The following is a 230,436-nucleotide window of genomic DNA, read 5'->3' on the forward strand; positions in this document are numbered from 1 at the left end:
CGGTGCTCGGAGACCACAGGGGATGCTGGGAATCGAACCTGGGTCGGCCACGTGCAAGCCAGACGCCCTCCCCACCGTGCAGTCACTCTAACCCAAAAGGGAGACATTTTGTTAAATAAACCAAGTTGGTTGGGGTTTATCTTCTTCGGATTTTGTTTTTGGTTTTTTTTGGGGGGGGTTGTTTGTTTTTTTGTTTGTTTTGTTTTGTTTTTGGCTCTTTGGGTCACACCCAGCCACAGAGGTTCCTCCTGGCTCTGCACACAGGAATTAATCCTGGCGGTGCTCAGGGGACCATATGGGATTCGGGTATTGCACCCATTTCCCTTTACATGGAAAACAACAGATCTTTGCTACCATGCTCAGAAGTTAGGAGTATCCCGCTGCACTGATGGCTGCTATAACAAAGGGTTTTCACCACACCGAGTACATTTGGGGACACTTGTACCATATTATACATGATGTGGTCACAAATAGGACATTTTAAGTGGTACAGCTGTAGAATCCTGGCTTTGGGGTAAGTGGGTATTTATTAAGACACAAAGCATTCACCTTTAAGGATAAACTAAAAAGTCGAATTTCGTGACAATCAAGAACTGTCACATTTACACTGAGCAAACATGCAAGAAGCAGGGCTGAGGAGGGTTGCAGAGGGTCGGGTGTTTGCCTTAACACGTGGTCAGCTCCAGCTAGATGTCTGGCACCCCAAACAGCCCCAAGCACCACCAGGAGTGATGCCTTGGACACAGCTGGCTGTGGCCGAGCCTGTCCCCCTCCCCAAAACAAGACCAACTGCAAGAAAGTATTCACAGTGAGGGCCTCCAGAAAACACTTTTTCATAATGAGTTCAAAGTTACATATTTAAAATGAAAAAAGTAGACACTTGACAGTTATTCGGATATTTATTCAGCATTTTGATATCATAGATGCCCACAGGGAAATACAAATTTAAGCCACCATGAGATCCTACTAGATCCTCTGCAGACTGGCCGTGACCCTGCAGGCTGCGACCAGGGCTCCCCATGAGGGTGGAAACGGATCCCATCATGTTAACTGCTGACGAAAGTGCTCGAACCCAAGTCCACTTAAATGCACGCATCTGTATGGGTGTCTGCATAGCGCCTCCAGAGAAATGACTGGATGCTTGTCAGCAGTAGGTGGACAGCCTGCTCATTCTTGCCGTGGACACTGGCCACCATAGGGGGGAGCGGCCACTCCACCGCCAGGGAGACAGAATCCAGGTTCGTGTGTCAGTTTCCAAAGCAGAACGTGGCCAGCAGGGGAGGTCGCACGGCTACCTGTGGGGTCATGCTCACCGCGGACACGAGTGGCCTGCCATGCCTGCAAGGCTGTGGGGATGTTGGGTACCTGAGTGGCGCTTACCTAAATCCGTGCATGGTCACGGTGGGTGCCTTTGGGGACACGGCTTGGACTGGAGCGTCTGTCTGCCTTTGCTCAAGACCCTCCTGTCCTTGGGTGCGAGCCCCTGCAAGGCCAGCAGCCACCACCGAACACTGCACTTGTCTCGTTTGCATCAAAAGGAAACACAAGCAAACGCCAAAACCAAGGAGGCTGGAGTGATAGCACAGCGGGGAGGGCGTTTGCCTTGCACTCGGCTGACCCAGGTTCAATTCCCAGCATCCCCTCTGGTCCTCTGAGCACCACTAGCAGTGATTCCTGAGAGTCAGGAGTAACCCCTGTGCATCCCCGTGTGTGACCCAAAAAGCCAAAACAAAAAAAAAAAAAAATGCTGAAACCACGGGCTGGAGCAATAGCACAGCCTTTGCCTTGCGCACGGCCGACCCGGGTTTGATTCCCAACATCCCATAGGGTCCCCTGAGCATCGCCAGGTGTGACCCAAAAAGAAAAAAAAAATGCTGAAACCAAACAAATGTGAGCCTGGCCCCAGGGGCCCGGGAGGCCACACCCCTGAACTTCCACAAGCCCCCTCCCCTCGGAACCCTTCTGTGTGTCCTCTTTGGGCGTTAACTCCTGCAGCCCCTCCAGGGACCTGCTAGCCAGTGGCCTTCTGGGAGCTGCCCTGGTAGGCATGAGGAACCCTGGAACTAATGACAAGTGATGTTGCTGCTAAGTCCAGCCACACTCTCAAGGGCGCCTTGTCGCAGGCCCCTGGCAGGTACGACCTGTTCCGCCATCTGACGGGGCGTGGGACACCACACCGCCCCAGGAACGGCTCTGGGGTTTTCGGGCGTTTCTGGGAACCGTGAAGAACAGAATCCTATCAGGATGCAGCGAGGCAAATTACATCAGAGATGGACAGTGACTTCGACAGCGCTGCTCCACGGTGACCCCTGATTGGAGGTCGAGCTCCCGTCTCGTCTCTCTAGGGGGAGAACCACACGGGAAGCCCTGGGCACGGCCGTCACACGGTGGCTTTCTCGGCTGTGGGCGGAGGGCTGCCTTGTTTGGAGCCACACTTACCCTCGACTCAGGGAACCACCTTTGGGACCCCCGGGGAATAAACAGGGTCAGCCATGAGACTGGAGTGATAGCACAGCGGGTAGGGCGTTCGCCTTGCACGCGGCCAACCCGGGTTCGAATCCCAGCATCCCATATGGTCCCCTGAGCACCGCCAGGAGTAATTCCTGAGTGCATGAGCCAGGAGTGACCCCTGTGCATCGCCGGGTGTGACCCAAAAAGCAAAAAAAAAAAAAAAAAAATGTAAACAGAGTCAGCCGTGGACCCTAGCGAGTGCCTGAGCACTGCCCTCTGGCCCCGGCTGTGGTGGAATTCCCCACCACACACACACACACACACACACAGTTCCTCTTCTTGCCGGACCCCACCGTGCTGAGGGCTTATTCCTGGCACACACACACACACACACACACACACACACACACACAGAGTTCCTACACACACACACACACACACACACACAGAGTTCCTACACACACACACACTCAGACACACACACACACACACACACACACACGAGTTCCTCTTCTTGCCGGGCCCCACCGTGCTGAGGGCTTGTTCCCGGCTCATGGCTCACACCTGGCAGGCTCAGGGTACGGGGTGCTGGGGATTGAATCTGGGTGGGCCACGTGTCAGGCCCACCCACTGTACCCAAACATTTGCCTTTCCTGACCCTAGCAAAGGGGACGGGCTGTCACCCCTTCAGACCAAGAGACGGCCGGTAACTGAGGGCCCACAAGCCCTTCCCAGGGCGACCCAGCTTGGCTGGCCCAAGGCCTTCCCGAGCCTGCTGCCGCTGCCCTGGCGCCCCCCTCTCCCGCCACCTGGGAGGAAGGTTCTCCTCCCCTGAAAGGCTTAGCTGCGCTTCCTCCATCTGACTGCCCAGTCTGGAGCCCGTAATCCAGATGTACCTTCCTGCCCCGGTGGGAGGCGCAGGGCCCCAGCAGCAGCGGACAGCTATGGGGAGGGCAGCGGCCCGCCCCTGGGCCTGGTGGGGGTGGGGGCAGCGGGCTGGAATGGGCCCCCCCATCTTGCCCTGACCCTTCCTGGGGCGTGGCGGGTGTGGACTGGCGGGGGGCGTGCCCAGCACTTGAAAGGGAAACGCTGGCTCTTCCTGACACGCGCTGCCGTGTCCAACAGAGTGGGCCTGTTCCGGCAAGTACCTTGGGGCCGGCTGAATAGCCCCTCTGTCCGCTAGCCCCTCCCGGCCCCCGCTCCGCCTTTCAAGTCCCGTCTAAAGGCCCCGGCCCAGCCCCTCCAGCCCCCTCTCTCGGCTTCTGTTTATTTGGTGTGATAGAAAGGTCTTAATTTAGATCTCCCTGCTGCCAGTTCCAAGAAATCTGCCGCCCGCTCCAAGCGCCGTGTCCTGAAGTGGCACCTCATTCCAGCGGGCGGACGGCAGCTCCCGAAAGAGCCGGCCTGGAACAAGCCGGCATTGTGCGGCTGGGCGCCGGCACCAGCCCGGCCCTGCCTTTCACGGGGGCCCCTTTGGGGGCCACGCCGTGTCCTCCCACCAGGGGCTCAGGCTGCACGGCCCCCGCTGTGGCCGGGAGGGGCAAGGCTGGCCAGCCGGGACCCCTCTGTCCGGGGAGGGCACCTTGTGCCCCCTTTCCACGAGCCACACGGCCATGCAGTCTGCTGGGCTGCAGAAGCCCACCGTGCCCACGGCCACCCGGGAGCCCGAGCAGTAGTCCTGCGGGGAGGGCGCGGGCGGCCTCTAGCCGGCCCCCTCAAAAAAATATCTTCGTTTCGCCAGGTTTTTAAAAAATTAATGTGTTCAGTTTTTTTTTTTTCTTTTTGGGTCACACCCAGCGTTGCTCAGGGGTTCCTCCTGGCTCTGCACTCAGGAATTATTCCTGGTGGTGCTCGGGGGACCCTTTGGGATGCCGGGGATTGAACCCAGGTTGGCCTTGTGCAAGGCAAACGCCCTACTCCCGTTGTCGGCGGGAGCGATAGCACAGCGGGTAGGGCGTTTGCCTTGCACGCGGCCGACCTGGGGTTTGATTCCCAGCATCCCATAGGGTCCCCCGAGCACCGCCGGGGGTAATTCCTGAGTGCAGAGCCAGGAGTAACCCCTGAGCATCGCTGGGTATGACCCAAAAAGAAAAAAAAAATTTAACTGAATCACAGTGAGATATACAAACTTGTTCATGATTGGGTCTCAGTCATACAGTGCTCCAACACCTGTCCCTTCACCGTACACTTCCTATGACCAGTGTCCCCAGTCTCTCTCCCACCCCCACCCCACACTGCCTGCCTCTATGGTGATCTCTCCCTCTCTCTCTCTTCCCCCCGCCCCCACCCCTCTGGGGCCTTATGGTTTGCAATACAGATACTGAAAGATTATCATGCACATCCCTTTACCCACTTTCAACACTCAGTCCTGTCCAAAATAATCATTTCCGTCTATTTGCCTCATACTGGTCCCTTCTCTATCCTAACTGCCCTTCGCCCCCCACACCTGCTTGTGGCGGCTTCCCACCACTGACCAGACCCCAGGCCCCTGTTCTGCCACGCCGGGTGTTGATGGGTCACCGTCCAGGTGTGGGTGCTGTTCTAGGTTCTGGAGCAGAGGCGGAGGCTCATGGCGCCTCACCTGAGGGAGACGGTGGAGTCAGCTCTGCCCGTCGGAGGGAGCCGGGGGCTGGGAGCGTGTGCTCCCTGCGGGAAATGGTCCAAGGAAGGTCACCTGGGGACCCAGCAATACACAGGGGGGTTACTCCTGGCTCTGCACTCAGGGATTACTTCCTGGCAGTGCTCAGGGGACCCTATGGGATGCTGTGAATCAAACCCGGGTCGGCCGCGTGCAAGGCAAACGCCCTACGCACTGTGCTATCGCTCCGGCCTCCACTTATGTCGGATTTTTTAAATCCTGTTCATCGTTCTGTGTACCGGGGCCTCAGCGCGGGTGGGCAGGTGTTTCCCTTGCCCGCTGCTAACCCAGGTCCGGGCACCGCCAGGGCACCTCAGCTCAAAGTCAGGAGCTTCGAGAGAGCATCAGGGAGTGCGGCCCAGAGCGGCCGGACAGACGTGCAGTCCTGTGCTGTCCCCGGGGCTCACGCATGTCCATATCCAACATGCCCGACACCTCGGCTCCCTTGGGAATATGGCGGAGTGGTGCTCATTTCTCAGGGATAGCCATCCCCGAGGGCGGGGAATAAGCCTGGTGGGATGACAGTGTGGGATGACAGTGGTGGTGACTGCTTCTGTCTGGGGTTTGTTTTCTTTTTTTGGGGGGTGGGGTACACACAGTGGTGCTCAGGATCTACTCCTGGCTCTGTGCTCGGTGATCACAGTGGGACTCGGACCAGACGGGGTGCTGGGGCTGGAACCCAGGTCCCCCGCATGCAAGGCAAGCACCCTCCCTTATATTGTCGCTCGGGCCCCTCATGAGAACTGCTTCAACCTTAAAACGGCTTAAGGTCCACCAGAAAGTCCACCCTCCACGCCCCTTTTTGGTCCTCCTGATTACTCTCGTGACGGTGGGTGCCGATTCCCTGCTGGCCCGGGTCTGGTGACTTTCCGTCGAACGCCAGACAGTGTGACTTGGCCTCGCCCTCCAGATAGTTTCTGTGCCTAGAAGTGTTCCGGATCTTTGCGGTGCAATGAAGTTCCTTGGAAGCAGTTTGGTACTTTTATCATTTGTGTTAAAATTAGTTGAGAGGGGTGTGGATTTTAGTCTGGGGCAGGCTTTTCCCTCCGGGGCTGAAGCCAGTCCTGAGTATTCTCTCCCACGCCTTGTGACAAGCCTTTGTGTCCTGGCCATTGGGACGGCCCGTTGCTGGAGAGGACGGGCTGTGAGCAACGCCTCTTCTATTTTCCCTTTCTTGGTACTCACATCTCTGTGGAGGGAGACTCCGGAGCCCTCTGTGACCTCCCTAGAGTGCTCTTTCTCCCTTTCTACTTTTTCTTTGTGCCATACCCAGCAGTGTTCAGGGGCTATTAGGAGAACACGTGGCACCATGGACCCAAACTCTTGAGTTTTTTGGGTTTCTTTTTTTTTTTTTTCCTTTTTGGGTCACACCGATGCAGAGGTTCCTCCTGGCTCTGCACTCAGTAATCACTCCTGGGGGTGCTCAGTGCTCGGGGGACCACATGAGGTGCTGGGAATTGAACCTGGTGGGCCGCATGCAAGGCAAACGCCCTCCCCGCTGTGCTATCACTCCAGCCCTTTCAACCCCCAGTTTGTTTCTTCAGTTCCAGGACACCCCCTCACCCCCACGGGCTTCGCTGGGGTGTGGGATGGAAACGGCAGGCAGTGTGCGGGTCGCCCTCTGACCCTGCCGTGTCTTCCCTGAGCCCCGCTGTCCGCCTGTTTCCTGGCGGTGGGTGCAGCTGGCCCGTGCCTCTCAGCAGCCATCACTGTAGCTGACCCCCGTGTGGCGCGTGGCTGTAAGACCTGTGACGCCGGCCCGGGCCAGTCCACGCGGGGAGGTTCCCACTTGCTTTGCGTGCCGTGGTGGCTGGCACCCTGGCCTCTGAAGCATGGATGGTCCCCTGCCTGGTGTGACAACACCCCCCGCCCCCCCCCAAAAAAAAAAAACCCACCCCTTCTCTCAGTAAACCAAACCTGAGTCCGTGCGTGGCACCTGTGCCTTCCCCCTGGAGTGTGTGGGCTGACGCACGGCGACCCTTCAGAGCGGTGGGCAAGTTCTTACGAGAGGGCTCAGGCCCTCCCGGCGCTGTGACGGGCCCTGGCCTTTGGGGGCCGCCCCGCTCTCCGGCAGCCCTGTGAGGTGGGGCCGCCCGAGGAGGGCCGTGGTCCTCTCCTGATGGCCGTGCCTGTCCAGATCCCCGACCGCCTCCCATGGCCCATGACATGTGCAGTTCTTTCTTCAGTGAAGCAAAATGTTTGTTTCATTCGCTGTGAAATTACAAAGTTATTCATGACTGTTTCAGGAATACAATGTTTCCATGCCAGGCCCTTCAGCAGTGTCCACTTCCAGCTGCCTCCCACCCACCTGGCTGCTTCTACCAGAGGCACTTTTCTCTTTCTTCTTAAAAAACAAACAACAACAACAGAAAACACAACTAAGCTTTTGCACTCTGGCTCAGTCTTTTTTTTTTTTTTTTTGCTTTTTGGGTCACACCCAGCGATGCTCAGGGGTTACTCCTGGCTTTGCACTCAGGAATTGCTCCTGGCAGTGCTTGGGGGACCATATGGGATGCCGGGGATCGAACCCAGGTCGGCCGCGTGCAAGGCAAACGCCCTACCCGCTGTGCTATCGCTCCGGCCCTCTGGCTCAGTCTTGTTTGCCAAGTTTCCCACCTGACCCGTGGCCCCTTCCAGCACTGCCTCCCCCTCCCCCTCCCCCTCGAGCTTCCCTCCCCCCCAGGGGCTGTTTCCCACTGAAGGCCAGCGCGTTCCTTCTCGGCTTCCCTTGCCTTGGCTATTGGTTATTCCACAATTCTGTTTCTTCATAACCTCGGAAGCAAGAAAGCTTTGGGGTTTTTGTTCGGGGCCACACCTGGCAATGCTCAGGGCTCACTCCTGCCTCTGTGCTCAGGAATTACTACTCCTGGTGGTGCTGTGGGGATGGTATGGGATGCCGGGATCGAACCCGGGTCAGCAAGGCCAACGCCCTTCCTGCTGCACTGTCTCACAGCCCCAGAAACAAGATAGTTTAGGGGAGAGAGAGGAAGTATGTGCTCGAGAGAGACCACGGGCTTCTCCGGAGTGGGACAGTGCGGGGAGGGCTGGGAGCTCACTCCCCGGCACCACCTGGAGCACTGAGAAGGGAGCAGCCCCTGAAGCCTCCCAGGTGTGGCCCCCAGCTCCAGGCAAACAACAGAAGGGAAATGGCAGCACCAGCATCACCCAAGACCACCTACAGAATACTTCATCTTGCTGCTGCCTACTGGTGAGAAGCTGCAACACTCCCCCAAAGAGAGGAGCCACACGGGTGTCCCTGACACACTCACCCGGCGGCACGCACAGCTGGGCCGGTTGGGACTAGGGAAGCAGCAGCCTTCAGATCGGAGACGGAGAGTGACGCTGTCTGCTCAGACACAGCCACGCACGGGGAGACCCCATCTCCCCAGCCCCCTAAAAGGCCTACCAGGAGCCAAGAGATAGTGCAGCGGGTAGGACACTTGCCTGGCACACAGCCGACCCGGGTTCGATCCCTGTCACTCCATATGGTTCCCACAAGCACCTCCAGGAGTGACCCCTGAGCACCGCTGGGTACAGCCCCAAACCAAAAGAGAAGTGAAGGCTTGGGGCTGGAGCGATAGCACAGCGGGTAGGGCGTTTGCCTTGCACGCGGCTGACCTGGGTTCGATTCCCATCATCCCATATGGTCCCCCGAGCACCACCAGGAGTAATTCCTGAGTGCATGAGCCAGGAGTAACCCCTGTGCATCGCCGGGTGTGACCCAAAAAGTAAAAAAAAAAAAAAAAAAAAAGAAGAAGTGAAGGCTTACTAGACGGAATAAAGTATGGCTGCTGCTCAGAACACTTAGATCTGTATTTTTTTTTATTTTGGAGGTCACACCTGGTGATGCACAGGGGTTACTCCTGGCTCTGCACTCAGGAATTACTCCTGGCAGTGCTCGGGGGACCATATGAGATGCTGGGAATCGAACCCGGGTCGGCCGCGTGCAAGGCAAACGCCCTACCCGCTGTGCTATCGCTCCAGCCTCCAGATCTGTATTGTTGAGGTGCTACTAGTGTGACCGTTTGTGGCTGACGGAAGTCACTGCACCTCCCCCGCTGTCCTGTCATCATGTCACTCAAGTCCCCTCCCCCACTGCTCGGGGACCTCAGCCCTGAAGTCACGTCCAAGGGTTGGTTCCCTCCAGCACCGTCTCCTCGCTTTGCTTCTCTGCACACGAGAGGGGGTGAGATCACCCGTGTTTGTCCTCAGACTTACTGGCCTGACGGTCCTTCTCCAGAGCTCCGCCCACACTGTCACAGAGGGCAAGGGCTCACCTCTGTGGCAGCCACGGTGCATATGCACCTCGACTTTGGTGGGTTTAGGGCCACACCCAGCGGTGCTCAGGGGTGACTCCTGGCTCTGGGCTCAGGGATCACTCTTGCCGGGGGTCCAAGGGCCATGGGGGGTGTTGGGGACAGAACTCGGGTCAGCCTTGTGCAGGGCAAGCGCCCTCCCCGCTGTGCCAGCCCCGTGAACATCTCCCTCTTGGCTGCCCACGTCCACTTTCTGTGTGTCTTCAGTTTTGGGGCCACACTCATCTGCGGTCGGGGACCATTGCTGGAGGTGCTTTGGGGGATCATGTGGTGTTGGGGATAGAACCCAGGTCTCCCGAGTGCAGAGCCTTCACTCCACACCTCTGGGCTCTCTCCTCAGCCTTCACTTGGGGATGGGATTTGTGTGGGGGCCACAGCGGCAGTGCTCAGGGCTCACTCCTGGCTCTGTGCTCAGGGCTCACTCCCGGCGGCACTCGGGGGGAACCTTCTATATAGCATTCGAAGGTCAAAGCCGGGCTGGCCGCGTGCAGAAGCGCCTTACCAGCTGGACTCTGTCTCCAGTCTCTCATAGTTTTCATCACTTTTCCCTGAACTGGATGCAATGGATCCCTCTGATTTCCGCTGCCTGCTTGCTGCTCTGGCAGCTGCCCACCCGGCCGGGCCCTGTGTCTGGCCGACGTGGGGCGGGCTGCCGGCTGTGGCTGCCGGCTGTTCTCCCCAGGGCCCCTCCTTCCCGCCAGGGTCTGCGCGTTTTTATCACGTCTTGTGGGAAGCTTCCTCTGTGTCTGCGCCTTTCCTGCTGCAGCTCTGAATGGGCGTGAGGGTGGCCGCAGCCTCCGGGTGAGGCGGGAGTGACCAGACTGTCCCCAAAGGTCACTGGCCAGAGGGCAGTAGAGGACATTAGCACGCACCGGGATTCTCTCTCCATGTAAGAGGCCAGCCAGGAGCGTCGCTTCCTCAGATCGAGCACCTGCCCTGGCCACCGGGAGTCCCTTCGCCCCGGGCCTCCATGGGTGACACCGGCTGACGGGAAGAGGCCCCAACCACTCGCACAGGGTGAGGCGAGGGGCCCCGGCAGTGCCCTTCGGGGGAAGCGGATGCCAGCACTGGCCCCAGCCCGGGGCAGAAGGGACACATCACGCCGGGACCCAGGACTACTCGTGTCTACAGACCCTTCCAGAAAACCACCACTCCCCTTGGACCTTGGCTGCTGGCCTTCTCTGCGGCCGGGCAGTTCCTTGGAGGACAACTACAGGGAGTTGAGTCGCACCCACCGGGGACCACTGTCCGGGGGTGGCCTTAGAGGGGAGCAGGGACCCAGGGGACCCTCTCCATACACTTGGGGCGGGGTCACCGAGAGCTCCAGGAGGGGCTGCTGCCTCGAGACCCCAGCACCCCGGCACCCGGGTGCTCAGGGCTTCCCACGTGTTTGGGTCTGTGCCTCCGCCATGTTCCCGGGCAGCAGGGGTGCCAGGGGCTGGGGGGCGCATGGTGCGGTGGTGGGGGACCCCGAGGGTCGCAGTCCTGCTGCCTGTGGCCTGGGGTGGCCGGAAGTCAGAGCATAGCCCGCGTGGCCGCCACAGGGACTGAACCCTGGCCTGAAGGCAGGCGGGTACTCAGGAGGGAAGCCGGGGGAGTCGGGGGGCACAGGCTCTGGGCAGGGAAGCCCAGCCACAGCACAGTGTGGGGCCTCCTGTGTTTTATCTCCGGCACCATCCGGAACCCACATGATTGGGACTGGACTGGACAGCCAGGCCCCGCGGCCTCCCCTTCTGCGCAGCTGACCCCGAGCCTGTGGCAACCGCCCCCAGGGCCGCCCAAGACCCCGACCCCTGGGTGGCAGGAGAGAAGCGAGGCCACCTTGGAGGGGACAGACGGGCGGGGCGGGGCCACGGTTCCAGAGCGGGGCAGGAAGGCACCCTGTGTGTCCCCCGAGCCCGCCAGAAGTGACCTCTGCGCACAGAGCCAGGAACAACCCCTGATACCTCTGGGGGTGACCCCAAAGCCAAAAGGAAAAAAGAAAACTCGTTTAATTGATTGACTCATGAGGCAATACAGAAAATCACAGAGAAATTACGCAGCTGTGGCCCCGGCTTCTCTGCGCTCCCTTCGCTCCTGTTCTCAGACGCGGCGTGGGCCTCAGGACTGTCCCGGGGAGGAAGGGGGGCTCGCGGGACGGTCACAAACCGCTGTACCCGGGGACCCCACGCTACAGGGCTGCGGGGGTAGGCCCAGGGAGCAGGGCTGCCCTCCGGTGCCCCCACATGGCGCGGGGCACGTCCTGGGCCCCGCCTCGCCCCTCTCGAAGCCGGGGTCCTGAGATGTCCCCTCCGGGCCACCCGGCCAGGGCGAGCCTGCACCTCTGGCCCGGGTGCCTCGGGGCGTCGCCGGCGCCTCCTCCTGCCCGCGGCTCCACGGCTACACCCGGCAGAGCTTCAGCGGGAAGTTCTCGGTGATGAGGTGGTCGGCCTGCAGCAGCACCACCACGTTCACCTCAAACTCTGCAAGAGACGGGGTGGGGCCTTAGGGGCGGGCAGCCCCCAGCCCCCTTGCAGGAAGCCAGGGCCAGCGGGGCGGGGCAGTCCGGCCAGGCCCTGTGCCTGAGGCCATCCCCGCAAGCCATCTGCGGGTGGGGAAGAGCCAAGGGCTTACTCGGGAGTCGCCGGGTGCACCCAGGAGCCCTCACAGCCCCGGGGAAGGCGGAGAGGCTGGACCGGGCCCGAGCGCTCACCCACTTTGAAGTTGGTGGTCTCCAGCGTGGGGCAGGTGAAGAGGCGTGGGAAGACCATGTGCAGGGGGATGGGGAGGCCTCGGCACACGTCGCCGGCCGCGATCTGGATGTTCTGGATCTCCGTGGCATCGCGGGCGTAGCCCTCCGCGCACCCTGGCGGCCAGGAGGGCAGGGTGGGCTCAGCATGGCCCCCGGGCCCCCGGCCCCTGGCGCCCCCCGCGGCCTGGGCGCTGGCTCACCACACGTCTCCACGCGCACCAGCTGCAGCTCGATGCTGCGCACGGCCGCCTCCGAGCTCTCCACCACCAGCTCGCCCGTCAGCGGCTGCGTGATGGCGCAGCTGGTGGAGCTGAGGTGGCCCCTGATGAGGAACTTGGGGAGCAGGGCGCGCTGCGGGGGACAGAGGCGACGCTCGGGCTGGGGCACCGGGAGCCGGCGAGGCAGCCAGGCAGGCGGGAAGCCACAGCTCTCCCCGGGACGGGCAGGGACGGGTGGGGTGAGGGGGGCCGCAGGGCGGGCGGCCCGGCGGTGCAGGGGGAGGCTCTGCCCACCGGCACAGCCGACAGCCCCCTTCCCACCCGAGCAGAGAGCAGGCCCGAGGTCGCTACCTCTTTGACGTTCTGTAAGGTCTCAGGGGTGATGGTGAAGTCCACGGGGCTCGGGGTCAACTTCCCCTTCTGCGGCTGAGACGGGGGGGGGGGGACACCGGTCACTGCCCACAGCTGGTCAGGCCTGTCCCCCCGCAGCCCAGGACCTGGGGCGCGTCACACGGGGGCACCCAGCCGGGCCGGTCACATCCCTGCAGGTTGGGGCGTGCTCCGAGGGGTTGGTCCTGGGCCCACGGGTGGCCACAGTGGGGCGGCGGGGGACGGCAGAAACAGAGGAGGGCGGCCTCCCACCCCGCCCGGCCCGCCGCAGCAACTTACGGCCGAGTGGACGATGAACTCACAGGTCTTGGTCAGGTCCTTGGCCAGCAGAGAGCGCCGCATGTCACAGCGCAGAGTGTACTGCAGGGCGGGGACTCGTCAGTCAGTGCTGTGGGGCCCGGGAGGGGGGTGGGGGGGCAGCTGGGTGGACGAACCCGGGAAGCCCCAGAAAAGGCGCGAGGGCCCGTCCCTCCCGCTCTGACAGAACCAACGCCAGGACGGAGACTGTGGGTTTTGGTCTCCCACGTGCCGCTTCAGCCGGCTGGGCCCCGGGGCTCCACAGAGGCGGAGGCAAGGATGGAGCTTCCCCGCCCTGACCGTGCAAGGGAGCCCCGGTGATGCTCAGGGGCCGGGAGTGCGGGCACTGGACCCGGGCCAGCAGCAGCGGGGCTCGTGCCTGCCCTGTGCCGTCCCTCCGGCCAGCCTGCAGCCGCCGGACACATCAGCACAGCAGCTGGTGCACCTCAGGGGGACATGTGGGCGCTGGGGAGGGAGCCCGGGGTGTGCCCACAGCCTGAGCGAGTGCTCTGGAGTCCCTGGGCTGCTGTGATGGTGCCACCTGGGGTCTGAGGGCAGTGCGTGCCACCACTGCCCACTGTGCCGAGCGACCCTGGTTCTCACGAGCACGGGCCCCGGCCGCACCTGGATGCTGACGAACACGCCGTGGTAGGTCTCGTAGAGGACTTTGCCGCCCTTCGCATGCAGGGGGAACTCGAAGGGGATTTCCGTCTTGCCGCTGGGGAACTTGCCCGGCTTCACCATCTCCATGGTGCTGTTGAGGATCTGGATGGGCTGCGACACGGGGGGGGGGGGGGGGCTCACCAGGGAGCCCCCGACACACATGCAAGCTCAAGGGGCAGGGGCGCGAGGGGGACCCGTCCCCTGCTGACCCCACTCGCCAGGGACCCTCCAGAGGCCGAGGCGAGCCAGCAGGGGGGTCAGGGCAGAAAGGCTGGGCGGCAAGCCCTCTCCCCGCCCCCACCCCGCGGAGTGGACGCAGGCGGACACTGACCTTCACGGAGTTGTAGAAGGCCTCGAAGACGCCCACGCTCTTGGCGCTGAGCTGGAGGTTCACGGTGCCCTCCACGGTCAGGGACAGGCCCTGGTGCTGCACCGCGTCCTTCCCGGAGACGACCACCACCCCTGAGAGCACCTCCTGCGGGGGGACGCGCGGGTGAGGACCCCGGGCCCTCAGCTGAGGGGGCTTCCGGCCCACTCTCCGGGAGCCCGCGAGGAGCACCCGGGCGCCAGGCACGGGGAGGGGGCAGGCAGCAGCTGACTCACGGCCAGCAGGGCACCCCAGGGGCACGTCAGAGGGGCGAGTCGATACTGCTGCAGCCCCGCAAGTGTGGCCGGGCCTTGACCAGAGACTCGGGCCAGCTGGCGGCTCGCCTGGGCCCCGAGCAACACCCAGGCTTGCAGGGGGGGGGGGGGGCGGGGCCCCTCCTGGTACCTCTCCTCCCCAGGGCCCACGGGGTCAGTGAGCGGAGGCTGCGGGGAGGGCGTGGGCGTGTGCAAAAGGGGCAGAAGACGTGGCCACGCGCTGGACCCCAGGCGCACAGACGGGACTGGGCACCCGCGCCGTCCTGGCAGTCGCCCTCCGGGACCACGTGCACGGCTAGCCCGAGGGTCAGCGGCCTGGACACGCTCGGGGAAGCGGCCCTGACGGCGGGGACGCCTCCCCCGCCCCGCAGCGCCCTCTGTCCTGAGAGGCCACGGGGGTGCCCAGCCGGGCCCGCCCTGTCCTCACAGGGAACCAGCGGGCAGGCCATGAAGGCCGGTCACGCCTGACCGTCCGCTCGCCCCCGCAGAAGCTGCTCCTGGCTTCCTCGGCAGCACTCAGAGACCCGCCCCAGTGCTGGGGTCTAGCGAGACGCAGGCTTGGTGGGCGCCCACTCGCCCTGCTCCAACAGCCGCGTCCCGCGCAGGGGCCGGGCCTGGGCCAGCCATAGGCATGGCCGCGTCCCTCAGCTGCTGACCATCTTTCCGGACGCCCCCAGCAGCAGGGTGGTGCTGACAGCGACCTCGGGCGCACGCCTTTCTCATCACTGTCCTCTCAGAGCGAGTGAGCGGAGCATGCGCCACACAGCACAGTGCGACAGCCGGGGGCTCGAGCTGCCTTCTGGCCCTGGGAGAGCCGCTGGCCACGGCGCAGTGCGGGCAGGCGGATGGTACGCGTCACCGGGGACAAGCCCCAGCCCCGCGCCACGGCCCTGACAGTCCCTGGGCTCAAACACTCCGGGCAAGGAGCAGGGGGCAGGCGATGGTCTCGGCCAGAAGTCCCACAGCAGCACCCAGCCCAAGGGCGTGGCAGCGAGCCTCTGGGAAGGAAGCCGAGCCTTCCGGAGGGGCCGAGGGGCGCTGCTGATGCTTACCCCAGACGTAAAACCAGGACGTCAGTCTGAGGGCTCGGGTGCAGGAATACCAGATTCAGTTATTATTATTATTATTTTTTTGCTTTTTGGTTCACACCCGGCGATGCTCAGGGGTGACTCCTGACTATGCACTCAGGCATCACTCCTGGCGGTGCTCTGGGTACCCTACAGGATGCCGGGGATTGAACCCGGGTTGGCCGCGTGCCAGGCAGACACCCTCCCCGCTGTGTTATCGCTCTGGCCCTGGAATAGGAGGTTCAAACCCGGTGTGTTGGGTGGTGTCAGAGGTCAGACACCCCGAGACCACTGCAACGTTCTGCGCCCATAAAGACACCTGGAATTCAGCTGTCCTGGACGCCCGCGCTGGTGGCACCGAGAACAAGGACGCCGGTTCCGCTCCTGACGCGGGCGAGGCCCGGGCCGCAGGCTGTCCCAGGGCTGCGATCCCCGAGCACGGGCCACGCGGCCACTGCAGGACGGGGGCAGGGCCAGGAGTGTCCTGGGCAGCACCGGATGCGACACAAAACTAATCAACAACGACTGCTCCGTGAGCCAGCCGCTGGCACGTGAGGAGCGACCCCCACAGCCTCGGGCAGGAATGCGGGGCCACACGAGAGACTCGGGCCACTCTTCCTGGGAGCCCCGGAGGCGGAGGCGGACGGAACAGTGCTCCTCACCCCTCACCCTTTGGGGAGTGATCCGAGACATACGGCTGGAGGGACACCACATGTCTTTTGTTTGTCAGGTTTCTGGTGGTTGGGCCCCACCCGCTGTGCTCAGGGACCCCTCCTGGGGGCTCAGGTGCTGGGATGGAACCCGGGTCATGTACAGTCGCCTTATCACCTCCCACTCTCCTGGGCCCACTGTGCACTTTTGTTTTTCTCTTTTTGGGTCACACCCAGCGATGCTCTGGAACCACTCCTGGCAGTGCTGGGGGACCATGTGGGATGCCGGGGATTAAATTCGGAACTCGGGTCTGCCGCTTGCAAGGCAAACGCCCTCCCCGCTGTACTATCGCTCCGGCCTCTCACTGTGCTTTTTAAATTACAACAGTTGGTGCTGGGCTCGAGGGGACGCCCTGGGCGGGAGTACAGGCTCCGAGGGCAAGAATCCTGGGTCTGACCCCTTGGCCCAAACACTGCCAGGAGTGGCCCCAGCGCTAAGTGTGTGGCCCCCGCACCCCCAATGAAACCGTCACTGCCCCTAGATGACTGGAGAAGGATTTCAGCCCGTGGGACAGCCAGGGGCAGCCTTGGGGGACACGCCGTCTTGCTGGCCCCGAGGGCCATGCTGTGACACGGCCCGCCCAGAGGGGTCCCCTGCTCACACACGCCTCCAGGGTGCCCCACAGAACCTGAAGCTAAGAACACTGGGCACGGGTGTGAAGGAGCCCCTGGGCCAGTGAGGGTTGGGGCGGAGAGGGCCGAGCTGACAACAGCAAAGGCGGCCAGAGCCTGCTGCGAAGGCAGCTGCTGAGCAAGGCGGCGAGAGGACGGCGAGGACGGGGGCAGGGAAGAGCAACGGGGTCCTCGGCCCCGGGGGGAGAGGGGGGCTGTCTGCAGAGAGCGGCCGGCTAAGGGGCCTCACAGGGTCGCCCCCCATAAACCTGCCTGTGGCCTGTGGACAGGACCCGGGGGCCGGTCACCCCAGCAATTGGGGGGGGGGAGACAACATCTTCCAGGTCTCAGCTCACGGGGACAGTGAGGCCAGAAACAGCTGAATCCTGGACTGGTCAAGGTCAGGGCTGGACGGGAGAGTCAAGGTCGAGGGCGCAGACTCTAGACTCAGGGGCTGGGGGCTCAAGGGCAGGGACTAGAGGGGCTCAAGGTCAGGAGCAGACAGGGCACTCCGCTGAGGGGGCCGGGGTGGGGGCAGCCTGCAGAGGCCTGGAGGCCCCGGGCCGAGGGCAGGACCACGCCCGCCCGCAGGAAGGGGAACTGCCAGACTCCAGAGCATCTCCGGTGACGCAGGGCCCTAAAAATAACTCAGCCTGCAGGGGACACAGGGCGAGGGCCTAGAGACGAGCTGACTGTCCCCTGAGCACCCAGGCCCCGGGCACAGGGCACTGATGGCTCAGCACCTCTCTTTGGGGGGGTCACAGTACAAAAGTGACCTGTGTATGCCACCCGCTGTGGCCCACCCCCGCCCGTCTCCCTGCACCCCTCCGTTCACGCCTGTCCCTGGGGCTGTGCGGGCCTCTTCACCCAGCTCACAGTGCCCAATCCTTAGGCTTGCAATCTCTCACATTAGGGAAGCGCCCAGAGGACTGAGGAGGGGAGAGGAGGCCAGGCAGCCCTGCGGGTAAGGAACGGGGGCGGGTGCTGGGTAAAGAATTCAGTGGGGGGTGGAGCGGGTTTGCTTGCACAGGGCCCACCTGGGTTCGATTCCCAGCATCCCATATGGTCCCCCGAGCACGGCCAGGAGTAATTCCTGAGTGCAGAGCCAGGAGTAACCTCTGAGCATCACCAGCTGTGACCCAAAAAGCAACACAAACAAACAAAGAAAAAAAAAACCGTAATATATAGATAGACCAACATGGATTTTGATTAGTTACCAACTTTTGGGGGTGTGGCGGGGAAGACGCACTCAGTGGTGCTCAGGGGTAGCTCTTGGCTGGCTCTGTACTCAGGAATCACTCTTGGAGTGCCCGGGGGACTGTATGTGGTGCTGGGGATTGAACTCAGGTCTTCCGTGTTAACGATTTTTAATATTCTGCCACATCTGTTTTCTCACACAGCACACACTTACGCATACCCTGCGGGTGGCCTACTTATACTCTGCAATGACTTTAGTCCTAAAATCTTTAGCATGTTGGAGTATTGAAGGACCAAGAAGCTAATAGCCAAGAAGCAAATCTCACGCCGGGAAATTCAAGACAAGACACCAGTCATTTCATAGATAAGCCATATTTAAATTCGTTGAAAATGGTGCGTTCGACTTGGTGATCAAATCCCTCATTTAGGGTCTTTTTCCCTAAAAAAAAAAAAAAAAAATCTTCTCCCTTCTATTCACGACATCCTTTTCCGAGACTCCACAATTTCACAGAACGTTCTTCCGCTTTATTTCCGTATGAAGAAGTGTGACCTGACCCGGGTATGACAGTCTGGGCAGGAACGCGACACAGGGGGGGACCCCCCTGGAGCGACAGGACAGCGGGGAGGGGAGGGCGTTTGCCTTGCACGCGTCCGCCCCGGGTTCGATCCCCAGCATCCCACCGGGTCTCCCCAGCACCGCCAGGAGTGATTCCGGAGTGCAGAGCCAGGAACCCCTGACCCAGAAAGCAAAGGATAAAGCAGCAGGACACGGGTGGCGTGGGTCCTCCCGGGTTCGGCAGGGACCCGGGGGCGGGGTGCACGCGCGCCGCTCGCGCCCGCCGGGCTGCAGCAGGCAAGGCCAAGCTCTCCCCGACGGCGGGGGCAGCTCTGCGCGCTGGGGCTGCGCAGGGTGGCGGTGGCGGGGGTGGGGGTGGGGTGGGTGGGCGCCGGCTGGGCCCGTGGCCGCGCCCCTGGGGCCGCCCCGCGTCGAGGAAGCCCTGCAGCGGGCTCCTTCCTGCACCGACGGGAGCCCGGCGCCGGCGCGGGGACCTGCCCTCTGCGCGCGGCGCTGGACAGCCGGGGCCCGCGGCGCGCCCTCCCGCCCTACTACTACTTACCCCGGCATGATAAACCTTGTTGGCCCGCTTAATCTTAATGTCCAGGGACGTGCCCATCGCCGACGCTGGGCGCCCGCGCCACCACTTCCGGCCGCGCCTGCCCGGAGGCCCCGCCTCCTCCCTCCAGGCCCCGCCTCCGTTCTCAAGTCCCGCCCCTTCCCCGAGGCGGAGGCCTTTGTGTCACGTGGCCAGCGGCCCCGCCTTCCTGCTTCCGGCGCAGGGGCGGGCCTTAGCGCAGAGGCCCAGGGGGCGTGTCTCCTTTAGCCTTCCTCCCCCTCCCCGCCTTCTCCCTCCGCCCTCCGGAACAGGCGTGAGGGGCGGGCTCACGGAAGTTCCGCCCCTTCCGCGAAGGCCGCGGCCGGGCCGGAAACACCTTCCCCGAGTTCGTCTCGGGCGGGAGGGGCGGGGGAGGGGAGCGCTTTCCCGGCGTGCCCCGCGGTGGCGGGCGCTGCCCGCGCTCCCGTCGGGCTTTGCGGCGCGGGGGGCAATGTGCCCGGGCGCGGGCTCCGGGGCTTTGGTAGGGGAAGGCCCGCGCGCCGCCCCAACCCACCTCCCCGCGCCCCCCCGCGGGCCCCTGTCCACGCCCCGCCTTTTCCCCCCCGGGCCGGCGGCCCCGAGTGCTGGGCTCCCCGCGGCCTGGGCGGGGCCGCGGGGCACCGGCTGTTGCATATTCATGGTCCAGCCCGGACATGCGGGGTCTCCTCTTTCCGGAGCAGACGCGGGGTTGTTGGGGCAGAGGGGGAGGGAGCGCAGGGCCGCGCTGGACGACCCCCTGCTGCGGGGCTGCAAACGGGGGGCCTTCTCGGAGCCCGCCCCCGCCGTGCGCACCGTGGTCTCCCCGCGCCGCGCGGGGCCGGCCTCCCCGGTTGCGTGTGCAAACCCTTTGCTGCATTCCCATCACGCATGACAGCTTCGCGAGGAGTTAGGGTGCCTCCGAGGACGTCAGCGCCGCGGCTGCAGCTGCAGCGGCTTCTTCGCCAGGCGGCGGGGGGGCGGGGGCTGGGGGTGTTTCCCCAGATTTACGCCTCCCTAGCCCGGTAATTCTGGGCCCTCCAGGGCTTTTCCTCGGGGCTCGCTTGGAAATTTCAAAGTCAGCGATTTAAACAGCAAGTCATTCGGGGCCCGGGTAATCGCGGCAGTCTGTTTGCAATTCAAGACGAGGAGCCCACTCCCCCGGGGCTCGCTCCCCCGCGAGGCCGGCCAGCTGTCAATCTCAGCAGACCTGCAGGGAAGAGGGAGTAGAAGCCCCGTCCCGGGAGCCACCGTCTAGGCCCGCTAGCATCAGCAAGACCGCACCGCGTCCCGGCTGTGCGCGGGGCGGGGGGAGCAGTGCACGCGCTTGGGGTCCAGCAGTTTGTTGCTGGTGCCCAAACACCAGCCCGTGATTGGCCCGTTTCCCTCCAATCGCTGCTCTCTGGGATCTTGTCCATCCCTCAACCTGCCCCTGGGGGGATACCACAACTTCCTGCTCCGTTTTCCTGGCAGTTTCCTCTCCTAGCTGGAGGGGAACTCCCAGGTTTGGGGCTGGGGAGGGGGAAGCAGCAATTCTAGCTCTCTGGCGCTCCCTCAGCTGACCTTCCAGGCCGGGCCGCTTCCCAGACAAGCCCTTCGCTGTCCGCCACCGGTTTCTCTTAGATTGCTGGTTTTCTGGCCTACGTCTGAAATTCCTTTAGAAATCCGGGGCCTCTCAGCAGGATGGGGGGAAGCGGGACACAGTGTCAGAGTCCAGCGAGACAGCTCGAAACCACGAGTCTCCTCGGGGGTTACTCCTGGTTCTATTCAGCAGTGACTCATCACTCCTGGCGGTGCTTCGGGGACCATTAGGTGTGCTGAGGATGGAACCTGAGCTGGACGGGTGCAGGGCAAGTGCCCTACCCACCGCACTGTCAGGCCACCCCAGGACTCTTCTAAGAATCCCCTGAGCCCAGATCTCTGTCCTCAAAAGTGCTGACCTGGACAGTGCCCCATGGGGCCCTCCCTCTTCACTCTGCCATCCCTCTCCTCGTTCTTGCTCCCTCCTGAGTTGCAGACCAGGAGAAATAGCAAGACTGTTAACTAGGACATCGAGGAACAGGTTCAGATGCTTACCTGATGCACGGCCCACCTGGGCAGGATCCCAGGCACTGCATCTGACCCCCAGCACCTCCTGGTGTGATCCAATCCTGAGTTCCACCGAAATAAAAAATGCTAACTAGACTGAAAAGCAAGTAGGGAATGGAATTCAATCCCCACTCCCTTCCCCAAAGCCCCAGTGATACCTAGAAAGTGCTACAGGTTTGGATTTTCCTTCCCTTCTCACCAGAACTATTGGTGACCCTTGAACAAGGTGAGGGTTAGCAGTACCCACAACCCCCGTGTGGCTGAAAATCCACGTGAAACTTTAGACTTCCCCAAAACTTAACTTTGGGGCTGGGGAGAGGGAACAGCCAGTTCAGGGCTCAGGGTTCACTCCTAACTGCTCAGGGATCGTTTCTGGAGATGCTTACGGGACCATATGTGGTGCCAAGGGTCAATCAAAGCAGGGTCAGGTGTACATAAGCGAGGCAAGCACCTTACCCCCTGACCCGAGTGTCTCCATAGCCTGCTGTCGGCGGGAGTCCCCACCAGTAAACAGGGACTGTCAACGCTTCCTTTTTAAGGTCAATGCACCTGACATTGTGGTCTTACTGTTACATACTTGTATTTCACTCCTCCAGTTGTAGCTTGTATGGCAACATTTTTTTTTCACCAAAAAAGTGGGGTGCATACATGAAGTCTTATTAAAAAGTGTGTTGGGGGGCTGGAGTGATAGCACAGCGGGTAGGGCGTTTGCCTTGCACGTGGCCAAACCGGGTTCGATTCCCAGCATCCCATATGGTCGTCTGAGCACCGCCAGGGGTAATTCCTGAGTGCAGAGCCAGGAGTAACCCCTGTGCATTGCCAGGTGTGACCCAAAAAGCAAAAAAAAAAAAAAAGTGTGTTGGTATTACTTAGCGTTGTGCATCCCAGAGCCAGAGAGATGGCGGAGCGTAAAGGCATTTGCGTTGCGTGTGGCTGCTTCTCTGTGACCCAGGTTCAGTCTCCGGCATTGCGTATGGTCAGTGGCGCCTGAGCCCTGCTCCCAGCAAAGAGCCAGGAATAGCCCCTGAGCACTGCCAGGTGTGGCCCAACCCCCGCCCCCCAAAATAGTTTATTGCTAAAACTGGTGCAAGCTTAGGGTGCCTAGAATTCTCACGAATCGATGGTTCTGTGGGGGAGGACGTTTTGCAGTGAAATACGGGCAAGCTTGAGAAAACAATTTATGGAGATCTTATGATGTGGATTGTCTTTTTTTTTTTTTTTTTTTTTGCTTTTTGGGTCACACCCGGCCATGCTCAGGGGTCACTCCTGGCTCTACACTCAGGAATTACCCCTGGCAGTGCTCAGGGGACCATATGGGATGCTGGGAATCGAACCCGGGTCGGCCGAGTGCAAGGCAAACGCCCTACCTGCTGTGTTATCGCTCCAGCCCCTGATGTGGATTCTTAAAGGTCTTGCCCTCCTGTCTGCACGGTGAGGCGGGTGAGAAGGCTTGAAACACCCTGGTTTCTGGGTGTATATCCTAATGCTCAGGTCAGGGGTTGGTTTGAGCCACCCCTGGAGGTGCTCGGGGCTAATTCCTGCTTCTACACTCTGGGATCACTCCTAACAGTACCCAGGGGACCAAGTGGGGTGCTGTGGATGGAACCCAGGTTGGCCACATGCAAGGCCAGTGCCTTAACCTGCTGGCCCAGCGCTGGGCTTCTGAAGTTCCGAGGCCACAGGAGGCGTCTGGCTTTCTTCAGCAGCAGCCTGAGCCGGGCCCCCTGAGCCAGCACCCTTTGGGGGACCCGAGGACAGAGCTGGGAGGCCTGCCCAGACTCTTCCTGGGGGGATGGAGGCTGGTGCAGACAAGCTGTGCCCCTCAGACAGAGCTGGATGGAGGCCATGGGCCTTGGCCCTTTGGAACCCTGTGTCTCTCCCTGGCCCACCTAGAGTTCTCCAGGAAGAAGGCACACTGGGGCGTGGGCCTGGAAGGAGCATGGGGGCCCTTCTGTACCCTGAGTTCCAGCCAAACAGTGGCCCAACACCCCCACCCCCCAGTCGCTCAGTTGCTGGGCCACTGAGCAGGTTCACGGACAGTGAGGACTCCCTTCCGGCCTTGGCGCACTTAGTGTCTACGTTTTGAAGCAGCTATATATAGAGCCCAGTAGGCATTTCTGTTCAAAAGGAACGGCCAGTTATGAAAATACAGTGAGAGCAAGGACTCTTTAAAGCAATACAAATAACTACTTGGAGGGCCGGAGCGGTAGGACAGCAGGGAGGGCATTTGCCTGGCACTCGGCCGGCCTGGGTTCTACCCCTGGCATCCCATAGGGTCCCCTGAGCACCACCAGGGGTAACCCCTGAGTGTAGAGCCAGGAGCCACCCCTGGGCATCTCGGGGATCACCCAAGAGGTCAAAAACAAAACAACACAATAAAACTACTTGGGAATTTTTAGATTTACTGTGTTTGAGCTACATGAATAAAATCGTAAGGCCAAACTAAGAACTGGGTGGGGGAAAAAAGAATAGATGGACATATCTCTGAGTAGATTTAAGTAATTTTAAAAATCTAGTCTTGTCCATTTGATTTTAAAGCTTAATTTCTGTTGATTGAACCTTTATTTTTTGGAAGGGCTTAGGGGGCCACATGACGCTATGCTCGGCACTTAGCCCTGGCTCCGAACTCGGGGTCCCTCCTGGCGGTGCTCACAGCCCTACCCATGGCACTGTATCTCCAGTTCCTTGATACACTTTTTAATGAGGAAATTTAATAAAACAATTGACTTCTTCTAAAGAAAAAAAACTTAAAAATGAATATTTAAGGGCTGGAGCAATAGTACAATGGGTAGGGCATTTGCCTTGCACACGACCGACCCGGGTTCCATTCGTGGCATCCCATATGGTCCCCTGAGCATCTCCAGGGGTAATTCCTGAGTGCAGAGCCAGGAGGAACCCCTGAGCATTGCCAGGTGTGACCCAAAAAAATTAATAATAATGAAGGGCGTTCGCCTTTCACTCGGCTAACCCATGTTCGATTCTTCCGCCCCTCTCGGAGAGCCCGGCAAGCTACCGAGAGTATCACGCTCACATGGCAGAGCCTGGCAAGCTACTCTTGGCGTATTGGATATGCCAAAAAAAGTAACAAGTCTCACAATGAGAGACGTTACTGGTGCCCATCGAGAACAAATCGATAAGCAACGGGATGACAGTGACAGTGACAGTGATTTAAGGTTTCGGTTTGGGGGCCTCACCTAATGATGCTCAGGGGCACACCTGGCTCGGTGCTTCAGGGTCACCCCCTGGCAGTGTTTGGGGAGCCGTGCAAGGATCAAACCCAGGGCTTCTGCCGGCAGAGCGTGTGATTCAAGAGCACAGAGTCAGCCCAGAAGCAAACTCTTCCGTAGCAACAGAGATTCCCCCAAATTTCAGCAAAGGTGTTAAGAGCGACAAAGAAAGAGATACCATTTGAAAAAATGGATTTGGAACAATGAGATGTCTATATATTTTCAAAATGACAAGGGAAATAAATGAGTTGAAAAAATAAGCCTTCACCTTTACCTCACACCATATAGAAAAATTAATGAATAAGATCGTAGCCCTAGACCTAAATCTATAAAGTTTCTAGAAGATGACATGGAGACAGTATTTCTCACGTTTGGGTAGACAAAACAAATTTCCTGTAGAGTGGATGGAACAATTATTAATATTAACAGGGGTTTAAAAAATACAGTGGGGGGGGGGCTGGAGCGATAGTACAGCAGGTAGGGCGTTTGCCTTGCACGCGGCCGACCCGGGTTCAATTCCCAGCATCCCATATGGTCCCCTGAGCACCGCCAGGGGTAATTCCTGAGTGCAGAGCCAGGAGTAACCCCTGTGTATCGCCAGGTGTGACCCAAAAAGCAAAAATAAAAAATAATAAAAAAAATAAAAATAAAATAAAAAATACAGGGGGTGGGGTGTGCCGGAGCGATAGTACAGAGGGTAGGGCATTTGCCTTGCATGCAGCCAACCCGGGTTCAATCCCTGGCATCCCATATGGTCCTCCCAGCCCTATCAGGAGTGATCCCAAGGCAAAAAGCCAGGAGTAACCCCTGTGCATCGCAGGGTGGGACCAAAAAAGCACCCCCTCAAAAAAAAAAAAAAAGAAAAGGCAAGCAAAAGATTGGGGGAAAAGTATTAGTGATATACATACCTAAGGATTTGCATTCAGAACATACTTTAAAAATAAAAAAACTGGGGCTGGAGCGATAGCACAGCGGGTAGGGCATCTGCCTTGCATGCGGCCAACCCGGGTTCAATTCCCAGCATCCCATATGGTCCCCCGAGCACCGCCAGGAGTAATTCCTGAGTGCATGAGCCAGGTGTAACCCCTGTGCATTGCCGGGTGTGACCCCAAAAAAATAAAAATAAAAAGTTGGACAGGAGATGTGGTTCAGGGCTGAAGTTGCTGACCTCGCATGCAGCTGACTCCAGTTCCATCCCAGCATCACATATGCCCCCTGAGCACAGAGCCAGGAGGAAGTCCTGGGTACTGCTGGGTGTGGCCCCCAATCAAAATATCAACAAACTCTGTTATGACCCACTAATAATGCAGTCTGAGGGGCAGGAGCACAGGACAATGGGTAGGGCATTTGCCTTGCATGTGGCCAAGCCTGATTCAATCCCTTGGCACCCCACATAGTCCCCCGAGCTGCGCCAGGAATGATTCCCGAGCACAGTGTCAAGAGTATGCCATGTGTGCCCAAAAACATTACAATAATATCTGGTCAATCAATGGTCCAAAGATTTGAGGATAACGCAAAAGAAGAAATTAGATAGGCAATGAGCACACTTAAGGGTGACCCTGAGTAAGAAAATAAGATACATCACTAGCCAGTAGGGAAATACAAATCTAAAGCTCACCGGAGAGACCAGAGCGGTAGGACAGAAGGGAAGAGCGTTTGTCTTCCACCTGGTCAACTGGGTTCAATCCTGGCACCCCTGAGCACTGCCAGGAGTGAGTTCTGAGCACATCCGGTGTGTCCCTGTAAACAAACAAACACTCAAACAAAGGCGCGCTAGAGCGATGCCTCTAGGCATCACCAGGAGGTCTAAGATTGAAATGTTTCGTATTACCAAGTATGGGCGAGGTGACAGGAATGTAAACTGTCATTCTGGAAAACAGTTTGGCACTTTCTCATGAAGTTAAACATACACTTTACCATATGGCTCAGCATGTTCGCTCTCAAGTATTTGCCCAAGAAAACAAAAACATATGTCCACACTCAAACTTTAACTTGCATGTTCATGCAGCATTAGTCATGATAGAGAAAAACTGGAAACAACCCAAGTCTTCGTGGAGCGGTGAGTGGCTGAGAGCATGGCGGGCTGGCCACGATGGAAACACGTGAGCTACTGGTCCAACAGGGTGTTTGAGTCACCAGCCATGTCGAGCCAGCCAGGACCACAGGCTTCACGCATGTCCCAGAACTCTGCAGGAGTAGTGGAAGGCGGGGAGCAGAGTGACAGCACAGTGGGGAGGGTGCTGGCCTTGCACACACAGTTCACCCAGATTTGATCTCCAGCACCCCATATGAGTCGTCAAGCCTATTGGGAGTGACCCCTGAGCACAGCCAGGAGCACCGCCCCTACCCCCCAAATACTTTCTGTATCAATGTGAAAAAAAAGGGATAGCAAATGCATCGAACATACTGTCTAAATTATAAACAAACAAATACAAGAAGTCTTGCAGAACAAAGTATTGTCGTGCCAGAGATATTGTACAGGACTAAGGCATTAGCCTTGCATGTAGCAGACCCAGGTTCAATCCCTGGCACCCAGTGTGGTCCCTCAAGCACCGCCAGAAATTATTCAAAATAATTCAGAGATGAAGGCATTTCCTTTGCACACGGCTGCAGCCATAACAATGGTTCAAATCCTGGCAGTGCATGTGCTAACCTGGGGCACAGAGCAGGTGTGGCCCTGAGCATCCCCAGGGCCCTCCCGTAAGTAAGCTTTACCATTAGTTTAAGAAGCATGAAAATGAGTTTCTATTCCATACCGTGTAAGAAGGATTTAAATGACCAGTAGCAAAACCTAGAGACTAGGTTGGTGTCACTAACAAACCTTTGGGAGAGACCCACCATGGGGTGCTGAGGTAACCAGCACTTTTCAGAGACACTCTCCCGGCTGCAGTGCGCAGCCTATGCAGCCCCTGTTGGAGAACAGCATGGCCCGAGCCTCTCACTTAGGTGAGGGCAAGAGAAGATGGTGACACACGATGGCCGGAGGGAGAAGTGGGATGGAGAGCTGAGGAGAGAGAGAGAGAGAGAGAGAGAGAGAGAGAGAGAGAGAGAGAGAGAGAGAGAGAGAGAGAGAGAGAGAGAGAGGGAGAGGGAGGGAGAGAGAGAGAGAGAGAGGGAGAGGGAGGACAGAGAGAGACAGAGGGGGGAGGAAGGGAGAGGGAGGAAGGGAGAGGGAGCCAGGCACAGGTGCTGGGGAATGCCTGTAAGCATGAGGTCTTGCGTTCGAGGCCTCTCTCCCATCTTCACCCACTGAGCACAGTACCTGCAGCTTCACTTCTGGCACAGCCAGAAAGGTGGACCCCCTCCGAGACCTCAGCTACTGAAACCCGAGCAGCAGCAGAGGGGGAACCCCCCTGGCAGAGCTAGGGCTGTCCTGCCTGTGTTCAGGGGGCACGCCCGCCTGGGCTAGCACTGGGGCTGGCCCAAGTGGACGCATGCAAGGCGGGCAAGCGCCTTCCCTCCTGTACTATCTCTCGGACCCTGTGGAGTGGACGTTGTGACGCTGCTGACAGATCAAGACGGTCCATCTTGGGCTGGAGACAAGAAGGTTCTTGTGTCCCAGATGGCTGTGGCCATGGGCCTAGACTCAATTCCACAACACGTCTGTTCCCCAGAGCTCTGCCAGGCGTGGCTCCTGAGCACAGAGCCAGACTTGGCCCCCGAGCACGGCTGGGTGTGACTCCATCTGTTGATGCTGCAGTGGACCCTGGCTGATGAAAAGGTGAAGACCCTGGGGAGCAGGAACCTAGGGTCTCCGCGTGCAAAGCACGCCCGCAATCCTTGGCACTCTCCTGCCTGCATTTAGGTTTGCAGATGACATCAATGTGTGGGGCACCCAAAGACCAACACCCAAGGCACCCAGCACCCTGCTGATGGTGGACTCTTCGATGACGAGCCTAGGGTTTACTTTACCCCTGGCTCTGCACTCAGGAATCACTCCTGGCGGTGCTTGGGGACCATATGGGATGCTGAGGATCGAACCCGGGTTGGTCGCGTGCAAGGCCAACGCCCTCCCCGCTGGACTGCCCCTCCAGGGCCACCCCTGGCAGAAGAAAGTTTCGACGGCCGCGGCTCTGGTTTCCCGAGCCGTCAGAAATAGCGTTTCATCATCACGTCAGTGGGGAGAATGAGGCGCGCCCAGGCTGCGGAGCTCTGTTCTCCCATCCTCGAGGCTCTCAGCTGTGCGCCGGAAATGGCAGGTGGGGTGGGGCCGCCGCTCCTGCAAATACCCCGGAATGTGGGCCGGTCCCAAGTATTTGGAGAAAGTATTTCCAAGGCAAATGTGCGGCGCAAAGGCCTTTGGGGCAGAGTCACTGCGCTCTGGGAAAGATGCTGGGAGCAGGGTCACCCGGGATCCGGCGCGCACCCGGCTTTCATCACCCCGAGCCCAGGAATTACCGTGAGTGTCAAAAGCCGGGCGCGCCGCAGGTGGGCTGCTTGCACGAGGGGCTTCATGTCATTGGGGTGTCTGGTAAATTTCGGATGCGTAGTCCCCATCAAGGGATCCTGCCTCAGCTCCCTGCCCCTGGAACCTTAGCCTGTTTCAGGCGTAGGAAGGGAGAGGGAAAGTCACAGTGGTGACTTTCTAAAGAGGCTTGCTGGCGGCCCACAGAGATGGGACAGTGGGCAGGGCTCTTGCTTTGCCTGGGGCCGAGTAGGTCAGTCCCCAGCATCACATACACTCCCCTGAGTCCCCCGCAGGGCTGAGTGCAGAGCCAGGAGTAAGTCCTGAGCTGGCCCAAATATCTCTCTCTCTCTCTCTCTCTCTCTCTCTCCAATGATTTTTTTTTTTTGCTTTTTTGGGTCACACCCGGCGATGCACGGGGTTACTCCTGGCTTTGCACTCAGGAATCACCCCTGGCGTTGCTCAGGGGACTATATGGGATGCTGGGAATCGAACCCGGGTCGGCCGCGTGCAAGGCAAATGCCCTACCCGCTATGCTATCACTCTAGCCCCTCTCCAATGATTTTTTAATTTTTTTGCCATTTATTTCTGACTCGCCCTGTACCCCCACCCTGCAATTATTTTTCAAGAAAGAGGATGCCTGGGTACTTGGAATCCTTGAGCAGGAGTTAGTGCTGACTCCAACCAACAGTTCACGCTGAGAAAACTATTTTCTGGCGTAGATACCAGCCCAGAGACAGCAAGAAAGTGGCCACGTCTGGGCATTTCCGGTCCAGAAAAGTGACAACCAGTTCTCTCTGGGTGGAGAGATCTGGTTCAGGGTGGACACAAATGCTACTTGACAATGAAAAGGAGGAAAATAGGAATCGACGCAAGGGAAAAAAGTCAGAGTCAAAGACTGTGATTCCACTTCTGGATGGTTCTAGAAAAGGAGCAAGTGGCGCTAAACCCAGGCTTGGGGTTGCTTCTGGGACCTTGGGGTGGACGGCAGTGCATTATGGGAATAGTGCCAGAGTGTCCGTGCTCCCCAAACCCTCCTCCCTGACTTTTTTTCCCGCTCCTTCCCAGGCCCCGTCTAGCTGCAGTCAGGTGCATCTCAGTGAGAACGCCTGACTGTTGAAGCCCAGGGTCTCCCGTGTGACGTTACTGTCCTGTCGCTTGAACTGTTGGCCTCTCCCCACTACTGTGCTTTGGCCCATTCTCAGGCAGTGTCTAGAGTCGTTCCTGGGGTCCCTGGGGGCTCCTGAGGAGCCAGGAGCGGTGCCTGGCACTTACACACAACTCCAGACCTTTGAATTATCTCTCCTGGCCAAGCTGTGGTGTCTGGGGTTTTATGTCTTTGGGGGCTGTTCCTGGCAGACCTCAGGGACTGTTCCTACCCTGTGCTCAGGAGTGACCCCTGGTGGTGTTGGGGCACCTTGCATGGTCAGGACTTCGAACTGGGGCAGCCTCACGCAAGGAGAGCAACTTAACCACTGCACCACCCCTGTGGCCCTCGGGGGTGGCTACAATTCTTTTTTTTTTTTCTGAGCCACACTAGGCAGTGCTCAGGGATAACTCCAGGTGGGGGTAGGGGCCATTTGGGGTGTCGGGGATTGAACTGTACCTGGCCACGTCCACGGCAAGCATCCTCCCCATGGTACCATCACTCAGGCCAAAGTTACTCTTCTTTTTGGGCCAGCCTGAGACCGCTGCCCACAAGGGAATATCCCCTCATCCCATCTTTTATTTTATTTATTTATTTAGTCTTTTTGGGTCACACCCAGTGATGCTCAAGGGTTACTCCTGGCTCTGCACTCAGGAATTACCCCTGGCGGTGCTCAGGGGGACCATATAGGATGCTGGGAATTGAACCCGGGTCGGCCGCATGCAAGGCAAATGCCCTCCCCGCTGTGCTATCGCCCCAGCCCCTCATCGCATCTTTTAACCCGCACTCAATTCCAGCCAACCAGACTCGCTGATGCTCCCAAATGGGAAATGACAGTTGCCTTTCATCACCGGGAGCCCGTAACCCTGCTGCCCTCCGGGCCATACCCTTTAGCTGTTGGCGTGGGGGTGGCCAGCGGTGGTAGCGGGACTCACACCCCACGGTGCTGAAAGGCGAGTCGTGGGGGCAACGCCGTGTCCAAGAACACGAGCTGTGACGATGAGCCGTTTCCCTAATTGAGGGAGACGGGGTGTGACAGGTCCCCCGAGAGCCTCTGGAGCTTTTTCTGGTTCCGGCAGCTGTTTCAGGGCAGCTTTCTGGGCGGGAGGGAAGGTATTTAGGGTGTAGGCGACACGCCTTCCCTGACAACTGTGCTGGACTGCCCCAACCCGTCCCCAGTGCCACAGAAATGCGGGGAAATTATATTAGGAATATGTGTCATGTTCAAAGGCAAAGATTGAGTGGCACATTCTGGGATCAGCGGGGCTAGGCTCCACGGCAAGTGGCTCTCAGACGTAGGTGTGGGCCACTGTTGCCCGAGCTGACACAAAGACAAGTTTCTGTCCTAGGCCACAAGGCTGCTAGGTGGAAAGTCCTGGAAGGAGAAGGCTGGAGGGACTGGAGCGATAGCACAGCGGGGAGGGCGTTTGCCTTGTACACGGTCGACCCAGGTTCTATTCCCAGCATCCCATATGGTTAATTCCTGAGTGCATAAGCCAGAAGTAACCCCTGTGCATCACCGGGTGTGACCCAAAAAGCAAAAAAAAAGAAAAAGAAAAAGAAAAAGAAGAAGGCTGGAGAGAGGACCACCTGGCACGGAGGGAGCCCACCTGAATGCCAGCATCCCATATGGCCCTCAAGCCCTGCCAGGAAAGATCCCTAAGCACAGGGCCAGCAATACCCCCTGAGCACTGTGGCCCCCAGAAAGCCTGGAGAGTGGAGGCAGAGTGTGAAGTTCCACTGCACCTGACGGTTATTCTTATGCTGACGGCCCTCAACATGTAGTGGTTTTTGGTTTTTGTCCTTTTTTGAAGGGGGCCACACCTGACAATGCTCAGGACTGAATTCTGGCTCCATGCGCAGGAATCATTCTTGGCAGGGTACAGGGACCATATAGGATGCTGGGGACTGATCGAACCCTGGTCAGCAGAGTGCAAGGCTAGCGCCCTAGCCACTGTACTATCTCTCCAGCCCCTCCAAATGCATGTGTGGGATTCAGGCCTGCATTCAGTGGTGCTCGGGGCTGACTCCGGATGAGCCCTGACGGTGCTCTAGGCACCATCGGGAGCGCCAGGCGGTCATTGACCAAAGCCTTAACCATATATGCCTTAATCCTGGACTGAGACATTGTAGCACTGAATAAAGACGGACAAGGGAAAAGAGAGGGAAGGAGGAAGACAGGAAGGAGGGAAATGACGGAAGCTAGTATGGGGGTCCTGGGCACAATCCCTGGCACCGCATGCTTCTCCGAGCACCCCCTGGAGTGACCCATAACTCCAAGCAAAAGGTGTGGACAGAGGTACAAGGAGGCACACCAAGCTGCACTCAGGGTCTCCTCCTGGCTCTGGGCTCAAGGATCACTGCTGGAGGTGCTTGGAGATCATATGTGGTGCCGGGTTCAGATGGGTCAGTCACATGTCAGGCAAATGCAGCCCCGTCTGCCCGCCCACTTCTTTCTTTTGCTGCGCGTGTGGGTCAGGTCCAGGGGCGCTCAGGGCTTCCTCCTGCCTCTGTGCTCAGGGAACCGGCTCTGGTGCCCGGGATGGAGCCTGCACCGCGGTGGACGAGGCAAGGACTTAATCTTGTATTTGTTTGGGGGTCACACCTGGTGCTGCTCAGGGCTTCCTCCCGGCGGGGCTCAGGGAACGCTTTGTGGTACTGGACCCGACCCAGGGACGGTTGGCTAGAGGCAGACCAGGCGCCTCACCGGCAGTACTATCTCTCCAGCCCCACGTTTGTGTTTTTATTTCGTGTGTGTTGGGAGCGGGGTGCTCACGCAGCAGTGCTCAGGGAACCTGCAGTGGCCAGGGGTGAGGCCCGCCTCCTTCAGCCCCGTCGCGCCCCACCCCCCAGGACCTGAAGCTAGTCCCATGCCCACAAGTTTCCAAGTGCGTCCGTCTGGGTGGGGGCAGCTGTTTGGGAGCAGGTGGCACGCAAGGGCCTTAGTCCTGCTTTTCCCTCCTGAGGAACGACTAGTGGGGACATTCTGGTGGACAGGTCCCGGGGCTGACCGCTTTCCACCTCCCAAGCCGGAGCCCTGCGGGGGGGTGGTGGGGGGAGCCCATCCCCCGCCACCCAGCTGACTTCCTGGGCTTCTGTCCCCGGGATGCCCCAGCCTGAGCAGAATAAAGGCGCCTTTGAGGGTGCCTGCCGCTCACCCAGCCTTCCCAGTTATCTCCCGGCAGCGCGATCGCGTGTCCCCGCCTGTGTCCTCGTTTGAGCCCGCACCCCTCCCCGCAGCGGGGAAGGAGACCGGGTTTTCCTTCCTGGAGGTGCAAAGCCAGCGCTGTGGCGTGGATGCGAGTGGGTAGTTCTGCCAGAGGCTGACTCTGTTTCCGTTTTTCAATCAATTGTCCTCCCCTCTTGTAAATGATTGCAGGAGAGTTCTGCCTGTTTTTCATCTGCTGGGGTTTTGAATCGGGTCGGATGGGGGGGTGAATGAGTGATTGGGAGGGTGAGATACCAAGAATTTGAAATTAGGATTAGTTCTTAGGTGGAAAAATGAAACCATGATCTTGTTTTGTTTTAAAAACAGGGGATTGGGACGATAGCACAGCAGGTAGGGCACAGGCTGAGCAGGCTTGATCCCCGCACCCCATGTGGTCCCCAAGCCTGCCTGGAGTGATCCCTGAGCTCAGAGCCAAAAGTATGCCTGAGTACCACCAGATGCCGTCCAAATTGCCAAAATTAAAATAAAAAATTCCAAACACAGTTGTAATGCCTATTTCCATATTCTTTTTTTTTTTTTTTTTTTTGCTTTTTGGGTCACACCTGGTGATGCACAGGGGTTACTCCTGGCTCTGCACTCAGGAATTACCCCTGGCGGTGCTCAGGGGACCATATGGGATGCTGGGAATCGAACCCGGTGGGCCACGAACCCGGGTGGGCCACGTGCAAGGCAAACACTCTACCCAGTATGCTACTGCTCCAGCCCCCATGTTTCCATATTCTTGTCTACTTGTTCCTTCATCTCTTGCTACTGACTGATTTTCTCCAGGCTGTAGGTTTCACCTCTGGGCATCTCTGGAATTTTTCAGTTCCAAGGTGCCTGTGTCTGTATTACAGTGCACACAGTCTGGATTGCATTGTTGTCTTTTAAAGACTTTGCAGTGAGCAGGCAGGGTGCTACCCGTTGAGGCCAAGCCCGACTTTCCAATCGGCCTGACCTTTCTCAAGTGGGCTGGAGGACTCATTCAGCCTCGGCACGAGTCATCAGCCGACGCTGAGATATTTCTAATCTGGCTGGACAGATGCAAGCATCTTCCTGCTCTGCGTGTGCTCTGGGAATTGTCTAGTTTATAGTTCTCTGGTCCCTGTTTATATTGTCTTCTGGTGATCTTCCGTATCTTCCCCCCCCACCCCCCTTTGGCATTCCATATCTTTCTGCAGCCCAGATGCAGCGAAAAATCAAGAGAACTCTACATGCATTTCAGTTCTGTCTCTATACAATTCCTTTCTCTTTTTTTCTTATCTTTTTCTTGTTTAGTTTTTGGTTTTGGGGCTACACCTGATGGTGCTCAGGGGTTACTTCTGTCTCTGCAATCAGGGATCACTTGGGGATCCATGTGAGATGCTAGGGAGCGACCTGGGTTGACTATGTGCAAGGTAAATGCCCTACCCACTGGACTCTCCCTCTGGTCCCTAAAGCTCCTTCTTTCCCTGTCTCTGCTCCCTGCAACTCATCATGTTCATCCTGACCTGCTCTTCCCATCTCTGCACCAGTTTAGAACCTGCTTGTTCTCTTCTTTGTTTGTTTTTGGCCACACCTGACTGTTTTCAGGGATTCCTCCTGGCTCTGTACACAGGATCATTCCTGGCGGTGCTCAGGGAACCACTGTATTGCAGGGATCAAACCAGGCTTGAATGCCTGTAAGAAAAGTGCCTCAACACTTGTGCTGTCTCTCTGGGGCCCCTGGTTTTCTCTTTGTTGCTAATTTCTAGGAAAATTCCACTGAGAATGGTATGTAATGTTTAAATGATCACTAGTCTTTGAAATTTGTTGAGTTGCCTATCTCTCATCACATTATCCATTTTGGTAAAGATATCAGGAAAATGTTTCTAAGAATGAGCCGGGGCCTTCAGGTATGTAGCTAAGGTAACTGGCATAGGTTATCTTCTCACCCCTTGGTTGCGTCATTCCACACAGCCATGTTCTTAGTAGGATGCTACTGCTGGACTTTTAGGTTTTTGTTTTAAGGTCATGGAACTCATGCAATAGGCTGGTACACAGATTTTGCATACAGGAGACCGCAGATTTGAACTCCAGACCACACACTTCCCCCACTCAACACACACACACACACGCACATACACAGAGAACACAAGAGCACCAGAGCAAAACTGTTGTTTTTTTTTTTTCTTTTCGGGTCATACCTGGCGGTGCACAGGGGTTATTCCTGGCTCTGCACTCAGGAATTACTCCTGGCGGTGCTCAGGGGACCATATGGGATGCTGGGAATCAAACCCGGGTCGACCGTGTGCAAGGCAAACGCTCTACCCACTGTGCTATCACTCCAGCCCAGCAAAACTGTTTTTGTTTGTTAGTTTGGTGACCTCCAAGCAAACACACAAAAACCCAAGAGTTTTGCAAATGGCAGGCAAATACAAATAACAGAGTTTATCATATCTTTTCAGCGTGGGCCTCCACCCAGCAGGGCTTAGGAACGGCTGCAGGGCCCAGCCAGGCTGTTCAGGTCATTGAGACCAAGGATCTCCCTGGTCCCTCAGTTTCGTTTGTTTATTTGCTTGTTTAGGTTCTGGGTTCAAGCCACACCCAGCAATGCTCAAAGGTTACTCCTGGCTCTGCACTCAGGAATTACTCCTGGAAGTCCACCTTAGGGGATGCTGGGGATTGAACCTGGGCCGGCCGTGTGCCTGGCAAATGCCTGGCCTGCCGTCCTATGGCGCTAGCTATTTTGAAGCATGCAGTTCCATCGCGTTATGTACATTCTCATTCTACAGCGCCTGTCTGGAAGGGTCTCACCTTGCAAACTGAGACTCTAGGGCCACGGAATAACTCCTGCTCCTCCAGGCCCAGGCAACCACAATCGACTTTCTATTTCTCTGGCGTGGAAGGCTCAAGAGCCCTGGTAACAGTGGAACCATGCAGTCTACTCTTTTTTTTTTAAATCCCCCCAGCCCCCCCAAAACCATGGTTTACAAATTTGTTCATGATGATTTGTTGCAGGTATCTGATATTCCAACCCCAATGCCTCCGCCACAATGACCTTCCTTCTGCCATTGTCCCAACCGCCCCTCAAATCTGCCCCTGTAGCAGGCCCACCATAATTCATTTTAGATTGCTCGTGACCACTTTATGGCTCATGGAGTGACCAAAAATAACGCCAGTAAAAGAAAGTTTGTGAAAATTGTTGTACCTCACCCCGGGGACATTAAGTCCTTGTCTGAGGGTTCGGTAAGCAACTGTTGCTAGTCGAGCCTTCGTGTTACTGCTTTTGTTAGCCAGCTTAGTAGCCTTCGGCGTGACTCACCCGTCCAATCCGGTGCGCTCCTACTGGGGTGTCAGCATGGTAGAGTTTGGCCGCAAGTGTGCCTGCCTGTCCCAGAAAATCCAGAATATTTTATGGGCCAATGAGCTTACATGCTGGCAGCAGGGGAATGTGGGTGTGGCTGTGGGGTTTCCAGAAATATGGGGACAAGGGTAGGTCGTGCACCCCCGTTTGGAGAATACCCAGAGTTCACAGCCAAAACACTCTGGTGTTAAAAAAAAAAAAACCCTGACATACCCCTAATTTTTGGCAGTTTGGCATCTCTTTGTTTTGTTTTATATATTTATTTTTTAAAAAACAGCTTTTATTTGGAGATTTTGAGGGAGGGTCCGGAGGGAGGGAGAGAGGGAGAGAGTCACAGTTGGCGTTGCTGAGGTGCTTAGTCGTGAGGTGGTGGAGCCTGGCCCCAGGCATGGTGGCAGCTGCCCCGGCCAGTCTATTAATAACGGATCACTTAGCATAATACCCCCAGGGTTCACCATGTGGCTGCATGTGTCAGAATTTCCCTCCTCTTGGGTGGAGGTGGCTCCCCTAGCAATGCTCAGGGTCAGGGGAGCCACTCCTGGCAATACCTGCCTGGCAGCCAGGTCAGACATGTAGGTGCTTTGGCCTGGTGACCCTGACCCAGAGCTGTCTGATGCAGTGGTCCTGGGTGATCCCCGACTTTACCCAGAAATGCTCAGCGAGCCCTGCCACGCTGTGGTTAGACTTGGGGCCATGTGCATGCCACACGTGCACAACCCTTTGAGAGCTTTGTATAGGCTGTCTAGCATTCCAGTGTGTGTATCTAATGTACTTATTTTGTGTATCCATTCATCCATTAGTCGACACTCGGATTGTTTCTTCAGCTTGACCATTATATACAATGTGTCTCCAACATACATGCCTTCCCCGACACAAGCGCATGAAGCTCTTCCAGATTCTGCTGTTAATCTCTTTTCTATTTTGGGGCCAGATCCATCAGCTCAGGCCTTACTGTGGGGTTTGTGCTCAGGGGTCACTCCTAGAAGTTCACAGGGGACCATTCGGGGGTCAGGGGGTTGAACCTGGGTGAATCTCATGCGTGGCAAGCACTTTACAAGCTGTGCTGTCTCTCCAGCCCTGCCTTTCCCACACCTGGCTAAGGTGTGACGGAGGCACGTAGAACCCTGGGAACGTGGACAATTTACTTGGAAGGCAGATGTCTAAGCCCTTGGTTATTCTATCAGGCCGTGTGTGTGTGTGTGTGTGTGTGTGTGTGTGTGTGTTGCAGGGGGAGGATTCCTCTGGCAGTGCTTCTGAGCTACTCCTGATTTGGTGCTCAGGAGGGCTTGGGGGAAGCTCCAAGAGTCACACACAGTGGGGCTGGCGCGTTAGCACAGTGGGTAGGGTGTTTGCCTTGCATGTGGCCAATCTGGGTTTGATTCCCAGTATCCCATATGGTCCCCTGAGCACTGCCAGGAGTAGTTCCTGAGTGCATGAGCCAGGAGTAACCCCTGTGCATTGCCAGATGTGACTCCTCAAAAAAAAAAAAAAAAAAAGAGTCACACACGCAGCGGCCCATGAGCTCTCTCCCGAGGGATGGCCCCTGGGTTTATTTTTGGTGGTGCTAGGGATGGAGTCCAGGGCAGCTGCTCTGCCACTGAGCTTCATCCCAGGTCCCGGTAGTCTTTTTTGGTTGTTTATTTGCGGGCAGGTGGGGGAGGGCTTGTGCCACACCCAACAGTGCTCAGGACTTTCTCCTGGCTCTGTGCTCAGGGATCACTCCTGGCATTGCTCAGAGGACCCTGTGCGGTGCCAGGATCCAACCAGTGTGGGCTGCATGCAAGGTAAGTGCCTGAAATCCACACGATCACTCTAGCCACACAGTATTTTTTTTATAGAAATTTTATTTTAGAGTGATTTGGGATGTACAGAAGATAAAGCAAAACAAAATTAAAGGATAGACAGCATGGAGAGTTTCTATACACTTTATACCTAATTTTCCTTGGTATGAATATCTTCCTTTAATGTGCTCCCCTGATCAGTATCACTCATCCGATGTTGATCCATTCTTCAAACTAGATTTCCTTCCTTGGCTATTTTCTGCAGTTTTGCCAGATGCCTGTGATCCTCTCACTGGCCATGGCTCCTTAGCCACCTCTTACCTGAGACTACTGCCTCAGTTTTCCTGGAGTTTGGACAGATTTTTTAATCCTACAAAACCTTTCTAATATGGATTTTGGCAAGCATTTAGAAAGAATCAATATCACTTTTTTTTTTCTTTTTGGGTCACACCCAGTGATGCTCAGGGGTTACTCCTGGCTTTACACTCAGGAATTACCCCTGGCAGTGCTCAGGGGACCATATGGGATGCTGGGAATCGAACCCAGGTTGGCCATTGCCCTACCTACCCGCTGTGCTATTGCTCCAGCCCCCAGTATAACTTTTAATCTGACAAAATGAGAACGAAAACCTATTAGACTTTGTGGCCACAATCTGCAATTTCAGTTCCAGCTTATCATAAACACTTGTTGTTTTGGTTTTTTTTTTTTTTGCTTCTCATGTCACACCCAGCGATGCACAGGGGTTACTCCTAGCTCTACATTCAGGAATTACTCCTGGCAGTGCTGGGTGACCATATGGGATGCTGGGAATTGAACCCGGGTCGACCGCGTGCAAGGCAAATGCCCTACCCACTGTGCTATCACTCCAGCCCCAACACCTTTTTTTTTTTTTTATCATCATCATCATCCCGTTGATCATCGATTTTCTCAGGCGGTCTCAGTAACGTCTCCATTCAGCCTAGCCCTGAGATTTTAGAGGCCTCTCTTTACTCGTCCTTCCCAACGGTGCTGCAGTGGAGGCTCTTTCAGGATCAGGGAACGAGACCCATCATTGTTATTGGTTTTGGCATATGAATACCCCACAGGGAGTTTGCCAGGCTCTCCCATGTGGGCGTTTTTTAATATTTATCAATTTACTTTTTCCCATCTCTTCAATTTTTGTGTTTGTTTCAGGACCACACCTGGCTGTTTTCTTTTTTCCTTTATTTTTTTCTTTTCTTTTTTTTTTATTGAATCCCCATGTGGAAAGTTACAAAGCTTTCAGGTTTAAGCCTCAGTTATACAATGCTCAAACACCCATCCCTTCACCAGTGCACATATTCCACCACTAAGAATCACAGTAAACCTCCCCCCACCCCCCCAGCCCCCCCACCCCGCCTGTGTAGTTGATAAATTTCACTTTATATTTTTTTCCTTATTTAAAAAAAATTTTTTTTTAATGTTTGGCCTTTTTGGTCACATCCAGCAATGCTCAGGGGTGGTTACTCCTGCTTCTGCACCCGCACCCAGGAATTACTCAAACCATATGGTCAGCTGCATGCAAGGCAAACACTCTACCTGCTGTATGTGGCTCTGGCCCCAAACCTGCCTCTTTTCAAGGTTCACCCCTGGCTCTGCGTTCCGGGGTCACTTCTGGTGCGGATCAGGGGACTGTTCATGGTGCCAGGCATAGAACCTGGGTCGGTGGCCTCCAAGGCCAGCGCCTCCCTTGACCCAGTGCCCTCTCCCCAGCCCCTCGTTCCTTGTTTCTCACTGCCTCCCTGCCCCGAAGTGTTTTCAGAAGGATGATCAATGTTTTGAAGCCTTTTATGTCCACCCTTACCTTTGTCTGTCAGCTGAGGGATGATGATCCGCTCTGGCCCAGCTGCTGGACAATGAGGAGAGACTTTGGAGCTTCCTAGCAGAGCTCTAGGTTCCTTCTGAACAACTAAGAAGTGGGAGTTTGGGGTACTTTTGGAAACAAGACAGCTTCATAACATCATAAACACACACACGCACACACACTCACACGGGGACCAGAGCAATAGTTGTACTATTTGCATGTAGCCGACCCAGGTTTGATCCCTGGCATCCCACATGGTCCCCTGAGCACTTCCAGGAGTAATTCCTGAGTGCAGAGCCAGGAGGAACCCCTGAGCATCACCAGATATGACCCAAAAAAGAAAAACACACACACAAGTGAGAAAGAACAGTACCAAAGGAGACCATAAGGAAGGGGGAAATAGTCTTAAAAGATATGGTCTTGGGGCTGGAGCAATAGCACAGCGGGTAGGGCGTTTGCCTTGCACATGGTCGACCCGGGTTTGATTCCCAGCATCCCATATGGTCCCCCAAGCACCGCCAGGAGTAATTCCTGAGTGCAGAGCCAGGAGTAACCCCTGTGCATTGCTGGGTGTGACCCAAAAATAAAAAAAAAATGCAAAAAAAAATATGGTCTTGGGGCTGGAGCGATAGCACAGCGGGTAGGGCATTTGCCTTGCATGTGGCCAACCTGGGTTCGATTCCCAGCATCCCATATGGTCCCCTGAGCACTGCCAGGTGTAATTTCTGAGTGCATGAGCCAGGAGTGACCCCTGTGCATCGCCGGGTGTGACCCCCCCCAAAAAAAATATATGGTCTTTCCATAATGAAGGGAAAATAGTCTTGAAAGATGCAGTCTTGGCTGGGGAGAGAGAGGCTGGCCTTGCTGCAGCTAGCCACCTATGGCTCGACACTGGAGGACTCCAGGAGTGACCTGTGAGCACAGGGCCAGGAGGAAGCCCTTGCTGGGGTGTGGCCCTAAACCAAAGCCAAATCAACAAGCACCAAGAGTCAAGTGCATAGCTCTGCAAATCAATAAAGGTCTGAGGTAAAGAGAGCAATGCCGAGCGCTTACAGACAACATTCACACATCAATCAGGAAAACTTGGAAAAGACTGGAGCGGTAGCACAGTCGTTAGCGCAGGTAGCACAGAGAGCACTTTGGCCAACACATCCACCTGAATTGTGCTGTCACGGGGTTAAGACAGCCCTAGGGTGATGCCCCCATCTCCCAGAACCCCACCGTGGCCAGAGAGGGCCCAGCGTGCCTCGGCCGCTGTTGGCCCCGCCTCCCAGGAGTCGGGGGCTCTGGAGAGATGTCTTCTGGGAGCAAGGACTGGCAATTTCTTTTGTTGTTTTGGTCTTGGTCCGCACCCAGCAGTGCTCAGAAATGACTCCCAGATCAGTGCTCAGGACTTGGTAGGCCCAAACCCAGGTCTGCTGCGTGTGGGGCAAGTGCCCTACCCACTATGCTATCTCTCCGACCCCGCTAAATAGACACAGAAGCACACAGGGAACACAGGGCCATGTCCATTTTTTTTTCTTTTTAGGCCACATCCGGTGATGCTCAGGGGTTCCTCCTGGCTCTGCACTCAGGAATCACTCCTGGCGGTGCTCAGGGGACCCTATGGGATGCTGGGAATCGAACCAGGGTTGGCTGTGTGCCGGGCAAATGCCCTACCTGCTGTGCTATCACTCCAGCCCCATCCAGCGTTTCTGAGGGAGTTGAAAAGCAAGTGAGGGTTTCCTCCCTGTGATCCGGGAGCAGGAGTCAGACCATGCAGATACCAGATTTCAGGCCCGGACGCTGCTCTCATGGTTCAGGTGACTGTGGCATCCTAGAAGAAAGCCCAGGGGCCCCCCTCTTAACCCCTTGACCCCTCTCTGCCTTGGCTCAGCGGAGTCCCTTCTCTGGAGGCCCCTGGATAACTTGTAACTCCCATGACCTTCCCATGCTGGGCCACGATCCAGAGCAGCCGCCTGGCCAGGCTCCCTCGTGTCAACTCGGAGTATGTCCTTCTTGGGAAGGTGAGTCAGCTGGCCTGGGACCTCATTAGGGACCTGTGGTCTGGGTGCAGGGGAGCCAGTCAGCCACGCTCCCGGGAAACCTGGGTGCAGTCCTGGGACCCGAGCTCACGCACCCAGAAGAAGAGCAAAAAGTCGGCTTGTTCAGATGTGTGGGTTTGTAATGGTTAGGGTAGGATATTGTGTTTAAATCTTTTCCTAATGTACTTGTAAACCATGATGGCATAATATTTAAATAACAAAAGACAAGCTTCATCAATTTGTACTTTAAAAGCTTTCACAGGAAAGAGATAAAGGATAATGTGACTAATAAAGGAAATGCTGATAAAGTATTAAAAAGAACAGAACACTTCTGATAGCTTCCCAGGCAGAATGGGGGCCTGGGAAATAAATGCTCACATGCACACAAAATAAACAGCTGGGTGGGCTCCAAGGAAATAAGAGCAGGGTTTTTTTTTTTCCAACCCCCCCCCATCCTGCATATACTCCCAAATAGAAACCACGAGAAAAAATAAAAGCAGTTAAATCTTGATAGGGGAGCACTTAAAAATTCCAATATTGTAAATAGATATTTAGTCTAAATTTCAGTGCAGAGCTAGAAAAGGGAATAAATTCTTAAGCATCAACTAAGAGACTAACAAAGCAATAAAGATATTTTCTGAGGTTTAAATAGTACTTTTTTTTTTAATGCAGAGACAGAGGGCCAGAGCGATAGTACATCAGTAGGGCGCCTTGCATGCCATTAACGCAGGTTTGATCCCAGACATCCCAGCATCCCACATGGTCCCCAGGAGTGATTTCTGAGTGCAGAACCAGGAGTAGTCCCTGGGCATTGCTAGGTGTGGCCCAAAAATAAACAACAAACAAACAAAAAGGAGAAACAGCTGGGTCAGACACTTGCCTTGAAAGTGGCTGACCCAGGGTCGATCCCGTATCCCATCTGGTCCCTTGAGCATGCCAGGAGTTATTCCTGAGAGCAGAGCCAGGAGTAAAATGCAAAAACATAATGAAGGCAGTTGGTCAGGTACCAAATATAACAGCAAACACACTAGTCTTTTTTCAAATACACATATTTTGTCATTTGATAACATAGACATATATGTATGTGTATATACATATATGCATATATTTGATATATGTATGTGTACACTCATTTATCTATTTGTGCATTTTTTCCTCACACTCAGCGATGCTCAGGGATTACTCCTGGCTCTGCTCCCAGGAATTCCTCCTAGCAGTGCTCAGGGGACCATATGGGATGACAGGGATTGAACCCGGGTGGACCAGGTGCAAGGCAAGTGTCTTACTTACTCTACTATCGCTCCAGCCCTGAGAAAGTATTTTGAAAACATAGTTTAACTTTTCTTGGGGGTCAGCGGGGAAGTGCTCGGGGCTCACACCTGGCTTTGCACTCAGAACCATTCCAGATGGGGCTTGGGGACCACCTGTGGTGCTGGAATCCAACAGGCGCCCTACCCAATGGACCATTACCCTGTCCCGTGAAACCAGTAGTTTAAAAGCATGATTCAGTGCATGGCAGTATTTCTGGCCAGGGAAGTAGATTAAGTAGATTAAGAAGTAGATTAAGGCACTCACTTGGCAAAAGTCGTGTCTCTCTCAAAATATCTCATTGGTTGTGATAGTTCTGGACCGTGATGGATGGTGAATATCCCAAATCAAAGAAAGCAAACTAGTGGGTACAGGGGGAGGAAACCGGAACCGTGTGGCTGCACCCTTGGCCATGTTACATTCTAGATTGTCCCGCAGGAGAGAGCTTGGCTGGGGAAGTCCACCCCACACTGAATCACGAGCAATTTATGTTATTACCTTCGGGGCATCCGTAAGTTACGGCAGATAATTATTCACGGGCTCCGAAAACTCTAGAACAAGCAGCCCTGGCTGGAAGCCAAGAAAGAAAAGATCAGATGTTCTCTTCGTGCCCGTTTAAAGGGGAAAGTGATGAGGGCAGGTTCTGGGGGGTGGGCGGATGGGGACTCTAGGCTCGGCCCCCAGCCAGGCACTCACGGGGGCTGTATGGGTCACCAATGGTATCTCTTGCTTCCTCCATGGCTCTGGGGACTGGCTCCGGGCTTTGTGGTTGTTTTGTTTACAGGATCTTGGGTCCCACCCAGATGTACTCAGGGCTCACCTCTAGCTCTGTGCTCCTGGTGGTGCTCAGGGGACCCTGTGGGTGTTGGGAATCTATCAGGGACAGTGGAGAGTAAGGCAAGCACCATCCCGTCCGTCCTGTGCCTTCCCCTCTGTCCTCTCTCTTCAGCCCTTAGGAAATGTTTTGAGGGCCCGGAGTGATAGTACAGCGGGTAGGGCGTTTGCCTTGCACGCGGCTGACCCTGGTTTGATCCCCGGCATTCCATATAGTCCCCATATAGTGCAGAGCCAGGAACAACCCCTGAGCATCACTGGGTATGACTCAAAAAGCAAAATAAATAAATAAGATTTTTTTCACTGTCTCACTGTCATCCCATTGCTCATTGATTTGCTCAAGTGGGCACCAGTAACATCTCCATTGTGAGACTTGTCACTGTTTTTGGCATATCAAATACGACACGGGGAGCTTGCCAGGCTCTGCCATGCGTGTGAGATACTCTTGGTAGCTTGCCAGGCTCTACCAGAGGGACGGAGGAATCGAACCTGGGTTGATCAAGTGCAAAGCAAATGCCCTACCCTCTGTGCTATGGCTCCAGCCCAAGATTTTATTTTTTTAATTTTATTGAATCACCGTGAGATAGGTACAAGCTTTCATGTTTGGGTTACAATCTCACAGTGATCAAACACCCATCCCTCCACCAGTGCACATTCCCCACCACCAATATCTCCCCGGTATACCCCCCCTTTCCCACCCTCTTCCTGCCTCCATGGCAGACAATATTCCCCAGACTCTCTCTCTCCTTTTGGGCATTAGGGCTTGCAACACAGACACTGAGAGGTCATCATATTTGGTCCATTATCTACTCTCGGCATCCATCTCTTATCCCAACTGGTTCCTCCAGCCATCATTTTCTTAGTGATCCCTTCTCTGTTCCATCTGCCTTCTCCCCTGTTCTCATGAAGCCGGCTTCCAGCTATGGGGCAATCCCCCTGGCCCTTGTATCTACTTAAGAAAAAAAAAAGAAAAAAATGTTTTGAGCAGGATGAATTTGAGAGCTGACTCAGTCTACCCCCCAACTCTCACACCAATGAGAAATGATCGTCTGGAGGGCTACGGGCCTGTCCACTTTGAAGAGCTTGACTCACAGGCCCCCTGGACAAAGGCTCTGCCAGGTCGCTCCTGCCTGTCTCCTCTTCGCTGAGCCGGAGGCCGCTGGCAGTGAGGAGGAAAGAGCATTGCCACAACACTGACAGCCCTGAGGGCCCGGCTCAGCGTGGTCCTGGATGGTCCTGGGGGGGCAACGGCCTCCCCTCAGCCCTCCCAGGTTGGGTCTGAGGGTCTGAAATAAACTGCTCAGGCAGGTTACCAAGAGAAAAGGCACATGCAACCTGATTACTATCGATGTAGTTTATTCGTTTTGGGGCCACACCTGGTGATGCTCAGGGCTCACTCCTGGCTCTGAGCTCAGGGATTACTGCTGGCTGTGCTCAGGGGACCGTGTGGGATGCCGGCGATGGAACTTGGGTTGGCCACGTGCAAGGCAAGTATCTTCCCTGCTGGACTATCGCTCCGATTCCCAGAAACCCGATTTTTTTTTTTTTTTTGCTTTTTGGGTCACACCCAGCGATGCTCAGGGGTTACTCCTGGCTTTGCACTCAGGAATTACTCCTGGCGGTGCTTAGGAGACCATATGGGATGCCAGGGATTGAACCCGGGTCGGCCACGTGCAAGGCAAACGCCCTACCCGCTGTGCTATCGCTCCGGCCCCTAAACCCGATTATTTTGACTATGACACGAGCAGTAGTCTCCTAGGAGAGAACACGGATTCTCTTAAAGCGCTAAAGGCAGCTGTCAGTCTTAGAGTGAGCCTGAGTGCCGAGGAGGGTGAGAGGTTCCGGGATGCTAGGTGAAAGCTTGCGCTGTGTGAAAGGTTTTGTGGGTGGCCCTGATTTCTCATCCCCTTTCCTGGCCCCTAGTCGCCAGAAGTGATTCCTGAGTGCAGAACCAGGGTAAGCCCTGAGCACAGCTGGGCCTCCCCCACTTTTGACCACTACCCCCCAAATACACAAACAAATAATGAAACGGTGGCTGGAGCTCTAATAGCACAGCGGGGAGGGCATTTGCCTTGCACATGGCCAACCTGGGTTTGATTCCCAGCATCCCAGTGCCCCGAGCACTGCCAGGAGTAATCCCTGAGTGCAGAGCCAGGAGTAACCCTTGAGCATCTCCGGGTGTGACCCAAAAAGCAAAAAATAAACAAACAAAACAAAACAAAAAACCAAAAAACCATACTGCTGGTGGACTGCAGGGGCTTTTTATTTTATTTATTTATTTATTTATTGCTTTTTGGGTCACACCCAGCGATGCTCAGGGGTTACTCCTGGCTTTGTGCTCAGGAATTACTCCTGGCGGTGCTTGGGGGACCATATGGGATGCCAGGGATTGAACCTGGGTCGGCCGCTTGCAAGGCAAACGCCCTACCCGATGTGCTATCGCTCCGGCCCCTGCAGGGGCTTTTTAAAGTCCAAAGAGAGGGGGTTGGAGAGACAGAACAGAGGGTCAGGTACTTGCCTGACCCAGGGTTTTGATCCCAGGCATCCCATATAGTCCCCCAAGACCCACCAGGAGTGATTCCTGAGTGCAGTGCCAGGAGTAACGCCTGAGCGTCGATGGATGTGGATCCCCACCCCAAAAGAGGATATTTCAAAAGTAAAGAAAGTCCAAAGAGAGGAACGTGGCTGCAGCCAGCGTGTGAGGCCTTCCATGAAGAGCCCAGCTCTGACCCCGGACCACATCTGGGCCTTGTTTCTGAGCTCAGAGCCAGGAATGGTCCGAGTGCACTGCAAGGTGTGACTCAAATCCAATCCCCACAACCAAAATCCAGAGAGAAGTCGGGGCATGGAGTGGATGATTTATGATTTATGCTTTATGATTTGCATACGGAGGCCCGGGTTTGATCCCTGGCTCCCTCTTGGTTCCACGAGCAAGGCTCCAGGAGTGCCATTGGGTGTGCTCCCAGTACAAAATACATTTAGGAAGTTCAAAAGAGATAAACAACCGGATGTGCTCCCAGCCCCACCACCCAGGTGTGACCCTTCTCTCCACTCAGCAGTATCTGCTGTGAACACCCCCTGGATAGCATCAATAAGGACAGCAGGGGGGCAGACAGATGGCACAGTGGGGCGTTTGCCTTGCAAGTGACCAACCCAGGTTCGATCCCAGCATCCCATAAGGTCCCCGAGCACTACCAGGAGTGATTCCTGAGTGCAGAGCCAGGAGTAACGCCTGACCACTGCCAGGTATGGTCCAAAAAACAAACAAACAAACAAACAGAAAAATAAAATGCGTGTAGAATCTGAGTCACACCTGGGAGGAAATTTGTATGAAAGGTGGCCTGGTACCACGAGGGTGACCCCCAGACTGCCGGTCAGTAGGCGGGCAGGCCCCCCTGAGGCTGTTCTTTATTTCTTTAGATGCTTGATTTCGAGAGGACAGATGTAGTATTTAGGAATGAAGTTTTGTGACTTCTTTGTAGGGATGGGTTTTGGGCCACACACTCAGTGGTGCTCTGGGATTATTCCTAACTCAGTGCTCAGCGATCCCTCCTGGCGGGGCTCATGGTGGTTTGTGCTGGGACCAAGCCTGGTTGGCTGTGTACAAGGCAAGCACCTTACCCACCGTGTTATTTTCCCAGCTGTGATTTTCTCCTTTAGACGTTGTTCTTCTTGTTAGCTGAGAGTCTGTGATTTACAGTATTATTCACGATGGTTTTCTGTGTACATGATTCCAACACCACACCCCTCCATGTTGTACCCACTTTCCTCCCCCAAAGACCCCAACACCCCACCTCAGCACCTCACCTTTTTAAACCCTACCACCAAACTCACAAGACAAGACACTTCTCTTGTTGTGTTGCCTTTGGCCCGTCAAGGCTCCATACTCTATCTTGGAGCCCACGTAGGAGAGATCATTCTGTCTCTGTCCCTTTTCTTTCTTTTTTTTTTTGCATTTTGGGTCACACCTGGCGATGCACAGGGGTTCCTCCTGGCTCTGCACTCAGGAATTACTTCTGGCGGTGCTCAGGGGACCATGTGGGATGCTGGGGATCGAACCTGGGACAGCCGGGTGCAAGGCAAACACCCTCTCTGCTGTACTATCACTCCAGCCTCGCGTCCCTTTCCTTTTGACTGACCTCATGAGCATAATATCACCTACTTCCATCCATCTTGCTATGAAGCCGCATGACTCTGGCATTAGATGGATTCAGAGCAATACCCATTAAAACTCCAATGATGTTTTTTCAAAGACCTGAAACAGACACTACTAAAATTTGTATAGTACCATAAAACTCCCCAAATAACCAATGCAATTCTAAATGTGTTTGTGTGTCTGTCTGTCTGTGTTGGGGCATTGCATTTCCCAGTGTTGTACTATACTACAAAGCTATAACAATCAAAGCTGCATGGTACTGGACTAATGATACACCTGCAGACCAAAGGAACAGAATTGAGAATCTTGAGTTAAATCCTCAGGTTTATTGACAGCTAATCTATGACAGAGAAACTAATGAAGAGAAGCAAAGAAAATCTCTTAAATGTGATTAAAAAGATAGTGGTCACTCCCATTGCTACTTGGGGACCACTAGGGCTACAACAAGGGGTGCTGTGTGTGTGGGGACACAGAGACCAGGGGTCTGACTCAGGGGACCTGAGCTAGGCATTTGCTCTGCCTCTCTAACTGTCTCCCTGAACAAGTGATGTTTTAATGCACTGCAGACGGTTCCGAGAAAAAAGGGGGGGGGGGAGAGAAAGCTTCGTGGAGCTCAGGTTGGAGTATATGGACATTTATGGCATTATTTTTTTAAGTAGGGGGTTTGGGCTTTTGGACCATACTCTTTGGTCCTCAAGGACTGCTCTGAGTGATGCTTGGGAAAACCATGTGATGAGGGTTCAAGACTGGGCCTCCTGCACGCAAAGCATGGAGCCCTCTTGTACGATTCTTTATCTTCTATCTAGATTTGAACTTCATGCTGGGTGCAGAAAAGTCTCATTACAGAAATGAGGTCTCCTGTTCCCCTCATCCTCCCCTTCCTGTTTTCCACAGTATCTGCTCTCAGTATATTAAGTTGTTTTGTGCTGGTACTTACCTCCAAATTTAACAACAAACATGGATAAAACTGTTTCTAGTGCCTATGATTTTGGAGCTACTTAATAATTTTCTGGTATAGTAGGTGATGATTTCCATGCACTTAGGTGAAATCCATTTGAACATTTTTTTTATCACTATAACAAACCACAGAGGAACATAGACTGATTAACAAATGTGTAAAATGACTACAGTTCATTGATTGCAAAAGCTATCATTTTTTATTGAACTTGATTGCTTGATTTCTGTAGTTGCTTGGCTTTTTTTTATGAGCTATTGCTGTGTTTTTCACCAAAAAAAAAAAAAAAAAACACCAGTTCTGAAGAATCTTACGCTAAGTGAAGTTAGGTTAAGGACAAATCCTGGATGCTCTCACTAGTCTGTGCTTTGTAGAATAGCATGCTTAGAGAATGAAGGAGTTCAAAATCGGACTAACCACTGGCTCTAAATTACAAAACAGGTGCTGGAGTGATAGCACAGCGGGGAGGGTGTTTGCCTTGCACGCGGCCGACCCGGGTTTGATTCCCAACATCTCATATGGTCCCCCGAGCACTCCTTAGTGCAGAGCCAGGAGGAACCCCTGAGCATCGCCAGGTATGACCCAAAAAAGCAAAAAAAAGCAAAAACAAATAAATTACAAAACAATAATGTCAAGGCAAGAGAGAGATGGAGGGAAGGCAAGAAGTGGAGACCAGAAGAGGTGTAGGGACCGTGGGCTTGTGTTTGCTGTGGCGATGTGGGTCTGTATATATCTAAACCACTAGATCCAACACTATTAAAAGTATTGGATCCAAACTACAATAATTAACTTAAAAATGTAGGAAGAAGTCCTGAGCACAGCCGGTGTGGCCGAAAAAACAAAAATCAGGGGCCAGAGTACGATAGTACAGCAGATAGCACATTTGCCCTGCACACGGCCGACCCAGGTTCAATATGTGGCATCCGATATGGTCCGCCATCACCACCGGGATTAATCCTGAGTGCAGAGCTAGAAGTAACCCCTGAGCATCGCCATGTGTGTCTCAAAAGGCAAAAAAGCAAAAAAAAAAAAAATTGAAATCAAACCAACAGAGACTCCTAGACACTGTGTTTCCCAGAATGAAAAGGAGGTGGGAGAGACAGGGAGAGGAGCCTTGGGGTGGTGGGCTGGTCCTGGAACCACGGCCATGGGTGTGGCGACTTCTAAATCCAGCAGCAAGTGTTCAGCCCTGCCCGGGAGTACTAGAGTGCAGTCAACTCACTAGAACCCCATTCGAAAGGACCGAGAGACAGAGCCCCAACTGCTGAAGGAGCCGCCCCCGAGGCTCACAGCACCAGGGCCCACTGTCAGGACATCAAAGAGGAGAAAATATCCCAGGAATTTTTAAAGAGAAAAAGTAGGTCACATCCAGAGCATCAGGAATCGGAATGGAATTCGGTCCTCAAGTAAACATGAGAAGCTTACAAGATAAGGACGCAGGGAAAATAGCCTCCCCCCCCCCCCCCCCGTAAGCCGGGGATCTAACTTGAGAGCAATGTCATGAGAATTCCCAGGTCAGCGGCACACGGAAAAAGCTGGGGTGCTCAGTTCTGATTGTATCAGGTGCTCTCCGGGCCCCACACTAGGTGTCCCCCACCAGGCCAGGTCTGAAAGGAAGTGGAGGGAACGGCAACGGGTGACTATGAACTGAGCTGTTATTTTTCCATTTTTTTTGGTGTGATCTATTTTGGTTTTGAAGTTGGTCCGAAGGATTTGACTTATTGTTAAACTATTTAATATGTTGGTTTTGTTTTGGGGGCACGTCCAGCAGGGCCTGGCGCTAGACTCAGGGCGACCAGGGAGTCCCAGCCTCTCGCTGCAAAGCACACACTCGGGCTTGGACTGTCTCTCCAGCCGACACAACTGCAGCTGCTGTGTTGGTTGTTGTTTGCTTTTGTGTTACACCTGGTTGTGCTCAGGACTTACTCAGGGATCACTCCTGCTGGGACTCTGAGGGCCTCAATGGGCGCTGGACATGGGACCCGGGCAAAGGCCTTATGCACTGTGCTATCTCTTCAGCCCTGACTATTGCTATTGTAATTGTTTTGGTTTTAGACACCATGATTTACAAAGTTGTTTGCAATGGGTTTCAGGCACAGTTGTTTCTCCTCCAATCCCACACTGTTAGATCCCATTCCAGCACCAATGACTCCATTTTCCCTCCCTGCCTCCAACTTGATTCCTTGACAGATGCTTTTTTTTTTTTTTTTTTTTTTTTGCTTTTTGGGTCACACCTGGCAATGCACAGAGGTTATTCCTGGTTCTGCACTCAGGAATTACTCCTGGTGGTGCTCAGGGGACTGTATGGGATGCTGGGAATCGAACCTGGGTTGGTCACATGCAAGGCAAATGCCCTCCCCGCTGTACTATCACTCCAGCCCCAACAGGTGCATTTTTTAAGGTGTCTGTTAGTTTATTTGTTCTGTTTTGGGACTACATTTAGTGGTGTTCAGGGCTTGCTCCTGGCTCTGCACTCAGGGATTGCTCCTGGTGGTGCTCATGGGACCATATGGGTTGCTAGAGATTGAACCCAGTTGGGCTGTGTGCAAGGCAAACGCCTTCCCTGCTAGATTAGGGCTCAGGCCTCCCTCCACTAATTTAAAATTAGATATTCTTCTTCTTGTTTGTTTACTTGTTTTTGGCTTTTTGGGTCACACCTGACGATGCTCAGAGGTTGCTCCTGGTTCTACACTCAAGAATTCCTGCTGGCGGTGCTCAAAGGACCATATGGGTTGTGGGGATCAAATCTGGGTCGACCACATGCAAGGCAAACACCCTCCCCGCTGTGCTATTGCTCTGGCCCCCATTAAGGCAGGTATTTTTGTAGACATTTTGGTTAGAGGTCCCGGGAGATGGTTCAGAGGACTGAGGTGCATGCTTGGCATGTGGAGGGTCTGAGTTTGATCCCCAGAACTGCTCAGACCCCTAAATATCACCGGAAGTGACCTCTGAGCAGTGGGCCACCAGGAATGGCTCTACACACCACCAGGTGTAGCCCCAACATGAATGAAATTGAATTTGTTGACTTCTATTTCTTGGTGCCTTCATGATTCTCCGGGCCCCCACACCCCACGGGGCCAGACCTCCCAGGCCACTGTAGTGGGGGCCTCAGGGACTACACCTGGAGGTGCTTGGAGGACCACGTGGTGTGGGATTGAAGCAGAGGGGGTCCCATGAAGACTGCTTCCACCCCTCACCCCTGCCCCGTTACAGTCTAGTTTGAGTTAGTGCTTTTACCACTTACAGACAGCATAAGAGCCTTCCGATAGCCATATGTTTCATGCCTGTTCTGCCCCTTTCCCTTTACTTGGCAGCTGCCTTATATACCTATTAATATATACATATCTTACATATTATATCTATTCAGTCATGCGTGCATTATTGACATGCCCAGTGTAAATATTTTTGGGCCACACCTGGTGGTGCTCAGGGTCTATTCCTGGCTCTGCACTCAGGAATCACTCCTGGCAAGGTTTGGATTGTCATGTGGGGTGCTGGGGATCAAACCTGGGTCGGCCGAGTGTAAGGCAAACACCCTTCCCACGGGCCTATGTATGTATGTACGTGCAACCCTAAAATAGCTTTTTTGTTATCGTTTAGACTCTCAACAGCCTGTGTTCATTCTTCCCATGTTCTCCCACATCTTCGGCAGTTTCAGTCCTGCTTCAGGGATCTTTTGGGGTCACGCCTGGTGATGTTCAGGGCTGACTCCTGGCTCTGCCCTCAGGAATTACTGGTAGTGCTTGGGGCACCATATGAGATGCTGGGGATCCAACCTGGGGCCGCTGTATCTAAGGCAAACGCCCTCCCCGCTGTACTCTTGCTCCAGCTCTGGAATTTCTATATTGGTTTTTATATTGGTTCCAGATATGAGGGCACCAAGTTTTTCCCACTGTATTTATTCAACATGACTTGATTTTCCTTCCATTTCTCAAGGTTACTTTTGGTAAGTATAGAATTTGGTGCTACCAGGTCTTTTTAAAGTTCATCCTTTTTCAGGAGGAAGAAGCTTCCTGGGGCCTGGATGTCGCTCACAGTAGAGCACTTGACATGGGAGTCCCTGGGTCTGATCCTTGACACTAAAAATACCATAAAAAAATGAAAATGTTGCTCATTCCTCATGGCTTACGTGGTTTAGCTAACATACCAGCAGCCATTCCAGTTGCAGATTCTTAAATGCTTGTAACTGATACATTTCCTTTGTCTCTTGTCTTCTGCAGTTGTTTTAATGCAAATCAATATGAATTTTTTTGTGTTTATTCTTCTTATGGTTGGGCAGACTCTTTGGATCTCTGGTCATAGAATTTTCTTTTTTTCTTTTTCTTTTTTTTAATGTGTGCAAAGTATACCTTATAATCTTTATTTTATTTTTGTTTATTTTTGTGTGTGTGTGTTTTTGTGGGGGGGAGGCTTTTTTGGGCCACACCTGGCAATGCTCAGGGTTTACTCAGGGTGTACTCAGGAATTACTCCTGGCAGTGCTTGGGGGACTGTAGGGGATGCCAGGATCAAACCCGGGTTGGCCCGTGCAAGGCAAACACCCTCCCTGATCATGGAATTTTCCTCTTTAAAACATTTTTATGGGGCTGGAGTGATAGTACAGTAGGTAGGGAGTTTACCTTGCATGCAGCCAACCCAAGTTCGATCACTGGCATCTCATACTGCTGATGGTCCTCTGAACACAATTAGGAGTAATTCCTGAGTGCAGAGAAAGGAGTAACCCCTAAGCATTGCCGGGTGTGATGCAAAAAAAAATTTTTTTTGAGGGGGGGGCCAGATAGTACCATGGGCTGGGCATTTGCTTTGTATGCAACCAACCCAGGTTTGACTCCTGGTACCTCATATGGGTTCCCCGGGTCTGCCTGGAATGATTCCTGAGAGCAGAGCCAGGAGCAACCCCTGAGCACTGCAGGTGTGGCCCCAAATCCAAAACCCAAACATTTGTTTTTAGGCCACACCCTAAAAGCTCAGGGCTTACCTCTGGCTCTGACATCAGAGATCACTTGTGGTGGGACTCAGAGTGTGGTGCAGGGAGATGAACCTGGGTCAGCTGTGTGCAAGGCCAGCGCACTGTACTCGCTCTCTCTCTGACCTCCAAAATTGTTACTGTTGTTGTAGTTCTGGAGATTGAACCCAGTACCTCGGACATGCAAGGCAAGTGCTCTCTCACTGAGAGACATCACTGGCCGCTTATTATGTCTTTAAAAAATATTTTTATAGGAGAGTGGCTGGTGGAAGAAAATTGACACTGGTGATGGGACTGGTGTTGGAACATAGTATTATACGACCAAATTTAGCTCAAAGAAAGTAGAGGGAAAGAAATACTAAAAGCGGGGCCGGAGCAATAGTAGAGTGGCTGACCTGGGTTCGATCCCCAGCAGCCTGTGTGGTCCCCAAGCCCACCAGGAGTGATTCCTGAGTGCAGAGTCAGGAATAACCCCTGAACACCACCAGATGCGGCCCCCAAACAACAACAAAGAAACAAAAGGAAACGAGTACTGAAAATCAATGGCTAGAAAGACAGAAATAAAAATAGAATAAATTAACAAAACTGAATCTGGTCTTTCTTTAGAAAAGAATAGTTAATTTTTGTAATTCTTATTATATGGATGGGTAAATTTAAGAGACAATACAATGTGCCAGGGAGACAGCACCGGGGTTAAGGCACTTGCCTTGCATGTGGCTGGCTCTGGTTCTGTCTCCAGCACTGCACAGTCTACCTTGAAGGAACCTCGAGTACAGAGCCAGGAGTAGCCCCAAAAGCACCCCCCAAAGCAATCTATTAGTATTTGTCATCAAAACTGAGATATCGGGGGCTGGAGTGATAGCACAGCGGGTAGGGCGTTTGCCTTGCACGCGGCCAAACTGAGTTCGATTCCCAGCATCCCATATAGTCCCCTGAGCACCTCCAGGGGTGATTCCTGAGTGCAAAGCCAGGAGTAACCCTTTTGCACTGCCAGGTGTGACCCAAAAAGCAAAACAAACAAACAAACAAACAAAAAAAACTGAGATATCACTACAGATCCTACAGATAGAAATGGGTGATAGAAGGAAATGAAGGACAAATTATTTTGGAGGGGCCTCTCGCCGTGGTGCTTGATTGAGGAACCATGTGGTACCAGGAGTAGAATCTGTGACTCCTTTGGGATCAGAAGCTTAGTTCTGGGAGGGCGCTGGCCTTGCACTTGGCAGGCCCAGGTTCGATCCCTGGTATCCCATATATAGATACCAGGGGTAGAGCCAGGGGTAACCCCTGAACGTCACCAAGTGTGACCCCAAACAAACAAACATAAGCCCCTCTGGCTACTACTTGCAAATTATGCCCACCAATCCCAGAAAAATTTTTCTCTAGCCCCTGGAACGAAGTTAATTTGGATGATTAAATAAAATAGGACATCTTTGAAAAATTCATCAGAGTTGATATAAAGGAATTCTTGAATATTCTCATATGTACTAAATAAGTGGAAACTGCTCACAAAGTCTCTCTCCCCTGGAACTGGCTCACAGGGTGCAGTGCACGGCCTGGCTTGATCCTGGGCTACCCTCGGTCCCCTGAGTGATTTCTAAGCAACATGGCAGGAGTAGGCCCTGTGCACTATTGGGTGTGCCCCCAAGCAAACTAAATTAACTAAACAAAATAAAAACCCATCCCTCCAGAACTCTTAGACCCAGCAGACTTCAATGACAAATACTTTTAAAGATGTAAGAAAGAATGGTACCAATATAAGAATAATACCTCATATAACTTGCAAAAAGAAGCAAAGGAGACTATCCTCTGGCATATTTTATGAGAAGCAACGTAACTTTGATAACAAAGCCTTGCAAGAAGATTATAAGGAAGGAAACAGTACAGTGGGGAAGGCTCTTGCCTTGCAGGTGGCCATCAATACAGGTCAATATTCCTAATGGATACAAAAATCCTAACCAAATTCCAGCAATTAACAACACATCAAAACCAGGTGGATTTAACATTTTGACTTTTATTGATTTTTATTATTTGGGGGATATGGCAGTGCTCGGGGCTATTTAGGGCTTAGTTCTTGGGGTTGGGGATGGTGGGTCACTCCTGTTGGTTCCTGGGGACTGAATTTGCAGTGCTGGGGATTGAACTCAGGTCTCAGACGCAGGACTCGTGTGCAGAAGCATGTATCCCACTGCCTGACCTGCTCTCCGGCCCCTGGCCTGTGAAATTATTATTGTTATTATTATTATTATTACTATTCAAAAAATTTTTGGATTTTTTTGGGTCACACCTGGCAGTGCTCAGGGGTGACTCCTGACTCTGCACTCAGGAATTACTCCTGGTGGTGCTTGGGGGACTATATGGGATGCTGGGGATCGAACCTTGGTCGGCCACATGCAAGGGACTCGGCTTCCTCGCTGTATTCTTGCTCCAGCCCATAGCTATTATTTTTCTGATCTTCCCTTCCCTAGCTTAGGGAAGTTGTCATCGTTGGGGGTCACATGTATGTGTATGTGTAGCTGTGCTGTGTCGTGTTGTGACACTGGGAGCCTGAGGACACACCCTGGGATGGGGTGTGGAGTTTGGCGTCTTCCACCTTGTGCTTGCAAGGCCAGCCCTCTGAGCTATGTCCCTGCGCCCCATGCTCTCTGATCAACAATGAGCTGCTGACAAAATAAAGGGGAAAAAACCATTTGATCATCTCAATGTAAACAGAAAATTCACTCCATAAAACCCCGTGACAATTGATGACAAAAACACTCAGTAATGTAGAAATAAATGGAACCTCTTCAGTTTGATAAAGGTACCTACCAAAGTCCACGGCTTCATAGATGAAACTCTAAATTGTGGAATGCTGAATGCTTCTCCCCCTTAAGGTCAGATAAGATAAAAATGTTTGCCGTCACCACTTATATTTGGTCTGGTACTGAAGGGTCAGGTAAGTGCAATGATGGAAGGAAAAAGAAATAAAAGCAGATACTTTGAAAACAAAGAAATAAAAATATTATTCACAGATAAAATGGTCTTGTGCTCTAAAAATCCCAAAGGTTTTAAGGATAATCTTTAAGTTTATGATGTTTCCTAAGTTCTATCAGTTATCAAGAGAGAGCATTAGAGATTTGCTTCTATTGTCTTTGTAGAAATTATTTCTCTTAATTTTTTGTCAAATTTTATTTTTCATCTTCTTCTCTGTTATCTTTCTTTAAAAAATTTTTTTGTTTGGGAGCTACACCCAGTGGTACTCAGGTTACTCCTGGCTCTACACTCAGGAATTACTTCTGGTGGTGCTCAGGGGACCAGATGGGATGCTGGGGATCGAACCCAGGTCGGCCATATGCAAGGCAAGAACCCTTCCACTGTACTATTGCTCTGGTCCTTTCTTACATCTTCTGCTTGTCGAATTTAACCTTTAGCATTATGAACTGGAACGGATTCATTTTATAAATTAAGCAAAAACATGGGGTATGTTGTTAATATAAAACAATTATGGCTGGAGAGAGAGTAGGGTGCTTGCCTTAGATACAGCCAAGCTCGGTTTCATGCCAAGCACACATATGTTCCCCTGAACACACAGGAGGGGCAGAGCTAAGAGTAAGACCTGAGCACTGCCAGGTTTGACCTCCAAACCAAAACCAACCAACCAAATAAACAAAAGGAACTAACAGCCTTCCCCACACTCCAGTCATTCCTGCGGCCAGAGAGCTAGTGCAGGGGTTAAGGCACTTTCCTGGCACACAGCAGACCTGGGTTGGATCCCTCGCACAGTGTATAGACCACCAGCACTGCCAGTGGCGACCCCTGGGTAGAGAGCTAGGAGAGCCCTGAGCACAGCTGGATGTCTGCCCCACACCACCCAATCTCTCATTTTTCTATATTACCCACCCCCCAAAACGGTTGATCATGTATTAAAAATGAGAAAACTATCTACGTGAGTGGAACTTCTGTTTAGTTTAAAACAGTAGCGTGGGGCCGGAGTGATAGGACAGCGGGTAGGGCATTTGCTTTGCACACAGCCGATCCAGGTTCAATTCTTGACATCTCATTGGTCCTCTGAGCGCTGCCAGGAGTCACTCCTGAGTGCAGAGTCAGGAGTAACCCCTGAGCAGCGCCGGGTGTGACCCAAAAATGAAAGAAAGAAAGAAAGAAAGAAAGAAAGAAAGAAGGAAGGAAGGAAGGAAGGAAGGAAGGAAGGAAGGAAGGAAGGAAGGAAGGAAGGAAGGAAGGAAGGAAGGAAGGAAGGAAGGAAGGAAGGAAGGAAGGAAGGAAGGAAGGAAGAAAACAATACCGTTGATCATGTTAGCATTCTAGATTGTCCCGCAGGAGAGAGCTTGGCTGGGGAAGTCCACCCAACACTGAATCACGAGCAATTTATGTTATTACCTTCGGGGCATCCGTAAGTTACGGCAGATAATTATTCACGGGCTCCGAAAACTCTGGAACAAGCAGCCCTGGCTGGAAGCCAAGAAAGGAAAGATCAGATGTTCTCTTCGTGCCCGTTTAAAGGGGAAAGTGAGGGGCTGGAGCGATAGCACAGCAGGTAGGGCATTTGCCTTGCACGCGGGCGACCCGGGTTTGGTTCCCAGCACCCCATATGGTCTCCCAGCACTGCCTGGAATAATTCCTGAGTGCAGAGCCAGGAGTAACCCCTGTGCACTGCTGGGTGTGACCCAAAAAGCAAAAAAATAAATAAATAAAATAAAGGGGAAAGTGACGAGGGCAGGTCCTGGGGGGTGGGCGGATGGGGACTCTAGGATTTTCCCCCAGCCAGGCACTCACCGGGGGCTGTATGGATCACTGATGCCATGTCTCTTGCTTTGTTGAGCAGGGATGAAGTTGAAAGCTGACTCAGTTTACCCCTTTCCCGTCACATCCCTTCCTTCTATGCGTTCCTCCCCCTCTACCTTCCTAGATTGGGTCTCAGGGTCTGTGATGTTTGGATCTATCAGGCAAAGGCACAGCAGGCAGGTTATCAGGAGAAAAGGGGCCACCGACACTACCTGAAGGAGACATCGAAGGGAAAAGGTGGGAAGACTTGGGCTGGAGCGATAGCACAGCGGGTAGGGCATTTGCCTTGCACGCGGCCGACCCAAGTTCGATTCCCAGCATCCCATATGGTCCTTTGAGCACTGCCAGGAGTAATTCCTGAGCGCACGAGCCAGGAGTAACTCCAGTCAGTGCATCGCCGGGTGTGACCCAAAAATAAAAAAAAAAAAAAGGAAAATGTGGGAAGACTTCCCAAGCAGAAAGGTTTGAGAAGTGAATAAGGAGAGAATGTGAGATGAAGATGTGAGGACGTGTTAGGAAGGTGACATTCTCTCTCTCTCTCTCTCTCTCTCTGTGTGTGTATGTGTGTCTGTGTCTTTCTCTCTGTCTCTGTCTCTGTCTCTGTCTCTCTCTCTCTCTCTATGTGTATTTGATAGCAATTCAGGTCCTTCTGGGGTGTCTGTAGAGAGTGCAGGTAAAAGCCTCTCTCTTCATTTTTCCAGTCGCCCTCAGCTCAAAAATAATCTACATTCCAAGGAGGTATTGCTTCGGTGGTTTGTCCTGAACTCCTTTATGAAAAAAAAATTTTTGTTTTGTTATGGTTTGGGGCCATGTCTGGTTGTGCTCGGGGCTTGTTCCTGGGCCTGCACTCAGTGACCGCTCCTGGTGGGCTTGGGTAACTACTGGGGTAACTGTTGGATTGAACCTAGGTTGGTCACAGTCCAGGCAAGTGCCCTACCCACTCTACTATCTCTCGGCCCTAGGATCTTTTTGTTTGTTTGTTTGTTTGTTTTTAGGTCACACCCGGCAATGCACAGGGGTTACTCCTGGATCATGCACTCAGGAATTACTCCTGGCGGTGCTCGGGGGACCCTATGGGATGCTGGGAATCGAACCCAGGTTGGCAAGGCAAACGCCCTCCCCGCTGTGCTATCGCTCCAGCCCCTCGGGCCCTAAGTTCTTGATTCCAATTCATTCTTCCCCAGTGCATACCCTTGGCTTTCCAGGTCATATATTGGGGGATCAAAGAACAGATAATTAAAAATATGCAGACGGAGTCCTGGGGACACCGCTCAAATGGGCAATGCAGCAAGCACTGCATGCTCCCGGTTGATGGGGGCACTGCACGGTGCTCTGAGCACTGCTAGGAGTGGGGAAAAAATGTATGTAGAAAATCCTCCGACTATGGATCTGGGCTCCCCCAGAGCTCCCGTGCTCCTTCCTCCCCGCGCGGATCATGGGATCGTTCGCTCCCTTGTTGGTCTTCCCCAGGTATCCTTGACTCTCGGGGTTGGCATTCAATCTCATCTCTTCTGTAATTCCAGCGCCAAGCAGAACTTCTGAGGGATCAGACGCCTAAAAGGCAGGAGGCGTCAAGGAACATGCCCCACGGCTGCAGGCCCTTGGAAGCTCATCTTCAGAAAAGGCGCCTCGAGCTCTGGAACTGGGCACCGCGGTCACTGCACCCGTGAAGGTGCTCTCAGGGAAACAGAGAGTTCTGGCTGGGCAAGGTGAGACCCTTGGTATTTCATTCATTTTACTTAATGCCTAGAATTTCTTATTTTTTAATTTTTAAAAAATTTTATTATTTTTTAAATGCAGAGTACTGCTATTTATTCAGCCATTGATTAAGCTGATTGAATTGGGCATGAACACTTATTTATTTATTTATTTGCTTTTTGGGTCACACCCAGTGATGCACAGGGGTTACTCCTGGCTCTGCACTCAGGAATTACCCCTGGCGGTGCTCAGGGGACCATATGGGATGCTGGGAATTGAACCCAGGTCGGCCTCGTGTAAGGCAAACGCCATACCCGCTGTGCTATTGCTCCAGCCCCTCAAGAATTACTCCTGGCAGTGCTCGGGGCACCATATGGGATGCTGGGAATCAAACCCGGGTCGGCCGCACGCAAAGCAGACACCCTACCCGCTGTGCTATTGCTCCAGCCCATACTTATTTATTATTTTTTTAATGGTCATCAAAGTACAAAGACATGAGCAGGACATGAGACCTGCCTTTCTCTGTCATCGGGAGCAGAGTGCTTCCTGTCCCTCGGGACACCAGCCCTCTGGAAGCTGCGGGCCCTCTTGAGAATGTCGTGGGGGGATGAACTGTCATGGCTTGCGCGGGGCTACTCAGCGTCAGTGTTTGCTGGGTTCTCCCGGCTCAGGAACGTGGCAGGTGGGGAGGCCGGCCGGCCCTTGATACCTTCCTCCTTTGGAGAACACTTCTGCATCTTGTAGCCACTGACTTCCAGGGAGCCAACTCCTGGCAGGGAAAAACCTGTCAGAGGGAAGAGAAGTCAAGTCACAGGGGACACTGGTGGAAGGATTAATAAGAGGGACTAGGAGACTGGGCTCCTGCCTGGGGGAAGAGGGCAGCTGGCATCAGTGGGGGGAGTGGCTTGTCACACATGTATGCACACACATGCATATGCACCTGCACACACACCTGCACATGCATGTACACATGCACACACATGTACACACATGCACATGTGCACACGTGCACATACATGCACACCTGCATACGTGCATGCACACATGCATACACATGTGCACATGCGCACAGGTACATGCACACACATATGCAAACACATGCACACATGCATACATTCAGGTACACACATGTACAGACATACACAAACACATGCATACACACATGCACACATGCACACACACGCACACACATGCACACACATACATATACATGTCCTTATCAGATGCTCCCTGGGCACCTTCATGATCATTTCTGAAGTGGGTGGAAACCTAGTTTAAGATTTTTCTGAAGACCAAAGGCCATTTGGCCATCGCTGTTGGTACCTGGTGTCTGTTTTTTCCCCCTTGAATACTAATAATTCATGGTAGAAATTTTAGAAGAAAAAAAAAGCAGAGACTACAAATACCTCTGGTAATCCTACCAGCCAGGGAGAAATGTTACATTAATTTCAGTATACATTTACGTTACAACATGTTCTTTATTTTCATTCCTCCTGTTCTTTATTTTCATTCCTCCCCCACTGGGTTCGTTGTTTCCGTTGTGGTGGGCTCCAGTGGGTCCTGCAGGTCCCTGGCTGGGCTGTTTGCGCATTTCAAAATCAATTTTATTCATTTTGGTTTGAAGGACCCTGACTTACATTACTATTTCTGGTAGTTTCATACAGAGAGTGTTCCCGGGGTCCGGGTCCCTCCACCTCTGTCTCAGGGCCCCCGTCCACCCCAGGGCGCTGGGCTCTGTTAACGCTTCTTGGGGCTCGTTGCGCCTGCCCAGTTGTTACTCCCCTACCGTGCTTCATGCCCCAGGTAGGTGAGATCACTCTGTCTTTGTCCCTCTCCGTTACTGGGGGAAAGAGGGAGCCCAGTTATGCTCAGGGCTTACTCCTGGCTCTGTGCTCGGGAATCACTCCTGGCTGTGCTCGGGGTATCCCGTGGGACGCTGAGGATCGAACCTGGGTGGGCCCCACGGAAGGCAAGTGCCCTGCCCGCTGTGCTATGGCTCCAGCCCGTCTCCTTCCAGCCGCCTTCAGTCAGCCCGAGACTCTCCGGCTCCGTCCACACCGCAGCGAGTCGCGTGCTTCTATTCCCCCTCGGGGCAGGGCAGTCCCTGCTTCCGTGCGTGCCCCAGTTCCCTTGGCCAGTCACGGGCGCGGGGGCACGCGGGCAGCTGTGAGCGCTGCTCGGGCGCAGAGCGGGGTGGCACCTGCTTGGCTGGTGAGGCTGGGGATGGTGTGTTCCTCGCCGCAGCGTGCGTTCCTCGAGCTGCTGAGAGGGGATGCGCTGCTCGCCAGGGGTCCCTGCGGGCTCAGGGTGGTGCTGGTCAGACACCGCCGCTCCGGGCCAGCGTGCGCATCCTCTGGCTCCTTGCCCGGCAGTCACCGGGCTTCGCGCCCCTCTGTGTGGTGCTGTCGGACAGTGAGAGTTGCTGGCGCCTCCCAGGGGCCAACAGCAGCGCTGTGCGGGTGGGACACTGGGGATTCAAACTCAAGACCATATGCTTGCCGGGCAGTAGCTCCAAGTACCGGTGCCATTTTTCAGCCTCCAAGTCTACTTTGTGTGTGTCCTTTCTATCATCGAAGAGGCTGGGATCCTTCTCTTGTGATCTGCAACATTCTTCTGGTGCATGTTGATTGGACATGATGCCCCCCCATTTTGGAATTGTGCACTCCACTCCCCACTAGGTTCTTTCCAACGTTTCTATCCTTTTTTCTTTTCTTTTTCCCTTATTTTTGGGTCATACCCAGCGATGCACAGGGGTTACTCCTGGCAGGTGCTTGGGGGACTATATGGGATGCTGGGGATGCCTGGTGCCCCCAAGCCCGGCTGTCTGGCATCCTGTCCTCAGCATCCCCTCCTGGACCTTCCCTCCATTCCTTCAGGGCTGGGCTGTCCAGAAGCCAGTGGCCGAAGTCTCCAGGGGCTGTGCCATGTCTAGGTGACCAACTGCTGTGCCCGTGGAGTATCCTGTCCACCTGTGTCCTTTGCAGCTCAGCCACTCAGATGGGGCCATGTACCTTTCGTTCCCTGCCCTCCAGTTTCCAAAGACATCCTCACTTCATGCTGCAAGAAAGCCAGCCTGCAGGAGCCCACAGGAAGCCGGGGCTCCCCCTGGGCCAGCAGGAAGGCCGGAAGCAGATGGCCATCCCTTTGAAGCCCTGAATGAAGTGCCCGGCCCTGCCTTTGAACCGTTTCCTGAGTTTGGCTGAGCGTCTCCCGGAGCCTGCTCTGCTCTTCTCACAGGCTGTGGTGCCTTCGAGTTTCTCAGGAGTCACTGCAGGAAGCTCAGTGCAGTGTTGGGTGCGGATGATGGTAGAGAGATTTCTTTAAAAAAATGAAAATGGGACTGTGTGCTGCAAGTAGGTGAAGAACAAGATAACCCCTCAGTGTCTGTATTGCAAACCATAATGCCCAAAAAGAGAAAAGGAGGGAGAGAGGAAGAGGGAGAGGGAGAGAGAGAGAGAGAGAGAGAGAGAGAGAGAGAGAGAGAGAGAGAGAGAGAGAGAGCGAGCAGGACTGTGGAAAGGAAACTGGGGTCATTGATGGTGGGAAATATGCACTGGTGGAGGGATGGGTGTTGGAACATTGTATGATTGAAACTGGATCATGAACAGCTTTGTAACTGTGCTATCTCTCAGTAACTCAATAAAAATTTTAAAAAATAATAAAAATGGGGAGGGGGCAGAGTGATAGCACAGCAGGTAGGGCATTTGCTTTACAAGAGTTGCAAGAGGCCAACCTGGGTTCGATCCCCGGCATCCCATATGGTCCCCTGAGCACTGCCAGGAGCAATTCCTGAGTGAGGAGCCAGCAATAAGCCCTGAGCACCACCGGTGTGGCCCCCAACCCCCCGTTTTTTTTAATGGGTGGGGTCAGAGAGATGGGGTCTTAAGGCCCTTGCCTTGCATGGGGCTGACTCCAGTTAGATCCCCGCACCCCAAAGGATCCCCTAACTCCAGCCAAGAGTGATCCTGAGCCCAGAGCCAGGAGGAAGCCCTACATACAGTTGGGTGTGGCCCCCCCAAAATAAAACAAAAAACAGCCAAACAAAATAATGAAGGGGCTGGAGACATAGTCCAGGGGTTAAGGTGCTTGCCTTGCGAGCAGTTGGCCCTGCTCCTTCCCTGGCGCCCCACATGATTTCCGAGCACCCCAGGAGTGGTTCCTGAGCAGAGAGCTGGGAGAAACCCTGAGCAGTGAGGCCCCGCCCCCTCTCCGGGGCAGGAAGCTCCAGATGCCCTCCTGTTCTGTTCGTAGGCGTTTATCCAACGGACGTGAGCACACACATTCTAAAGGCGACTTGCCTTCCCTGTGCATAGCGATGTTTACAGCCACCCAAACTCGGGCTCTCAGGGCTGGAGCGACAGCACAGCAGGTAGGGCATTTGCCTTGCACGCAGCCAGCCTGGGTTCTTAGTCCCAGCATCCCATATGGTCCCTTGAGCACTTCCAGGAGTAATTCCTGAGTGCAGAGCCAGGAGTAAAGTAAACCCTAGGCTCATCATCGAAGATTCCACCATCAGCAGGGTGCTGGGTGCTTTGGGTGTTGCTGGATGTGACCAAAAAGGCCAATTTTTTTTTAATTAAAAAAAAAAAAAAGAAAACAGCCAAGTGTGGTCCTGAAACAAACACAAAGGTTGAAGACAGGGAAAAAGTAAATTGATAAAATATAAAAAAACAAGTGTTTATGATAAGCTGGAACTGAAATTGAAGATTGTGGCCACAAAGTCTGATAGGTTTTCATTCTCATTTTGTGCAGATTAAAAGTGATACTGGGGCTGGAGCAATAGCACAGCGGGGAGGGCATTTGCCTTGCATGTGGCCAACCCGGGTTCGATTCCCAGCATCTCATATGGTCCCCCGAGCACCGCCGGGGTAATTCCTGAGTTCAGAGCCAGGAGTAACCCCTGTGCATCGCCGGTGTGACCCCGAGAGCAAAAATAAAATAAAATAGTTAAAAAAAATGTGAACTCTCTGAAATGCCCATCAATGGGGGACTGGGCAGTGCTGCCGTTGGACTCTGAGACTTCAGAAAGATGGCAGTTGTAGGACAAAAGGCATGACTTTCAGGGGCTGGGAGACAGTCAGGAAGGCCAGGACAGTGCTCAGAGGAGGTCGGGTCTGGGATGATGAGCGACTAAAGCACACAAATCGGCAGGACCCAGCGAGGTGGGCTCAGTGAAAGCGCAGTGTGCCCGGGGTCCGGGGCGGGGAGGAAGGCAGAGAGAGGAGCGTTGGGTGGGTGCAGGCACTGCATCCCTTACTGGGAGTACAAAGATTCACAGCTGGGCCTCACCGGCAAATTGCCTCCCGTGCTGGTATAAGTCTGTGCGTTTGAACTTGTGCTGCCACAATGAAGGGAAGAGAATAGTTGAGAATAAACAGTCACGGCTCAGTGGGCTGGAGCACTTGCTGTCACTCCACAGCCGAGCACTGGTTCCTGGAGCACTACAAGAGAGACTGCTGAGCACGAAGCCAGGAGTAGCCCCTGAGCACTGCCAGGATTGGTCAAAAACAAGGAAGCTGGAGCTGGAGAGAGAGATAGCACAGCAGGTAGGGCATGGGCTTTGCATGTGGCCGACACTTTTGGTCCCTGGCATCTGATAAGGTCCCCTGAGCACCACCAGGAATGATCCCTGAGTGCAGAGCCAGTAAGCCCTGAGCGCTGCTGGGCGTGGCTCCAAAACAAAAACAAACAAGATACTAAAAAGACCTCTGGTCTGTCTGTCTGTGTCTTTCTGTCTGTCTCTCTGTCTCTGTCTGTCTGTCTCTGTCTCTGTCTCTGTCTCTGTCTCTGTCTCTGTCTCTCTCTCTCTCTCTCACACACACACACACACACACACACATCCTTTTGCAGTTTGGCTCTGACATTAAATTGCTATGAGCGCCTGTAGGTTCCTTTGCCCTGGAATGTGGATGCTGAATCTCGTAGCTACACAGAGATCCCGCCTAGACCACTGTCAGGCGAGAGGGCCTGGCACCTCTAGTTTCCCACCCTCGGCAGGGAGCCGGTTGCATGTGGGACTGGATATTAGTTGAGAAGTGGTGTCCAGTCGCTACAAGGTAATCCCAAACATTCCGGGATTTCTCCCAGGGAACGGCCTTCTGCCTGGCTGCCTGCAACAGTGTTTCTTCTGGTGCTGAAGAAATTTCACCTTTCAACATGGAAAGGGAAAACCTGCATACTTCCACACCAAAGGCGGGATGCTTGCCCTCAGGCTTCACGCTTGCCAAAAGGACTCACGGTCGCGAGAGGCTCGGATGAAAAAGAGCTGGAGACCGGCGCCAGAGATACAGCCCAGCGGGGGAAGGTGCTGCCTCCCACGCAGCTGACCTGGGTTCGATCTTACCATATGGGTTCGATCCCATACGGTAGGAGTGATCCCTGAGTGAGAGCCAGGAGTAACCGCTGAGCACTGCTGGGTGTGACCCCCAAAGACCTCCCCAAAAAATAAAATAAAAGAGCAGGAGTTCGGGGGCTGGAGCAATAGCACAGCAGGTAGGGCGTTTGCCTTGCACGCGGCCGACCCAGGTTCTATTCCCAGCATCCCATATGGTCCCCTGAGCACCGCTAGGGGTGATTCCTGAGAGCAGAGCCAGTAGTAACCCCTGTGCATCGCCGGGTGTGACCCAAAAAGCAAATAAAAAGAGAGCAGGAGTTCATTTGAGAATACAGAACGCTATGGTATTTGAGATGTGTGAGAGGGTGTTAGTATCAGTGCCGGGTTGAGGAAATTATTCTAAGGGCTCAGGCTCGTGCTTTGCATGCTGGAACCCTGGGGAGCTTCACAGGAGAATCTCACGGTCCCCTGAGACCTCAGTAGCCCCTAAACAAAACCCAGACCAAACCAACAAACAAACGAGAAAATATAGAATCCTTGCCTCACAGAGGCTTGTAGCCTGGGGTCAGAGGACAGTGCTGACCCGAGTTCCATCCCCAGCATCCCACATGGTCTCCTGAGCACCTTTAGGAGTGAGCCCTCAGTGCAGAATCAGGAGTAGCCCTAAACACTGTGGGGAACACATATTCCCAAAGCAAACAGAAAAAGGCATCCTCTGAAAGCGTGCTGGCAAATGCAGTAGGATAAAATGAAACTATTGTCAGGACCCTTTCAATAGCATTTGAAAGAAATTGAAGCAGAAAATGTTGAAAGCATGGGATTGGAGGGATAGTACAGTGGGTGAGGCACTTTCCTTGCATGTGGCTGACATGAGTTCGATCCCTGGAACCAAATATGGTCCTCTGAGCACTGCAAGGCATGATCGGTGAGCCAGCAAGGTGTGGCCCCCAAATCAAAAACCTAAACAGTTGGAAATAGTACATAAACACACAGACTTATAAACATTGTGCGAATAATGCTTGTGATGCTCCTTGCGTACCAAGAGAGCTGGGGGGGAGCTCCAGGGGGTGGGGAGACCTGGGTTTCTTCCCTGGTAATGCCAGGAGCGACTCCCAAGCACTGAGCTAAGAGTAGAGCCACAGGGCGTGGCCCTGCCACCCGCCCGCACCAGCCCAGCGTCTGTACAGCGGAACCGCTGGGCCTTTGTGGGGTGCTTCTCTCTTCAGTTTTAACACCATGAACTTCATTGTTTTCCTCAGCTCCATTAGGGCGTGTTGCCTGTCCCCTGCTAATTTTGAGGAAGCTATTATATATGTATGAATCAATATATTAAAGTGGATTTCTTTTCAAGGTCTGCCAAAGCGTTGCAAAATAGTATTTTAAGCAATTTCGAAAGAGTGTGGAATAGACACTTTAATCCAACAATTGCACATTTCCCATTGAACCTTTACCTGGATGGCCCGGGGGAAGCCAGTAGGAAGAGACTTGGTAACCGTTCTTCTGTTGAGGAAGGATGGACGGTGTCCTGCTCTTAAAGAAACGGGTGCCACCAGGACCTCATCTGGGCACACGGTGGGCCCGTCAGCTGCACGAGGATGCTAGGAGAGAGGCGTTAGAGCAGCTGGTCCCCGCGCTGGGCTTAGAGGAGGTAGTGGGTCCTTGGGGAGGGCTTTGGGCCCTGTGATCGGGCTGCAGAGTGTGGGGATCTGGGTCCGCCTCGCCTAGCCAAGGCACAGAACCCACCGTCATCTTCTCTCTTCCTTCTTATTGCACGAATCACACACACGCGCGTACACACACACACACGGGCACAGAGAGTCAATAAAAATGTGTGTGTAAAACTAAGAACCCAGGTGGCAGCGAGGACAGTGGGTGGGGAGGGCATTTGCCTCGATTGCAAATGACCTGGGTTCGATTCCTGGCACCGTATCTGGTCCCCTGAGCCACACCAGGGCTGATCCCTGAGTGCAGCGTAAGCCCTGAGCACTGCTGGGTATCCTCTGAAAACCCAAATTAAAACCTAAAGCCCTAGGTATCAGAGTGGAAATTAAGGTCAGAGAGGGGTGGGGTTTGGGGACAGTTATTCCTGATAGCGCCTTTTGTTTCTGGTTGCTGGGGCCACGCCCAGCAGGGGCCATATCTGGCTCTGGGCGCAGGAGCGAGCCCTGGCCGTGCTGGGACAGGGAGCAGCCTGAGCAGTGCTCTGGGCCAAACCCAGGGAGTTACCCCCTGCACTCTCTCCAGTACCTTAAGTACCTCTTAAAGGAGTACAAGTTGGTGATAAAATTTCCTTCGTCTGTTTGTTTGGGGAGGGGGGTGTCCCACCCGGCAGTGCTCAGGGCTTACTTCTGGCTCTGTGCTCAGGGATCACTTCTGGCTGGCTTGGGAACCATATGGGATGCTGGGGATCAAAGCTGGATTGGCTGCGTTCAAGGCAGATGCCCTACCCGCTCTGACCCCCACCCCCGTGGTAATATTTCTTTTTTCTTTTTCTTTCTTTTTTTTTATGGTGGGGGAGGGGACTCTCAAGCAGGGTCAGACATTTTGATGCTTGAATCTGGTGTCTTTTTAAAAAAAATTTTTTAGGGGATGGAGTGATAGCACAGCAGGTAGGGCGTTTGCCTTGCATGCGGCTGACCCGGGTTTGATTCCCAGCATCCCATATTGTCCCCTGAGCACCGCCAGGGGTAATTCCTGAGTGCAGAGCCAGGAGTGATTCCTGTGCATCGCCAGATGTGACCCAAAAAGAAAAAAAATTTTTAAAAAATTTTATAAAGTACTTCACAATATTGGATTACATTTAATATTCAAACACCAATCCCACTACCGTTGGTTGCACAGTCCCACTACCATAGTTAGGGTGTTCGCATCTTGGCCCCCAATCCCTGCCCCAAAGCAGAACCAAAATAATCTACTGTTTCCCTCTCAGGTTGTTGCCTCTTTCTTTGAATCCCATCAAACGTGGTGTGGTGCTCTTGGAGTCTGGGTCGGGTGTGTCCTCTCCGTGGTCGTGCCGTCCAGGAAAAGGTTGACTCGTCGGTGAGGTTCGGCCCCGGCTTGTGGAGAGCGGCTGTGAGTGTGGTGGCAGTTGGGTTCTGGAGGTTTTCTGCTGCCCCGGCTGGGTCCCTTGGGGCGGGGAGGGGTCTCACCGCCCCCCCCCCCCCTCCGGGCGGCCCGAGTGAAACAGCCTGGTGGCATGGCTATGGAGAGTGCCATGTTATGCTCCCTTCGGGAGAGCAGGACGTGTGACCGGGATGGTGGCCGATGACGAGATTAACTGGAGCCTGGTGTCTCGGTGCTGCCTGAGCCCGGAGGCCCAGGATGGCTGTCCCGGCCCTGCTGGGGGCGCCTAATGCTGGGGACCGAGCTGGGTGCTTCCAGTGTGCGGGGCGTGCTCCGCCCTCGAGCTGTCTCCCTGGCCACGGTGCCACCATCTCTCGCGTGTTTTAGAAATAGAATGCAAGCTTTTTAGACGTGTCTGTGTAAACATTATATATGTAATGTTTATGCATCATCAAACTAACAACCAAAAGAATGGAAAATTTTCTTAAAAATGGAGGAGCAGTTAAATTAATTATGGCTCATTCAACGGTTGGAATACTTGTTGCTGATAAAATAATTACCTAAATTTCAGTTGATGAACAGTGTTTATAACATGAAGGAAAAAAGGCATATTGCCTATATGTGTGGAGTCTGGTGCTGGCCCGCCCCAGAGGAAGAGCCTGGATGGATAGAGGACAACATGGGAATAGGAAAAAAGCGCTTTCTCTTCCTTCCTTCCTTGCTTCCTTTTCTTTCTTTCTTCTCTTTCTCTCTCTCTCTCTCCCTTCCTTCCTTCCTTCCTTCCTTCCTTCCTTCCTTCCTTCCTTCCTTCCTTCCTTCCTTCCTTTCTTTCTTTCTTTCTTTCTTTCTTTCTTTCTTTCTTTCTTTCTTTCTTTCTCTCTCTCTCTCTCTTTCTTTCTTTCTTTTTCTTTCCTTTGCTTTCTCTTCCTTCCTTCCTTCCTTCCTCCCTTCCTCCCTTTCTTTCTTTCTTTCTTTCTTTTTCTTTCTTTCTTTCTTTCTTTCTTTCTTTCTTTCTTTCTTTCTTTCTTTCTTTCTTTCTTTCTTTCTTTCTTTCTTTCTTTCTTTCTTTCTTTCTTTCTTTCTTTCTTCCCTTCCTTGTCTTTTCTTTCTTTGCCACTTCTGGTGATGCTCAGGGGTTACTCCTGGCTTTGCTCAGGGCTCACTGAAGACAGGGTTCAGCGATCTTATGGGTGCTGGGATCAAACCTGTGTCTACTGCATACAAGGCAAGTGCCTTTCCCGCAGTCCTGCAAGTGATCTGCGAGTGATCTTTCTTACTTTATTGTTTTCCATATTGTAGAACTGTCATAACCCCACATTGCTTTTATTTTTTGTTTTGGAATGAAGAGCGGAATATTAATGTCTTGGTTCTTAGCATACAGTTGTCCTTATAAATAAAGGCCTCTCTTGTTCTATTTATTATTATTTTTTAAATTATTTTTTATTGAATCACTGTGAAATACAGTTACAAAGTTTTCATATTTGATCCACCACCAAACCCCTGCATACCCCCTCCCACTCCCCCCTGCCTGTGTGGCAGACATTTTTCACTTTACTCTTTCCTTACTTTGATTACATTCAATTTTCAACAGGAAACTCACTATTATTATTTGGAGGTTCTCCTCCAACAGTCAGACATGCTGGATGGCATCAATATATTGCATGTTGGGGCCGGAGCGATAGCACAGCGGGTAGGGCGTTTGCCTTGCACGCGGCCGACCCGGGTTCTATCCCCGGCATCCCATATGGTCCCCCAAGCACCGCCAGGAGTAATTCCTGAGTGCAAAGCCAGGAGTAACCCCTGAGCATCGCTGGGTGTGACCCAAAAAGCAAAATATATATATATATATATATATATATATATATATATATATATATATATATATATTGTATGTTTTCATTTTTCAGAAAAGGTTGCGCGGCCACATTAGTGGCCACGTGGTTTGGAGATGTCCCACTCCTGCATCCTGGAGCTGTGTTAGTAGCTGCTCAGTGTTGCCGGGGCTCCAACTGGAGAAGGTGTACCAGCTGTACCTCCTCCGTCTGGCTTCCTGGTGTTGCTGGCTCGGTCTGGGGTCCGGCGCATTCTCCGAAGGCCTCTTTTGTTTTAATGTTTGTTTCTTCTTAGTCTGTTTGCTGATTTATTTTGGGGGGTCACGCCCAGCAGTGCTCAGGGCTTACTCCTGGCTCTGTACTCAGGATCATTCTTAATTGGGCTTGGGAGACCGTATGGGACGCTGGCGATTGAACCTGAGTTGGCCTCATGCAAGGCATGTGCCCTGCCCCCTGGACAATCATTCCAGCCCCGTGATTTAGTTTCTAAAATCAGAACCAATAAAGCTGGACCAGGAAGCCATTAGGAGCTTGTTCCAGCTGGTAAGGAGAGCAGGGGCCGCTTCAGGGTCCAAATGCACACTGTTTCCCTGCTGAGAGGATGGGCAGGGTGTGCAGTGTTTGTTTCTGGGACATTTGGGAGTAACTACCAGTGGGCATAGGATGATGCGTCCCCACGAGCGGAGTGGCCGGGGACCCTTGGGGCTGGAACAGTGGGGAGGGCGCTTGCATGCGGCCAGCCCCGGTTGGATCTTGGCAGCCCATATGGTTCTGAGCCCATCAGGAGTGATCCCTGAGTGGAGAACCAGGAGTAAGTCCTGAGCACCCCTGGGCGTGGCCTCCAACCCCCCCCCCCCCCCACAGAGTTGTCAAGGACCCATGGCCAAGCAACGAGGGAGAGCTGGTGTGGACGAGGCCTGGGCCTTCTGCTGGGACTGTGCCCTGGCAGCTCACACAGCGGCACTGGGTTGTTCCACCATCCTGGCAACGGCAGGTCCTCGTCCACACTAGGCTGTGAGGGGGTCTCCTCTCCCGGACAGCAGGGGCTCCTGTCTGGTGTCTCCCACCTCCCCTGTGTGCCTGTCTCTGCAAATCTTCCCTGCGGGAGGACACTCGTCCTGCCAGGTCGGGGCTGACAGACGCAGCGGGCAGAGGGACCCGTCGTCCTGCGAGCCAGGATGCTCTTGGGTCCGGTGGCCTTGGCGTTGGAAGCTTTGCCACTGTCTGGTGGTGGGGTCCTGGGAACAGCCCTTACTCGGGATGATTTTTCACCCCTTTCAGGGGAAGGCCGTGTTGTCAGACGGATCAGGGCTGTCTTACAACGTATGGGAAAGGCGGAGGCTGTTCACTGTGATTCAGGGGCGTCTTTGCTTGTCGAGAACCTTCTAGGAATAGTCAATCAGTAACACGGCTGTCTGTGGCTTTGCTGGGAGCTGTTCCGGATGACAAGCGTCTCATCGCCAAACCTGGCCCACCCTAAACTGGTCTGGGTGCTGGAGTCTTTCCTGCTTGCATGTGCGCACTTGCTCGGAGCCCTCGGGGTTTACAGGTTGCCTTTTAGGTGAGGCCTATATAAAGCCATTTATAGCGTCCCCGCCCGGATATGGCGCTGTGCCCACCAATGCTGTGTCATGCTGTGAGCCCCTGGGGCGGGGTGAGAGCTGGAGGGTGCAGCCTTTCAGCCAGGAAGCCTCCCCTCCCACCTCCTCCCCACCTCCCCAGTAACTTTGCACCCATTTGCTGGAGGACAGGGCCTATTGCTTGGGACCTTGTCCTGTTCTTCCCAGGTTCCCCAGAAGATGAATCAGGCAGTGCAGACTGGCCTCGGACTAAGTTTAAAGTGAGAGGTGGCGAATCTCCAGGGTTGAGAGCAGGAAGGGGGTGGGGCGGATAAAGGAGTTGGTTGCGCAGAGGATGCCAGGGAAAATCAAGGAAGCTGCTCTCTCTGCCACTGGTTCACTCCGGACACTCCCTTCACAGGGAGCAAGTTGGAGGTGGACTTTAAGTACCTTAGCGGGCGGTTTCGCAAGAGTCAGCGCTCTAAAGAACTTTGGTATCACGGCAACTTTTGACACTCGGGGTGGAATCCGCGCAAAGGAAGTGTTTGCCCGATTATTATTATTATTATTTTGCCTGCTTTATGTTCAGCTCTGATTTCCTTCAGGGCCTGTGCTCATTTGAAAGGTCGCCTTGGTTTATCCATGTTTCAGTTAACTGTAGGCGGGAAAGAGTTCTTCAAAAACAAACGCCACTCCTGCGTCTTTCCTGGACTCCCAGGGGCTGGCGAAGCCGGTATTTATTATGGGGCTGCTTTTCATCCCCGCTCTCTGGATCGCAAAGGTCGTTACTTACTGCGTGTGGGAACAACTTAAGCAAAAGTGGGTCTGCATGCTATCCTAAGAGTGCAACAATCAAGGCTGGAAACCGGTCGATTGATTAGTGACTCGGTGTCAAAGAACCTGCCCCTTTTATTAGTGTCCCATTTATTAGGGTTGGCACCGAGGTCCAAATTCTAGCCAGGGCCTGCCTCACCAACTTCAAAGCAGTGAGCACAGAGCCCTGCATCCCGGCCCACCTCGGTTTTAACGCTGGGGTGTGTGTGGGGGGAGCACCTAGCAACACGCGCCCTGGCAGAAGCGCGGATCCGAATAAAAATAAACGGAGACCGGAATGTCAATCGAAGAGCTTTGCGTGAACCAGGAGCCTGAACACCTTAAAAAAAAAAAAAACCCAAACCGCAAGCCATTAAAAAAAAAAAACAACCACCAAAATCCACCCCCAAAACCCAAACGCAGCAGCCGGGGAGCCAGCTCCGCAGGATCCGTGCACGCCTGGCAGGGGTCTCCGGCGCCCGCAAGGTGGGGGGAGCGCGGCGGCGCCCGAGAGCGTGCCCTGCCCGCAAAAGTTTGCACGCCGGGGCCGGGCGCCCGCCTCCCCGGGCCCTCGGCAGCGCGCGCCGGGCTCCAGGTGCCGAATTCCTGAGCTGCCGGCGCGGCCCGGCCCGGCCCGGCCGCCTCCTCCCCGCACCCCGCGCGGCCGGGGGAGTCGGAGCCGGGGCGCGCGCGGCGGTGAGAGGGGGCCCCGGGGGTGGGGGCGCCCGGGAGGGGGGGTCCCCGCGGCCGCCGCAGAGCCCGGGCGGGGCTGCGGGCCGCGGGGCTCCGGGGGCGGGAGGCCGCGCGCGCTCCCCGGGCCGCAGTCGGCGCGGGCGCGGGGCGGGGCGGGGCGGGGCGCGGCGCGGCGCGGCGGCCGGGGAGGCGGCGGGCGCTCGGCACAGCCCCGGGGCCGCCGCCTCGGCCCCCTTCCCGCGCGCGCGCGCGCGCTCCCGCTCGCCCGCCCGCCCTCCCCCGGGCGCATCACGCGCCCGCCGCCGACACCCGTCGCGGGGCCCGAGCGCCGGATTTATCCTTCACGTGACCCGAGGGGGGCCGGGTGGTTGGCCGCGGCCCGCGGGGGAGCGCGCGGGGAGGGCGCCGGGCCCGCCGTTGCCCGGGCGACAGGCCCCGCCCCGCGGCCGGGGGCCGGAGGGGCGGGCGGCGGACGTCAGCGCGTCAGCCGGGGTTTTGCGCTTTGATTGACAGTTGCCATAGCGACCGGGTCGGTCGGCCGCCATTTTGTTGGTTAGTTTTTTTTTAAACCCTTTCGCTTCCCGCCCGAATAATAATAAAAAGCCCCATTGGAGTGAGGCGGGGGTGGCGGCGGCGAGAGCGGCGGGGGGATCCGGGGAGGCTGCTGCTGCCGCCGCCGCTGCTGCTGCTGTGCCGCTGTCGCCGCTGCCGCCGCCGCCGCCGCTGCTGTGCCGCCGCCGCCGGCGCGCTCCGGCCGGGCTGTGGGAGCGGACGCCGCGCGCGGGGGTGCGGGGCCGCCGCCGCCGCCGCTGCCCCTGCGGCCGCCGCCGGCCAGCGGGCGGGCCCGGTGTGAGTGCGCGCGGGGCTGCGCGGGGGCGAGTGCGCGCGCGCGTGTGTGCGGGTGTGTGCGTGTGTGCGGGCGCGCGTGTGTGCGTGTGTGTGTGTGAGTGCGTGTGTGTGTGTGTGTGAGTGAGTGTGTGTCGGTGCGCGGACTCGGGGGCGGGCGGTTGGGGCTCTCCTGGCCGCGCCGCCGCCGCCGCCGCCGCCCGGGCCCGGCGCCGCTCGCCGCTCGCCGCTCGCTGCGCAGGGCCGGCGCGCGCGCCATTTTGTGCCATTTCCCGAAGGCGGCGCGGGGGAAGGAGGCGCCGGCCGCGGCCGCCCCGGGGCCCGGGGACTGCGGAACTCGCCGCTGAGGGGGCTGCGGCCGCCCCGGCCCCGGGCTGCGGCGCGGCGGCGGCGGCGGCGGCGGCGGCGGCGGCGGCCCGACGCGGCGACCGGCGAGGGAGCGGCGCGAGCGCCCCGCCAGCGGCCCGGTGAGTGTCCGGGGGCCCGGCCGGCCCGGCGCGGCCCCGCCCGGCGCCCCCGCCCGCGGCCTGGACGGCGGGGCCCGCGCGAGGCGGCGGCGGCGGCGGGCGGCGGGCGGGCGGCGGGAGGGACCTGCCATTTTAGGAGGCGCCGCCGCGGCCCGGGAAAGTTGCGGCGGCGGCGGCGGCCGGGCCGGGCCGGGCCGGGCGCGCGCGGCCTCCCGGGAGCCGGGGCCTGGGGGCCGCGGGCAGCGCCGGCCCCGCTCTGGCGGGCCGCGCGCCGGGGAGGAGGGTGTCGTCTTCCTCCTCCTCCTCCTCTTCCTCCTCCTCGCCCGCTGCCCCCAGCTCCTCCCTCGTCCCTCCTCTCGGTGCCCCACCGGTGCGGCTTCCCCGCAAGGACAATGCCCGGGCGCGGGGCGCGGGGCGCGGGGCGGCGGCGGCGGGGAAGGTCGGGGGGCCCTCCCGGGGCGGGGGTCCCTGCGCGCGCGCGCGGGCGGCCCCCGGGGCGCCGCGGGGCCCCCTCCCCCCCGAAGTTGTGCCGGCCGCCCCGCGCCCCCCGCGGGCCCCCGAGGCCGCCGCCGCGGCCGGGCGTGTGCGCTCCCAGCGCGGAGCCCCGGGCCCGGCCGCCAAACTTCGCGAGTCTATTTATAGGCCCGAGCCCCCTCCCCGCCCCCGCGCCGCCGACCCCGGCGGGGCTCCCCGGCCGCGAAGAGTTAACAGGGGGAGAAATTCCGGGGTGCTGCTGCGCGCGCGCCTTCTTGGACCCGGGGTGCGGCCCATGCCGATTTTTTTTTTTTGGGTGCTGGTGGGGGGAGAGGCCTTCAGCATCTCTCCTCTCCCCTCCACCCTGCAAAAATTCCCACCCCGCCCCCAGCTGTCAGCCAAGCCACCTTGTCAAGGTGGATTCACGCCCATGGCGAGGGTGGGACCGGCCGCCCAGGGCCCCCCTGGCCTGGCGGTGGCCGGCGCACCCCAGCCGCTAGGGACTGTTACCCATTTTACAGATGGGCAGACTGAGCCGTGACTCATGCAAGGTCACACAGCTGGGACTCCCGGAGCCGGGCTGTAGCCTGCCCCGGTTCTTAATCACCAGGTTAGACCTCATGATTCTCAGCCCTGGCACATTCGGAGTGCTCTGTGGGCAAATGACTAAGGGCTCCGGCCCCGGAGAGGGCGCGCGCTTCTTCGTGCTCAGAGTGGAATCGAGTTGGTGCTTTGCCCACGTGGGAAGGAAGGATTTTTGTGATGAGGCTCCGGTGATGCTGTCAGTTTCTCCCTCTCGGGGTCACACTCTCCCACCCCTCAAAAAAAAAAAAAGACAAATTTTTTAATGGAAAGGTGCAGCTTTAAGGCATCATTAAGGTATTGATGAGTCATAAGAAAGTTTTGTGTCAAGTTATTCTTAGTCCTTTTTTTAAATTTAAATGTTTGAATACCTGGATTTCCTCTGTGACCTTCTGTCTACATATGCAAACTGCTTCAGAACGGATATATTTAAAATGTTGGCTTGGGACTTTTTTTTTTTAAATAACAATTCCGGTAGCCTTTTTTTCCCTTTATTTTTCATATCGATTATTTGGCTGCGTTAATAGAAAGATTGTCTGCAAATAAACTATAGATGTGAGACGACTAAAAATTTGTGAGACGAGGACTAAAATTTCAAGTGCTCAGATTTGAGACTGAAGAAGATAGTTTCAAAGAGATGGGCGTTAAAAAAAGTTTGTTTGGTTATAGTTCCGATTTTAAAAACACGTTAGGACTTTCTTTGCCGGTAAAGACCCCAGTGCTCTGAGAGTTGTAGTGAGGGGTGGGCTCCAGGTTCATTGAGGCTTCAGGCCATGTCTGCGGGGGCCCTCGGTGAAATGGAGTAGGACGGTTGCCGTTGACCCCAGCAGGCCTCAGCGCAGGTGGTGGAAGCATTCTAGGAGGAGTGGTCACTCCTGGACCTGTAAGGGGAGGGCACATTCCTCTAAAACAACGATTAAAAAGGACTTTAAAAGTGAGGCAATAGAGGCGACAGAGAGGCCGGTACTGGGAGGCTGGCGATGGGCTAGGTCATCTGCGTGAGAGCTTTCTGACAGCCAGGAGTCCGGGGTTCAGTGCAGGGAGGCAGACTCGAGCATTGTAAGGTCCCATTTTGGTGGGACCTGTTAGAAACTTAAACACAAAATTACTGTGTTGCTGGGGATTAGAAAGTGGACGAGTCCCGGCCCCAAGTTAAGCGACAGCGTGGTGGGGGAGGGCGCCTGCCTTGCGTGTGTCTGACCCGGGTTCCGTCCAGGGTACCCTGTATGGCCACCTGAGCCTGCCAGGAGGGACCCCAGGCCCTGAGCTCAGTCTGGGTGAAACCCTGAGTACTGCCGGGTGTGACCACCCGAAACCAAAAAAAAAAAAAAAAAAGTGAATAAGTTAGTGTACAGTCTTTCAGGGGTACGAACAGTCAAAACTAAGAGACATTCTCTTGTCTTTCAGTGCTGTGGCCTGTTTGGGGATATGAATAGTAAAGAAGACTCTTGTTTAGATTTTCTTTTCCCCCTGAAGAGTATCGCCTGGCCTCTGCTCCTTAGTTATATTTATGAAGTTACTGTGTTTATGATTTAAAGATAGGGAGTGGTAAGTGTAGCAACTGGTACTTAAAGACTTTTTTTTTTTAACAGTGTCATGAAAATTTCTGCCAAGGCAAGAACTTAAGATAGCTTGTTGTAACACATGACTTTTGGCATTTATTGTTTTCAGACTATACAAAAGAACGTGCTATTTTTGCGTTGACTCTTGAAGTGCTTCTTGAAAACAATTAAAATACAGGCTTAGAAATTTAGGTGGCTCTGGTGTGTTTTCATGTGGTCGTAGCATGGTTTGCTAGGACCTAGGAAGAAAATTAGGAAGCAAGAAAGTACTCTGAGTGAGAACGGAATTGAGTGTGCTTGGCTTAGTGCCCAGGGGTGTCTCCTGCTCTGGGATAGTCGGAAGGTTCCTCTCTGCTGTGCCGGATCCCCCTCCTGCAGACCCTCACACACTCCATCTTTTCTTCTCGAAGGAAACCATCAACCCAGAAAGATGCCCAAACTTCTAGAGTCCTTGTAGTTTGTAGGCAGTCTGATTCTTCTCTCCTAGAATTTTAAATGTTGTTTAGTAATTTTCTGTTTATTGGCAGTTTAGGGTGTGAAGAAACTACTTGCCATGGAGGGTCTTGGTGGCTTTCTTTCCAAATACTCATGTCTCTTGTATCTAGAAGGAAGAATTTTGCTCGAAACAGTTTGCCTTGTCATGGAATTGGGTCACATGTAGGTGTTCGTAGTGGTTATGTATGTAGTTAGGTTAGAAAAACTTCTGCGTATCATTACCTTGATTGTTGGGTTATTTTTTCATGATTGGAGAAATTGTGGTAATCCATAACTCAAGGCTTACACAATTTTGGGTTTAAAAATTTTAGGGGCCTTAAAAGTTTTGTTTGAATAACTTGGGGAAAATTAAATTATTTTAAATTTACTTGAGAGTTTTGGGACCAGAGTGATAATACAATGGGTGGGGTGCTTGCCTTACACAAGGCTGACCTGGGTTTGATCCCCGGCATCCCATATGGTGCCCCGAACCTTGCCAGGAGTAATTCTTGAATGCAAGACCAGGAGTAACCCCTGAGCATTGCTGGGTGTGACCCAAAAGGGGGGGGAGTTTCATTCCCTTGCCCCAGTCAGTACATCTGTGGGAATCACACCTGAGGTCATCAGCAGACAGGTTCAGCTGGAGCTTTTGAGTCTGCTGTCACCCTGGTGTGAAAGTGAAGGTTGATGTCACTTGACTGAGTCACTGCTGTGTAAGTTAGGGAACCATTCAAGCCAGTTCCTAACCTGGTGACTCCTTGCAGTCTTCAGTTTCCTGTTGGTGTATGGAAAGTCGTTTGGAAATACTGAATTGTATAATCCAGCTAGTGGTGTGTGTTTTTTTTTTTTTGGCCGCTCCCCGCCTCTTTTGAGCCCCACCCAGTGATGCTTGGCTTGCTCCTGGCTTCCCACTCCGCAATCACCCCGGGCAGGCCGAGCTCGGGACACCAGGGTTCCAACCTGGGTGGGCTGCAGGCCAGGCCAGCGCCCCGCCGGCTGTGCCAGCTCTCCTGCCCCCAGAGGATCGGTTTTTGAAGGTACGTCCATTTGCCTCACAGTACCGATTTCCAGTGCCACGTGAGGGGTTGGAGTCCTTGACGGGAACGAGCTTTACAGTTCAGCCAGCGTCTCAAGGGGTGTGATTCCGTGGCACTGGGCTTTCTGCTGGCCAAGGGCTGGCTTTCTCCTTGGCAGTTGGTCCTCCCCAATTCTCACTCTGGGCAGGGATTGAACTTCTGTTATTTTAGGTTTTGGGCCACACTTGATTGATGGTGCTTGGGGCATTGTGTGGGGCTGGAACTGGGTTAGCTGTGTTCGAGGCAAGCACCTCGCACTTGCCTCCGTGTTGTCTCTGCAGCCCTGGCAACTCTTACTATTACTATTTTTACTTATTTTTTTTGCTTTTTGGGTCACACCTGGCAATGCACAGGAGTTACTCCTGGCTCTGCACTCAGGAATTACTCCAAGCGGTGCTTGAGGGACCATATGGGATGCCGGGTTGGCCTTGAACCTGGGTTGGCTTCGTGCAAGGCAAATGCCCTACCAGCGGTAATATCGCTCAGGTCCCGCGACTTTTATTTTTAATCCCACTCAGGACCTCAGTCCTGGGAGCAGTCAGGATCCCTTTGGCACATGTGTATGGCTGGGGCTTGAGCTCCTTTATTTTGATTGTTTTGCTTTTTGGGTCACACCCAGCGATGCTCAGGGGTTACTCCTGGCTCTGCACTCAGGAATTTCTCCTGGCAGTGCTCAGGGGACCATATGGGATGCTGGGAATCGAACCGGGTAGGCCACGTGCAAGGCAAACGCCCTACCCGCTGTGCTATCGCTACAGCCCCTGAAACTTGAACTCTTGACCTTGCTTGTAAGACAAGTGCTTTAAGCCACTGACCTAGATGGTGAAGATTTTTTTTTAAAACAAGTTTGTATTACTGTAAAAGTTTTAACAAGGTATAAAACTTTCTGCTAGAGGTACCCATACTCATGAGTGACAAATAACATATAAAAGAGTAAAATGTATTTTTTATCTTTGATGAATTGTTACATTTTATTTCACCTTAGTGGAAATACTTAAATTGTTTGTCAACTGGTTTAACACAGATTGAAACTGATTATCAAAATTACTTTTATTTTAAATATCATTATTGTTCATTGGGCTGGAACTATATAGCACAGCGGGTGGGGCGTTTGCCTTGCACGCAGCCCACCCGGGTTCGATTCCTCCGCCCCTCTCGGAGAGCCTGGCAAGTTACTGAGAGTATCCCGTCCGCATGGCAGAGCCTGGCAAGCTACCTGTGGTGTATTGGATTGCCAAAAGCAGTAACAAGTATCACAGTGGAGACGTTACTGGTGCCCGCTGGAGCAAATCGATGAACAATGGGACTACAGTGCTACTGTTCATTAATTAGCATGTTCCAGCCCCCCAAGTACATACAACTTTCAATTATGAGTTGATTCATTTTTTTTTTTTTCATTTTAAAGGCATTTGTGGATGAACTGCGATTTTAGTGCAAGTATTTTGGGTAAAGAAATGCTCAGACTGCCCCATCCACCCCAAATCGGCTTGCTTGCCAGCAGGGAAATGTGGGACAGTGCCTTGCAGACCTGGAATCTCAGCAGTCTTCTTGTTCACGGCCCAGTGACGCACTGTCATTCTCAAAGCATCAGTTTCTTTATCTGTAAAGTGGGGGTGCTGGTAGGCTGTGTAGGATGTACATACAGATGGAGGTGGTGCATCTCCGTTTCCTCCTTTCAGACTCTCATTTGTTTGTACTCGCTCTTCAGAAGACCTCCCAGGCGTCGGGGCTCGATAAAGGACCCGAACATACTTCCTTCCAGGACTCTGCTGCTTTTCGCAGCCCGTAGTGCAAAGTGCTCTATGGGTTTCAGTTTTCATGGGTTTCCTGTCTGCTTCTCTACCTGTTGGGCTGTAGGGTCCATCTGGACAGATGTGGTTCTTGCTCACAAGGGTGGCTCCAGAGCCTGTCCTCTCTGGGGGCGCTGTCTGTGGCATGACGGAAGGGTTTGGTGCCCCTCGAGAGGCCCGCCCTTCAGGTGAGTGTTGGACACCTGCTGCCCCCCCGAGGGTCTGGAGACTGAGCAAGGTACCGCAGTGCTGCAGTGCCGTATGCGTGGAAGCTGGTGCAGGAATGGATTCTGGTGTGACACTACCCAAGAGTTGGTAATCAGGATTTCAGCCTTGCTGAGTTGTTCAGTAGCCAGTGAACAATCACTAATGTTCACTGAAAATTTGAACTGTCTTGTTGTTAATATGTTGTTGTGTGAGTCCTTGTCGAGTTGGTGGCCTAGGGCCACACTTGGTTGTGTGCGGATCAGATTCGGAGGGCTGCTCTTCTGCCCCTCCCCCCACCCCAACAGTACTTGGGCTGCGCCTGGTTCTGTGCTTAGGGGTCGCGCCTGGTGGTGCTTGGGGACCGTGTGAGATGCCAGCATTGACCTCATGCAGGGCAAAGCACTGTGCAGTCTCTTTGGCCACGTTCCTCTTTCATTGGGGGGGGGCGTATCCGGTGATACTTGGGTCACTCCTGGCTCTGTACTCAGAAATTACTCCTGGCGGGGCCTGGGGACCAAATGGGATGCCGGGGATTGAACTCAGGTTGGCCACGCATGAGGCAGGCTCCCTACCGCTGTGCTGTTGCTGGTCCCAGAGTTCTTTATTTTTTGTCTTTAGGTTTTTGGGCCACACCTGCCTGCCCCCTCCAAGGCCACGCAGTGTTGGGGATTGCACCCAGGCCTCCCACGTGCTTTGGCATGTGCTTAGTTTAACTCCCTCTGGCTTGTAATCATATGATTCTATATGATGAAACCTCCCCCAGCAGTGCTCAGGGATCACTCCTGGTGGGCTCAGAGCATGTGTGGTGCTTGGGATTAAACCTGTGGGTCCTATGCAGGCCAGGCCGTGCTGCTTCTGCCCTCCCCGCTGCGCTACTTTCCGGCCGCCTGCCTTGTCCTTCCTCTTAGCCACATCCTTGGTCCGTAGGGGGAAACTTTGGGGACTCATTAGCACAGGGCTGGATGTGTGTTCTGACTGTTGACTAGCGTGGGTAGGTTAAAAAGTTGATTTTTATGTCTGTAACCGAAGGCCAGTGTGGCGCTTGGTGGAACTCAGTGGGGATGACCCCGAAGGAGGCTGACGGCGGGGGAGATGGTTCTTGGGTGGTACAGAAGATTGTTTCACTGGAGGAAAGGAGATTAGTAGGCTCTCACTCAAATTTCGTGTTTGGACTTCTCTGTGGTCACTCTAGTAGAGGTGAGAGCATCGGGAAGTCTAGGGAAATGTACCATAGCTGATGTCCTGGCACGGGGGAATAAAATAAAATATTGAAGTCAGATGGGGGATTCAAATTAAAAATCCTTAAGTTATTGGGGCCTGGAGAGAGTACAGAGGGTAAGACACTTGCCTTGCATGCACCCGAAACAGGTTTGATCCCCGGCATCCCATACGCTCCCGAGTGCAGAGCCAGGAGTAACTCCTGAGTATTGCCGGGTGTGGCCCAGAAACTTAAAAAAAAAAAAAAGACCCTATAAGCTTTCTCCTCCCCAAACTTAAGTCTTTAATTTTGAGTACCCTGAGTGGTGCTCAAGAGGTACAGGGACCTTCCAGGGTTTATTACACTCTCGCTCTTGGGGCTTGGCAGGACCCAGCCGTGTGGTTCCGGAGATGAGATGGGGAGGAACTGCGTGCAGGGTCGTGCCTTAGCCGCCCCCTCCCCATCCTTACTGACATCACATCCCATGTGCCCACATCTTGGGCAGTACAGAGAGAGCCAAGCTTTGGTGACAGTTGAAGGAGTGACGATTGCAGTAACGGGACAGTTGAGGATACAGTTGACCCTTGAGCAACACGGGGGTGAATTGCACTGCCCTCCCCTTCGGGGGCTTTTTTCTGTTTCCTGTTCCTCCATTCTACCGACTTGCGATGGTGTTTGGATGCATTTGTTGTGGGCCGTGGGAGTGGACATGGACTCAGAGGGGCTGGTGGCCCAGAGTGGTATTGTGGAAGGGCGTTTGCTGAAACCAGGTCCGGCTCAGAAATCGAGGAGTGACCCCTGGGCCCCGGGGGGGGGGGTGTCAGGGAGTGCTGGGGCGGGGGGAGCCGTCAGCACCCTGACCTGTGGGCTGCAGCCAGGCTCTCTGCTGAGGCCCCGAGGGAACTGTGTAGAAGGGAGAATTGCTGCAGCCCAAACTTTCCATCGGTGCAGGAAGCAGTGACCTGTCAGTATTAAGGTGCGAGGCGGCCAGTGAGGAACTGCACGTCTGGAAAGGGAATGGCCGAATCGGAAGAAGACTGGCCAAACATGCAAGAGTTTATTCTGGGTGTCTCATGAATATGGCAAAAATTAATAGCCACATTTATTTCTTATTTGCTTATTGAGAGACAGTTGTTTAAGAAGCACCTCTGTTGTGATTTATCGAGCACCTACTACTGGCAGGTCCTGGGACTCAGTAGCGCAAAGGCGCTACATCCCACTCTGTGTTTGGGTGGGGATGGGCTTTGAAGTCTCTAGAGTACCCTAAGAGCATGGGTTCCTTTTTGGGGTGTGGGAGAGTGAAAACAGATTTATTGGGAAGTACACAGAGGCAAGGAGTGAGCTGAGATTCGTGCGTGGGCTTCTCCAGAGCGGGGAGAGCCTGGAACTTGTGTCTCAGGCTGGGTCGCTGGGGGGGTGCCTGGGTTCTTGCACTTATGCACTGCAGAGCTCAAGGAGGGTCTTGAAGAATCAGTAGCGGCAAAGGTTTCTGCACGTGCAGTGACCGAGAATTAATTCCAAATCGCGTGATCAATCCAAGGTGCTTCTGGCGGCACCCGTCCTTGCTGTTCCTCAGGTGAGTGGGGTCGTGCGTGGGCAGGTTTCGGGAGCTCTGGCCCGAGTGGGCGTGCCTCTGCAGTGGGCGCGCCCTGGAGGCTACAGCACCGCCCTGCTTCTTGCTGTGGCTTTTCGAAGGCCCGATTTTGGGTCTTATTTTCCAGTCACTTGCCAGTTAACTTTGGATGAAGCTTCTCTGGGGGGTGTGAGCAGTACTCCGGATCTCGAGACAGTGTGTGTCTGCCGCGCACTTCCCTTGATTCATCATTCCTTGGGAAGGGGAATGCAGTTTCTTTGGTGTTTTTAGGTCATCTTTACATCCCATTCATTACGGAGACATTCTCTCTTACAAAAATTGTTCCCTAAAGTTTTCCTAAACAGCTATGGCAAGAAAATTAATAGGTTATCATTTAATATTTTATAATCTAATTTCCGTTTTTGAATTTCTGTGTAATGGTTCCAGAGTCCAGCTCAGAATCTCGGTAAATCTAGGTCTGTTTAGCTGGGAACTGCCCTGGAGGCCCGCGGTCACTCAGCAGGACGAGGAGCCGTGCAGAGGGAGAGACGGAAGCATGGAGGGCGGCAGCTCGAGGCGGGGGGTGCTGGGGAGACCGCCTGAGTGGGACAGAACCTAGGGCATCCAGGGAGGGCCAGGAAAGTACCTGGGAAGTGCCGCAGAGGGGGGGTGGGAGGGGCTGGCCCTTTGCAGGTGCGCTGTGCTGATGTCCTGACCTCGAGGCCAGCCCCAGTGGCCGGCTCCGGACTTGAGCTTGGAGCTGGACTTTGGGGGCTCCTCTGGGCATGTGCTAACCTTGGGCAGGGCAGCCCCTTCCTGCCCAGCCCTCCCCTCGCCCTCCCATCTCCCTGGGTGCTGCCTTCACAGTGCTCCTCGCAGCTGGTCTTTTTTTTTTCTTTTTCAGTGCTTATTTGATTAATTCTCCCTGGAGAACAGGGACATTGGTGTTCTGCTCCCTCTTCCCATCTCGGAGATTGGCAAGTGTTTGGCACATTGAAAGCACTAAATAAATGTTTATTGATGAATCAATGAACTACTTATTTTGATATTTACTGGTTGGGCTCAAGGACCAAAGGACTATCGGGAGAATGTCTTTGTGTTAGGAGTAAGAGCCGAATAGGGAATATAGGAGCTTTGAGGGAAAAAATGATTGATAAGAATAAAGATTGGGTTGGATTCTGTGTGATTAGGAAAAAGGCAGCGTACTTATGCAAGACCGTTCACTGAGGGGCTAGGGAGAGTGCAGTGGCAGGGCGCTTGCCTTGCGTTAGCTGTTCTCCAGCACTGCCAGAAGTAATGCCTGAGCACAAGCCAGGAGTAATCCCAGAGTACCATCAGGTATGGCAGTGCCGCCGCCCCCCCCCCCCTACAAAAACAAAACAAAACAAAACTGTTTACCGTGGAAAACTTTAGGAGCCCAGTATTGGGACTGTGATGTAGGAAGGTGGTGCTTTGTGTCCTAAAGGGGAGTGTGCTGTTGGTGTATTGAACTAGATTCAGTCCCCAGTGCTCTGAGCATTTGGAAGCATTTTAAATTGGAGGGTAAGTGCTGGAGTGAGTGGCCAGTGAGGATTGGCCTTGCATGCGGCCGACCCGGGTTTGATCCCTGGCATCCCATATGGTCCCTTGAGCACCACCAGGAGTAATTCCTGAGTGCAGAGCCGGGAGTGACCCCCCTGAACATTGCTGGGTGAAACGCAAAAAAGAAAGAAAGAAAGAGGAAGGGAGGGAGGGGGGAGAGGGGAAGGAAGTGAAAAGGGAGAAGAATCAGCCTGGATGTTCTTCATGGTTCCTAGCCCTTGGCAGGAGGAGCATTTTCCACCCCCAGGGCTGTGTGAAAGTCCAGGCCCCCCACCCCCCTCCGTTAGGCACACTGTAGCTTAGACTGCTTAAAAAGTGACAGGACACAGAGGGAAGTGATTTGTTCAGATGCTTCTTCCCCCCCCCCCCCCCCCCCGCTTTGACTTTTCCTTCAAGTTCAGATGCTAGGACAAGAGTGTTTTTTTGTTTTTGTTTTTGTTTTTGGGTCACACCCGGCAATGCACAGGGGTTACTCCTGGCTCTGCACTCAGGAATCACTCCTGGCGGTGCTCAGGGGACCATACGGGATGCTGGGATCGAACTCGGGTCGGCCGAGTCCAAGGCAAATGCCCTACCCGCTGTGCTATTGCTCCAGCCCCTAGGACAAGAGTGTTTGAGGGAAATTCCGTGGCTGGGTGTTCAGAAGAATGGTTCTCGGGCTGGAGAGAGTACAGAGGGTGGGGTGGGCTATTTTTCTTGCGGCCACCTGGGTTTGATATCCAGCACCGCATCTACTCTCCCCCTTCTCCGCCTGAAGTGATTCCTGAGCATAGAGCCGGGAGGAAGCCCCCAGCAGCCTCCCAGGCTGAAGAGATGGTCCGGGGGTTAAGGTACTTGCCTTGCACGTTGTTGGTCCTGTGTGTGCACAGAACCAGGAGTCAGCCCCCAGCACTGTCCGCTGGGTCCGCTGTCCCGGCCCGTCCCCGCCAAAGAAGGATGACTTCGAAGGTCAGGGGAGCTGTGTCTCTGCGTTGCACGGCGAGTTGCGGGGGATTCCTGGGCCCTGCCCTCCTGGCGCTTGCCTGCTTGTCTCGGGGAGAGGCCCGAGAGTCCAGCAGAGCCCTCAGCCGGGGCCTCTGTGCCTCCCAGCCTCCCGCCCTTAGTGAGTTACCAAATTTTGTTTTGGTGGAGACATGACATTTTTAAGCTACGCATTGGTTTCTGGTCACATAGGGGCTGGCGGGGCCTGATAGTCTGTGCGGTATTTTGTAATGCCAAAGCAAAACGAATACTCAGAACTTCAGCCGGTTGCACAAAGAAAGTAAGTTTATCGAATCAGTTGTTTTCTTAAAAAGTAATCTAATTATAGTAAAAGTAGTTGCTAAGAATTGATTTTGAGGAAGGGTCAGGCACTATATCTACTGGTCATAAGTCATTTTAATATTCTGAGAAACCCTGTGAGGTGGCTGGCCGTATCTTTGTTTTATAAGTTAGATAACTGAGGTGTTGAGAAGTAAATTTGCTTGATTCTGTATGCTATAGCACTGTAGCTTTGTCATCCTGTTCATCAATTTGCTCGAGCGGGCACCAGTAACGTCTCTGTTGCGAGACTTTACTGTTTTTGGCATATGGAATACCCAACAGGGAGCTTGCGGGGCTCTGCCGTGCGGGCAGGATACTCATGGTAGCTTGTCGGGCTCTCCGAGAGGGACGGAGGAATCAGACCTGGGTTGGCCGTGTGCAAGGGAAACGCCCTACCCGCTGTGCTATCGCTCCATGTGCTACCTCTAGGAAATGAACACCCAGGGAGCATGTCAGCGCTGGAGACAGCAGGCACAGGCTTCTGTGCCCCTTCACTGCGGTGGGTGAGTTCGGGGGTGCTGCTGGCTTGGTGGCCTTCAGGACGGCACACCCGAGGAGCTCGGGCGTCTGTGTGGCGGGCATGCTCTCCGGGCTCAGTGGGTGTGTCCCTCCGTCAGAGCCACGTGCCACTGCGGGATGCCTGCCCATGACCTGCCTCTCCTCCCAGGCCCACTGGTGGCTGCTGTGGGCTGGCCTTGTGGAACCTGCGTCCTCGGCACCCCGGGCAGGGCAGCGCTGTCCGTTCCAGTACCGTTTGGTGCCTGCCGTGAGGGTGTCTGTGCTGGCGGTGGTGGAAGCCTGTCTCACCTACCCTGGACCCGGGCTGGGCCTGGGTTTCGGGGGTTTTCAGTTGTGCAGTCTTCCAGCCGGCCTTCCCGGGGATTTTGGTGACTTGCCTAATATGCTTTAATAACTTCCTTTTTAGCTTCAACAAAGCCAGGGTTAGTTTCTTTTGTTTGTAACTGAGTAACTTAGAGGATGCTAATTAGAAAATAGACTATTCTGAGGAATTCTCCTGGGCCGGGGTTATCTGCTTCTAGATTAGTTTCTGGTGGGAGGGGTTCACGGTGTTTAGTAGGTGCCGTGCCTGTAAAGCCGTGTGCGTGCTCGGTGGGTGGATGGGCGTGTCTGTCCTAGGTCCGGACGTGGTGTTGGCGTTGGGACGCGACAGAGACAAGGCGGACGAGTCTGCTCTGCTCACAGAGCTTACGCTCAGCGTGAAATGTAGAATATTAAACATAGAATGACAAGATGTTACGGGAGAAATGGCGGTGGCATAACATGATAATGGCGTGTGTATGTTTTGGAGTTGTATCTTCTAAATATTTACTTTAAAATCGGGCCAGCTAGAACTTTGGTGGGTGTGGCGAGACTCACACATAGAGGCAGAGGTGTGAAGCGTGTTCCTGGCATGATGGATGGTATTGTAAACTAATGGCAGATCAGCAAAACTCGAATAGAAAAGTAAACTTCAGAGCCAGGAGTCCTGACTTCTGCTTTTTGATTCTGAGGTGACGGGTGACGGTCCCCTTCAGGAGAGCCGCACGCTCGCAGGAAGCCCAGCCGGACCAGCAGCCGGCGGTAGCTAGGGAAACAGACAGTGTCTGGTATCTAACAGAAAGGGTCTGGCAGCCAATAAAAAATTATGAAATACGTGAAGAAGTAGGTGTGACACAATAAATATGTGAAGAAGTAGGTGTGACTTCTAAGATGGCAGCTAATTGAAACCATCCTAGAACTGACAATTGTTAGAGTCAGTAGGCAAGGACATTAAAGCTTTTATTAATTGAAACTCTTTCCCTAATAAAAAGTGAAGTAGGGATAGAAAAAGTCTATAAAAAAGGCCCGTCTCAGACCTTTAAATGTTAAAGCTAGTGTGTATGATGAAAAGTATACTTGAGGACATTGATGACATAAGATGTTACAGAAGGAAAGTTCATCTTGATAGAAAATTCAGGACCACGTGACAGAGAATGGACTCAGTAGATGTTGAAATGGCGCTATAAAATGCGGAGTTCTAGTGCTGGTAATATGGATGTTTTTGGTGCATGGATTTTGCTTGAAAAGAGCAATTGTGACTAGGAGAAATTGGCATCATGTTAGGAGTAATTGAGAAATGGTGTCTCAGCACAGTACCAGGGTCTGGTAGAGACCCTTCTAGTGCAGCCAGTGTGTTACTTGGTAATAGAACGATGGTCCGTCGAGTTAGACGTATTCAACACGGACGCTTCTGCCGTTCCCGTGGGCCGGCTGTCGGCACAGCTGAGCCAACTGCTCTGCTTTCGGGTCTCCACGTCAGGCTGTTGGCCGGGCCATGGTCTCTGCTGGGGCTTGGCCTGGGACAGACCGGTCTCTCCGTGCCCCTGTGATCAGAGGTGGGGCTTGGGCCCCCTTTCTCGGATTTCCCAACAGGTGTTTGCCCAGCCCTTGCCGGCAGGGGGTCATCCTCAGTGCCAGCTCAGCTCTCTCGGAAGGAGGGGCTCTTTGCAAACAGACACGTTGGCCAGTCACCCGGAGGCCTTCCCTCCAGCAGGAGGGTCCCAGGGACACGCAGGTCCCCGCCCCCCAGGGGTCTGTCTGTCCCCACGCTCTGTGCGTGGACTCAACTTGGACCCTCATCCTGCCCTTCCCCAGCTTGCCCAGCTGCTCTGGGGCCCCCTCCCCTCCTCTTCCCCCTCCCCCTCCCAGTCTCTGGGGAGCGCCGTGCTGAAATCTACCTGCCAAAACTCTTCCTGCCCGAGAAAAGCACAGCGCTCTCATGCTATAAAATAGGTATAAGAAATCTTGTTTATTTTAGAAACAAATTTCTCACTTTCCCCCACGTTCAGGTTCCATGACCCCAGGGGTCATGACCCACACTGTTTAAGAAGCTGGCATTTAGAGTGCTGTCACCGAGTCCTGTTTGCTCCTCTTGCTTTCCCCGTCGATGGCGTACCCAAGAGCTTTCCCTGACTCTGCGGTGGTCCCCCTCCTTCCGGCCGAGGGCTGCTGTGGGCGCACCTGAACCTGCTGCCTGCTCCTGGGCTCCTGCTTGTTGCACCTGAGTTTCCTGGCTCTTCGGCCGGCCTCTTCTTTCTTTCCTTTGGCTTCTGCTCTCTGGACGGAGCTGCGGGAGGGCAGGGATGGCACCTGTTTGGCCCACGACTGTGTCTTGGGGACTGATAGACTGCACACAGCTTACTCCGACAGAGGGCGGGTTAGAGGCCAGCGAGGGGGTGGATGGTAAGGCAGCTGCACGCATGAGGTGTGGGACTCTCTCCCGGCAACCCCCAAAACAACAACAACACGAACAACAACTGGGAAAACAGAATGAAGGTAAAGTGCCAGATTGTTTCTTTGAGAAAGGCACTGTCAGTGTTACCGTGTTAGGATTTCGAAGACCCGAAAGTGTTAGCGTATTATAGTTCTGCAGGCCCTGGAGCAGTTTGTCTGAGAGATGATGCTGTTTCCCAGTTAGGTCAGATAGGGAGATGGAGGTGTAACAGGGCTGTGGTTCTAGAGGTTTGCAGGGTGGGTGTGGAGTGTTGGTAGACAGACAGATGAAGACCCGACCTCCCGCACTGGGGGCATAAACAGGCTGGAGAGATGAAGATGGTAATAAAAATTAGCCCGAAAGGCTTAGGAGGGGAGAAGCGGAAGCAAGGTCTCCCATGTCTGTGTCCTGCAGACCACCCCCTGAGATGGTATGTGGGCAGATGGGGAAGTGGATGCTGTGTTTGTATGTCACAGGGAAGTCCCTTTCCCGCTTGTTAGCATAGGAAGGCCAGTCTTGGTGGGGGGCTTTGGGTCTCACCTGGCTCCGGCGGCAGCGTGTGCTGCTGTCGATCGGCTGCGTGCTAGGTGAGCGCCCCGCTCACTCGTCTCTCAGCTCCAGGCTGGTCTCGGGCGACTTCCAGACGCTTTGTGAATATGTACACACCACAGATGATTTTCACTAGTGTTTGATAGGACTGGAGTAGGAGAGGGGTAGCTTTTCCTCGGACTTGGTAAGGGAGCACGCAGACACACTCGTGTTCTGTTTCTGGGGGCATGTGTTCGCCAGTAACTAGACTGAGCAGGCGGGACCTGTGCACGTTGGTGCATTGTGTCCCGACAGAACTGGAGGGATCTTGCCTAGTCAGTTCCAAATGGTTGGACGGCTGCTCTTAGAATTTTATGCTGGGTCTCAGCTTCCCAAGTTGAATCACTTACAAATCTTGGGGAGAGGTTTTTCTGTTAACACCATACTCCAACCATTGTAACCACAACAAAAAGTAAGTTTGTATTTTCACCTTGTGAGGAGAATCCTGCTCCTGAAGCAGAAACGTCTCTGTAACCTCTGAATTCCAACTCCCCTTACGGTTCTGTCCACTGCCACACCCGCGAGTTTCCTTTCTGAAATAGCTGTCAGTTCATTTCTTTTATTATTTTAGTGATCTCTGCATACCAGACTCTCAGTCTTCTTTGCATTTTGCAGAAACTTAAGCGTGTTTAGTTTTAGCATTACTCTACCCTGACCGACATGATGCCAGGGGCTCTCTGGGTGCTTTGGGCTGTGTGTCCCTGTCCTGTCGTTGTAGGGTCTGCAGGGGCAAAATGCAAGAGACGTGGGTGTACTCAGCGGTTAGGGGAAATCCTGGTGCTTCCGAAACGTTCGTGCTAATTGGCACGCTCTGCACTAAACATAAGCACCCTTTTTTTTCTTTTTTTGCCATACCTGGCCACACTCGGGGCTTTTTCCTGGCTCTGTGCTCCCGGCTCACTTCTTGTGGTGCTCAGGGGGCCATACAGGGTGCCAGGATCAAACCCAGGTTGGCTGCATGCAAGGCCAGTGCCCTTCCCTAAGTACCTTGGGCTCTGAGAGGAAAGCACTTTTCACTTACACAGTTGTTCCTTCTGCTCTTTCCCTCCTTGTCTTCAGGTAGGAGGCCCGTGGGATTGGTTAGGGTGCTTGCATTGACACCCCAACCCAAGCTGGCCTCGAGTTAGAGAATTCACGTTTGGTTTATCATCAGAAGTCCATCCTAGATGGACGGGCCAATGGCCCCACACTGTGCCGAGGGCCCGCTTTCCCCTCCCCCTTGGCCACTCTGCCCTGCTGTGTCTGTCCGGAGAAGAGCAGAAAGGGGGTTTGACTTGCAGCGGCGTAATACGTGGACATTTTGCTGAGAGACTCTTTGGCAGACTGTGTCCGCGATCATATGCCCAATTCCGAAACACGTTTGAAAGGGAAATGGGAGTCTCTTTGGGCCAGTTTGGCATACTTGAGGCGTCCTTTCCGGGACCATGTGCAGGTGGGTCTGAGCTGGAGGAGCCCTGCGGCAGAGGGGAAGGCCCAGGGCCGGCGCGCAGGGAACCCTGAGCCCTGTTTCATTTTTGATTTAGAATTTAAGACATTATTGACTTTGTATTAAGAGAGGTTAATATTTAACTTTAAACCATCTGTGTTGTATCTTCCCCCCCCCCCCATTTATTTATCCGTTACACATTTTCTGGTTAAACACAACTCAGTGTTTAATTTTGACTGTAAATCTTGTTTGCCACGGAACCAAATTGTATACTATGATTACATTTCCCTCTGTATGTGGCTTTGTTTTTCCTGGAATTAACGAGTATCTGGTATTTCCCTTTGCTTTGTTTTCTAGGTACTGTGAGTGAGGTTTCCCATGCTTCCCGCCAGCCGGCCTCTCGGCTGAGCCGCTGCACCACGCACACATTTAATTGTCCAGCCCCCAGGCCTGCCCCAAGCCTCCTGGGGCCCCGCCACTGACCGCTGTGAGGTTCTAGCTCTGGGTTTGATAGGATTCCATTCGCATCTCGCCAGCAGGTTTGGGCCTCCTGTTTCCTGCTTCTTTGACCTTTATCTTTCCTGTTTTCATCTTTCCTTTGATGGAACACAACTTTTAATACTTCCTGAGAAAGGTTAATGAAAGGTGCATGTTTTGAGATACTCTACAAAACTTCTTCCATAAGCGGTGCCTCAGAGGTTTTGCCCGGGGCTGCTCAGTGGTAAATGTTTGTCTGTATTTTGTGCATGTGTGCCCACATCCACCCCCGCCCCCAACAACACAAAACCTGAAAAATCATTTTTGACTGGGTGTAGAATTGTGGTTGAAATGCAGTGTTTTTGTTTTTGTTTTTGACCACACCTGCGATACTCAGGGGTGACTCCTGGCTCGGCATGCAGGGGTCACTCCTGGCGGTGCTAAGGGGACCATGTAGGGAGCCTGGGATCAAAACTGTCGGCCATGTTACAAAATACAATTTTGTAACTGAGAACTCTATTACTTTCCTAGTATACTGCCTGGGGTACTGGAATAGTATGCCCTGGTATGCTGCAGAGTTTGTAATTTGGGAACTGTTAAAAAAAAAAAAAAAAGACCAAAATCCCAAAGTATAAGAAACCTAGAGAACTTAATGACTTCCAGTGGGCTTTTCACCCCGCTTCAGCGTGTGTCAAGGCCTGGCCGCTGACACCTGCGCTGTGGTCTTCCCGTTGCGTGTTACTGGCTGGCCCCGAAGTGCACTTTCACTTGGAAATAATGCAGCCTGTGTCTCGGAGAGAATGGGTCAGAGCCCCAGCACTGTTGCTGGGCCACACTCCGCCATGCTCCGGGATTCTCCTGGCTCTGCACTCCAGAAATGCCCCTGGCAGTGTTGAGGCACTGTGCGGGGTGCTGGGGTCACTGCACTGTCTTCTGCCGCCTTTTGTCCGAGTTGAGTTTCTGAGGAAACCACCTCTCTTCGTGGTTCCCCTGCCGGGATGGCACATGGAAGAAAGATGTAGGAGCTTGTTGGGATTTCAGTGCTGGGGCCCGAGAGCGTTGGAGCTCAGTGAGGGGAGCACAGGCTTGGCGGGCAGGGGTTTAAGCCCTGGTGTCTCGTGGCACCCTGGCACTGCCAGGAGTCACCCCCGAGCACGGAGCTGGGAGTCAGTAGCCCTGAGCACTGCTGGCTATGGCCCTGGAACCAAGAAAACAAAAACAAAAAATTTATTGTTGTTGTTGTTTTTTCCCTTCTTCCTGCGGTGTGTGTGGTGTGGTGGCGGCGTATGCACAGCTGGCACTGCCTTTCGGAGGTGTTGGTCTATCCTGCCACCTTACTAGTGGCAGAAGGACCTTTTTGTGGGGACTGCTGCCGCCGCTGCCCCCTCCTTTCGTCCCTGGGAAGGGGAGGGTTCTGTTGGTCAGCTCTGCCTGCCTTGTGCTAGGGGTGTACCTGGCGGCCACCTTCCCTGTGGGGCGGTTTCCCTGCCGCTTCCTGAGAGTTTGCTCTGCCTGGTCTTCTCAGGTGAGGTGCGGTTCTGTTATCTTGTCTGCTGCATCGTTCTTGATTTTTATCTCATCTGGGGATATATATTTTCCGCTCCCCTCCTCCACGGGGGGGGGGGGGAGCGGGTCTTTGCCCTCTGCTTTGTCTCGGTGTCGGGCTGCGTCCATTCTCTCTCCTCGAGCACCTTCCTGCGAGAGTCCCGAATCCTCCTCTTCCCATCTCCTGGCATGGCCTCCGTTTCCTCGGCACTCCTGCTTCCCGGCTTCTTGCAGCGTCTGTTGGCTGCTGGTGGTGCTTCTCCTCAGACGTGTGGCTCTCCCCAGGTTAGATGCTTGTGCCTGAGAGCCCGGCGTGGTCCCGGGGCTTGGGGCTTGCTGAGGCCGCCGTGGTCGCGGAGGGCCGGCTTCCTCCTTAGCGAGACTCTTGTTTCTGCGCAGACAGAGCAGGGAAGAGCACTGGGGCCCGCTCTGCAGGCAGCAGCTCCGCCGGGCCCCCTCAGCCTGGGGGGTGTGCCCGGCATAGCTGTCCTGTCTCTGTGCCCCTCACAGCTCGGGAGGTGCCCGCTGAGCCTGTTCATCCCGCAGAACATGCCTGTGGTTGGTTTGGGTGCAGGATTGTGGCAGTTTGGATGGGGTTTGGGCTGCAGCTTGGCACCTCACTATCTTTAGTTATTTGGTGGAACTACCTTAGGAAGGTTGCAGGGACAGCACCTACTGCTTCATTTTCCTGAACTGTTGGAGAGAAAGTTGTTGACGTGGTGTTTCTCTCTCTCTCTCTGTTATGCATAACGCACAAACAGGGCCGCTCTCCTGCATAGCAGCAGTGCAGGCCTCGGAGGCAGGGGTTGGGCGTTGTTGCAGTACATCCCTCTGGGCCGTCCGACCCCGCTGGCTTGGGCAGCTGCCCTGGTCCTGTTGTGTACGGGAAGGGGCTTGATCTGGGCCCTGCCCAGTTTGTTACCAGGTATTGTCTGCCCTCACTCTAGAAGGGTTCCGGCTCCTCAGCTGTTCTTTGTTTACGACTTTGAAGTTTGTTTGTGGGATGTTCAGGGGATACTCCTGGCAGTGTTCACTGGGGACCATATGGGATGCCCGGGATTGAACCTTGGTCGGCAGCATGCAAGGCAAACGCCCTCCCTGCTGTACTTTAGCTCGGGCCCAGCCAGCAGTCTCTGCAGTCACTGTGTCTGATGTTCTGGAGGCTTTGCAGGAATCCCATGGAGCGAGCTTTAATCTGTCACCCTGCCCTCCCCTCTCCTGGCAGTGCTTAGGGCTTCCCTCTCTCTGTCTCTGCACTCAGGAGTTGCTCCTGGCGGGGCTTTGGGGACGAAATACAATATCAGAGATCACACCTGGGGTGGCCGCGTGCCGGGACAAGCGTCCTGCCACCCTGTACAAACACCCTGCACCGTCTCTCTGGCCATCGTGGTGATAACACCGTGTTTTGTGACATGAAAAACATAATTTTAGTACATATATATATTTAATCTCAGAATGCCTCTCAGTTTACCTCACCTCAAGGACTCGGCAGGATGGTCCCCCTTTGGACTGTTCCAGAGCTTGTCTGTGGCCTTTGGGCTGGGGGTCCGCAATCCTGGGCGCAGGACCCCTTTCTGGTGCTTGCAGCAGCAGCGGCTCCCACTGCCGCCCTTCAGCGCCCCTCCCTCCCTCCCTCCTTCTCTTGACATTTACGGGTCTGTGGGACAACCCTGCACCCACCTGGGTGACCCAGGGTAGTCTTGGTATCAGTTCTTCTCTTCTGCCACGTGCCCCGCCCACTGGCCAGTCAGGTCCCCAGGGTCAGGCCCTTGGGGTGGGGCAGGCGATTGTAACTCACTCTGTTACGGATACATGTTTGCTTTGATCACTTGCTTCAGGTGGCACCTTCATTTAATTCTATTATTTCTTCAGGCCTCTCTATTTTAAAGTTTTAAATTAATGTCCCATGAAATGTTCCTTTAATTTACTTTTAAAAAAAGTCCGATTTGCATGGCTATCTGATTTTCTGTTTTACGTACTCAATTATTTTGACGTTTTAGTTCAGGATTTTGCTAATGAAGCTATGTCCTTTTGGTGTGTCCCCTCATTTAAAATAGTTTTTTTTTTTGGGGGGGGGAACCTCGTAGGCAGTTGTCAGGGCCCCTTCTCGGCCAGTCCCAGTAAGCCTGTCTCCTGGGTGAGGACTTGCTGACGAGGATGGGGCCCTGCCCACGCCCCGTGGGTTTGGGGTCACCAGGGCCACCCCCAGGTGCGTCCGAGGTGCCAGGGTCACGCGTGGCTGCAGCTGGTGTGGAGGCCTGTGGGCAGTATTGTCCCTGGCTCCCGCTCAGGGCCACAGGCCCTGACTCCTCAGCTGTCTGGCCACACCCCATCACTTTTTGAATAACTTCCAGGTTTTTCTTGAACTTTGTCTCAGCCTTGGAATTGAAATCAGGCACTTTTCCAAGGAGCCCAGTTAAAAATATTAAAAAAAAATTTTTTTTTGAAATAATTATAGACTAACAGGAAGTTTCAAAAATAGTTTGAAGTCCTCAATAACCCCTTCACCCAGCTTTCCTCAGTGGTGAGATTTTATGTAGCCTTAGTACAGTGTCAGCACGAGGAAATTGACATACTTGGTACATTTCCATTAACTAGGCCAGGGACCTGACTCTTTCGGGTGGGCCTCCATTAGTAACCTGGGTTTGCGTGTGTGCGTGCTGCCATGCATAGCTTTGCGTAGCTGCCCCCAGGGTCAGCAGAGCTGTCCCTCCATTCGTTTCATTTGTTATTTTTGGTTTGGGGGGGACACACCTGGCCGTGTGCAGGGATGACTTCTGACTCAGCGCTGTGGGAGGGGCGGGGTGTGTCCCCTGCTGCCCTCGCAGAGCTCCATGCTCTTACTCCCCTGTGCACCTCCAGTGCTCCTTCCGTCTTCACTTTATTCTCTGCAGCTGTAGTTCTGTGATTCCAATCAGTCCTTGTACTGTTTGAACCACTCTTACCTTGTTTTTAAAAATGTAAAATGATGGGGAACTGGAGCCATAGCACAATGGGTAGGGCTTATCCTCGAGTGCAGCTGACAGAAGTTTGACCCCCGGCACCCTGGATGCTTCCCCAAGCCCAGAACAGGGCTAGCCCCTGTGCATAGCTGAGTATGACCCAGACTATTCTCCCCAGACTCAAAAAAAAAGTTCCAATATTTCCTTGTGAAAATTGAGTATGCACGCACGCGCATGCACACACACACACACAGTTACTATCCTGGGGCCAGAGCCTTTGTACAGCCAACCCAGAATTGACCCCTGGCAGACCATATGGCCCCCTGAGCCCACCAGGAGTGATCCCTGAGTACAAAGTCAGGAGTAAGCTAGCCCTGAGCACTGCTGGGTGTGACACAAACAAGTCACTGATTTTCTGTTTTGCTGAGTGCTGTTCCTTTGGCTGAACCAAGTCTGAGGCACCGTTCACCGAGCAGAGGATTTTCTCCCTCATTCACTGTGTGACTATGAATAGAGCTGCCTTGAGCATTTCAGAGTAGGTTTTCATGTGAACATTGATGTGGTTTTCCATTTCTTTGGGTAGGTAGGTGGCAGGAGTGTAGCTGCTTGGCCCGTCGTAGGGGAAGGGCACGGTTAGTTTTGTGAGCACTTAGGCTATGCTCTAGAGCACACGATGGCATATTCTCCCAGGAGTGTAGGAAGGGTCCAGAGCCTGGGAACCCTCCTTCATGTGGTGCTGTCACTTGGCAGCGCCCACGGGACTATGTGCCAGAGACGGAGTCTGGGCCCCCTTCGTGCCATTCCTGCGCATGAGCCCTTTGAACTGTCTTTGGTCCATAGCTATCACTTTTGTAACTTAGCTGTTCTTGTAGATTAATGGTAAACTATTGTGCTTTATTTATGTATATTTTTTCTAATGGTTAATGATGTTGCACATCATTTCATGTGCTTATTTGTCATAAATGTCTGGTAAAATATCTACTCATGTCCTTTGTTTCTATTTGGGTTGTCTGCTCTTTGCTGCTGAGATGGGAGTGATCTTCATATACTCTTCATAATCTGTCTTCTTTTGATAAATGGTCTGCACGTACTCGATCCTAATCTAGGGCTCATCTTTTCCTTCTCATGCTCTTTGTCAGCGGAAGTTTTCAGTTTTGTGAAGTCCAATGTTTCAGAAGTCCACTATATTTCACTTTCCTTTGGATCCTGGATTTGGTTTCAGTTGACAGACTCTGCCGAGAGCTCTGGTTGTTTTCCCTGAGATGGTGCTTAGAAACCACAGTCAAGGCTGGAGTGATAGCACAGCGGGTAGGGCATTTGCCTTGCACACGGCTGACCCAGGTTCGATTCCCAGCATCCCGTATGGTCCCCCAAGCACTGCCCTAAGTGCATGAGCCAGGAGTAACCCCTGTGCATCACTGGGTGTCACACACACACACAAACACACACACACACACACACACACACACACGAAACCCCAGTTGGGCGTGTGGGGTGCCTATGGCTGGGAGCAGGGGTGCACAGGCCAGAGTGTGTGTGACCTGTGCTGTCCCTTGTTTTGGGGTACATTGCTTGGTTTTCTTGATGTCTCCAAATGTGAACACTAACTCCCAACACCTTCGTCCTCCCAAGGGGGCTGGTGCCAGAGTCCCCTATCTTTCCACCTGGGCAACCTTGTTTGGCCCTTACTACCTCTCTTCTCCTTCTCTGACTTCCTTGCTGGCCGGTAGTGGTTTCATTTTCAGTGGGGTTTTGAGAGGACAGAGGTCATGTGTGCATATCTGTTGATGAAGCTGTAATAGCCCCCTTTGATCCCGTTTCGTCTTCAGCTCTTGGCCCCTCCTACTCGCCGCACCTGCTCTCACTCCGTTGGGCTATTCTGAGCCTTTGCTCGGCCGTGCTCCTCATTTCTTCGGGCTGAAGCCGCCCGGATGTGGGCATCCAGGTCTGGCTAGGGGGCGGCTGGCTCCCCCCACGCCCTCCTGCACGCCTCCTGCTCTGCCCCTTGCTGCAGCTTTCCTTGGCGTGTGCGCAGTGCCTCGGGGACGGGGAGCACCCACACTTTCACTGCCTGTGACCGTTCCCCAGATACTCCTGTATAGTATTTCATTTTATTCTTAGCAACTCTGTAAGCCATTATTCATCTTTCATAAATGATGGTGTGTGAGTGGCCCAAGGTCATCTAGCTGGAAGTCAGAATGTCACAGATATTTGTGTGGTTATTAGCCAACACCCTGATTTAGGGGCTAAAGCAAAGCAGACACATATGTCCCTAAGGGGAGTAGTGCTTCAATTCTTTTTGTTTATTGTTGTTGTTGTTGTTTTGTTTTTGGACCAGCCTGGCAGTCCTTGGGCTCCTCCTGATTCTTCTGCTTTTCCCTGTGCTTGGGGGCTGCTGCCGGTGGCTTTGGGAGTTAGGAGACCCCAACTGTGCTGGGGAGTCGGGCTTGGGTCTCTCCCTGTGTCTCCTGCATGCCAGGCATCACACAGTCATTTGGCTGTCCCCAGCCCCAGGCCTTCAGGTCCATCCTTGTGGGTGGGTTTTGGGGAAGGCCACACCCTCACTCATCTCCGCTGCCGTCACCTTTCAGTTGCTCTTAGTCCGGGAGGAAGGCAGGAATGCTGTAGACCCTTCAGTGATCCTTTTTTGGTGTTTGCATCTTTATTGTGTATCGCTCTTTTTTTATTTTTATTTTTATTTATTTATTTTTGCTTTTTGGGTCACACCCAGCGAGGCACAGGGTTTACTCCTGGCTCATACACTCAGGAATTACTCCTGGCGGTGCTTGGGGGACCATATCGGATGATGGGAATTGAACCCGGGTTGGCTGCGTGCAAGCAAACGCCCTACCCACTGTGCTATTGCTCCAGCCCCGTGTATCGTTCTTAATTACCTTTTTTTTTGGGGGGGGGGTTCTTTGCCAGGTTAAGTCGCTGTGAGCTGGAACTTTTCTCCCCAATATCCAGCCTGGGTCATAATCTCCCCAAGTGCTTTAGTTGTGGGCCAGGGAGAGGCCAGGGGACTGGAGTGAGTCTGGCGTGAGGGAGGCCAGGTTCCACCCCTGTCGCTGAGTGGGCCCGGAGCATCACTCGGAGTGACTCTAGGCCATGGTGCCAGGAGCAGCCCTGGCACCTCTCTGCAGGAGCACAGACGCATTTCACAAGGATATGTTCCGCTCTCTTCCTCCTCAGTAGGACTTCCTCTCAAGGGGGTGGGCTTCCTACTGGGCTTGGTGTATGGGTTCTGTGTGGATGGGCCGCCCAGCTCTCTGGTCCAGCTGTGGAGTTTATACCCTGTTGTTGCCTGGTAATGGATTAACCGGTGGTAGCAACTGGCAGGAGCTGGTAGTTTGTAGGACAGGTGTTTTGACACAACGCAGAGTGTTAGAATTTGCCAGTCTTTTGTTCAAGTTCAGGCTGATAAATAATTTGGAAGACCTAGAATGTTTTAAATTCAAATTGTTACATTGTAATTTTTCTTCCAGGTTTGTTGGCATAGAAATGTTGGTTAAATGTATCTATTTAACAACCCTGGCAAGACCCTCCTCATTCCTGGCTGCCCTCCTTCACCTTAGGTAGGACTTCCCTTCCTTTCACAGTCCCTGGGGTTCAGCCCCTCTGGCAGCGCCAGCGGTCCGGGGAGGGGTGAGATGCCACTCTTGGGCGCCCAGAGGAGGAGGACGCCTGCCGTGGCTCTCCACACCATCTCTGTCTTCCTCTTTCTTTCTCTTTCTGAGTGGCCTAGAGGGTCTTTTTAGCTGGAAGTTTCATCTTGAGGCGGTTCTGTGCAGAGGCCGTGTGGGACAGTGAGGCTTGAGCACTGTCTGTGTCTCTGTGTCTCTCGTGGACGCATGCCTCAGAGTCCTGTGCAGGAAGTCAGCTTTGGGGTCGAATCCCAGATCCATCGTATCCAAGTGTCTTCGAATGGCCCCTGGGGGTGCAGAATGGCCCGAGAGTGTGTCTGGGGCCTGTGGCATGCATTCTCCACGGAGGAGATGGCACTCCCATGGGGGTGGAAATCTCGGGGTCTGGGGGAGGGGGATACAGAAGTGCAGGTCTTGGTGTTTTGTAGTGCCCCTAAGGTCAGCCAGAGTCATGCTTGTTTTCCCTTGGGGGGGTCCCCCTTGTGGCCTGCGGGCTCTCTCCCCACTCTGCTCGAGGTTGGCTCCTGCCGCTGGCAGCTTGGGGGTTGGGATGGCCTGGGCGTCCTGGACGCAAAGTCTACGCTTCCGTTTGCTGCTCTCTCGGGCCCAGAGGAGTCCAGTATTTCTCAATATTAATTTTTTTCAGTAAGGAGAGATTTAGTTTGAATTAAGCTTTCCTCTGGGGGCTGGGGTGCGGGGGGGAAAGACTGAGAAGCATAGCCCTGCAGGACGATCCCGATGCAGTGACCACCCCGCAGGACCCCTGCTCGCCCTGGGAAGCCTTAGCATGACATCCCACAGGACTGAATTTGAATACTGCGATTACAGACGCTGAGGGGGTTTCCCTTTCAAAGGTCGTGAGGGTGACAGTACCTACCTTGTGGCGCTTTGCGTTCAAGCCAAGTGCGCTTATCCTTAAGCGCCATTAGAACAGAGACTGTTGGGATCTGGGAAACTTACCGCTCTTTAGCAGTTGGCTGGGCCCTCCTGGCCCTGCCGGAAAGGAGGCCTGTCCGTCTGTGAAGGAGTGGGAAACTTTTCCTCGCTCTCTTCCTTGCTGGTGCTGCCTTCGGCGGGGAGGTGGCAGGTGGGGAAGGCAGGACCTTCAGGTCCCGGGGACGCTGCCCAGGGACACTGGTCTCGGCTCGCTCACTTCTTTCTTTGCTTTGGACTGGGAATAAGTGAGACTTGTTTGGGGGAATGGCAGTTGCTAGAGAGGAGTAGTTTGGAGAAGGATAAGAGATATTTCTAGTGTGTTACTATCTATACAGAAGACAGGGTTTGATTTGCAGTCTTTTTTTTTTTTTTTTCATTGTGGGGCTACACTTGTTGATTCTCAGAGTTTACTCCTGGCTCTGCACTGAGGAATCCCTCTTGGTGGTGCTCAGGGGACCATGTGGGATGCCAGGGATTGAACCGGGGTTGGCCATGTGCAAGGCAAACACGCTTTCCGCTGTACTATCTCCAGATTTGTCTGTCTGACTTCCTTTCGAGGTAGTGTTAACTTGTTGGGACTTGTATTTTGTTTTCTGTGTTTCTTGTCCAGGAAGGCAGAGTTAAAAGCATCCAGAGCCAGGAAATACAGTCTTTGTAAATCTACATCCAGCTGCAAACACATGGCTTGACAACATGCAGCCACTGGGGCAGATGACCTGTCAAGTCATTCTCTTACAGGTTTAGGGAGTTCAGGGTGTGGTCTGGAACATCAGGGGACAGTGGGCGGGGGGGTCACCTTGGTGTCCTCCCACCTCCCTCGGCTAGAGAGACCTCTCAAGACTCCACGATCTTAAGGGGTCTTTGGATACAGAATTCCATTAGTGAGTGCTGTAAGCTCCTCTCGGCATTAGGTGTGCCCCAGGCCAGTGGGTGGGGTGGGGTCATCCCTCCTTCCTGCCTCAGGAGGTGTGGTCCCAGGGTGCTTGGTGAAGCTGCAGGGTCCCACAGCCATTCTGAGACCCAAGGAACACATTCTCTCCTGCAGAAGAATGACCAAATGGGGCTCACGGTGCCACCACCTTGGCTGGTCAGTCACGGACGCACGTGTCTTCGTTCTTGATCCTGCCAGGGAACTTCTGGGCTTCATCTGAGGAATCCCGGCCCCTCTGGTCACAGGAAAGCAGAGACAGAGGTGTCCACTTGAGTTAGACCCCCAGAGTGTTAAGCCCCGCCCGGTCAACAGCTGTGTCCCTGGGGACTTAACCCTTGGCCTGCCAGGGAGGCCCGACAGGGTCCCCTGCTGGGGCGTACACTTGGCTCTGATCCTTAGGGAGGGGATGGTGAGCTATTTATGGAGAAATAGAGATGAAATTTTTTTTTATGTTGTAATATTTATAAAATTATATTTTAAGTGATAAAGTAGAAACACAAATTTTAATGGGAGAAATGTTTAAAAATATACTCAAAGATTTCAACCTGACCACCCAAAGAACATACACTTGAGATGACACTTTTAAATATTCTTAGCACATTGTTTTGGGGGGAATTTTCTGTTTTCTACAGTCTTTGTTTAGCAGAATATCAGTGCAGTTAATACAGAGTGCTAGTATATTATTTTGGCAAACGGTGGGTTAAATTACCAAGTGTCATCTATCAAGACAAGTTTGAAAATGAATCAGAAACACAAAACCAGTCAACCTTGCTTGTCTTATGTCTCCTTAAAGTATAAGCCCGGCTCAGTCTTGGCACATGGTCTGTCTCTAAACTCAGGCTAGTCCTGTCTGCTGCAGGAGTAGCCCACAGGGCACTTCCCTGGCCGAAGGAAGCTTCTCTGTGAATTCCCCTTCTCCTGGCTCCCCAGCTGCCTGCTGGGAATCCTCAAGGCAGTTCCTCAGTTGGCCAGGGGTCAGGATCGCCCCGACCCTTGGGCGGACTGGAAGCTGGGCCCTAGCCTCCGCAGGGTCTCTGGAGCTGAGTTTTTAACAAGCCCCTCTGGGTGAGTCTGGTGCAGCTGTCGGTGATTTGAGAGCCGCTGAAGTGGCTGAGTTCTACACCTTAGTTTTGTGGGTTCAGTGTGAAGTGAGCCCGGTTTGAAATAGTTTCTTCGGGGCCTGGAGAGGTGGTCTGGGGGGTCATGGCCTTTGGCACCCATTGCTGCTAGTGTGGGGCCAGATGTGGCTCTATGGCATCACTGTGGCTGGCCAACTTGTTGTAAGTGGTCCCTGGACCCCTGGACACTGCTTTGGAGGCCCCCAGATAAGCAGGAAGTGCCGTCACACTGTTTGGTGGTGGTGTCAGCTGGCCTGAGGCCAGCGCTGGGTGTGTGAGCAGGCCTGTGTGTGTGGTGGGTTTCTGACACATGCCCCCCAACCTCCGGAGCCCGCCCCACACTTGGGGCCGGCTGGATGCCTCTAGCGAGGTGCCCAGACGCTTCGTGGGGGCAGGGGACCGCTCTGCGCTCCGGCCTGGCCAGGCTGGGATGTGCTCGCCAAGGAAGGAAGCCAAACTCCTTAGCGAGAACTTTCTTTTTCAAGAATGGCTCTGCCAGCCCCTGCTCAGTGTGATGTCCGAGTTCAAAGGCAGGAAGAGGTCGTGTGAGGTGAAGCGCCCAGCTGGAGGCGGGAGCTGGGACTTCCCTTCCTCTCTCCGCCCAGAGGGAGCGGCCACTCAGAGCCCGGGAGGTCTCTCTCCCCGGCTGCCTGGATGCAGAGGCAGGGAAGATGCTAGAGAAGCTTCCCCAGGTTCAGGATGTTTCCCCTTCCCTGAGGTAAAGGGAAGCAGAGCTATAGCAGACACACGGGCGCTTGCCACCTTCAGTAGAGAGGCCGGGAGAGGCAGTCACCCCGAGTGCCGGGCAGGAGCTGGCCACCATGGAGCCCCGTCTGGCCTCCTGGGCCCAGTCAGAGCCTGCTGTGAGCAGGTGAGGTGCTCCCGCACCTCCTCAGGTCTCCTGGTGGACAGCGGAGGGACGTGTGCTGTGGAACACAGGCGGGTCTGGGCCGGGATGCTGAGGTAGAACGGTGGCCTACGCCCAGTGCTGGGGGCCAGGGGGCAGCCTGGGCTGGGCGTGGGTGCCTGTGGGCGTTCTGGGGCTGGCGCGCTGTCTTCTCCTGGTCCCCTCTCACTAAAGCGCGGGGCACTCGCCCCCAAGCTCGCCCAGCATTTCTGACGAGACTTGGCGTGAATCAAGCCCCTTCCCTGTCACTCCAGAATACCAGTGCGGGTTGGAGCGTTTTCGTAGGTGACATTTGTGGAATGCCCCTACTTAGAGAACGTTAGAAAGTAGCTTCTATCTTCCATGGGGCTTTCCTGCCTTCCTGTGGCTCTGCAGCAGGTGCTGCAGGGCCGCGTAGCCTGAGGGGACGGCCCGTCTTTCCTCAGGGCTGCTGGCTCCCTCTCCCTCCTGCGCCCCCGCCCTCCAGGCGGGGAGTCCCACCCGGGACACTTGTCTCAAGAGCCTGCACCTCATCAGTCACACCTGGAAAGATCCCTGTCCGCCTGTAGCTTTCTGAAGTTGGGGTGACTTTGGGGGAGAGGGATGGGCAGGCCATGCCCAGTAGTGCTTCGGGGCTGCTCCTGAATCTTCTTGAAGGTCCCAAGATCGAACTTGGCTACATTGAAGGAAAGTGCCTTAAGTTCTGTCTTTGACCTCTGACCCTGTGTGACCTTTTAATTTTATTTTAAGAATTATTTTAATTCTTAACACTCGGTGCTCAGGGCTTCCTTCTGGCTCTGTTTTCAGGGATTGTGCCCGGCAGGCCTTGAGGACCGTATACGGTGCCAGAGGTTGAACCCTGCCTCAGACTTGTGAAGGCGAGCACCCTGCGTACCGCCCTGTCCCCCGGGCCTCCTTGTAGACATTTAAAAACTGGTATTTCTACAGATTATTTGGAAGTCCAGAAAGGTTGCTTTCGAACAATAACTTTTAGGTACATTGTAACTATTTCATCTATCTAATGATACAACATTAAATTTTTTAAAAAAATGTTTTTTATGCATATATATGTAACATATTTCCCCACTACAGAAAGACTCCATAATACACCTTGGTAACTTCTCAGTGTTGCTTGGGTGGTGCAGATGCCGCATCGTGGTCAGTTTTACCCGGTGTTGGTGTCGCTTGACTAAGTATTGGAGGCTATTTTTCCTTTAGTTCTCGTTCAAGTTTTCAGTGGTAATTTAAGTCTGGCACTTATTAAAAATACTAAATTTAGGGGCTGGAGCAATAGCACAGCGGGTAGGGTGTTTGCCTTGCACGTGGCCGATCCGAGTTTGATTCCCAGCATATGGTCCCCTGAGCACCACCGGGGGTAATTCCTGAGTGCAGAGCCAGGAGTAACCCCTGAGCATTGCCGGGCATGATCCAAACAAAGAAGCAAAAAAAAAAAAATCCAAAATTTAGGGAAAATGATATAAATTACTGAAACATTTTAGCTTAGGAATTGTAATGACTACAAGAAGGTGCAGCATTATAGGAGAGGAAAGTATACTTCGGTTTTCCTTTTTCTGAAGTTGCTGTCAGGTTTATATGTTATAGTATTTTTTTTTTTAAATTGTGTGTTCCTTTAGTTAGCTTTACACTAGTCAAATACTTCTCAGCTCAAACAGGATTTGAGGCCGCACTAAGCAGTGATGTTTCTATTTACTTATTTATTTATTTATTTATTTATTTTTAATTTTATTTTAATTTTATTTTTTTATTGAATTACCGTGAGAACAGTTACAAAGCATTCAGGTTTAAGTCTCAGTCATATAATGATCAAACACCCATCCCTTCACCAGTGCACATGTTCCACCACCAAGAACCCCAGTATCCCCTCCCCACCCTCCACGCTGCCTGTGTGGCAGATGATTTTCACCTTACTCTCTCTTTACTTTGTTTGCATTCAATTTTCTACAGAAAACCCACTGTCATTATTTGGAATTTCCCCCCAACAATCAGACCTGCTGAAAAGGCCTCATTAGATCATTTGTTTTCTATTGCTGATAATGAAGAGCATATGATGTCGCAGGGCCGCAACAGTGACCGCGTGGTTTTGGAGTTCAGCTATATTAGTAATTAAGTCCAGAGGTATTTCTGTCATCAGCCGCTTCTTGTTCTGAGATTGGTTTGTGTGCCTCTGGGATCATGGCCGTTCAGGTGGGGCGGGGGCAGGGCTGGTTCCGCCTCCCTCCCACCCCCATCACGAGATACCCCGGCCGTCCCATCACTGCAAGCTCCTACCTCTGTCCACTTGGCTCTGAAAGGTGGCAATCCCCGTGCTGCCGCAAAGGGGAAAAGGCCGAGGGACAAAAACCCTTCCCCTCCCGGGGCAGCACGGGGCCGGGCCGTAGCTTAGTTCACAGTTGAGGAGCATTTCTGCCAGCAGCCGCTGCGTTCCGAGATTGGTTTGTGTGCCTCTGGGGTCATGGCCATTCAGGGGCGAAGGAGCCGTTCCTGAATGTTTTTTTGTATATCAGGAAATGTTACTTGGCAGTTTGGAGAAAGAGTCCTGGTCCCCACATACCGGAGCCATGTTAGTAGAAGCTCAGTGTCGCCGGGATTCCATCTGGAGAAGATGGGGACTCTGCACCTCCTCCATCTTGGGCACCCTGGTGTTACTGGCCTGGTCTGGGGTCCGGAGCATGTGGTGTGTGGGCAGTGGCGTTATTAAAAATAAAAAGAAACTCGCATTTATAGTAGCAGGTGCCAGTGGAGCGCTGTGTAGCCACCAGCCCTCTCAGACTGTGCGTGTATGTGTGTGTACATACATGTGTGTGATGGTGGTGTCTGCATATGTGTGTGATGTGAGTACCCCGATCCCTGGTTCTCTCAGGAACCTGGCCTCTCCTCTTCTGTCACTTGCAAGACTTCTCTTTTTATTCTCAGACTCGTACTTTGCGCTTCATCCTGCTGACCCTGTGGTCCCGAGTCCTTCCCGGTGAGACTGGCTTGCTGGGCGTCCTTGCCGTGTCTGTTCATCTGTTCAGGGCGGGATGCCTCTTCCTTTTTTTTTTTTTTTTGCTTTTTGGGTCACACCCAGCGATGCTCAGGGGTTACTCCTGGCTTTGCACTCAGGAATTACTCCTGGCGGTGCTTGGGGGACCATATGGGATGCCGAGGATAGAACCCGGGTCGGCCGTGTGCAAGGCAAACGCCCTACCCGCTGTGCTATCGCTCCGGCCCCAAGGGATGCCTCTTCCTGCACCCGTTAGTCTCAGTGCTGCGTCCAGCCCGTTCCCTCCCTGCACACGGACTGCAGACACGGGCGGTCTCCACCTGTCTCCCACTGGCCACTGGTCATGTCTTCACTCCCATGTGCGGGAGCTTGGACAGTGGACCCTGGCTTACAAGTTTATGACTTTTGCTGTAAATCCATGTTTTAAATTCCAGCTTACAATTTTGTTTGTTGCAAGCAGCTAGTGATCTTTTGGATTATGAGATGGGAAGATTGTTATGAGCATTTGCCTGCTTGTGTACCGTTTTGGCCTCTTCATTTCTACGTGTAGATTTGCCTCGTCGTTTCCCTTCAGACTGGAGAACCTTCAAGTCATTCTCATAGTACAGGTTCTCTGGCAAATAAGTCACCCAGATTTTGTTGGTTTCATTTTGTTTTCTGTTTTGGGGTCACACCCAGTGATACTCAGGGCTTCTTCCAAGCTCTGCCTCTGGAATTACTCCTCAGACTTAGGGGTCCCATATGGGGTGCCGGGGATCGAACCTGGGTAGGCAAGAGTCCTACCTGTTCTGCTCTCTCTCCAGCCCCCCAAATCACCGATTTTTTTTGCATGAATGTTATTTTTACTGGATCTGGGTTTCCAGGTTGATTCTTTTTTGTCTTCCAGCCCAGGAGTGGTCGAGCTCCTCTGGCTTCTGGCTTCACCGATTTGGATGAAGTCAGTGATGATTACTGCCCATCCCCCGCCCTACAAGGAGAGCCTCTTCTCCATGGCAGCTTTTAGGACGTTCTCTATATCTTTGGGTGCTGTTTACCTATAACTTACGTGGTTAGATTTTGAGAGATTTTAAAGAGCTTTTTAGCCAAGATTTCTTTTTTTTTTAAGTCAACTTTTTAAAAAATTTATTTTTATTAGTGAATCACCATGAGTTACAGTTACATACTTATGAGCTTTCATGTTTGCATTTTGTTTATATCCCTCCACCAGTGCCCAGCCCCCTCCACCAGTGTTGCCAGTATCCCTCCCACCCCTTCTCCCCCACCCCACCTCTGTGGCAGGGCATTCCCTTTTGGTCTCTCTCTCCTTTTGGGTGCTGTGGTTTGCAACAGAGGCACTGCGTGGCCATTGTGTTTGGACTATATTCTATTTTCAGTGCGTATCTCCCATCCCGTGCGGGTCCTCAAACCACACTTTACCTGGTGTTCCCTTAGCCAAGATTTCTTAAGAACTTGTTCTTGCCTTTCTCTTCTCGTGTGTGTGTGTGCGCGCGCGCTGGAGTACTGACACTGTTCTACAGGTCATGTCCTTTCTCTCTGTCCCTTTCCTCTCCCCTCTCTCAGGGGAGTGGTGATTGCTGGGGCTGGCTGCTCCCGTCTCTGTGGGGTCACTCTTGAGTGTTTGGGGGGATCATGCAGTGCCAGAGATCGGACCCCCACCCTTCCTGCCCCTCACCCCAAGCAAAGCCTGTGCTTAGCCCTTTGCACTATCTCTGGACCTTCTTTTCTTTTTCCCCTTTTATTTTTTGGGGGGGGGAGCTTTTTCTTGGCTCACACCCAGTGATGCTCAGGGGTTGCTCCTGGCTCTGCACTCAGGAATTACTCCTGGTGGTGGTGCTCAGGGGGGCCATAGGGGGTGCTGGGGATAGAACCGGGCAGACCCACTCCCCTGTGCTCTCTTTCTGGCCCCTCCAGTTCCTGATTGAGTACTGCTTCTGTCCTATAGACTGTTAATTCTGTTTAAATACATTGATTGGATTTTAACCAGACTGACTTGGTTATGCATTCATGAGGCAAGAGCTACAGACAACTTAGGGGCCCTCCTGCCCCTCTCATGTCGCTGGGCGTGACTCCATACTGGGCCATCATGGGGTTACTGTTGGGACGTGGTCTGGGGCAGTAGAGTTGGGGCTCTGCAGAGAAGCAGTAGGAGACCTGTAGTTCTGCTGAGTCCCGTCTGTAGAGCACAGGTCATACGTACGCTTTATTTGATGAGACTGCATACACTAAGTGTCTTGTTAAACGTGCTGTCTTGTACATATGTGTCAATTGAATGCTCAATTAGAATGATAAATCTTTCTGTCATTGGTTTGATAATTAGGCACTTTTTGGTTGTATGTATCTTTTTTCATTTAAAAAAAGATTTACTTTTACTTTATTATTATTTTTTAATGTTTTTTGGACTTTTTTGTCATACTACACTTTATCCTGGACTCTGTGCTCAGGAACCGCTCCCGGCAGGGCTTGGGGGGACCACATGCAATGCCAGGGATGGGGACTTTCTTGCTTCCAGGCTCTTTGTTGTTTCACTTTTTATGTACATGTATGTATGAGAGGCACATAACCTGGATCTCATTTATTGAAGTATTGATTTCAATCCAGTGAAATTAAAAACCCTTTAGCTGTAAGTCTGGTGATTTATTCAGTGTTTTTTCATGTATACAATATTGTTATAATGTGTATTACATGTTACCAGAAAATCCTGTTGTGAGTAATATGAAAAAGTAGCATGATAAAATCAAATGTGATTACAGGTAGCAAGATTTGGGGAAGGTGGGCACAGAGTTCCTTTCCCCTTCTGAGTGACCGTGACTCAGCCTGTGAGACTCTGATGGTCCATCTTCTGGATTCTGGAAGATTCTGTGCTGAGCCACAAAGCTAACTGGTGCCATTTCACCATGAAATTCAGAGGGACTTGAGGAAATGTTTTGTAGAAACCAAGCTGTACCTAGGTAAAAGGTTGTTAGCGATCATTTAAGATCACTCCTATTTGCTCTCCCAAAAGAGAAGCAAGAAAATTAAAAACCATTTTTTCCCCTTTTGTCATGGCTGTTTAAACTCTTGTCATCAGATGTTACTGAACCTTTGTATTTCTTTTCATTTGCAGCTGTTGTCAAGTGGTTTAGTTATAATTTAAAGATTGTACTTGCAATACTTATTTTCCATATGACCAACTTGTGTTTTCATTAAATAAATACCTTTTAATTAAGGAAAACTTGAAATGTACATGGAAGTGTCTAGAAGACTGAGGAATCTTCAGGCCCCGTAGTCTGGTTCCAGCTGTGGGTAGTTTGCCCTTTTACTTTCCTGACATTTCCAGCATCGATGATGCCATGTTTAAAAATAATTTTTACAAAAGAGGGCTGGTATTTAAAGCAAAACAAAAGCCCAAACTTAACTCATCATGGTAGTTGTGTCATATTTTTCAGGTTCTTTCCTGGTAGCAACAGTGCTCAGGTTCTGTGTGTCTTGCATTGAAGTGGGTTGTGGCGGTGACCCTCCAGGTCCACCAGGAAGATGCCCGCGTGGCTTAACTGTGTCCGAAAGAGGACAGCATTTTTGCTTTGACAGTTGCTCAAGGTAGAGGCTTTAGGAGATGAGCTGGTTGGGGGGCAGTTTCTCCCTCTCCTGACTGGCTGGTCTTGCCAAGGGGCTGGGCTCCAGCAGGCCTGCAGGCACCCCCAGTCCGGCCACTGGGGAGCCGCAGGGAGATGCGGGATTGAGGCCGGCAGTGCGCCGACTGGAGACTTTCCAGGGGAGAAGGCGTTGGTGCTGGTCTTACAGCACAGTGTCGACAAGGCCAGAGAGGGACAGGAAGGTTCTGGAAGAGCCGGGCAGAACTGTGAGGAGTGAACTGAAGTCCTTTGTGAGTGAGTGGGAGTGGGGCTGGTGTCTGTGGGCCAGTACGGAGAGGGGGTGCCTGAGCACTGCTGGCGTGGGCCACTGAAGGACTTCCTGTGCTCCCTCTGTTGCACAGGAGGGTGCTCAGTCACCTCGGGGTGGAGGACCTCGTGGGAGGTCCCGTCAAGGTGGTCCAGGGCAGGTCCTCCCAGGAGAGAGTGGGCTTTCGGGCTCTTCCTGCGGACAAGTGCGAACAGTGATCTTTCCAGGGCCCGGGCTCCTGGGCTCGGTCATGGTCCTCGGAGTGGACGGACCCCGTTCTGAGCTGTGCCGTGGAGCGCAGAGCCACGGTGGCTGGTGTGGAGAGAAAGGCTGAGGGTCCCAGCCATTCTGTGAGAGTTGCGTACACTCAGGAGTATAAGGAAGGGCTTGAGGGATCATGGGGAGAGCCCGGGACGCTGGGCTGCAGGTGAGGCAGAGCCCTCCAGCCTGGTCCTTGGCCCTGCGTGGCCCTGGTGGGTGCCCTCAGAGCTGTTGGGTCGGCCCCTGGTTCAGAAAAAAACAGCCACGCAGAATTTTATTAGTTCGAGAAATATCAATCAATATTTACATGTTTAAAATTTTAGGTGTGGGGTTTGGGCCACAGTGTTGGTGCTCAGGGCTCCCTCTTGGCCTGTGCTCAGGGGTCCCTCCTTGCAGGCCCACGGGGGCATCTGGGGTGCTGGATGGAACCCGGTCAGCTGCATGCACAGGTGCCCTAGAAGCGGCGCTGTGCTCTGTCCCTTGACCTCTTAGTGCAGACCCCGGGGGTCACAAAGTTGTCTACAGTAGGCTTTCAGGCATGCAGTGAGGTTTTTGTTTGGGGGCCTTGCCCAGCAGTGCTCAGGGGTCATTCTTGGTTCTGAGCTCAGGAACTGGTCCTGGCAGGATTGGAGTCCATGTGGGTGCCGGGGAGTGAGCCTGGGGTTGGCCGTGTGCAGGACAGCTGCCGTGCCCACTCTGCCATCACTCCTGCTCTGGCCCTAATTTTACATACTTCTTTTTAGAGTCCCAGGACCGGTGGTGTCCCCCCCCCCCCTATTTGTTTACTGTGACTGTTCTTGGGGGAAGGTCTTGAGAGGTAGGATTGTTTATCTTTAGAAGATAAGTGCATACTGTATATGTGAATATGCCATAGCTTATGTCACCTTTTCTTTTAAGTGAACAATTTGACCCAACTATTGATTGATTGATTTTTTTTTTTTTTTGCTTTTTGGGTCACACCAGTGATGCTGGGGTTACCCCCTGCTCTGCACTCAGGAATGCGGTGCTCGGCGGCCATATGGGATGCCGCTGGGCCATCGCCCTGCCCCACTTTTTATTCTTTTCAGTGGTTTACTTTTATATGTAAATGTTCAGTTTTCTGCCATGAAATGGGTTTCTAAAAGTAGAGCATGAACAGGAGGCAGAATAGACCACGAATGGAACATGAATCAGTGCTCAGTGAAGAAAAAAGTCCCAGGATGGGGACAGGCCTTCGCTGCCTGGGCATGTGTCAGAGGCGCCAGTGCCAGTTTGGGGACCGTCACGGAGACACTGACCTTGGGAAGGGACCACACCCAGCATCGTCCCTTCAGTCTGCAACACTGGTCTCCCCCGCCCCCAGCTCTGCTGGCCGCTGTGCACGGCCGAGTGGGGTCAGTAGTGGCCTTGTACTCTTGGGGGTCCCTTTCTGATTCTGATTCCCAGGGTGCGCGCTGAGGAAGTTTTTTTTTTCTTCCTGAAAAGGGGATGGTAGATGTAATAAGCTTGGGAACTTCTGGCCTATAGAAAGTTTATAAATTTTAGCTGGTCTAGCATACAGTTGTGACTAAGGGTTGAAAATTTCTTATGTGTATCATGAGAAATTCTCTGAGATGGCTAGATTTAACTACATGAAGATTGTATTGTTTCTGGGGAATGGGTGCTTAAGATGGTTTTTCTTTTTCTTCTTTTTAAGATGGTTTTTCTTGAATAGGTTTTTTTCCCCGTACTTCCATCACGCAGATTTGGGAACTTCCTTCTCCCGTAAACAAACCAGCCTGCCGTCGGCACCCTCCTTTACACCCACTTGTCCGTGTAAAATCGTGTGCTTCCAGTGAGGGTTTGGGTCTGGTGTCCTGGGATGGAAATAGGAGATGCACCAAGGGGCAGATGACCCTGGGATGGGGGGGGGGGGCAACCAGGAAGCCGGTGGGCTGGGGTGAGTGTCTGGTGTCACCAGGGTCGATGATAACGTGGGAGGGGGGGAAGCTGGCACTCAGAGAAGAAGTGGGGCTCTGAAGGCGGGGGAGGGGGCGCCTTGGGGGTGGTGGGCAGAGTGTTCCTGGGCTCGGGGGCCTGAGCCTCCGTATAGCAGCAGGCTGTGGTGAGCTGACTCGGGCCATTAATGTTGGAGGTCCAGGTGTCACCCCAGGTGCCAGTGGCGGACTTCAGGAAGGCTTGTGCGGCCACTGCGTGCTGCAGAGGGGTAGCCTCGAGGTTAAGTGCCTTTGCTCTGTGCAGCTCTTCGCACGGTGCACCCTAATCGGTGCACCCTAATCGGAAGCTTGTTCTTAAGAAACAAAGGTCTCTTGGCTCCCGCCACACTTCTGGGCGTGGCAGCGGGCGGGGAGGCCTGAGTGAGCGAGTGGGTGTGGTGGGAAGGAGGCGGGCAGGGTTTCTTTCTTTCTTTCTTTCTTTCTTTCTTTCTTTCTTTCTTTCTTTCTTTCTTTCTTTCTTTCTTTCTTTCTTCCTTCCTTCCTTCCTTCCTTCCTTCCTTCCTTCCTTCCTTCCTTTCTTTCTTTCTCTCTCTCTCTCTCTCTCTCTCTTTCTTTCTTTCTTTCTTTCTTTCTTTCTTTCTTTCTTTCTTTCTTTCTTTCTTTCTTTTTCTTTCTTTCTTTTCTGGTCACACCTGGCGATGCACAGGGGTCTCGACCATATGGGATGCTGGGAATCGAACCCGGGTCGGCTGCGTGCAAGGCAAACGCTGTTCCTGCTGTGTTATTGCTACAGCCCTCAGGCAGGGCTTTGAGCTCAGTGAGCCGAGGGGGGTCATCTGGCACAGTAGGGTCTGGGCGCCCAGGGACCAGCCTTGGTGAGGGGAGGCGGGTGCGAGTTCAGTCCTCGAAGGCCTTTTCCTGAGGGGGAGCTTGTGGAGAGCCCCCAGTGGCAGAGGGGCTGGCCGGGACAGCTGCTCGGAGTGCTCAGAGGAGCAGCGGGCGCCAGCGTGGGTCCCTGCCCGAAGGCCGTTACAGCTCTAGAAGTGCCAACACAAGTGCCCCAAAGAACACAACCGAATTCGGTTTCTAGTCATAGGTTTTTGGGGTGGAAAATATAAAGCTGTTAATGGTGTTTTTCATTTCTGGGCCTTTTTTTTTTCCGTATTTTTGAAATGCAAGGATAATTAAAAGTGATTTATAAAATTATATATAATTATATATGTGTAAAAGTATATATAGCCAACTAAGTATATAGGAGCGTGCTTATATAAATTATAAATTATGTTTTATAAATAAAATTACAGGTATACATATAAAATTACACATAATAAATAAATACGTGAAGCCATCCTATTTAGAAAAGTTTGTATTATCTCCAGAGAGAGAGAGAGAGAGAGCGCAAAGTAATTTTCTAATGTGTTTTTTAGAAAGTTTGTGTGTGATCTTCCTCAGTGGTGCATCTGTCTGGCAGACACCGTCCAGCTGTGGGGTGGTGCCCAGAGATCCCTTGGGGCTCCCAGCTGGGGCAGTCGCTGTAGCTCAGCCCCGCCCCAGCACCCTGCCTGTGTTTCAGGCCTCCTAGCCCCCAGGTCTGGGGCACTCCTGCCCTCTGATGGGAGGGGTACACCCAGTGGTGTGGGAGAAAGGGGCTGCCCCAGCCCTGTGCTGGGCCCACTGCTGGGCCGGGCTAGGCATGCACCCTGGGCTCCCTCTCCAGCCCCCGCCACTCTTTTCAACTCAGACATTCTAGGGTCCATCTGAAAGTTTGGGTATAGTGCGTATCAATGACAAACTCTGCTCCCTAGCAAGCCCTCAGGAGAATAGCTGGGACCTCTTATTTTTGTCCATTCCTTCATTCCTAATAGCAGGTAATAAAAATAGGCACCAGTATTCAAGTTTGTGATTGTGAAATTTAGAAACAGCCCACATATTCCCCAGTATTGATTGAAAACGGCACATCAGTAGAGTGGAGTACTATACAGCTATTAAACATGAAGTAAATATAAACCGATGTTAAGAAACAGGAGCGAGAGACTTTTTTCTTTTTAAAGTGGGAATTTTATGTGGCATTTGTTTTTTTCCTTTCTACTTTTAAAGTAACAAACTTGTACTATTTATAATCAAGTGTTTATTTTAGACAAACAATGGGAGAAAAAAACCGAGGTTTCTAATTTGAAATGGAGGGACTCCCCCATTCAGCCTCAGTCCTGGCCTGGCAGCACCCAGTGGGGTGGGGGAGGGCGGTCAGAGGGTGGGCAGTCATCTGGAGCCTGGGTGACTGAGGCAGAGGAGGGGAGTGCCCCCCACACACCTGTCAGCTGGACACGGTAGCCAGAGTGAGGAGATGCTGGCTGAGGCCTCTGCGTTTGGGGTCGGGGTGACGAGACTTGTGAATGCCACTTCCCATGTGGTCGGCTCCGGCATCCCGGGTTCCGGGCAGGGGCCCTGGTGGCAGGGTGGTGGGTGTCGGCAGTAGAGGGGGGCTTGGGACTCCCTTTGCTTGTGTGTTCGCATTTTCTTCTTTCTGCCCTTGGTCTGTGTGACTTGGGGGTGGTTTCATCACCTTTTCTAGGCCTGGATTTCCACACTTAGAAAATAGGAATGATAGTGCTGTTTATTTCATGGAGTTTCCCGTGGTTGGGGAGTGAAAGGAGATTGGGAAATGTGCCATAGACACTGAGAAGCAGTGCTCATGTGGGCATTCCAGCTGTCCACTGGGTTCCGGGGTGCTCGGAGAGAGCCGGCATCTCAGTCCGCTCGATTCCACACCTAACTGCCCTTGAATGACTGTCCGAAATGCGTCTTCTGGAACCAAAGTGTGCTCGGAACTGGGGTGGGTCCCCCCCTTCAGCTTTTACTTTCTGTAGTAGTCACTCGAGCATGTCTGAGAAGGCTTGTTTCAGTTCCCAGAGTGCGAGGTGGAGCTGAAGGTGGCCGGGAGTCTGTGCAACTCGCTGTTTCCACAGTCGTTAGAGGGTAGGCAGGGGAGACGGCCTGTGGGAACTAGTGTAGGGAAGCCCACTGGTCCGCAGGGATACAAGGTGGGAAACTGCTGACCCAGAATGTAATTCTCTGGGCAAGCTTAGCCTTCGAAACGTCTCGGTATCTCTCAGGCAGTCTTAGAGGAGTTATTTGCCAATTGGTTATGTGTTACAGCTGAAATGCACAGGGGCCTTTTCCCGCTGTTCTCCTGTGTTCATGACTGTACTCAGCTGTCGCTGTTGAATTTGAACCCAGGCGTGTAGACCTTGAGAAGCTGTGGATCTGGGAACCTGGGCTCGGGGGCCGCGTGAGTGGACTCGGCCGTGCGTTCCCGCCCGCCTTCTCTTCAGCACTGCCTTCGGGCTGCCTCTCTCGAGTGCGCCCTCTTGCCCCATCACTCAGGGCGCTGCCCGGACTCCCTGCGCCCCCGCACCCAGGTGGATAACTTTGGGGTCCTTATCTTGCCTTAGACTTCAGTGCATGCAGGTCAGTTTGCTGCTGATTTTACTCTTTCACTTTTCCTCTTTTTTGGTGAGGGGTGTGCAAGGGAACATAATTCAAGATTTTGTAAATTCAGTTTCTCTACTGGACTTCTGGGCAGTTTCTTTCCCACTCTCCTAAGCAGAAATGCTTTTTGCAAGTAAATTTACTGCTTGTGAGACTTCTCACATTTGGGATGGCTGAAGTGTAAAAATGAGTCCCAGACCTAACCAGCCTTTGGCACCGGCAGATTCCTCTCTCTTTGTAGTAGTCTAGTTGGCATTTCAGCTGCCCTTAAGAGTTCATTTCCTGTGACCTTTGACTGCTTCATCTCTGACCTTGGCTTTCCCCAGGAAGGAAATCGAAATCCCATTGCCTGCGTGTAGCTCAGTCAGAAGCTTCATTGCGTCCAAGGCTTCGTCTCAGCCCAGTGCTTGGCACCTCCTCAGTGTTCAGGTGTTCTTTGACAGAGTGAGTTGTGGTTGGATAGCACGTCTCAAGTTTTGTGTTCCTGTGTTTTTAACTTTCAGAAAGGTTCTGAGTATTTCTTAGGGCTTCTGGGGAGAGTTGTACATGTTTTTGGTTTTAAGAACTGCTTTCAAAGCCCAGTCAGTGAATTTTTTACTCCAGATGCCATTTGATCATCATACATTTAGAAAATCTATTTCTAATGTTAGAAAAAGAAAACTCTTTGCAGTCACACATTACATGAATGTGTAGAAGTTTATGGAGTGAGTACAGTTTATAATTTTTGCGTAATGATATCTTACTTTTAAAAAGCGGTGGCCGTTCTCTGGAGATGCTCGGCCCGTGGTGGTTTGGGCGAGACGTTGGTGCTCCTGGTGCTGCATTGGTGCCTGGCGGCCCTGGGGGCTGTGTGCCCAGGGAGCGAGTTCACAGCCGTGGCTGTGCCAGTGATCTACCTCTCAGTGCTCTTCCTGCCCCCCTGCACGGCAATTCTAATCTCTAAAATCAGATCAAAGTTTAAAGCTCTATACAGATTTTCTAGGCTGAATTGTTTTGTGGCTGTTCTGTTGGTTCTTAGTTTTCTCCTTTTGGCTCCACTGGTGCTTTTCGGCCAGCAGGGCCGGGGCACACAGTGCTTGCTGCCCGGTCTCTTATCCAGGACTGCCCTGTGTCCGTGACCTCTGCGGGACTGTGTGGTGTTGGGGGTCCGATCGGTGAATTGTGTGCTCATTTGGTGCCCTGAGCGCTGTCGTCTCGTCACTGTGCTCTCTGGTTTGTTCCTCTGGCGATTCTCACGGCTCAGTGCTCACGGGTCTCACGGAGCGCTCGAAGTGTTTAACTGAACGGTGTTCACCTGGAGGCAGGCACCCTCCTGCTCCGCCGTCTCTGGCCTTTGAGTTCCTTTTCAGGTGGCATTTCCTGAGCTTCCTAAGTTGTCATATGGGTTAAAATTAAAAATTTTAAAATACCGACCAGCACGTATATATGCATATATAAAAGAAAGTAAAAGGTTCTAAACAATTGTATTTCCACCTACAGAAAGACAGTTATGACTACAGTACTTCCGAGGCTAGTATCACTGATTCTTTTCACCTGTTTGTTGCGTTCATTCCAAACTATTTGTACTTTTCTTTTTTTTGGGTCAAATGCCTAATTATCATTTTTTAAAATTTCAATATTTTTTATTTTTCAATTTTGTCACAGTGAAATTAGGAAGTTATTTATGGCCGGGCTTCAGGCATACAGTGTTTCAACACTGTTCTTCCCCAGTGTCCACAAAGGTCCACCCCTGCCTCCCCCCCACTACTGCCTCCCATCCCCCAGCCTACTTCTACGAGGGGTGCTTTTCTCTTTTCTGTTTTAAAAAGATGTTTACTTGCACTGTTTTGAAATGATTAACCTTTTAGTTTTGCTTCATCATAAAATGTTGTGACATTAGAGAAAACAGACTTGCCATTTAACTGTTGAGTTAGTCGGGATTTTCTTACATGCTCATGCATTCGTTTCCGTCTTCTCACCCTTGGTCTTTGTGGGTCAAGAAAACCTCTGCCAACCTAGGTGAGCAAACTGAGCTTAAGCGCAGGCAGCCAGCCGAAATCCTGGCCTTGAAGGTGTTTTGTGGGCGAGTTCAGTGCAGTGATTTTCAGACAACTGAAAATTGGCTTGCAAGGGTAGCTTCAAGACCCATTTAAAACTCAGTTTCTAGATTGTTCATGGCCTTTGGCAAGCGCCCTGAAGCTGGAGGACGAGAGGCCATGGCCGGGCCTGTGGTACGGATAGGGTGTGCTTCTCCTTATTGTCTGATTCACTCCGTGGCTGTGGATCACTTCACTTGCAGGGAACAGACGAAAGAGAGTCACTGTTGGCTTTTGTTGGGAAAATCTAGAATAGGACTGCTGCTCCTTTTCTGCTGCTCCCGGAATCTCTGGTGCTCAGGACTTGCCTCTGTCTCCTGCCTGGGAGGCCTGCCTGGGCCGGCCACACCCCCAGCCTCAAGGCCATAGAGATTGGGCAGACTGTTGGCTCTTTCCTGTTGTCGACTCACTGTCATTAGGCTGGCCTGATACAAGCTGTGTTTTCTCTAGGAATTGCCGGGCCCCAAGAATATAATGAGTACTCACTGGAAGCTGTATTTAAAGAAACCAGGGTAGAAACTCAGGGTTTCTCACTCTGAGGACAGCGTCCTTTCTGTCTCAGCAATTTTGTTTGAAACTGCAATTTTATAGTACTTGGCTCTTTTCTAAAGATTGCTTTTCAAATTACTAGAGATAAGGGATCACTTCAAAAGGATTTCAGGTTTTGGATCAGTTTTGGCAAGTAGTTGATTCACAATAAGATTACTGCCTAAGTTGAGTAGCAGTTGGTCTCTTGTGTAGATTCTCTTTGATACCATAATCACGTCGGAAACAGAAAGGTTCTTGAGGGATGTCTCCGGGGCATCATTCATGAGTTCAGACCCAGGCATTTCTTCGTGCAGAGGCTACTTCATTAGTGCTCGTCAGGAAGGCATCTGCCCTGGATATTGGAATCGCAGGTTTTGAGTTTTTAGAGAACTCGGTAGCTCAGAAGGAGAAGTAAGTGGAAACCAGCAGTATTTTGGTGGAATAGATGTAGGATCAAATCTGAGTTATGATCCACTTGCCTAAAAATGTGTCTTCGAGTGTCATTTATAGTTTTCTGCCTCTTGGCGATGCTGGCAGACTCTGGGGCCAGGGAGCTAGCACGAGGGCGGGACCACAGGCCTGGCCCACTTGGGCCACTCGCCCCGACCGGCAGAACTGCACTGTTGGGTACTGGGAATGGCCCCTGGACCCCCTGGCTGAGTACTGCTCAGGAGCCTCTCCCCAACACCCCCACCCCTGCATTTTATTTCCTTACCAATTAGGAGTTTATTTGGATTAATAATCGAGTTAATTATTTCAGTCCAGTCAGCTGCTTCTTGTCGAGTGCTTGGACCGAGCTACACTTAGGCAGTGTGAGCTTTCGATGGCAATTGGGGCTTATAGAGCTGCTTGGGGAGCAAGTCTGACTAACCAGGAGGGTTGGGTGCCATGATAGAAAACCTAGGAGTTACTGCTGTAGCAGGAACTGCAAGGGTACTGGTAGAGGGAACAGCTTGGTTGAGAATTTGGAAAAAAAAGAGGCTCTAGAATTGGTTGACTTTACGTTTGGTTTTTTTGGACCACACCTGTCAGTGCTCAGGGCTTTCTCCTGGTTCCGGGGTTGGGGTTGGGGGCGGCAGGGAGAAGGGACCACCATTGGTGGTGCCCGGATTGAGCCCCGTCAGCTGCAAGCAAGGCAAGCCGTGTGTGTACTACCATCCCTGCCCTCGACTTGGGGCATTTCTTTGGCAAGGGCCACTGTGCTCAGGAACTGGGTTTTGTGTTTTGAGTAGTAGGTCTTTTATTTTTCTCTTTCTTTTTTTAAAAATTTAAACTAGGTTGGGAATTGAATCAGTTTAAGCAGCATTGTTTCATAGGACTTTATTGACAGTGGTAGGGCTGACCAGTGCTTTACTCATGTGCTCTGGGCGCCGAGAGCAGCGAGTCTGCTGCTGGCCCCACCAGGAGTGGCGAGCTCTAGGCTGTGAGTGGGAGGTCGGTGCAGATGTCCTGTGGCCTGAAAGAAGTTGCTGGGCCTGCTAGCACGGGCCAGGCTTTGCGGGTTCAGGGGAGTGGTGTGTCTCCACAGTTGGTTTACAAGGAACAGGGTAGATTGACCTGTTCTCTTTTCTTATGAAGTGACTTTCCCTACCTCTGTTTACAGGTGATTGTAAACTGTTAGCAAAATGATTTCACAATGCTGATTTGCCAATTTAATGGTAGATAAAAAATATAGATTTCCTCCCCCCCCAGATAATTTAGGTAGGTAGTGGACATATACCCAGAAATACTTAAAACTTTATTGGTACGGATAGATTTAAAAAAATTTTTTTAATTGCTGTTCTCAATAAGTGAATGTTTTACGTTTATATACATTTGTGTGTATATATGTATATATTATATATATACACTTGATTTTTATTAATGAAAATTATTTTTAAGTAAAGTTAATGTTAGTAAATAAATTTGCAGTAATAATTGTTTTGGGGATTGTAGCTGCATTAGAGAGTCCTCTCTTGGGGGACCATCTGCACCCTCATCTCTTACCATACTTTGTTTTTCTTTACACAGTGTTCTAGTTTTGCTGCCGGACTCTTCCCTCCCTCCCCCCACCCCATCACGATGATATGAGACTTGAAAGAAGACGATGCATACAGGTGACTCAAGTTTTGAAATGTAGTGAACTGTGCCTGTCTGAGAGAGTGAATGCGTGGTGGGGCACTTTCCGGTCAGCCCCGTTAGTGGGGGGTTGGCTTAGACTAATGAATGCTAAAATGGTGGGATATTTGTTAAACTTGGGGAATTAGTTGGTAATCTCTGACTTTCAGTAGTATTGGTACAAATGCAGCATAGTGCTGCTAATTCTTTACCTAGATGGTTGCCTAATATATTGGTGAGAGTTGAAGTATTTCTGTTAAAAGTAAGAGATACATCTCTATGATTATGTTTCAAAGAAAAGAACAAATCCTTTAAAGTTTCAAAGGCACAGGGAGTAGCTGTTAACAGTGTATCTTCAGTAACATTTTGATAGAGATGTTACACCTGTAACATGATTCCACAAAAAAATGGCGTTGGTTTGGGAGTTTATTTTTTCCTTGTTTCTTCTACCTCTCCCTCCCTTATTCTCTCTCCTGGTCTTCTTTCCTTCATTCTTTGTGATTAATATTTAGGAGAGACAGAAAGCATTTTTGAAAGAATTGCTGATTGCTTGATAATTGATTGAGGATATGTTGTTAATACCTGGAAAAGGATAAGCTGTTAAATGTATTTATGACTATAGTTAAACTCTTGAAAATGTAATGGAGCTAATGGATTAATGGGTTGTTAACGTTTACACACACACACACACACACACACACACACACACACACACACAAAGCCATACCTAGTGATTCCAGGGCTTACTTGTAGTTCTGTGCTCAGTGGTCACTCCTTGTGGGCGGCGACCATTTGGAGTGGTGGTTGAACCCAGGTTATCCAGCTGCTGGCCTCAGACCCCTGCAGAGTCCATTCTTACATCAGGCCCATTGTGAGGTATTCTGCGGAGCTAGGTGTCTTGCATGTGTCGTCTTTGACAGACTGTTTGACTGGCCTTTAAGCCAGTGTGTAAGTCAGGGCCAGCTGTTGAATTACATGATGGGTGTAAAGCTGTGTGGTTGGTTTCCACGAAGGGTTCAGAGCATCTGATCTTTCTCTGAGTGGCAGGGGAGAGAGGGGTGGTCTGTCGCCGTGTGGGCGTGGTGCCTGCCTCGGCTGGTGGCCACCGTGCACACCTTCCCTCGTCAGGGAAATGGGGATCTGTACAGAAGAGGTAGAGTCGGAGGAAAGTTCTTTGTTAGACGGTGCAGGCCTGGCCCCTCGGTGCGGGCTGTTGTGTGCTGCCCCTGTCCCAGTGCTTAGGGCTGGTGAGGTAGAGGGACAATGTCCAGTGTCTGGGATTGAGCCGTAGACTTATCGTCCACGTGCACTGCTGAGAGTATCCCGCCCGCACAGCAGAGCCCGACAAGCTACCTGTTCTGTATTCGATATGCCAAAAATAGTAACAAGAAGTCTCACAATGGAGATGTTACTGGTGCCTGCTGGAGCAAATCGATGAGCAACCGGGCTGCAGTGCAGTGCTCCGTGCACTGCCAGCACCAAACCCACTATACTGTCTCTCCAGCCCCGAATTCTAGAACATAGAAAATTCTGCTTAGTGTATTGGTTTATCTCGTTCAGCCTTGTATTCTATACAAACTAGTAACATTGTTGACTAATAAAGGAAAGTCCTTAGGGACGCTTTACTCCTGTGATTCACGCTAAGGGTGGGATTGTTCCCATTTGGAATTTGAATGTCACTGTTTATAGCACAAAATGGACAGTTTTCATAATCATTGATATCACAGCAGTTTGCTCTTGTATGTGTACTTTTTTTTTTCTAATTCAGCAACTAGAAGCCATCCAGACTGATAGAGGAGCCTTCAGGTAATGCTCCTTCGAGAGTGCTCATGTGTACTTGGAAGAGAAGGTGGATTTCCCAGGCCTTCATTCAGGGCCTGAGGTCTGCTGCCAGACAGATGACCAGTCACTTTGTATCTAATCCTGGGTTTATAGTTGTTCTTGTACTTGTTTAATTGAGGGTCATGCATGTTTCAGATACATTGTTTGCAGCTTTGGGGCAGAAAACAATTTGTCCTGTGGCTGGTGGTGGCTTTCTGTAGGTGCCAGTCATCATTGGACTCTCTGCTTTTGCTCTCAGTGGTTTATTGAACTTAATGGTTTTTGGTTTTTTTTGTGTGTGTTTGGGTCACACCCAGTGATGCACAGAGGTCACTCCTGGCTCTGTACTCAGGAACCACTCCTGGCAGTGGTTGGGGGACCATTTAGGATGCTGGGAATCAAACCCGGGTTGGCGGCGTGCAGGGCAAACGCCCTACCCGCTGTGCCATTGCTCCAGCCCCAAACTTAATGTTTTTGTTGAGTGGTAAATCCAGTTTTTTTTTTTTTTTTTTTTTTTCTTGGAGTTCAGCTTTTTCTCATTGCTTACCTAGGAGATACACAGTTACTGATTTGGGACACCAAAGCTCTGTCCTGGCACCATCACCCATTTGCTGTTCGTTTTCTGTTAGATTTGATTCCTAAATGTCTACTGAGCATGTATTCTTGAAGGGATTGAAAAATTTTATATTATTTATATGTTCTCACTGGGCTGGAGCGAGAGCACAGCGGTAGGGCGTTCACCTTTCACATGGCCAACCAGTGTTCGATTCCTCCGTCCCTCTTGAAGAGCCCGGCAAGCTACCGAGAGTATCGCGCCCGCACGGCAGAGCCTGGCAAGCTACCTGTGCGTAGTGGATATGCCAAAAACAGTAACAAATAAGTCTCACAATGAGAGACGTTACTGGTGCCCACTTGGGACAAGTCGATGAGCAATGGGATGACAGTGACAGTGATGTTCACTAATTTCTATCATTATATAATAGTCATTATGTACTGCTGTTAATGACTTGCTATTGTAGTGCCATGTCATCACTTGGAGTTTGGAGTAAACCCAGAGGTATCAAAATTACTAACCTTTTGAAGATGAATCTGTTTAGAAATTTACTTTTTAAATCTCAATTATTTTTTTGATTTTGGGGTCCCATCCAGCGATGCTCAGGGGTTACTCCTGACAATGCTGGGGGACCCTATGGGATGCCGGGGATCAAACTCAGATCAGCTGCGTGCAAGGCAAATGCCATCCCTGCTGTACTATTGCTGTGGCCCCTGTTTAGAAATTTAAAGTGTGCTGCTTTGAGATGTTTATATTGTATGATCTCTTTTCTGGTTAGTTAGATGCGCCTTATAAGAGCGCTTTTTCACTTTTCCTTTATACTTTCAAAAAAAGTATTAACTTTTGTGTATAAATGTTTGGTTTTATATCAAATCATTTTACCTTTGATTCGTGGGAATGTTAAGTGTCAGATCAGAGGGTTTGTAAATGTTTAAATCCTCAATATAGCTTATCAGATGTGGTGCTAGGGATCAAATCCGGGTCAGACATGTGCAAGGCAAACGCCCTACCCGTTGTACTATCTCACTAGTCCTGAGAACATTGAGATTTACAGTTTAAAATTAAGTTTCTAGTTGGCAGAAGAAGGACTCTTCTATTTTAGAAACTATGAGAATGTGTACTGAATGGAGTAAAAAGTTTAAGGAATGTGTAAAGAATACACTAGTAGTAGATAATTCTCCTCCCAGTATTCTTTGTTTCTAGGGCATGGTCTTGTCATGTTTTATTTTGTTCTGGGGCCACACCATGGCGCACAGGGCTTACCTTTAGTTCTGGTGACTGGTGGGGACCAGAGTGGGTACCCGGGATTGAATCCAGGTCAGCTGTGTGCAAGGGAAGCTACCCATTGTACTATTACTCTAGTCCCTAGTACATGGTTTTTATTGAATGATTTTATGCTATGTGCACATGGTCTACTTACTAAATTTTTATCTTAACAGTCCTTAATAGTTGCTCCAAATCAGAGGATTGTGACTTATAATTTTGGTATAACCTATTGTCTGTCTTGCATCATTCCTGGGTCAGAGAAGGTGTGCAATGAGCACTTCTAAAAAGAATTACTTTTTTGCAATTCTTATACCAGAAAACAATGTTCATCTGAATTTTAAGTTTCAAGCATATAAGCAGAAACAATCGGTGATTACAACATGTATGTATCCCATAAGAGAACATATAGTACTTACAGAATAGGTGATAGAAAATCTGAGGCCAGCCACGTTGCAAAGTTGAATTTCTTAGTTTTTAGTCCTTTGTTTAAGACCCAGTTGAAGACAAATAGAGTCACGTCTATTATTGTAGATTTTTAGGATCCTTTCCAAGTGCACCTCCAAAGGAATGTTTGAGTTATGGAAAGATGCCAATAAAGGATGTGTGGACAGTTTTTAGAAGAGCAGGGAAACAATGTCCCCCAAACCCTACTGTGGGTGGGTGGCGCCGGCTCCAGTCTCTGTGAGGCCTGGGATCAAACCTGGGTTGTCTGCGCACCAGGCCAATGCCCTCCCTCCTATGCTGTCACCCTGGATCCAGGAGATGGTATTCTTTTTTTTTTTTTTTTTTTGCTTTTTGGGTCACACCCGGCAATGCACAGGGGTTATTCCTGGCTCTGCACTCAGGAGTTACTCCTGGTGGTGCTCAGGGGACCATATGGGATGCTGGGAATCGAACCCGGGTTGGCCGCGTGCAAGGCAAACGCCCTACGTGCTGTGCTATTGCTCCAGCCCCCAGGAGATGGTATTCTTGAGGGGCAGTTGGTGACCTTCATCAAGACAAGTGAGTCCTGGCATACAGTGAATACTGCAGTTTCCTGAAAGTTTATTTTATATGAAAATGAGAGACAAGGTTTGCAGTGAAATCCAGTTTTTCTGAAAAGAAGAAAAAGGAATGAGGAGGATGCTATTCAGTGAAAGCAAGCCAGCGAGAATTACCTGCAAACAAACGGAAACTATTACCTGGTGCTTCAAATGAAACGAAAGAAAAGTAGAAAATAACACGTATATGAAAGAGCAGTAGAAACATAAGTATGGGAAATTGAGAAAATGGTGATAACTTAGGAAAAAGAACTGAACCAAAAAAAAATTTTTTTTTTGAAAAGTGATGTCTGAACTAGGAGGATCATATAGTTGCAAAACTACAATAGAAAATTTCTTTAGAAGAATAGATGAATTAGAGAAAATATTTTAAAAAGAAGAATTTAAGGGGCTGGAGCAATAGCACAGCGGGTAGGGCGTTTGCCTTGCATGCAGCTGACCCGGGTTTGATTCCCAGCATCCCATATGGTCCTCCGAGCACTGCCAGAAGTAATTCCTGAGTGAATGAGCCAGGAATCAGGAATAACCCCTGTGCATCGCCGGGTGTGACCCAAAAAGCAAAAAAAAAAAAAAAAAAAAAGAAAAGAATTTAAAAATGGTTCAAGTACCATTTTAGAGAATATGTGTTATTTAAGAAGCTTCTTTCAACTTGTAAGCAAAAAGTCTCTATAAAGAAGTGCCAAAGTTATGAAACTTAATAAATACTGATTGCGATTCTGATTCCCAGTAATTAAAAATGCTGTGACTCCATTTGGAAAGGGCATGTGTACCTGGCCAGGGGAACATTTAGGGCTGGAGGGCCTCCACGTGGTGGCGGGGGGCGGGGGGAGGGTGCGTGTTGCCTCGAAGGCGGGGCCCAGCGGCGGGGCCCAGCGGGGCTCCCCACAGCGCTTGGGATCTTGCCGGGCTCTGTCTGTGGTGCTTGCTTTGAGGGCCTGCTGGTGCTGGGCATTGAGGCCAGGGTGGGTCAGAGCCACCGGCCCCAGGTACCTGAAAAACCGATGCAGAAGTGATGGCTGCATGGATGTGTTCTGTTCGTTTGTTCTGCCACACCTGATGCTGCTCTGGGGCTACTCGGGGCTCTGCACTCAGAAATCACTCGTGATGGGCCGTGGGGAGGTGAGCGTATGGCGTGCCCAGGGGTAGGTGCCCTCTCCTGGAACTGCCTCTCCAGGCCTGCTGATGTGTTCTTTACAGATTATTGGACATGGAAGAAAATCCTTGGTGTCAAGGCAAAACTAAATCTCACTAGAGGGAAGAGTGTAAGATGATAAGAGTTTTTGTTGGTTTGGGGCCATACCTGGCTATGCTTGCTTGGGGTTTATTCCTGGCTCTGCACTCGGGACTCCTGGTGGGGCTCGGGGGGACCATACCGGATGCTGGGGATCGAACCGGGCTGACCACATGCAAGGCCAGCAACTTAGCCGCGGTGCTATCTACCTCTCTGACCCTCAGAGTGTTTCACACACACCATCAGCAAGGGAGCAGTATAAAAGAAATTCTCAGGTGACTGGAGTTCATGCTTCATGTGTGTGATCCCTGGCACCGCGTGGTCCCCTGAGCACTGAGCCAGGGCTGGCTCTCAGGCGCTGCTGGATAATGCCCCCAAATTAACCAAAGTGACTCGAGGAAAACATGTGAGCAGGACTCTTAGCGCTGAAAATGACTCGAGTATGAAAATATCAGACTCTCGTCTGCCTGTCATGGGGCCCGCCCAGGGGCGCTGGGGGCTTACTCCTGACGCCTGCTGGGGCTCAGGGCCAGATGGGGTGTCAGCAATCACTCCGACCGCCTGCGAGGCAAGCACCCCGTCTGCTGTGCCGTCCCTGCAGCGCCCAGACAACATGTTTGAAGAGACACTGTACGCAACCACGACAGGAATAAGGCCACGTGATAGGGAGGTAAAGGGTGATTCCCTAAACCCAGTGTTGGAGTGTAGGCACGAAGGGAGCTGCCAATTTGGGTTGTATATATTTTCGTTTTCGGGCCACACCCAGTGATGCTCAGGGGTTCCTCCTGCACTCAGGAATTACTCCTGGGGGTGCTTGGGGACCATATGGGATGCCGGGGATCAAACCCAGGTTGGCCGAGCGCAAGGTAAATGCCCCTCTCCGCTGTACTATTGCTCTGGCCCCAGGAATTAACTTTTTTTTTTCTTTTGCTTTTTGGGTCACACCCGGCAATGCACAGGAGTCACTCCTGGCTTATGAACTCAGGAATCACCCCTAGCAGTGCTCAGGGGACCATATGGGATGCTGGGATTCGAACCCGGGTTGGCCGCATGCAAGGCAAACGCCCTACCCACTGTGCTATCACTCCAGCCCCAGGAATTAACTCTTGACGGTGCTCTGAGGGCCGTCTGGATGCTGGGGATCGAACCTGAGTGGGCCAAGTACAAGGCAGACACACCTTACTGACTGTTTCTCTGTAGCCCCGTTGATTTTTAGTGACATTTCTAAAGTAGGGGAGCTGGCAGATCAGACCTGCTTATCCCAAAACTCTTAATGAGAGGAAGGTAGTAGAGATATAAAGTATGACATATATCAGTATGAAGGTAATACAGAGAACCAATAGTAAGGCTCCAATCTCACTTCCCTCAGTGTGGGCCGTGAAAAGCACATTGAGTACTAATCCTTCATATCATGGACTGGAGCGATGGCACAGCCGACCTGGGTTCGATTTCTCCGTCTCTCTCGGAGAGCCGGCAAGCTACCAAGAGCATCCCGCCCACACAGCAGAGCCTGGCAAGCTCCCCGTGGCGTATTCGATATGCAAAAACCAGTAGGCACAAGTCTCACAACGGAGACTGGACGACAGTGCTACTGCATGCTGTATACAGTGCTGATTGTATATTTGCATATGCCTTGTAGGTGTGCTCAACTTTCATTAAATCTCAGTTTCTACCATACTGTTTATGCCTATTGGGAGGCTTTTTTTTTTTCTCCTTATTTTATTTATTTATTATTTATTTTTTTAAAGAACATTCACTTTACTCGGGCATTTGATGTCTTTTCTGATGCTCTATTGATCCTTTAACTTTTCTGTCTGAATTGTTGAATTTCTGCCTGCATTCGTCCGTCACCGGCATGACACTGACTTCTCACTGATCCACCACTCCTCTCCAGCCTCGGATCTCCGGCTGGGAATGACTCAGATAGGACTGCAGGGACATGCTGAGCGAGGGAAAATGGGGCAGGAACAGAGATCTGTCAGGAACCAAGGGATTTCTTTTCTGGAAACCAAGGTCTGGTTTTTCATGCTTGTGTCCTTTGCATACTAATCATACATGGTATCATTTCCGGGAACGTTCACCTTCCGTGGTCGCACACATTTCCTGTTGGGAGAGCTGAGGTGGATGCAGCCCTCCCTCCCTCCCTGCCCCGTGCTCCCCTCTGGGCGCCGGGCCTCTCTCGCACACTGTCTCGAGTGTGTGTGTGAGTGGATTTCTTCCTCCTGGAATTTGCATACCATAAAGTCCTTTTAAGAACCATTTTTGGTTTGTTTTTGGGCCAGGCCTGGCATCGCTTAGTGGGGGTGCTTGGGATGGAGCCCCGCCTTCTGTTTGCAGAGTGCCACCCAGCCCCAGGGCTTTCCTGGGGGCCCAGAGCGGGGTTAGTGAGTTTAGACAGTTCTGTAAGTGGTCACATCACTGTCCAGTTCTACATGCATTTTGATTACAGAACCCAGTTTTAGTGGAACTTGAGTCAAGAAAGTCAAACTTCCCAGTGCTCCAGCAGTGCCTCAGGCAGTGTTTCAGTGTGCTGGGTCCATCCTCACCTGCAGCCCCCCAGGACTGGCCCAGCCTCTGGCCGCAGTCTGCTAGTGGAAACAGCTCTTCCTCAGTAGTACTCCGGGTCGGCCTGGTTTTAAATGGCTAATTAGTATTCTTCAGATCAGTTACTATTTAACCTACTCCCCATTGTTTCTAATTAGTTGATAAATAATGTGTAAAAGAACATTACTGTGGCAGTCTTTGTATTCCTCTTTGCTTTATTGCTGCAGGTCCATTTTCTAGAAGTTGCAGTTGCTGGGTTAAATGTGCACATTTAAGACTTCGATCCATATTTTCTCACATTCCGATGCTGAATCATTCCCTGAGGGCCTCTGGGGGAGACACACCTTGTGTGGTTCCAAGGATTGAACAATGTTGGGGATTGAACATGTATTGGCTGCACGCAAGACAAGTGCCCTCCCCATTGCACTGTGTCTCTGGCTCCTCAGATAGATCTTTCAAGTGTGATTTATGTTTCTGTCAGCCGCACGTGGAATTTTTCCATACTCTGAACCACGAGTCTTTAAACACATTGGTTAATTTGGTAGAATGTAACTCAATATTTAAATTTGCCTTAGCTTGAATATTAGTGAGATTGACTACTTATTACTAGTGATTCCTGTGTTCTTTGAATTTCAATTTCTTTTGTTGCTTTTGGATCGGCTTCTGATTTTTAGGTACTTGTGTATTCACAAAAGGGCAGCAGCTCTCTGTCTCTCCCACCGCCCACGTTTGGTAGTCTCACGCCACTTCCCCCACCCCCGGGGAGGTCCATGGCGATAGGTAGGCGAAGGAAGGAATGAGCTGGTCGGTATCAATTGCATTTTATTCCGGTCTCCATTCATTCCCTTTGCTTCTCTCTCTCAAGCCTCCTTAGATTTTACAGTGTTAGTTTATATAGCAATCACATAGGGTGGTGATACAAAGGTGGGTCAGAACATTAACAAATCAACAAAGAGAGGTAAGACCACTCCTCCAGGAGATTAACTCAAGGACAAAAATCTCATCTGAGGAGATTACTCCAGATTACTAGGAGATCCTCTCAAGGGTGGGATCCAAACAAGGGTGTATCGCTTTCTTCTTTCCTCAGCTAGTAATCCACTTAAATAGTTGTAGTAAATCTACTTCTAATATTTCTAGCAATGTCACTCTGTATGAGCACAGTAAGAGATAATCAGACCTAAAGTTTGGTTCTTCCTGAAGACATCTCACTATATACTCCAGACCACAGTCTTCAGGCCAGGTTAGTCTTCCTAACCCCAGCAGGGTCCTAGTCTCGTCGTTACTTTTGGATCATGACAGCATTGTCCATGATCATGCCCTCAATTTACAGTTGAATATTGTGGCGCTTTGGCCTGGCCCATTTCGATGCCAGGGTAGCTCACAGCTTGCCCTGGGTCCATTCTGTCCCTCTTCGGGACCCTGTTTGGGGGTGCTAGGAACTAAGGGCAACTGAATTGAGAAAGCAGATGCCCAGGAGTAAATATTATTCGGAGTCAGTCAACTCCCAAGTTATAAGAGCATAACATTAACTGTCTTCCTGTGTCCATACAGAAAGGACGTTGCTTTAAGGTAAACTATGCAAAAGACAGAGAAAAGCAATATTTAACTCACAATACAAGTTCAACATCCTCGAAGGATCTGATCTTACAAGCTAACAGAATCTGATTAGGGGAAAGGGTGATTAACTGGTTGGGGAGGAGGGCACAGAGAAGAGTTTACCGATAAACAGAGGAACTAGAGTGACTCCTAACTCCAAGCACTGTGATGGGTGTCACCAGATAAACCTAAGTTCCCTGTGGCAAGGCTGAAAGGACAAACCCAGTGTTATCCTACAGGTATTCCTCATCGAAGTCTCAGCTCATTCCAGTCCCTGTTCTAAACAAGCTTGTTTGAACATGCTTGTCACTTGCAGGGAGGCACAGAGGTGAGCCCCCTGCTCCCTTCCCAGGGCTCCTCACTCTGCGCCCTAAGGTTGTCTGCGAGTCTGAGCCGAGTGTCTGACTAGATCTTTCTCATTACTAGTTAATACCTACAGCATAATACATCATCATCATCATCATCATCATCCCGTTGACCGTTGAATTTCTCGAGTGGCCTCAGTAACATATCCATTTGTCCTAGCCCTGAGATTTTAGAAGCCTCTCTTTACTCATCCTTCCCAACTGTGCCGCATTGGAGGCTCTTTCAGGGTCGGGGGAATGAGACCCAGCATTTATCTCTTAATGATTGTGGCCTTCTGTTTTGTTTCTGTATTACATTTTTTTCTTTCAAAGAGATTCTGAGGGGTTTCATAAGTAAGTTACTCTTTGGTTTTGGCAAGATACAATAAGCTACAGTGTTAGCGTTTCTGGAAAGTGAAAATCATGATGGCTTTTAAAGGCAGTGTATTCTGACTTGAATGTGAGTGGTCAATATTATTGGCAATGATTGGAATTGAAATGTGGATCTATATTTAAATTTTGGTATCAGGGGTAATTCGGAATTTTATGGTTTTGGAAAAAATGTTTTGTGCATTGCTTTAAAAGTGTTTTTGAATGAATTTTGGTTGATTTTCGTAAGGTCCTTTAAAAAGAAAAGCCTGAGGGGGGGGAAAGCTGCTGTAAGCAGGTGTTAATTGCCCAAGGCTGGGAGGGGTGAAGGCTGGGCACCTCATTCCTTTGCTCAAGGACCTGTGTCTCTTTGAGGTTCATTTTGGAGCATAGTGGAACATAGATCCTATTTAGTAGGCTTCATGTTTGGAATCAGGAAAGCACAACAAGTTGACTTTTTATAATTAAAAAATTCAGATTTTGAGCCACACTGGCTGTGCTCAGGGCTTACTCCTGTCTCTGTGCTCAAGAACCACTCCTGGCAGGCGACCATGCGGAGGGTGTGCCGGGATCAAACCCGAGTCTGCTGCATACGAGGAAGTGCCTTTCCTGCTGGACTGCCTCTTAGCCCCTACTTCCATTTTTCTTAGTCACCCACCCAATGTTAACTACATGGAATCAGATACTCAAAAGCAGACACCTGCAAAATGTAAATACTTCTCATACTACCGAGAATTTAGAGTTGCTTGTATAAAGTTTAAGATCTACAAAGATCGGAGTGCCTGCTGTTTCTGTAACCTGTAGTCAGCCTTTCTGCCTTTGATTTTCAGGCCATGCTCCACCCAACACGTTAGGTGCAGATTTGTGCTTTCTTCCTATGTTAATGGTAATTATTTGGTTTGCATACTAAATGTTAATAAAATATCCATCCTGAAAGTAAGAAGTTAGTTTTCCTTTCCTCTTTCTTGCTCCTGAGTTGTCAGATGCTGCACAGTCTTCATTTAAAAATTCTTGATTGTGTCCACTACTTTAAATTCAGCACTGTTTATACAGACCTGTTATTAAAAAGCAAACGAAACTAAGGTTTTCCCAGAAAGATGAAGGCAAAATGGTTTTTGTTAACTCTCTTCTTGTAAGATTTTGTAAAAAAACTTTTTACTGAGTCTTTACTAGATCATTATGAAAATGATTCAAACTTTTCTTGACCCTCTGTTTTAGACATTTTCTCTTGGTTTCCCAGAATTGAAATATAAGGGCTTTTGTGCCCTTTCTGTTCTTAGCACCAAACTAGTGACTAGCCTTAGCCTGTTATGTTGTATGTATGCCTGTGTCAGTGCACAACTTTTTGTTAATTGAGTTCTGTGTTTCTTCCCTTGAGATTCTCCTGAAAATTAAAAACAGCAACTTCAGAACCAGAGCGAGTTAGAGGACAGGATTCTTGCCTTGCCCGGGGCCGGCCTGGTCCAATTCCTTATGCCCCATATGGTCCAGCCCCATCAGGAGTAAGTCCTGAGCACTGCTAAGTGTGGCCCAGACATTAAAAAAAAAAATCATTGGGGCTGGAGTACAGCAGGTAGGGCATTTGCCTTGCATGTGGCCGACCCAGGTTCGATTCCCAGCATCCCATAAGGTCCGCTGAGCACCTCCAGGAGTAATTCCTGAGTGCAGAGCCAGGAGTAACCCCTGTGCATCGCCGGGTGTGATCCAAAAAAAAAAAAAAAGATCATTAACTCTGGCTTTTATTATTTATTTATTTACCCCCCCACACCCCAACCCCACCTCAACTCTGGTGTTTAGCTTTCCAATCCCTCCCTCATTTTTATTGCGGTACCATGATTTCTGATTCAGTCCATTGTCGTTCTCTGCACACATCACGCCAGCACACCTCCTGCCAGGGGCCCTGGGATTGCCCCTCCTCTGGCCGCAAGGCTGTACACACACCCCAGAACTGGCACCTCTGCTGCTTTCTTGAACCTCTGAAATGTTTGTTCTAACGTTTTACTTGGTGTTTTTTATTTATTTTATTTTTTATTAATATTAGTGAATCAACGTGAGATAGTTACAAACTTATGAACTCTCATATTTGCATTTCGTTTACATCCCTCCACCAGTGCCTATTCTCCTCCACCAATATTCCCAGTATCCCCCTCTCCTGCCTCTCAGCTGCTTAGTGGATGGCTCTTGATTTTTGGGGTGCTTTCCACCCAGACTCGCCTGAAAGCGAGTATTTTGTAAGGTCTGACCTTTATATTAGGCTAAACATACTCCCTGACAGTAAATCTGTCCACCTAGTTTCGTTGGCAAGAAAATACTTAATGTTGTTTGTGTGCGTGAGGATACTTAAGGATGATAAAACCATTTTTTACATTCTGTGGCCTTAAAAATAAGCACAATACAAAAATCAGTTTAAAGTAAATTTGCAAGACTTTTTTACAGTATGCGTTAATGAGGATTACATTTCAAATAAAGGCTTGATAAATGAACTTATGAGTTTCCTTAAATACCTGGATGATGAAGCAGAAGTTTATTATGTAGCAGTGTGTATTCATTAAGTTTTAGGGTATTTTTTTGGGGGGGGAGGGAGAGAAGGAGGAGGTTAAGACTGGACCGATCCTTAAAAATAAATTCATCTATTATAAGCAAGATCAGATCATAAAGCTCAGGGGTGCAGAATGAGAATGACCAATAAGGTTTCAGAGTTCTGCCCTGGAGAGAACCTATGTCTGTACCTGTCTGTGTCGGCCCAGTGTTGGGACGATGGCAGGTAGGTCTGGGTGGGGTGGTCAGTGGTGGTCACTGTAGTCTTGAACATCCAGTGCCATGAAGTATTGTATCATACTGTGCTGTCATTGCCCAGTGCCCAGGGGTATGAACCGGGCATCAGCACACCTTAGCCCACGGGCCAGCTGGACCCATGGCCTTGGAGACAGATAGATTAGCAATAGATTAGTTGGTTCCCAAGAATAAAGAACAATTTAGATTAAAAAAATTATTTCTGACCCAAATTGAAGTTGCCTTCATAAGCAGATTTAGGAGGAGGGAAAAAGGGATCATGATGGACTCTCCCCTCAACCACTCCGCCACCATTTTTTTAAATAAAAAAGGGGGGGGTGTGTTTTTGTTTGTTTGTTTGTTTGTTTTAAATCTTTTTTTCAAAAAAGTTTGGCTGGGGCTGGAGTAATAGCACAGCGGGTAGGGCGTTTGCCTTGCATGCGGCCGACCCGGTTTCGAATCCCAGCATCCCATATGGTCCCCTGAGCACCGCCAGGGGTGATTCCTGAGTGCATGAGCCAGGAGTGACCCCTGTGCATCGCCGGGTGTGACCCAAAAAGAAAAAAAAAAGTTTGGATGGGCTGGAGTGATAGTACAGTGGGTAGGGTGTTTGCCTTGCATGCGGCAATCGACCCGGGTTCGATTCCCAGCATCCCATATGGTCCCCTGAGCACCGCCAGGAGTGATTCCTGAGTGCAGAGCCAGGAGTAACCCCTGTGCATCACTGGGGGTGACCCAAAAAGCAAAAAAAACATGTCTGGCCACATCTACCTCTGTGCCCAGGGTTACCCCATATGGGTACCGGGACTGAACTCTGGGGTGGGCTGCTTGCAGAACAGACACCTTTACCCCCCCATACTTTTTTTTTTTTTTTTTGTCCCCAGAGTAGATCTTTAACCTTGGGGGTCACAGGTGCCTGCTGGGTTTATCTTTTGTGGAAGATGTTCAGTAAGACATCTTCTGTGTACGCCACACTTCAGGGGTTTACTGACCAAAGTAGTTGCTCAGAGTTAAAAAATATTTTTCCAGTTTAGATGGCTTCAAATAGATAATTGAAAGGGGAATGTATTTCTGTCTACTTAAGTGTTTCAAAACTCAAAATGGTATGTTGTATTTGTTCCTAAAATATGCGATATGGTATAATTTGTCATTTGAGATCATCCTAAATGATTTCTTTGCTTAATAATTGCATATAGAAAGGTGCAGGCTGTTTCTCTTGAGCATTATTAACTGCCAGGAGTTATCAGTTACTGGTTCTGTGTGTTTATCTTGGGGGCCTCCAAAGCAGTGCTCGGGAGCCCCTGCATGACTGCGCTCAGGGGGTCTTTGGGGCTCGGCCCTGCGCCTTGGCAGGTGAGCTAAGCTCCCGCCTGGGCCCTCGACCAAATTAGTGGCTAATTGTATACCGAGAAAACATTTCCTTTAGGAATTCTAAAATACACATTTCAGGTAAAGATCCCAGTTCAGGGAGTGAGCTCCTGTTAGACAGCCGGTGATTAATGGCTGATTCTGTAAGTGCTACTTATTGATACTTTCCTAACTGCCACAGTGTAAGTCGCTTGAAAAGGAATTGATAAGCTAAGCGATGTTTTATTTTGGGTGGTTCCGTCCTGGAGCATCTGTCACTGGGCAGATGATGTTTCCTGGTGTTTCTAGGCCCCAGCGGGAAGTAAGAGTGCCAAGTTTTCAACTTTTTCCCTTTCGAGGATGGGAAAGTTTTGAGAGGTGGAGCAGGAAACAGTTCTTGTTCACATGGAAAATGTCCTGTTTACTGCTGTAAATTGGAAGACCGTCTGGGTTAGGGTTGCTTTTGTCGGTGTGGAAGGAATAAGAGAAGCTTGAATCTGGGATACCCAAGACAGTAAACAGTCATTGGCAAGAGTCTGAGTGCAGTTGACTTTCAGATTCCCCCTTTTTTGCCTTGGGAATTAGGAGGCTTGTGAGGTTTCCAGATAGTTTCAAAACTGGCCAAATGGTATCTAAAGGTTTGAAGTAAACTGAGACGGAATCTTTCAGGAAACAGATAAAATGCTTTGGGCTAAAGAGTGCTTTTAAGACATTTTAAAGTCTTGCTTAGTAAAAGCTGTAGATAACATGGGGAATGATTCTGACCTGGTCTTCCCAGCACTTTTATATAAACATATTTGCCAACGAACAGCAAGCCTTACCAACAGACCTCAGAGATTTGCTGCTACCTCATTATTCACAGATCCTGTTCAAAGATAGTTGAGGAGGCTTCAGTTTCTAGATGGTAGGTCTTAGCACTGTTTCTCTGAAAAGTATTTGATTATAGAATGAGGGGTTAGTACCAGGTGATCTTTGTTTTAGCTTTCAAGTTCAATTATTTAAAACCACTTAAAGTCCAGTGAAACCAAGTTGATTCTTGGGTTTCATTGGACTCTAAGTGGTTTTCACCCAGAATTTCTAAGTAGTTTGGTTGGGAAAGACGCTAGGAAACAGGTTGGGGTGAGGGAGCTTGGAGACAGTGGAAACAGGGCTTTTGTCATGGTATCTTTATTCACCCCTTGTTTTGGGGACCATGAGGCGTGTAGGGTGTAGAACATGGGTCAGCCACGTGCAGAGGCAAGCACCCAGCCTGCTGCACTGTCTGGCCGACCCCAAGGTTTAAAACCAGTACACTGTTTTCTTTAAATTTGAGGCTGGAAATCATCGCTGTCTCTCACTTAATTCAGTGTATTTTACAAACATGAGAAGTCTTCCTCCAGTCGTTCTGTGGAAAAGTATGTTTAAAAATCACTACCTTCTTGGTGTGGGATGAAACTTACTCCATTTAGGAGGTAATTGCTAGGATAGGTGGGACAAGTCGATCTATTTTAAAATAAAATTGTATCTTTTTTAAAGATACAATTATAAAGCACAAATGGGAACTGTGTCTCCTTGACATGTTTCAAAGCATTTCCCTGAATATGTGAAATTAAAGACATTTTCCCTACCAGTCAGAATGGTGATATTCTTTAAACCGATCGTTGTAGTTGTTAGTATGTACTGACAAAATTTAAAACATGTTTTATTCATTATTAGAAAATTTACATGTGAATACAATGTGTTTATTTTATGCTTATATCTCACTTGAGCTTGGTTCTAAGAGAATAGTATTACGTATTTGGTCCCAACTTGCATATGCCAAAGACATACACCTAATTTGCGTTGTTACTTTAAAATTAATTTTGCGGTGATGCATTAAGTGATAGAGCTTGCCTGGGTTTTCCAGTGACCCTCGTGTTCTGTTATACTTGTGCCTTTTATTTAGTCTGCTTAGAACAAAAACACCTTGTAGAATTTTTCTAAAATGTAACGTTTGGAATATATTCTTGCTTCTGGATAGGTGAGGGGAAAAGTTAAAACATTGATGGCAGCCCCTGCTAGGAAAACCTGGATCCGTGTGGTAGAAAAGTTAAAATTACAGTAACATTACTTGAACTGTATTCTGTGTTACTATTGGATTGCTTTTGGAGTGGAATGTAGAATATGATTTTAATCTTTTACGGTTGCTCTTAATTTTGCTCTAAACCTGAAAGTGTTAACAGCAACTTGAAAATGTGACAAAGCTCAATTTCATTTCTTGTTTATTGCTTGTTTTCCTATTGGACAATTGGAAGTAGCTCTGCCCTGGCAACTAAAAAAGGCTATTTGCATAGCCTAGTTTGATTGGCTAGCGTTCCGTCTACCAGTTCCAATCATATGGTGTCGGTTTAGTGGTAGGCTATGCTAATTAGCTGCTGTTGCTGGGGTTCAGGATGGTTTCTGTGTGCCGTTCTGCTGCATTGTGTTGCCTGGTGAGAGACATTGATAAATGAGTGTTTAATGATCTGCAGCAGTTCCCACTCACTGCGGGCAGGCGGATTTTAGAACAGAAGTGGAAATAAGGATTTAATTGTTCTGTTAAATACCTGTAACCAAAATAGTGAATTGTATTATAGAAGCTAAGTTGTATAAAATCTTTGTCTAATTAAATACTTTAACATAAAGGGAGGTACTCTAGCATTGTCTCTTAAAATGACTCAGGTAGCAGCGCCGTGTACAGATTTTTTTAAAAAGCCTCCGTTCAGTAGAATTGACAATTTTCTTGCAGATTAAAAACAGTACCATTGCAATAAGTAGCATGCTTGATTTTTCTTATGATTTTGACTTTTTATGAAAGTACATGTTTGTTTCTAATAAATTGATGCAAGCTTTGAGGCAGGTTTTCTCTTGGACTGTGCCTGTACTCCAGGAGTCTGGAGCATAAGCTTGAGCCTCTATCCGTGTTCTTCTGTTAGTTAAAGCTTAGATTATTCACTTCTTCTATACTACCTTTTAAAATTTAAGTCATGCCTTTTTTTTTTTTTTGGCGGGGGAGGGGGCCGCGGAGATATCAGGGATTATGCTATGAATTTTTACTGTTTGTATTTTGCTTATCTCTGTTTTATACTGAATTAATATTTGGACTGTTAGGTAGCAGATTCCCTAAGAAATACATGACTCTGCTTTGTTCAAGGAGGTAAAGAGTTGAAGAGTAAATAAATTACAAAATTACATAGAAGTACAAGCTGACCATCTAGAAAGTGCTGTAAGGATTTCTTTAGAAGAGTATAGGAACGGGAGCCGCAGGCACTTTGAAGGCCAGGGCGTGGGAAATAAGAGCTGCTGCTAAGGTTAGATAGGACTTAGGGTTCCAGTAGTTGGGCAGTAGGAGGAAGGAAAGTCATTTCAGTGTTAATAGCAGAGAATGAAGCAAAGTCATATTTTTGCTAGTTCTCAGGTATCCAGTGTAGGGCTCACAGTGACCAGGGTCTTCTCAGCGCCAAGCTTCTGGGCAGGCTGCTGTGTTTTTAGCGTCTGTTTGACTGTTCTTGCTTTCATTTTCATTGCATTTTTCACTTGGCTTAAGATAAACAGTGTGTTCCACTTTTTGGGTCTGTTGAAGAAAAAGACCTTTTAACTTTAATCCCTCTTGCCTTTAAAGCTTTGAAACAGGATAGTACCAAATATGATCCATGTGAATTTAGATGTCTGTATTAAGATATCTAAAAGTTAATCCCCGTAATTGTTCTTTCCTTTACTTAAGGACCTTGTGAAATTAGACAAGCTAATTGGACAATCTTATGGCCTTTTAAAGACTCAAAGCAAAAATTAGACATTAACATCTGATTATTATACTTCTTAGCAAATATCCCAAAGATATATTCTAAACTAACACATTCAAAGTGACATCGACTCTTGCACTCTGGGAACTTACAATTTCACAGGTGGGTGAGGTGCCTTTCCCTCATCTGCCACTTGGCTCGAGAGGTAGGGTGCAGCAGAGGGAGAGCCCGTTGGTTGGTAGTAGGAAAAGATCTGGACTGAGGGAACGCCTCGGACTTGAGCAGGAGGGGCTGCTGCCGGACTGGCGTGCGGGACGCTGTTGGAGGCGGGGGCCTCCTTCCACAGCTTCTCTGTTCCGGCGACTTGGAGAGGAGAGTGTACTGGGCAGGCTGTGAAGAGTGGGCAGAGCAGACCACAGAAGAAGCAGCAATTTAAAATTTTTTTTTTTAAACTTTTTATTAAATCACCATGTGGAAAGTTACAAAGTTCTCAGGTTTATGTCTCAGTTATACAATATTCAAACACCCATCTCTTCACCAGTGCCCATATTCCACCACCAAAAACCCCAGTATGCCCCCCGCCCCCACCCCCTACCCCCTACTGTATAACTAATGGATTTCACTTCATTTTCTCTTTACCTTGATTACATTCCATATTTCAACACGAAATTCACTATAGTTGTTGGAGTTTCCACCCAAGAGAGACAGACCTACTACCAAGGAAGCATTTGATAATTAGTTTTCCATTGCTGAGAATGGAGAGATATGTAGCCCCACTGCTACAAGTACATAACTCTTTTTTTTTTCCTATTATCTTTTCCCTTTTGTTTTTTCCCCCTCATCCCCCTTCCCGTGCCTCATAGTATGGTGTACGCCACCCCGAGTCGGCCAGCGTGGGGCTTTTGCTTAGTTCACAGTCCAGAGAGGTGGCTGCTACATTAATAACCTTCAACATTTCAACAAAAACCCACTGTTATTATTTGGAGTTTCCCCCCCTCCCAAGTCAGACCTGTTCAAAAGGAACCATTTCACATTGCTGACAATTATAAATGTTAAGTTGCGCGGACGCTGATGCGTCTGCGCGGTTTTGGATTTCTGTATAAAGTCCAGGGAAAATTAAGCCAGAAATTACATAGCCCAGCTTGCAGTCCCAGTGCATTGCTGTAAGAAGTCTCTGGAATCAAAGTCTTTAGGTGCAGAGGGTCCGCTTCACGCTCAGAAGCTCCGGATTTATCTGGGCCGAGGGCGTGCCGGTTACACCCCCTTCCCGTGGGTCCCTGGGAGCCCCAAGTATAAAAATCGAATACCTCTGGGTTAGGATTCTTGGAAGATGGCGCCTGCCATGTGGGTGCCGCCGCCAAGCCGCCGTTTTCCGTGCAGGAAGACAGGGTGGGGAGGAAAAAAAAATCCACTCCCTGGCAGCACAGAGTTGTAGCCCAGTTTGCAGTCCCAGTGCATTGCTATTAGATGCTGCGCCGGATGCCCAGATGTGTTAGGTCTCTGGAATCAAAGTCTTTAGGCGCAGAGGGTCCCTAAAATTCTTTCATAGCAGTGTTTCATCGTAGATTCCTTTTGGGTGGGGGGAAGCACACCTTCAGTGCCCAGGGATCACTCCTGCTGGGCTCCGGAGACCATACAGGTGACGGGCCCAGGCCTGGGCTGGCTGTGTGCAAGGCAGGCCCCAACCTGCTGTGCTGTTGGCTGGCCCCTCGCGGTGCTGAGTCGCTTTCCCAGGACTGGGGCATCTGGAGGCGTTGATTTGGGGTGGGCAGGGCGTGGTCTTACAAATAATCAACTCTAGGGAAGTTGAAACCTTGTAAAAACAGCTTTCTTATCTTTTAATTGGCATGTACTATCTTCACTGCCAGTGAATTGATGAATTTTGATGATCACCTGCGGAAGTTTTGCCACAGTCAGAGTAATGGACACCCCCTCCCCTTGTCCTTTGTAATTTGCTAATTTGCTTCCTGCTGCCCACCGACCCCTCCGACCCTCTGTCCTCAGGCAGCTTCTGATGTGCGCTCTCCCTGCGTTCCTCCCCCTTCTCCAGAGTTGTGGGTCAGTGAGACCATACTATGATGTCATTGTGGTTGGCTGGTCTTGGCCAGCCCCAGCCACATCGAGATCTGTGTTGTAGCATGTAACTGGAGTTCACGCCTTTGATTATCGAGTCGTATTTCACTGTGTACGTGGACCACAGTGCACACATTTGTTGTTGAAAGGACACTTGTCTTGCTTCTTGCTTTTTTCCCCTTCTCTCCCTTTTCCCCATTCCTAGACCGCCTCAGTCAGATGCCTTAAATGGAGCTACACCCTGGGGTCAACACGTGTGGCACTTCTGTTTTTGGAAGGAGATTCGAGCTGTTGCAGTTGCTGTATTGGTGCTCGTATCTTTAGTTAGGCGTGCTTTTATTTGTCTTGGGTAAATGCCTACTAGTGGGGTGACGGTAGTATGTTTATGCTTTTCTTTCCAGGAAACTGCTCGACTGGAAGTGACAGCAAGACAGTGTAGAGGGTCTTGTGGCTCTTGTGTGTGGTAGTGGTGGTGACACAGTGATCTTGTACTCTGGAACCATGCAAGTTAACACTATTGTAACCATGCTTCCTCAGCTACATGCACATAGCAGCGCGTGCCAGGCTGCTTTCTGGGTGGCTGCACCCTGTCTGTTCCCAGCCGGAGGCAGGGAGTGTCGGTGCCTTCACAGCTTGCCCTGGTCCGTGTGCTCCCTGCCCTCACCTGTTACCCCTGTAGGTCTGTAGGGATAGGTGTATCTTCTTGCGTTTCCCGGTAATCAGCGAGATAGATCATTTTCATCTCCTTATTGTATGTCAGTTTTGATGAAGTGTGTTTTGGATGCATGACCTTTATCAGGTTTCTTTTAGTTCATTATCTTTTCTTGTATCTTTTTATTCTATTAAAATTAATTATCTTGAAGAACAGATGTTTTTCATTTTTATGAAGTCCAATTAATTGACTTGCTTTTTTGTGGATTTTGCTTTTAGAAAGCTTAATCTAAATGTCTATTTTTTTCTTTTTGGGTCCCACCTTGAATGTATATATATATATATATGAGCTTTTTTTTGCTTTTTTGGGTCACACCCAGCGATGCTCAGGGATTACTCCTGGCTCTGCACTCAGAAATCACCCTTGGCGGTGCTCAGGGGACCATATGGGATGCTGGGAATCGAACCCGGGTCGGCCGCGTGCAAGGCAAACGCCCAGCCCGCTGTGCTAGTGCTCCAGCCCCTTAACCTAAATGTCTTAAGATCAAAAAAGTTTGTGGTGTCTCTCTCTCTCTCTCTCTCTCTCTCTCTCTCTCTCTCTCTCTCTCTCTCTCTCTCTCTCCCCGCCGCACGCTCCCCGTCCTGTGCCCCCTCCCCCCCATTTTATACCTGTCATACATTTAGATATGTGACTGCTTTGGAGTTAGTATTTGTAAGGATACTCTATGTGATATGCTTAAAGATCGCCTTTAAAAGGAAAAAAACTGATTATTTTTGGTAAATGGATATCCTGTTATTCTGCAACCATTTATTAAAAGAATCATTCTTCCTACAGTTGGCTTGGCATCTTTGTAGTAAAATAGCTTTTCATAGATGTGTGGGTCTCTTTCTGAACTATTTTGTTCTATTAGTCTATTTGTGTGTTGATTGCTAATACCATGTTTTCTTCATAATTGTTTCTTATTAGGCACTCCGTTTTTGGAGTTATCCACATATCCTAACTTATAGTGCATTATTTCCTTTCACGGTTCTCACTTCTCCTGTTTCCTAAATAAAACTATTTAACTTAGTCATAGACTTACAAAAAATTGAAATTGGTCACTGTCAGCCCTATAGGTAGCCTTGTTTTTGAAGTTAACATGAGTATGGTAGGGCCTTTGTCTTCATGCTTCCACCTGAAGGATCACACCCTTTGGTCAGTATCTACCCCAAAAAGTCACAGTAGAATGTTGGTTGGGATTGTGTTTACTCTTACTGATTTTGCATATTTCTGTTTTTGATTTTTCAGATTTTCAGAGTTCCAAGTCCTGTCAGATTTATACATAAGTATACTTTTGATCACAGTATCACTGTCATCTTGTTGTTCACTGATTTACTCGAGTAGGCACCAGTAACGTCTCTGTTCCAGCCCTGAGATTTTAGCAGCCTCTCTTTACTCGTCTTTCCCAATGACTTGAGGCTCTTTCACGGTCAGGGGAATAGGAGCGATCCTTACTGGTTTTGACGTATTGAATACGCCACGGGTAGCTTGCCAGGCTCTGCCCGTGTGGGCAAGATACTCTCAGTAGCTTGCTGGACACTGCGAGAGGGATATATGTGTTATATATGTGTGTGTGTGTGTATATGTTACTCTCTATGATTTGTTGCCTACTGTGTGAACTCCATCAAATACGGTGTGGTAATTATGGAAAATGGGTATGAAGTGTCTTATGTGTCGGGAAGCGGTCCGGTGGTAATGGTGGCAGTTGGGTAGTGGAGGTTGGCTGCCTGGGCTGGGTCCTTTGGGGTGGAGAGGGTTCTCATCAGCCCCCCTCCAGGGCGCCCCGAGTGAAAACAGCCCGGCGCGTATTTTTTTTATACTGTTCATACTATTATAAATCCTTTTAAACTTCAGTTTTTGGTTTTAGTTGCTGATGCAAAGAAATACAATTGATTTTTGTGGATGGATCTTATATTCTGCACCCATCATCATAACTTAACTCTTAGGGCTTTTTCTGGGTTCCGCAGAAGTTTTGTTATTGTTTTTTTGGAATAACTTTTCGTCTTCCTGGTTCTTTTTCCTGCCTTAGTCCACTGACAAGAACCACTATACAAGGGGGCTGAGGTGATAGCACAGCAGGTAGGGTGTTTGCCCGGGTTCGATTCCCAGCATTCCATGTGGTCCCCTGAGCACCGCCAGGAGTAATTCCTGAGTGCAGAGCCAGGAGTAACCCCAGTGCACTGCCAGGTCTGACCCCCAAAAAAAAGCAAAAACAAAAAGAAAGAACCACTATACAAAGTGGAATAGCATGCAGAATATAAAAACACGCGATGTGCAGCAGTGGGGACAGAACTCACGCGTGGCTTTCCCTGATTTTGTGCAGGGAGATAGACCCTCAGCTGCTGTGCCAGGGGATCAGCTGTGGTTTGTCACCAGCACTGAGGAACATGGCACCTTTGACATGGGAGTCTTTTTTTTTAAAAAAAATCAAGAATGGTAGTTGTAAAGTGTGTTTTATTTTAAAAATACTCTGGCAGTCTCATAGTTAAGTTGGCTGAATGTTTTTGGTTTCTAAATGTTAAGTGACATTGTATTTCTGAAAGAAATGGTTTTGATACTCCATTATATGACTGTTAGATTAAATTTGCTAGAGAAAGTTTTGTTAAGAATCTTTGCCTCAGGGGCTGGAGTGATAGCACAGCGGGTAGAGCGTTTGCCTTGTATGCTGCCAACCAGGGTTCGATTCCCAGCATACCATATGGTCCCCCGAGCACTGCCAGGAGTAACCCTTATGCATCGGGGGGTGTGACCCAAAAAAGCCAAAAAAAAAAAAAAAGGAATCTTTGGGTTTTCACCTTTCAGGAGGTACTGGGATTTCACTTCTTTTGCTTGTTTTCTATTTTCCTGGTACCTATACTGGAGGGATCCCCCTGCCCTGTTAACTTTGGGTCTCATTTACTGCTCCCCTAGTTTACTAAGGTAGAAAACAGTTGTGTTCTGGGAAATCTCTTCTTTCTGATAAAGGTCTTTCATGCTGTAATTTTATCCCTAAATGTTCCTTTAACTCTACTGCTCAGATTTGATATATTTTCACTTCTTTCATATCAAAGTACTTTTCTAATATGCTAATTAGTTTCTTTGAGCCACGTTCAAAAGTGTTTTGATTACTTTGTAAGTATTTGAGAACTGTCAGGTATCTTGGTATTTGCAGTTTATGCCATTGTCATCAGGAATATACCTTGTAGAGACTTGATCTCTCTATTTAGATTTGCTTTTTGACCCAGAAGGTGGTCTGTCTTGGTGAGTGTGCCCTGTCGCTATATGTATTCTGCTGTTCTTTGGTGAAGTATTTACAAATGTCAGTTTGTCGATAATGTTCCTGTATTCATAGAGATTTTCTGTCTGTTCTCCCTAATATTGAGAGGACAGGACATTTCTTATTAAAAGTATCTTCAAGAGTTCCTTTAGAAAAAAAAATCCCATGTAGTTTAAAGCTCATTAGTGGGGCTGCCTTGCACACGGTCGACCCGGGTTTAATCCCCGGCATCCCATAATGTCCCTCAAGCACTGCCAGGAGTAATTCCTGAGTGCAGAGCCAGGAGTAACCCCTGAGCATCGCTGGGTGTGACCCAAAAAGCAAAAAAAGCTCATTAGTTATATATACATTCAAGGTGGTTTGGCATCGTCATCGCTATAAAATGAACTCCTGTCCTAGTCCTGTTCTTCAGCAGGCTGGAGAGATGATGTTTCCTTGGTGCACTGCCAGGTGTGGCCCAAACCAGCCCACCCCACACCCTCCCCAGGTAACTTCTCTTCCTACTCCTGTTCTCAGGGCTGCAGTGTACTGTAATGCTGTAGTCGATAGCTATGTGGCCATTCCAGCGTAGTGGGAGTGATTAGCATGATACATCTTTTCTCATCTAAATGCACTCTGTATTTGAAATATGTTTATTGTAGACAGTACCTGGCTGTACCTTCCCCACTCACATTCTGAACATCTCTCCCTTTCAGTTGCTTTTGCTAGACTTCTTAAATTCTAGCTTCTTAAATTTCGGATTAGCATCCTTTATGGGGGTGCGTAATGGAATGTGGGGCATCAAAAACTTGGTAACTCTAAAGCTTTTTTTTTTTTTTTTTTTTTTTTTTTTGCTTTTTGGGTCACACCTGGCGATGCACAGGGGTTACTCCTGGCTCTGCACTCAGGAATTACCCCTTACCATGCTCAGGAGACCATATGGGATTCTGGGATTTGAACCTGGGTCAGCCGCGTGCAAGGCAAACGCCCTACCTGCTGTGCTATCTCTCCAGCCCCTCTAAAGCATTTTTTAATGCTTCACTGTATCACTGTCATCACATTGTTGATTGATTTGCTCAAGCGGGAGCCAGTAACTTCTCCATTCGTCCCATGCCAGTGTAGCCCGATAGCATAGTGGGGGCTCTTTCAGGATCAGGGGAATGGTGACCGGCATTGTTACTGTTATTGGCACATCAGGTATACCATGGGTAGCTTGCCAGGCACTGCCGCATGTGCGGGATACACTCAGTAGTTTGCCGGGTTCTCCGAGAGGGACAGAGGCTTCTGCGGTGGCCTTTAATCGCCTTTTTTTTTTTTAATATGCCTGTTGATTGAAAAGAAAGTCCCAGAGTCGCTGATAAGTTGGTTTATGTTTTGGTTTCAGACCCTTCTTCAGTCAAGTTTCATTTTAAGTTTTCTCTCTCTTGAGAATGGGCCGAGAGGGAGGACGCACAGGATGGCGCTCAGAGCTTGCTCCGGGCTCTGCCCAGGGCCCACAGCGCATCAGCTGTGGCCAAGGCTCCCTGTTGTGTTCCCGATGGGCCAAACTAACAAACAAATAAACAAAACCCTCCCGAACAGCAAAGACGACAGAATCGAGCCACTGTTTGAGACCAGTGGGTGGTACCTTTAAGATATTACTTCATCCCTGAGTGTATCCAGGGCGGGGCTTAAGGAAGGGCCCCCATAGGGGCAGGCCGTAGGGGTGAGTCTTCAGTTTTGGTCCGCACGCAAGAGCCATGGCTGGGGTGAGGGTGCCAGTTGCACCCCTTTCCTGACGGGAGCTCCAGGGCTCCGGAGAGGACAGTTCTTGGTGGACACCTCCCGCACACCCCGACCGGAAGGGTGTGGGTCTTGGTGTGTGGGGAGATGGGCTTCCAAGTTAGGACCTGCAAGGAATCGCCCCGTGGATGGTGCGCCATGAATCCACGTTACTTTGAAAGAGTTGGTCCCCAGCACGTCAGTTCACCTGAAGACAGATGTCCCAGCTCTGATGGCTATAAACGGGGCCACAGGAAGCGGCCACAGGAGATCTTGTCCGCTTCGTTTTATGCTTAATGAGCAGCAGTTCAGAATTGACTCTGTCATGAACCCAGGCCCTTTCCTACAGCTCTTTCCTGGGTTTCAGTTCTCGGCTGAAAAGGGCCTGTGTGAGGTCTTAAGAAGCCCTGATTTGAATCACTTGCATGTAGTGTAAATACTGTGTTTCAGTGTGAACTGTGCTGCGTGTGTTCTTATCTGTCCCATCTCGTCTTTATGTCCCCTCTGGACCTCCACCTTTCGATCAATCATAAATTTTCAAGTTTTTTTTATTTAGTTCCTCTTTTTGGGGGGAGGGCTGGGGCGTGTGTAGTTGGAGCCACACTGAGCTGTGTTGAGGGCTTAAGTGTGGCTCTGCACTCAGTGATCTCTAGACCGTATGTGGTGCTGGGTGTCGAGCCCCGGTCCGCCGTGTGTGAGGCGAGCACCAGCCCATCCCCTCTGTCGGAGCTTTATGTTGTGTGTATCCAGGGACTTGAAAGTGGTTTCGGAACTCTTGTCACTTGTATCACTTGTCACTTGTCATCCCGTTGATCTTCGATTTACTCGAGCGGGCACCAGTAACGTCTCCATTTGTCCCTGTCGTGTGCTATGTAGCCTTCGGAACTCAGTGAATGTTAATTTTTCATTTAGTCCCCACCCCTGTTTGATGGCAGAATTGAGTTGTAGAATTGTATTTCTATTTTGAGTCCACCAATATATTTTTTCCAATGCCCAATCTGTTATTAATCTCATCCAATATGTTTTTCATTTTACATACTAGGAGTTCGTATTTGTACACGTTCAGTTGATTTTTTTCTTTAAAACTATTTTCCACACCTTGAGGCTGGAGCAATAGCACAGCGGGTAGGGCATTTGCCTTGCACTCGGCCGACCCGGGTTCGATTCCCAGCATCCCATATGGTCCCCTGAGCACTGACGGGTAATTCCTGAGTGCAGAGCCCGGAGTGACCCCAGTGCATCGCCAGGTGTGACCCAAAAAGCAAAAAAAAAAAACAAAAAAAACTATTTTCCACACCTTCTTAACTGTAATGATGTGTGGGAAATTCTGATACCTATTGTATAGTACTTGTTTTAATGCCTAATGGTAAAGAGGCGCTGTGAACTCAGGGCCCGTTGACCCTCTTTCTTTCCTCCATTGTATATTGAGTATTTTTGCATTCTCATAAGAACTGTGACCTGTTTCTGGGGAAGTTATGTTACTTGGGAGTAATTTGATCTTTTGTGCCACACGTGCACAGCTTGTAGGGGAGACGGGCACAAGTGTTATGTCCGAGTCTCTCATCCCGCCTAAGGTGCGTCTTTGTCCTTGGCGCCTGCCCCGGGCCTGCTGGTGCCGTTGGCTGCCGGGCGGCTGCCGGGGTGCTGTGCAGTCCTGCCACTCTGTGGCTTTCTGCCTTCCTCTCGCAGTTGGCCTCTCGGTGCCCATTTTCTTTTTTCATCAGGTCCAGCCACTCAGCTGACCTTACCTTAACTGCATACGCCTGCAGTGATCCTGTTTCCAAATAAGGTCACATTCGGAGTCACTTAGAGTTGAGACTTGAGCACACGAGCTTTGGAAGGACACAATTAACCCTCTAATACCCTCCCCAGATGTTTCCTGAGCATCCCGCCCTGTGCGTTTGGGTCTCTGCTGACGTCCTTCCCGAGCTTTGGAATGTGTCTCCTTCCTTGCCTCTGCCCACCGCTCTTGGAAAGCTACCTGTGAATCAGGATTAGCCTTGGAGCTTTGCCTTCTGTTGTAGTTAGGAGTTTTTCTTAGAAAAATTTGTGAAGAACTGGAAAGGCCTCGTTTTGGAATATTGCCTCAATTCTTTCTTTCCTTTCCTTGTGACCACTGGTAGTGCTTTAAAATAGTGGTTACTTGAGAGAGTGTATGTATAAGAGGTGGGGATAGGGAGGGGCAGAAAAGTTGTAGGAACAGGGCATTTGAAGAGAGAGAAGTACTTTTAGAAGAATTCAAAGCTTAGCAATGTACAGTCAGGGAAGCCATTTAGAGGTGATTCTAGCAAGCCAGGTACACATTCATTTACTCAGCCAATATTTTACGGAGCCTACACAAGTTCCAAGTACAGAAATATTTATTAGGTGTCAAGAGTAGATGAATGAAATTTTCAGAATTTTAATTTTGTTCTCAAGGAATGAAACAGCCTGTTAGAGAGTTAAAGTACAGGGAAGCAGGTGGTTCTGTCCTGTTCACATGGCCGTCAGGGGCAGTTGGCTGGCCGTCCTGTGGTCGGAGGTAATGCGGAGAAGTACCAGTGACAGGAGCAACAGATCCTGACTTACATGTGGCTTGTGCCAAGCCTTTCCTGGCGGGGGGCGGGGGGTGCGGGGCAGGGCGGAGGAGAGGGAGTCGGAGGGCAGGGAGCTAGGAGCGCGTAAGCCCAGAGCTGCAGGTGGACGGGCGGTTGCTCGGGCCTCTCTGGCAGTCCCGACTTCTCTCTTTCTAGGAGCTTCGTCTCTGCCCTCGAACCTCTGAACAGGGAGGTGGCTGGCCACGGTCTAGTTTCGCTGGCACATCAGGGCTGGGATCCCCAAGGAAATGCCTTCTGGGAGAGGGAAGCCACTCTGGGCGCTGTGGCGGGACGGGCTGGGGTCGCCCTGTGTGGCGGAGAGGAGTTGGGGGCCTGCCACCTCCCAGCGCGCATGGGGCTACTTTGCTGCCATTGCATTTGACTTGTTCCAAGCGAACACACGTGCCTGTGGCGTGCTCCGGCCTGTAGTGCCAGCCTTACTCACGCATAAGATTTACAAATTCAGTCTTATATTTTGACTGACTTCGTGCCTTTCCCTGCTGGGGCAGAGAAGCGGGCAACTGGCAGTAGCCTGAGCAGGCCGTGGAAGCTGAGAGAGTGAGGAGCCGTTGGCAGTAGGCCTGCGTCTGGCTCCCTGCTGGCCGCAGCACCGGGCAGCTGCCTGGCGTCACCTGCACGGGGCTCGGTGCTCTCCTGCTTCTAGAAGTCAGTGGGTTTTGCTACCACTGTGGGTTAGAGGTGAAGAAAAGCATGTAGTCAAGTTCAGGAACATTGAGTTGATAGAGACCTGTGCTGGTCACCCATACACGTATACTTCTCAGTATCGTGGGAGGACGTGTTACAGCTGGAAGTTTGAGAAGTTTCGCACTCAGTTCACTCGATTAGCATATAGTAGAGGGTGTTGCACACACTTGGCCCGCTTATGAGCGGATCTCTGAAGATACCGTGCTAAGCCTTTCCCTCGAGCAGTGGACTGCGCACAGTACCCTGATGCTAAGTACTGGTGGGTGTGAGACAGGAAGCAAAGCTGGCAGGTTACCTTTTTAAGAATGAGTGTCTGGGGTCGAGGACTTAGCTCATTACTCGGGGGAGGTTCTCAGCACTCACCGGGACCCAGTTCAGACCCTGGTACCACACGGTGTGGCCCCAGTGAGGATGGGCCTGGAGGCTCCTGGCGCTGCAGGGCCCAGAGCATGGGCCTGCCCGGCGTGCTTGGCTGAGTGTCCCTGGGGCTGACCCCTGGTCCTCTGAGCACTGTTGGGAGAGCGAGAGCTGAAGGGACCCAGCATCACGCTTCCCCCAGTCCCCAGCCTGGGCCCACTTAAAGTGAAAATGGCTTTTTCGTGTCAGTGGGAGAATTTCTTAAAATATTTTTACATTTTTAGGGATTCTATAAGAGTTATGGGAAGTTGGCACTCCTCAACGTTCCAAGTCCGACTCTCCTGACGTTTGAGGGTCTCGAGCGTTTCACCTCCTCCCATTCTGCTTGTGTGAGGTGCTTCCCTGGTGGCCTGGCCCAGTGGGCTTCTCACCCCCCTGCAGGGACAGCCAGCCCTGGAGAAAACCGTGGGCCCGGCTCAGCGGCTGGGGTTTGCTGGGGAGCAGAGTGCTGGGGCGGGCCCCACTGTGTGCCTGCGCCCCGCCTGCCTCTCCTGGGGCTGGGCCCCCCACGCAGCCGGTGGCGATTCCGAAGATGAAGTTTATGTCAGGCAATGGCAATTCTTGAGTGTTGCTTACGATTATTTTTTAAAATGTACTCATACAGTAAAGATTTGTCCGTGAATAAACTAGTAATTCCGTTCTGAAGGGACTTTTGTTATGGTTGGGGTGAAGCAGTAACAATTCAAATGCATGTATAATAGAAATAAGTGCAAAATTATAAGGCACTTAAAACATTAAATATTAACAGTAAAACATCACAGACATTAAAAACATTGAATATTACCTATGATATCTCTTAGCTGCTGTCATGTAGTGACGTGCTGAGTGTCGTCAGCGTCTCCCCGTGTGTCTCCAGTGTAGATCTGCTTTGTGCCCACGCAGTATAGCTCCCGTGGCCCAGGCTGTGTCTTAGGCGTTGTAGTTTGGGGGTGCCTCTGGCTGCTTTGGGGTGGACTGACGGTAGCAGGGACCAGGGGCCACTGCCAGCTGGACTCGCGCCTCGGTCCCTGCTGGCCAGGTGCTCCTGCCGTGTGGGTCGGCTCCGCGTTGGGTGCCTGCACAGCCCCTGCCCCCGACTCTCCGGTGTGCCGGGGGGTCCCTGCTGGCCAGGTGCTCCTGCCTTGTGGGTCGGCTCCGAGTTGGGTGCCCGCACAGCCCCTGCCCCCGACTCTCCGGTGTGCCGGGGGGTGGGGGGGAGGACCCTGCTTCTGGGCGGTCGGGAATAAGAAACTCATCTCCGGCTGCCTGGGATCAGTGGGCACCCAGAGTCCAGCCACCTCCTTAGCGTCGTGCAGAAACCTGGCCTGAGGTGGCCGTGGAGTCCACACCCTCCCGCGTGTTTGCTCTGGTTTCGAGTGCCGCTGGGATCTTGCCCCCCTGCCAAGAGAGTCCGGGGCCCCCACAGCTCAGCACCCCGATTCTGGGGCTGGAGAGAGGGCACAGAGGTCGGGTGCTTGTGTTGTACGCCACAGACCCAGATTCGACCCTGGACATCCTTGTATGGTCCTCCGGGCTGGTCAGACAGAGGGCAGTCACGGCACACAGGTGGGGGGGGGCACTTGGGGAGAATCGGGGTCCTCGGGGATGAGTGGGACCAGATTGTGGCACACCCCTAGTCTCTGTCTGTCCAAAGCACGTTCACATGAGCTGGTCACAAGCCCTCAGAGATTCGAGAACCTTCTTTGTGAGCCGAGTGAAGTCACCTCATTTCCCCTGGACTCCTTTGGTAATTCACTCTCCTGCCTTGTAGCACGCACCTGCATTCACTTGTGCATTCAGCTCAGCCGTCCCCTCCATGTGGGACGGAACCCTGGTCTGGCGGGATGATGCATGTTTTCTTCTCTTCTTCCTTGAGCACTTTCCCCCCAGAGCCTGTGCTCAAGGCCTGGAGTGCATGTCCCCACCCAGCTCGGTCCACTGCAGCCCTTGTGGACCTGTGGATTGGGGAGCTTCTGTGCTCACACGTCTGGGAGCATACCACCTCAGTTCTTGAGCTCTCATCGGGTCTAAGGTATTCCGGAGCCCTGGGCAGAAGTGCAAGTCAGCCAATGCTGTGACTGATGGGCATTGTCGGGTTTGACTGGGAACTCTTCGCTGTCCACTCTGCTAGAGGGCCAGCAATGGACTGTCATCGGCCAGTGGCGTGCTCTGCTGTGGGACAGGTAAAAAAATATCTCACTGTTTTTACTTTCTGGTGAGTGAAAAAATTTGCTATTAATAGTTGGTGACAGTTGTGTCTTTGCCTGATTTTAGTCTTCTAGAGATGGGACAGATCGTAGTGGATTTTTGGGTTTGGGGGTCACATCCAGCCTTGCATGGTGTCCTGGAAGTTGCTCTCTGCTGTGGGGAAAAGGGGTCCGCCTTTGGTCCCCCCGGTGAGTGCCTGTGAGCCTCCCTCCAGGCCCGGTGGGAGCGCTCTGAGCTGTCTTGGAGCGCCTCCTTTCTGTGCACAGGTGTTGCAGGACGCTCTGGACAGTGATGCTTTCCTGACGTGCCATTTGGAAGAGGATGCAGTCGCAGATTGTAATCACTTTTGCACAGTAGATATGGGAAGAGGGAACACTGATTATGAGCTCTAATATGAAGTTTATTTGCTCCATACATACACTCTTAATATTAGATTGAACAGTTAGCAATTTGCTTAGTGCATAACTTTTAAAGTTATCTCGGGTCAGATGAATATCTTGCCTGTTGGGCATTTTGTGATGGAAACTCCCCATAAATACAGGGCTTTAATTGGAATCACAGAGCCAAATGATTGCCTCACTAGTTAATTTTAAGTATTATGCTGCAATTCAATATAGGTACCCAAGTACAAGTCCTTAACTAGATTTAAAAATATCCTGTATGTTTAACAGCTGTTTGGTGGGAACTGAAGAGAGTGAGGGTGGGTGTGTGTGTGTGTGTGTGTGTGTGTGTGTGTGTGTGTGTGTGTGTGTGTCCGTCCGTCTCTGCCATGACACTGGGGTGCCGGGGTCAGACTCATGCCCGTCTCTGCCATGACACTGGGGTGCCGGGGTCAGACTCATGCAGTCACTCCGCCTGGGAGCTGTCTTGTGGGCCACGGGTGGCTGCTTTGTGTAGAAGCCTTCGGTGGGGATGGAGTGGCGGTGGGGCGGGGCGGGGTCCCCTTCCTGCTGGGGCAGGGCAGTGCCCCCTTGGCCTGGAGGAAATGGCTGCCCGGCTTCAGCAGCCTTTCCTTCCTGCGCCTGGAGGTTTCCGGCACTGTGACCCTGCCAGAGTCATGATCAGCGCCTCTGAAGGCTGGGGCGGGGCCGGGCCTGGTAGGAGCATGGACCCGTGTGTGTGTGTGTGTGTGTGTGTGTGTGTGTGTGTGTGTGTGTGTGTGTGTGTGTGTGTCTTAGAGCTCAGATGCGGGTTGAATGTGGCTTAGGGGTAGGTGGTTTTGTTTGTGGGAAGGAACTTCAGTTGGGTTCTTTCTCCCCTCCACTCTCCCCCCCCCCCCCCCCAAGAGCGGCTGGAAGCTGCTCGGGCCGGCCCGGGAGAGCAGACTGGGATGGACAGGCCAGACAAGATGCCGACCCCCTCGTCTCGTGCTGGAGAAAGCCTGTGGTGCCATGTGGTGCTCCTGGTGGTGCGAAGGCTGGTGGGAGAAAGTGCGTGGCCCTGCCTGGCCTCCTGTTTCCAGACCCCGCTGGGCTCTCCGCGTGTCCGCCTCCCTCTTCTCGGGCCGGGCAGGGCCCTAGGCCTCACACGGGCCACTGTGAGTCCCTGGAGACACCAGCCTTCTCCTTTAGATTGTTCCTGCAAGCGAGTGACAGGGTGTGCGGCCCCGTCGCTCCCTGGGCCGGAGTGGCACTCTTCTTCGTTCTGTTTCAGGTGACTGTTGACTGACCTCACGGGGTGTCTGTCCCTTGACTACCCTGGTGGGTGTGTGCGCACTCGTGTGTTTGTGTGTCTGAGAGGGAGGAATTGCCTCCATTGTGTTTGTGTGTGTATGTGTGTGTGTGTGTGTGTGTGTGCACGCGCGTGCGGTGCGTGCATGCGCGCGCGCCTCCAGTGTGTGTCTCTCTCTGTGTCTGTGTCTGTCTGTCTGTCTGACAGGGAGGAATTGCCCCCCTTGGAGCCAGTCCTGCTTGTCAGTGTCGAGGCTTCAGTCCGTTCTGTAACACTTGAAAGCCCCCAGCCCTGCACGCCAGCTTTCCAGTCTCGGGCCGTCTGTTCCTTCAAGTCATAGGAGTGTGGTCTCAGTTTCGCCCGTTGTCGGGAGACACCCTGGGAAGCCGCTCTGTGACCGGCCCGACCCCTGACCCGCAGCCCCCTGCCCACCGGCTGCTCCTGGGGTCCAGAAGGACCGCGTCCTCCTGGGCTGTCCAGGGATAGGCCACCTACAGTCCAAGCCCATAATGAGGTACCGTTGGCCCCTCCCAGGACGGGGCGGAGCATGCGCAGAGAGTAGGCGTCTGTGAGCCTGAGTCTGGAATCCCCCGGCGGCCAGAACCATACGTGAAGTCAGCTGCAAGATGATTTTGGCATTTGGCTTCTGGGCCTCACCCGGCAGTGCTCTGAGCTTACGCCTGGCTCTGTGCTCAGCGGTCACTGCTGGCGGGACCAGGGGCTGTTTGGGATGCCAGGCAGCAAACTTGGGTCTGCAGAGCACGAGTGCGCCCTGCCCGTTCAGCCCCTGGAGGTAGTCTTGATTTGCCTGGACCTTGTTTGTGTGAGCATTTCGTACAAGTGGCCATTATTCATTCCAGCCATTGGATGTGTTGCTTTCAGTGTTTTGTGTGTGTGTGTGTGTGTGTGTAAGTGGAGTTATTACTGACTATTTTTCTAGTACGGATTCTATAAGAATCAGTTTTTTTTCCCTTCATTTAGAATATTGGTGATGAATCCAGCAGCTCTATATGAATAGCTCAATCTTTTTTTGTGTTCCAGATGCTATTCCTAAAAATAAATTTTTGACATCTTATTTTGTCTTTAAGAATTTGTCTTGCTGTTTGAAACTAAGGACCCATTACTATGGGGTTAGGTAATATTTTCTGTAATCTAATTGTCAATGACAGTAGAATAACAAAAAATATTATGTGCTTGCTAGATAGAGTGAATAAAATGCATGTATCTGTATATTAGTCTGAGAGCATCAAGACTTTTGTTTATTTCTTAAATGCAATTCAGATTTTATTTTCCTAATTTAGTGGCTCTCTGGTGGCTCATTGATCTGTTTTATCATCTCTGTGGTGGTTGCTTGAGGAATTGACACATGCAAGTTTATTCATTTTTAAAAATGTTTTATTAAGTCACCATGTGGTTGAGTTTCAGGCATGTCCTCAGGTTTCTTGCCCCTGACCCCTAATCCTGCAGATTTAAAGTGCTTTCTCTCATGGAGATGCTTGCCATGTTTTACTTTTATACACACTTTGGACTATACACACAATAACTTAATTTTTTTAAAAACAAATGTTTTCCAAATTGAGCTAAATTATTTTCCCTCGCTCTGCAGGCAAATGAGGGGAAGGGCAGTAGTAGGGATTTTAGGGGGCTAGCTTTCTGCTTGTTCCTGTGACTGCGGTAGTTTGGTGGGTGGCTCCCGCTACCCCCAAGAGGGGTAAGAGTCAATAAATTTGGGAAGCTGTGCTTTAAACACTCAGTCTTTTGAAATACGGACCAGAGAAATGCCTGGCTATGCTGGGTACCCCTTGCCGTGCTCCTGACTCCTTCGGGCTGGGGTCCACGTTGGGGGTCCTCTTCGCCTGTGCTTTCTGTGCGTGGCTGCACGCCAGCGTCCGGCATGTCTTTGCTTGTGTGTTTTGAGAGACTTGGATGTAGAGTTGCAGACCAAATCCTCCTCGTGTCGGCATGTAGAGAGGGGGCTTTACTTAGGGATGTTTCCTGCGGGGAGGGGGGGCGTTCTTCTAAGTGTTTTCCCTCTTCCCCATGGAAGATTTTCTTCATTGCTGCTTCTCAGCAGTTTGGCTTGACACTGGTGGGGAGAGGGGAAGGGGGTCTGGAGACTGAGAGCCCCTCGGAGGTCGTTGACTTGGATCAGTGGTTGGGTGCTTTGCTGTGAATGTGGAGGACCCGAAGAACAGTTTGGGACATTGTTTTTTTTTTCTTTTCCATTTTCTCTCATTTTCCTTTTGTGCCACTTTTTCCAAACAAGGTGTTTGGTTTTGGTGGGGTTGGGGTGGGGGGATGGGGGGGTGTGCACACACTTTGTACTCGGTTTCAGTTAGGTTGAATTATATTGCTTTATTCTTATGTTTACTGGCCTTGTTTGCAGTGTCCATTACAAGATTTTTTTCAGTATACTTTTTTATTTCCTGAATATCTATATAGGACCTCCCTTTTTATAGTTTTCATTTATTTGTTAAGAGTTACTTTTTGTCGTCATGTTTTTCTATCTATTTGAAAGCCTTTTGGGCGAGGTTTAATGATCACTTTCTTTGTTTCTGGACCTCTAAGGGAACTGACCCTCCATGCCCAGGCCGTGTGTGCCCCCTGCCCGCCCTCAGCCTGGGGACAAGCACTGAGGGCAGTAGCGTGGTGGGCAGCCGGACGTGGCTGTCCCAGCCCGCAGCTTTCTCGTGAGTCAGCTGGGTCCCCTGAAGTTCGCTTGGGTCTTTGCTGGCCTGCCGTGTGGTGAGGGCCCGGCCAGCTTGGCTCCGCACAGGAAGTGTCTCGGGGGCCTCGCTCGAGCTGACAGGAGGGACCTGTTCCGTGTGGTTGGGTTCGAGGAGCTGTTCAGCTCAGAGCTGGCCGGCAGCTGGCCTTTGCCCCCCTTCCTGGGCCCTGAGCCACCTCGCGCAGCTTGAGTGTTTGCCAGTTGGGGGTTCCCAGCCTGGGTTCCTGGTCTGCCCCTCAGAATCCAGCCCTCCCGCCTGGCGGCCTCCTCGGCTCGGCCAGTCTGCCGTGTCCTGTCGGCCTTCCCTTCCCCTCTGTGGACTCCAGGCGGGAATGAGGTGTTGCTTGCTTCCCAGTGACTGCCGTTCTTCACGGCCGCCGCCTGGGAGGGCTCCTGCGTACTTGCGGAGTGGCTTCTGCGTTGGTTATGGACGTGAATGGATCCTGCTCCAGGCTCTCAGAAGTGCAAGTCTGATAATCACGAGCTTGAAAGAAAAGCACCCGATCCTATTGTTACTCTTACCGGTTTCTCACAAATCGTATTCGTGTTGAGGCTAAAAGCACTGAGCACTTATTTAGGGGTTGTCTGAGTGAATGTGGATGGTTGTTTTGGCTGGTGCGCTTGTGTTTGTGTGTTTTGTGGTGACTGACAGAGACTTACTGGCCACTAACTAGAGAGTCCTCAGGAATCAGTCCATTCGTTCCTGTCTTGAGATAGCTTACAAAGCCATCGCATAGTTTGACTTTGCTGCGTGTGTATTAATCACAGTCTGTGAATTCAGACACCATGCTTTTGTGCTCGGGATATAAAAATGAGTGTGAGAAATAGACATAAACAACAGCTCTGACTTGTGCTATGATAAGTCAATTCTTTATTTCTGACTCATGAGCCCCCTCGTTGTAAAAATACTTCTTACTCCTTCAGCTCTCCCCTCCCTTCCTCTCTTCGCTGTTTCTTCATATTCTAAATATTCCTGCTGGGCATTTGTTGGGCGCGGGCCACGTGCCAGGCATTGCTGCCTGCCCTGGTGGTTCGTTGACTGTCGGTGCTGCCGTTAGCGTCTCTTGAGGTGTTTGTCTTCAGTGTTTGCACCCGTATTGTTGCTCGTGACCATCCCGCTCTCTTTTCATGGCAGTCTGTCTGCCTCTCCTCACCGTTAGGGAGAGTCTGTCTCAGAACCTCTTCAAGTTCCCACAGTAGGCGCCTGGAGAGGTCGTCTGCAGGCAGGGTCCTTGTGTTGCACACCATCCAGGCACCGCATCTGCCCCTCAGGCATCAGTGGGACTCCGAGCCAGTCATGTAGACGGGAGGGGACGGAGACCCTGAGAAATTCCCCTGCGGACTTGCAGCCTGATGAGTCTTCAGTTCTGAGTCTTTGGTCCCTGAGAGAGCGAGAAAGTTACTTTGCTTTTAAAGGAAACTTTATTTACTAACAAAAATTTTTTTATGAGCTTTTAAAGAGCTATAGAAACTTGGCCTTGGCAGGAAGGGTCTGGGTGGCCCAGGACACGCAAGGTGCAGACAGGCCCCAGGGCAGCAGAAGCTGTTTGCCTTTCAGTGGTGAAGGCAGTTACAGTTACAGTCCTGGGCTTGATTGACAGGTAATGATTTTTGGATACATTTGAATTAAGCATCTTGGGTCGAAACATTGTAGCTAAATTTTAGCTTATTTGAATAAAGATAGTGGGTTAAGTTTCATGAAATAGGTGTATTGTGGACCAAAGGAAGTTTAGTAGAAGACTGAGTTCTCATCATGATCGTGCCAGGGACCCCAGCAAGGGCATACGGCTCCAAAGAGAAAAGATCAGGAGGGAGAAACTAAAACTTCTCAGGTGCCTGGTAGTGAGTGCAAGTAACTGCTCAGTGCACAGCGCTGACCAGTCTGCAGAAAACTGTTGGGCATTGCTGCTTAACCAGATTCCAACATGAGTTTGTTTTGATGACTTTGAGCACCTGATTCTAACACGTGCATGTGCCAGACCCCCACAGATTCCTCTGCTAGAGAGTAACCTACCTACAGTCCCCTGTGTTTCCAGCAGAACAGAAGAGAGAACCCAGAAATAGGTGTGGGCGGCAGTGCTCTGGGGTCTCTGGGTAAGGTCCCCATTCTGGGAGACTGCAGAGACGCTCCTAGGGCAGGACTCAGCACTGCCGTCAAGGTGTGGGTGAACTTGTTTCAATAGTTTTAGCATTCCAGAAGTACTAATTCTATAGCCATCGTTGGTAAAATGAAGGGGTCATGTTGATCAAAGGCACCTTTGAGAATGACCGTGTGACACTGCAAGTCACCTTGAGGGAAAGACTTTCTTGATAGGGAACTAGAAAAGCAAGCCAATAGGGCACGAAGAATGGGGACTCCCCCGAAGGGTCGGAATCAGTGAAGCTGAGGGTGGGTGGGTGCGTGCACGCATGGGGGAGGTTGAGATGGCTGTGGGGAGAAGATTGTCCGTGGACAGAGGGACCTGAACAAGAACCATGTGGCAGAGGCCTCAGGCGCACTCGCTCTGGACTGGGAGGAGTGAAAGCCCTGCCGGTCAGCAGTCCAGTCTGGATAGAAGCCTCCTGCTCCAGCTGGTGACCAGCAGTAACCAACACTGTAGGGAGGCTGTCTCCGGTGGTTTCGGTGACCAGAGTAGAAGTGACTCGTGGGGAGGCGGGCATGATTCCTGACTCTGAGTGGGTAGATGGGGCGGGGGTTCCGGATCCCGCTGAGCTCGGGGATCATTCCCGGCGGTGTTGCACAGATCAGACGTGCTGCCAGCTGTGTGGAATGCCTTCCCTGCCAAATTCTCGGGTCCTCATGTTGTTTCCTTGTCACTCAGGTTCTGTTATGGTCACGGTTTTAAGTTCATTACCGATGTGTTCTTTACTCCCATCCCGGTCCTTCATATCCTAGTAAAGAGTAGAGCATGGGACCAGAGTGATCGCACGGCAGGAAGGGCGCTTGCCCGGCACACAGCTCACCTCGGTTCAATCCTCTGCATCCTATGTGGTTCCCAGAGCTTGCCAGGAGTGATCTGAGTACAGCCAGGGGTGACCGCTGAGCACTGTTGGGTGTGGCCCAAAGTATATAGCATAATACTGATGTTGATAATAGGAAGAGAACCTACTATTTAACACTGTGCCAAAAGGGCTTTATGTGAGGTTCAGCTGTGCTGGATTCTGGGATACTGGTGTATCCAGGGAACGACGTCGCGCCTCAGGGACGAGGGTTTGTGGAGTGATCACAGTTGGAGGGAAACGGGGACCCAGAGTCCTTAAGGATTGGCCGTTCAGGGTCTTAGTCCTTTTCCAGTCCTTTTCCTCCTTCCTAAGGGCTGTTTCTGTAGTGGAGATCGCAGTTCTTCTTTGTGTTTGTTTTGGGGCCACCACCAACTGTGTTGAGGGCTAACACCCAGCTCGTGCACAGGGATCAAACCCAGGCCCGCTGCTTGCAAGCCAGGCGCCCTATCTTCTGTATCTGTCCAGCCCTGTCTCCTTCTCTAGAGGTGTCTTGCCTATTGCTTTGTGTTCTTCGTGGTTTTAATTTGCAGCTTGAAAGCACTAAGGCCCCCACCCCCCCCCCGTTTGCGACATTGGCCCTGTTTCCCTGTTGGCAGTGGTAGTGTGATAAACATTCTGATCTGCCATGACTTCCTTGGGAGGGTCATGGAATAGCGATGTCTCCTTCCCTCGGTTGTTGGAGTGACCAGGGGTCACGTGCTTGGTCGTGGTGCTGGCTGCCAGGGCTTGGCCGCCTTGGCTGTGGTCACACATGTGTTGGTGTGCATGGCCGTGGGGACCCCGGGGCAGGGGGCTGTGTGTAAGCTGGAGGCTACACGTTGTTGAATGCCAGGGCTGCCTGCAGGTGCTGGGGGGCTGCCGTGGAGTCCGTCTCAGGGTCTCACGCCCGAAAGCACCCTCGAGCCACGCCCAGGCCCCTCCAAGGCTTATCTCCACTGACAGAATTACCCCACATCATTGAATTTGCAGAATGAGTGTGTGTTTTCACCAGGAGCAGTGAGAAATGTTTATGAAAGATACCCTGTGTACTTTCCTAGGAAATGATCCTTTTACGTTCTCCCCCACCCCACCCCCGCTTTTTCGGCCACACCGGCGATGCTGCCGTCTTACTTACTCCTGGCTCTGCACTCGGGGTACACAGGGGACTGTATGGGATGTCGGGGATCAAAGCCCGGTCAGCTGCAAGTCAAGGCAGGCGCCCTGCCTGCTGTGTCCCTTCCCGCTGGCCCCTTGAGTCGACATTCCTTAGTCATGGACAGGTGTCAGGGATGGACCCCGTGTGCTGCAGTGGGGGAGCCCTGCTCGGGCCTCAGAGCAGTGCTGAGGTTTACGGAGGGGGCCGGGCTGCAGACCTGACAGCTTAGAAAGTCTCTCCGAGCCACCTGATGACGAGGTGCTGGCTCACAGCTGGGACGCTGGGGCTCTGGCCAGGAGCATTGGGTTGAACAAAGAGGTGGTCTTTGGCAGTTTCCTGGTGGGGGGGAGCCCACCCCATTCGTTGGTTGATAGCCGGGTGATCTTAGGAGGAAAAGAGCCCTCTATTTTTTTGTGGGGGAAAGAGGGCACACGTGGCAGTGCTCAGGACTTAGTTCTGATGCTGCGAGGATCAGACTCCCTTCCTTACTCTCTCCAGCTGAAGTATGTGAACTCAAGGTGGATGCCATCACTGCCAGGCGTTTGGGGGTGCAGTACCACACCGCCAATAAGCTGAGGTCTCGGGGCAGTGGCCTGGCTTCTCGCCGTGTGGCTGGTCTCTTCGGAGCGGACCCCTGGCACGAAGCACAGGCCTGCTGTGAGCTTGGTCTCTCGGGGTGACAGGCGCAGGATTTGGGGGCAGAGACTTGATTTGATTTGTCTTTGGACGTAGGCTGCAGTTCCAGGCTTGGTTGGATGTAAGGAGAAAGGTCCTCCTTTTTTTTCGAAGGGGAATCATTTTTATTCACTACCAACTAGCTTTGTGGACCGTCGTGTTGCTGGCCTCCATTTCCACTGTCATTGGCAGGCCTTGCCGGTCTTCGCTGTATCATTGTGACTTTATTGTTCATTCTTGGGGTGCTCTTGCTAGTTGTGGTTCTCTGGGGGCTGCAGCGCCGCTGGCCGCTCCCTGCAAGTCGGTCTCTCAGTGGACAAAGTCGCGTGTGAAAACTATACCCAAAGAGTTTTCCCCTTCACAGAGATTCACAGACGCTCATTTTAATCATGCAGTCCTATGCACGTTAACATAAAATGGTGTGAATGATATTCTTGTTTCAAAAATCTGTAATGTTGTTGAGTGTCCCAAAGACCTCACCTAGGAGGACGCGTGGGCCGGGAGTGAGACCCCCAGGCAGCCAGCCCCAAGGATGTGTGCCTAACCCTGGCCTGTCTTCCGCAGGAGGCGAGACTTCAGCATGCAAACCTTCATCTGTCCGGCTCGCACCGTCATTTTCATTCCATGCTGCTGGCCTTCCGATGGCTGGACAGATGCCCCATCCGCATCCGTACAGTGAGCGCCGCCAGCCGAGCCTGAGTGACCAGCAGGTTTCTGCCTTACCCTACTCTGACCAGATCCAGCAGCCGCTCACCACCCAGGTACGTTCAGCATAGAGCCGAGGCAGTTGGCTGAAATGGGGGCTGGTTTCTTACAACAGTGAAGCGGAGAGGCAGAAACGCTCTTCCCGCTCTCAGCTTTCCCGGCCAGGCGGAGCTCCGGAGTCTCCAAAGATGACATGAGGAAAGTTTGTATTCAAGAGCTAGTTGGGTTTTCTTTTTACTGTGTGTTTCACTTAATTTATAAGAACACTCAAAACCACATTTTGTCACCTGAAAGAGTGAGGGGGAGAGTTACTTCCAAAGAATTTTAGGGCAGGGATATAGCTAAGTGGTATGGCATTTGCCGAGCATGCATGGGTGAAGCCTGGGGTTCGATTCCCAGCATGTAACCAAAACTGTATCAACAAACAGGAATAGCAGCCAAACGGAGAAACAGAACTTACTTTCATAGAAAGGTGGCTAGGTAGGAAGACATGTTAGGAGAAAAAGAAGTCTCATTCCGTTACAGCAAACTTTATAGCAGTGTTTTGGACTTTTGTTTTTAATGCTGTTAACAAACAACTTTTTCAAATTAAAAAGAAAGAAATGTAATTTCAGTTCACCATTCTGTTCATTCTTAAATTCAGCCTAGAGATTTAGCAGTTTCCCACCCCCAAAGTTAGTGGTGTACAGAAAATTAATGCTGGCACCTCTCGAGGAATGGAAACGCACTGTCTGTGTGTCTGTCTGCCGCCCGAGTATTGGTAGCATAGTATATTCCTCGGTCCACTGCATCTGCTGCACTCACGATTGGTTTGGGAGGGAATGTTCCCTGTCACTTCCTGGGTTTGGGCCATACCCAGGAGTGCTCGGGGAGGACTCCAGGCTCAGTGCTCAGGGATGACTCCTGGCAGCACTCTGGGGATCTGGTTGATGGAGTGCATGGCAGGTGCCTTGCCCCCTGCAGGCTGTCGCTAGCCCCAGGGACGGGAGGATTATTTTTTCCACCTGTTGTCGTGTTCCCAGTAGAACGGAGGTCACTAAAAGTGATGGCTTTGGTGTGTACTTAGGAGTTTGCTTTGCCACTCTTGGGTTTGGTCCTTGATATTATCAAGTGACAGTTGCAAAACTTGGAAAACTTAAACTTTGTGAATTCCATACTCGGCTGTGTGAAGGGTGTGTGCTCTCTCGGGGTGAAGGATGCACAGGCCAGTGAGCGACCAGCGTGTGGACAGGTCAGGACCTTCGCTGTGGGCCCTGGGAGGCAGTAGGGCTCTCCAGTGGAGCCGGGCTCCCGTGTGTAGGATGTGCGTAGCCGGAGAGGAGCAGCCATACTAAGATGGGTCGATTATTGAGGATGGCAGAACTTGAGGATTTGGTTTTTGTGTGATATTGATAAGTCGTGTTTGGGAATTGGAGCTGGAGGTCCGAATGTCCCCATTTGTAAGGGGCTTGGTTTTGTGACAAAAGAAAGGAAACTTTCTTGTTCCGGCTGCTTTTGCCCAACGGTCTGGGGACCGCCCCGGTGGCCCGACAGCACAGTGACCTGCGTGCTCTGCTGGTCCCCAAGGGCTTGTCGGACCCGCCTGTGCCCTTGCAGGACCTTTGCTCCCCTGTGCCACACGGAGGCCGGGGTGAGCAGCCCTCTCGGTACCCGCTGAACACGACCATCAGGGTCATGTCACTGTGACAGGAAAGTCAGTTGGCTTAGGATACAGTTTTGAATAAAACTGGCATCCGGGTTGTGGATTATTTTAAAATAAGTGAATTCATGGAGTCTCTCCATCTTTAGCTGTAAACTAAAATTTGTTCAGAGTGTGTGTGACACAAAAAGATAGGTTGGTTCTTGGTTTCAGCACACCTCACTGCTCAGACTTACCCTGGCTCTGTGCTTAGGAATTACTCCTGGTGGTGGTCGAGAGACCCTACGGGCTCGGGGAATCGGACCCGAGCCAGCCACGTGCACAGCAGGTGCCCTACACACTCCTGTGGTTCCAGCCTGGAAGAAAGTAGCTTGAGTTGGCGTCTTCAGCCTCTCACCCCTGTGCTCTGCACTGTCTGCGTTGGAGTCTGAGTGTGGCCAGGCCAGCGGCTAGTGACCACACTGCTCTGTGGGCCTGTGCGGGGGGCGCCGCTGCCAGTGACGCTGCTGACCGCCTGGTCCAGTGGCCTCCGTTTTCTGACCGAAGGAGGCAGTTGTGGAAGTGGATGCTGCTTCACGCCCTGCGGGTCTGGCCCAGGGGGTCTCCAGGTGCTGACCCCTGTTCCCACAGGGAGATTGGGCCCTCCGCCCTGTCCCCAGTGTCCTAGTGCGAAGCTGTTTGGTCATTTGATTCCCAGTGTTCCTTGTCACCGTCCCTATTCGCCAGTGTCTTTTAAGTAGTGTTTCTTTTTTTTGGGCGAGGGTCACACCCAGCGATGCTCAGGGGTTATTCCTGGCTTTGCACTCAGGAATTACTCCTGGCGGTGCTTGGGGGACCATATGGGATGCCGGGGATCGAACCCAGGTTGGCCGCGTGCAAGGCAAACGCCCTACCCGCTGTGCTATCGCTCCGTCCCCTTAAGTTGTGTTTCTTGTACAAGGAAGCCGAAACGACAATGTGAACGTTTTATTTCTGGTAGTTTATCTCCTTTGAGTGTGTTTGGTACTAGATGAAACATGACGTTAAAAATTCTTTTAAGTAGCTTTAAAAACAACTTTAAAAGAGATAAAAAGGTTTATTTTTCGAGGAAAAGATAAATTTAGGGAAGAAAGATGCAAACGTGTAGAACGCGTGCCTGAAGCTTGGCGCGCTGAGCGGAACCAGGGCTCTCACCCTTCCCGGTATGGCCCCAGGTGCTCTCCGGGCGCACACAGGGACAGGTCACACGGAGTCACAGGGAAGGCCCAGGGCAGTGTTTGGTCCTGCGTGATGTTGGGAAACAGGAGGCCACACCCAAACGAGCAGGTGAGACGGGCGTTAGGTAAGCAGACAGGGCTGGACCTTCTGGAGTCGGCCCCGCCAGATCTCAGCGTGAGGGGACACTTAGTTTTTGTGACTGAGCTGAGCAGGAGCTGTGTGCGCTGTCACCCCGTTTCTCCCCCTGCGGCCTCGTGATCGGGACCGTCACCCAGACTGGCCCGAGGTGTGGGCAGTGGGCGACGCTTTCCCCAGCTGTGCGGGGAGAAGAGAGAAGAGTCCGTCCGCTTCTCTGTCTCGGGGGGAGGGCTCCTGGCTGTGGGGTGTGGAGGGAGAAGTAGGCCTGCTGCCTCCCGGCCGTTCTCTGGCGCGGTGACCCCCAGAAACAGAAGTGGAGAAAGCACAGGTGCTCGGGCCCGGCCTGGAGCATAGCGTGTATGTTTGTATTCGCCTTTGTTAAAGCAACTTGCTAATTCTGGACTCTGCGTGGCAGCACAGGAATAAAAAATAGAGAATTTTGTCACCTAACGTGAAGTCACACTGAAATTTGTGAAGGGGGGTGTTGGTTCATACAGATTAACCCGTTCTTTCTTAATTTCGAGCCCTTTCTCTGTGTGAGCTCCCTGTGGAGCCCTGCCGGGTTCGGGGAGCAGAGCGGCCTGTCTGCTGTCCGTGCAGACGCGCCGGCGGGAGTGAGGCCTCTGGAGCTGCACTTGCTTGGCCTCGAGGGCAGGACCAGGCTGGTTAGAGAAGACCTTTGTGGTTTTGGTGGTGTGCCAAGCACATAGTGCGCTCCTGTTGCGGGAGGAGGGCACTGCTCGGTCCGTGGCCTTCTCGGGGGGCTGGGTGCTTGAGTGAGTTCTTCCTCCTGGGGAGATGGCTCACACCGGCCTGTCTGGAATACCGGGGCCCCTGCTCGGTGGGCGAGTCAGAAACTCACGGACACACACGCAGTTTTGTTCTTACCCAAATCTAATAAATTTATATGCTTGCTTTATTGTTTTTCATTATGCATGACCCAGTTATTCCGCTCAGCAGCCTGAAATGGTTCCACTCAGAGGGTAGAGTAGAGGCTCGCGGTTGGTGCAGGGCTGCTGCTCTGCTTGCAGAGACATGGGTCGGGCTGGGGGCGGCCACCCCCCGCTGGCCCCGCACCAGTCTCTGTCCAGTACTGGCACACCCGAGCCCCCCGTGCCAGGGACACAGAGGGAGAGGACGGGGGGGGGGACCTCTCCCACAGCCGGGCTGTGAAGTGAGTGCAGGGGGCCGCCGTGCCTGTCGGAGGCCCCCGGGGGGAGCTGGAGCTGCTCCCGGCCCAGCGGAGCCTCCCCCAGCCTGGTCGGACCATTCAGCAGAGCTGAATTTCCTCGGGTCCCGGACCAGGGTTCTGCCTGTGTGTCCGTAAGCCCTGGGGCTCTCATTTCGCACGTCCACCCAGTGGTGGTGGTCTGCACTGGAGTGGGTGGAAGGGGTCGTCTCAGTGGATGCAGGTGTCCATGTACTGGACGTGCATGGTGAGGGCCTCCTGCGTGCAGACCGTGGTTAAAGTGCTAGTGTTCTCTGTCTGTTGAAGGCGATGCCTGATGTTGTCATGTTACAGAGGCGGATGCCCCAGACCTTCCGAGATCCAGCGACTGCTCCCCTGAGAAAACTTTCTGTTGACTTGATAAAAACATATAAGCATATTAATGAGGTAAGAGCATTGATCTGTTTATAATTGCATCTATCTGCCTGTAGGGCATGGGGCAAATTATGACTTATTTAAACACACTAAGCATTTTCTGTACTCGGCGATTGCCATAGTGATAGTTACTGTGAAGACTCATAACTTGTCACAATGTATGAAAGAACGTATATTAGCAAGGACAGCAGAGGTTTTGAATCGACACTCCTTTCCCTGTTTCTCAGAGCTCTAGTTACTGTCTGTAATCACTTTTCCTCAAAACAAAATGACACTTATCACTCCAAAAGGATCTGTTCAAGCTTTGCTTATATATATTTTTTGATATGTTTTTTGTTTTTCCCAGGGATGTCACATGCTCTGAGATACATTTAAAACCTGGCTAACAAGCATTTTATCTAATCTGTTTGGCCGGTCTATATAGCTTTGGTTTTAAATTGTCTTTTAAATCAGCGTCTTTTCACCGTGCACTGTTTCAAAGCCTTTCTAGTGAGAGTAAGTAGGACAAAACCCTGCAGCACCACCAGTCCCTTAACCCCACAGTTTGGCTCCTTGCCCTGAAGTTATTTTTCGGAGTGTCTGGGACCTGGGGCTTTCCCTGCCCCCGCTGTAGCCTCTTGGCTGCCTCTGGGGCTGCTGACGCTCTTGTCTGGACAAGAGGGGACCCCCCTGTGCTTTCTCTCCCAGTTGGCTCTGTCCTTTCATGCTAGATACTTCTCTGCCAGCTTCAGGGCCACTTCACGGGAAAGTCACTCCCGTGCATACATTTGAGAGCAGTTTGGTGGTGCTCACTGCCAGCATTATTGGATTACTCTGGCGCGTGGCAGGAGAGGTCCTGTGAGCATTTCCGAGTTGGGCCTCTCTTTCACGCAGTGATTGTGTTATGACCAAGATTGCATCAGACTAGCTTTGGATTGAAGATGCGGACAAGCCCCTAACCCCTTCACAGACCTTAATTTCCCCCAGAACGTTACCAAAGCTCCGGGCACACGGTTGGGAACAAGTGACTTTGTTGATCCTTGTTTTTAATGGGTTGTCACCTGGTGCCGGGAGCTGCCCATGCCCCTGGCTGTGCCCTGCAGAGCCTCCCCGAGGCTATCGGCTCATCCCTCGGGCTCTGCCTGCTCCTCCTGTTATTTTTCATTAATCTGAAAAGCCATCAGAAGCATAAATGGGAGGAATGCCTCTGTCTGTGCTCGGTCCCTGTGAGGCGAGCGTGAGGACCTGTCCGCTGCGGAAATGCCCGTCAGTGGGGCTCAGCCGTCCTTCCAGCTCACCGGGTGAGCGGCCCTGTTCCTGCCAAATGCTGCTTTTGCTTGTTAGATTTCTTTGTTCAGCAGCAGGTTTTTCTTATTTGTACTCATATGTCTGTACATATATATGTACAAATGTATATATAAGACATATATATGTATCCGTGTATGTGCCCCAGCCTCGAGTTGCCTCCAGCAGTGATGTAAGTGGTGCTAACTGAGTGTTCTCACTTTAGGTTTACTATGCAAAAAAGAAGCGGAGACACCAGCAGGGCCAGGGAGACGACTCGAGTCATAAGAAGGAGAGGAAGGTTTACAACGATGGCTATGATGACGATAACTATGACTATATCGTAAAAAACGGAGAAAAGTGGATGGATCGTTACGAAATCGATTCATTAATCGGCAAAGGTTCCTTTGGACAGGTAGGTACTTGAGTGGAAAGTGGTCATTTCATAAGGGGAATCCAAGTGTACCCCTCTGTTTCACTCGGTCCTCAGCAGTACACTTTGGATATCGACGTTTATTTTTATTTTGGAGCTGAGCAGTACTCAGGGCGAACTCCAGAGAGTGTTTGTGGGGCCGTACATGGTAGAACTGGCATTGGCCTCCACAGGCCAGTGCCTTCACCCCTGGACTCTCTCTCCAGCTCTCACTTTGAACACCTGTAAGTAGATCTAAACCATGCATATGGATGTGAGCTCTCGGAGTTCTCTACGGAGAGTAAAATGGCATGACTAGGAGGTGAGACTCCCTTTGTGTGACTGGGGCATTGATTCTCGTCACTCAGAGGCCATGCATCGTTCCTGCGGACGGGCTTTGCAGAGCCCAGGAATGGTTCCGCGTTGCCTCTGCTTATGGATGGTCACTTCCTGCCTGCCCCACAGCATGGGGGAGAAGAGAGTGACCACTCCTCGTGTTGCAGCAGGTGTCTTCTGCCTTTTGCAGGGCCCAGGGGCAGACTGCCTCCGCTGCTGTGGGTCGCGGCCCCTATCCGGGAGGGACAGAGCAGGCAGGAACGAGGCACCAGGTGGCCAGAGGACCTGTGAGTCCTCCTGCCCGGCCCTTGTCCAGCCACAGCCCTCGTCACCTGCCCTCGTGGCTTTCTTCTCGAGGGATCGGGCCACCCAGGGGCAATGCTTCTTCCTTGCACTTTCAGAAAAGAACCAAAGTTTAAAAAGTGCCTGTCCACGTACAGGCTGGGGCTGGGGGCCAGGAGGAAGCCTGGGGGTCCCAGAGTGGGGGGCTGGGTCTGGAGCACGGTCTGTCTAAGACCCAAATGCAAATAAGTTTGTAGATCATGAGGCTCTCATAAAGGAAAAAATATTTTTGAAAAAGCCTTTTTTCCTGGCATGAGTCCCCTGGCCATCTGCCCACCTGAGCGCCCCATTCTTGGCCACCCTTGGCTCTGATGCCCTGTCCGGATGCGGCAGTTGGTGTTGGTTAAGCCACAGCCACGTGGGAGCCACCGGCAACGCCGGCCCCGCCCGCACCGTGACCCGCTATCCACGTGCTTGTTTCATGGCTGCCACTGAATTGTCATTGGCCACCGGCCTGCTTCTCTCAAACTGTGGGGCCTGCTGCCTCTTCCCGACCCGTCCCTTCCCTGAGAGGAAAGACTTTGGCCTGGGAGAAGAAGTCGATCTCATGTCCATCCGGCCGTGACAGGGCTCACAGGCACGCTGGCACTGGGAGCAGAGGTGGGACGCCGCCTGGCGCCCTGAGACAGAGGCAGCAAGGGCAGGAGGACCCCCAGCGGGCAGTGCCGCCCCTCCTGGCCTCTTGCTTCCTGCCGGCAATCTCTCTGGCTTCGGCGGGGTCTGGCCCGGAAACTGGGACCCTCGCTCCGCTTCTCTCCTCTTGGTGGGCCCGAAGAATCCAGTCTTCTGAGGCTCAGGGTGTGTTCTCCTCCCCGCCTGCTCTCTCTCCTACCGGGCCCCCAGCAGCCCGTGGGCGTCGCTGGCCTGCGTGCAGCCGTCACATGCGCTGGTGGCTTCTGCTCCCGGTGCTCGGTCTCTCGACTCTCCGCTGCCTCCCGGGGGGATCTGAGGCCCCTTCACTTCTTACACTGGTGGGGATTCATCCCAGTTACACACGGAACTTTCTTGGGAAGCTCCGGGAAACCAAGGAAATGTCTGATGTCTGGGTTCCAAACCAATTAAACTAGAATTTCTTTGGAATGGATTGTGGGCATGGCTGTCTCTAAAGCTGCCTGTTGCATGAATCTGGAGTTCAGGGTTGAAACTCACTGATTTAGCACAGAAGTGCCCAAATGTTGTTGGCCTACTCCCCCCTTTTAGGAAGACGCCCTCAGCATCTCCCCTGAGGTCACAAGAATGCACCCTTGTGACCCCTCCCTTTCACCCCCCCAATTCTCCATCCACACCCTCACCTGCCTCTGAGACACACACACACACACACACACACACACACACACACTCTGGGGCTGGGCATTCTTTGCCCATGGGATCGAGGCACTGGGATGGTCGAGCTGGTGTTGTCTGTGTTGTTTATGTGGGTGGCCCGAGTTAATGTTAATAGCCTGGATTGTTGAGAATGGGCTGAGACCACAGGTAGGAAGTTGGACTTCACCTGTTGCCCGGTAGCCCTCACCTCATCTTCAGATAATGATCCAGCCAAACCGTAGGCTTAATTTAGCCTGTAATCAGGCATGGTTGTCTCGGGTCTGTAGAAACATAAGGTTCTTTCTCATTGAAGTGATTTACCCGTTTTTGGTGACTATTTTGTTAATAACATGGAACTTGCCTTGAAGGAACAGTTTCAGATGAGAGAGTTGGTGCACATGGACACTCCGTTTTCTTAGCATTTTTTTTTTCTTTTTGGGTCACACCTGGCGATGCACAGGGGTTGCTCCTGGCTCTGCACTCAGGAATTACTCCTGGCAGTGCTCAGGGGACCATATGGGATGCTGGGAATCGAACCCGGGTCGGCCGCGTGCAAAGCAAACGCCCTACCCGCTGTGCTATTGCTCCAGCCTCAGCATTCTTATTTTTATTTTTTTTTTTATTTTTTTTTTTTTATTTTTATTTTTTTAAAACATCAAAATCTCCCAAACAGGCTACGAATTTTTTTTTTTTTTTGGCTTTTTGGGTCACACCCAGCGATGCTCAGGGATTACTCCTGGCTCTGCACTCAGGAATTGCTCCTAGCAGTGCTTGGGGGACTATATGGGATGCCGGGGATCGAACCCAGGTCGGCCGCGTGCAAGGCAAATGCCCTACCCGCTGTGCTATCACTCCGGCCCCACGAATTCTTTTGTTCTGTATCTCTTCCTATGAAAAACTAATGTTATAACATTACCTGCGTTTTTCACATGACCAAAACCTTTCAGATCTTCTACACATCTACTTTGGATTAAAACCAGGCATTTCTTAACTAGTGTAGTGGCAGTAGTCGAAAGATTTTTTTTTTCCTTACGGCTTTCTTGTAATTAAAAAAAAGATAGAAAACCTGAAACACTCGTCGAGATTCAGTGACTTTCTGAAGTTAGAGTAGTTCTGTCTAACTTAGCGGACAGTTGCCTGTTTCGGTATTCGGTCTTGAGAAGGATGCAAGAGTGATGCTCGTGAACAGACGGGAGGGTAGATGGAACGGCAGAGCTCCCGCCCCCACCCTCCTGCCCCGGGCATGCATCAGGGACGGGCACAGTGGCCACTGACTCGGGAGCTTGTTGAGTGGTTGCCGTTCATGGAATTTGTTGTTTTCTCTTTTTAGGTTGTGAAGGCCTATGACCGTGTGGAGCAAGAATGGGTTGCCATTAAAATCATAAAGAACAAGAAGGCGTTCCTGAACCAAGCCCAGATAGAAGTGCGGCTGCTCGAGCTGATGAACAAACATGACACTGAGATGAAATACTACATCGGTGGGTCTCACAGCCACCACGGCCCCTGCCTGCTGCTTCCTCCGGAGCAGAGGCTGGTGCTGTCCTCATGGGGTTAAGAACTCAGCCCTTCTATTTCCATTGAAGGGCATTGATTTCATGCAAATTTACTTGATCTGGCAAAATTATTCCAGTCTTGGGGAAGGTGTGGTCCAGGTGACATACAATTTAGAAATTCAGGAGCATAGTGTCAAGTTTCACAATTTACATGAGTGCTTGCTTTAATGCTCTGTGTCTTTCTGGAGATTCCGGGATCATTGACCATTTTGTGTCTGACATAACTAAGAAACCAGAAGTAAGCTAAGATGTTAACAGTTACAGACTCAGTTCTGGAGGGCCTGTGTTCTGTGGAGCAGATTTTGTCCTTGGCGGTGTTTGATGCTGGTCAGACTTTCCGAGGCACCCGAGGGCCATAATTTATTGTGGCTCCTGGCCGTATCCTGTGCTGCGCCCCACCGTCCGTAACGGTCACGCTGGAGAAAGATGTTGTAGGAGCCTCAGGTCATAAGGGACTTGCACCAGAGTGACAGAACCAAGGCCCCTGCGCTTGGGAGCTAGATTGGAACCTACCCGGGCCTAAGTCCAAGGCCTTAGTGTGGTTCATTGTCATCAGGGGTCCCCAGAATAACTTCCAGAAATGAAAGGCGGAAACAGTTCATGAAAACAGTGAAAACTAGGGCCAGTTGACATCTGGCTTCTCACCATCCGTTACCACGTGTTTGATACTCTTCCAGTCAAAACTGAGCCTTGAGTGGTTGTTGATGCCATCGCTTTATGCACCTCTAAGAAATAAAGAGCTGCCAGGTGTAAATGCTGTTCCCTGGCACAGTCCTTACAGTCAGCTGAGTGTAGTAGTGCCCACAGACATGTTGAGTAGTAACCCAGAGATACTCAGAAATGCTGATTCCACGTGGAAAACGTGCTTCCATTTTACTTAACAGACTCATGTTTAAGAAACTTGGCGGGGGCATGGTGCAACTGGGGTAGGGGGATACTTCATAAAAAATTAGCATGAATTATAAGAGGAAAGAAGGGGGAGCTCAGGGGGCCATCTGAGGTGCTGGGATTGTAGCGGGCTGCTCCGCGTCTAGGCTAGCACCCACTGCTGTGTTAGCACTCCCGCCCCCAACATTGGGTGTGTGGAGGTGTGAGGCTTGAAGAAACTTGTATTAGGTTTCACTTCTGAGACACTCTCCATTCTCTATGGTAAAATAAAATGATCTTACTTCATTAAATACCCCTTCCCCCCAGTTTGTATCTAATACAATCATACTAATAACATCTGCGTTTAAAATCATTTCTCTCTACATCACTGAGCATTTGCTCCTCCTTAGTATCTCGTTGGTGGGGCATAGAGCCCCGTCAGGACAGTGTGGTGGAGCTAGACTCACACAGAGGGCTCCGGGCATGCCTCCCTCTTCTTTTTCCTTACATCTTTGTGTTGTGTTTTGTATGTCAGCTAAAGTAGTGGAGAGACTGTTGATAACCTAGTTGTAATGGCATTTTAATTCTGCCCTTACGGCAGGCATGTATAGTGAGAGCTACTTGGTTCTGTGTTAGTTATCACAGTTACTCTTTTGGATGAGTTGGCTTTTCTCTGAGTTCTCATTTAGGAAGATGCTGAATGCACAGTGTCTCAAGAAACAAAGCTTCTCTTGTTGGAGAGCAAACAAAAAGCCAAAGAATTAGACCAGTAGAATTGATCCCTTACATTGTCAGAAAGTCATGTTGCTCTTATATCATAAATTTTATTTTGAAGTTGTTTTTGGTTTGGGGCCACATTCCACAATGCTCGGGGCTCCTCCTGCCTCTGTGCCTGGGCGTTATTCCAGGGGGTGCCGGGGACTGTGGGGTCAGCATGGGCTCCATCTCGTTACTCTGTCTCTCCCCCTTGTTGGCAATTTCCATCAGCATTTTTCTGATGAGTTTCATAGACTATGAATTTAAAAAACTGCCAAGGCTCATCTGGATTGTACCTGCCATGATCTAAGATTATTATTGTTATTACTATTTTTTTAAAGAGCAGTGAATTTTCTTTATTCTGTCTGGTCTTCCAGGAATGTTAGAATATTTTTGAAGCTCTGAAATACTGTTCTTTATAGAAATGTGTACACAGGAAAACATCAAATATATCCGTTTTCATGTCATTAAACACACTGCAGATATACACACACGTATACATATTTGGAGTACACGACGTGTTGTATAGCTCATGAACGAGAGGGTCGGAGAGCACACATGCCCAGTAGCTTGTGCCGTGGGGCAGGGTGAGAGGTGTTAAGTTCCCTTGTCACTTTCTGCGAGGGTCTGACTGAAAGAAGGCTCAGGTGTTGTGTGTGAAGAGCAAGGTCCTGCCACCCCCTGTGGGCACAGAGCAGACACTCTTGCTTGGGCCTCTTTGACAGTTGCCGAGAGCTTGGCGCGCTGGAGCCAGGGCTGCCGAGCGGTGGTGAGAGGCATGCTGAGGGGCAGTGCCGGGGACTCCGAGGAGCACTCTGCGTTTCCTCGAAGGATCCTCTGGAGGCGCTGGACTCTCACATCAGCTGCTCCTTGCTCCCCTTTGAGCCACCGCTAAGTCCGATCCAGATTCCTGCAGGGCCCTTGTCTGTGGGGGTCAGCCTCTCGCCCAGAGCTCTGTGGCTTTGGGGGGGAGGGGGTGTGCCGCTGGGGCCCTGCTGCTGTTTTCCACCCGAGCTGCCTCTTGGGACCCTTGCGTTATTTTGCAGAATGTTGGGTGGTGCTTTAGAGCCTTGTGTTATTTATGCTTTACTCCAGATTAGGGTCATGTGTATCGAGGGTGATCTAGAAACACTGTTTCTGTCCTTTTCTGAAAACTGCTCTGGAAACGGTGCGTTGCTCCCTGGCACGGTTTCGAGCTGCTTCCCTGTGTCCCGGGCCAGGCCTGGCCTTCGGCTTTTTGTACAGAGATATCTCTGCGGCGCTTTCACCCACTGTCAGGGCACCGTGGTCACGCCAGTTGGGTTATAGGGACTCAGTGGGTGTGTGAGGCTTCCGCAGCGAGGAGTGACACTGCGGTTTGTTAGCGCCTCTGATGTGAAGTCACTGTTAATACCTAAAGTGCAGCCTTTGGGGCGGGTAGGGTCAGGCCTGATTCTAGAGGGTCAGCTGTGCTAGCAAGTAATAAATCTCCTCCTGCTTCCCCACATGGGCCGCTACTTAAATCGTCTTTGGCTGGACTTTGGTTTGAAGTTTTCCCAAACCTCCAGGTCTTAAAGGAGATTCCCCGCCCAGTCAGTTTGATGAGTGTGATCAGGAACCTGGGTCAGGAACTCTTACGCGGTTGCCAGACACTTGCTCTGTTGCCCAGACAGAGAGAAATATCTGCCTTGTTGTGGAAAATCAGTAAAACCCAAGACTCAGCAAAGTAGATTGTGCATCTCCCTCATGAGCGTGTGTGTGTTCTCAGCGTTCTTTGCCGGTTTGCTACTCGTACTTTCCCTTTGTACATGCTATTGGTTATTGACAGACATTCCACCTGCTTCCTTCTGTAGTCAAGCAGTTTAATAATATTCTTAGCTAATGTAAAACTCTTATTGCAGAATGCTGATCTCCAATTTTTAACTTGATTTTTTTTTTTTTCCTCTGCATGTGACATGGTCATGTTACAGATTGAGTGCATGAATGCCTTACTCTCTGGGTATATGTAATTTAAAATGAACCCTTTTTTCTCTTCCAGTGCATTTGAAACGCCACTTTATGTTTCGAAACCATCTCTGTTTAGTGTTTGAAATGCTGTCATACAACCTCTATGACTTGCTGAGGAACACGAATTTCCGAGGCGTCTCTTTGAACCTAACGAGGAAATTTGCACAGCAGATGTGCACTGCACTGCTTTTCCTCGCGACTCCAGAGCTTAGTATCATTCACTGTGACCTCAAACCTGAGAATATCCTCCTCTGCAACCCCAAACGCAGTGCAATCAAGATCGTTGACTTCGGCAGTTCCTGTCAGCTGGGGCAGAGGGTAAGTAGAGTCAGGACTTTCTTTTTTGGGTCTCGGGGCCTCTCCTGGATGGGATGAAACGAGGCCCCTGGGAGGCCAGGGCCCAGCTTCTGCACACTGTCTCTCTGGCCCATGGCTCAGGGGTTTGGACTCTTGGTTCACCCTGGGCCTCACACATGCAGGGCAAGTGCTCTCCCCGACTCACCTCTCTGACATGGAGTTTTTTTTTTTTTTTTTTTTTTTTCTTTTTGGGTCACACCTGGCGATGCACAGGGGTTACTCCTGGCTCTGCACTCAGGAACCACCCCTGGCCGTGCTCAGGGGACCATATGGGATGCTGGGATTTGAACCCGGGTCGGCCACGTGCAAGGCAAACGCCCTACCCGCTGTGCTATCTCTCCAGCCCCTCTGACATGGAGTTTTGAAGGAAGGTAGACTCAGGCGAAACGGTGCAGGGAGAGGACTGGTCTGTCCCTATTGCATATCATTCAGCGGCATTACGGAGTGGCTGCTCAGTGTCACACCGGGACCACCGAGTGTTGATTCCTACTTTGGGGAAAATGCCTTTTTGAATGTAAAGGATAATACTTGGAATGAGAAGATAGTAGGTTTTCAGAGTGGATTTAAATAGGACATATGACTGTTACAAGACAGAAAAGGAGGTGAGTGAATTAAATATTGTTTGATCTGTAGTTACCAAGGAGTAGGGTTGTTTTGTTCTTTATCTTTGAAACCGGAATATTGAAGCTTTACTGTCAACGGATGGAGATCAATTTTTCTCCAAAGCCGATGGCTGAAAAATAAAATTTTGGCATGGCATGTGGCAGTAATGGAGAAATTATATAGTTGGCAAATGGGTTTTGATAAATAGACTTAAACTGCTTTTCTCTGTAGAAATTCTGACACATGTTTAAGCTGCTTCCAGCAGCCCAGACCTTTCTGCAGCGATAGATTTAGGGTTAGTGGGCCTCGGGAAGCAGAGTTTTCCTGTTGTTCATTTGGTCACTGTGAAAGCTATTGTAAAGCATCTTGCATACCACATAGAAGTAATAGGTGGTACCTTTCTGGAAAGGAAGTAAAATTGCCAACCGCTCCTCGTCCCAGACTGGACAGTGAGGCGATAAGCATTTTGCATAAGCCTGAACATGCCACAGCCTCAGTAGTAGGGAGTCTTGTAGGGGCTCATCATGCATTTGGCTCAAAAAACAATACATCTTGGAAATGTGGCAAGTCTTCACAGTCGCTCACCCTCTTCCCAGGTGGGACTGAAGCCACTTTGGGAGAAAGTGATGGGAGTTGTTGGCAGGAGCCGGGAGCAGGTCTGGGTGGGAAGAGCTTGTGTGTCACCTGGCTCAAGGGGAAATGGGCCTGCCAGGATGTAGTCACGTGGCACTCGGCCCCTCGGACTCATCCTCAGGGTCCCGTGCTGAAAGCTCATTTCAGGATGAGATGTCTTCGAATGGGGTAGTGGAAAGAGGGCAGAGAAATGACCGCTTCCGCTGGAATTGCATGTGGGATCATTTGCAGAATTAACCTGAGAACTGGAGCAGTGCAGATGCCGGAAGCTTCGGGGGGGTCGTGTGAGGGCACTGTACGAAAGACGAGCAAGAACATGTTCTGTGTCACTTTAGATATTTCGGAAGGAAAGAAGAATCGAGAAATTAGTCTCAGTATTTTCTTCTGATGAGGAATAGTTATTTTAAAGATGTATCTTGATTACCGGTGTTGGTCTAAATGGAAGCATCTGCATTTTATAAGTATTTCGTATTTCACAACAGATTAAACATTCCCTTGAAATCTTTTGTAGCTTAAACAATATTCATAGACTAATGTCCAACTTCGTAAATGGAATCCTAACTTAATAACCAGCCTGTCCTGTTAGACCACAGCTACGCAGCATTTTGGAATTCATACTGCTTCGACATATCTTTCAGATATACCAGTATATTCAGAGTCGCTTTTACCGGTCTCCAGAGGTGCTCCTGGGAATGCCTTATGACCTTGCGATTGACATGTGGTCCCTGGGGTGTATCCTGGTGGAGATGCACACTGGGGAACCCCTCTTCAGCGGGGCCAACGAGGTACGTGAAGCTCTTTGCCTGTGATCTTCTGTTCCGAAAGGCATTTTGAGGAAGTGAAATCTATTTACCAACCTAATCATTCAAATGCTGAGTTGAGTTGCTTTTCTAACTGACATTGTTTTATTGAGTCATATGAAAGTGAATTTGAATTTGCAGTTATGAAACAGTGAAGTTTCTTAGATTTGGTCAGAGAATGTGAAATATTTTTGGTACCCGATTTTAGGGTTTTTTTTGTTTTGTTTTGTTTTCCTTTTTGGGTCACACCCGGCAATGCACAGGGGTCACTCCTGGCTCTGCACTCAGGAATTACCCTGGCGGTGCTCAGGGGACCACATGGGATGCTGGGAATCGAACCCGGGTTGTCCGCATGCAAGGCAAATGCCCTACCTGCTGTGCCATCGCTCCAGCCCCCCGATTTTAGGGATTTTAGATAGAGCAACAGGAAAAGGTCACCCGGGTACAGGAGACAGCCTGCATGTTGTGGAATGGAAGCTTTGATTTAGGCTGATGGGTGGGTGTTTGAGATCATTCAGAGCCAATATGGTTTGTAGGATTTTAGAGTTATAGACTCTAGTCCACAGGTGTCCAGCCTGTATCCATAGGTAAGTTTTTGATAGGGTTTTTTTTTGGGGGGGGAGGGTGTAGTTAGTGCTCGGGAGTTATTCCTGGCTCTGTGCTCAGGGATCACTCCTGACAGGTAACTACATGGGGTTCCATGGATTGAACCTGGGTCAGCTGTGTGCAAGGCAGGCCTTGCCAGCTGTACTACGGCTCCAGCCCTTCCTCCAGGAGAGTTTTGAAGGTCAGAGACTGTCCTGGAGGGAGATGTCATTCTCCTGCTGTTGGAGGAACTTCTTTTGTTGCAGAACTGCTACTTCTTTGTGGGGCTTTGTGGTTCAGGGTTCGCAGATTGTATCAGTTCATTCACTTAGAATTGATGTAGCAAGAAAAGTTCATGCCGTGGTCTCAGAAACTGCCCCTTTCCATTCTTTTAATTCATTGTTGCCAGTTACTGAACGCTTTTTGTTAGTGATTGTCATAGGGCTGTGCGCACTTGCTTTATTTACATAATGTTAGACTGTAATTTAGACTTTGGGGGGGCAGTTTTTGTCTGTTCACTGCTCTTCTACTGGACACAGTATATTGAATGTGGTAGACACCCCATATTGAAGTGAGTGAACCTGTACTTTGATTAAGCTGGCTTTTTTATTGGCGGTTCTTTTAAAAACGAGCCACAAACATGAACTGTGAGACTTCCACCCTTCCTCACTGTTCTTTGGTGTCCACGGGCTCTGGCCACCACCCAGTGGCGCGGATGGGCTGCCCTGTCCCCCGGGTGGGGCTCATCTCCTGTGCTCAGCATCGTCCGAGGGCCTGGATGAGGCCCTGGCCCCCAGGACACGCTCATTTAGGTATCGATGCGAGGATGGGTGAGTGAATGCACAGAGGCAGGGTGGGGTACCCGGTAGATGTCACAGGTTTGTTCTTGTTTTTAATACAGGTAGATCAAATGAATAAAATAGTGGAAGTTCTGGGTATCCCGCCTGCTCATATTCTCGACCAAGCACCAAAAGCAAGAAAGTTCTTTGAGAAGTTGCCAGATGGCTCTTGGAACTTAAAGAAGACCAAAGATGGAAAACGGGTAAAATTGGGATACTTGTCGGTTGGTTCGTAGTTTGTTTTTTTCTTTTCTTTTTTTTTTTTGAGTCTCTATTGCTTTCACTGAAATTGTCTTTTTATTCTTTAACAGTTCCTATCTGATAACAGGTATATTATTTAGTTCCAAGAATGGATCTAATTTAATCTGCGTTACCTCTATGAAGTAGTGTCAGTTTAATTGCCAGACTTCTCTCGAAGGCTTTGTTTGGAAAAGCAGCTTTTTACACAAATGCCCCACACTTCATTTCAGTGGTTTGGTTTGATAGTGAAGTCAGTTATCAGTACTGCAGCTGGGAACAGTACAAGTTGTAATTGCAGTGATTTCTTCCCTTTTAAAAAAAAGTCCATTACTATACATGAGACAAAAGAATTTTTTTGTTTGTTTTGGGTCATGGCTAGCGGTGCTCAGGGCTGGCTTTTGGCTCTGTGCTCAGGGATCACTCCTGTTGGGGCCCAGGGAACATCCATGGTTCCAGGGTTAAACCAAGTGCTCTACCCACCGTACTATTGCTTTGGCCTAAGAAAAGTAGTTGTGACCTAAATGATTTGTGATAAGAATAAGAAATTTGTTGCCTGGTCCTTGACTCCCAGCTCAGTGGCCTGGGTCTCGGGAACTCCACATCCTCAGAATCCTCCAAAGGGAGGCGTTTTCCAAGTCAAGCTTGTTCTTATAGCGGTTTCTTTGTATAGTGTCTCTTTAAGTGTTGTTGTGGGGGGGGAGGGGTTAACTGTCGGTTTAAGAAATTGATGGCAGTTTTGCATTTTGATGTATGTTTTTGTTTTGTGTATTTGAAAATAATTACCACTGTAGTCCAGTGTGGGGTAGAACGGCATGCTGGCTCAGTCCATGATCGGGTCTGATCTTCTCACCTGCGTGCAGGGCCTCCCGCGGGTGGTTCTGGTGGGGGGTGGGGCTGGTGCTGCTGTGGTCCTCGTGATGCTGCCATCAGGTGTCCTTTCTGGTGAACTGACATGAGCGGTTTGCTGTCACTCACCGTCACATGGCTCTGGACGCTGAACTTTGTCCTCTGATAGCTAAAAATAGATGCGTGATGGTGCACTTCACAGCCGACGTGTCTGCTCTCTCCTCGAAGATCAGGTGGTGCGGTAGCCAGCAGCTCTTTTCAGCACGTGCCTGTGAAGCCCGGTGGGAAACCCCGAGCAGAAACGCCTCTGTCCCGGAGCCCTTTCGCCTTTGTGCCCGTGGCTTCTCTGCCACGGCCCTCTGCCCGGGAGCCAGACACAGCTGCCACCCGTAACGTCTCGGCGTTTGTGACTTTGCTCTGGGCAGCTCAGACCACTGTGTTCTCCACGCTGAGTTTTGTTTGTTTCTGCCTCCCCTCCTAGTTTTGTAAATATGTTATTTTTCTGGTCCCGTTTTTCCAATCTCTGCTGTTTACGGTTAAACCACTCCCAGCTGGAGTCTGTCATTTCTCCCAAATTGGGCTATAGGGCCTGAGCAATATAGTAAGAGGGTAGGGCGTTTGCCTTGCACGCAGTGGACCCGGGTTCAATCCCCGGCATCCCATATGGTCCCCCGAGCACCGCCAGAAGTAATTCCTGAGCGCAGAGCCAGGAATAACCCCTGTGCATCTCTGGGTGTGGCCCAAAGAGCAAAAATAAATAAATAGATTGGGCTATAATTATTCTTTTATTATTTTTGTGTGTGGGTATTTTAAAAAAGTCTTTTCCCCTCTGAAAGTTGGTGGCATCTCTAGCTGGAGCGAGCACAGCGGGGAGTGTATTTGCCTTGCACGCTGACTATTGGGTTTGATTCCCAGCATCCCATATGGTCCCCCGAGCACCGCCAGGAGTAAAAGTTGGTGGCATCTCAACCTGTTTTTATATTCAGTGATACGTATCTCCTTCACCTGCTCCGTGTGTGGACCTCAGCCTTCGATCCTACACCGTAACCACATTCTAAGACTCGAGAGAGCCACTCTGGGGAAGTCCTTCCCGTAAATCTTTCCTGTCACGCCATCACCTGCCTTCTGTCACCCTGTTAGTTTCCCCAGTCTGTGCTTGAATCCATGTACTGGAAACCTGATACAGTTGCTAGTAGGTTTAGTTTTGCTTAACCAGCAGGTTCGTCTTTCATGAGTTTATATTTTTACTGATGGGCCCTTTCCCCGCATCCCATGAGCTTTATTTCTGGTAGCGACTCTGCCTGGCTGCAGCTCTCCCTGCAGTGCTCACTGTCTTCTGTGGCCCGGGCCGGGCAGGCCTCGCGCACTGCTGCTCTGCTTCCTGCCTCCCAGGGTGCTCTCCTCCGCTCTGAGGCTTCCTGCGGGCCACGGGCCTGGGCTCTTGCTTCCTTCCCTGTCCTGACAGGCCTCCGTGCGTTGGTGGGAATTGTGAGACAGGCGTGCCTGCATTTCTCCAGGCAGAGGCTGGGTGGAGGGTGCGGTTTCCCCTTGATAGGCTCCCTCGGGTCCTAGGAATGATGTTTGTGATTTGTGTCTGAGCACTGGCATCCCATTGCTCAACGATTTGCTCGAGTGGGCACTAGTAACGTCTCTATTTTGAGACTCGTTACTGTTTTTGGCATATCGGATACACCACGGGGAGCTTGCCAGCCTCTGCCATGTGGACTGGATACTCTCGGTAGCTTGCCGGTCTCTCCGAGAGGGATGGAGACGTCGAACCCAGGTCAGCTGCCTGCAAGGCAAATGCCCTACCCACTGTACTATCGCTCCAGCCCTCGTGTTTCAGAGGATTTTGAAATCCTGGGTGGGGTTTGGGTGCTTTTCTTGTCTCTGTAGAGATGATTATGAGAATATTTAACCCAGCTTATGATATATCACACATAACCTTTATGTGCTGCACACACACACGTTTCAGTTTTCTAATCTGTTGGTGTAAGTTTTCTTTTGTTGTCATTAGACGAACAATTGCCTAAAACTTATAACATCTTCATTAGGCTTTGATGCCAGGATTATGCTGGGTTTATAAAATATCCTTGGGTTTTCTGAAATAGTTCCAATAAGAAGCAGTATATGCATACCTAGCAATACTCAGGGTTAGTCCTGGCTCTGTGCTCAGGAATTTCTGGTGGTGCTGTGGGGACCATATGGGATGTTGGGGATCAAATCCAGGTTGACTTGTGTGCAAGGCAAACACCCTACCCACTGTACTCTCTCTCCGGCCCCTATATGAGAAGCAGTATTTAGTAAATGTTTGATTGAGTTCACTGATGAAACTGTCCGGCCCTAGAGTGTTGTTTATTAGAAGTGACTTACTGTAAATCATTTACAAGCAAATATGTGATTGTTCTTTTTGAGTTGAGTTTTGCTCAAAAACTATGAATTTCAAGAAACATATTCTCACCTATTAAGTTAATTGACATGAAATTATCCACATTTTTTAATTATGGTATTACTTTTTTGGCAGAGCTGTAATGATAGTCTTGTTTTTTCCTGATTTCAATCATTTGTCTTAGCTCATTTTTTTAAATGTCCTCTCCGTATTTCTTACGTTTATCATGCTTATAAATCTTTATAGACATACAGATTTGGGGTCTTTGGATGTTTTTTCCTTCTACATTGTTGACTTTTTGTGACTTGTTATTTTCTTCAGTCTGCATGTGCTTTTCCTAACTCCTAGAGGTAGAGAATTTAAAGCTTTCTTAGTAGATTTCAGTGCAGTTTTTGTGGCATCCTGCAACTTTTAATACACATTGTGTTCTTTTTGGAATCTCCTTTATTTCCCTTGTGATTCTGTATTAGCTCGTCACTGTTTAGAATGCTGATTGTTGGGGCCAGAGAGATAATCCAGTGGGTCGGGCACATGGCTGGCCCCAGTATCCCACATGGGCCCCTGAACACCATCAGGAGTGATTGTGAGCTCAAGCCAGGAGCCAGCCCTGAACATTGCCAGTTGTGGCCCAGAAGAAACAAAAGCCTGAATGATTTGAAATACTTAAGGATTTTCTGATTGTTCTTTATATCTAATTAATGTTGTCAGGAAATAGATTTTACTCTTAAAAATTGTAACTTTTTATAATTGATCAGGTTGTCTGTCTTGATGAATTTTCCACAAGCACTTGAAAAGAATGTTTATTTAGCGTTTCAGTCTCCAGAAGTCAGTACGGGTAGGTCTGGTTGTCAGTTGGTGCGACACTGCTCTTCCTGTGTTCTGTGTGTGTTTGTTCCTCGGCTGATAGCAGTGTCATCAGCTGGACTCGGACTTGTCTGACTTTCCTTGTTGGCAGGGTGGGGCTTGCTCAGGTTCACTCCTGGCCCTGGGCTCGGTGCCAGCCTGCTCGGATGACCATGGCTGGGGTGGGCCGCGTGGCCTTGGACGGTCTCTCTGCCGAGCACTGGCTTTCTGGGCCCTCTCACCCATTGGAGCCCATTGGTGCCATCATGACTTCATCATACATTGACTTTTATCATGTCACCTTTTATATCGGAGGATTTTTGTCTTTAAGTCTGCTTTTCTTTTTCTTTCGTTCTTATTTTTCTTATTTTTTTTCTTTTTTGTTTTTGTTTTGGTTTTGGTTTTAGTTTTTGGGTCACATCTAGTGATGCTTAGGAATCACTCTTGGCAGTGCTCAGGAGCCCATAGTGTTGCCGGGGATCGAATCTGGGTGAGCCACATGCAAGGCAAGTCCACCCACTGTCTTATTGCTCTGGCCCCTCAGTCTGCTTTTCCTGATATTCCCAGAGCCAGAAGCACTTGTTTGTTCTTGCATTTTTTTCCTATTATTTTACTTAAAACTAGTTTCTACTGAAGTATGACCTTTGTATACAGCTGACAGTGGAATCACATGCTTTAGAGCTTTTCTTTTCGGGAATGGGGGGTCACATCTGGTGGTGCTGGCGATCAGACCCAGACCTGCCACGTGCAAGACAAGGGGCCCTACCCATTGTACTGTCTCTTTGGCCCCTGGAAATACACTTTTTTTTCCCCCATTTTGGGTCATGCCTAGCGGTGCTCAGCGGTTACTCCTGGCTCTGCACTCAGGAATCACTCCTGACTGTGCTTGAAGGACCATATGGGATATCAGGATCGAACCCGGGTTGGCTGCGTGCAAGGCCAGTGCCCTCCCCACGGTACTGTCGCTCCAGCCTGGAAACACACATCCATTCCCAGAGTCTCTTCCATTGTAAGCGTTTCATCACTCAGGGCTTCAGACTTGCGTCTCCTTCGTCTGACTGCTTCTTTCTCCTTCTGCCTTCTTCGGGGCCGAGTACTTGTTGCTCTATTCCAGGCCTCTAGTCACATTTTGGTTGCTGTCCTCTGGTTCTCTGTGTCCTCCTCTAACAGACACCTGTGATTCGCCCGTGGACTATCACCTGCGGCCGTGCTGCCCCTCAGCGGGCGGGCTGTGTCTGAGCCCCTCCGCTGCCTGCGCCCCTCTCCTCGGGCTGTGGGGCACGCCCAGCGGGGCTCTGGGTGTTCCTGCCTCTGGGCGAGGCCTTGGGGCCCGTATGCCAGGGGGCCGGTGGGGTGACTAGTGGGTCAGCCCAGTAACTCTCCCTCCCACCCCTGAGTGCTTTTTAAAGTACCTGGAGATGAAGGTGATGACCAAGAGCTTTTCAGTCTGCACGTACACCCCCTTTCCGCCCTGGCTGCGCCCTGAGCCTCTAACACACCTGGTTCAGAAGTCGTTTGCTGTGGAGAAGCACCTTTCCGAGGATGTGCAGGATTCCGCCTGGACCACCCAGTGGGGGGGCGGGGCTGCTGCCAGGGTTGACAGTTGTGCACAGGGAAGCGATTTGCCCGGACTTTGCTTCCTGTACGTGACGGTTCTCCCTGTTCTTTCTGACTCGAGTCAGGTTTGTTTTCAGGGTCTTTTTCAGCAGCTTGACAGGCAGGTCCCAGGCTGTAGTTTTGCCTGTGTTGATTGTCCTTGAATTTGTGAAGTTCCTTGGATCTGCGGGTCCATCTCTCCCATCGTTTCTTCAAGCACTTGGACGTCATCTCCTCAGACATGGCCCCACTGCCGTCCTTCCCCGCATCCTTGGTTGCCGCGTCTGCGTCAGCGTCTCACTGAGTCACCTCTGCACCTCTGTCTGGACCTTCTCTTAGCCGGTTGTTCTTCTGCCGCCGACTTCAGTCTGCTCTTACCCTCAGTGGAGGCCCCTTTCTTTCATTTTCATTTTTTTTTTAATCTTAATCATTGTGAGATACAGTTACAGACTTACAAACTTTCACCATTACGTTCAGTCATACAATGGTCGAGTACCCATCCCTCCACCGGCGCCCATTCTCTGCCCGCAGTGTTCCCAGTGTCCCTCCCGCCACCCCCACCCCCTCCCACCCCTGCCTCTGTGGCAGGCACCTTCCCTCTTACTCTCTGTGTCCTTTTGGGTGTCATGGTTTGCAATACAGGTACTAAGCGGCCACCATGTTTGGTCCACAGTCTACTTTCAGCACGCATCTACTATCCCGAGTGAGCCCTCCAACCGTCATGACTTAGTGGTCTCTTCTCCTTCCCAGCTGCCTTTTCTCCCCCACACATGAGATTGGCTTCCAAGCTGTGGGGCAATCCTCCTGGCCCTTATCTCTACTGTCCGTAGGTGTCAGTCTCCTATTATGTTACTTTATAATTCCACAAATGGGTGCAGTCCTTCTGTGTCTGTCCCTCTCTTTCTGACTCATTTCGCTTAGCATGATACTCTCCATGTTGATCCACTTATGTGCAAATTTCATGATTTCGTTTTTTTTTCTAACAGCTGCATAGTACTCCATTGTGTAAATATACCCGTTTCTTTAGCCAGTCCTCTGTTCTCGGGCACTCGGGTTGTTTCCAGATTCTGGCTATTGTGAACAGTGCTGCAACAAAAGAGGCCCCTTTCTAACACTGGATTATTTAGTTTTACATTTTCACGTTTGTTCCATTTTTTAAAGTAGTTAATTCCAGCATTGGAGTCATTTATTTATGTTGTTCCTCGTCCGTGCACCTGTAACTTTTAAGTTGATGCCAGACCTTGTTGTCAGAGCAGCTGGGATGAGTGAAGTCTTACTTCCCCTCAGGCCTCTCTGGCCTTGAGCTGAATCCAGACTGTATTGGGTTTCGGTTCTTGTCTTTGCCTTGTCATCAGCTTAGAAGTGTGTCGGTGAAAGTGCTCCTGCCCCCTGCTGCCCACCTGACTCCCTCCTGGCCACTGTGCCTCGGGGTCCCCAGCCCCCGGTGAGCCCCTGGGAGTGCGGCAGCTTCCTGGGTTCCGTGGCAGCTCGAACCAAAACTGGCAAGACTATTCTGCCTGTTATGAGCCGGTCCTAGGAGACTTCAAGTCTGTCTGTTGGAGAGTGAACCGTTACCGGGCGCACAGGGTAGAGTGACTTGTTACGAGGAGTGTCTTCTGAGCGGCCCAGCCCTCCCCGCCGTGGCGGCTCCCTGGGGCGTCCTGCTCACGGGTGCCTTCTCTCTCTCCCGCTGCAGGAGTATAAACCACCGGGAACCCGCAAGCTCCATAACATCCTGGGCGTGGAGACGGGCGGCCCCGGCGGGCGCCGTGCCGGGGAGTCGGGACACACGGTGGCCGACTACTTGAAGTTCAAGGACCTCATCCTCAGGATGCTGGACTACGACCCCAAGACGCGGATCCAGCCCTACTATGCGCTGCAGCACAGCTTCTTCAAGAAGACGGCCGACGAGGGCACCAACACGAGCAACAGCGTGTCTACCAGCCCCGCCATGGAGCAGTCCCAGTCCTCGGGGACCACGTCCAGCACATCTTCCAGCTCAGGTGCCCGAGCAGGCCGGGGGGGTGCCGGGGTGACGTGGGGAAGAGCCCGGGGTCGGGGCGGGGTGCTCATGCCGCGCTGTGCTCCTGCAGGCGGATCGTCAGGGACGAGCAACAGCGGCCGCGCCCGGTCGGACCCCACGCACCAGCACCGGCACAGCGGCGGGCACTTCACGGCCGCCGTGCAGGCCATGGACTGCGAGACGCACAGCCCCCAGGTGAGCGCCTCGGCCGGGTGGCCCCGCCTCTTCCTGGTCTGCCTTCCTGCCTGTCAGAGACAACCCGAGGGCTACTTTCCCTGTTTTCCAGTTGGGCGAAGCAGACGGGCCGCTGGGCCCAGCCTTGCCCAGTGCCCATCCCCGTCCCCGTCCTGCTTCTCTGCTGTGCCCGGGGGCCCCCTGCCCCCAGCCTTGTTCTCAGACTGCGGACAGTCGAGTCTCCTGCTCTTGCCGCCTTCTCTCCTGTGCTCGCCACGCCCGTGCTGGAGCCCTTCCGCCTCCTGCCAGCTCCTCACCTGCACCCTGTGCTGCCCTCCCGGCCAGCTTCTCGCCACGCCCATTCCTAGACCGGGGCTCTGAGCACACCCTCGACTCAGTGGCCGTCTGTCCCCCGCAGCCCTTCTCCCTCGCCCACCATGGGGAACCCCAGACTCTGAGACTTCCCTGTGGGGCTGTCTTGGGGGTCCCTCCTCCTCCTGCTCCTCTTCCTCCCCCATCCTGTTTACTGGGTTGGTTTTCCTTCGCTTTTTTTAAAACCTGAAGCGTGTTCTCATTCACGCTGTCATGGGCTTTGTTCAGTCCGGGCCACCTTTCCCCGACACCTCACGGCTTGGGTCTTAAGTCTTCCGTGTCCTTAGCTCCCAGAGGCTGTCCCGAAGTTTCTGTTACGGTCTTAAAAAGCTTGATGGTGATGTCGGACGCTCGTGGGCAGTTCTGTGTGCCGCCAGACGCGCCCCTGCCCCCCAATCTCGCTCTCCGCCCTCCCCCAGCTCGCAGCTCCTCTCACCCTCGGCCATTTTTTATTGTCTTCATTTTATATCGCACAGCCAGAGGTCATTCTGGTTCTGTCCCTCTCTGGGCTGATGTCCCTTGGCCTGACCCCTCCAGAGTCTTCCTCGCAGAGGCAGAGTGCAGGACTTCGTCTTGCCTGACCGCCCAGGAGTTGTTCATTGTGGAGATGGATCCACACCTCTGATCGTGGACTCTTGGGTGGTTTCCAGATTTTGGTTATTACCAGTAGTGCTGCAGTGAACGTGAGAGTCCAGAGGCCTTTTCTGAATGGAGTTTCTGGGCCCCTGGGCTAGATGCCCAGAAGTGGAATTTCTGGATCACACGGAATCTAAATTCTTAAGTTTTTTTTTTTTTTTTTTGAGAAGTGTCCTATTGGTTTTCCTAAAAAGGTTAAACCAGTTGACGTTCCCATTGGCAGTGGTGGAGGATGGTTTTCTCCTATGTCCACGCCAGGACTGATTAGTTTTGTTCTTTTCAATTCTCTAAATCTTTATACCTCCCCTTTCCTCCTTCTTTCCTTCTTCCAAATAAATAAGATCGTCCATATACACAAGATAGAACCAAAAATAAGACAAATTGTCTGACCCTTATACTCGTATTTGATGAAAGTTAGTAAAATATTGCCTTTACCCCCTCCCAACCCTTTAAAGATATGAGTAATTGATACATTCACAGTTCAAATATGTAAATATAAAAAGGTTTCATGAAAAGCCTTTATGTCCTCCAGCTTCTGAGTTTTGAGTGTTCCTAGCTTTTTCCCAGTGGGGTGGGGAGATACTTTATGTATTTGAAAACTGCTGAGAGTCTCCAGGTAAGATTTGCATTCCACAGTTTCACGTTTTTGCTTTACAAAAATAAGGGGATTTTTTTTGTATAAAAAAAAAATTCTAGAGTAAGAGGGAATCAGAGCCTTGCCTGTAGGAGGTGCCCTCGTTTTACAAATTTACATATTTTTGTAAAACAGCTACTTGCTTTACATATTTTGTATATTTTAGATATATATTTTGGAGCTCATAGAAGCAACACATAGATGTTTCTTATAGTTGTACAGCACTATTTTCTTTAGATCTTCTAAAATATTCTACAAGTCATTTCAGTAGTCCCTCGTTAATGGTCATCCAACTTATTTCCAGCCTCTCGTACCATTACAGATGGTGCTGTAATAAATACCTGAAACATCTAGTACCCCACCTTGAGCGGTTTGCAAGAGGAAATCTGGGTGTGGAATGGCTGGGCCAGAGAGTTACGTGGTCATCACTCTGATAGATATTGGCCAGTTTAGCTTTCCCGCCAGCGCAGTGGTGGGATCCCCTTAGTTCCTTGTGAAGTGAAAAATTGACAGTTTTATTTTGCTGATTCCTTACTGTGTGAAGTTTTGATTAGCTTTATAGTTTGAGGACTATTGGATTTTTTTGTTTTTAAGAACTTTACGCCAATTTTTTCTCTTGGATGTTTTCCATTTCTTGCACATTGGCTCTCAGGTCCTTGTTGAATACGTATTTCACGAAACCTGCTGGGCATGCGGTGGAGACAGATGGGCTTTGCCCTCCGAGGGGTCACAGCAGGGGCGTGAGTAAAGGGAGTCCCCGAATGGAAGCTCCCAGTGCCTGTACCTGTTGCAGGGACAGTGGAAGGGTCCCGGGGTAGGGAGTGGCCGTCGGGGGCTCATTCCGCCCCTCTCCGGAAAGGCTGGCGCATTGAGTTCTGAGATGGACGCGCCCCTCCCCTCCCAGTTGAGGAGAGCGCTCGTCTCGAGACCGGGACGGTGCTCTGAAATGCAGGTGTGTTCTTGCAGGTGCGTCAGCAGTTTCCTGCCCCCCTCGGCTGGTCGGGCCCTGAAGCGCCTCCACAGGTCACTGTGGAAACTCATCCCGTTCAAGAAACGACCTTCCACGTCGCCCCTCCGCAGAACGCATTGCATCATCACCACGGAAACAGCTCCCACCACCACCACCACCACCACCACCACCACCACCACCACGGACAGCAGGCCTTGGGGAGCCGGACCAGGCCGAGGGTCTACAGCTCTCCCACCAATAGCTCCTCCACCCAGGACTCCATGGAGGTGGGCCACAGCCACCACTCCATGACGTCACTGTCTTCCTCCACCACGTCCTCCTCGACATCTTCCTCCTCCACCGGGAACCAAGGCAATCAGGCCTACCAGAACCGCCCCGTGGCTGCTAACACCTTGGACTTTGGACAGAACGGGGCCATGGACGTGAATTTAACCGTCTACTCCAACCCCCGCCAAGAGACTGGCATAGCTGGACACCCGACGTACCAGTTCTCCGCCAACCCGGGCCCTGCACATTACCTGGCGGAGGGACACCTGGCCATGCGGCAGGGGGCGGACAGGGAGGAGTCCCCCATGACGGGGGTGTGCGTGCAGCAGAGCCCCGTCGCCAGCTCGTGACTACGTTGAAACTGGAGTTTGTTTCTTGTGTGTTTTTATAGAAGTGGTGTTTTTTTTTCCAAAAAACAAAGTGCAAAGCTGCTTGAATCAGAAGGAGATTAACACACTGAACCGCTACAAGAGGGCAGAGCTGACTTTTTATTTTCACTTGAAAGATCGCAAAGGGACAGTGAAGTTTCCGAAGGAGCCATGTCCGAGCCCATCTTCACGGATAGCTCAGAGGTGTCCTCTCCCTGCCGCCCCCATTCTAACCTGCCACATCCCGGTCATGGGGGGTGTTTTTTTGTCTTTCTGTTCCACAAGTTCATGTTCAGATGTTGGTCTTGGTCATTTGCCAACTTTCTTTTTTCTTTTTTTTTTTTTTAAGGCACTGCACATAACTTGCATACAGGGCCCTGGGAGGGTGTTTTCCCCTTTTGGTTCCCCCCCCCTTTTTTTTTTGTTTTGTTTTGGGTGGGGGGTGGGAATTTTGGGTTTTAAAGTCCTCCAAACACACTTGGGCACGGAAATGCAGTACTGTAAGGAAGAGGGCCCTCAGCTCACACAGACATCACCGTCGCTGTCGGAAGGGACGGTGGCGTTGGCGCCGGGAAGGCGCAGGAAGCACGCGGAGTGGCGGGGTCAGGGCTCTCCTGTCTGGAGCCGCGAGGAGCAGAGCAGCAGGTCCACGGAGGCCGCGGAGAGAGTGACGCAGCGTGACCGGTCTGCTCACCGAGGTGCACTGGGAAGCAATCAACGGGTCAGCCGTGGCCAGTCCCGGGGGGTGGGGCGGGGAGGGGGGTCTGAGTGGTGGTCTTTGGGATAACCTTTGGCCTTATGGATTTGGACTCGAAACGAGAAGAGCCTACCATTTCAGATGCAATCACGCTGGACATGCTTTCGCAGACAGTCCTTAATGCTGAAAACACAGAGGATGGGTAATTCAAGAGGCCTTTCTTTTCCAGTAGACTTTTGTGACCCACTCATTGTAAGGTATTGCGAGGTCACTTTGCGTGTGTCATAAAGTTGACTTCCTTCTCGGTTGAAGGTCACAGAAGTAGTGGTTTGCTTTGACGGAAATAGCTACCGCTGTGTCCCTTCCTGCTTTTTACTTTTGCTTTTGCTTTTCTCGGCACGTGGTATCTCCACCATTTCTTCTGCACAAAGATGTCTTCTGTTCATCCTGAACATTTTTTAAAAAATGCAGAATTTTATGTGACTGCTTTTTTGCCTCACAATTATGCTGTGAATTTTACAAAAATTTATTTTCTTTTTTGATAATTTATTGTACCAAAGCTGTTTTTATAGCACATAGATGTCTGTAACCAATAATGTAGCAGTTCTGCACTTTGACACAAGGTGTAACTAGACCATTTTTAAATGTCAGTTGAAAATTATGGCTGTACTATTGCTTAAACAAAACTGGAACTGTTGTTGAATCCATAGCCAATACATTTACAGCAATCTGTGTACTGAGCATAGACCGACACCCAACTCGAGACCACCACATTGGTTACATTATCACCATGTCCAGGCTTCTGAAGGCAGAGGGACCCTGGACCCGGGCGCTTTGGAGCCGGCAGCCGGTCCTTGTGTTCCCCATTAGCCTACTCGTACCCTTGACAGCGCGGCCTCGCCGGCCCCGAGAGGTTGCTGTCTGAGCGGGAGTAAAGCAGTCACCGTGACCGAGGGGACGGGCCGGCGCCTCGCCTTGAGATGCTGCTGCCTTAACGTAACGCAGTCCGGCAGTCACTCCATTTGTGTTCCCCCTTTTCAATTGGCCCATTTTCGGGTGTTGTGTTTTTGAGCGGTTGACTTGGGAGAATGAAGAGAAGTGGTTTTTCCCTGTCCGGAGCGAGAGGAGCCTAGGAAGGAAGCAGTGACCCACCCCTGCCGCGCACCCACCCCGGGCCCACGCCGGGCGCAGCCAGTGTCCTGGGGACAGAAGCAGGTTTCCCTGAGCACGGCGGCGGAAGGAAGGCCGAGGACCACGTGGACGTGAACGCAAGCTTGGAGATGACCCGTTTTTAGGAACCACACCACCTTTTTTTGTTGTTGTTAATCAGGAAATCCATATTTATTTTGTAATTAAATGTCAAGCCTGTGGATGGATTTTTGAACTCGGTGGCCCCAAAAGGTGTGCAGCGGATGGAAGGACGCCGTCCGGAGCGTGGCCGTGAGGGAAGGAGTCAGGAGTCACTGCTGTGTAGGGTGGAGCTGAAGGCCTAGCATGGGGCAGGTCTTTTTTTTTTTTTTCTTTCTTTTTTTTTTTCTTTTTTCTTTTTTCCCTGTGCTGGTTGCCACATCTTAGCAAGCACCAAAAACAAAACAAAACAGCAACAACAAGGATAGCGGTTTCCACACTGCTATCGACATAAAGGAAAGCATAAAATCCAGTGCTTCTGCATACTGTGTTATGTTACAGTCCAGTTTTGTGTGCTTTACTACACGGTTTGGTTACAGGACTTCTGTGCATTGTAAACATAAACAGCATGGAAAAGGTTAAATACCTGTGTGCAGATTGTAAGATCTGGTCCGGACTTGCTGTGTATATTGTAACGTTAAATGAAAAAGAACCCCCTTTGTATTATAGTCATGCGGTCTTATGTATGATAAACAGTTGAATAATTTGTCCTCAGACTCTTTACTATGCTTTTTTAAAAGTGATGTAAGGAAGGTGGAAGCAGCTCGTCCTGTGCAGCCCATCTCCTCCGGGGCGTGGTTGGTGGGTCCGAGCCTGCTGCAGCCCGACGGGTATGCCCAAGGGAGGTCTGGGCCACAGCACTCAGAGGAGACCTTGGCGCTTTCCCAGCGCCCCTGGATTCTTTTGTCACCCCTCAGTGGGAACGTTTCCCGGCCCTCCCTGCTAGGGGGCTTCAGCCCCCCTCCCGCCCAAGGGCCCCTCCTGCGCTTCCTTCTCCTTCCCTCTCCTGCGCCCACGTCTGGCTGTCCTGTCCCAAGCACACCAGGCTCTGGCAGGAGCTGCCCTGGCCTCGGGTTTGGCAGCTCTGCCCCGTGTCTGCCCGCCGGCCCCAGCCCACACCAGGTGGGCACTGACAGCGGGAAGAAGCCTGGCTTTCTGAATGAAGACGGTGCCCCCTGCCTGTCTGCCCAAGGGACCCCGGACGACCCTGGTGTTAGCCGGCCTCCCGGGTGGGCCATGGCCCGCGTGGCCTCTGGGTCAGTGTGAGTGGCATGCTGGCTGCCCAGCCGAGAGGCCTTTGGTCCTTCCTGGTCAGTTTCTCCGACGCACGGTGCTCCCTGCTTGCTGGGCTGGCCTGCAGGGCTGGTTTCCTCCGGCAGGCTTTGGCCGGTGACTTGGAAGTAAGAGCTAAGAAATGCCATTCTGTGGCTCCTTCCCCAGGCCCTCGTATGCGGAGACCGCCAAACTTTCAGGACAAAATCTAGGATTCGGAGAAAGGAGTCTTTCCATCTTAAACTCTGCTCAGAGATTGCCCAGTTCTGTGCAGTCAGGCCAGTTTCCCAAGGGCACGCTTGCTCGAGGAAGTCACTGGAGGCTCTCGTGCCCACCCAGCCGTCCACACTCGAGGAAGGAAAAGCGGGCTTGGTTTGAGGGTCCGAGAGCTGTCCGTGGGTGCGCCACCTTGCACGCTCGGAAATCCTCGTGGGGGCCGGAGCAGACGGGGCGCCGAGGTGGGCCCCGTTTCCCTGTGCCTGCCCCACCGGACACTCCTCTGGGTCCCGAGTGAGACAGGCCTGAAGGGGGCACGTTGTTGCTCCAGGGCTGAGGGGCTTCCCAGCCCCTCTGGGGGCGCGAGGGCCGAGGCAGGGTGGGGGGTGGAGTTGAGCAGAGCCCCACCCCCTCGCCCCGTGGGTGTCTCATTCGCCCTTGCTCACTGCCCAGGGCCACCGTCTGTCCGATGCAGGGGTGCCTGGCGCGGTGCTGGACTCCAGGGCCAGTGCTCCAGAGCCACCAGGGGTGGGGCCGGTGTAGCACTCACCCTGACATGGAGGCACGCACGCCTCGGCCGCTCCCAGTTCTTACTTTCCGAGAGCGGGGCTCCAGAGACGAACATCCCCCACCCAGGACACCGACTCCTACGTCCACGCGTCCACGCGCGCACTCGGCAGTCCGTCGCCAGCTCCTGCCGGAGCACTTTGGGCCCCTGGCAGGGGGCGGGAGTGAACGCACTCAGATGGGCGTGTGCGGGGGGGTCGAGCCTCCTTCCAGGTGTGGGGGGGAGGGGAGCGGCCAAGTGGGGCCCTGCTTGCGGTGTGCGGGGCACTCGGGGCACTCGGGGCTGCCCAGGGTGGGAGGGGCCAGTGGGCGGGTCCAGCCCGGCCCGGTGCTGAGTCGCTGGATTCAGCAGGGCGGTGACCTTGGGGGTGGCGGAGCGCCTGGCAGAGCAGGTGGACGACACCGTGTCCCGGCGACCCGTGGGGGCCACTGCTGGCCGTCAGCTCAGCAATTTCCAACCAGATTTTCAAACCTGCCGCGTCACGGAGGTCAGCGGGGAGGGAGGGCGCGGACTGAGAGAGGAGCGGGAGGAGCCGCGGGGCGGAGGCCCAGCCGCGTGGGCGGCGCTGCCAGGCTCCACCCTCCGTCCTCAGCGCCTGGATTTCCTTTTTTGCCCTTTGCCTTTTGGGTCATACCCAGCGGTGCTCGGGGGTTCCTCCGGGCTCTGCACTCGGGAATCACTCCTGGCTCGTGCGGACCGTGTGGGATGCCGGGGATCGAACCCGGGTCAGCCACGTGCGAGGCGAACGCCCTCCCCGCTGGACTATCACTCCAGCCCCTGTAACCCACATGCAAAACACCAACCCTCTCGGGTGCTGGGGGACCGCTCCTGGCTCGGCGACGCCGTCCCCCTGACCCTGAGCACGGAGTGTTCCCGAAGCAGCCAGAGCGTGCGGTCCTTAGTCTTCGTGGGCAGACGGGGGAGCAAGGGCCCCCCCACCCTCCCGCTGGGGCGGGGGCAGAGATCCCCCCCCTCCGTCCTAGGGACAGACCTTCTGGCTCTTGGTGCTCATGTGCCTGCGGTGTGGCCAGGTCTGGAAGCGCCTGGGTGGGTGTCCTGGGGTCCGACACACGCGGGACACGGCCCCCGAGGCTGCATGTGAGACGCAGACGTCGTCACGCAAACCCAGCGGGCCTAGCCCCGCACCCGGCTCCGGCCTGGCAGGCTGTGCCGGCCTCCGTGCTCCTGGCTCTGACCACGGCTTCCCGGGAGCTCGGGTCCTCCCCACCCTCGGACTCCCCGGCTGTGTCACTCGTGCTCATGCCTGTCCTGGGGGGGTCTCATCCTGCGGCCCAGCCCCCGTGTCCTGCAGACACAGCTCCCGAGGGGTCAGCAGCCCCCTGAGCTGGAAGAGGAGGTGTGCAAGGCCCCTCGCTGCGCACCCCGTGAGTACAGGCTGGGGTGTGGACCAGGTTCCGCTGAAGGCTGCTGGATAGGGTGGGGGTGGGGTGGGAGACACACAAGTAGGTGTTACAGTGGATGCTGGGAATGTTCTGGAATGCAGGAAGCAGCTGATATTTAGGGCGGCACTGACTGGTGCCCAGGGCTCAGGCCTGGCGGGGCTCGGGGACCCGTGGGTGGTGCTGGTGTCTCGTAAGGGAAGCGCCTTCCTGGTGTCGACATCCCTTCCCGCAGACAAACTGGGCTCAAACCAGGGTTCCACTAGCTGTAGTGCAACCCCCAAAGAAGTTTCCATATTTCAGAATTAACGGAAGGCCACTGAGGAGCCTCTTCTAGCCTTCGGTTGAAGCAACTAATCTCTTCAAAGGCAAATATCAGGAGAAAAGTCAAATTGGATTCCATAAATGCATTTTTTTTTTCTTTTTGGGTCACACCCGGCGATGCACAGGGGACACTCCTGGCTCTGCACTCAGGAATCACTCCTGGCGGTGCTCAGGGGACCCTATGGGATGCTGGGAATCGAACCCAGGTCGGCTGTGTGCAAGGCAAACGCCCTACCCACTGTGCTTTCACTCCAGCCTCCATAAGTGCCTTTCAAGTGATAAATAAATGCAGTTTAAAATTCTGTGTCACTAGGGTCTGGAGAGAGAGTACGGGGGTCAAGGCACTTGGTGGGCGTGGTTCGAGCTCCAGCACCACATGGGTCGTCCAAGTACCACCTGGAGTAACTCCTGGGCCCAGCTGGGCCTGACCCCAAACAAGCTTGTAGACCAGTGTCTGTCCCAGCTGGTTCCTGCTGGGGGAGGCGTTCTCAGAGAGGCTGTGTCAGCCGTGACCCTGGGGCAGCAGGTAAGCGTGCCATTGGTTTTGATGGCAGCGCTCTTTGAAAGCATGAAGAGAAACATTCCCCCCACCACAATTAACCTCATTCTAATTTTAGACCAAAATTTAGTACCCAATTTTTTTTTTTTTTTTTTGCTTTTTGGGTCACACCCGGCGATGCACAGGGGTTGCTCCTGGCTCTGCACTCAGGAATTACCCCTGGCGGTGCTCAGGGGACCATATGGGATGCTGGGAATCGAACCCGGGGAGTCGGCTGCGTGCAAGGCAAACGCCCTACCCGCTGTGCTATTGCTCCAGCCCCACTTGTACCCATTTTTATGCTTGAACTCCAACATTTTTTTTTTAAGCCTGTGGATTCCTATACAACGTTCGAGTGTCTATTATATGTGTACATAGTATTGTGCACACCTGGCCTCTGGACCCAGAAAATCAAAAAAGCATGACATTTGGCCTTTCACACGTGTGGGTCAATCATATCATAGCATGAAATTTTATTTAAAGCAAGTAATACGTGTGTACTCCCTAAATTTGCACAATGCTAAATGTCAAATGAATTCAATTTCTTTTTTTAAAAAACGGAAGGGCCAGAGAGATAGTACAGTGACTCAGACGTTGCCTCTGCATGTAGCTGCCCTGGCCTTGCTCCCTGGCGCTCCATATGGTCCCTGGAGCCTCGCTGGTAGAAACCCCTGAGCACCACCCCCAGCTGTGGCCCCCAGACCAATGGAAAGGGGGTGCAGACAAAACTACTCTTACCAGCGAGGCTGAGAAGGAGGAAGTGGGCTCAGCTTCTCGTGAGGTCAGACCCTCACGCAGTCGCTGTTTGGAGATACAGTAGCTGTGGGCGTTAATCAGCTCATGCTTGTGGGATTCCAGCGGATCCCTCGATCCCACCCTCTGATCAGCTCCTGACCCCTAGTGACCCCCAGGAACTTCGGAGCCATCCGAGAGAGCATCTCCGTTACAGGTTCCTCCCTGGCTTGGGGGCTTGTCTCAGATCCTGGCTACAGGCGAGGCAGGTATGTGGCGTCGAGAATTTGGAGTCAGGTGGGGCTGCCCTGGGCCCTCAGGGGTGTCCCTTAGGAGCAGGGTGTCACCGGGCCTTCCCCTGCAGAAGTTGGGGCCTGAAGCAGCCCTGGAGAGCGGATGGGTGTGAGCTGTCCACACAGGATGCTGGGGACTTTCACACGAGCCAGTGATCCACGGGCACCACGTTGACAGCGTTTTTGTTGAAAACATGATCTATTGTCCCAAATTGCTTCCGTATGCAGCCCTGCAAGACCGACGATTTCCTGCTCACCCCGAACATAAAATTCACACCGAAGAAAATTGACAATGATTCTTGGCTGTCATCAAACACCAGGCCCAGACAGATGTCCCCACGCTCCCCCAAATCTATTTTACTGTGGGTTTCTTCAAACGAGAATTCGGTTGAGGTCCAGATGTCGACCGCAGTGGCTTTTGTCGCCGGGGCCTCCGTAGAACTAGCCAATCTGCTCCCGCTACTCTGAGGATTGCAGAGATTTCCCCCATTCGGATATTTTGAATGATCTTGGGGGGTTTTGTCTGTTTGTTTACTTTGTTTTCCATGTAGGTCTTTGATCTGCTTGGAATTTATTCTATTGTGTATTGTGTGGGGTGTGAATTCAATTTTCTATTTTCCCAAATGGCTTTCTGGGTGTTCCAACGTCCAACTTACTCCAAGTCCACGTTTTCCCCATTAGCCGGCGTTTCCCATCTCTCCTGCACCCTGTGGGAATGTCAGCCTGAGCTGGCGCCGTGGCATGTGAGGGTCTTGGCGTGCCTGCCCACGTCGGCTCAGTTCCCACAGAGCCCCAACCCCGTCTGTCTGCCGTCCCTCCTCTGCTCACTTTGTTTCCCGGTTATCTTCGTCAGTCCTTTTTTTCCCCATAATGGCACATCACATTTCAGAGGGAAATTCTCAAAGCCACGGTCTGACTGACGTGCCATCTCTGTATTCTGGGTCACTTCCTTCTGTGCCTTGTTCCTGGCTCTGCACGTAGGGCTCACTCCTGGCAGGCTCGTGGCCACATGGGGTGTGGGGGATAGAACCCGGGTGGGCCGTGTGCAAGGCGAGCGCCCCACCTACTGTACTGTAGCTCTGACTTGACCCTCGAGTCCCCAGCCACCCCCGGCCCTGCCCATGGTCTCCCGAGCAACTCCAAGACTCGCTCCTGAGCACAGACCCAGGCGTAGCCCCTCAGATGTGGGCCAAACTTCCTCCAGCGCACACACACACACACACACACAACACAAACACACACACACACACACACACACACACCTTTCCTCAGCATGCATCCCAGCTCTGTGCTCAGGAGTCACACACACACACACACACACACACACACACACACACACACACACACACACACACACACCCCTTTCCTCAGCATGCTTCCTGGCTCTGTGCTCAGGAGTCTCACACACACACACACACACACACACACACACACACACACACACACACACACACACACTCCCCTTTCCTCAGCATGCATCCCGGCTCTGTGCTCAGGACTGACCCCTGGTGGTGCTCGGGAGCTCCAACAGGGGTTGGCTGTGTGCAAGGCAACCGAGCTCACCCCTGCCCCTCCTTCTAACTCGAGTCTCACTTTCAAAGGCCACGGAGACCCTATGTGGTTTCTGGGGATGGAACCTGGTTCACCACGTGCGAGGTGAGTGCCTTCCGCGCTGTGCTGTCTCTCTGGTGCTAACAGATCATCTTATTCTTTTTCTTTTTCTTTTTCTTTTTTTTTTTTTTGCTTCTTGGGTCACACCCGGCGATGCTCAGGGGTTACTCCTGGCTCTGCACTCAGGAATTACCCCTGGTGGTGCTCGGGGGACCATATGGGATGCTGGGAATCGAACCCGGGTCTGTCACGTGCAAGGCAAACACCCTACCCGCTGTGCTATCGCTCCAACCCCAGATTATCTTTTTTTAAGTGCTTATGGGACAAACACTAAACTTGATTGTAAAATATATTTTAAAAAAATTAAAAGTATTGAGATTGCATATGACTCCGTGTTCCTTTTCTCCCTCTCCAGATTACTCCGCCACTTGGTCTCTGATGGTTCGTGCACATGTCGGTGTGTTGTGTTCAGGTCTTTGAAGGCTGTCATTGCCCCTGGATGGGGATGGCACGGACTCCCCGCCGCTGACTCCAGAACTCCGCGTGGTGGCACTTACAGCCTGGGCCCCGGGGCGAGGGCACCGGGTTTCTTCTTCACAGCTTCCCAGAGACGCCCCTCAGAGAGGGCAGGGGGCGGGGAGTGGGGAGCGGGGAGCCAAAGGATGGGGATGAGATACCCATTCATTGGGTATCTCTGGCCTCGGGGATGGTCATACAACACCCAGGACGGGTTTGACCCCAGGTGCCACCGTTGGGGCTCTGCACTGCGCCGAGAGAGAGCAAAGGGGGTGACGGAGGCAGGGCCGCAGCAAAGCCCACGCCCTGTGCCCTCCCTTCCTTCCAGGGCCTTCTCCAGAGAGTGGAGATCCTCGGGCCCTGGCCTCGCTAATGCCTGCCATGTCCCTGCCGTCTGCCTGGCCACCCTGTCCTGCCGCCGTCACAAAGAGCAGGACATTCAGTAGCTTGGGCCCCATGATCGACCCTCAGTGGCCTGACCGGGGGATAGGGGCAGTCCGGCGTGCCCCCCAACAGACGGTCCCCCTCTCTCCCCCCTGCCCCAGTTCCTGTAGGCGGGTTGCGAGTGCGGGGCTGAGCTGGCCCGACTCCTCAGCGTGAAACCCTTCCAGAAGGGTTCTCCACAGAGCAATGAGGCGGGAAATTTATGGCCGGGCCTGATGAATGGCCAGGCAGTTAAGAGTTCTTTGCCAAGCAATGAGCATAATTTAAAGGAACCGAGGCAGCGCCCCATAACTCACTCCTTAAAGGACTCCCGGAACGGGAGATGTTTGGGCTCAGGGAAAACATCTCTGCTCCCAGGGCCAAAGGGGCTGCGGGCTTCTGGGAGAATGTCCCTCGCTCTCCGCGGCCCCGGGAGCCAGGACCCTCGGCGGCCGTCCATCCCTCACCGTCCTGCCTGGGTTGTCGTCTGACGGGCTGTGTATTTATGTGCCCTGCGCCCTCCCGCGCCCGGCTTGTAAATGCCACCCTCTTAACCGAGTCGTTTTTCATCGCCGAGAACCGAAGCGTGGCCAGGAACACAGCCGTCCGTGTAGACACGGCCTGGGGGCGCCTCCCTCCGCCCGGCTTCGGGGACCAGACGGCCGGGGCCTCCTCTCGGGGGGTGCCCCAAGTCCCTCTGCGTCTCAGCCCTGTCCTCCGCGGAAGGAAGGGTTCGGATAGAGCAACCTCTTTGGATGAAAAGTTCTGGAAGTTTCTGGAAATCGTCATTCTGCTTGAAGGCCTGGGGGAGAGGTGCTCTGGAAAGCCCATCAGCGGGAGACTCTGGAGTGAGGGGCGTGTCGGGGGGAGGGTGGCACAGAGCTCAGAGTGGCAGCCCACGGCACCAGATTTGTGTCAGGGGACCAGCTGGGTCTTAGGGGTCCCGCACGGTGTCGCAGCTGGACGTCACGCTCCCCAGGGACCCCGGGGCCTTTACCGCAGGGGTTAGAGTGATGCCGCTCCAGTTTGATCTGCAGTTCTGGTTACTTTATTTGGTTTTTGGGCCACACCCGGCGGTGCTCAGAGTTACTCCCGGCTCTGCACGAGAAATCCCTCTTGGCAGGACTTGGGGGACCCTATGGCATGCCCGGGATCGAACCCAGGTCTGCCGTGTGCAAGGCACATGCCCTACTCACTATACTATCGCTCCAGCCGCATATTTATTTTTATGGCTTTGGTTTGGGGCCACACCTGGCAGTGCTCGGCCTGATCCCTGGTTCTGCGTTCAGAAACTACTCCCCGTGGGGCTCGGGTACGAGTGAGGCGCCGGGGATCAAACCTGTGTCACCGCGTGCAAACAGCCCCCTGCCCCCAGACTCTCTGGCCCTATTATCACGGCCTTTCTTGTTCTAGCCTCCCCCAGGGGGCCGGGGGGTAACAGGTGGGGTGCCCCTAACCTCCTGGACCTCCCTGACACACTGCCGGCTCCCCCGGCCTGCCGTGGCGGCGGGGGGGGGGGGGGGGGGTTTGGGAAACCAATTAACACATGAAGGAAACTGCCTGCCTCTGTGCTTCTTGGCGGTGTGGGGGTGGAGGGCGAGATTCAGGCTGTTTCCTTGAGCACTGTCCTCTCGAGCGGCGTCTCATGCGTTTGCAGTTCCCTGAAGTGCCCTTTTTCCGCGCGAGACTCACCATGTCAAAACAGCATGGTTTTACAAGTTTTGTATTTTTGGGGGGGTGGGCACATGCAGCAACACTCAGGGCTTACTCCTGGCTCCGTGCTCGGGGGTCTCTCCTGCTGGTGCTGGGGAGCCCCCCTGGCAGCGGGGATGGAGCCTGTCGGCTGCATGCCAGGTGAGCGCTTGAACCCCGGTCATCTCCCTGGCATCGCCTCTTTGCTCGAGAGGGGTCACCCCCAGGGGTGCCAAGTCGGGGGTGCCACTCTCGGTTCTGCCCAGAGGCATGGGGCTGGCATTTTGGTGGTTAGGCCTGGGGGCTCTTGGGGGCAGTCGGCTGGGGGTCAGCCAGGGCCCTGGACATGCCAGACCTGGGATTGAGCCGCCTCCCGGCCCTTTGCTTTCTCGGGTTTTCTGGGCGCTGTTGCTCTGCAGTCTCCCTGGCTGCTGCCTTCACCCTGAGCCGCAGGTGGGCACAGACGCACCCCACCCCGCTCGCGGGCCGCGCCCCTGCCCGGTGCTGGGAGGCAGGTGAGGGGACAGAGGCCGCGTGTGTGCGGGTCTGCTTGCTTCTGCTCCTGCTGTCTGCCGTGCCGCCGGGGTCACTGCCACGCACGGGCTACTTGGCCTGGCCCCTTGGCCTGGCCCCGGCGACTCCCGCTGGGCCCTGGACGCTGCCTCCCTGCGGCCTTCGTGTCTGTGTGCCCCACTCTCGCTCATGTGGCATCACTTACATCAGTGGCTTCTGAAACCCTAAGCCCAGGCGGGTCCGGCATCTCTGTGCTCCAGGATCGAGTCCACACTGGATTTTGTTGTTTTGTTTATTTGGAGCAAAAGCTCCTGTGGCTCTGCACGATTCCTAATGCTTCTCCAATAATGAGCACTGGCGGGGGAGCAGCGCGATAGTAGTGGGGAGGGCACTTGCCTTGCGTGAAGCTGACCTGGGTTCCCCAAGCCTGTCTGGAGTGATCCCTGAGTGCAGAGCGAATGTGGCAACGGGGCTGGAGTATAGGGGCGAGACACTTGCTCTGCACGTGGCCCATCCGGTTAGAGCCCCAGCACCACACTGGGGTCCCTGAGCACTGGGGAGTGATCTCTGGGCACAGTCGGGCGAGCCCTGAGCACAGGGAGGTGTGGCCCAATCTCCCCCCACCCAAAGGAATTGCTGAGATTTTTATTTTGTAGGATTATAACATTCACCTTGTCTTAGGCTTTTTTTTTTTTTGGTGGGGGGGAGGAGGTAGCGGTGCTCAGGGGTTACTCCTGGCTCTGCACTCAGAAATGACTCCTTAAGGTCCTGGGGGACCATAGGGGGTGATGGGGAATCGAACCCAGGTTGGCCACGTGTGAGGCAAGTGCTATTGTTTCAGCTCAGAATCTGCTTTTTCTGATAACCGAGTCATATTCTATCACGTGCGTATACCACTGCGCCAACAAATCAGTGAACGATGACACAGATCACACTCGGACTCTGGGAAAATAGGGGAGGGAGCCGAGGGGGCAGGTGGTGTGGGTGAGATGAGGATCGTTTATGTGCCAGTGTAGGAAGCGCCATGTATGCCCTGTGACAAACGAATGGCAAATCTATCAAAGCGAAGAATTTTCCAGGTAGACTTTAAAAATTTATCATGAGTCAAAGGGTATTTATTATTATCATTCAAAGGGTATTTCAACGGTATTTTTAAAATGTGTTATGAGGTCACGTTAGTGCACTCAGTTTCAGGGATGTGCCACACCAGCCATGGGGACCAGAGACAGGAACAGTGATAGGAACACACTATGCGTGTAGCCAACCCCTGTTCCAATCCCAGGCACCCCTTGTGGTGCCCCAAAAAGTCAGGGGTTACTCCCGGACACAGAACCAGGAAAGCCCGAGCATTCATGGCTCTGGGGCGGGCAGGCAGCAACCCAGGATGTGTCCACAAGCCCAGGGATGGCGACCAACCCCGGGCGGGAAGCAAGGCCTACAGCCAACTCCCCGCCCAGTGCTCCCTGCCCTGCGTCTGAGCTGTTACCTCGGGGCTGTTCGGGGTGAGCCCTGGCACTCATGTGTCTGTGTCCTGTGACCTGTCTGCCCCCTCCTTCCATCCCAAGTGCCTGGGGGCTCACTCACTTGTCCCCGCCACCCTCCCGAGTCCCGGGGGTCATGGGCACACTCCACCCCGGAAGTGTGCTACTCACTTGGGTGCTTTGCAGCGGCATTTTCAGGAGTGTTCTCTTGCTGGGGCATGTGGGAAATGTGTGTGTGTGGGGGGGAATGTAAATGAGTTTAAAAATAGAAGCTGTCATTACCAAGCAGGAATCTGTCCTAGAAGGCATCAATTACTACCGCACCCGCACAGCCACCCAATGCTCCAGGGCCCTCTTTGCTGGGCAGGGGGTGGGAATCGAACTCTTCCCAGCAAAGGTGATTCTTTCAGCGCCATGACTGTTCTGGAATGATCTACTGGCCACTTCAGTGAAGGCAGAAAGCTAAGGGCAGTGCCTGGTGCTCTTCCTTCCTTCCTCTCTGCCCACCGCCGCTTTTTTTTCCCCACCTTGGGACAACAGGCTTTGTGGCCATGGTCTTTTCTAGCAGTTAATGAATTAGTCCCGAAGGATATGGGAAGGTGTGTTGGGGTGGGGCCCCTCAAAGAGAGAAGGCAGAGAAGTTCAAGCTGTTGAACTTGACTGTTTTCACTGGGTGCAAATCCAAGTGTGGGCAGTTCGTTTTCCTTCTCCTCTGGGGAGTCCCGCCTTGTGGCTGCACCTCTGTCCTTGTCTGTGCGCCCCGGGGTGGCAGGGCAATAAACAGGGTTGGGGAGCATCATCCCTGCAGAGCCGGGACACACAGTGGGCAGCCCTCGCCAGGGTCAGGGTCACCTCCTGAGCATGGAAGGAGTCAGCAAAGCCAAGAACCCACTTCTGGGCCGGGGGGATCTCGCGAAGGACTAGTGTGCCTGCCGGCTGTGCAGGTGGCAGAGTTTGGCCGCTGGCCTTGCGTGGCCCTGAAGCTCCATTGGGTGTGGCCACAGCAGCCCTGCTTCCTTAGCTAACCACTGGCCGGCAGGCCTGCACAACAGGCTGGGAATTCTGGGAGTGCTCCTGGGTCCCCCGGCATTTCTGGGGCGCCCCTCTGAGTATTACCATCTTCCCATGCCCTGCTTTGCTTCCCAGGGCAACGTGGTGTTGGCCAGTGGCCGGAGGCCGGTGAAGCCGGCAGGTGAGCTAACTGCAAGCCAGGTCACAGGGGTGGGCTGGCGTCACCCAACTCCCGGTGGCCACATTTTGGAAACTTAAAGAGTCTCCATAAAAGAAGTGCCGTGAAAGTGATTTGTAGACTGTAAAATGTGGTGCAGACACAGGGCGGTTTCTTCCCTCAGCCCAATAGTGGGGGTCTTTATTTCTGACCACACTGCCCCCGACCCTCTTATTTTGTTAGTCACCATGAGATTACAAGGTTATTCATGATTACTGAGCACACTTTCAACTTGGGAGTTTTCTTTGGAACCAGGCATCCGACTCGATGGAGAAATAAGAAAGCGCAGGTCCAAACAATAGATTTCCCCACGTTATTCAGAGGGTACTGCTAATGCCACCGTGAGGCACTCGGCTGCTTTTTTAATTATTTTTTTTAATGGGAGGGCTTTAGGGCCATGGCCAGCTGTGCTCGGAACCACTCTGGTGCCGCTCAGGGGGCCGTATGCGGTGCTGGACATGAGCGCCGGGTCGCAAGGCAAACGTCTTACCCAACCGGGCTACTGCTCCGGCCCAGCTCACTCCCGCTTGGCACCACTCCGGTAACCTGCTTTGCTGGCGTTCTCACCCTTGCCCGTGTGGCTTTGTTCTGCCTCCTGGAACGAGAAAACAAAAATGGTCCAGGGGAGGGCCCCGGGTTTGACACTCACCCCGCGGGGCTCCTGGCTGCTCACAGGGGTGACGGGGAAGCCCTGGGCCACATCCCTGGGGCGGCGCCCCCCCGCTGATGCAGGGTCCCCCACCTGGCCGGGCCGGGGCTGTCCCCGGGCATGCTCGCCCCCTTGTCCTTGGAAAGGGGTGTCCTCTTTGCACCCCCGGCCCCCACCCCACCCCACCCCGGGAACCGTCCGAGCTCAGCTCCCTTCTCCCCTGGAGGCTGCGCTGTGCGGGGTGGCCCCGTCTATGCAGCAGAAGGTGAGGGCGGCTCAGCCGTGGCCCAGCGGGCCGGACGGTGCCGGCGCGGTGCCCAGGGCGCGCCCGGGCTGGCCCGCGCCGTGCGCAAAGGCGCCTCCTCCGGCCCGGCCGCCCTTTCCCCGCGGGCCTTCGCGGGCAGCACAAGCAGCGGCTGCAACGACGGGGCTGCGGGGCCGTTGGGTTCGCCCAGCACACAAGGCCCGGGTCTGCCCGGAGCACAGCGGCGCGCGGCTCCCCCCGCGGGCCCGGGAATCGGGCACCGTCGGACCGAGGAGAGGACAGGCTCTCGGGCTGCTCTCGCGAGAATCCTCGCGGGAGGGGGCGGGCCCAGCGCCGGGCCGGGGCAGGGCCGGGAGCTGGAACGCGGAAGAGCGGGGCGGCACGTGACCTCGTGGCCGCGGCGGCGATTGGCTGGCAATTCCGGGGAACCGCCCTTTCCGCCCCCACGCCGCGGCGGCGATTGGCTGGCAGTCTCGGGGGCCCCGTCCCTTCCGCCCCGACCTCGCGCCGTCCGGACGCGTCGCGCCGTGCGCACGCCGGAGTCGCGGGCCAGCTGCTGCTGGGCCGGGCCGGGCCGGGCGTCGTGACGTGTCCGCTTGTGCGGGGTTTCCCCGCCGGCCTCTCTGCCTTCTGGGGGCTGACAGCGTCGGGGGCCGGCCCTGGGCATTGGACTCCCCCCGAGTGCCCCGGGTAGAGGCACCCCCGGGGCTGCCCAGGCCGGGTCTGCGGAGAAGCAGAGACCCGCCCCGCCCTCCGCCGCGGGGGTGGCCGGCCGACACCCCCCCCCCCCCCCCGTCCTCTGGCTGTGCCCCTGCAAGGGCTACTCCCCGAGCCCCCCCCGCCCCTCCCCTCCAGGGCAGCAGAAAGGGACCTTAGCCGGAGGGCCTCCCGGCCTTTAAAAGGGGGGGAGGGAGGGCTGGAGCAATAGCACAGCGGGTAGGGCGTTTGCTTTGCATGCAGCCGACCCGGGTTCGATTCCCAGCATCCCATATGGTCTCCCGAGCACCGCCAGGAATGATTCCTGAGTGCAAAGCCAGGAATAACCCCTGAGCATCGCCGGGTGTGACCCAAAAAGCAAAAAATAAAAAAAATAAAAGGGGAGGAGGGCTGGCTCTGCCTGGGGCGGTAGGTGGGACCGACTGCGGGTGACAGCGACGGGGGGGGGGGGGGGTGCCCAGGGCGGCGCTGGTTTGCTTAGTGCCCAGGCGGTGCCTGTGATTTCTGGCTGCAGGAGGCTGGAAACGGCCAGGGTCAGACAGCTGCTTCGTAGCAGGCGGGGTTTGAGCCCAGGTCCCGGAGTCCACGTTAGGGAGATACCACGGCGAGCAGGGCGCTTGCCTTGCGTGCCGCGTACCCAGACGGTCCCCAGAGCCGCACGACTAGTGTTTTCTGAGCAGTCAAGCTGAATACCGTGGGAGGTGGCGCCAAAATCCAGCTAAACAGCAGCGACAACAAATCAACTCGCAATCAGCCTTTCCACTCTTCTGCAGTTAGCGCCGGAAGGTGCCAAAGGAGCAAAGCTGCCTCCTCCAGGAGTTCAGGGTCATTTCCTCCCATCCTTCTCTTTCCTTTCATTGCTGAGATGATGATGACAGTGACGACAGCGACATCCAGGGATATATTACACACGTAGGAGCTGTGGGAGTGGCACTTGGCATGTGAGATGGTGCCAGGGATTGAACCCAGTGTTACCTAAGAGCTACATCCCAACTTTGTGGAAGCATTTCTTTGTGGAAGCGGATCTTCCACTGTAGCCCATCTGCAGTGTGGAGCGCCCGGAGCCCCCCAGAGACGGTCTTACATCTCCTTCCCTCAAATGTAGACCCTTTGCTCTGGTCACTTCATTTCCCTTTCTTCCAAGCCACCAGGCTAGTGTCTATCTACCAACCTGCTGGTTGTGTCTCAGTGACTTTGAAACCCTTTTCCATTGGCGCCTGAGTCTTCCTACTCGCCATTTGTCACTTCATTTACATCTACTGCAGATTGATTGCAAGGACTAATGTTGCAGCCTCTTAGGTCCTGTTGTCCACTGTAACTTGGTAGTTCTATGTCTTGATGTTCTACGTGATATTGGATGCTACAGTTACTAAATACTGCATTTTTTTTTAATCTCCTGAGGGTCACTGTTCATTTTTTTTTTCTTTTTGGGTCACACCCAGTGATGCTCAGGGGTTACTCCTGGCTTTGCACTCAGGAATTACTCCTGGCAGTGCTTGGGGGACCGTATGGGATGCCGGGGATCGAACCCGGGTCTGCTGCGTGCAAGGCAAACGCCCTACCCGCTGTGCTATCGCTCCGGCCCGTTCATTTCTTTTTAGTGTGATTCTTTGTAAGTTGAGTCAGATCACCTCCTGTAGATCATCCTTCTGGTATTTTTCAAAGTTGGCTTTAGCCTGCTGATTGTCTGTTTTCACTGCAGTGGAGTAGGTTGACTCCAGGAATGTCTTAGTTCTTGGTAAACACACACACACACACACACACACACACACACACACACACACACACACACCCTACCTCACAGCACTTCTTGTATATAAACATGAAATTAAGTATAACTTTATAACATAGAGATACAGGGAGTTTGTTGATGTGTGTGTGTGTGTGTGTGTGTGTGTGTGTGTGTGTAGGGCAGGAGAATCTTGGAATTGCAAACTCTACAGAAAAGCTGCATAATAAATTGCCTCCCTTTTGGTGGTGGAATATGGGCACTGGTGAAGGGATGGTGTTTGAATACGGTATAACTGAGACATAAACCTGAGAACTCTGTAACTTTCCACATGGTGATAAAATTTAAAAAAAATAAAAATTAAAAAAAAAATAAATAAATAAATTGCCTCCCACCGCCAGGAGTAATTCCTGAGTGCATGAGCCAGGAGTAACCCCTGTGCATTGCTGAGTGTGATCCAAAAAGAAAAAAAAAATTGCCTCCCGTCCCACTTCAGTTCTCCCAGCTCTGCTCTTCACTCTGTCTCTCTCTTTCCTGAGCTGCTGCCCTTCTCCCCAAAGTCTCTAGAACAGCCACTTTACTCTGTTCTCCCCAGCTTTAATTCTGTCAGAGGGCCTCCTGTGGAGAGGAGTCCGCTCAGGAAAATCCGGGGACTAAACTCCCAGATATATCTTCCCCTTGTGCTGGACTTATCTGTGACCATCCTTAGATGTGGAGAGTATTCCTGAGAGTCTGTGTCTCAGCGTGTGAGGTCCTGAGCCGTGCTGTGTTCTAAGCATTTCCCCTTTCAGTACTGTGTTATAAGCATTTTTTTCCCCCTGGAAATGAAGCTTATTTCAACAATTCAACATCCCTTGTCCACAACCCTTAAATCCACCCAGCTCTGAAAACAAAGCTGGATGGATTTTATTCTGTAACCCTTTAGCAAATTTGGTGGAAGAATCTTGCTCTGAATAGAGGCCACCCAGTTTTATTTATTTAGTGAAACGTTTAGGTTTTGCTAAGGAGATGCTAATATCCTTAAATATAGGATACTGCTATGGATTTCATTGGGACTTCTATGATATATATGGTCTTATAAGGTCTTTATATCCATTTTATTTTTGAAATCTGAATTACTAGGTACCCCAGTAGTTGCAGGAGTGAAATTCTCCTCCCCTCAGCGCCCTCTGTTTTGGGGCCATACTCGGTGACGTTCAGGGACTACTCATGTCTCAGCACTCAGGGATTATTCTTGGCAATGCTTGGGGAACCAAATGGGAAGCCGGGGATTAAATCCAGGTCAGCTGTGGGCAAGGCAAGTGCCCTCCTCACTGCGCTATCTCTCTAGTCTCGGAGCGAAACTCTTGAACAACCTTTATGTCTCGAGATAAGCTTAGTGCAGAAGTTCATAGGCTCCACGAGACTCCGTGGTCTGACAGGCGGCTGATTGGAAACAGATGCCCGCGCCTAAGAGAGCGCGGGGCGCATAAATCCCCACGACTTCCCAGATTTATGCGCCAGAGCCACCGGGCTCCGGGAACGACAGGGCCCTTCAGTTCTCAGAGCTGTTTAGCCCTGCCTGAGACTTCTGTTTTGCTTGTGATTTCCAGTGGGTTTTGCATGAAGGATTCTCCTGCCTAGGGATTTTTATTTCACCTTGAGGAATGCCATTTCCTTCTTCCCGTGAAACGACTCTGAAATCTTCTCTGACAGAGATGCAAACACACTGACAGTCTCCAAGTGATCTGATCTGGGGTCCTTACAGCCGTGGAGGTGTTCCCCAGACAGCGCCCCCGCCCCCCGCTCCTCGCTGATTAGAATTCCTGGTGGGTGGATTTTGACAGGACGTGCCAGCAAGCGCTCGATGCCTTTCCTTGTCTGGAAGAGCAAGTCTCAGAGCTGACACTGATCCTGATATTTCAAACAGTCTTTGGAAAATCCACTCATTCACCTTTAGGGTATCTTGGGTTTTGCCAATATTGAGTGAAAGGACCACATCATATTTACACTAAAATTTGCTTATATGTTGCTTTAGTTCCATCACTCTCTCTGGTCCTCAAACTGCACCCAACTCCACCCTGCCTCACCCCGCCCTAATCTGCCCGACCACCCTCCCCCATGCTGTTTTCTTTGCCTTTCACTCCTCTTTGATAATTTTCATACCTTCAGCAAATCACATCCGCCGCATCCATCAAGATTCAGTTCAAAACCTTCTGTTCTGAGTGGCGTTTTCTAAAACCTGATCCTGGGGCTGGAGAGATAGCTCAGTGGGTCAGGCACTTGTCTCGCATGAGACCACCCTGGGTTTGATCCATATCCCCCACCAGGAGTGACCCCTGTGCACGGAATGAGGAGTAAGCCCTGAGAACTGCCAGTGTGGCCCCAAGCCCAGTAAAACAGAACAAAATGAAGCAAAAACCTGGGTCTGTGGGCGGATTTTTCCATACTAGCTTTTGTGGGGTCCTCGGTAAAATTCAGTTTGAACACGCCTCCGTGGGCAAAGCACATTTGGAGCCACGTAACTACTCTGGTTTCCCAAATTTACTTAATTCTGAGGAACGAGTTTTCTGTATTGAAACGTTCTGACATAATGATGGGGGGAGTTCATGAATTATAAAAATGTGTGTAGGGGGCTGGAACAATAGCACAGCAGGGAGGGTGTTTGCCTTGCCCGCGGCCAACCTGGGTTCAATTCCCAGCATCCCATATGGTCCCCTGAGCACCGCCAGGTATAACTCCTGAGTGCAGAGCCAGGAGTAACCCCTGCGCATCGCTGGGTGTGATCCAAAAAAAGCAACAAACAAAAAAGTGTTGCACACCCGTGGGGTGCCAGCACAGTGCAGGGGTCAGGTTTGAGTGTGAAGCAAGAAGTGAAGTTGCTCTTTGGGGCCCTCTTGCCCGGAGGGGTGAAGACTGCGAGCAAACCAATGGGGAGTGTCTCGGAGGAAAACTAAGCAGGGTCGGAGGACTGGAAGTGAGGTCTGAGGAGGGGCAAGGAATTACTTTCACACGATGACTCAGGAAAGTTCTGTGTTGAAGTGACATTTGAAGAGGAGAGTGACTGAGCCATAATGATAGAGAAGGAAAGAGGAACTCAGGGAGAGGGAGCAGTCGGTGCAAAGGTCCCGCGGCAGAAAATATTTCCAGGCACTTTCATTATGGAGTATGGACTCCGTTGTGCTTAGGAGCTAATAGAATGACACTGGCTTTTCAGTAGATGGAAATGTACCCCCTCTGAGCCCCTCTTTTGGGAAAAAAGACAAATAATAGAAATAAAACTCAACAATTAAAACAAAGGAGAGAGAAAGAGAAGTACAAGTAACGTACTGAGAGATAGTACAGCGGGTTGGGTGCTTTTCTTGCAGTGGTTGAATACTGGGTCCCTCGCTGGTAGCACATACAATGTCCCCAGTCCCACCAGGAGTGATCCCTGGCACGCAGCGTGGAGTAAGCAGGTGTCACCAGCATAACAAGTCACGGGGAACTGTGATAACAAAGTTAGGTACTAAGGGGAGATGTTTCTTTGTGGTTGGTGGTGGGAGGAGAGAAAACCCACCGTCCGCAACAAATTTAACAACACGTGAGACAGGCTGTGTAACAGCCTTTACCTTACAACTGTTTGAGTCTCTTCTTTCCTCTTTGTTTCTTTCCCGTGGGGGCCGGTGCATAACCTTTGCTTTCCTCATACGATTTAAAAACATTCTGTGGAAAAGAGGTTAGAGGGGTTGGAGAGGTGGTGCAGGGGCTCAGTCCACGCCTTGCATGTAGCCAGCTCTGCCTTGGCGCCTGGAGCCACGTGGTTCCCTACGGACCACCAGGTGCGACCCTGGAGCCGGAGCACAACTGGTGTGTGTGGGGGTCAGGCAACCCCCAGCACTGCAGGACCACACAGCCCCAACCTTGAACCCTTGCACCAAACCACCGGCCCAGTTGGTTAAGAATTTCTGGGCGGGGCCCTGGAACCTCCTAGACAGGAGATGGGAGGACCCCTCGCCCCCAGAAGGACCCAGGTCGGTAATTTTCTCTCACTCATTACTATTTTGTGTTTGTTTTGGTATCCGTCAAATCCCTGGATGAATGATTTGAGGCTCTTCCTGTTCCTGGAGCGAGCAGATATAATTGGGCTGCACTAGCACGTGACAGGGACAAATGGAGACGTTACTGGCACCAGCTTGAGCAAATCGAAGATCAACGGGACTACAAGTAATACAAGTGGTATTTTTGGTCACACCTGACAATGCTCAGGGGTTCCTCCTGGCTCTGCACTCAGGAATCACTCCTGGAGGTGCTGGGGAACCTTATGGGATGCGGAGATAGAACTCGGGTTGGCCTCGGGCAAGGCAAATGCCCTCCTCGCTGTGCTATCACTCCAGCGCACTATTATTTGTTTTTGACAGCTTAAGAAAGATTAACAAATGTTGGGGCTGGAGCAATAGCACAGCGGGGAGGGCGTCTGCCTTGCATGCGGCCAACCCGGGTTTGATTCCCAGCGTCCCATACAGTCCCCTGAGCACCGCCAGGGGTGATTCCTGAATGCAGAGCCAGGAGTAACCTCTGTGCATTGCCGGGTGTGACCCAAAAAGCCAAAAAAAAAAAATAAATAAGGATTAACAAATGTTAGTCTCCTAACTCATTATTCATGATGTGGTAGAAAGTTTTAGGATTGTTGTTAAAATGAAAGCAATTTGCCAAATTTCCTTCACACATGTGAGGTTTCAAATTTTTTTTTTTAATGGTTTTCTTGTGAGTATATTTACTAGTCTTTGAACTGACATCCTTCATTAGCCACGTAGCCAGCTGTGACCTCAGTGTGGAGACTGTATCTTTCTAAGTGTCAGTACTTGGTGTCACAGAAGCAGGAAGTGGAATTCTTTTCTTAATACACTCTGTGTCCACTTCTCAGCATTCAATGGCTATCAAATATTTCAAAGATCTATCTACTCTTTGTTTTTAATTGGAACTTTCTTTCTTTGTCGTAACAATTTATAGCCTTTGGTATAATTTAAAAGTTTTTATTATTAAAAATTTTATATTAAAGTTTTTAAATTAAATTTTATTATTATTATATTGGGCTGGAATGATAGCCCAGCAGGTAAGGCGTTTGCCTTGCACTCGGCCGACCCAGGTTCGATTCCTCCGCCTCTCTCAGAGAGCCCGGCAAACTACTGAGGGTATCTCACCTGCATGGCAGAGCCTGGCAAGCTCCCCGTGGCATATTCAATATGCCAAAAGCAGTAACAACAAGTCTCACAATGGAGACATTACTGGTGCCTGCTCGAGCAAACCAATGAGCGACGGGATGACAGTGACAGTGATAGTGACAGTGATTATTTTATTATTTATTATATATATATATATTTTGGATCACACCCAGTGATGCACAGGGGTTACTCCTGGCTCTGAACTCAGGAATTACTCCTGGCGGTGCTCGGGGGACCATATGGGATGCTGGGAATCGAACCCAGGTCGGCCGCATGCAAGGCAAACACCCTAACGCTGTGCTATTGCTCTAGTCCCTAGATTATTAGTCTAATCTAAAAGTTTTATTATTTATTATTTTATAATCTAAAAGTCTTATTATTATCTCTTTTTAGGAGCTGGCATGATAGTACAGCATGTAGGGTGCTTGCCTTGCATGTGGGCAACAAAGATACAGCCCCTGTCACTCCATATTTCCCCCAAGCACCTCCAGGATTGATCCCTGAGCACAGAGCAAGGAGTAAGATCTGAGCACGGCCAGGTCTGGTCAAAAACCAAAAACAAAACAAAAAGTCTTGTTTCGATATCGGAGCAGCTTCTACTCATTTTTCACCTTTATTGCTTCTTAAATATTCTATTAATTTTAATGTGTGTTTTCTCTTAGCACTTTAACAAAATTTAGTGCCCCCAAAAAGGCACTTTTCATACCAATCCATATAAGGAGTCTTTAATTTCTCACTTGTTTTATTGAAACATTCCAAGATGTCTTTTTTGGATTGCAGTTTAACTGACCTACTCAAGTTCTGTCAACTTTCTGAACAATTATTTTTTACATTCCTATGGTATTTGAGCTTCCCTCCTGTATCTTCATTATAAATTATGTGCATTAATATTATATTCAAGCACTTGTAATATTATTATATCCAAGCTGCAAGGCTAAAACAGATTTATAACGGTATGTCTGTACAGTAAGGCTCTCCTAAGAGAAATAGAGTTGATATGAACACTTATCATACTCAACAACACAACTGAAAAGAAAATGCATGACTATTGCAAGCTGTCATGGTAGTTAACAACTCAAGGTCTGGAGCAGGCAGTTTCCCCTCCTGTGGGATTAAAGAAATGCATAGCACGAGGCAAATATATTGTGATAATTCTGTCACCATGCCAGGCGAGTTGTTGTAATTGGTACTAGTCCTGGAAATAATTTCTACTCTAAACTATGGAGCAAGAATCAGCTTTGCAGGCCAGAGCTATAGTACATCTGGGAGGGCTCTTGCCTTGCATGTTACTGACCCATTCGGTACCCAGCACCCTATATGGTCCCCTGAGCCCCACCAGGAGTGATCCCCGAGTACAGAGTCAGGAATCAGCCTTAAGAACAGCCAGGTGTGGCCCAAAAACTTTTAAAAAGAACTAATTTCACCTGGAAATGACTGTGAACCGAATACATCTATCCTACCAGTCCCCAACTGATGCTAAAGCCACCCAGCCGAGTCCTCCCCTCCAAAAGGAAGTGTCACAGGGAATGCAAAAGTGGATCCAGGGACTGAGCCAGTGATTGTGTCCAAGCGCTGGTGTCCTGAATCAGTTTTAGAATCAAATTCCAGCCCAGATCTCTCCAAATATGGATTCTGACTGCTTCTTTTTCTCTTCTACCCTGGTCTCCCTTTACATGTGTGTTACACCGCTGGACTTGACCCCTCTCATTATACGTGTGTTACACCATTGGACATGGCTCCCATTTTTCACCCTATGCTCCCCTACAAAATAAAAAAACATTTTATTTTCATTTATTTTTGGTTTTTGGTTCACACAAAATAAAAACCTCTGATTCTACTGACATATTTTCAAGTGTATTCCTTCTTTTATTGTGCTTAGTCTTCTGTGAAGCCCACTCACTGAATTCTCCTCTTTTTAAAAAAGTTAAATGCTGCCGTGTGTGAAACAGAGCAGGGGAAGGAAATAATGCGCCCTCCAGGAACAGCCTGCTCTTTCAGGACTTGGGAGTCTGGGACACGCCTCTGCTCCGCAGCATAGCCAAGAGCTGAGCTGGCCTGGCCCAGAGACACAGCAGCGAGTGTCGGAAGACACCACAGCCCAGGAGATCTCTCCGGGCCCCATACCAAGTCAGCTTCACTGGGGCACCCCCGATGGAGCAGGTGCAGTCTCCCCGCCGACTCCAGATGGAATCCCGGCGACCAAGAGCTTCCACAAGCAAGGCCCAGGTATGCGGGTTCCAGGACTGAATCTCTAGGCCGCATGGCTGCAGAGGTGCCGGGCTGTCCCTCCCCGACTGCCTGCCCACTCGTCAGCCTGGCTGTCACCCAACAATGTGCCTCCGGGGGCCATCTTAGTGCACCAACAGCCCTGGTCCAGAGACACCCAACTGAATCCTAAAATGGATTAGTGCCCTAGAGAGATGTCTCTGGAACCCAATAATTTACAATCCAGGATTCCAGAAGTGCGCGGCCTGGCACACAATGATATTCAAAATGAGCAATGGACAATAAACCATCTAGCATCTGCCCCTGGCAGGCAGGCTTGAATGGTGGTGGGAAAATTCGAGCAAAACATAATGCCCAAAAGGAGAGAGAGAGAGAGAGTATGGGGGAAATTTCCTGCCATGGAGGCAGAGTGAGGACTGGGATGGGGGGTGATATACTGGGATATACTGGGGACACTGGTTTTGGAAAGTATGCACTGGTGGAGGGATGGGTGTTTGAATTGTATACAGCTGAATCTCGAACATGAAAGCTTTGTAACTGTATCCCATGGTGATTAAAAAAAAAGTAATGTGGACTTCATGCCCAATTCAATCAGCTTAATCATGGCTGAATAAGTAGCAGTACTCCTACATTTAAAAAAAAGAAAGAAAGAAAGAAAGAAAAAAGAGGGTCTGGAGCGGGCAGGACATTTGCCTTGCACGCGGCCAACTCGGGTTCGATTCCCAGCATCCCATATGGTCCCCCAAGCACTGCCAGGAATAATTCCTGAGTGCAGAGCCAGGAGTCGCCCTGTGCATGGACGGGTGTGACCCAAAGAGAAAAAAAAAAAGAAGAAAAAGGAAAAAAAGAGTTGAGCTGGGTTAGACAAGCCTTGCCTTTTTTTTTTTTTTCTTTTTGGGTCACACCCAGTGATGCACAAGGGTAACTTCTGCACTCAGGAATCACCCCTGGTGGTGCTCAAGGGATCATATGGGATGCTGGGAATTGAACCCGGGTTGGCCACGTGCAAGGCAAACGCCCTACCGGCTGTGCTATTGCTCCAGCCCCAAAGCCTTGCCTTTTGAATTCCCTGAGTTTTCCTCTGGTTTCTGGTGTCTAGCTTGAGGGCTTATCTTCCTCCTTTCCCCTCTGACTTTTTGGCTCATCCCCCGGTTCCCTTATCTGATTGGCTCTGGAATTTTCTCGGCATGAGGTTGGATATCGGGGTGCCTATCCCTGCGTTTGGGGCTCCCAGACCCATCTGCACCACAGCTGGGCAGTTGCTTAGTTTCTTCTCTCATTGGAGCCAGCCCGCTCTGCTGAGCCGGGGCTGAAGCCCTGGCCCCGGGGGTTAAAAGGGGCCCTGGCTGGGGTCCTCTCTCTGAACACTGAGGAGCTGTTGGAATCTGGAACCTTCCGGTGACTTTAAAGAAAAACAGAGGGCCTGGAGAGAGCGCAGGAGCAGGCCACTTGCCGTGCACATGGCTGACCCGGGTTCAGGCTCCAGCACTGCGTGGAACCCCTCTAGGAGAGATGCCTGAGCACTGAGCCAGGAGTAAGCTCCGAAGACCCCTGGAGGTAGCCCCCAAACCAAGAAACAACAACAACAACCAAACAAAACACAAGACAAAGATGCATCCAGTGCTCCCACCACTGGGTGGGCCGAGTCTTTTCCCAGTGTTCCCACCCTAGCCGGAGGAGAAGGGCTTCCCTGCTTCCCGCCCGGACCAGGGGAGCTTTCCTCGTGCTGCTGCGTCAGCGCTGGGACCGACTCGGGGACAGGGTGTAAGACCAGCGTGCCAGCCACCAGATGTCTGCAGCGTCACGGCTTTTCCTTCCCAGATCTGTGCTTCGCAGCTCACGGAAGCGCTTTGCTGAGGGCTGGCTCTTCAGCGTCGTCACCCGCAGCTGCCGGGCCAGGAGTCTCTGCGTCCGAGACAGACAGACAGACAGCCCGGTCGTCCTTCCTCTTCTGTGGCATCATGCACTTGCATCATGCTCTTGCCTTCCTCTGCTTGCTGCTCAGCTCGTTGCCCCTTTCCTTCGCGGCTTCCTTTCGTCACCTGCCCCCAGCTATGCGGTGGTCTGTGTCTATATAAATTATGCATTCCTGTCCCCTTAGCTGTCTCTGGTGTCTGATTGGTTACATCCTATCTCCTTCATCCAATTGAAGAGGCCAACTAGTTGTATATGTAAATAAGGGGGACAGGGGGATGGTGGGATGGTGTATCTGGTTTTTTTTTTTTTTTTGCTTGTTTTGTTTCTTTGTTTTTGCTTTTTGGGTCACACCCGGCGATGCACAGGGGTTACTCCTGGCTCTGCACTCAGGAATCACTCCTGGCGGTGCTCAGGGGACCCTATGGGATGCTGGGAATTGAACTCAGGTTGGCTGCATTTAAGGCAAACGCCCTACCCGCTGTGCTATCTTATCACTCCAGCCCCTGATCACATATGACCTCATGCAAATAAGTTTTGTGGGACACCAGTCAGATAGTTTACGGCCCCGGTTAATGACCTGATCCCTCCCTCCTGGTTGCCTCTATAGCCCCACTGTTTGTTTTGTTGCTTGGCCCTTCTTGGTTTTCTAAGTATGTCTAGTTCTGGTCTGACATTTCTTCTTCTTTTTATTTATTTATTATTTTTTATTTTTTTTTGCGTTTTGGGTCACACCCAGTCATGCTCAGGGGTTACTCCTGGCTCTGCCCTCAGGAATCACTCCTGGTGGTGCTTTGGGGACCATATGGGATGCTGGGGATCGAACCCAGGTCGGCCGCATGCAAGGCAAACGCCCTACCCGCTGTGCTATCGCTCCGGCCCGTTCTTTTTATTTTTAATTAAAATATTTATTTTTATTTTTTATTAATTCACCGTGAGGTACAGTAACAAGAGTTTCATGTTTGAATTTTGATCATCCAGTCATCAAACACCCATCCCTTCACCAGTGCACATTTTCCACCACCAAAATCCCCAGTATCCACACCCCCCTTTTTACACCTCCCCCTGCCAGTGTGGCAGACAATTTGCAAAATATCCTTTCTCTACTTGAGTTGTATCACTTGTATCACTTGTCAGCTCGTTGCTCATCGATTTGCTTAAGCGGGCGCCAGTAACGTCTCCGTTTGTCCCTGTCATGTGCTAATGTAGCCCAATGGTGTCTACTCTCCCTAGGAACACAAAAAAGCTCCTAAAGTTCCTACTTTAGTTATTTTCGATATTTTGAGACTGGTTCTACCACCCCTCATAAATGCCAAAAATGCAATTGCTAGATAATGTGTTTTGTATTGCTTGTTATGGATATAATATAATGTCGAGGGGCCACAAGAGCTGCCGCACGCTCTAGGAACTCTAAGATTTTAATAATTAGGATCTGAAGACATTGCTGCCGCAAGTTGCTTGGGTCCGAGATTCATTTGTGTGTCTCTGGATCGTGGCCACGTGGGAGCGTAAGTAGACGGTGGGCGGATGTGGCATCATCTCGGCGTCCCATGGGGACAGGGGGACGGAGAAGGGCCCACTCCTCCCCTGTCCCGAGAGACTTGGGATTTACCGTCACCTCGACTTGTACCTGGTGCTTCTCGCTGGCTTCTAGAACATGGCGCCTGCTGGAGCTCTTAGAGGGCAGGTGGAGTGACGGCACCTGCCCCGTCTGGAGCAGCCCAGCGGAAAAGGCCTTCTGTAAAGCCCCGGGCCATCTCTGCCGCAAGTTGCTCGGGTCCAAGATTCGTTTGTCGACATCGCTTCTTACAGAAATTCTTTGGTTTTTTGGTTTTGACTATGCCCATTGGTGCACAGGGCTTCCTGCAGGCAGGGCTGGGCTCCAGCTGGGTGAGCTTCACGCTGGCTGTTCTATCTCCCCAGTCTCTTTTCCTTTCTGAAGCGATTGTTCCTAGTTGTGACTTTGGCGTGCTGTCCTAACTCCTCTCATCACCTTTCACGTGCAGGAACAGTCTCTTCCTGTCACAGACCACATTCTCATGTCCTTCTCTGCCATGAGCATCCCCTGTTACAGTTGGCCTTGGTCTGCTCTGCGTCCTTCTTTAAATGAGTGAGTTTGTGTTTACTGAAGGGAAGGGCAGGTCACAACTGGTTTTCCAACCTCCCTGGCTCTAGCACTCCGCTTTCTGCTGCTTTTGCAAAGTGATTGAAAACAACAATAGGGGGTGGAGCGATAGCACAGCCGGGAGGGTGTCTGCCTTGCACACGAAGAACCTGGGTTCAGTCCCTGGCATCCCACATGGTCCCCGGAGCACTGCCAGGAGTAATTCCTGAGTGCAGAGCCAGGAGTAATCCCTGAGCATCACCGGGTGTGACACCCACCCCCTACCCCAACACACACACACACACACACACACACACACACACACACACACAAGCCCCCAAACCAAAAAACAACCACCACCAACAAAATAACTGAAAACCTGACATTGCTCTGTCTTGTCTTTTCTTCCTTCCTTCCTTCCTTCTTTCCTTCCTTCCTTCCTTCCTTCCTTCCTTCCTTCCTTCCTTCCTTCCTTCCTTCCTTCCTTCCTTCCTTCCTTCCTTCCTTCCTTCCTTCCTCTCTTTCTTCCTTTCTTCCTTTCTTCCTTTCTTTCTTTCTTTCTTTCTTTCTTTCTTTCTTTCTTTCTTTCTTTCTTTCTTTCTTTCTTTCTTTCTTTCTTTCTTTCTTTCTTTCTTTCTTTCTTTCTTTCTTTCTTTCTTCCTTCCTTCCTCTCTTTCTTTCTTTCTTTCTTTCTTTCTTTCTTTCTTTCTTTCTTTCTTTCTTTCTTTCTTTCTTTCTTTCTTTCTTTCTTTCTTTCTTTCTTTCTTTCTTTCTTTCTTTCTTTCTTTCCTTCTTTCTTTCCTTCTTTCTTTATTCCTTTCTTTCTCCCTTAGCAACTTTCATTATGAAACTAAGGCTCCCAACACTGGCTCTGTCTTTTCTGAGATCTGACACTCGGGTTCCCATACTTTTCCCTGCCGCCTCTTTGTTCTCCTGGTCTCCTCAGAATGGGTTGGGCTGAGACTTGGCTCAGCACTCGGGTGGGCTTTGAGTGGCGGGTCTGGGCCTCTCTGTGGTCTCCACGGCGGGGTCCGGCCCTTCTCCAGGGGACTGTCTGCTTCTGTGAACCTGCTCAGCCACCTTGAAGCTTTCTCCATACTGTTGGTGTCGCCTCCCACTCTCTGTCTTCACTGACCTTTGGTCACCGGGGATCCATGTAGCTACTGGTGACCCATGCCACTGGCTTTCCGCAAGATTCCCTGGGATTCCAGGTCTCCTGTCCAGTTGTTGGAGTTTCAATTTTTTTTTGTTTGTTTTTGATAAACTAGTTGCTTGGTCTGTTTTCAATGGAGGAATTTGGAGAGATAAAAATATTATGTCCATAGAATGACTGCACTTATTTGTGGAGTATAAAATAACATAATCTGAGACTGACACCCAAGGACAGTAGAGACAAGGGCCAGGGAGATTGCTCCATGGTTGGAAGCCTGTCTCACGAGCTGGGGGAGAAGGCAGCTGGGAGAGAGATGGGGTCACTGAGTCAGTGATGGTTGGAGGGATCGCTCGGGATGGGAGATGTGCACTGAAAGTAGGTAAAGGACCGAACATGATGGCCTCTCAGTATCTGTGTTGCAAACCATAATGCCCATAAGTAGAGAGAAAGAGGGAAATTGTCTGCCATAGAGGCAGGGGGAGGGGAGGGATACTGGGGACATTGGTGTGGAAAATGTGCACCGGTGGAGGGATGGGTGTTCATTCATTGTATGACTGAAACTCTATCATGAAAGCTTTGTAAGTGTAACTCACAGTGATTCAATAAAACATAAATAAATAAAAAATAAAAGCATATTATATCCAAAACTGGGCGGCCGCTTTCGCGACTGTGCAACATCATATGCTCCTTGTTACCAACAATAGAAAACATGCAATCTAATGATGCCATTCCGACAGGTCTGACTGTTGGAGGAAAAACTCCAAATAATGATAGTGAGTTTCCTGTCGAAAATTGGATGTAATCAAAGTAAGGAAAGAGTAAAGTGAAAATCATCTGCCACACAGGCAGAGGGGGAGAGGGAGGGGGTATGCTGGGGTTCTTGGTGGTGGAACATGTGCACTGGTGAAGGGATAGGTGTTTCAGCATAGTATGACTGAGACTCGATCCTAAAAGCCCTGTAACTGTTCTCAATTAAAAAATGTGACTCATGGGGCTGGAGCAATAGCACAGCGGGTAGGGCGTTTGCCTTGCACGCGGCCGACCCGGGTTCAATTCGCAGCATCCCATATGGTCCCCTGAGCACCGCCAGGAGTAATTCCTGAGTGCAGAGCCAGGAGTAACCCCTGTGCATTGCCAGGTGTGACCCAAAAACAACAAAAAAAATGTGACTCAATTAAAAAATAAACTAAAATAAAAAATATATAACAAATAAAAATAAATAAACATGGAACCAAAAAAAAAGAAAAAACATATCCATTGGCTTGGGAGATTTGTAGAGGGGAGTTCTCTGCATCCTGGCCGGGAGAGAGGTCATCTCACCGCCCGTGAGTGTCCCAGCGCCCCTAAATCCCAGACTAGTTCCTTCACACCTCGTCCTTCCCCCGAGGGGGCTGCACTGCATTCCGCTAAGGCTCATGTTGGAGGCTCTGTGACCTGGCGCCTCCGAGGGGACTCAGGTGCCCGGGACCTTTAAGGAGGCATGGGGGGCGGGGGCTGCTGCGGGGTATATTGAAGCGCCCTCGTCCAGATTGGCTGGTGGTCCTCTGGGAAGAGAAAGCTGGAACAGACGCAGGCCCACGAGGAGACGAGTTCCATCAGCACTGATGACACCAGCTCTGCGACACCTGTCTCAGCCCCCAGCGCCCAGAGCCAGCAGAAACAACTCTTCGGCCTCAGTCGGTGGCCCTCGATCTGGCAGTCTCAGCAGACCCTTTCTCCCTTGGCCGCTGCTTCTCCTCTACCCGCTTCGTCTCTTCCCCTCCCCCCACTCTCTCTCTCACACACAGAGAAAGAAGCAGAGACTCAGAGACAAGCACCGGCGTGCACAGACACATCACCAATACTGACCCAGCGACACGACACACAGAGACACACACACACTCACCGGCACTTGCAGATGTATCGCAGACAAACACACACACAGGCATGTCACAAATGCGGATACACACAGACACAGATAACACACAGGCACAGCCCCCCTGCACATATATGCACATACACGCCCACTGCACACATGCACACATGCACACACACTGCACACGCACACATACGCACACATATGCACACACAGTCACACAGGCACACACACGCACACTGCACACACGTACACATTCATGCACACAAACATGGACATGTGTACATCCGCACGCGCGCACACACGCACACACACACACACACACACACACACACACTCATCCCCCAGTTGTTGCTCTCAGTTCAGCAGCTCCAGACTCGACTACACTAGCATGAATTTTCCCACTCTCGGTGTCTAAGAATAACTCCCTAGACATTTCCCTTAAAATTTCTTTTGTGGAAAAAATAAGCTGCAAAGATTTTGTTTCTGTTTTGTGATCTGGCAGGACCAGAAGGTTTCTGGCCTTTTAGCTGTTTTCTTATCAGTCTTGATTATGGTGGGACCTAAAAGTATTTAAATGGCAACCAAGGATATTCTCTGCACTTTTTTTTTTTTTTAGATCGAAATCACTGTGAGAGAACCAGTTACAAGGTTGCTCGTGACTGGGTTTCAGTCACAGCGTTCGTCGTGTACATTTCCTCCACCAGTGTCCCCAGTTTCCCTCCGCCCCCTCCCCCTATTCTGCGCATTCTTATTCCTTCTCAGACTTCAGCTCAGAGCCTTCCGGGAAGGGGTGTGGGGTGAGAGCTGGCTTTGTTTGCTTCCAGCCTTTCTGTGGGTGTTGGGTGAGCACTCCTGTATCTCTGGGCCTTCGCTTGCTCCGAGGCTGTGGGCGCTGTTCTGCTCAGAGACCCGGAGCTAACGCCGTGCTCGGCTTCCTGGCACACAGCACACCCGGGGCAACGCTGTCTTCCGTTTTCTCGTCTCTCTTCCAACCGTAGAGAGCCAGAAAACAAAAACTCAATTATGGACCAGAAGAAACAAGCAAGCCTCTGGGGGGCCACAGATATTCCAGTCCAGTTCATATGGATGAGAGGCATGCCGTCCCCCCGCCCCCCAACAGTGCGTCATCAGCGTTGGCTCGGGGGGACTCATTGCCGAGGCCAGCACGCACCCCCCAGCCCACCTCCTCGAAAGATGGGGTGGTGGTTAAGGACAGTGGAGATAAGGGCCAGGAGGTGAGGCTGGTAGAGAGAAGGGCCATGGCTTGGAAGCTGATGGGGGAAAAGGCAGGTGGGAGGGAGAAGGGACCACTAAGTCAATGATGGCTGGAGGCTCGCTCGGGATGGGAGGTGCTGACAGTAGACCATGGACCAAACATGATGGCTGCCTCATGCCTATACTACCATACCATAACACCCAAAAGGAGAGAGAGAGAAATAGGGAATGCCCTGCCACAGAGGTGGTGGGAGGGGGGGTGGTAGGGGGGATGGGGTGGGGGTGGTGGGAGGGATACTGGGTACATGGGTGGTGGAGAAGGGGCCCTGGTGGAGGGATGGGTGCTCGACCATTGTGTGACTTAAACGTAATCACGAAAGTTTGTAAGTCTGTAAAAATAAATAAATAAATAAATAAATAGGGGCTGGAGGGATAGCACAGCGGGTAGGGCGTTTGCCTTGCACGCAGATGACCCGGGTTCGAGTCCCAGCATCCCATAGGGTCCCCTGAACACCGCCAAGGGTAATTCCTAAGTGTATGAGCCAGGAGTGACCCCTGTGCTTTGTCGGGTGTGACCCAAAAAGAAAAAAAAAACTTAAAAAAATAAATAAATAACAATACACACGATAAGTGAAAAAAAAAAAAAAAGGTGGAGAGGTGGTGCCCGGACACCTGCGACCGGGCATGAGCCGGAGCCCGGCCCCCGGCCCGTCCTTTCCCCCGCTCCTTGGCGAGCAGGCCCGGGAGCCGGGTCGGCGGCAGGTTCTGGCCCCTGCGGAGGCGCTGAGAAGGGAAACTGCACTTGGAGAGAGAAAGTGGCGTCTCAGTGAGGGGCGCGCGCGCCTTTGAGCCGTCCGGGATCCCTGTGGGAACCCACGTCACGTCCACAGCACTGTGGCTGGCGGGGTGGCACCTTGGTCTGGGGAGGGGCCGGGCCCTCGGGTTAGCTGGAGAATTAGAGCATCGTGCTGCACTGTGGCCGTGTCTAACCTTCCCTCAAAGGACGGGTGCCCAGGGCCGCACTGCTCTGGGGGGGCGGGGGCGAGCTCCTGCTGCCGTGCGCCCTGCAGAGATGTGGCCTGACTTCTACCTGGTCTAAACATGGCCCTTGGGAGCCACAGCGCAAGCACAGGCCTTCGGGCACTTGCCTTGCACACCGCCGACCTCAGCCTAACCCCTGGCACCACGTAGAGGCCCCTGAGCACCACCAGGGATGATCCCTGATGAAGGGCCAGGAGCGAGCCCCTAGCACTGCTGGCTGATTAATTAACCCACAAACCAAGACTGATTAATATCAGTGAAAACTGAACAAATGCATACCGAGTCCTGCTGAAGACTTCCTTCAGAGAATAGTTTCTGCAGCTTCCCCGGAACACCTCAGGGGTCGGCGAGGGGGTCCAGGGGTGCCTTGGACCAGGTGGTCGCTTTATCTGTTTTTAATTTTTTTTTTTTTTTTTTTTTTTTTGCTTTTTGGGTCACACCCGGCGATGCACAGGGGTTACTCCTGGCTCATGCACTCAGGAATTACTCCTGGTGGTGCTCGGGGGACCACATGGGATGCTGGGAATCGAACCCGGGTCAGCCTCGTGCAAGGCAAACGCCCTACCCGCTGTGCTATCGCTCCAGCCCCTATCTGTTTTTAATTTTAATTTAATTTAATTTTGTAATGAATCACCGTGAGATACGGTTACAGACTTATAAACTTTCACGTTTACGTTTCAGTCATACAATGCTAGAGCACCCATCCCTCCACCTGTGCCCGTTCTCCACCACCAATGATCCCAGTCTCCCTTCCCCCACCCCCCCCACCCCGCCTCTGCGGCAGGACATTCCCTTTTGCTCTCTCTCTCCTTTTGGGTGCTGTGGTTTGCAATAGCTATTGAGTGACCATCATGTTCGGTCTAGAGTCTACTTTCAGCCCGCATCTCCCATCCCGAGCACCCAGATGGTCGCTTTAGACCATGTCTCCGGGCTGATGTGCGGTGCTCCCTGGGGCTTCTTCAGGAGGCAGAGACGGGTGGAGATAGGCAGAGTGCTCTTCCCGTGGGTGCTGGGAGAAACAGACGCTCCTCTCTGTGGGATTCTGTAGGGCTGATCGGGGGGCTGAGTGGAACAGGTCCATAGGGTCAGGGGCCACGTAGGGGTTGGGCGGGTCACTTTATCAGGAAGAACGGCACTATTTATTTATTATTGAATCACCGTGAGACACAGTTATTAAGCTTTCATGTTTGAGTGTCAGCCATACAGTGATCAAACCCCCATCCCTCCACCAGTGCACATTCCCCACTATCAATGTCCCCAGTATAACCCTCCCCCTTTCCAACCCTCCCCCTGCCTCCATGGCAGACAATCTTCCCCATACTCTCTCTCTACTTTGGGGCATTATGGTTTGCAATACGGATACTGAGAGGTCGTCACGTGTGGTCCTTTATGTACTTTCAGCACACACCTCCCATCCCGAGCAATCCCTCCAACCATCACTGACTCAGTGACCCCTTCTCCATCCCAGCTGCCTTCTCCCCTAGCTTATGAGGCAGGCTGCCAACTATGGGGCAATCTTTCTGGCCCTTGTGTCTACTGTCCTTGGGTGTCCGTCTCCTATTATGTTATTTTACACTCCACAAATGAGTGCAGTCCTTCTATGTCTGTCCCTCTCTTTCTGACTCATTTCACTTAGCTTGGTCCTCTCCACGTCAGGGCTGCGCTATTGGGCCCAGGAAGGGCGGCGTGACGGATCAGGTGCCAAGGGCAGGTGTAGCTGCAGCT

The 230,436-nt window shown here is 52.0% G+C and overlaps 2 protein-coding genes across 4 annotated transcripts; one reads left to right on the forward strand and one right to left on the reverse strand.

Annotated features, from left to right (window-relative positions):
• Positions 1 to 11,378: 11,378 nt before the first annotated feature.
• Positions 11,379 to 19,207, reverse strand: VPS26C (VPS26 endosomal protein sorting factor C). The gene is made up of 8 exons (XM_004615323.2): positions 19,051 to 19,207; positions 14,036 to 14,179; positions 13,666 to 13,815; positions 13,024 to 13,104; positions 12,706 to 12,780; positions 12,337 to 12,487; positions 12,098 to 12,250; positions 11,379 to 11,867 (listed from the first exon to the last, which is right to left on the reverse strand). The coding sequence occupies exons 1-8, from the start codon at positions 19,105 to 19,107 to the stop codon at positions 11,785 to 11,787; spliced, it is 894 nt and encodes a 297-aa protein (XP_004615380.1). The 5' UTR covers positions 19,108 to 19,207; the 3' UTR covers positions 11,379 to 11,784.
• Positions 19,208 to 76,335: 57,128 nt separating this feature from the next.
• On the forward strand, positions 76,336 to 196,566 carry DYRK1A (dual specificity tyrosine phosphorylation regulated kinase 1A). 3 transcript variants are annotated; one of them, XM_055125796.1, is made up of 12 exons: positions 76,336 to 76,394; positions 123,122 to 123,207; positions 165,253 to 165,449; positions 169,863 to 169,982; positions 171,460 to 171,648; positions 174,959 to 175,106; positions 178,822 to 179,108; positions 181,022 to 181,168; positions 182,670 to 182,810; positions 190,218 to 190,524; positions 190,615 to 190,739; positions 193,327 to 196,566. In XM_055125796.1, the coding sequence occupies exons 2-12, from the start codon at positions 123,198 to 123,200 to the stop codon at positions 193,945 to 193,947; spliced, it is 2,292 nt and encodes a 763-aa protein (XP_054981771.1). In that variant the 5' UTR covers positions 76,336 to 76,394; positions 123,122 to 123,197; the 3' UTR covers positions 193,948 to 196,566. The 3 variants fall into 3 exon arrangements, with proteins under 3 accessions (XP_054981771.1, XP_054981772.1, XP_054981773.1); XM_055125797.1 differs by having other exon boundaries at positions 76,337 to 76,394; positions 169,890 to 169,982; XM_055125798.1 differs by lacking the exon at positions 123,122 to 123,207 and having other exon boundaries at positions 76,378 to 76,394.
• Positions 196,567 to 230,436: the final 33,870 nt, after the last annotated feature.

This window comes from Sorex araneus, chromosome 2 (assembly GCF_027595985.1).
Source record: "Sorex araneus isolate mSorAra2 chromosome 2, mSorAra2.pri, whole genome shotgun sequence".
NCBI lineage: Eukaryota > Metazoa > Chordata > Mammalia > Eulipotyphla > Soricidae > Sorex > Sorex araneus.

Coding starts and splice junctions, on each gene's coding strand:
- VPS26C (XM_004615323.2), bottom strand. CDS start 19,107: ATGGGCACGTCCCTGGACATTAAGATTAAGCGGGCCAACAAGGTTTAT. Junction 13,816..14,035: donor CCTTCTACAACTCCGTGAAG/GTCAGTGTCCGC, acceptor CCCGTGTCGCAG/CCCATCCAGATCCTCAACAG. Junction 13,105..13,665: donor GCGTGTTCGTCAGCATCCAG/GTGCGGCCGGGG, acceptor CCCGCCCTGCAG/TACACTCTGCGCTGTGACAT.
- DYRK1A (XM_055125796.1), top strand. Junction 171,649..174,958: donor GCAAAGGTTCCTTTGGACAG/GTAGGTACTTGA, acceptor TTCTCTTTTTAG/GTTGTGAAGGCCTATGACCG. Junction 190,525..190,614: donor CAGCACATCTTCCAGCTCAG/GTGCCCGAGCAG, acceptor GTGCTCCTGCAG/GCGGATCGTCAGGGACGAGC.